The 288,358-nt window shown below is 42.7% G+C and overlaps 1 long non-coding RNA gene and 1 other non-coding gene across 3 annotated transcripts; one reads left to right on the top strand and one right to left on the bottom strand.

The window, feature by feature from the left end:
• Positions 1 to 44,725: 44,725 nt before the first annotated feature.
• Positions 44,726 to 44,863, bottom strand: LOC114813087. The gene has a single exon (XR_003760698.1). It is a non-coding gene; the product is annotated as a small nucleolar RNA SNORA7 (small nucleolar RNA).
• Positions 44,864 to 56,157: 11,294 nt separating this feature from the next.
• On the top strand, positions 56,158 to 221,662 carry LOC114812781. Of its 2 annotated transcripts, none has more exons than XR_005660149.1 (3): positions 56,158 to 56,274; positions 144,541 to 144,655; positions 221,574 to 221,662. It is a non-coding gene; the product is annotated as an uncharacterized LOC114812781 (long non-coding RNA). The 2 variants fall into 2 exon arrangements; XR_003760410.2 differs by lacking the exon at positions 221,574 to 221,662 and adding an exon at positions 185,758 to 186,012.
• The last annotated feature ends 66,696 nt before the right edge of the window (positions 221,663 to 288,358 follow it).

Below are 288,358 nucleotides of genomic sequence, written 5' to 3'. Positions count from 1 at the left end.
GAACAAAAAGCCCAGCAGAAGTGAGATGTATGCGATGCATCTGCACAAAGATAACGGGGGGAAAGTTGACTTGAAAAACTCCAGATTCCAGTGAAGCTGCAAAGCTCAGCTCAAAGTAACTGTAAGCTGGCATCTCTCCAGATCATGCATCTTCACAGACTTGTGTGATCATGTCAGATCTCTCCCTCTCTGTCAGAAAAGGAGATCTTCCTCCAACACAGCTAGGCTAACTTGGCATCCCTGGAAGTCTGTACTTTTGAAAAAAAAAAGTGCTGGAAGAAAACGCTTTTTCTCTTCTCCCGTAATACGATCAAAGTCTTAAGAAGTCGGAAGTTACCTCCTTTAGTAGATAACTTTTCCTTTGCACCAATGGTAGGTTTTTTTTACGTTGTTTGTTTGTTTATCCATCTGGTAAAGTGAAAATCCTATCCACAGGAGAGTGACAAAAATGATGAAAGAGATGGGAAATCTGTCCTTTGAGAAAAGTGGAGGTTTCTGAGTGAGGGAAGAGAAGTTCAAGGAATGACTTAATAACTGCTTTCAGGTTTAGGAAAGCAGAACATGAGAGACTGCCTGAAATTGAAGAGACATTTTTGTTGGACAGAAAGAAGAATTCCTTGATTACCAGATACTAGAACCCCAGAGGGGCCTCCTGAGGAACTGAAGAGACTGTAATAATAATAATTATTATTATGGTATTTGTTAAGCATTTACTATGTGCAGAGCACTGTTCTAAGCACTGGGTTAGATACAGGGTAATCAGATTGTCCCATGTGGGGCTCGCATTTTTTTCCCCAATTTTTACAGATGAGGTAATTGAGGCACAAAGAAGTGAAGTGACCCAAGGTCACATAGCAGACAAGTGACGGAGCCAGGATGAGAACCCATGATCTCTGACCCCCGAGCCCGGGCTCTTTCCACTAAGCCATGCTGTTAGCTTCTTGTGGGCAGGGAGCCTATCTACCAAACTTACATTCTACTCTCCCAAGTGCTTAGTACAGTGCTCTATACCCAACAAGTGCTCAGTGAGTACAACTGATTGATCGGAAAGCCTAGGCATTCATTGGTGTAGAGGTAGAGGGCTGGATCAGACCATCTCTTCAGACCCTTCCAGTTCTAGGATTTTAAACTCTGGAAAGATAGGCAAGAAAAGAAAAGAGGGTAAGACTATGATTAGAATAAAAGAGCCACATTTGAAAATAGACTTCTTTTTCTCTCATTCAATCATATATACTGAGCGCTTACGGTGTGCGGAGCACCGTACTAAGCGCTTGGAGAGTACATTTCGGCAACAGAGACAATCTCTACCCAACAACAGGCTCACAGTTTAGAATGAAGATATGTGCAGCTGAGAGGACTAGAATAATGATAACAATACTAATACTTGTTAAGCACGTACTGTGTATCAAACACTGTTCTAAGGGTTGGGGGAGATACAAATTAATCAGGTTGGACATAATCCCATAGGGGACTCACAGACCAAGTAGAAGGTATTGACTCCCCACTTTACAGATGAGGGAACTGAGGCAAAGAGAAGTGACAGTACAGTGCTCTGCAGACACTAAACACTCAATAAATATGCCCCTTGTCAGCTGTGTGACTGTGGGCAAATCACTTAACTTCTCTGTGCCTCCGTTACCTCATCTGTAAAATGGGGATTAACTGTGAGCCTCACATGGGACAATCTGATTAGCCTGTATTTACCCCAGTGCTTAGAACAGTGCTCTGCGCATAGTAAGCGCTTAACAAATACCAACATTATTATTATTATTATGACTGAATGAAATGACTTGTCCAAAGTCACACAGCAGGCAAGTGGCGGAATCAGAGTTAGAACCTAGGTCCTGTGGCTCCCAAGCTTTAAGGACACTCTTCCCTTGTTTTTTTCTCTTCTCCCACAGCAAATTGAGAGGAGGGCTACGGGGATCAGCTGGATGGGGTTCTGTTGGTGTTTAAAGGTTAGACACTGTGGAACAGGAGGGAGGTCACTGAGTCACCATGGGGACCCTAGAGGGTGAGGGGATTTAGCAGGGCTGACCCTCTCTAAGTGCCCTCCTGTCTGGACTCCTTACCTCTGCCTGGAGCTAGAAATTGGAAGCAGGAAAACTCAGGGGCAAAGGGGAAGCTTATCATCCGGAGACTGGAGAGCACCCAGCTACTGGAGGTGATAATAATAATAATAATAATAATAATAATGTTGGTATTTGTTAAGCGCTTACTATGTGCAAAGCACTGTTCTAAGCACTGGGGGGATACCAGGTGATCAGGTTGTCCCACGTGGGGCTCACAATCTTAACCCCTATTTTACAGATGAGGTCACTGAGGCCCAGAGAAGTGAAGTGACTTGCCCAAAGTCACACAGCTGGCAAGCGGCAGAGCCGGGATTCTAACCCATGACCTCTGACTCCCAAGCCCGGGCTCTTTCCACTGAACCACGCTGCTTAGACAGTGGACCTGCTGCTGATTCTCACTTCGGCTGTTTGGCTACAGCCCCATCCCTTCCTGAAGAACCATTTGCCATAAGAAGAACTTATTCATCCTTAAATACGTGCACTTGAAAAGGGTAGTGTGCTTTATAATCTTTCCAAAATGTTTAACTCTAAGACCGGCAAGAAAATCGCAAGGAAGAAAAGGACAAGATCCAGGGTTGGCTTGCCTACATTTTCCAGAAACCACTGTGGCACCCCTGGGGAAGGTTTCCTCCCCTGCCAATAGTGACAGTTTGGGCTCATTTTCAGGGGGGTTGCTGAGTTTTCCTCAGGAATCACCTTGAGAGAATCCCCAGACTGGAGTGCTGCTTTGACTCCTTTTTCTCTGTTCCACATCCTAGTTTGGCCTGCCTCTCTGCCAGAAGAAGCTTTCCGTGTGGTGATGTTATTTTCTCTCTAAGTGGTACTTCAGGTGAAAAGGAGACTATAGTGGGCTTATTCAAAGTTATATCACTTTAAGGACTTTCCACTTTCCTCAAGCAAAAGCCTAAGGGTATGCAGCAAGTGATCAAGCTTTACATTTTCAGCTTCAAATCCCGTTCTGTAAACCTCGCCTTAGTATTTCTCTGTAGTCATTGTAGTTTCTAATATTGATTTATCAACCCATCAGTGGTATTTATTGAGCAGTTACTACAGGCAGAGAATGGTAATAAGCGCTTGGGAGAGTAAAATAAAATAGAATTAGTAGACATGTTCCCTGCCCTGAACAACCTTAGGTTAAGTCTTGACTTTAGCCACATTCTGTTTCGCAATCTGGTTCAGTCCCAATTATAGAGTTGGCAGACAGATTTTGGACATGTCCAAACACATCCTTTTCTTCCAAATTGTTCTAATTATGTTATCCGGGCACGTCGTCCAGGTCCTAAGAGCTTAGGACAGTGCTCTGCACACAGTGAGCACTCGATAGATAACACTGATAATGATCATCATTGCCTATCTTTGGTGTGACATTGAAGGAGAATGGATAGATAATAGAGGAAATTCGAGGTGATTGGGTGGAAGTGTAGACTGTAGGCTGTAAACTCTTTGTGGACAGGGACTGTGTCCATTATACCGTATCCTCCCAAGTCCTTCACAGTGCTCTGCAAACAGTAAAAGCTCAGTAATGACGATTGATTGAGTGTGCTCCCCAAGTAGCTGCTGAATGGGCAACATTTCTTCCTACCATTGATTTATTTATTTTTTATGGTATTTGTTAAACTCTTTCTATGTGCCAGGCACCGTTTCAACCGCTGGGGTAGATAGAGAAGCAGCGTGGCTCAGTGGAAAGAGCCCGGGCTTGGGAGCCAGAGGTCATGGGTTCCAATCCCGCCTCTGCCACCTGTCAGCTGTGTGACTTTGGGCAAGTCACTTCATGTCTCTGGGCCTCAGTTCCCTCATCTGTAAAAATGGGGATTAAGACTGTGAGACTCATGTGGGACAACCTGATGGCCCTGTATCTACCCCGGTGCTTAGAACAGTGCTCTGCATAGAGTAAGCGCTTAACAAATACCAACATTATTATTATTATTGTTATTGTTATCCAAAGTAATCAGATTGGATACCGTCCATATCCCACATAGGGCTCACAGTCTTAATCCTCATTTTTCAGATGAGGGATCTGAGGCACAGAGAAGTGAAGTGACTTGCCCAAGGTCACACAGGAGACAAGTGGTGGAGCTGGGAGTAGAATCCAGGTCCTTCTGACTCCCAAACACATGCTGTATCCACGAGGCCATGCTGCTTCTCATTTTGATAGTGTCAATTCCATTTTATCTCTCAAAATGATGGAAGCATCTCCAGGTCTTTAGGTAGGTACCTCTAACCCAGAGTGATTCGGCTAGCCTAATATACGGGTTTATAATAACTATTATTATTTTAATGATGTAATTATCAGAAATTCGGTGTTTTCATTTTGGACAACTGAGCCACAGAAAGACTTAGTTTTGTTCGAATACCTCTATGTGATTTGCATTGTTCTCTCAGAGAACTTCTTTAAGAATTTTGAGTTCTGTGACCTGGGTGGATTGGTCTTTGGTTTCACAACAGTTTCCTCTGTTGTGTAAGTCACGGCTGTACGTTCCCAGTTTTTATTTTTCGAGGAAAATGAAAATGATCATAATAAAATCATCAAATGAAATAATCATCCACTTCCCATTCCTGAATGTTTGCTCAGGCGTGCCTACAAATAAATATAATCCCACCTGTTTTTACTTTTCCTAATGGCCCCCTAAATAATAATGTATTCTTTAAGTGCTTTACTCTGTCCCAGGCACAGATTAAGTGCCGAGGTAGATACCGGTTCATCAGGTTGGACGCAGACTCCGTCCCACATGGAGCTCACAGACTCCATTCTCATTTTACAGGTGAGGTGACTGAGGCCTAGAGAAGTGAAGTGACTTGCCCACAGTCACCCAGCCAATGGGTGGCGGAATTAGAACCCATGACCCTTTGACTTCCAGGCCCAAGCTCAATCTGCTAAACCATGCCGCTAGTAGAGTTTACACTGAAGTTAGCTGCACTCAGTATTGCACCAGAAGCCTAAACCATTCACCATTATATAAAGCAAAGCCTTTGCAAGCTGGGAGGCCTGACCCCAGGGCAGACTCCACTCCTGAGTTGACTTGCCACTGCAATGAACTGTGAAAGGCAGAGTGCACGCGGGGCAATTTATCAACAAGCCCGAAAGCAGCTGCTTCTGTGAGTCGCAAATGTTAAGTTGTTGAACAGCTCTCCTGTTTTCTGAGGTGCCCGACCGAAGGGCATCTATTTCAACCTTAGCTCTGGAAATGTGCCATTCTTCTAGGTCGAAGGAGACAAGCCCAATGAAAGACGATGTGTATTTAATAGCACTTCCTATCATGGGGTCTTGAGATGCTTGGCTGTTTTCTGAGGTTTATAAACCTTCCCGGTTCTTTCTGTGCCTCACAGGCTATTTCCAGAGTCGTGTCTATGGGGCAAAGAGATTAATACACGTGCCGTGTGTATAAAGAGTACATAATGTGGCTCAGTGGAAAGAGCACGGGCTTTGGAGTGAGAGGTCGTGGGTTTGAATCCCGGCTCGGCCACTTGTCAGCTGTGTGACTTTGGGCAAGTCACTTCACTTCTCGGTGCCTCAGTGACCTCATCTGTAAAATGGGGATTAAGACTGTGAGCCCCACGTGGGACAACCTGATTCCCCTGTGTCTACCCCAGCGCTTAGAACAGTGCTCGGCACATAGTAAGCGCTTAACAAATACCAACATCATTATAATAAATGCCACCGATTGCATAAGGGCAGTTTGGGTAAGAAATGGAAAGGGGCTTGAGCAGTGGAGTCAGATATATCCAAAAGCTGGCGATTGTATTGAGTGCTTACTCTGTGCAGAACACTGTACTAAATGCCTGAGAGATCACAATCTAAAAGTGTAACAGATGCATTCTCTACCCAACCCTGGGGTTTTGGACTTAACCTTTTGTGTGTCCACTTGCCACTGGGGTTGTGTGCCCTACATTGACCAGTTCAATCATACACAGGGATCGTCTGTGCCGACTCTGTTGCATTGGACTCTCCAAAGAACTAAGAATAGTGCTCTGCGCACAGTGGGTGCTCAAGAGAAGGAGTGTGGTCTAGTGGATAGAGCAAGGGCCTGGGGGTCAGAAGGACCTGGGTTCTAGTCCAGGCCCTGCTACCTGGTTGAAGTAATAATAATGAGGATAATTTTGGTATTTGTTAAGCACTGAATATGTGCCAGGCACTGTGCTGAGCGCTGGGGTGGTTTCAAGCAAATGGGGTTGGACACATTCCCTGTCCCATGTAGGGCTCGCAGTTTCGATCCCCGTTTTCCAAATGAGGGAGGGAACTGAGGCACAGAGAAGCAAAGTGACTTGCCCAGCATCACCCAGCATACAAGTGGCCGAGCCAGGATTAGAACCCATCACCTTCCGACTCCCAGGCCTACGCTCTAGCCACTGCGCCATGGGAAAGTCTCCATACTATACTACTCCAGCACTAGCATAGTGCCTTGCATATAGTAAGTGCTTAATTCATTCAGTTGTATTCATTGAGCGCTTACTGTGTGCAGATCACTGTACTAAGCACTTAATAATAATGCACTTACTACGCTGTTCTAAGCACTGGGGTAGGTACAAGGTAATCAGGTTGTCCCACATGGGGCTCACAGTCTCAATCCCCATTTTACAGATAACTGAGGCACAGAGAAGATACAAGGTGATCAGGTTGTCCCAGGTGGGGCTCAGAGTCTTAATCCCCGTTTTACAGATGAGGTTAACTGAGGCATAGAGAAGTGAAGTGACTTGCCCAAGGTCACACAGCTGACAAGTTCATTCATTCAGTGATATTTATTGAGCGCTTACTGTGTGCAGAGCCCTGTACTCAGCGCTTGGAATGTACAGTTCTGCAACAGAGAGAGACCATCCCTGCCCAACATTCATTCATTCATTCAATAGTATTCATTGAACGCTTACTGTGCACAGAGCACTGTTCTAAGCACTTGGAATGTACAATTCGGCAACAGATAGAGACAATCCCTGCCCAGTGACGGGCTCACGGTCTAAAAGGGGGAGACAGACAGCAAAACAGAACCAAACAAATAGGCATCAAGACCATCAAAATAGGTAAGCCACGCTACTTCTCTAGTTTAACAAATATCATTAAAAAAAGAAAAAGGTCTCACGGTTGGTGTCACGGTGACTCCACCCTTGACTCTAGCCTAGAGGCCGGAGTCACTAGGCCAGCTGGGACAGAGGCCCTCATCTAGCTCCTTGTATACCAAGCCATCAATCAGTGAGATTTATGGAGCACCGCCAATGTACAAAGCACGTGGGAGAGAACAACGCAGCAGAATGAAAAGACTCTCTCCAGGCCCACGACGAGCCCACAGTGCCAATTCCTGAGAAGTGGGCGGTACGTGTGATGCCAGAGTAGCTCCCATTCCCTAAGCCCTGTGCTATTAGGAGAGCTAGAGAGCATCTGATGCTGCCTGCCCGCCTGCCTGCTGGGGTCTGGGAGTGATTCTTTTTTCATTTTTTGTTTTTCCCTCCATCTCGTTATCCTTTAACAATGCCTTGATCTACGACGCCTCCGATCGCAGGCGGAGACGCCGGCGCCCCAGGCAGCCCCACGAGGATGGAGGTTGTCTCTCAGTTTCAGGTAGAAACTGCAGCCCGAAGGGCAGGGTGAGCTCAGCTCTGTCACCCGGAGCAGCTCATCTTCAAGGAGCAGAGCCTGTGTGGCTCCGATAAGAGAGTAGGATGCTTTCATTCTACGTGCTCCACACTCTGTGCCTTATTTTATTGCTGTGACCAGAGGGTGATCATTCTGCCTGAAAATTGTGGATCGGTCTTGGAGAGGAGTGGGGAGCATATGTTATTTTATTTATTTCTTTGTAAATCTTACACCGCTGTCCGGGACGGTGCCTATTAGAACCTGAGGCAGGATGAGCCAAGGAGCTGGGCTGACCAACGGAACGGCGGTTGACTGGGTGCCAAGACAGCTGAGATTTCTTGTCTCTTCCAAGTGGGCCAAACGCACATCCCTTGATCTGTCGGTGTCCGTCTTCCCGTCCTCACCGGCGTACTGACGGAGTTAGTATTTGGAAAGCTAGCCAAGATTCTTCCCTTAGTTGATCTGAGAGAAGAATGAAAAACCTCACAATACAGGCTAGGCATCTATTCCTCTGCACGGAATGGCTTCTTCACGTGAATAGTATTCTGCAAATATTTCAGAGGTGTCTTCCCCTCTCTGTCTGTCCGTCCCCGTTAGTATCCAACCCGATTTTCTTCTATCCACCCCAGAGCTTAGTAAAGTACCTGGCACATACTAAGCACTTAACAAATGCCACAATTATTCATTCATTCACTAGTGATAATAATGTTGGTATTTGTTAAGCACTTACTATGTGCAGAGCAATGTTCTAAATGCTAGGGTAGATACAGGGTAATCAGGTTGTCCCATGTGAGGCTCATAGTCTTAATCCCCATTTTACAGATGCGGTCACTGAGGCACAGAGAAGTGAAGTGACTTGCCCACAGTCACACAGCTGACAAGTGGCAGAGGCGGAATTCGAACCCATGACCTCTGACTCCCAAGCCTGGGCTCTTTCCACTGAGCCACACTGTTTCTATTGAGCGCTTACTATGTGCAGAACACTGTTTTAAGCACTTGGAATGTATAATTCGGCAACAGATAGAGACCATCCCTGCCCAATGAGGGGCTCACAGTCTAAACGGGGTAGACAGACAGCAGAGCAAAAGAGAACAAAACAAAAACGGGAAAACATCATCAAGATAAATAGAATCAAGGGGATATACACCTCATTAACAAAATAAATAGGGTAATAAAATATACAAATGAGCACAGTGCTGAGGGGATGGGAAGGGGGAAGAGCAGAGGTGGGGGAGGAGGGGGAGCAGAGGGGCAGAAGTAGCGCAGAAGCAGCATGGCGTAGTAGATAGAGCATGGGCCTAGGAATCAGAAGAAGTTAGAATTAGAATTAGAACCTATCTGCCACTTGTCTGCTGTGTGACTTTGGGCAAGTCACCTCACTTCTCTGTGCCTCAGTTGCCTCATCTGTAAAATGGGGATTAAAACTGAGAGTCCCACATGGGACAACCTGATCTCCTTGTATCCCACCTCCTCCAGCGCTTAGAACAGTGTTTTGCACAAAGTAAGTGCTTAACAAATACCACCATTAATTAATTAATTAATTACTCTTACTAGCTCTATTATTCTGGTTGCACAGCTGTGACATTTCGATATCACGCGTGTCCGTGCATCATGTAGTCAAGCGATATTTTGGAAAGGACCCAGTTAAAAGTCCTGGGTTCCGTTTTCAGCTTTTAACACAATTTAGGCCAGTCTAACATCTCAGTTTCTGCATCTGTAAAATGGGGCTAGCAATACCTAGACCTTGCTGCCTCCCGGGAATGGAACTGAAACAGAGAACGTACATTGCTTTAGGTTTATTCTACTTAATGATTTATCTAACAAATGACGGGAGGTACAATTATAGAGGATGGCTGGCTGGCCAGAATTAAGCCACAGGAGCAGGGAGGGAGGAGAAGATGAGGAGGCAGAATCTCTCCTCTCCCTGACTCTTCTTGACTGGTTTTCTCCACACTCTTTTTCGGGACAACTGTTCATTGATCGGAAGTGGCTAATGATGCATAGACATTATCGGTAACCAATGGACATCCCTGTTAAAACATCCCTCTTTTAGCCCTCTGATTTAGCCTTCTTTTCCCAGGCTCCCACTCCCTTCTCTGTCATCTACTGACTAAGATCTGTGACCTTTAGGCATTTAATATTTTCCTCACCCTCAGCTCTACAGAACTCACGTACAAATCAATAAATTATATATTAATGCCCGTCTCCCTCTCTTGACTGTAAGTTCACTACGGATAGAGAATGTGTCTACCAACTCTGTATTGTAATAATAATAATAATAATGTTGGTATTTGTTAAATGCTTACTATGTGCAGAGCACTGTTCTAAGCGCTGGGGTAGATTCAGGGTCATCAGGTTGTCCCACGTGAGGCTCACAGTTAATCCCCATTTTACAGATGGGGGAACTGAGGCACAGAGAAGTGAAGTGACTTGCCCGCAGTCACAGAGCTGACAAGTGGCAGAGCCGGGATTCGAACCCATGACCTCTGACTCCCAAGACTGGGCTCTTTCCACTGAGCCATGCTGCTTCTCTATTGTAGTTCCCAACGTCTTAGTAGAGTGCTCTGCACACAGTTAGTGCTCAAAAAATACCACTGGTTGAAGTGATAACAACGAAGCCATGCTCAAGCTGTATCCACTGAGACTGTGACGTGCAGACTCTGAATAGGCCTGCTCTGTTGAGTGAATATTCCCCAATTCCCTAATAACATTCTCTACTGGCCCAAAACCCATAGTGAAGCCATGTACTAGGGCAGGCCTGTGTAAATCTCACACTGCCACTGTACATGATCAAAGAGCCATGTTAATATGAATTCGAAACATTGGATATTCATATAGGTACATATAAAAATTTCATATGTATCTTCACTGCTGACCCCACGAAACCAAAATCTTTAGGTACGTTGATTTGACACTCACTTGAGTTTCGGTACTTGGGCCCATCTAACATTATTATCAGACTTAAGAAGTTCAAGTCACCAGAAGTTGTCACACAGCAGAGGGCTGTGAGGAGAACCTAGATCCTCTGACTCCCAGGCCTGTGCTTCTTTCTACTAGCCCACACTGCTCCTCTTAAATTTAATAGCCCTCTTGGAAAAGAGCATTATTCATTCATTCATTCATTCATTCATTCATTCGTATTTATTGAACCCTTACTATGTACAGAGCACTGTGCATTATAACAGGGGATGGCTATAATCTGAGACAAATATTAGGATTGCAGCAAAGTATGGACAAATATAATCGATGAGGTTGAAATCAGGATTTCTGATTCTCTATCCCTAGCCCTGAGTATATGAAATCCAGAAACTGTCCAGTATTCTTGATGTGGGCCCTACTAAAGGAAGAACATTCTGATGAGACATATTAATCCCTGGGATGTGTTATCAAGGAAGGTTGAGAAACCCCTTATCTCTATACCTACAAAACTAGGATAAACACCTATCTTTAGTTGTTTAGATAGGGTAATATCAATATCAACTGAAATGCTGAGTGCCTGGTTCAGAGCACTGTACTAAGAGCTTGGGAAATACACACTTAACTTCTCTGTGCCTCAAGTACCTCATCTGTAAAAATGGGGATTAAAAAACGTAAGGCCCACCTGGGACGATCTGATTACCCTGTATCTACCCCAGCGCTTAGAACAGTGCTCTGCACATTGTAAACGCTTAACAAATACTCTATTATTACACAAAGAAGTAAGATATGAGTCCTCTCCTCAAAGAGTGTGTAATCTAATCAATCAATTTTTCGAGCCCTTACTATGTGCGGAACACTGTACTAAGCGCTTGGGAGATACAGTGCGATCGAATCAGCAGATGTATTCCTTGCCCATAGGGAGCTTGCAGTCTAGAGGGGAGGGAGTAGTTGGCATACCTAGATGCACATTCTGTTGGGAATGAAGGAACAGTTTATAAAAGGCATAAGGGATTAAATAGAATTGAAACATACTGAATTAATTGTTAGTGAGATGTTATGATTGGAAAAGGGCATTGGAATCAAGGCATGAGCTCTATACAAAGTCAAGGAAGCCAACTACAAGACCTCTGCAATGCTTTTTAGCTCTTTGAATCTCAAATTTCTCTCATTTTTGGAGCCTGTGCATAGAACAGTAAATTCTTTTTTTTTTTTCCTTACGGCAATACTCACGATGTAAAGTGGGACAATCTATTTAACTTTTCATATGAAATTGCTCCAGAGAAAATAATGCTTCATATTGGACTTTGTTTGGTAGAATTGTCAAGAGCCTAACTGATTTACATATGGACCAGAAGCAAATCCTTTAGAAGTAACCAGAATGACTTTGCCCTGAACATTTTAATCAAGTAGTTGAATTTCTGAAAGCAAAAGGCAGAACTTTTTTCTGTAGTAGAAAACTGAGCAGATTCTGCTTATAAATATGTTTAATGTGTTTTCGATTCCATCTGCAAAAAAATACCACTAGGATACGGAAGATGCATTCTGGGGGAAAAAAAAATGCCCGAAACCCCTATCTTTTAAGGCAGGAGACGTTCAAGATTTTAGGGCAATTTAGCTAAGCTATTTTCCACAAGTCATGGGATAAAAGCCTAACCAAAAGCAGTGAAACTGTTCTTTTATCATATTGGTAAAAAAGGGGAGCCTGCGGCAAAGTGTTCGTTTTCATTCACTTCTCATGGTTCCTGTGTTTAATCTACTGATGGTTTGGGGAGTTCTAGCATCTTATGAAAATTGGCTGGGTTTTGGCTGTCGGTGTTTACGCACCATCTGTCTGGACTGGCTCTCATTCAGTTTCTGCCCAGAGGCAGGGGGTAAGTTAGATGCCTGAACCCAGATCCTTCATGGTTCACAATGCCGTTGTCCAAGTACAATGATTAATATATGGCTGAGAAAATTTCATTTCTTCAAGTTGTTAAAATTTCTTGGGTCATCTCCAGTGATGCGTGGCCAGAATATTTGTCAATAGCTTTTATTCTGCTGTCCGCCTTTAAGGAAAAGGGAGAGAAATCATATTTCTAGAAAAGTGATATGATTTTCAAAGGTCAAATAAAAATCTTACTGAGAAGGTTAGGGATACTCTAATGTGGAGAATCAACTGGTAATAATATCGATGATAACCATAAAAAGCCTGGTGTCATTTAAGCGTTTATTATATGCCAAACACTATACTGAGCCCTGGTCAGGTACAAGACAATCTGGACAGACAGAGTCTCTCTGTCTCTCATGGGATTCATCGTCTAAGTAGGAGGGAGAACAGCTACCAACAAGGAAACTGAGGTGCAGAAAAGATAATAACTCACCCTAAGTCATACAGCAGGCAAATGGCAAAGCTAGGATTAGAACCCAGGTCCCCTCTAGCCTGTAAACTGCTTGTGGGCAGAGTACGCGTCTACCAACTCTGTTATGTTGTACTCTCCCAAGCAATTAGCATAATGCTCCACACACATTAAGCACTAAATAAACGTGATTGATTGACCGATCTGACTTCCAGGCTGCTGTTCTGTTCACTTGGTGAGGCAGACACCCGTCTTTTAAATAAAGGACTTGGTCTCCATTATTTATTATGCAACTACATATATTTCAGATTTATTTTAAGAATGGATTTCTTAGAAGGGTATATGATCAATCACATGTGCAGCATGTCACTTTCTCTACAACAAAATGATGATAATGCTATTCAGCATTTAATATTTGCCAAAGCAGTTGGCCTAGTGGATAGAAGATGGACCTGGGAGTCAGAAGGACCCGATTTCCAATTCCGACTCTACCACTAGTCTGTTATGTGACCTCGGGCAAGTCATTTCATTTCTCTGTGCCTCAGTGACCTCATCTGTAATATGGGGACTATGTCTAATCTGATTGAGTCCTATCTATCCCAGCGTAAAGTACAGTGCCTGGCACCTAGTAAGCATTTAAAAAATAGTAATAAAAAACATAAGCAAATTAACAAAATACGGTGCTAAGTATTGAGATTCATGCAGGATGATCGGGTCGGACTCAGGTCCTGTCTTCCATGGGGTTTACAGTCTAAGAGAGAGGGAGGCTTCGCTTTTTTGTCATTTATGCACCCGTATATCATACATTAGACAAGGTGGAGTTTTCTGTTTCATAATGGGGCTGTTACTCCTTTGCCATTCCAAGATAACAACCTGAAAACCCTGGTCATGACAGGAAGTAAATCAGACCAAATAATAAAATCGTAAGCTTTCCCTCTATTAATTGCGCTATTATGTCTCTTGCACAGAGAAGAAAGTAAATTACATGAAACCTTTGCTATAATGAGAACAGATCAAGTGCTTTAATAATACTTTGCAAATCTTTAAAAAGAGCTCCTGACAAATAGTGCTGGAACCAGGATGAGGAAAAATATGAATGCCTGACCAATCAATGTCTGTCTTTCCTCCCAAAGCGGAAATTAACCGAGTCCATCCGACAGCCAAATATATCCTAAAAGAATAAAAGAAAAGAAGTCTTGTCTTCTGGTTTAATTAATCATCTCAGCAAAAAAGACCAAAGTGTATCAGTTACTGTCAGAAATAAAGAAAACTCATCTTCTCCTTTACCCTCTTTATAGCACACCCCTAATACTTTGATTTCCTTCAAAACCAATTTCAAAGAAACTGTTGCGATTTGGAAAAAGCGGTCTTTACTTGAAGATTCTAAATTCTTGGAGGATTAATAATCTTGATTTAGAAAATTTCCTATTGTCATCAGGCACGTGCCAGGTAAGGTCACTGGATTTCTTATGGACTCTGACAAAGAATCGCATCGTTGTGATGCGTCTACCGATCATGTCGTCAGATTCTTCGACAGACTCGACGGATACTTGAGTGACTCAATTAATCGATGAATGCTATTTCTTGGGTGCTTACTCTATGCAGAGCACTAAGCTGAGCACTAGGGAGAGTACATTGCAACAGAGCTGATAGACACACTCCCTGCCCACAATGAACTAACAGTCTAAGTAGTCTAAGTATAGCTAGATGTAAAGTCTTAATGCATCTCATTTTCACTGAAGGACGAAGGGTGGGAAACTTCTGTCTTAATTGTGAATTCTTTCCTCTGAAATTCTTTAGACAGCCTTAGACTTTGTGATACATTGTAGTCATTGGGTAACAGATTTTTGACCATCACATACACTGTCTCTCCAAGGAATCTGTGATTTTGAAGCAGAAATTTGCATCACCCATTCAACCTCATTATTTCTTCCTTATGGAAACAGACCTTTGACCATAGCATAGACTGTCTCTTCAAGGAGCCTGTGATTTTGAAGCAGAAATTTGCATCACCCATTCAACCTCATTATTTCTTCCTTATAATGAAGCATGATACAGATCAGTGAAAGGGTTTGGGCTTACACCTTTACAGTTCTTCCAATGATAGATTCATTTAGATAGCCTGTATTATGCCAATTTGCTTGTGTTATCTTTGGTGACCTGAAACAATGGAGCAGGAAAATCCTCAGATCTCGGAGAATAATTAAATGGTTCCCAGCAATGCAATTACAGGAACACATCCAACTGTGAAATTCATCTTGGACTCTTCAAACACTTCCGTGTTTGTCCACATCAGGTTTATTGAAGGAAGAAAGATGAGAGATTTCCATTTGGCATTAGGATGGAATGGACAGTTTTAAAGGGCCCCCATGAATGCCCTTGGAAGTGAGATTATTATTTTTTTTTAACAGACAGCTGCAGAATTTGAGAGACAGTCAACAGTATTTATTCAAAGTCATTGTCCGTCTGTGCGGAACTCTGTGCTAGGCTCTAAGAGGAATTTTGAAAGAAGAAGACAAAATATCCAAGGAGCTCTCCTCTTATTGGAGAAGATAGCACAAATCTAGCACAAATACAACCCAATTGTTAAAAGTACAGAAAGCATTTCAGAACCAAGCACAGGTTTGAGAGATCACATTTGTATAAATGGATCTCTGTATACAGAGAAGCAGCATGACTTGGTGGAAAGTTTTCTTTATTAATACCAATGATTTTTGAGCACTTACTGTGTGCAGAGCACTGTAGTAACTGCTTGGAAGAATACGATGCAATTGAGTAGGTAGATGGGTTCCCTGCTCACAAGAAGCCTACCTTCTAGAGGGGGACAAAGACCTTAAAAAAATTATGGATATGTATGTGAGTGCTTGGGGTGAATATCAAGTCTTTCAAGGGTACAGATCCAAGTGCGTGGGTGACACAGAAGGAGAGGGAGTAGGGAAAACTTGGCCTTAGGTGAGGAAGGCCTCTTGGAGGAGATGTGATTTTTAGTAAGACTTTGAATTTAGGCAAAGTGGTGGAATATCTTCTGAGAAGCAGAGGGAGTTCCCAGTCAGAAGGAAGAGGTGGAAATGAGGACAGTGGAGACCTAGATGAGTTATTAGGAGCCTCCTCGTTGAACAGAAGGGACATGGGAACAAGAAGGGGAAGAGTCCCCACCTTTTCTGTTCCAGTTGAGGGCAGATAGAAGAGCAATTCATTCAGTCATATTTATTGAGTGCTTACTGTGTGCAGAGCTCTGTACTAAGTGCATGGGAAGTACAATTCAGCAATAAAGAGAGACAATCCCTGCCCACACCGGGTTTACAGCCTAGAAATGTAGTGAGATCTCCCAGGTGTGTGATATCTTTCAGGGGACCCAAGGAAGAACCATTTAAGTCTTCCCTATTGCCATCAGGTATTGCAGAAAACGTCCAAAACACCAGGAAACAATTGGCTTTATTCTTTGTCTTTATAACCGGTGAGTCAAAGAAGAGAGCTATCCTTCTCAAGCAGTAAGGATTGATGTGAGTGTCCCATACCAGAATGTCCCATACCACTTTTTTTTTTTTATAATATCTGCTTAACAGTACTTTGTACCAGGCACTGTCCTAAGAGTTGGGGTAGATAAAAGGTAATCAGATTGGACAAAGTTCCTGTCCCACATGGGGCTCACAGTATTAATCCCCATTTTACAAGTGAGATAACTGAGGAACAGAGAAATTAAGTGATTTGCCCAAGGTCACAAAGCAGACAAATGTCAGAACTGGGAATAGAACCCAGGTCCTTCTGACTCCCAGGCCTGTGTTGTATCCACTGGGCCATGTTGCTTTATCTAAGTGCTTAGTAGTTGCTGAGTGACCTTGTTAGAGTCACATAAGTTATCTGTGCCTCATTAACCTCATCTGTATTATGGGGATTAAGAGTCTGAGCCCCACTGGACATAGGATGTGTCCAATCCAACATGTACCTACCCCAGTTCTTAGTACAGTACTTGGCTCATAGTAAGTGCTCAACAAATACCATTAAAAAAAACCCCCAAAACACCTGTAGTTTTGTACTTTCCAAAGCACTTTGCACAGTTTTCTGCTCCCAGTAAGTGCTAGGAAATACCTCTGATTGGTGCGATGCCTTCTACTAAGCACTTGGGACAGTATAACTGAAGCAAGACACATTTTCCGCCCACACAGTTCCTAGACTGATGAAGGATACTGACAAAAAATATTGGATTAGAGTGATGAGAATACACAACTGAATGTCTGGACAAATCTATGTATTTATCTGGAGCGTAGAGTTCAGTGAACATGTATGAGGGCAGAGTGCACCGTTTTGCCAAGAACGGGCCGGGGCCTTTTCCCTGCAAGTCCCAATGCGACTGTGGATTAGTATCCCAGCTCTGCCACTTGTCAGCTCTGTGACTTTGGACAAGTCACTTAACTTCTCTGTGCCTCAGTTACCTCATCTGGAAAGTGGGGATTAACTGTGAGCCTCACTGATGACCCTGTATCTCCCCCAGTGCTTAGAACAGTGCTCTGCGCGTAGTAAGCACTTACCAAACACCAACATTATTATTATTATTAACAGCGTAACCGGGATGGAGATAAACTCCTGAAAGGCAGGATTTAGTCTGAGGGTCAAAGGAAGAGGAATCCAACAGTAACTGGATCACTTGGGTATGGAAGTCTAACTTAGCTCTACTTGTCTCTAGCCCTCTGCTAAACGACCCTGGACTGAAAGGCATTAGTCTAGATCAGGAGCCCCATGTGGAACAGGGACTGTGTCCCACCCGATGAACTCACATCTACCCCAGCGTTGAGATTAGTGCTTGACAAATTAGGGCTCAGAACAGTGCTTGGCACATACTAAGCGCTTAACAAACACCATAATAACGACAGTAAGCACCTAACAAATAGCATAAGAGCTAAGAAACTGACAGTAGGCTGGGTGGTGCGGTAATGTGGGTGCCCACACTTGAAAAATTAGCTCATTGGTAGCCGACCAATCTGGATTATCCAAGCCATTTCTCCCTTAAAACAGCAGATATATTTATTTTCCCGAGTTAGTGAGTTTATTACTTGAGATCTCCTCTTTCTTTGCCAGTGTGGATTTTGCTTATTAGAGCACCAGAGTTTTGTGCTCCATTGCCCCTTACTGGTGGGATGCGGGATAATGCCGAGCTCTGGGCCTTTAGCTCACCAGTGCGCTGACTTTGTCTCCACTTGAAAAAGGCACTTTTATTCCTTCATTCAGTCGTATTTATTGAGCGCCGACTGTGTGCAGAGCCCTGTACTAAGCGCTTGGGAAGTACAGTTCAGCAACAGAGACAATCCCTGCCCACAACGGGCTCAGAAAGTGGGAGACAGACGCCAAAACAAGGAAACAGGAATCGGTTACATCAGTATAAGTAAATAGAGTTATAGATAGATGCACATCAGTAATAAAATAAGTAGAATTATAAATATGTACATATATATAGACACATAAGCGCTGTGGGTCGGGGAGGGGGCTAGAGCAGAGGGAGCGAGTTAGGGCGATGGGGACGGGGAGCAGAGGAAAAGGGGGCTTAGTCCGGGAAGGCCTCCTGGAAAAAGTGAGCTTCGGAGACATTCAGAGATTAGAGATTCAGAAGGGCATTTCACAAGTTGTGAAGCTGTGAACTTGCACTTAGAAAACAAAAAATTATTCAAGGTGCTGTCTGATTTGCAGCACTTAGTACAGTGCTCTGGGATGGTCTGTATTGCTGAATTGTACTTTCCAAGCGCTCAGTACAGTGCTCTGCACACAGTGAGCACTCAATAAATATGAGAGAATGAAGTAAGTGCTCAGTAAATGCCACTGATTAATTCACTATGCAATAGCTTTCCTTTTACTTCCCCTCAAAAATGAACCCATGAGCAATCATGAGGTTAGTTTTTTATAATGACTAACTCACCTTTTGGTGGAAAAAAAAATACCTGCCTTTCTCATAAGAAATCATTTTCAGCGCTACAGGAAGAAGAATTTTGGCTTCATTGTGCAAATTCACAGGCCTCATTTTGCTTCAGAAACCCTTCCAAGTTGTACTCAGTAGGTTCTATATTAATCTCATTTTGAAGATTAGAGATTAAAGCATTGGGGAGAATGAAATCTCAGGAGGGAGGGAACATTAGAATAATTGTCCGATCAAGGCAGATAACATGTGTTATGTTATTTAAAAAAGGAATCCGAGTGTCTTGCTGTTTTTCAGATAGTAAGGATGGTGTTTCCTTTCTGGTACCGTGGGCCAGAGAGCACTGCGTTGAATAGTTATCAAATAGGTTGGACAAGGTTCCTCTCAGTCACGGAAGGTCCTCCAGACTTTATGGATTTTGACGGTAACAATAACAATTAATAATAATTGTGGAATTTAAGCATCTACTCTTTGCCAGGCACTGTACTAAGCGCAGGGGTGGATACAAACAAATCATTGGACACAGTCCCTGTCCCACGTGGGGCTCATAGTCTTAATCCCCATTTTACAGATGAGGTCACTGAGGCACATAATAGTGAGGTGACTTGCCCAGGGTCACACAGCAGACAAGTGGCAGAGCCAGGATTAGAACCCATGACTTTTTGAGTCGCAGGCCTGTGCTCTATCCACTCTGCCACGGATAGACAGTGTGATAGAGCCCTATAGGATTCCTTATTGGTCTATGACTTTTTTCTTCATTTTTCAAGTTTTCAGTGGAGGAGGAAAGAAATAGCAGGAAAATCAGGTTATAGATTTTCTTTTAAATAGTTGCATTGTTTCTTTTAACAACCAAAAGATATTAGTTCTTTTTTTTGGAAGCAGAGTCTCACTGGGACCTCAGGAAGTCAGATCAGAAGCCCCGGCTGGTTCTGCTGGAGTGGACTCACTTCTTAAAGGAAATGGGGCCCCACGCATCAGTAGCATGAACTTGTCTCTGCCTTCCTCACTAACTGCAACCAGAAAGTGGGTAAAATATTACACCTGGAAACACATCTAAGTGGGTATCGGTGGAAATGCTGTCGGGCTGGTAGACATTGGCTTCCAGTGCTCCAAAATGGAGTCGCCGTGTTGGAACCCAATATAGTCCAAACCCAAAGTGGGTGCAGACTTTGATCAGCCTGATTGTCCGACCCTGGCCTGGGTGGAGTAAGACGTGCATCTAAAACCATAATAGTTTATCCCTTGCTCAAAAGGAAAGTGGAAAAGCCTGGAACTTGCCTTTCCCCGCACTTCTGTCTTACTGCAGCTCTCCCTACCTCTCACCTCTTCCAGGAAGCCTTCCCTGATGGTTCACAGCTATTCTGCCTGTTGACCCAACATCAGTGTCTTTTATTCTTATTCCCTTTAGAGAAGCAATGTGGCTTAGCGGATCGAGCACAGGCCCGGGATCAGAAGGAACTGGGCTCTAATCCCGGCTCTGCCACGTCTCTGCTCTGTGACCTTGGGCAAGTCACTTCTCTGGGCCTCGGGGGATTAAGACAGGGAGATCCATGTGGGACAGGGACGGTGACCAACCTGATTAGCCTTTATCTACCCTAGTGCTTAGTACAGTGTCTAGCATATAGTAAGTGCTTAGTAAATGCCCTACATAAATTCTTGACAATTCTGACTGAGCATAAATTCATTCATTTGTCTATCATATGTATATAGTTTGTACATTATTGAGCTATTTTGTCAGGATACAGTACTACTTCCTTCTATGTCCTAGTCTTCTACCTCTCACTATTTCGCACTTACACTTAGATATGTACCCTTTATTCATCCCTCCCTCAGCCCCACAGCACTTATGTACATATCCATAATTGATTTATTGATATTAATGTCTGTCTTCCCCTCTAAACTGTAAGCTCAATGTGGGCAAGAACCGTGTCTACCAAATCTGTTATAATGTGCTCTCCCAAATGCCTAGTGCAGGGATCCGTACATGGATCCCTTTTCCCCTTTTCCCTCTGCTCCTCCCCCTCTCCCTTCCCATCCCCACAGCACTGTACTCGTCCGCTCAACTGTATATATTTTCGTTACCCTATTTATTTTGTTAATGAATTGTACATCGCCTCGATTCTATTTAGTTGCCATTGTTTTTACGAGATGTTCTTCCCCTTGACGCTGTTTATTGCCATTGTTCTTGTCTGTCCGTCTCCCCCGATTAGACTGTAAGCCCGTCAAACGGTAGGGACTGTCTCTATCTGTTGCCGACTTGTTCATCCCAAGCGCTTAGTACAGTGCTCTGCACATAGTAAGCGCTCAATAAATACTATTGAATGAATGAATGAATGGTACGTGCTCAACACATGAGTGATCGTTTATCTCCCCCATTAGATTGTAAGCTCCCTGATGGATAAGAAGCAGCTTGGCTTAGTGACTAGAGCCCGGGCCGGGGAGTCAGAAAATCATGGGTTCTAACCCCAGCTCCACTGTTTGTCTGTTGTGTGACCTTGGGCAAGTCACTTCACTTCTCTGGGCCTCAGTTCCCTCATCTGTAAAATAGGGATGAAGACTGTGAGCCCTATGTCCAACTGGACTCCCTTGTAACTACCCCAGTGCTTAGAACAGTGCTTGGCACATAGTGAGCACAGTACAGGTACCACAATTATCATTATTATTATTATTTTTATGTCTAGCTTCTGTTGTGCTCGGCCAAGTGCTTGGTACAGTGTTTGCCACTAAGTAAATGCTCTATCGATAGGAAGAATGGAGTAGATGAAAGAGGATTAGCCCCACTGGTGAGTGTATTGGATCTGTTAGGGAATCTCACTTTGAATTCAAGAACTCAATTTCATATTAGTTTTAAAAGGAATTTCAGCTCGCTGGTACCTTTTGTTTTCCTCATTTGTCTAAGTTTATTCTCTGAAGATAATACAGTCACAGACTTGCCCGCAGCATCCTGGCTAAAGCATCGATCAACAGATCTGGGTTAAAAATATCCGCTCTCAGGTTTGCCACTCACACTGCTTATTTATGGATTACAAGACAGAGGCTCAAACAAATGGAGGTGAAAGGGAAATCCCTAGTCGGTTCATTCCTGTTTTTCTGCAACCCGTCTGAGAAACAAATGGACTAGAATGAAGTCGATGTGGCTACCTTCCAAACCCAAATCTGGAAGAAGGTATCGTGTTTCGGAAAGCAGGCTGGGGTTTCCTACTTTCAGGACTGTGGCTCCAGAGACCGCTCTTGTGTACCCTATGAAGTCACTGAGGGGAGCGTGTCCATCCATCAGTAGTATTTATTGAGCACCCTGAAGTAGCAAAAACAAATCAAAAAGGTCGGCACGTCCTTTGGGAGTGAACCAAATAGAGCAGTATGGGATCAGCTTCCAGACCAAAGCATTCATAATAATGATGGAATTTGTTAAGCCCTTACTATGTATATTTACTATGATACAATCTAATAGGAGCAGAAGAGGAGGGGAGAAAAAGAAGAAGAGAGTACTTTGGAAAGATCCATGAAGGAACTGCAATTTGCCTAGCCATTGTCTTGTCTCGACTCATGTCGTCAAGTCGTTTCCGACCCATAGTGACACCATGGACACATCTCTCCCAGAATGCCCCGCTCTCCGTCTGCAATCTTTCTGGTGATGTATCCATAGAGTTTTCTTGGTAAAAATACAGAAGTGGTTGACCATTGTCGCCTTCCGTGCTGTAAACTCGAGTCTCCATCCTCGACTCTCTCCGTTGCCGCAGCTGTCCGGCACGGGTGAGTTTTGACTTGTAGCAGATGGCTTGCCACTCGCTAGCCACTGGCCAAGCTAGGAATGGAATGGATAGGTCTCTGCTTGACTCTCTCTCCCGTAGTCGAGACTGGTAGAGGACTGGAAATTTCCAGGTGCAACCCTGAGAGGGAAAGAGGCTTAAAAATGTGTCTGGGCATCCTTATAATGTATTCTGCTCCCACTATTTGTATATTCTAATTTTCCTCCCAGCTCAAACCTCCTGCCATTAGACAGTAAGCTCCTTGAGAACATGAAACATTTGCTTTGTTTCTCTGATACTCTCCACAGCCCCATGCTTAGTGCTTTGCACTCAGTAGGTACTCAGTGTAAATGAGTAATTGAATTATTTTGACCTCAGGATAATGGATAACATCAAAGAAATCACTCTTCCAGAAGTGCCAGGATTTTGAATTCCAACTCTGCCCTTCACGTCTCCTCCACCCTTCACGTCTCCTCAAGGCATCCCGACACTAGAACTGCTTCAGTCTGGAAAATAGTAAGAACAATAATTATGGTATTTATTCATCGCTGACTATATGCTAGGCACTCTTCTAAGCACTAAGGTTGAGATAAAGCAATCAGGTTGAACACAGTCCCTAGACCACAGTCTTTATTCCCATTTTACAGATGAGGTAACTGATGTACAGATAAGCAAAGTGACTTGCCCAAAGTCACCCAGAAGACAAGTATTGGAGATGGAATTAGAACCCACATCCACTGCCCCCCAAGTCCATTCTCTTGCCACTAGGTCCCGCCGCTTCCCGGCTCTGGCCCTCCCCCCCGAGGAGGACAATACTCAAGCCCTATCTCTGGAATTTACATTTTGAGAGTTCTTCAGTTGAAGGAATCAAATAGAATTGTAATTTAATTGTCTCGAGAGGTTGAAGAAGTCAGAACTACATTGTCAAAAGTGATTCTTGGGTCAGCATTTATAATTTTCAATCCATCGCTTTTATTCCATTTGAGGAAATGGGTTGATAAGTTCTTACCTCTGTGTTTATTGTCGTCTTGGCAATATGGAACTGAAATTTTTTTTAAAAAAGTCTTATCTTTCAGAATAGAAAAAATCCTGGATCTTCTGAAAACGTATTGTCTGTGTTTAACATATTTATTAGAGGAATGGCCTTTAAATAGGTCAGCGAGGATGTTTTATAGAAACAGCTTCTGGCACGGCAGTGAATATAATGGGGGTTTGTTCCATCCTAAATCCACAAGATGAAGACTTTGCAAAGTTGTGTATGGAGATTGAAGTACATCTCTGCCTACGCAGAGCATGAATGTAACAACTTCTGAGGATGGGGTGGTATCATGGCCTCATGGAAAGAGCTTGGGGTTGGGAATCAGGAAATCAGAGTTCTAATTCCTGCTGTCACCGACCTGCTGTGTGATCTGGGGCAAGTTACTTAACTTCCCTGGGCCTCCATTTCTTCAATTGTAAAATAAAATCCTTGCACGTCCTCACTCTGAGACTGTGAGAACTGTGTGGTTCTGGTACAATATAAGGGCTGGTAGATAATAATAATAAGAATGTTGATATTTGTTTAGCACTCGCTATGTGCAGAGCACTGTTCTAAGCACTGGGGTAGATGCAGGGTCATCAGGTTGTCCAACATGAGGCTCACAGTCTCAATCCTCTTTTACAGATGAGGTCACTGAGGCACAGAGAAGTGAAGTGACTTGCCCAACAGTCACACAGCTGACAAGTGGCAGAGTTGGGATTCAAACCCAAGACCTCTGACTCCCAAGCCCAGGCTCTTTCCACTGAGCCACGCTGCTTCTCTATGTGCTCCCTGCCCACAGAGAGCTTACAGATTACAAGGCGAGAGGTAAAGTAAATGATAGATATTTGCCTAAGTGCGATGTGGTTGAGGGTGGGTGAACAGAGGGAACAGATCCAAGTACAAGGTGACTCAGAAGTGAGAGAGAGTAAGGAAAATGTGGGCTGTGTCGGGGAAGGCTTCTTGGAGATGTGATTTTAATAAGGCTCTGAAGGTAGGGAGAGTGGTCGAATATGTAGGGGGAGTGAGTTCCAGGCCAGAGGCAGAACTTGGATGAGGGGTCCGAGGCGAGATAGACGAGATAGGTTCGGTCCTCTGCTGTCTGCATCTGAACCGGGACTCTTCTGATGTGTGTCGGGCATCGGCGTTTTCTTCTTTTGCCTCCCAGCAAACGTGACCGGCTTTCATTGAGATGGACCCACCCCGCCTCTCTCCGTCACAGGACAGCGAGGTCCGCCGCCTGTTGCGGTGTCTCAGCTGTCCACTGCGTCGTTCCACTGCTCCGGACTGGGCTTCGAGGAGACCTCCGGACGCTGCCGATCGCGGGGGACACTCAACGCTGATTAATTCTGTAAGGGGAGGGAAATCTGGCTAACTGGAGATGGTCTGAAGTGTTGACCTGACTTGAATTTGGAAGGGAAGAGAGTCAGTTTGCTTTCAGACTAAATACATTAGCTGTTACTCCACACATGTGCCTAGGAAGTAGGTAGGGGACATCAAAAACCGCACAACGGTGGCAAAATGGGCCACATTCTCTGAGGGTTCCTTAGGTCTACGTCCCAGTTCTCAGGCAACTGCAGGAATAGAGAGTAGTAGTTGTCTACAAATAATACTAAACTAAGAAAGCGGCATGACCTAGTGGATAGAGCAGAGTCCGGAAAGTCAGAATGACCGGGTTTTTCATCCTGGTTCCATTTGTCTGCTGCGTGGCTGTGGGCGAGTCACTTCAGTTCTCTGTGCCTCAGTCCCTTCATCTGTAAAATGGGCATTAAGACTGTGAACCCCATGTGAGACAGAGCCTGTCTCCAACCTGATAAGCTTCTATCTACCCCAGGGCTTAGAAGAGTGCTTGACACATCGTAAGCACTTAAAAAACACCATTATTATTATGGTAATATTTATTAAGAGCTTATCGTATGCAGAGCACTGTGCTGGAGATCATTCACAGGTGTAAATTAACCATGGTCCCTGTCCTTCTGGTGACTCACACTCCATTCATTCAAAAGTATTTACTGAGCACTTACTATGTGCAGAACACTGTACTAAGTGCTTGGGGGAGTACAATACAAAGATAAGCAGACACATTCCCTGCACAAAGTGAGCTTACTCTACCAATGGAAGTGGGAGAGGAGACTGGAGACAGACACATCAGGAATGATGAAACATTAAAACAGGCAAACAGACTAAAACCCCAAATCAGCAGGGAGTCGGTACTGAGATATGGAATGTCAGGCTCCGAGTCTCGAGGGGCACCTGGAACTACAGAGACCGCTGTGGCAGCCACCAGTCTTCCCAAGATTTCCGGAGGCCTCGGGCTGCGGGTGCGGTTCTCTCTCCCCGTGGGGTGGTGGAAGGCAGGGTGGTATGGCCTCTCCTCGAGAGTGAACTGGGGAGGAGAGCTGGGGCCAGTGTGCCGGCGGTGACACAGACAGCGTGTACGAGCGGCTTTTATCCCGGCCCAGCACGAGGCCACGTGAGGCCTCTGTGGAAAGAGGTCTCTGACCTAGTGGGATTCAAGTTGATTAGCTCACAGGCTAAATGGGTGGTTTCTACTCAGCCTTGCTGAGGACATTTTCTCCCTGCAAGTGAATACTTGTGAAAATTGTCGCAAAACATCTTCCAGTTTAGTGCCTACAGCCTGGTAATTTGGGTTCCAATCTTCAGCCAAATTACCTGGATAATTTCCCCTCATCGAGCCCTTGAATGACAGTCATTTGGGAAGATTCTTGATCTACTGAGTGAGAAAATCTTTCCAGACTCGTGATGATAGGCCCTTGTACCAGTTCCAGTTTTCTCCATGCCAAGACCTCATCACAGCAAACAGCAGCATCCACCGTGGAGTGGATTTGAGATGAACCACACATAGAAACCAAATCTCCTGAAGAACAGGAGATAAAAGCACCCCATTTGTTCAGATACCCACTAGACCGTAAGCTTCTTGAGGGAGGGGATAATGTCGAAAAACTCTGCTGCATTGTGCTCTCCTACACTGCACGCAGCGAGCACTCAATAAATGTGATTGGTCTGACCTGCCTTGATCAATCGATCAGTCAGTGGTATTCACTGAGCACCTGCCCTGTGCAGAGCACTGCAACAAATACTTGGAAGAATCCAACAGAGTTGGTAAACATGTTCCCTGCCCACAAAGAGCCGATTAATTGACAGAGATGGTTGATATCTGTTATGCCAAGCTGCAATACAAACTCTCACTGTCGTTCTTGCAGCGCGTTATTGAAGTTACAGAGGAGCAGCTATTTCTGCGTGGCAAAGTGGAAAGAGCACAGGCCTAGGAGTCAGAGCTTTTGGGTTCCAATCCCCGCTCTGCCACTTGTCTGCTGTGTGACTTGGGGCAAGTCACTTAACTTCAGTGTCTCAGTTATGTCATCTTGTAAAATCGGGATTAAGACTGTGAGCCTATAGCTTGCCTTTGAAAAATGAAACAACCTTAACAAATACCACAATTTATTATTATCATTATTATTGCTATTATTATTCAATCCCGGTGTTTGGTTCTGTACTGCATAATAAACTGTTAGCAAGTAACACAGTGATTTTTTAATTTTAAGGCAATGAAAGAGTTGATCACATAGTGAAAACTTCGGCTTGTCACTGAGGATTCTTCTAATTGCCTAAATTGATCAATCAATCAGTGGTTTTCATTAGTGGAAAGAGCATGGGCTTGGGAGTCAGAGGTCATGGGTTCGAATCCGGGCTCTGCCACTTGTCAGTTGGGTGATTTTGGGCAAGTGACTTAATTTCTCTGTGCCTCAGTTAGCTCATCTGTAAGATAGGGACTAAGACCACAGCCCCACTGCGTGGCTCAGTGGAAAGAGCCTGGGCTTGGGAGTCAGAAGTTGCAGGTTCTAATCCCGGCTTTGCCACTTGTCAGCTGTGTGACTGTGAGCAAGTCACTTAACTTCTCTGTGCCTCAGTGACCTCATCTGTAAAATGGGGATTAAGACTGTGAGCCCCACGAGGGACAACCTGATAACCTTGTATCTACCCCAGCGCTTAGAACAGTGCTTGGCACATAGTAAGCACTTAATAAATACCATCATCATCATCAACCTCGTATTTACCCCAGCGCTCAGAACAGTGCTTGGCACACAGTAAGCGCTTAACAAGTACCTCTATTATTATGATTAAGCGCTTTGTGCCGTGTGCTGGACTAAGTATTTGGGGAAAATACAAAATAAAAGAGTTGATAGATACAATCCCTGCCCATAAGGAATCAATGAAGAACAATTGCAGTCTACATTTCTGGCCATTATTGCTCTGCTTTTTTAAAAGAATTTTCTAGGTCTCTTCTGCACAGCGCCCACATTGATATTTTTCTGTATACTCAGTTTTTAAAAATGACTAGCTGGTGACCCCAGTCACAACATGACTTTCATAAAACAATTCCTCGACTATGCCAGTGACAACTTTGATTGCCTGGAAAACGATATGAATTGCACCCAATAGAAATCCTTCCGTTTAGAAAGATTTAAATGATTGAGGTTATACTCTACCTCAATAATAACTCTGTACATTCTAAAGTATCGCAAAGAAAAAGGCTATTTCTGCTAAATAAACTTGCATTTAGGAGTCAGTGGCTCAGTAGTACAATCTTGAAAATGCAAAACGAGATGAGTTGCCTACATGGAAATTCCTTTTGAGATGCATGAAGACAAAACTATTAATATTCATACGAGTGATGGATGATTGACTGGTAATTTTTACTGTGTGGCCAAACTGTGAATGTTTAAATGGACCATTATACAGTTCAGATAAATGACTTCCAACTGTCAACATAGGTTCTGCCTGGATGAATGAAAAGCATTTAAGGAAGTGACACCTTTTATATTTTACTTAGATTATTATATAAATTTAAGATCAGATGTATGTAAACTACCTATGCATCACCACAAGAGATTAATTCTCCTTCCAGGACAAGCAGCAATAGGAAGACTTATCGGCTTTACAATGATGTATTTCGGCAGAGAAACGTTCCAGGAGTAGCCTTTATGCTTTATCCCTCAAATTAGCACAGAAAAGCAGTATGTCTCATCTGTGTGCTTTTTCTGAAGTAAAAACTAAACAGATTGACATTACTTTTCTATGGACTTTAAAAAACATTCAATCAAACATATTTGAGGGTTTACTCTGTATTATTAAGCTCATGAGTACCCTTCAATTTCAATGCAGTCTTATTTATTGAATGCTACTGTTTGCAGAGTATACCCAGGAATACTAAGTACCTGGGAAAGTACAGTATAACAATAAATATAACATACCCTGCCCACAGCAAGCTTACAATCTAGGAGGGTGGGAGACAGACATCATTATGAATAAATAAAATTACAAATATGTGTAAACAAAATTACAGAAGTTGACTTTATTCCTGCCCTCCAGGAAGTTACTGTCCATCAGTATTTTGAACTACACACTACTAATAAATACTTCTTGTTTGCCTGTCTTCTCCATAGATTGTAACTCCTTGAGGACAGAGACTGTGCCTATTAACTCTGTTGTACTCTCCCAAAGCACTTACTACAGTGTTTTGCACTGAATAAGCATTCAAACTAAGTGCAGGGAGGTTAATAACTGTGCAGTTTCTGTTGCACTTTCACAATTCTAAGTAGGTTGCTTCACATTCGGTAGGTTTCAATGAACATCACCAATTATTTTAAGATCCTTGATTTAAATGAACGAGACAATTTAAATTAGATTAAATCATAATGATGATGATGTTTATGGTATTTGTTAAACACTAAGCATCAAGCTTTTTCTAAGCACTGGAGTGGATAAAAGTGAATCAGGTTGGACACAGTCCCTGTCTACATGGGGCTCAGGCTAAATAGGAGGGAGGCCAGGTTTTGAATCCCCATTATACAGATGAAGAACTTGAGACTCAGAGAATTTAAGTGACTTGTCCAAGGTCACACAGCAGGAAAGTGGCAAAGCTGGGATTAGAACTCAGATCTTCTGACCTTTGGGCCCATGATCTTTCCGCTAGGCCATGTCACTTCAAATCTCACTGAAATTCATTAATTCATTCGATCACATTTATTGAGCGCTTACTGGGTTCAGACCACTGTACTACGCACTTGGAATGTACAATTCGGCCACAGATAGAGACCATCCCTGCCCAACGACGGGATTTGGGAATCTTATTAATCAGTTCCTCTTAGCTGCGGTTGTCAACAGATGTAGGCAAAATGGGGACTGTTTCTTTATTAGTTGTAGGCAGTAGAGCCTGGTGCGTTGTGAGGAACTGTGACAATTTGTGCCCATGCCATGGTCACCTGACCTTGGTCAGACCCCGATGGACTGAATAGCGGTCGATGAAGTCTACTTTTGAACATACTAGGTTGCTTCTTGGGCATTTTCTTTTCAGACTGTTGCCATGGAGAAGATTATCCAAGCACCAGCTCCCTACTTAGAAAACATTAAGGCAATCGGCGTCTTCCTCACCCGTCTCTGTCTTCCCAGAGTTTTCCACCACATAGGGAACAGCATGTGCAGACGGATGTGTCACGTGCTCCAAACTCCATCACCGATCCAAAGTGGCCATGCCTTGATGGAAGTCTTTGGAGAAAGAAAGCAAGACTCACAATCTGCTTGAAAATCAACCTTATCTAGGGAGGCCCAAAAGATGAGAACACTATCCACAAAGAAATGCCTTTCAGGGTCTTTCTGTGCCGAGGCAATACAGTCTTAGTGACTGGGGGTTGGGGTCAGGGTCTAGTCCCAATTCCACCACTGACGTGCTGTGGGAACTTGGACAAGGTATTTTGCCTCTCAGGGCCTCAACTGCTTCAGCTGTGGAAAGGAGAGAATAAAATAACACATGGGTCTCCTTACACCCCTGACCCCGAGATGTGGTGAGCATAAAATCCAATGATCGTTGTAAAAGCACTTGAAACAAACAAAGCACTTCACAAAACCAACAAGGTGAAAGTAATTATGTAGACAAATCTAAAACAACTCTGATACCTATCTCCTCTAAAGAATTTCCTTTGGGGGCTCGGCAGCACTGCAAAGTCAGTTGGTCAGTCAGTTGTATTTATTGAGTGTTTACTGTGTGCAGAGCACTCTAATAGAGAAGCAGCGTGGCTTAGTGGAAAGAGCCTGGGCTTGGGAGTCAGAGGTCATGAGTTCGAATCCCAGCTCTGCCACTTGTCAGCTGTGTGACTTTGGGCAAGTCACTTAACATGTCTGTGCCTCAGTTATCTCCTCTGTAAAATGGGGATTAGCTGTGAGCCTCACGTGGGACAACCTGGTGACCCTGTATCTCCCCCAGCCCTTAGAACAGTGCTCTGCACATAGTAAGCGCTTAACAAATACCAACATTATTATTAATAGAAAGGGTACTTGTAACAATATAACAGACGCAAAGTCAGAGACCTGGGGACAGAAACCATCCATAGGGCCACTGCCTCACTCCGTAATTTTAAGGTGGCAGTGGAGCCGCCAATTCAGAGAAAATTCTGATGAAAATTCTGAGATTTCTGTTATCTCCCCTCTGATAACAGAAAAGGTAAATTCATTATCAACCGCTTGCATCTTAAAAGAGGCGATACTTTTAATGGACCACATGCATGTCTGTCATTACAAAGAAGGACTCTTACCGTTATTTACCCTCAACGAGGGGTATTCTGCTGGCTCACACTGCCTCGGTTAAAAATGTGACTGACCATAAATGAAGGAGATGACTTCTGGGTCAGTGAGAGGGTGGTTAATCCACTGTCCTCAGGAGTCACGTTTTTTGGTTAATGACACGCCTTGCTTATCAAAGCTGGACACGGTGAAACCGACGAGGTTCCCTGCTGTGGTTTTCCTTTGAACAGTGAAACAATCTTCCCAGCAGCTGTCTGTCAGACTCAGTAAGAACACCCAGGGACCGCAAATCACATTACTTCCATCACTTGACTGGAGAAGCAGCGGCCTAGCGGAAAGAGCACGGATCTGGGAATCAGAGGACCCGCTGTCTAATCCCAAAGCTCTGCCCAGTGTCTGCTTGCTTCTCGGTGCCTTAGCTACCACATCTGTAAAATGGGGATTAACTCTTACTCCCTCCTAGTTAGATCGTGAGCCCTGTTTGTCCAATTTATACCTACCTCAGCACTTAGTACAGTGCTGAGCACGTGGTAAGCACCCAAGTACCATCATTATTATAATTATTATTATTCCACGTCTGGCTTGGTCCACGATTCCATTGTAGCGTCTTGGTCAAAGACTGACCGCGAGTCCCAGCGGTGAATTACACAGAAGGAAGAAATAGCGGTGGAGTTTTCTTTTTGCCCGGTGACCTAGATGTGCTAGTCTCCACTGAATAAATGTCTGAGATTGATATTTTAGTGATAGGAAGAAGCAGCTGTTGTTTTCTCCCAGACTTTCCAATTAGCTTGATGCCTCCTGTAATATGATGGCATGCGGCCAAAAAGCATTGATTGTGCTTGATTAATTGATTCCAGTGCATCAGGCTGAACTGGCCCGTGAAGTAGGTATTAGAAGAAAGCCATGGAAATCTCACTCAAGGAGCTTACAGTCTAGGAGTGGGTGACGACAGGCCAGATAAAGTCAGTTTAAACCGATGCAATGATTACAAGAAGGAGAGGGGATCAAAAATTGGTTTTGGCAGGGTTGAAAATAAGTGGGGGTTCCTCAAAGCTGCCTCCATGTCTTTCCAAAAAATCAAACCTAGACCTGCTCCCTTAACATATTTTTAGGCCTGGAATGTGATTTCCTTGCACTGAGGATTGTGAGGACAACATGCCACATAAAGCACTGAGACTTTCTTCCCATTTCTCTTTGGTTTTCTAGGAATTAGAGTCCCCTTATTTTAGGATGTCTCTCTTAACTCAGGCTGATGGCTCAGCCTGGAGAGGGGGTAAAGTCTTCCCCCGGCAGAAGGGATCTGATAAATGATCATCCTCGGTGGGTTTCGAACTGTGTTGATTCTAGAGAATCTGAGAGTTCCTATTCTCAAACTTAGCCGCTGCATGTGAATTTCGCCAAGTAGTTGGCTTTGAAATCAGCCATTGCCTTTAAGGAACAGCTGTTGGGTTTTTGAAGAATTCTTGGATTTTTGCATGAGCTGGGAAACTGGAACCTTCAGGCTGCGGGAGCCATGCGGTTTTGATCGCTGTGTTTTGCTTCAGTTTTTTTCCTCCTCAAAAGCTCAAGGCTCGTATATCTCTCTGAATGGATGGCATATTTCGTCTCAGTGCCAGTCAAAGGGTTCGGTTTGGAAACCCCAGGTGCCGAGAGAGGGAGAGAGGCGCCAGGTGATTTGTAGACTGTTCTGCTCTCACCATGGGCAAATCTTATTAATGGACAAGAGTTTTGTGTTTCTTTTATTTTGCAGAGGTGAGATTTGAGTAATGATTCTTCCCCACCTTGCATTAGATGAAGGCTGGAAAGAAGCATTTTCTAGTGTAGCTGCATTTTGGATAGTTAGCGCTGGACCTTGCTGCTATAAAATCAGCCAGTGAAAGTGAAATAAACAAAGCCCACTTCTTATTGTGCCTGAGTTGAACTAAAAATTTTTGCCTAGATCTCTCTCTAGAAAAAAGGACGGCTCACACTGCTTCAACATAAGGGGTTCCAACGGGAACTAACAAAATGCAGAAATCTTTGTTTAGGTCTAAAAGTTGGGTTGGTTTTACAGGCGTTTGAGATACAAATCTACTTAAGTATATCATTAGGTTTTGCTTTTTGGAAAGTGAGAACTAGGCAGGGTTTGTACACTTGCTCTTTGGGGTATTACTAAAATTGATTTTTATTAATGAAGTAGGTTTTCAGTCTTTCCCTAAGCAGCATGACCTAGAAGAAAGCAGATGGAGCTGAGTGAGTCGGGAGACTTGGGTTCTAATCTCAGTTCTGCCAATTGACCTGCAGGGTGATTGTGGGCAAGACACTCAAGTTCTCCGTGCCTCAGTTTCCCCTTGTATATAATAGAGATTAAATGCCTGTTTTCCCTTCTCCTTAGACTGTGAATTCCATGTGGGGCAGGAACAATGTCTAATCTTAGCAGGAGCTTGGCTCATAGGAAGCACTCAGGAAATGCTATCATTATTCCAGGACTTCTCAAAACAGAATGATCATCAATGCCATTTATTGAGTATTTACTATATACAGAACACTGTTCTAAGTGCTTGGGAAAGTCCAACAGAAGTAGTTGACATGTTCCCTGCCCAGATGAGCCCTGAAGATAAGAGTTACTGACTGGACTTTTGGATGTTTTCATTTGGGACACAGCTCTTAATTAGGAAACTACAAACTTTCCCAAACTTAAAATTTTAATCTTGTTTTGAGTCAACTGCATCTTCCTAGGTTGCTGGTAACAGAGACCGGGAGGACAATTTTGTACTTAGGATCCCCAAAACCTTCTCTCTTGGAATCCTGCCTAGGGATGCTTAACTTTGCATTTTCTTTCCCCTTGAGAGCTGTTTAGGTGGACTGGGGCAAATTTTTTCCCATCCAGCTCTTGGGTACAGGAGTTGATACTGATCCCACTGAAGATGTAAGAATCGAACCCTGTTAAATATGCCACCTCAAATCCCATTACAGCTTGCTTGTTGGAGCTGCTTTCTTTTTTCCATCTGAATTATCAAAATAATTGTCGAACTTTGGTGGTTGTCTGGAAGTCTCCTATGATGTCTCCAGACCTCCTTTGCTTAGAGTCACACTCGAGTGGTAAACTTCAGAATGAACCAATCCTCTCTGCACAGGAATCCGCTTTCCTTTCTCCAGCTTCTTAGAAATATCTCTTCCATTAATTTAGGGAGTGACAGTGGCCATTTTGAGGTTTCCCATCCCTTTGCCATCACGAGCATGAGAAAAGGATCAAAGATGATATCAGTGGCTTCCCTTAACATGTAACTATTTAGCTATGCAGCATGAAATAAGCTGACAGGATTTATTGATAAAGGAGGGGAGGTTTGTTGTTTGTACCAGTTAATCTTCTTTTCTATGATGCATTAATCTCCTTCAATAAAGACCATCCAATTTGGTTTTCACTCTTCGGCAGAGAAGTTTGGAATGTGTTTCAAACTTTAATGTTTGTGTTTAATGAGTCAGAAGCACACTAATCTATCTAGTGACATCGGGGGAAATGAAGAGGAAGTCTTTAATCCAGAGGGAAAGATGTGCATGAGATGGTGGTTCTTTGGAACAGAGAAGGAAAAAAACTATTTTCTCTTTGGATCGAGAGTCCCCCATTGTCCGGTTTTCTGAAATGAAAATGGGCACCCCACCCCTTTCTGTTTTATGGGACGTTTACTTGGCCACTCCGGATCCGGGGTGGCTGTGTGGCAGAGCTCGAGATTAGCAGAGCTGTTAGGTCGGCCGTAAAATCAAAAAGCAGGCAAAATGGCTCCCACTTTCAGTTTTAAAAACCAGAACATGTTGCCAGTGAATTTAGCTATTTGGACACTAACGGTGAATCAATCATCTTTGTCGGGTCCTTATTGTGTGCAGAGCATTGTACTAAACGCTTAGGAGAGTAGAATACGACAGAGTCAGTAGACACATTCCCTACCCCAGATCAGCGAGGGGAGGGCTACTGAAGCAGTGATTGGAGAACAAGCCTGAGCCTTATGATACACCGGAGTGCATTTGGCGTGAGCCTGGAAAAATCTTTCTTTTAGGTCACCCATTGAGTTTCTCTGATAATGCGGAAGGGTTATTTGCTGCAGAAGGAGTGTAATTTCTACAAGACCCCAAGAAAGAAAGAACCTGCTAACATATGTATCCCGTTAGCCCTGTGACTTAAAATGCACTCCTTCCCCTCCCCGTTACTTACCATAGAGAGCTGCTGCTGCCTCAGTAGTGTCTGAGTTCTCCATCCTAAACCCATCAGCTATTTTCCTTTTTCCCCCACAAGAGGAATGTGTTACAGAAGCAGCATGGGTCAGTGGAAAGAGCCCGGGCTTGGGAGTCAGAGGTCATGGGTTCGAATTCTGACTCTGCCACTTGTCAGCTGTGTGACTATGGGCAAGTCACTTAACTTCTCTGTGCTTCAGTTACCTCATCTGTAAAATGGAGATTAAGACTGTGAGTCTCACGTGGCACCACCTGATGACCCTGTATCTACCCCAGCACTTAGAACAGTGCTCTGCACATAGTAAGCACTTAACAAATACCAACATTATTATTATTATTATTATTATTAGAGGACAGGGACTGAGAAGAAGCAGCGTGGTCTACGAGCCCGAGCCTGGAAGTCGGAAGGACCTGGGTTCTAATTCCGGCTCCTCCATATTTCTGCTATGTGACTTTAGGCAAGTCACTTCACTTTCTCTATGTCTAGGTTACCTCATCTATAAAATGGGAATTAAGAATGTGAACCCCACGTGGGATATGGACTGTGTCCAACTTTGTATCTACCCCAGTGCTTAGTACAGTTCCTGGCACATAGTAAGCTCTTAACACATATCATTGAAAAAAAAAAGGAAATGTGGTGCCTTAAAAATTGGTTGGTAAACACTGGCCATGGAGATTCGTCTTGTTGGACTGTTGCCAGGTTCATGAAATGAACATTCCCTCACTCCCACTCTACATGTTCCTTAACCTGAGTAAGGGACCTAACCCAGAGGAAAAATGGAACTGTTGAGCCGTTACAAACTGAAGCAATTCCTTTGAGACTCAAGCTTTGTCTCTTCCCTCCTCTTATCTAGTTTTTTTTCTTCCCGAAATGGTACTTGGATAGAGAAGTCCCCAAGCTACAGGAAACCTCGACACTGTGGTACTTGAAGAGAAAAACTGCCTTCCATTCTTTTGAAAAAGCCACCGACCTCAGTTAAATAGGCCTGGTGCCTTAAATGCATTGATGGTAAATTCTTTTCTGAAGGTCAATAAGAAGATTTCAAGTCTGTTTGGGAAACTACCTCGTTGCTTAGTGTGGATGTTGCATTCCTGTGACTTCTCCAATTAACAGTGGGAAACAAAGCACGCTGGACTCTAACATTTCAGCATTCTCACCTGTAGGTGTCAGAGAGATTTCCACAGAACAAAGAGGTTTAACACACACCTGGGGTGAAGCAATCAAATAACAACAGAAGGGAACAGTTTGTTTTGTTTAAAAGGACTATATCGGTCCTTGAGTCAGTAGCACTAAAAATATTTCTCTACTCAAGCAAAACTCAGTTGTTGCCAACGCTGGTTTAAAAAAAAAACAATGAAAAATCTAAGATTTCTATCATCTGCCCTCTGGAAAAAACAAACAAATGCTTGGAGCTTATGGAAAAACAGAAATGAGCTAGACTTCAATAGATGTCCTATTACTGTTGGTTTTTAATGTTTCAGATCCAGAGGGGATCTCTGAGAACAAAGGAAATAACCCAACCTGCGCACTTCACTCCTCTAATGCCAACCTAAGTCACTGTACCTCGATCTCGTCTATCTCACCTCTGACCCTTTGCGTATATCCTCACTCTGGCCTGTAATTCCCTCACCCTCTTATCCTACAGACCGCTACTCTCCCCAGCCTTAAGGGCCTACTAATTTGTAATAAGGAAGTAGCACGGCCTAGTGGATAGAACATGGGCCTAGGAGACAGAAGGGCCTGGGTTCTAATCCCGGCTCCACCACTTATCTGCTGGGTGATCTTGGACAAGTCACATCATTTTTCTGAGCCTCAGTTACTTCATCTGAAAATGTGAATTAATACCATGAGCCCCATATGAGACATGGACTGTTTACAACCTGATTATCTTGTATCCATTCATTGCTATTTATTGAGTGCTTACTGTGTGCAGAGCACTGTCCTAAGCATTTGGAAAGTACAGTTCAGCAACAGAGACAATCCCTGCCCACACAGGGCATATCTACTCCAGCACCTCATACAGTGCCTGGAACAGATTAAGCTCCTAACAAATAGCATTAAAATCTCAAAAAAATCTTTCATCATCATGATTATCATTAATGGTATTTGGTTAAGTGATTACTGTGTGAAGAGCACTGTACTAAGCACTTTGGAAAGTTCAGTATAACAGAGTTGGGAGACACGTTCTCTGCCCACAATGAGTTTACAGTCTAACGGACGAGACAGACGTAAATATAAATGACTTATCTAATTTATGGGTATGTACCTAAGTGCTGTGGGGTTGAGGGTTAGGTCAATATCAAATGCCCAAAGGTCACAGATCCTCGGGCATAAGTGCCTCCAAAGAGAAAAGGAGAGGGGGAAAAAAGGCCCCAAACTGATGTGTGATCTTCAGAATGTTTCGAAGGTGGGGACCGGGGTGGACAGGTGTCTATTAAGTGGAAGGGAATTCCAGGGCAGGGGGAGGATGTGGTAAAGGAGTTGGGGGCAAGACAGACAAGATTGGGGCACATTGAGTAAACTGGCACTAATGGAGCAAACGAGGAGCAGGCTGGGCTGTAGTAGGAGATGTGAGGTAAGGTAGGAGAGAGGATCCTGACTCAGACCCTCATTTTCCATACTCATCCTCCCTCTGCATAATAACTATGGTATTTGTTAAGCGCTTACTATGTGCCAAACACTGCTCTTAACGCTGGGGTAGATACAAGGTAATCAGCTGGTCCCACGTGGGGCTCACAGTCTTAATCCCCATTTTACACATGAGGTCACTGAGGCTTGTCCAAGGTCACACAAAAGACAAGTGGCGGAGCCGGCATCATGACCCAAACCCGTACTCTTTCCACCAAGCCTCACTTCTTCTCTGCATCAGGTATGTAATTGGATCTGTACCCCTTCAGCAGATGATATTCGTCCCACCTCCAGCCACTCAGTACCCATGCTCATATCCTCATATCCTCTCATTTCTCTTATCTTTATTTTAATATCTGTCTCCCCCTCTAGGACTGTAAACTCTTTGTGGGCAGTGATGGTGTTTAACATGAGCATGGGTTTAATTGGGGAAATTCTTAAAGCTTTATTTTGATTTGTTCAAAGATCTTTCACGTTACTTTAATCATTTGATCCCCCCAACATTTCTGTGAGGTCAGGAGAGATAGGTTATCGGTATAGCCATTTTACAAGATGAGGAAACTGAATCTCAGAGAGGTTCCAATTCAGACCAGTGGCCAACCGTCTGTTGCCGACCCCCTCACCCCTGTATTCTAAGATTTTAAACCCCTGTGGGACAGCTGCCATGTCTAATTATCTTCTTTGTATTTTCCTCTCAGTGATTAGTCCAGTGCTGAACATATAGGCGCTCACTAAACACCACTGAATGGACAAAGCAAAGCAAGACATTGTTAGTTAAAAATAAAGGCCCTGGAATCAGGGAATGAATCTCTGAATTTCTGAATACTGAAATCCTTCTTGAAGGTCATCTTATTGTCTCCAGTTTCTTGCCCCACTTGTGACGGTGAGTAGCTGAAACCCAGTCAGCGGCATATATACCACTCAGGGTGTTAAAGTTCGGAGGCATTTTACCCATGGAATGGCAGTCTTAAAATCATGACATGTCTCTCTCCTATTTTACAGAAGTTACTTAGCTTAAGTAAAAAGCCGTTTCATTATGAATGCTTTGCTGAGACTGACGCCATCTCTATGCCTTGGTTGTGAAGATGTCATTAGCCAATGGAGTATAAAGGCCTCCTCTCTCTACTTAATGATATTATTCACTGTGCTGTAACCTCCCTTAATTAAAAAAAGGATGAGTAATGTGTAAGGATTTCTCAATGGAATACTCTCTTGGTGGGTTTCAAAACCCAGCAGTTAATTGTATATGAAAGTCTTCATCGGGGTTATATACATCCCGGAGGTGGAAGCGAAGGTTCTCACCACATTTTTTGGAGGATCGTCTTTCTATTTAATAACTTACTCAACCGTGGCCTAGTGAGGAAGCGGTGTCGCCTAATGGATAGAGCCCGGTCGAGAGACTTAGGTTCTAATCTTGATTCCCACCGATTTGCCTGCAGTGTGACCTTGGGCAAGTCACTTTGTACTTCAGTTTGCTCATGAGGATGAGGATTAAATACCTGACTGGAAACTATGTGTGGGACAGGAACATTTTCCAATAATCCGGTCATCCTACCCCAAAGCTTAGCACAGTGCCTGGAACAGAGTAAACATTTAACACCTGACATTATTATAATAATTATTATTGTTACTACATATATGTTCTTCATTTATCCATTTCTATCTACAAAATGTTTCTTCTTTCTTTCATTAAGACTGTAAACTGTCTGAGGAGGGGGCTGAGTCTTCTAATTGTACTGCGTTCTCCCAGTCAGAGCCCACCACTCCAGATCAGAGTGATTTAGCCAGTGACTACCATCAGACAAGCGGCAGAGCGGGGACTAAAATGCACTCCCAGCTCTTCACTCCAGTCCTGTGCTTTCTGCTAGGTTTTCCGAGAGTCTGTTGGTTGTGCAGAAGCCAGAAAGCGTTAGCAACTTCTAAGCACCCTAGTCGAAATCCTGAGCCCTGCCATAGTCTTCCTATATGACTTTGGACAAGGCACTTAACTTCTCTTTGCTTAGGTGTTTTATAATATGAATGATGAAAATGTCTTGGTCTTTAATTAGCACTAGAGGTATGGGTAGAATACCTGGAGTCTTGACTTCATTTACTGTGCCTATGTATATTTTGGCTGGAAGAACTCGAGTCCTTTCCTGTTTAGTACAGTGCTCTGCCCATAGTAAGCACCCAGAAATTGATTCTTCTTTCCACGGTTGTTAATTCTTCCCTTACCGGGCCTACCTGAAACATATTTTTCCCTTTCTTCTCTGCCAAGGTTTTAGTTGAAGCTGGAAGGTTTCGGAGGTGCAGAGTGATGGATTTTCCTGCTATTGCATTTAATCACTTCCATTAAATTTTACACTAAAACTTAAATAAAAGAATAATACATTACATGGATTTTCATTTAGAGAATCTCATTCATTTGAATTTAATGCAACTAAACTTTTAAATCATTCATTGCTTCTTAAATAAATATCTGGGGTTCTTTTCTAATAAAATGAGAAATTGGGGAAAGGCAACTGATTATTGATGATACTTAATAAGGGCTTATTATGGGCTGACCAATGTGTTCCAGGGTATGGGTATGCTCAAGACAATCATATCGAGCACAGTCACTGTTCTAATGGGTTTCTCAGTCAAAGAGGGAGAACAGGCATTTTCACCCTATTTTACAGAGGAGGAAACTGAGGCACAGAGAAATCAAGTCATTTAGCCAGTGTCACCCAGCAGACCAGTGGCAGAGCTGAATTATAATGTATATCTCCTCACTCCCTTTCCTACACTTTCTGCTAGGCCACTCTGAGAAATTCTTGGTTGGCAGAAGCCAGAAAGCACTAGTGACTCCAAAATACCCTAGTCAAAACCCTGAACCCTGCCACCGTCTTGCTCTGTGACCTTGGACACGTCACTTAACTTCCCTGTGCTTGAGTTTCCTAAATTTGACTTATCGGGATGGGTGAAGTTATTTTATTTTAGGTGTTTGTTAAGCACTTGTTACGTGCCAGGCACTGTTTTAAGCACTAGGGTAGACACCAGGTAATCAGGTGGAACACAGTCCGTGTCCCTCATGGGGCTCACACTCTTAATCCCCATTTTAAGATGAGGTACTTGAGGCACGGAGAAGTGAAGTTACTTGCCCAAGGCCACACAGTAGACAAATGGTGGGGCCGGGACTAGAACCCAGGTCCTCCTGACTCCCGTGCCTGTGTTCTATCCACTAGGCCACACTGCTTCTCCTTTATTTCAAGGGTGAACAGTAACCTCTTCAGTCGCAGGACAGGGATGACATGGGAGAGTGCATCTCTCACATAGTGTGTCAGCTCTGAATCATAAAATTATAGATATGTGGCTCACCTCTTCACCGCCAACATCGATACCTGTGTTTTTATCCTTTATTTCCAGGTTTTACAGCCGAAATTATGAGTTCCATATTTCCGATGAAATACGTACAGAACAGTCATTAGCCAACCTCCTTTTTAAACCAGTGGTAACATTTTGAATTGATCCTCATTCTGCCTTATATACACCCTAGCCCATGTTCTCTTTACTGGACTAAGAAGACTTCCTATCAACCAAAGTTGGATTTTCCCCATGTATATGTAGCTACTGTCTTACTTATCTGTGTTTCACAACTTTGTACAAACTGTTTGATAAGCATCACTGATTAGTAGAAGCTAAATCAAATAATCCTATATCAGATAGCTTGTGCTATTGATGGTGCTGTAGGCGTAGGCATGGATTATCTGCAGAGCATGAATGACATTGCAGGCTAGTCTCCAAAACTGTTTTAATAATAATGTTGGTATTTGTTAGGCGCTTACTATATGCATAGCACTGTTCTAAGCGCTGGGGTAGATACAGGGTCATCAGGTTGTCCCACGTGAGGCTCACAGTCTTCATCCCCATTTTACAGATGAGGTCACTGAGCCCAGAGAAGTGAAGTGACTTGCCCACAGTCACACAGCTGACAAGTGGCAGAGCCGGGATTCAAACCCATGACCTCTGACTCCCAAGCCCATGTTCTTTCCATTGAGCCACCCTGCTTCTGCGGTGTTTATTGAGCGCTTACTATAGGCAAAGCACTGTCCTAGCACTTGGAGAATACAGCACAAGATAATTGGCAGAAACATTCCTTTGCCATAATGAGTTTACAGTTTAGAGGGATAGACATTGAATAGCTAGATCGCTGTCAAACACAGTTGAAAAACACAAGGTAGTTTGGAACATAAGATACTCAAGATAATCACTCCCCTTGCCCCCAACATTAAGAAGGAAACACAAGATTATTCATCATTCATTCATTCATTCATTCAATAGTATTTATTGAGCGCTTACTATGTGCAGAGCACTGTACTAAGCGCTTGGAATGAACAAGTCGGCAACAGATAGAGACGGTCCCTGCCGTTTGACGGGCTCACAGTCTAATCGGGGGAGACGGACAGACGAGAACAATGGCAATAAATAGAGTCAAGGGGAAGAACATCTCGTAAAAACAATGGCAACTAAATAGAATCAAGGTGATGTACATGTAATTAACAAAATACATAAAAGATTAATGAGTGACGTGCACTTTTCATGGGTTACGGACTACCTTAATGTATGCACATGTTAGGAAGGGGGCGGGGGTTATTCCTACCTGAGGTTGAACAATGAATGTGTCATCTTTATAACTCGAAATTGAGATGTCTTGACGTCACCTACGAAGATGAGGTTTTTAAGAGTCGGAGGGTGAAAGAGCTGGATATTTAGACCATGGATACAATCCAGTTCCAATTTAAACATTGGTGCAACCAGAGACTGTAAATCGTACAGTTTAAACAAATGATACTTTTTGAAATCTGGTATTATTGCAGCCCTCTGGGTGGGTGGACCTAGTGAGTAACTCTAGTTGAATAGCTCCGTGTAGAGTTTGAATTTACCCTCTTTTTCTCTATGAATTATTATTCTGGTGAAGCAAGAGGCAGGAGCAGTTTGCAGGTTGAAGTTATAAGGTGTCTGTGGAAGATATTTTCTCCACTTGCTAATGATACAGTCAAAGGCGTTTCAACCCTTTGGTGGCATACTTAGGTAAATACGAAATTAAAGAAAGTAAAAGAGGACCCTCTACAAAGAGCATGTAATTTTGTGTACTTTATCTTATCACAGAGGACTTTTTTATGGGACTCATTAAGTGCTTACTTTGTGCCAGGCACAGTAATAATAATAATAATGTTGGTATTTGTTAAGCGCTTACTATGTGCCGAGCACTGTTCTAAGCACTGGGGTAGACACAGGGGAATCAGGTTGTCCCACGTGGGGCTCACAGTCTTTATCCCCATTTTACAGATGAGGTAACTGAGGCACCGAGAAGTGAAGTGACTTGCCCAAAGTCACACAGCTGACAAGTGGCCGAGCCAGGATTCGAACCCATGACCTCTGACTCCAAGGCCCGTGCTCTTTCCACTGAACCACGCTGCCACAAGAGTAGGTACAAGTTAATCCGGTTAGACATGGGGGTCACAGTTTTAATCCCCATTTTACAAATGAGGTAATTGAAACAAAGAGAAGTTAAGTGACTCACCTAAGGTCACAAAGCAGATGAGTTGGGGTGTCGGGATTAGAACCCAGTTCCTTCAGACTTCCAGGACCATATTTTATCTACTCGGCCACACCGCTTCTCACTAAGTTGAGTAAGTTAGAAGTCCAATCATCTTGCCCAGGAAGTGTTGTGTCACTGGTTAGGGTGGAATGAACATGGGAAAGTTATTTGTCAATGAGGCTCTGGGAGAGTTTCCTGCACTAAAATTGTTCACCAGATTTTAAATCAGGAACGGTTGCTCCTCCATTCCCTTGCTCAAACTCTTTCCCAGACCTGAAACTCCCCTCCCCAAATCTGACAAACCACAGTTCGCCCAAAATTCAGAGCCCTTCTGAAATTCCACTTCTTCCAAGAAGCCTTCTCTGATTATGTCCCGAGATCCTGAATCAGATCAGCCTAAGAGCAGCCTCAGGCACATATGTATTTATTTTTCCCTTTTATTCATTTTGCCCTTGTGTGTGTGTGCATGTGTATATACGAGTAATCAGCAGTACAGTTAATTATTGTCTCTGATTGTCCTATTTGTAATATGCCTGTCTCCTCTGTAAAAGTGGAAGCTCATGGAGAGCAGGGAGCTTGGACCTTGCTTCTTAGTGCAGTGCGTTACACCCAATGAACACTCAAATAGCATCTCATGATTATTGCAACTGAGAGCTTGTCTTGTCCTGTCTTGTCTTATGCTATCGAGCCATTTCTGACCCATAGCGATGCCATGGACACATCTAGAGAAGCAGCGTGCCTCAGTGGAAAGAGCCTGGGCTTGGGAGTCAGAGGCCATGGGTTCAAATCCCAGCTCCGCCAATTGTCAGCTGTGTGACTTTGAGCAGGTCATCTAACTTCTCTGTGCCTCAGTTACCTCATTTGTAAAATGGGGATTAAGACTGTGAGCCCCACGTGGGGCAACCTGATCACCTTGTATCCTCCCCAGCGCTTAGAACAGTGCTTTGCACATAGTAAGTGCTTAACAAGTGCCATCATTTATTTTATTTATTTTATCTCTCCCAGAATGCCTCACCTCCATCTGTAATCTGGTACTGTATCCGTTATGTTTTCTGGGTAAAAATCCAGAAGTGGTTGACCATTACCTTCTTCCACAGAGTAAACTTGAGTCTCTGCCCTCAACTCTCTCCTGTTCTGCTGCTGCCCAGCACAGGTGAGTTTTGACTTGTCGCAGAATGCCTTCCACTTGCTAGCCACTGCCCAAGCTAGGAATGGAATGGGTAGACCTCTGCTTGACTCTCCCTCCAGTAGTCGAGACTGGTAGAGTCCAGGAAACTCTCCAGGTGAGACTCTGAGAGGGGAATTGCGAGGTAGGAAGCCCGTTTCTAACCGACTATGTGTGCCCGGGTGGGATATTTGTTGGGTGTATGTTTGCCCACGGCTGGCTTGGCTCACTAATTTAGGTTTGGATGATGAGAAGTTCAAATCGGATGGGAAGCTGAGGAGGACCAAGATTTTATCCTCTTTCCCCGCTTTGGTATTACCAGTTCGCTGTATTTAGGTGAATTGGACCAATGTAAAATGGCCACCGGAGAAACAACGGGAAGGAAAGAGATAGCTGTAATTTATTTTAATGTAGTTTCCACCTCTAGACTGTAAAGTCCTTGCAGGTAGGGATTGATTCTACCAGCTCTGTTATATTGTACTCTTCCAAACAGAACAGTGTCCACCTCATAGTAAATGTTCAGTAAATACCATTTATTGATTAACTGATGATATGTCCTAGTTAGGAAATGGACCTGAAGTGACTATGTACGTTACAAACGAATTGGGTGGACAGAGAATTAGGCGAGGAAGATAAGGGAACCTGTCTCTAAAACTGCAGTAATGGCTTTGAATTACCAAACTGTAGCTATAGCTGGCCTGAGGGTGGGCAGGAGCACAGATCCACATGGCCTTTGGCTCTTGTAAGATTGGAAATCCCAGATCCTTTCAGTGGTCCGAACCTGATTCCACCTTTCGGTTTCTCTCTGGACCAAATTGGGGCAGTATAATTTAGCTACTTTGTTTGGCATTGCTATCTTGTATTAATGATTTTGTCATATCCTTCTGTTTTCTGTGGATAATTATTTAACCACGTTAAGATTTTACACCCCACTTGGGAGAGTGATGGTGTCTAATGTATTATGTTGCACGCACTCCGGTGATTAGCATATTGCTTGGCACTTAATAAGCACTTTACAGATATTATTATAATTGTTATTTTTATTATCAGTATTATCTGTTTTCCCTATAGTTATTCAGCATTTAGTTCAACACTTTCCAATAGTAAATAATAAATACCAATCTAGTATTATGTTTACTTTTATGTGTAGGTTTTTTTCTATTTATACTTTTTTTTTTTGTATGTGACTTTAGAAGTTTAAGAAGAGTGATGAATCCAGAGCACGTTCAAATTTGCAAACCGTAACACCTACAGTTTTCCCTTGTGCAAAAATTCAACATGTTTTCATATTTTGCAACCCAGGAAAAAAAAAAAAACACAGTTCAGAGCTCTGACTCTTTTAAAGTTCTTTTTAGAAAGGCTTCTTCTTGCCATTCAAATCTTCCTGGTTTTATCTGCAAAGGGATGTACAAAATAATGAATATTGAATTCAATCCCAGCCCTCCATTTTGGCAAGAATTTCAGTTGTTAGATTGAGTCTTTCCAGTTTAAGGACTATTTCTGTTGGTTAACCTTGGACTTGTGAATGTATTTCAGAGATCTCAGAAAAGAAAAATGTTTGGTCTTTATAAAAAAGGAAATGACAAATCTCTTTATGTAGAGCTTTCTTTTAATGTACAGGATTCCTTGAGCCTGAGTATGCTTAGCCCGAGGAATTTCCTTTGGATTTCTTGGATTTCTTTTGGATTCATGACACCCTGGAAAAAACACAAGAGAATCAAGTTATAGCTGTCGGCATGAATGCTCTGTCTATGATGGAGCAGTAATTTTGTCCTTATGTAGATGTTCAACGAATGTTTGTGGTTTAAGATGTTTGTATTACCTCAATCCAAAAATAGAATAGAATTAAAGTTTTTTTCTTAAATGTCAACTGAACACTTAGTCTTAAACATTTTAGTTCAATTCCACATTATTGTTATAGATATTTCCCACAGGCTTGAAAGCCTAATCAGTGGGATAAATACAACAGCAAAAAGGAAAGGATGAAAAATTCTCAGGGGAGAGTTTCTGTTGGAAATAGGACTTTGTCCTGCTACAAGAAGAGAAACTTAAGAATCGTTAGAATAGCATCTTGTTTAGAGAGGAAATTTGAAGGAATGTCTCCTTTGGGGATTTAATAAAATTAAAATATGCAACTAAAATGAAATGTGTGATGTAGTAATGGTATTTATTGACTATTTTTAATGGTTTTTGGTAAATGCTTACTATGTCCCAAGCTTTGTACTAAGTGCTGGAGTAGATACAGCATAATCGGGTTGGACACAGTCCATGTCTCCCTTGGTACTCACAGCTTCGATCCCTATTTTACAGATGAGGTAACCAAGGCACAGAGAAGTGATTTGACTTGCTCTAAGTCACACAGCAGACAAATGGTGGAACTGGAGTTACAACTCAGATCCTCTGACTCCCAAGCCCCTGCTTTTTACAGCAGGCCACGGTGCTCCTTTAAACCATCTCTAAACTATCCGCTGAATAAAATGCACTGTACTAAATACTTAAAGTACTATGGAAGCACAAGACAATTTTCCTGTCTGCAAGTTTACACTATTGTATTAATAAGTGACTGTGGGCAAGTCACTTAACTTCTGTCTCAGTTACCTCATCTGTAAAATGAAGATTAACTGTGAGCCTCACGTGGGACAACCTGATTACCCTGTATCTACCCCAGCGCTTAGAACAGTGCTCTGCACATAGTAAGCACTTAACAAACACCAACATTACTAGTTATGGGTCTGAGAAGACATGAAACTTGATAAGATTTTGTGCTTTAAATCTTCATGTTCCTACCTTGTCTACTGGTTCAACAATGCCCATAGTCTAGAGCTATGGATTTTAGTCCATTTAAACATTACAAACAACCCTCATTTAATTCATGGAATGTTGGAAGGAAAGGAGGACATCAAGATTTTGCTTCTCTTCCTATCCCCTATTTGCCAAAGTAACAAAGATGATTAATTATGGTTGATTTTCCCTGCCTTCCGTGAGTGAAATGACAAGACGTTATATCCCCACGATTCTGGATTAGGAGGCGCTAGGAAGAATGGAACTAGCTAAGAAAGAAGAGTCATTATACCAAAGACGAGCCAGTGGCGATGACAGTGATAGAGTTCCAACATATGTTCTAGCCTCATTGACAGCTGGACCTAAATATTTCTGATCAGAATCTCAGGATCCTCTAAAGGCAACTGTAGGTGGCTTGGCGACGGTTGAACTGAAGTAGGAACTGAGCATGTGTTGGTTTCCTCTCGAGATGACTTCTAGTCAACAATTGGAAAATAATTTGGAGAGTAATGAAGGCTTCGTATTAAATGTACTTCCTGATTACTTTATAATTTTCCAATTTTCATCACATCAGGGTCTGAAGAACAGAAAGGAAAATATATTACCTATTGAGCATAATGAAACTATTTGAATACAATGATAGAGTAGGAAAATTACCTCTCTTCCTCCTCAAATCCTACAGTTCATCTATGAATGAAGAATATTCTTGTATCTTTTTAGGCAGAACTACAGCTCCAGGAATGCAAAAGTGAATCTTTTCACAGTAATTATGGTGTTTGCTAAGCATTTTTTTAGATGCTGAGTACTGTGCTGGGGTAATTACAAGATAATTAGATCATTCAATCAAACAATGATATCTATTGAGCGCTTATTATATGCAGAACCCTGTCTTATGTGCTTGGTATAGAGAACGGTACAGTCAAGTTGGTAGAGACAGTCTCTGCCAACAAGGAGTTTACCATCTAGAAAGGGAGTCAGACATTAAAATAAATTATAGGTAGGAGAATGGAAGAGTCTGAATGGTGTGGGCGTGGGGTGAATATCAGAGTGTTTAAGGGCTATTGACCCAAGTGTCATAGTCAACACCAAGGGGAGGATTATTAGGAGAAATCAAGGGTAGGAAAGGAAGACCTCATGGAGGAGATATGATTTTTGTAGGGCTTTGAAGATGGGGAGAGCGTTGGACTGTTGAAAATGAAGTGGGAGGAAGTTCCAGGCCATTGGGAGGATGTGGATAAGGGGTTGTGGTGAGTCAGATAATAATAATAATGTTGGTATTTGTTAAGTGCTTACTATGTGCCAAGCACTGTTCTAAGCTCTGGGGTAGATAGATGCAGGGTAATCAGGTTGTCCCACATGAGGCTTGCAGTCTTAATCCCCATTTTATAGATGAGGTCACAGAAACACCGAGAAGTTAAGTGACTTGCCCAAAGTCACACAGCTGACAGGTGGTGGAGCCAGAATTAGAACCCATGACCCCTGACTCCTAAGCCTGTGCTCTTTCCACTGAGCCACACTAGGTACAGTGAGTAGGTTGGTGCTAGGGGAGCTAAAGTGTGCGGGCTGGGTTGTAGTAGCAAATTAGCAAATAAGGTAGGAGGGAGAGAGCTGACTGCCTTAAAAACTATAGCTAGGAATTTCTGTCTTATTCAAAAGTGAATGGGCTGCCATTAGATGTTTTTGAGGAATGGGGAGGCATGGTCAAATGGTTTTTGAGACTGAACTGGAGAGGGGAGGGAAATGAGGCGGGGAGGCCATTGCAATAGTCAAGGTGAGATATAATAAATGCTGGGGTCAGTGTGGTAGTAATTTGGATGAAGAGGAAGGGTTGGACTCTAAAGACGCCTTGAAGTTTGAGCCAACAGGATTTGATAACAGATTGAATATCTGAGTTGTGTGCGAGAGGTGAGTCAAATATAAGAATATGAGAAGCAGCTTGGCTTAGTGGAAAGAGCACGGGCTTGGGAGTCCGACATCATGGGTTCTAATCCTGGCTCTGCCACTTGTAGCTATATGACTTTGGGCAAGTCACTTAACTTCTCTGTGCCTCAGTTACCTCATCTGGAAAATGAGGATTAAGACTGGGAGCCCCACGTGGGACAACTTGATTTCCTTCTTTCTACCCCAGTGCTTAGAACAGTGCTTGGCACATAGTAAGCACTTATCAAATACCATCGTCATCGTCATAATGGCCAGGATAAGGGCTCGTGACAAGGGAAGTTGAAGGTGTAGTCTAGAGTTGTGGGAACATCTTGGGGAACACAGGATTTGGGTAGAAAGATGAGCAGTTCTGTTTGAGACAGGTTCATTCATTCGATCGTATTTACTGAGCACTTACTGTGTGCAGAGCACTGTTTAGTTTGAGGTGTTGGTGAGATATCAGAATAGCGATGTCATGAAGGCAGGAGGAAATGTAAGCTTGCAGAGAAAGAGCGGCATTAAGGCAGAAGAGGTAGATTTGGGAATCATCCTTATAAAACGTAGGAGTTGAAGCTGTTGGAGAAAATGAGTTCTCCATAGCAGTGGGTTTAGATGGAGGGAAGCAGCATGGCTCAGTGGAAAGAGCCCGGGCTTGGGAGTCAGAGGTCGTGGGTTCTGATCCTGGCTCGGCCACTTGTCAGCTGTGTGACTTTGGGCCAGTCACTTCACTCCTCTGTGCCTCAGTTCCCTCATCTGTAAAATGGGGATGAAGACTGTGAGCCCCACGTGAGACAACCTGATCACCTTGTATCCCCCAGCACTTAGAACAGTGCTTTGCACATAGTAAGTGCTTAACAAATACAATTATTATTATTACTATTAGATGGAAAATAGAAGGAGACCCAGAACTGAGCTTAGAGGGACTCCCACAGTGGGGTGGTGGGAGACAGAAGAGGAGCCGACGGAAGAGGCTGAGAGTGGCCAGAGAGGTAGGAGGAGAAGTCTTCAAAGTGGCTTTGGGGGAACAGTGGTGGGCACAGCAATCTTCTGTCCTCTTTCTGGTATTGAGTCGGGGATCTTAGCACTGAAACCCTGTACCCCGAAGGCATGTAACTTAATTCCAAGTTTCTCAAGGACCTCCAAGGAATATCATAGCTATAAGTCACTTAACTTCTTTGTGCCTCGGTTACCTCATCTGTAAAATGGGGATTAAGATTGTGAGCCTCACGTGGGACAACCTGATCACCTTGTATCCTCCCCAGAACTTAGAACAGTGCTTTGCACATAGTAAGGGCTTAACAAATGCCATTATCATCATCATCATTATTATTATTATTATTATAATTAAGGCAATCTGCTGCCAGTCCAAACTCCCCTGTGCTGGGCAGCAGCAGCACAGGAGAGAGTCGAAGGCAGACACTCAAATTTACTGCGCGGAAGGATGGAGTGGTAAACTACTTCTGGATTTTTACTAAAAATGTTCTGTGGATACACCACCAGAATGACTGTAGAAGGAGGTGAGGCATTCTGCGAGAGATGTGTCCATGGTGTCGCTATGGGTCGGAAATGACTCGACAGCGTAAGACAAGACGTGCTTAAAAAACCATCATCATCATCATCATTACAAAGATGGAACGTCAACAGTTCGGGATAACGGAACTGCATTTACCCTTTCCCTTCTAGCCTTACTTAAATATGCAGGGATTTAAGAGAGTCCACACTCCCCCCACCCAACACAAGCACAAGGAAGAATTGGACTCCATATTAAATGGATGAATCAAAGTGTGGCTGATGAGCATTCATTAGGTTTTGGAGAATTGGCTTGTTTACTCTCTGCAGTAGCTGTTCTGTCAGGAACTTTCCAAGACATGTAGCGTTCAGAAACTTGAATCTTTATGGATGAGGCATTTGAGATCCTATTAAGATCGACCAGCTGGTGTTTAAGGAGGAACAGCAGATGGCATCTGCACAGAAGAGGTGAGGAGGCAGAGGGTTGGAAGATGGAAGAGATGACAGGTAAACATGCACTGTACAATCGCATTTCGAGTTTCTGACCCATCACCCCATCCTCTAGCCTCAAGAGACTGGTGTATTGTGAGGTTATCTCACCTTCATATTGGAACCCTTCAAAATCACTCACAGTCTCTATCCCTGAAAACCTGTAATATTGGGCAGGTGATGGTGAAAAGATATGGAAGAAAAGTTCCTCTGGGTGTGGAAGGGAATTGTATACTCCAATAACGTTTGGCTTATCTCCTTGGGGCCAGAACAGACACACATCATCTTAGGAGTCGTTGAAGAAAGATGACAGAGCACAGATAGGGTTCTAATACTGGAAGTCTCTTCACCCCCAAATAATTCACGCCCGAGGAAAACAACAGTCATTAACCTCATCCTTCACTAGACTTGGGACATTGATATCACTGCCGTAGAGAAAACTGGAACACGGTGGGTTTAACATGATGGCTAGAGTTTGTAAAATGCTTTTTAGATTTCCCAAACTGACCCACTAACTGTACATTCTTGTAAGATAGGGAGAGGCTGGCAATGTTAACCCCATTTTACAGAGGAGGAATGTGAGGGACAATGATATTGAGTGACTCGTGTAGGGCAGAGACTGATCTGGGATAGAGTCTAGGGTCCCTGATTCCCTGACCCACGCTCTTTTCACTCTGCATGCACCTGCGTCATGCAGTGAAGGTGGGAAGAAGTCAAGCATTTCTTGCTTTTCTGCCTCTCTCGAAGTTGTGTCTGGCCTCCGTGTGTCTCTGGCTGCACTCCCTCCCTCCCTCAACCCCTAGTTGCCATCTCCTGCTCTTGTCTGTCAGCTCAGTCTTTCTTTTCGCTCCTTGTAAAGCAATGGTGACTTGTTCTGCTATTTCTTACCAAGACCCGCAAGACTTGGGGGGCTGTGACTGTCTCCTCTGAGGGTTAGCTGCTGGGTGCTAGGCCACCCCTAACCTTCCTCGGACCAGTAGGCCTCCCCCACCACACTTCACACCCAGTTGCACGGCCTAGTGGATAGAACAACGGGACAGGGAGGCAGGAGGGTCTGGGTTCTAATCCCCCCTCTGCCACGTGTCTCCTGTGTGACCTTGGACAAGTCTCTTAACTTCTCTGGGCCTCAGTTCCCTCATCTTTAAAATGGAGATGAAGAGGTGAGCCCTGCGTGGGAAAGGTACTGTGTCCAACATGATTAGTTTGTATCTACTCCAGCGCTTAGAACAGTGCCCGGAACATAGTAAGTACTTAACAAGTTCCACAATTATTATTATTAGTAGTAGTTGGATAGAACACCCATCTTGACCCTTATATTACACAATGGAAAGCCTGAGTTGGTCTTGCAGCATGTTAATTAGCTTGAGGGACCTTCTCCATCCTCCCTCCTACTCCCTCCCCCACCAACTCCTCTCAAGAGACAGCTGAGGAAGGGGTCTTTTTATCTTTTCAACTGAAAGTGGGACCCTCCCCACCCTGCCCCCAGTGGGTCCTGCCTTAGACATGTTGACTGGAAGGACAGAGAAGCAGCCTGGCCTAGTAGAAAGAGCGCAGACCTGGAAGTCGGAAGACGCTGGTTCTAATCTCGACTCTGCCACTGCCCTGCTCTGTGACCTTGGACAAGTTACTTAACTTTTCTGTGCCTCACTTTCTTCATCTGCAAAATGGGGATTCAATATCTGTTCTTCATCCCCTTGAATCAATCAGTGATATTTATTGAGCACATACTATGTGCAGAGCACTGTACTAAGCACTTGGGAAAGTACAATGCAACAGAGTTGTATTGTGAACACATTCTCTGCTGACATGGAATTTACAGTCACACTTTGACTGTGAGCCCCATGTGGGACAGGGATTTCGCCCGACCTGATTATTTTGCATCTTCCCTAGTGCTTGGTATATAGTAGCACTTAGATGCTATTATTATTATTACTGTTACTCTAAAAAGCCCTAAAATTCTAACTCTAGCACTTAATGTTGGCCATTTGGCCATCTTATTTTGTGCTGCAATTTCTTGTGATTGTCTTGTTGGCAGGATATTTGGCTACGGACTTGGCAAAGGACAATGGAGGTATAGTATTGTACAACCTGCATACCAAAGTTGAGGAATTAGGAGGTAAAATTCCACTTGTATTTTTTCTAGAAATATTATAACTGCCACTCTGAGTCTTGATGCCACAGATACTGGCAGGTTAAGATATTAAATTTATATTTTTTCAGATAATTCTTCATGGTCTGCTGCTCCGTCAATGACAATGCAGACAGAGGCACAGGTGATTTGAAAGAACAGTACACTTGACGCATCCTGCGTACAGAACAGATACAGTCCAGGGCAGCTAACCACATTCATCTGAATTCTTCATTATTTGTCAACCAGGATTACTGCCTTTCCGACTTAAGCCTTTTCCAAGGAAATAAAAGCAATGGTGCAAACAGGCAAACTCCCCAAGTCCTTCAGCTCTTGACGTCAGTCTCTAATGCAGAGGCAGTGGAATCCTCCGAGGTGTTGAATCAAAAGAAAAAAGAAAGAAGGCCCTGAATAGTAGTTAGAGAGGACAAGGTTGCAGCATTTTAAAAAGGTTGATTAATCATTTGCCTTTGGTAATAATGCTTATTAAGCATCTTCTGGGCACCCAGGAAAATAATTCCAGCCCTTATGCTCACGATGCAGAAGTAAAGGCCTAAAGGTATTTAACATTTGATTTCTGTGTTTATGTATTGTTGGGAGATAATTGTGCCTGGATAATTTTTTGTTAAGTTAAATTAAGGTCAGAGAAGGAAAGGATTGGAAGAGGTGAAGATGGACAGCACATATGTACTTTTCCTTATAATAATAATAATGATAACTGTGATATTTTCTAGGCACTTCCTATATGGCAGTCACTGTACTTAGGGCTGGGGTTAATGTAAGATAATCAAGTCTCGAGTCTCAAAGAGGAGTAGGAGGGAAAACAGGTATTGAATCCCTATTTGGCAGTTGAGCGAACTGAGCCACAGTGAAGTTACTAGCCTAATGTCACAATGCAGATGTGTTGGAGCAGGATTGGAACCCAGAGGATCCTCTGACTCCCGGGCCTTTGGTCTTTCCTTTACTCTACACTGCTACTCTACTAAGCTCCTCTACTCTCCGCTACTCTACTCTTTCGTCTGAAATGAATTTTAATTTCTATCCCCCTGCAGACTGTGAGCTCCTTCTGGGCAAGGAACATGACTACCAACACTATTGCATTGAAATTTCCGAAGCGCTTAGTACAGTGATCCACATGCGGTAAAGCACTCGAAAAATACTACTGACTGATGCAAATACAAACTCTGTGGGACAGATGGGATGGTTTAGAGGGTCCAGTGAATTACGACAACTTCTTTCATGGGAAGTTGCATCTTTCAAAACTAATTAATAATAATAATATTGGTATTTGTTAAGCGCTTACTATATGCAGAGCACTGTTCTAAGCAGTGGGGTAGATACAGGGTAATTAGATTGTCCTACGTGAGGCTCACAGTCTTAATCCCCATTTTACAGATGAGGTAACTGAGGCAAAGAGAAGTGCAGTGACTTGCCCACAGTCACACAGCTGACAAGTGGCGGAGCTGGGATTCGAACCCATGAACTCTGACTCCCAGGCCCGGGCTCTTTCCACTGAGCTGGGATCTCAAAATACTCACAAATTATCCACTACAAGGAATAGTCAGAGACTGGAAAGACGCTGTCGGCTTAGTCTAGACTGTAGGCTGTTAGCTCCTTATGGAAAGAGAACACGTCTACAAGCTCTGTTATATTGTATTCTCCCAAAAGCTTAGTGTAGTTAAGTGTTAAATAAATATGATCAATTGATTGATTAACCTAGGGCTCTTCCTCTCCCAGTTAACTCAGTGGAAACCTGGTGAATTCTAAATGGGGCAATTTAGTAATCTAGACCATAAGCACATTGCGAGAAGGGAACTTGTTTGCCAACTCTGATTTACCGTGCTCTCCCAAGTGCTCAGTACAGTGCTCTGCACAGAGTAAGTGCTCAAAATATACCACTGCTGATGATCGGTTTGCCGATCTCATCGCACCAATCATGCTGTTTCCTCAGTCTGAGAGGAGATTGACATCACTGGCAGATTCAGGTTGTACCTAAGCAGCTCCATCCTGATTATTCACATGTAATTCTTTTCAAAATAAAGGGAAGGGGGGAAAATAGTAATAACACCAATCGGCTGCGGAATTATGTTTGTAATCACACAAGACATGAAATTCAGGATTACGGTTCCCACGGTAACCTTGTTCTTCCTTAACTGTGCATGCTCTAAAGCAGGACCTGTGCCTTGAGAATGTTTTATCCTAGTGCCCAAAAGCCTGCTATTGTCTTTCAGCAACACTTCTGATAAACATTAACCTTATGCTAGGCACAGTTTTCAAAGCTGAAATGAGAAGAAAATTAAATCGCTAATGTACATTGTTTCTAGAACCATATGCTGGTACCTGCTTTTAAAAATAATCTTCATATTTCTTAATTTTTTAATGGTATTTGTTAAGCACTTGCAACGCGCCAGGCACTATACTAAGCACTGGGGTAAATACGAGCTAATCATGTTGGACTTAGTCCATGTCCCACCTGGGACTCGTACCCTTAATTCCCATTTTACAGATGAGGTAATTGTGAGTCAGAGAATTGAAGTAGTTTGCCCAAGCTCACACAGCTGGGATTAGAACCTAGGTTTTCTCATTCTCAGGCCCGTACTCTTTCCACTAGGCCATCCTGCTTCTCAGCAGAGATTCCCTCTGATTTCACACCCGCAAACACACCGGAGAATTAGCAGAAGAGCTAGGGAGAGAACCGATCTGGGAAAGCTTCGTGAAGGGTAAGTCTGTCCGGTAGAGCTGAGATCCCCATGGTTTAGTCTCCCTTTAGCCTTTATGCCACTCTTTTCCCGAATTTTCTGGGTCTGCTTCCTCTGACCCCTTCTTCCCCTTTGGTTACTGTGGCTCTCCTTGCCCTCCCAAACCCCTTTCTCTTCAGCCGTTTCCACCTTCTCCCCTTTCTATTTGTCTACTGACTTCGAATTGTACTTTCTCAAGCTTCTAGTGCAGTTCTGTACACACGGTAATTGCTCGGTAAACACCAGAAATTGATTAACTGATCAGTTTTCTCATCTGTAGAATGAGTATTCAATTCTTGTTCTCCCATCTATTTAGCCTGCAAGCCCCATGCAGGAGAGGGACTCTATCTGACCTGATTATCTTGCATCTATCTTAATAATAATAATTGTGGTATTTAAGTGTTGAATATGTGCCCAACACAGTACTAAGTGCTGGGATGGATACAAGCATATCAGGTTGGATACAGTCTCTGTCCACTTCAGCTCTCCAACAACACACATTTATATATCTCTTCTCCCATGCCCTTCTGTTGGGTTATTATTGGGTAGGTAGAGTCCCAGCAATGCTAGAGAGGAGAGTGTAAAAGTCCTCTAAGTACAAAGGTGGAGAAATTCAGCCAGTGCCTAACTTAAGGACTTGTGAGTGTGAAGGAGAGGGATGAGGAAGACAGATCAAGAGGTTGTTCCATAAAGAAGCAGTGTGGCCTGTTTGAAAGAACCTGGTTTTGAGAGTCAGAGGACCTAGGTTGTCAACCCAGCTCTTCCACTTGTCTGCTGTGTGGCCTTGGGTAAGTCACTTAACTTCCCCATGTCTCAGTTCCCGCATCTGCAAAATGGGGATTCATAACTTGTTCCCCTCCTACTTATTCATTCAGTCAGTCAGTCATATTTATTGAGTGCTTACAATGTGCAGAGCACTGGACTAAGCGCTTGGAATGTACAATTTGGCAACAGATAGAGACAATACCTGCCCAACAACGGGCTCACAGTCTAAACGAGGGAGAAAGACAACAAAACAAAACTTAGACTGGGAGTTCCTTGTGGGACCCGATTATTTCATATCTACTCCAGTGCTTACTACAGTGTTTGGCACATAGTAAGTTCTTTATAAATTTCACCAATGTTATTATTATTATTTTCTGAGCCAGTTGGGAAGTCCCACACTCCTGTTTGCTGATGGACTGGGGACAGAGTTCTCAATCTGTGGTATTTACGAGCACGTAGAGAAGCAGCATGACAGTGGAAAGAGCCGGGGCTTGGGAGTCAGAGGTCGCAGGTTCTAAACCCTATCCGCCACTTGTCAGATATGTGACTGTGGGCAAGTCACTTAACTACTCTGTGCCTCAGTTACCTCATCTGTAAAATGAGGATTAAGACTGTGAGCCCCACATGGGACAACCTGATTACCTTGTATCTACCCCAGTGCTTAGAACAGTGCTTGGCACATAGAAAACATTTAACAAATACCATCTTTATTATTATTACTGTGAGCAGAACACTATACTAAGTGCTGATAGAGTTCAATAGAGTAGAGTTGGGAGACACAGAACCTGCTCACAAGGAACTTAAAATCTAGTGGAGGAGTCAGTAAAATAAATTACTGATAAGGCAAGCAGTAATAATAATAATGGTATTTGTTAAGGGCTTACTATGTGCAAAGCACTGGGGTAGATACAGGGTAATCAGGTTGTCCCACGTGAGGCTCACAGACTCCATCCCCAGTTTACAGATGAGGTAACTCAGGCACAGGGAAATTATGACTTGATCACAGTCACACAGCTGACAAGTGGCAGAGCTAGGATTAGAACCCACGACCTCTGACTGCCAAACCCGTGCTCCTTCCACTGAGCCATGCAGTAGAGTATAATGATAGGTACATAGGTCTGTGAGGTGGGGGAAAGGAATGCAAAGGCAGAGGTGACTTTTTATTTCATCTGTATATATTTTTATTACCCTATTCATTTTATTACCCCATTTATTTTGTTAATGAGGTGTACATCCCCTTGAATCTATTTATTGCGATTAAGTTGTCTTGTTTTTGTCCATCTCCCCCAATTAGACTGTAAGCCCGTCAATGGCAGGGATTGTCTCTATCTGTTGCCGAACTGTACATTCCAAGCACTTAGTACAGTGCTCTGCACATAGTAAGCGCTCAATAAATACTTTTGAATGAATGAATGTCACAGGAGGGCGGATAGGGTTGGAAGATGAAATGTCAAAGACATCACTACAGCAGTTCTCTCCCCCAGTGACTTCTTCATGCTCTAGAATGGGAGATATGGCACCTTTCCACTGTTCTCTTCCCTAATAATAATAATAATGTTGGTATTTGTTAAGCATTTGCTATTTGCAGAGAATAATAATTATTATTAATAATAATAATGTTGGTATTTAAGCGCTTACTATGTGCAAAGCTCTGAGGTGGATACAGGGTAATCAGGTTGTCCCCGGTGGGTCTCACAGTTAATCCCCATTTCACAGATGAGGTCAATGAGGCACAGAGAAGTTAAGTGACTTGCCTACAGTCACACATCTGACAAGTGGCCGAGCCGGGATTCGAACTCATGACCTCTGACTCCCAAGCCCATGCTCTTTCCACTGAGCCATGCTGCTTCCCTACTGTCACTCACTCTTAAAAAAAACATGATTGTGATGGATTCAGTTTGGAATCCATGCTTAGAGATCACTCAGCTCTGATTGTATTGGGGGAACTATATTGAGATGCCCCCGATAGCAGTGTGTGTCTGAGCTAGTCACTGACAGTAAAATAAAACTCTGGAGAAGAGGAAGCACTGATTACTGCTTAAAGGAACCCATTTGCTTTGTTCTTTCCAATAAAGCTCTGCATTGTCTCCAGAAGTCGACCCAGGTTGGAAATGCCACCCAGAGCAGGATCTGTGCCACGGAAAATGGAAAATTACTCCAATAGGCTGGGAATATGGGCAGATGCATGGTGAATGCAATTCAATGTAGAAAACTACAAAGCAATAAAGATCTGAGTTTTAAAAATCCAAGAAAATGAAATATATCCTTCAGGCCATAGACTACAAAACATTTAATCGGAGAAAGGACTTGGTTAATGGTGGATAAAACCGTTAAACTTTTGAAAAGAGTGCTTAGTAGCGGCACTGAAGAGAGACAAACAATCTGTCTTTCAACGTATGAATTGAGGGATTGAATATCAGTCAAAGGGAGTTACTCTGGTCTTGAATAACAAAAGAAAGAGGCCACCTTTAGAATAATGGGCTAGATTCAGGTCAACTTATTATCAAAAAATGCTATCACTGAACGGTAGCATATAGCTAAAATCTTTCACTGAACTCAGGGTCTGCGCTTCCAAAGATGAGAGGAATTCGGCCTTGTAATTTTTTTGTAGGAGGACAAGAGGAGAAACTTTACTGAAGCGTACTAAATTCCAGGGGGGGTTGAGAGGAGAGATGCTAAAAAGCTATTTGAGTAGGTTGATGCCCCTCATTCCCACACCTAACACTGAAGTGCAGAAAATGCCTCAACGCCAAGGAGACTGAGACTTTTTTTTCTGCCCCCCAATTTACACGTGCTCTGTGGATGGAACCTAACTGGAAAGGACAAAATGGAGAGAATTTGCATTTAAATAAATAGGTTGTTTAAATGGATGGGAAGAAGTCCCTAAGCATGGATCAGGTGCTCTTGTTCAGGCAGGTGAATTTTCTGGCCACCTTCCCTCCTGAAATTTCCTACCTTGCTGAGGAAACTAAGTGCTTTAATAAGACAGACAAAGTACTTTTATAATGGAAACTAGAAAGATAGCTGAGAGGTCTGTTTAATCAGGCTGATATGAAGCCAGAAGCTGTATAAAATGGAAAATAAAAGGGAAAAGGTCTCCCAAGAATGAGAGTGATTCAGAATAAAAGCACTATAAAATTTGATAAGAGGAGGAAAGAGTTCCAGGGACACCAGTGAACATCAGAGTGATACAGACAGATAGAGGAGAAAGAGAGTGGATGGTGGGATAAGGGTCATATAAAAATGAAGTAAATGGAAAGAATGAGAATGGATATTACAGGCAGGCATTCATTCCAAAATAGTTCAAGGTATGTCAGAGCATTCTGGAATAATGCTCTTTTCTGATGTTTTCAAAACAAAACTTTATAGCAGGATATCCCTATCTGGAAAAGAAGGATTTTCATACTTGTTGTTTAGTGAAGTTAGAGGCGGGGGAAATACAATCCGACTGTTGCATCTAGAACTCGAAGAGGTGGCTCACTGCTTTCACACACGTTAAGGTGCCTAGAATTCAAATGGCAAGTTGTCCCATCAGCGTCGGGACCAGACGCAGATGTCAATAGGCTCTTTGGTTATGTTCCTCTCCAATTAAGATGTCAATAGAATATAAAACCAATCCAATGTTCTAATTCTAGGCTGCTGATTTTCTACCTACTTCTCCTTGTCACTAAAAAAATGAAATTAATCTTAATGTTACTTCCTGAGAGCACATTGGAGAAATCTAGGATGTTCAGGAAAATTATTTGGCCCATTCCTTTACCTTTATCTGGATCCTATAATTATAATAACCTGAAATGCAGTATTAATAATGTTGGTATTTGTTAAGCGCTTACTATGTGCCGAGCACTGTTCTAAGCGCTGGGGTAAACACAGGGGAATCAGGTTGTCCCACGTGGGGCTCACAGTCTTAATCCCCATTTTACAGATGAGGGAACTGAGGCACAGAGAAGTTAAGTGACTTGCCCACAGTCACACAGCTGACAAGTGGCAGAGCTGGGATTCGAACTCATGAGCCCTGACTCCAAAGCCCGTGCTCTTTCCACTGAGCCACGCTGCTTCTCGTGGCTTCAGTATTGGATCAGACCAACTCCCGGTGGAATAACGTGATTGGTGTCCTAATTATTGGTGAGGTCAATCAATCCCTGGTATTTATTGAGCACCTACTGTGTTCAGATCATTGAAATTAAGCAATGGAGAGAGTAAAAAAAAACAACAATGGACTTGATCTTCTACTTGGTCTACTGAAGCGGCATGGCCTAGTGGATAAATCATGGGCCTGGGAGTCAGAAGGATCTGGCTTCTAATCCCAACTCCACCACTTCTCTGCCGTGTGACCTTGGTAACTGTAAAATGGAGATTAAGACTGTGAGCCCTATGTGGGATAGGGACTGTGTCCAACCTCATATTCCAGTATCTACTCCAGTGCTTAGAACAATACCTGGCACATAGTAAGCGCTTAACAAATACCATTCTTCTTCTTCTTATTATTATTGGTCACCACCCTCAAGAAGTTTACAGTCTAGCAGCAGGAAGCTAGGAGGAAGGGGACGTGGTAAGACAAAAACATAACAGAATTATAGAGAAGAGGAAAAAGGAATAGAAAATATATACTTGAGAGAATAGTCTGATTCTCTGCAACACAATTTTTAGTAACATTCATTTTTTAATAACATGGAATGTGATTTGGTGAAAATATTTATCCTGTTCTGATTTATCTAGGGAGTAGAAGATGCTTTTGTTACTCTAAGTAGCTATGTCTTGACCCATCCACACCATCTAAATCTTCCTAGTGTCAGTCAGCTTTGGAATAGGATTTGGAATGTCTGAAAGGTAAGACTTTAAGTCAGATGAGAAAAAATCTATAGACTACGGTCTGGCATTGATGTACCTAATGATGGTCCTTGTCACAGCAGACACAGAGTTAAGATGACCTCAGTGGAAGTTGACAGGTCACGAAGGTGAATTAAAGGATGTGTAATATCAATAAAAACCCCATAAAGCAGAAAAGAAACACACATACACACACAGAGAGAAAAAGCAAAAAAAAACCCTCCTTTTGCCTATTTTTTAAAAAATTGAAAAAAACTAAGCCCTAGAGTTAATGTTCTCTGGGAAAATGTATTTGTCTAAGAATCGAAGAAATTTTCATGCCATTTCTAGCACATGTTGCCATGGTTTTTAATAACCATTCCAGCTAGCATGAGTAAATAGAGCAGTGCTACTATTCAATTCTGAGCACACACACACAAATATACACACACACACATATTCACACACACACACTTTTCCTGTATGCAGGTAGATAGATATCTGAGGCTTATCTACACAGGAAGATGTATTTCTATTAGAAATGTTATTTTTCCTGGACAAATAATAATCCTGACACCACTTAAATAGTAGACACTCCTTTAAAGCCTGTTCATTTTATAAATTATGCTTTGGTTTTGTAAAAGAACCATTCATTTTGTCTATCATCTTACCTAAATTTGAACTAGCACTTAGAGAGTAAACATTTTCATTGTTAATGTGTTTTAATTGGTATTGGTCATTCAGGTGCAATTTTGTTATGTATGGGTAGGTTTTATCTGATGTGACATTGAATCTTTTAGTTCCAATTGTTCTACACTAAAAGGATAAATTTATCATAAAGTAATCTTATGAAGAATGTCGGGCAAAGGACTAGCTATGTAAGCAATGTACTATATATACTAGCTATATAATCAATTTAGAGTATTTGAGTGCTTACTTTGACCAGAATATTGTACTAAACGACCCTGAGAGTACAATGACTTGATTCCTTCCCTCAGTGAGCCTGCAGTATAGCCGGAGAAATGGACATAAAATAAATTACAAGTAGGGAGAAGGAATAGAGAAGACAAGATACATAAGGGCAGCAAGGTTGGGTGTGAGTATCCAAGTGGAGTTGGTAGAGAGGCAGGTGGAAGGAGGAAAGAAGGTATGAGATGAGAGATAGAGATAAAGATATTTATCATATATATATATATATATAGAGAGAGAGAGAGAGAGAGAGAGAGAGAGAGATATCTTTAGATAAAGACAGATGAAGATAAAGAGAGAAGGCCTCCTGGAGGAGATGTAATTTTAGAATGGCTTGAAAAGTGGGGAGAGGAGTTTTCATCCAAGGGTAAATGGGAAGGGAATTCGAAGCAAAAGAAGGATAAGAGAAAGACAGAGAGAGAGACAGTCACAGACACAAATGAGAATAGGGTATTCTTATAAAAGTCACTGCCGAGGGCCCAATGATGAAGGAAACTGCCAAAAGGATGAGAGAGGCAAAGACTTCTGGTACAGATACTGTAATGTCCACTCACCACAGATCACATGCCAAATAGACCTTAATTCAGAAGGATGAACCAAAGCCTTACTGAAGGCCTATCTCCTTCAAGAGCCCTTCCCTGACTAAGCCCTCATTTCCATTTCTCCCATTATCTTCTGTGTCTCCCTGATTTGCTTCCTTTATTTATTTATATTACTGTCTCTCTTCTCCTCTAGACTAGAAGCTTCTTGAGGGAGGGCACATGCTCGTTATAGTGTTACACTGTACTTTCCCAAGCACTTAATACCGTTCTCTGCACTAGTAAGTGGTCAGTAAATATGATTGATCGATAAAGTACATTACAGTGGGTAGAGCTTGCAATCTGGCAGGGGAGGCAGGTATTAAAAGAAATTTGAGGTAAGGGATACTTTAGTATAAGAATATGTATATAAGTTCTGTGGATAGGGATGAGGTGGAGAGTACCTAAGTGCTTAAGGATTATAAACTCCTTGTGGACAAGGAATATGTTTACTAAATTTACTATACTATGTATGTATATTATAATATAGAGTGTATATACTATATATTATTGTACACTCCTAAGTGCTTAATAAAGTGCTCTGCCGACAATAAGTGCTCAGGAAATATGACTGATTGACCGATTAAGTGCATGGGAGAGACAGGAGGGAGAGAAGCAGTGATGCCTAATGGAAGGAGCCTTCTGGGAATAATGGAAGGATCTGGGTTCTGATCCTGGCTCTACCACTCTGAGTAGTTACAAGATAATCAGGTTGTCCTACGTGAGATTCACAGTCTTAATCCCCAATTTACAGACGAGGTAAGTGAGGCACAGAAAAGTTAAGTGACTTGCCCAAGGTCACACAGCAGACAAGTGGAAGAATCAGGATTAGAACCCACGTCCTCTGACTCCCAGGCCCGTGTCGTTTCCACTAAGCCACACTGCTTTATTATTATTATCATTATTATTATTATTATATATGTAGGGAGAGGGTGTTCCAGTCAAGAGGGAGGGGGTGATCAAGGGTGATCAATGGTGGATGAGGCGAGATTGAGGACAGTAAGTAGGCGTGAAGTGCACAGGCTGGGTTTCTGGGGAGAGAAAATTGATTGAATGCCTTGATACTTGATGAGGAGATGGATGGGGAACCACTGGAAGCACTTGAGGAGTGGGGAGACGGGCACAGAGAGAAGTATGGATGGGAGCGAAGCTGGAGCCAGGAGACTGGAGGCAGGAAGATAGGATAGGAAGTTGAAGCCTTACTCAAGGCACAGTGTAACAAGTGCTTGAACTAGTGTGGTATTAATCTCTTAGTCAAACAGAAACTCCTTGCCATAGGCTTTTAAAGCACTCGATCAGCTCCCCCGACCCTAATAATAATGTTGGCATTTGTTAAGCGCTTACTATGTGCAAAGCACTGTTCTAAGTCACATGGGGCTCACGGTCTTAATCCCCATTTTGCAGATGAGGTAACTGAGGCACAGAGAAGTGAAGTGACTTGCTCAAAGTCACACAGCTGATGAGCAGAGGAGCTGGGATTTGAAACCATGATTTCTGACTCCCTAGCCCGTGCCCTTTCCACTGAGCCACGCTGCTTCTTTAACCTGCCTCACCTCCCTGATCTCCTATTACAGCCCAGTCTGCAAACCTGGTTCCTCCAGGACCAGCTTACTCACTCTGCTCCCATCTCATCCAACTCGACACTGACCTCTTTCCCAGGTCCTCCCCTTAGCCTGGTACTCCGTCCCACTCCGTATACACCAAGCCACCACTCTCTCCACCTTCAATAATAATAATAATAAGGTTGGTATTTGTTAAGTGCTTACTATGTGCAGAGCACTGTTCTAAGGGCTGGGGTAGATACAGGGTAATCAGGTTGTCCCAAGTGAGGCTCACAGTCTTCATCCCCATTTTACAGATGAGGTCACTGAGGCAGAGAGAAGTGAAGTGACTTGCCCACAGTCACACAGTTGCCAAGGGACAGAGATGGGATTCGAACCCATGACCGCTGACTCCCAAGCCCGTGCTCTTTCCACTGAGCCAAACCATTTCTAAGGTCACGTCTCCTCCAAGAGGCTGGCCCTGATTAAGCCCTCTTTTCCCCGGCTCACGGTCCCTTCTGAGTCATCTATGCAATTCAATCTGTGACCTTTGGCAAACCCCACCCCAACCCCTTAGCATTTATATATGTATCTTTAAATCATATATTATAAATCATGTATTTATTCATATTAATGCCTGTCTCTCCCTATAGACTGTATGTTATTAAAGTCAGGGAATATATCTGCTAATTCTCTTGCATCGTACTCTCCCAAGTGCTAAGTACAGTGCTCTGCAAATGATATGCACTCGATAAATATAATTGATTGGTGTTTATTGAATGCTTACTGTGTCCAGAGCAAAAGGCTTAGTGCTCGTGAGAGTACAGTGCAGTAGATTATAATAGACACAATCCCTGCTCACAAGCAGCTTACAATTTATTCAAGGAGGCAGACGTTAAAATAAATTACAGTGAAAGGAAATGGCAGTATGTGAGGATAAAATCATTAAGTGCTGTGGGGTGAAGGTGAAGTAATTATCAAGTGCTTAAGATGTACAGATCCAGGAGCATAGGCCTAAAGCTTCAGGGAAGGATGAGTAAGAGTAATAAGGGCTTAATGAGCAGCTTACATGGAGAGGAAGGAACACATTCTGGAGGTGTTGTGGAGATAGAATTGACAGACTTTAGTGACTGACTGAATATGCCAGTTCATGGAAAGAGATGTCAATTTTAATGCCAAGGATGAGACAGGAAGAATGGTGGTGTGTCCACAGTGATAGAAAAGTCAGAGGGAGGATAGAATTGAGAAAGAAGGTGAGAGGGCCGGTTTGGGAAATTTTGAGTCTGAGGTGATCACGGGACATCCAGGTAAAGGTATCTTGAAGGCAGGAGGAAATGTGACATTGCAGAGAGAGGTGAAGATGCAGATTTGGGAGTAGAGATGGTAGTCAAAGTCATGGGAATGAAAGAACTCCCCAAGGGAGAGGGTGTAAGTGGAAAATTAAAATCCATAACTGAGCCTTGAGACACTACCGCAGCTAATTAATCAGTGGTGTTTATGGAGCCTTTTCTGCGTACAGAGCACTGAACTAAGTGGGTGGGAATATACAATATGTACACATTCCCTGCCCACAGGACCTTACAGTCTAGAGGGGGAGGTAGACATTAAAATAAATTATGGATGTATTCTTAGGGATAGGAGTTAGGGGAGGAGCCAGTAAAAGAGACTGAAAAGCAGGGGCCAGGGAGTTAGGAGAAGAACTGGGAGAGGACGATGTCAGCGAAATCAAGGTTTGGTAATGTACCCAGGAGAACTGGGTGGGCCACACTGTCAAAGGCAGGTGAGCAGACAAGGAGCATTAGGGTGGAGCAGAGCCAATGGGATTTGGCAAGAGGAGGTCACTGGAGACATTGGAAAGAGATGAGGTTTCCATTTAACTTAGGCTGGGTCCACCTAGACACTGTACAAAATGCTACCAAGAGGCACAAAGGACTGAAAGGAGAGGTTCCTACTTTCAAAGAAAATCTTGTCTAAAGATGTTCTGTTGTTTGTTTATGGTGTTGGTTAACTGTTTACTATATGTCAGGCACTATTCTAAGCACTGGGGTAGATACAAGTTAATCAGGCCCGGATACAATCCCTGTACCTCACGGGGCTCTCAGTCTAAAGTCATACAACAAATACCATAAATGAGGACGTTAGGAGAAGCTGCCATAAAAAGAGTTCACTCAAGATAATTAGAACCCAGACAACGAATTTATCACATATCGACAACTGTGTACATTAAAAGGAGCAAATGAAATGACAAGGTACGCTAGAAGCAGATGGGATCAATGTTGGAAGGTCTCTTAGAGTTGGTCTTTAGTGGAATTTGAAGGAGGAAGGCAGATGGCAGGAAACCCAGAAGTGTGAGTCATTTTTGTAAGGTCCATCGTAATTATGGCTCAGTATTTGTATATCACAGATCTGTCTGATATTCCCTTGCCCCGTTATCTCTCCACAGACAAAGACATCATCTGTCCCTGATGCAATCACAGCAGTGGGAGAGGGTTTGTTTGCACGGGAGTTGATATGAACAGCTGATAATGATAAATGGATGAGGAAAATACTAACTGCTTTTCACCTGTCAGGAAAGAGAATGAGTCTTGAAGACTCATATAAAAGGCCTAGAGAGTGAGTTACATTTTTTTTAATGAAAATAGCAAAGCGTTGAAGATAAGAATTTGTTTTTCCCCAAGAAGGAAATGCAGTGAGTGTCATGAGGAACCGGGAAGGATGTATCCGCAGTAAAAAGGCATTTCTTTCCTCTTTCCCCGTAACTTCATTCCAACCAGATGTCTTCATCTGATTACTAGCAACTCCAAGCTTGCTTCAGACAGACCTTTGGTAAGATTTCTAGTTCTGCTGAATTTTGTTCTTGCATTGCATAGTTCGGCATCAAGGGACAACTCCCTGAAAATCTGCCAATTTTCTCTGAAGCAGAATAAGGAATGGGACTCAGGTTTCAATAGAAATGAGTAGTACAAGTTTGATTCACAGAGATAATGAAAAAGCAGTGGTTTCAATCTGTTGGGTACGTTTTCATTCCTTTTCCATCTGAGGAGAGAGTTGGTGTGTAAAGTCAATCCCTGCAGCCTCTCTCCAGGAAGAAGGGCCAAAGAAATGACTTCCTGCCTGCATTCCTTCCCTGATTCTTCCCTGTCCTCTCTCCTAAATTAGTACATTCTCCTTCCTCAGTGATACAGCTGTCTTCTCTGCTCCTTAGCCTATATGTACTTATTTTAATAATAATAATAATAATGTTGGTATTTGTTAAGGGCTTACTTAAGCGCTGGGGTAGATACAGGGTGATCAGGTTGTCCCAGGTGGGGCTCATAGTTTTAATCCCCATTTTACAGATGAGGTAACTGAGGCACAGAGAAGTTAAGTGACTTGCCCACAGTCGCACAGCTGACAAGTGGCCGAGCTGACATTCGAACCCATGACCTCGGTCTCCCAAACCCGGGCTCTTTCCACTGAGCCATGCTATTTTAATGTCTGTCTCCCCAACTAGACCATAAGCCTCTCACAGGCAGGGATGGGGTCCACTGATTCTATTGTATTGTACTTTCCCAAACAGTTCAATTCTCTGTAAACATTAAGCCCTTGGTAAATACCACCGATTGGTTCTTATTATGTTGAAACAGAGAATTTTGCTATTACTCTATCAATTGCAGAATCTGATGACTTTTTCCTACACATTTCTCCATATTTTGACCGGTAGCAACACGAACATATTTGTTTTTTGGAAGTTTCCCCTGAAACTCAAGAGAGTTGTTCAAAGGGTAGATGGTAGCTAGTACTTTTAGCAACTTAGATAATTTCATAGCAAAGATTTAATAACAAGAACAATTATAATGATCATTATAATAATGGTTCTTGTACAGTGCTTACAATGTCCCAAGCACTGTTCTAAGAGTTGGGGTAAATTCAAGATAATCAGGTTGGACACAGTCCCTGCCCCACATGGGGCTCACGGTATAAATAGTATAAATAAGGCCAGACTTCCATAACAAGGTGTACCGAGGAGCAATTAAGGCTTCCATCAGTAAAGTAAAAACAATTTCAACAGTAAAATCCTCTCTGTCACTTCCAAAGATTCAACTTGAACCTTTCAACATAGTCGTTTCTGTAGTCAGAGTGCCGTTAAGTAATAGTGAGTCTAGTAATTTAATGTTTACCAAGTTTCAAAAACAAAGCTCTCTTTTAAATTTTAAATATGCCGGCAAAGTTTTACATAATATATAAAAAGTTTCAGAGGAAATCAGATGTGATCATGATTTGAAATCCCAGCAGTCACAACCTAAAAATTTAAATATGCAGTATGACCAACTTGTTCCACTCTTTTATTGCTACTGCACGGAACTTTGCTACTTAGAGTTCATTCTGATGGAAATTGGAATTGTATTTGCAGTGATTTATGGGAATTTGTGTAGACAGAAGATTCCCAACAACAAATTTCCTAACCGGATTATCTCTGTTCCAAAAACTTAAAAAGGGGTAGTTATGAGTAGAAGCTTAATTCTCTGAAAATAAGATTTTTCGTTTTAATATTGAGCATTAAGAGAGCTAAATTGCTGAAGGGAAAGGAAAATGAAGTGCTGGGGAAGATTAACACCATAGCGAACCGCCTCAGTTGCCTCATCTGTAAAATGGGGATGAAGACTGTGAGCCTCACGTGGGACAACCTCATTCCCCTGTATCTACCCCAGTGCTTAGAACAGTGCTCTGCACGTAGTAAGCGCTTAACAAATACCAACATTATCATTATTATTATTATATCAATAGAGACCTCTACATAGTGTCAGTGGAGGAAAACAAAGTATACACCGCTGCTCACAGGTTAAATACACTGAAAGAGTTCTACAAACCTGAAAAGCCTGACTTTCTAATCTTCATATCCCTGGTGTTATCTGTAGTATTTAACAGTGGTTTGCCTAGTTAAGGGGGATACTGGAAGAAGTTTAGACACGAAGTTACCGTAGGATGCTTTATAAAAGGGGCCTACTCTAAACTCCTCATAGGTCTAGAGTCTCGTTGGGTGGAATACATACAAGGGGCTCCAGATGTCCCAGATTCCTTGAGCTAAAGCTAATCTTGAATTCTGCATAAAAATGGCTGAATCTGAACTATTACATTTGCATCTAAGCTGGGAGAAGTGCTACAGGCAGACAGGTAGTGGTTCAGAAATACAATTTATGATCAGTAGGTTACTTTTCCCCGTTCTAAGAAGATACTTTAAGTCTGAGCGATGAACAGATGGTTAAAGAAATCTTTGAAGAAATTCACAAGTAAAAGCACATGGAATAATGAAGACTCTGACTTCCCTGTAGTAAACTGAGTTCCGACTCCTAAGTCCTCTATTTGATCCACAGGATATTGTTTCGGCTACTGGCCGCTAGCCAGCTTCACAGAATATGATTGCACTATCTTGTTTTAAAGTTCATTAACCCTTCTTGATTAATCTCATTTTGCCGTTCATCTCCTTCCCTCCAACAGCAGTTTGGACACGTTTCTGCTTGGGGAAAATTGTTTTATGAACTGCTCTTCACATTTTGGTTCGGATAAACCCATCACGTGGATTCGGAGAGAGGTTCGGCCTCAACAGCTTTCTCAGTGTTGTTGGAGATGCACCTGAGAAACTGGAGATATTATTCTGGGATCTGACTGCCTGTGAGCACTCGACAAATACTCAGTAAACATCCTAATATCGAGGAGATCATTCATTCAATAGTATTTATTGAGCGCTTACTATGTGCAGACCACTGTACTAAGCACTTGGAATGTACCATTCGGCAACTGATAGAGACAATCCCTGCCCGATGACGGGCTCACGGTCTAATCGGGGGAGACAGATGGACAAAAACAAGACAACATAATCACGATAAATACAATCAAGGTGATGTACACCTCATTAGCAAAATAAATAGGGTAATAAAAATCTATACAAATGAGCACAGTGCTGAGGGGAGGGGAAGGGAGAAGAGGAGGAGCAGAGGGAGAGGGGGCTTAGCTGAGAGGAGGTGAAGGGGGGGAAGGGAACAGAGGGCAGAGAGGGAGCAGAGGGAAAAGGGGAAGATCAACATTGGTGTGATGATAGTTAATTCATAAAGGAGCTGCTATAACCAGGTCGGTAATGCAAAACACTTGTCTTTCATGACTCAGTACTTCGTGATTTAGAATATACCAAGGATTATCAACCAGAAGGGGAAATCAATGTGCTTTGGGACTGGTAATGGTGCATATTTAGAAGACATTCTGTCAACCGGCCAGTCAGTGTATTTAATGAGCGTCTTCTGTGTGCAAAGCACTGTACTAAGTGCATGAGAGAGTACAGTGTAACAGCATCGGTGGGCACGTTCCGTGCCCACAAAGAGTTTACTGTCTAGAGGGAATCTTTCAAATCAGTCAGTCACAAGTACTTATGGAGCACTTACTGTGTGCAGAGCACCATATGAAGCATTTGGAGAGTACAAGTTCTTACTGATCCCCCCCCCCCCCCCGTTGGCCCCACAGCTCATATGTGCATATCCTTAATTGATTTTAATGTCTGTCTCCCGCTCTAGCCTGCAAGCTCTTTGTGGACAGGGAACATGTATACCAACTCTGTTGTACTGAATTCTTCCAAGTGCTTAGCGCAGTGCTCTACACGTAGAAAGTGCTCAGTAATTACCACTGACTGATTAAAAACATCTGTCTCCACCTCTAGACCGTAAGCTTCTTGTGGACAGCGAGTGTGTCTACAAACTCTGCTGTATTGTACTCTCCCTAGATCCTAGACAGTGCTTTGCACAGAGTAAGTACTCAACAAATCCCATTGATTGCCTTAGAGTTAGATGAAACAATCCCTGCCCTTGAGGAGGAATGGATAGGACTGCTGGCCATTACTACACTGGGTCAATCCATGGCCAGCATCCGCGATTCTAGATCGTCCTACCCTGCTGGGTGGGTTTCTAACACAAACTCCACCGTTTCAGATTTCTATGTACAAATATCCACTTGTTCATTTTACAGTGTGGTCTAGTGGATAGCGTACGGGCCTGAGAGTCAAAAGGACCTGGGTTCTAATCCCTGCTCTGCCACTTGTCTGCTGTGTGACCTTGGGAAAGTCATTTCACTTCTCTGGGCCTCACTTACCCCCTCTGCAAAATGGGGACTGAGACTGGGAGCCTTATGTGAAACAGAGATTGTGTCCAACCTGATTATCTTGTATCTACCCAGCTTTTGGTATAGTGACTGGCACATATATTAACAAATACCACAATTATCATTATTTTTATTATTATTACTTGACTTACACTTATAGACAAATGGCATTACACTGCAAAAAAAAAATCCTCCCTAACCTTGGCTCTTCCTATTTTTTTTTTTCATCCTCAATTGGAGAAAGCACACAGGTAGTAAAATCAAATAAATCAGCAAGCTGTCATACTTAAACCCCAGCTCATCCTGTCAGTGGCTGTCTGGTTATTTCCAAGACTGTTTAAATGTCCCTTTTTAAATCTTTAACTATACCTTGGGTGCCCTTATGAAACACGAGATTGCACTTGAAGCATTTTTCTTGTATTGCCTACAACGAGAGCCCTTAAAATAATTTGATAATTCAGAGAAAATGAAATTAATGAGCTATAATTTTTTTCCATTGTAGAACTCCCTCAATGACATCCTCACGACTCTCTCCCAAAGTCCATAATTAGGGATCGTGCACACCATGAACTTTGTCGTTCATAAGGTTTATTTTTCTGCCAAGTGGATTGTGGTGAACTGAGAAACCATCCAGAATTGCAGTTTGACAAGGAGTGTGGGAGGGGTTTGTGAAATGGCAACCAAGATCATCAGAATTATCTTGCTTCCGTTTTTAGAATTGGAGAGGGAAGTTGGGAGTCTATTGATCTGGGCAGGATGAGGGATTCAGATCATTGATAATCAGGGAAATTATCCTTCATTTGCGGCATGGCTTCATAGGAGGAACATGGACCTGGGAATCAGAGGACCTGGGTTCTAAATCTAGCTCTGCCACGTCCTGCTGTGACCTTGGACCAGGAATGATAATAATTTCCGTATTTGTTAGGCGCTTACTATGTGGCAAACACAGTACTAAGTGCTGGGCTAGACCCGAGTTAATCAGGTAGGGCACACAGTCTAAGTAGGAGGGTATAGAGGTATTGAATTCCCATTTTACAGATGAGGGCACTATGGCTCAGACATGCTCAGTGATTTGCCCAAAGTCCCACAGGAATCAAGTGCCAGTGCTGGAATGAGAACCCAAGTCTTGGGATTTGCATGCCTGCGATCACCTCTGCCAAACTCTCTTCCCCTCTTCAAAGCCCTACTGAGAGCTCACCTCCTCCAGGAGGCCTTCCCAGACTGAGCTTCCCCTTTTCTCTCTGCTCCCTCTGCCTCTCATGCCCCCTCCTCACCTCCCCTCAGCTAAGCCCCTTTTCCGCAACTTTCCCTCTGCTCCTCCCCCTATCCCTTCCCCTCCCCTCAGCACTGTGCTCATTTGTATATATTATTACTCTATTTATTTCGTTAATGAGGTGTAAATAGAATCCCCTTGATTCTATTTATTGCTATTAAGTTGTCTTGTTTTTGTCGGTCTTTCTCCCCCGACTAGACTGTAAGCCCGTCAGTGGTCAGGGATCGTCTCTATCTGTTGCCGAATTGTCCATTCCAAGCGCTTAGTACAGTGCTCTGCACACAGTAAGCGCTCAATAAATACTATTGAATGAATGAATGAATCTTTCCACTAGGCCGTACTGCTGCTTCTCAGGCTGGGGAAAAGAGGGCTTAAATAGAGAAGGCCGCTTGGCGAGGCCTGGTATTCCTGCTATCCCTCAGGGTTCCCCCTTCTATGAAAGGACAGTTGGGCTCAAGTGTCTACTCCACTAGGGTAGACATTTGACCTTGGAGGCCACTGCTCTTTCTCTCTTAGGCACAGGCAGGGGTGGAAGGGCAGGAGGTGGAGATAGCTAGTCTGCCACTGTTGAGTCAAGCAAGATGTCACAAATCCCAAGAAACCTTGCCCCCCAAAGCTCTCCTCAGTGGCCTGAGGACCCAGGAACTACTCCGTGGAAGTCCCCCCTCCTCCTACTGAGCGGGGTGAGGAAGTAGCTAGGTGACCTAAAATGTATTTTGAAGGGGATCGGTAGCATCTCCTAGTCGATAGAGTCTGGGCCTGGGAGTCAGAAAGCCCTGGTTTCTAATCCACTTGTCTGATGTGTGGCTTTCTAGTCACTTCTCTGTGCCTCAGTTCCCTCATCCGTAAAATGGGGATTAAGACTGTGAGCTCTACGTGAGACAGGGAATGCCACTGACCCAATTATCTTATATCTACTCCAGCTCTTAGAACAGTGCCTGGCACATCATAAGTGCCTAATAAATACTGGTATTATTATTATTACAAGAAGTAGAGTGGCTTAGTGGAAAGAGCCCGGGCTTGGGAGTCAGAGGTCGTGGGTTCTAATTCCAGCTCTGCCACTTGTTGGCTGTGTGACCTTGGGCAAGTCACTTAACTTCTCTGTGCCTCAGTTCTCTCATCTGTAAAATGGGGATCAAGACTGTGTGTGACTGCTGTGTGACCTTGGGAAAGTCATTTCACTTCTCTGGGCCTCAGGTACCTCAGTTAGTGGGACAACCCGATTACCTTGTATCTACCCCAGCACTTAGAACAGTGCTTGGCACATAGTAAGCACTTAACAAATGCCATTATTATTATTATTATTATTATTAGAAGTAGTCGTAAGAGTTGTAGTATAGCTGGGTGGACTCCCTTCACTTTCCCCATCCCCACCGCTCTCCCTTCCCAATTGAATCTTTTTTTTGGTACACTTTTTTATGGTATTTATTAAGGGCTTACTCTGTGTCAAACACTCTTCTAAGCCCTGGGGTAGGTACTAGTTAATTAGTTTGGACACAGACCCTGAGCTACACGGAGCTCACTGTCTAAGAAGGAGGGAGAACAGGAGACTTAAAGCCCAGATAAGTAAAGTGACTTGCCAGAGGTCACAAAGCAAGGCATTGGCAGAGGCGGGATTCGAACGCAGGAACTGTGACTGCCAGGCCCGGGCTATTTCTACTGGGCCACAACCCTTCTGAATTAGGAGGGGGAGAGAGTCCTGGGTCAGGGAGCGGGTGGGAAACCGGGACCCCGACTGACATGCCATTTGAACAGCGTGGATCAGTGGAAAGAGCCCGGGCTTGGGAGTCAGAGGTCATGGATTCGAATCCCCACTCTGCCACTTAGCTGTGTGACTTTGGGCAGGTCATTTAACTTCTCTGTGCCTAAGTTACCTCATCTGGAAAATGGGGATGAAGACCTTGAGCCTCACGTGGGACAACCTGATTACCCTGTATCTACCCCAGCGCTTAGAACAGTGCTCTGCACATAGCAAGCACTTAACAAATGCCAACATTATTATTATTACTGGGGTGATAGCTCCTTTTTTCAGCCCACTTCGATCCATCCCTCTGGGTTATAAAGGGAAATGAGTCCTGGCACCGTGGATATGGAGCTCTAGGACTCAATCAGCTGATGGTATTTATTGAGCGTTGACTATGTGCAGAACACTGTACTAAGTGCTAGGGAGAGTGCGATACAACAGCGTTAGCAGACACGCTCCTTTCCCACAGCGAGCTTGAAAAACCTAGAGAAGCAGAGAGCGGCTGGAGGCTGCGGAGACCAAGAATTTAGGCGAGTCCTCAGGGGAACCCTGAAGAATCGTAGAAGGAAGGGGATTGTTGGGCCTATGACAGCGTGCGTGTAGGTGTCAGAAACATCGACATCAAGGCCTTATATGTATTTGGTCACTCTCTCCTTTCTGCCGTGGTTTACTGTTGGGTAACCCCGGCTTGTGGTAAGGGTTTAGATGTTAATATAAACCAGCAGATGAATCTACTGTTTGAAATGGAATGGTCATTAACAAAATAGAAATTTTCATCTTTACTGAAATTAAGATGCCACTGTTCCTGTTTCATCCTGGGCAGTTTGGTTTTCAACTGGTATGTTGAGGTATGTGTTAATCTCCTATTATGTGCCCTGCACCAGGGTAGATACAAGATAATCAGATAGAAGGCAGTCTGTGTTCCACAGGAGCTTACGGTCCAAGGAAGCGGGAGAATGGTTATCTGATTCCATTTACAGATGAAGAAACCGAATCCCAGAGGAGCTGAGTTACTCGCCCTAGGTCCCACAGCAGGCAAGTGGCAAAGCTGGGGATTTGAACCCAGACCTCTGATTTCCAGGTCTATGCTTCTTCCACTAGCCCACCCTGGTGTGCCCCATGTCCGGCATCCACCTTCTTTTTGTGTGACTTCAGATGCCAAGTTCTTCATCTTAGAAGCAGTGCCCATGTTCAGAGGGACCCGGGAGGAGAACACAATGACTCTAGAATGAGTGTGAAGGTCAGGCCTTCCCCCAGCTCCAAGTTCTAGGTTATAGGATTGACCTCCTCCCTCGCAATGGCAATATGATCATCACGTTACCCAATGTGCTCAGTGGAATGCAGGTGAGACCCCCTGCAGCCCAGGTTTTGCTCTCAGTGATGTCAGAGACCACCCGAACTGTAATCCCTCATTAAGATTTTCATGCGAAGTTGGTTGAGATATTCATTCATTCAATAGTATTTACTGAGCGCTTACTATGTGCAGAGCACTGTAATAAGAGCTTGGAGAGATATGTTTCTAGGGGTGAGGGAGGAACTTTCCAGAAAGTCAGATGCTTAGAGTCAGAAACTGCTTTTGGATGCCAAAGGGTGTTTCTGTCATTTGCTTTCTTTTGTTTTGTCATGAACATTTTATGTTTCACTCCACAGGCCTGCTCATAAAACAGCACCTCACTGCTCCTGCTTCTCTGTGTCCCTCTCTGACAAAACAGTCAGTTTTCAATTTACCCCCAACCTTTGGGAGGAATCTCTCCTGCTTCTCCATGTCATATTTGAGAAATGCTGTCTTCCCCTCTTTATTTCCTTTCTGGGGAGGGTCTATGGCTGAGAAGAGATACGCTACATTTTGTCATTCTTTAATTGCTTCTGCTGCAGTTATTTACTTTTCATGTTTTATTAATTTTTCTAATGTCAGGTAGGACCCCCAGATTCCCATGTCTCTTCCCTGCAAGTCCCAAGTGAGCGTAATTAACATTCTGGCAGAAATGTAATGTTAACTAATTTTTTCCGTGAACTTAATCAAACAATCACATCTAATTTCATCTTCCTGTAAAAACCAATTTCATGTTCAATCATAATTGCTCCCCTTCCTTCTTCTCCCAGTAAGTCCACCATTGTGAAGAGCTTAAGGGATGGAATGCCCATTTGAACCGAATCATATCATTGGAAAGTGAATATTCTCATATAAGAATAAGAATAATAATAAAAATGTTGGTATTTGTTAAGCGCTTACTATGTACAGAGCACTGTTCTAAGCGCTGGGGTAGATACAGGGTAATCCAGTTGTCCCATGGGAGGCTCGCAGTCTTAATCCCCATTTAACAGATGAGGAAACTGAGGCACAGAGAAATTCATTCATTCATTCAATAGTATTTATTGAGCGCTTACTATGTGCAGAGCACTGTACTAAGCGCTTGGGATGAACAAGTCGGCAACAGATAGAGACGGTCCCTGCCGTTTGACGGGCTCACAGTCTAATCGGGGGAGACGGACAGATGAGAACAATGACAATAAATAGAGTCAAGGGGAAGAACATCTCGTAAAAACAATGGCAACTAAATAGAATCAAGGCAATGTACAATTCATTAACAAAATAAATAGGGTAACGAAAATATATACAGTTGAGCGGACGAGTACAGTGCTGTGGGGATGGGAAGGGAGAGGTGGAAGAGCAGAGGGAAAAGGGGAAAATGAGGGTTTAGCTGCGGAGAGGTAAAGGGGGGATGGCAGAGGGAGTAGAGGGAGAAGAGGAGCTCAGTCTGGGAATGCCTCTTGGAGGAGGTGAGTTTCAAGTAGGGTTTTGAAGAGGGAAAGAGAATCAGTCTGGAGGAGGTGAGGAGGGAGGGTGTTCCGGGACCGCGGGAGGACGTGACCCAGGGGTCGACGGCGGGATAGGTGAGACTGAGGGACGGTGAGGAGGTGGGCGGCGGAGGAGCGGAGTGTGCAGGGTGGGCGGTAGAAAGAGAGAAGGGAGGAGAGGTAGGAAGGGGCAAGGTGATGGAGAGCCTCGAAGCCTAGAGTGAGGAGTTTTTGTTTGGAGCAGAGGTCGATAGGCAACCACTGGAATTGTTTAAGAAGGGGAGTGACATGCCCAGATCTGCAGGAAGATGCAGGAAGATGAGCCGGGCAGCGGAGTGAAGAATAGACCGGAGCGGGGTGAGAGAGGAGGAAGGGAGGTCAGAGAGAAGGCTGACACGGTAGTCTAGCCGGGATATAACGAGAGCCCGTAACAGTAAGGTAGCCGTTTGGGTGGAGAGGAAAGGGCGGATCTTGGCGATATTGTAGAGGTGAAACCGGCAGGTCTTGGTAACGGATAGGATGTGTGGGGTGAACGAGAGGGACGAGTCAAGGATGACACCGAGATTGCGGGCCTGAGAGATGGGAAGGATGGTCGTGCCATCCACGGTGATAGAGAAGTCTGGGAGCGGACCGGGTTTGGGAGGGAAGATGAGGAGCTCAGTCTTGCTCATGTTGAGTTTTAGATGGCGGGCCGACATCCAGGTGGAGACGTCCCGGAGGGGGAGGAGATGCGAGCCTGAAGGGAGGGGGAGAGGACAGGGGCTGAGATGTAGATCTGCGTGTCATCTGCGTAGAGATGGTAGTCAAAGCCATGAGAGCGAATGAGTTCACCGAGGGAGTGAGTGTAAATGGAGAACGGAAGAGGGCCGAGAACTGACGCTTGAGGAACTCCAACAGTTAAAGGATGGGAGGGGGAGGAGGCGCCAGCGAAGGAGACCGAGAATGACCGGCCAGAGAGGTAAGAGGAGAACCGGGAGAGGACAGAGTCCGTGAAGCCGAGGTGAGATAAGGTATGGAGGAGGAGGGGATGGTAGACAGTGTCAAAGGCAGCAGAGACGTCAAGGAGGATCAGAATGGAGTAGGAGCCATTGGATTTGGCAAGAAGGAGGTCACGGGTGACCTTAGAGAGAGCAGTCTCGGTAGAGTGGAGGGGACGGAAGCCAGATTGGAGGGGGTCTAGGAGAGAATGGGAGTTAAGGAATTCTAGGCATCGATTGTAGACGACTCGTTCTAGGATTTCGGAAAGGAAGGGTAGTAGGGAGATAGGGCGATAACTGGAGGGGGAAGTGGGGTAAATGAAGTGACTTGCCCACAGTCACACAGCTGACAGGTGGCAGAGTACTTAGTACAGTACTTGGCACATAGTAAGTGCTTAACAAATATCATAATCATTATTTCTTAATCTTTTGGCTCCCTAGCTTTCTCCATCTCCCAAAATTTCTTCTCTAATCTCAGACTCGAGCAGAGAATAGGCCTGAGATTCACGAGGACCTGGGTTCTAATCCTGGCTCTGCCACTTGTCTGCTTGACTTATCTGTGCCTCAGTTACCTCATCTGTAAAATGGGGATAAAGACTGTGAGCCCTATGTGGGACATGGGCTGTACCTAACCTGATTAGCTTGTATCGTCCCCAGGGCTTAATATAGTGCCTGGCACTTAGTAAGTACTTAGCAAATACCATAAAAAAAATTGGGAAGTGCCCAGTAGGCTGAATGAATTCTGGTAGATGGGATCTGTAAAATGGGGATTAATAATGTGAGCCCCTTGTGAGACAGAGACTGTATCCAACTTGATTAACTTGTACCTGCCCCAGCACTTAGAAAAGTGCTTGGGACATAGTAAGCACTTAACGAATACTATTATAATTATTATTATTAAGTAGCTATCCTTCCCCTCTCAGGATCGCACCTGGGGAGTTTCCAGTACTCTACCAGTCTCGGCTACGGGAGGAAGAGTCAAGCAGAGGCATATCTGTGCTCTGCACATAGTAAGCGCTCAATAAATACTATTGAATGAATGAATGAATGAATGACTATCCAGTCCATTCCTAGCCTGGCCAGGGACTAGTGAGTAGAAGGCAGTCTGCTACAAGTCAAAACTCACCCGTGCTGGATAGCAGCGACACGGGAGATAGCCGAGGGTGGAGACTCAAATTTACTGCACGGAAGGAGACGATGGTGAACCACTTTCGTATTTTTACTAAGAAAACTCTATGGATCACTACCAGAATGATTGTAGATGGGGATGGGGCATTCAGGGAGAGATGTGTTCTTGGAGTCGCTATGGGTCAGAAATGACAGCGTAAGGGAAGACAATCCCTCCCTTCAGGAGAGAGTAGTGATACCGAGTTATTTGCGTGACACATGAATAACGGTATTGGCATCAGCAGCTATAGACAACTCACACCAGGAGTTTGGAGAGGAATGGTAGGAGAGGTTTTGGGAGATAAATGGCTATTTTTAATTCTCCCAAGACCTAGGTCCAAAACTCTGCAAAGAGTAAGAGATTAATAAATGTTATTGTTTGCATTCAGTGGATAATCCATAAATAGTATTACTTCCACTACAATTTCTGCAGTGCACTTACTCAGTAGCCCTCTAGTAGTCTGGCCAAGAGGATATTAATAGTCATGCATTAATTTTATCAAAACGGAGAGACTGTAGGCTCCGGGGAAATGCATTTCCATACCTATTTCTGATATTTTTTTATGTCTCACGCACTAAGAACGTTTGTTTCCTTTATGCACATTTTGTTGTCATCAGATCGAGTTGATTTATAGAATTGATGCAATCAGATGTGCAATCCCAGTAACAGACAAAGATTAGCAACAGTGCTATTTATTAAGCCCTCGCTCTGGCAGAGCTCTGCACTAAGCATTCGGGACAGTTCTTTTTTTTTTTATAGTATCTTTAAAGCACTTGCTATGTGCCTTGGCAACGTACAGAGCACTAAATTCAGTATAATAGAGTTGGTAGATGTGATCCCTGCCCGCAAGGAGCTTACCATCTTGTCTTGTCTTATGCCGTCTAGTCGTTTCCCACCCATAGCGACACCATGGACGCATCTCTCCCAGAATGCCCCGCTCTCCATCTGCAATGGTTCTGGTAGTGGATCCACAGAGTTTTCTCCCTAAAAATAGAGAAGTGGTTTACCACTGCCTCCTTCCATGCGGTAAACTCGAGTCTCCACCTTCGACTCTCTCCCCTGCCGCTGCTGCTCAACGCGGGTGAGTTTTGACTTGTAGCGGATGGGTCTTCCTCTCACTAGCCACTGGCTGAGCTAGGAATGGAATGGACAGGACTCTGCTTGACTCTCGCTCCCGTAGCTGAGACTGGTAGAGGACTGGAAATTCTCCAGGTGAGACCCTGAGAGGGGCGCTTACCATCTAGAAGGTATTAGGAAATATTTGCTGAGATCCTTCTGTGTGCTATAAGAATTTGGGAGAGCATAAAAGCACCATGTTCTAGAGGATGGAGCATGGGCCTGATCAGAGGACCTCTCTTCTAAACCCAGCACCACCATGTGACTGCTTTGTTACCTTGGCAAGTCACTTATCTTCTCTGTGCCTCAGCTACCTCATCCATAAAGTGAAAGTAAAATCCTCAAGCCTCCAATTTAGACTGATTTCCGTGTTGCACAGCTGGGCAAGTGTCCAACCTGATAAACTTGTATCTTCCTCTGCTCTCAGAAGAGGGCTTCACACATGATAGGTGCCTAACAAATACTATTAAAAAACCCCATAAAAGGTAGAATTTGTAGACAACACCCCTGACATCCAGGAGGGAGGGACACCAGAAAACGTTACAGCTCGAACCCTACTATTTCCCACCAAGGAGAAGAAATTAAACCAGTACATTTTCTAAGGAAACTAAATTTTTCATAGGAGGGCCGATTATACCATAAGCAGAGCACTGGTAATAAGCACTTGGGAGGGTGAAGTAGAAATCACAATCCCTACCTGCAAAGAGTTTCAGTCTTGCAGAGTTTACTGAAGAATATTGAACTAGGGCATTTCTTGCTTACTAAATATTTTAAGTTTAAATGTAAGTCAATTTCCATGATGGGCTTTGACAAAATAATCAAAGACAGGAGGTTTGTAGAAAATGGGCTCTTTTTTCACTCAAATAATATTTTTTCTGCTTGAAATATTCTCAAATGGCAGTAAATGCTGTCTTCTTTTTTCTTTTTTTTTACATAGTCCGCTTTTCCAATAAGACATTTTTATTGACAATGAGCCATGGCAGGCTATGGTGACAATGTAATATATCATTACATCTGCAGTAGGCCGTTGAAATATTGACTTTGCAGCCATATGCCTAAAAATTACTGTTAGATGCGATGGCATGTCACAGTTCAGCGATGATCTCTTTCCTTGTCTCTCATTACTGTGTAAAGGACTCAGACTTTACACATTTCCTCCAAGAAGCCTTCCTCAAGTGACCTTGCATCTCTTCACCCTATATCCACTCACAAAACCACTTCAGCACTTCAAGTCATTTAAGCACTTGGATACTTACATCCTCCCCTTAGATCTTCTTGTCCATCGTTTTCACTCTATTGCCTCCTCCAGATCTGCCATTTATTTTTGTATCTGTATGGTGTTCAGAACATAATAAGCCCTCAGTAAATATCACTGATGCATCTGCCTCTCCATTGCCCCAGATTGTAAAATCCTTCAGATCAAGGATAGAGAAGCAGTGTGGTCTAGTGCATAGCCCTGGGAGTCAGAAACCCGTGGGTTCTAATCCCAGCTCTGCCCGGATGGTAATCAGGCTATCCCACTTGGGGCTCACAGTCTTAATCCCCATTTTAGAGAAGCAGCGTGGCTCAGTGGAAAGAGCACATGTTTAGGAGTCAGAGGTCATGGGTTCTAATCCCAGTTCCGCCACCTGTCAGCTGTGTGACTGTGGGCAGGTCACTTCACTTCTCGGTGCCTCAGTTACCTCATCTGTAAAATGGGGATTAACTGTGAGCCTCACGTGGGACAACCCGATTACCCTGTATCTACCCCAGAGCTTAGAACAGTGCTCTGCATATGGTAAGCGCTTAACAAATGCTAACATTATTATTATTATTATTCTCTGAGTTTTAGTTACCTCAGATGTAAAATTGGAATTAAGCCTGTGAACCTCATATGGGACAGGAACTGTGTCCAACCCGATTTACTAGTATCCACCCCAAGGCTTAGAGCAGTGCCTGGCACTGCGCAGGGTAAGTGTTTAACATATTCATTCCATTGATTCATTTAGTCATATTTATTTAATTCTTACTGTATGCAGAGCTCTTTACTGGGAAAGGACAGTACAGCAATAAAGAGTGACAATTTCGTCCCTCAACGAGCTCACAGTCCAGATGCCACAAATGTTTTAATTGTTATTCTTATTTTCATCATTACCTCCTAATCCCATTGAACTCTCAAATGCTTAGGACAGTGCTCTGCACACGGGCCCTCAATATTGATCAATGGATTTTCTTGATTGAACAGAAAATGTCACATTTTTCTATCTATAATTTCATTTCAACACACAACTCAAGTTGACCTTAAAAGCTCAGATGACAATGAAAGCGATTCCTTCATGAAACAAATTGACTACCAAGTTGTTGGCCTTTGTTGTTTCTAAAGCTATTTATACAACCTACTATACTTGGAAAAAATCTGAGAAATTGAGAATATTTTTCTTCCACTTTATACGGTGCCTTGTTAAGAATTCCAACTAGCCCTTTATGGATATCTCTAAGGAATGATTTGTTTCCCTCCATGCTCTTTTTTTGAAATTTCTTCTTTTTGAGACCTTTGCCTCCACTAGTAGAATTATACGTTCCTTTTCTCACATTTATAGTAGTGAGTAGCATATATCTTTTCTTGGTTTTGGTGCAAAGTAGCAATACTAGTTCTCTTCTCTCTAATATGACCTTTTTCCTTTTCATCTTCGCTTCCCTGACAAAACTTCCTTAGCACAAGAGAAGCAACATGACCTAGTGGATAGAGTACAGGCCTGGAAAGAAGAAGGACCTAGGTTCTAATCTTGGTTCTACCACCTGTCTGCTCACTTAACTTCTCTCTACCTCAGTTTTCTCTTCTGTAAAATGGGGATTAGAAATGTGAGCCTCACATGGGACAGGGACTGCATCTGACCTGATTTGTTAGAGTCTACCCTGGTGCTTATTACAGTGCTTAACAAATGCCATACGAAAAATGAATAACCTAAACAAACAACAAACACTTTTTTTGGGGGAAATATCTCAAATGCACTTTGAAAATTTTTATGATGTGGGTAAGGTAGACCTTTCAAGAGGCATCACGGCCTAGGGGAAAGAAATAGGACAATATTCTGATGTGGAATCCTATAAAATATGGAGAAATAGTAGTTCATTCATTCAATAGTATTTATTGAGCACTTACTATGTGCAGAGCACTGTACTGAGTGTTTGGAATGCACAATTTGGCAACAGAGAGAGACAATAATAATAATGTTGGTATTTATTAAGCGCTTACTATGTGCCGAGCACTGTTCTAAACACTGGGATAGATACAGGGTAATCAGGTTGTCCCACGTGAGGCTCAGAGTTAATCCCCATTTTACAGATGAGGTAACTGAGGCCCAGAGAAGTGAAGTGACTTGCCCACAGTCACACAGCTGACAAGTGGCAGAGCCAGGAGTCGAACCCATGACCTCTGACTCCGAAGCCCAGGCTCTTTCCACTGAGCCACGCTGCTTCCGACAATCCCTGCCCAATGAAGGGCTCACGGTCTAAAGGACTGTGCGACTAGTATTTGCAGTGGTGATCTAATTTGAGTGACCAGTGGGTGCAGTGTATTGTCCTAAGTCCTCAAAAGTACCACAGAAACAAGATGCACAACCCCTACCCACAAGGAGCATACAAGTCTAAGGGAAAAACACACAAAAATACTTAACGCTAGAGGAAAGAAGATGGTGTTTAACGAGGGGAATTCCCGTCCCCGTGCACATGTTGGATACGCAGCCACCAACTACGCAGCCACCAACTACCCACACCTCCCGGCGACTGACCTCTGGAGAATCAATCAGTCAATCAGTGGTATTTATTGATCACTTAACACAGCAGTGTGCTAAGCACTTGGGAGAGCGCAATGCGATAGTCGGTAGGCATGATCCTTGCTCATAAGGAAGTTACCATCTAGTACCATATAGAACCAGTAGGGGATGGGGAGATTTGGGTGACTGAAGCTAAGATGATTGAAGTGCTCCTGGCCTCCCCTGCCTCAGTTTTACATTGGCCACTGATAGCACTGGATCTCACCTTGCTGGCCTGGAAGTAACAGATAATGTCTATTATACAGCTTTCACAATGTGACTTCATCATGGGTCCTTTGTAATAATAATAATGTTGGTATTTGTTAAGCACTTACTATGTGCAGAGCACTGTTCTAAGTGCTGGGGTAGATACAGGGTAATTGGGTTGTCCCACATGAGGCTCACAGTCTTCATCCCCATTTTACAGATGAGGTAACTGAGGCACTGAGTAATTAAGTGACTAGCCCACAGACACACAGCTGACAAGTGGCAGAACCGGGATTCAAACCTCTGACTCCCAAGACGGTCGAGAGTGTCACCCTGGACCCCCCCTTCCTCTTGTTCCAGTGCTAAGTGATCTGCACGCAGCATTCAGTAAAGACCTTTGATCGACTGATTGCATCTCTCCCCTAGTTCCTTGACAATATGACAGTGTTTTTTGAATCTTGAGCCACTACGGATAGAACTGAGTCAGAGGACGGCTGGGAACTTAACATGAAAATGCTAGTCATAAAGTCTTGCGGTGTCGAACCCAGGCTGACCAGCGAAAAACCAGGCTGGCGGGTCTACGATCAGACACAGGTGCCCACTCCATGGGGACGATGAGGGGCACGCGCCTCCAAAATTGTTGGTGTTGGACACTTGAACTTTCTCAACCCAGCTCTCTGACAAGACCCCAGAGTTTCCAATCAGGGCTGTAAAGACTGAAAAGACTGACAAGAAGGTGGCTTCACATATTATTATGTCTCTGAAACATGACCATCCCAATCCTCATCCCCCTCCGTTAAAACTCCCACCCCAAAATGAGAAGCTGCGCCTTCTGATATCTACTCCTCCCTTCAAAAGTCCCACTTGCTGGGAAACTGTGGCAAGCTGTGTTTATGAAGAGCCACCCTCCCTGGGGCACTTCTCACCTTCTTCAAAGAACATGAGTCCTTTTTAACTATTTAAGTTATTTTGTTTTATTTACACACGCATTTATGCAGAAGTCAAATGTCACAAAGGGTGGTTGACATGCATTTGCTAAATCTATTATACCATACTCGCTTGCGTAATTGCCCCACCTTCTCACACAGTTTTGTACATTAAAATCTGGTGAGGCGCTTATGTGGTCATAAAAGTAAGTCTAGCAATAAAGGGAAGAAAAAACAAGGAGGTGGAAAGGAAGGGAGAATGAAGGCAAAGGTGAGACAATTGAGGCTGTGTTTTCTCCTCTTTTGCACACTCTCAAATGCAGGTGTGAACTCACACTCCCCACTCCAACCCATCCCCACACCTGTATTTCACCATGGGGACCTTTTGCATACCACTACCATGTTTACGATTGTGTGGTACCAAAAAAAAATCATCTTTAATTTTTCTTAAAAATTGGGATGAATCTATCATAAGGTGAAGGCAGTTATGAAAGTAAATTGAGGTAAATGCGTCCGTATTTGTATTTTCTTGGAAAAGGTTGTGATTATTGATATCTTTGAAGTGGATAGTTGGATATCTGGGAATAAAACATTAGGGTCACAGCCTGCCCTGGTTCTGAACAATTATATTCCTGATTGAAGTCAGTGGGAGTTTGGTGCGGGGAATGAGGAGACTCTGGTTCCTGATGATTTGGGCCAGATTCAGTATTGTTTTCCACAGCAAGAGAAATATCTGAGAAATGTTTAATGAAAGACCCCTTGTAGAAATAAATTTTACGTTGTACAGCTCGGTAAGAAGATTATTACCCAATTCATTTTTTTTTCTGATCGATCGGGAGTGCAGTGGCAACCGACATCGCTTTATTCTTTAGCTTCTAGTAGGGTATTGAGTGAACTAGATATTGTATTTCACTCTATTTGTTGTGTAAACATTCTTGCATTCTTCATTGACAGTATTATGTATCAGAGTTCTAAAGTAGTTATCTGTAGCAGGCAGAAAGTGGTTTCCCTAGCTGTGGTTTTGCTTAATGGTTCATAAATGTCTGCATAATAAAGCTCTTGTTTACTCATCCCCTTTTGTTTCCTTTCCTCAGTACTAGTAGTGCCCAAACAGCTGCTCAACAATGTAAACTGGTCACTCCATTTTGTGAAATACTAATACTGAGTTCACTTTAATCCTGATGCTTTTAACTATAATCCTCCTCAGACCCTGAGGTTTTAAAATTTAGCTAAAACCAACATGAAGCCCTATCTTATCTTTATTTGTCTGTGCAAACACAATAGCAATAAAATAAATGTCTTTGAATATCAAGAGAAAGGAGACTTTATGAAGATTCTGAGGGGAGTTTGGGTGTCAAAGAAAATGTAACTTGTAACCATTTTCCAAGGCTAATTTAATTGTTAGTTTAGACTACTGGTTAACATATGACTAGAAGTTATTCTACCCCTATCTTTATCCTTTGCTTGCCTGATGCTTGTTAGTCGCTAATGTCTTTCTTCAATATCTGTGTAGTCAAAAGAGATAGCTCTTTGCTTAAGAAGACTGTAAGCCTTTGTACTCTTCCAAGTACTTACTACTGCACAAGATACTCATATTTACTCAGTAAATACTACTTGATGTATGTTTAGAAAATGGACAGGCTATTACAAAAAGCCTGCACAAAGTCCATCTTTATGAGGCTTTAGAGTAGAATGTTGGATTGATGAACATTTCATTCATTCATTCAGTCGTATTTATCGAGTGCTTACTGTGTGCTGAGCACTGTACTAAGCACTTGGAATGCATAATTGGGCAACTGATAGAAACAATCCCTACCCAACAACGGGCTCCCAGTCTAGAAGGGGAAGACAGACAACAAAACAAAACAAGTAGACTGGCATCAATGCCATCAAAATAAATAAACAGAATCATTTTGCTTGCTCTATATTAGCTTATAGAGGCGCAAGAGGTGAAAGAGAGGTTCGAGTGAGGACCGGGGAAAAGCAGTTGATCACATTTTGGCCTCTACATTTTGATATAAATTATTCATCTCACTACATACAATCCCAAGTGGTTTAATCTCAATTCTCCCTACTTCGCTCTGCTGCCCAAATTATTTTTCTAAAAACCTGTACAGTCCTTACTTCCCCAGTGTTTGCCTATCCACCTTGGCATCACATAGAAACTCTTGACCATTAGCTTTAAGGCACTGAATCAATTCAACCCCTCCTACCTTACCTCAGTGATCTCCGACTACAACCTAGTCCACACACTTAGTTTCTTTAATGTCAATTTATGCCACTGTACCTTGATCTCACCTGCCTCACTGTCTACCCTTTGCCCACATCCTCCCTCTGGCCTGGGACTCCCTCCTCACCCCAAGCCGATAGAACACCACTCTCTCCAACTTCAGAGTTTTATTAGAATCACATCTCCTCCAAGCGGCTTTCCCTGAGTAATCACTTCCCCTATTTGCCCTCCCTTCTGGGACACTTTTGCCCTTAAATTTGTGTCTTCTGAGCACTTTGATGATCACCCCACACTCAGCTCCACAACACTTACATACATATCTTTATGCCCTGCCATTGACCAGATATGTAATATATTTTAATGCCTGCCTACCCTCCTATTCCCTTGTGGATAGGAAGAATCTTGTCTACCAACTCTATTGTATTATGCTCCCAAAGGCATAGTACAGTTCTTTGCACACAGAAAGTGCTCAAGTAATACCATTTATTGAATGAAAACTATTATGTAGATGAGGAAAACATCAAATCTCTCAAATCTGTTCTATTAAAGACTTAATCATCTTCTAATAAAGTCCAATAAATTGTGTGTTAGGTAATCCCTCACCATAGCCCAGCGATGATTCTTCTCCCTATGATAATGGAAACTAAGACACAAAATGTGCCTTGCTATTTTTGTATTTCTGGGTTTGTTAATTCTTTCTCCACATTGAGAGAAAATAAAACTCAACAAATCTTGAAAACATTCAAAATGATGGCTTTGGTAAGGCATTATCTGAAGAACTATAGTCAGAGTTAAAATTGAAAGATTTGAAAGAATTTGGGATGAAAAATAATAATAAAAAATTCCCTAGGAGATTTTTAAGAACATCATGTAGATTGTATTACTTAGAGTAGGTGAACAAGTGACCAATTAAACCCTTGAAATTATAGAGGAACCTTTATAAGCTCCTTGCCTAAAGTGATTTATACCTATTCTAAACTCTTAGAAATATAAAACCGGGGAAAAGGTTAGAGCTGAGAGTTTACTTTTGGTTGTTGACAGGGAATAGCATTATTCACATTTAATGAAGCAATAAGGGTCTACTGAGTGTGATGAGCAAGTAAATACCAATGGAACCCTCAGGACAATAAGATTTCAGGGCGTCTAGGCAAAGTTGTAAAGTTAGATTTACTCTCACCTCTCGTAGAGAGCATTAAAACTTTTATTCACAACATAATTTCGCTTCAGGGTGCCTGAATTATTAAATGATTAAATATGTGTCAGTTTGGACAAAAGAAATATCAAGCCACAGAAACTTTTCACCCCACCAACTGATCATTTTTCGAAAGAGGGAATGAGAAGAACGGTGGAGAGTGACTGATAGGAATAATGAAGATAATGGCATTTATTAAGCCCTTACTATGGGCTAAACTTTAGGGTATCACGTTCAGCTCAAACAGAGTATCTGTCCCACACCGGGCTCAGGTGATAAAGAGGAGAAAGAGAAAGTTTCTTCTCCCCTATTACAAATGAGGTAATGTCACAGTAGCCCAATGGCAAAGCTGAGACCCGAACATCTCTCTTCTGCCTTGCGGAACCATTGCTCTTTCAATAAGACATGTGTACCTCGAATTTATATCAGATGGCTTTTATCTTTCCAAAGTGCTTTCGCATCAGTTATCTCTTTTTAACTTCACAACATCACTGTGAGGCAGAGAGAAACAAGCGTTATTATCTCCATTTTAGAAATGAAGAAGCTCTGTTATGTTGTACTCTCCCAAATGCTTATTATAGTGCTCTGAACCCAGTAAGCGCTCAGTAAATACAGTTGACTGGTAAGGTCTGGAGGTGAAATGCCTTGCCCAAGACCACAGAGCAGGATAGTGACAGACTTGGCAGGGGAACCCAAGACTACTGATTCCCTGCCCTGCTCTTTCCACTGGACCATGGGAAGCAGCGTGGCTCAGTGGAAAGAGCCTGGGCTTGGTAGTCAGAGGTCATGGGTTTGAAACCCAGCTCCACCACTTGTCAGCTGTGTTACTGTGGCCAAGTCTCTTAGCTTCTCTGGGCCTCAGTTACCTCATCTGTAAAATGGGGATGAAGACTGTGAGCCCCACGTGGGGCAACCTGATTATCCTCTATCTACCCCAGCACTTAGAACAGTGCTCTGCACACAGAAAGTGCTTAACAAATACCAACATTATTATTATTACTATATGCTACTCCACTAGACCTCATGGGAGAGGGCACTGCAAGCTGTATTGTAACTGTTGAAAGCTTAGAAGATAACGAGAGCACTAAATACTGGAAAATAGACAATTTGTTCCTCAAGAGGAGTGTCTGCAGAAAGTATTAGCTGTATCTACATTGGGAGAGAAAGAAGTTACACAGGAATACATCCAGGAGGGACTTAAGAAAGATATCCATGTATTGCTTTGTCCCACAGAAAAAAAAATAATTTACTAGCTGACTCTCAGTAATAATTCTTGTGATATTTGTTAAGCACTTACTTTGTGAAAAGCACGGTACTAAATGCTTAGGTAGGTACGGGACAGGTTAGACACAGTCCCTGTTCCACATGGGGGTCACAATCTAAATGGGAAGGAGAAGAGGGACTGAATACTCATTTTACAGCTGAAGGAAACTGTGGCATAGAGAAGTTAATCGCCTTGCCAAAGGTCATACAACAGGGAAGTGGCAGAACCAGGATTAAAACCCAGATCTTCTGACTCCAGGCCAGTGCTCTTTTCACTAGGACATGCTTCTCCCATACTGAAGTGTATGTGTTAGGGCAGGGAACATGTACTTGGCTACTGTAGGTCTTTCCCACATGTCTTTGGGGATGATGATGATCACGATGATGCTGCTGATGAAAGTGATGTTGGCATTGATGGTGATGATGATGATGAATATGAAGAGTATTTGTGGTAATGGTAGTTATTAAGTACAAATCATAATAATACTTATGGTATTTGTTAAATGCTTACTATGTGCCAAGCACTGTTCTAAGAGCTGGGGTAGATACAAGGTCATCAGCTTGTCCCACATGAGGCTTTCAGTCTTAATCCCCATTTTAAAGATGATGAGGTAACTGAGACACAGAGATGTTAAGTGATTTGCCCAAGGTCACACAGCAGACAAGTGATGGAACTGGGTGAATAATTATGTGTGAACAATAAGCTTAGAGGCAAAACTCCTTATGAGCCTGAAATGTCACTTTTTGGCTTTGTATCTCTGAAGTACATAGTACAGTGTATTGTACTCAGTAGGAGCTCAGTAAATACTACCAATCGAACAATCAGTGACATTTTTTGAATGCTTATTATATCCATTATATATATTGTTATATATGTTATATATAATAATTAAACATATAAATAAATATAATGAGATATATTCATTATATATAATAATATATACTATTAGTATAGTATATCCTAACTCTGCCACATGTCAGCTGTGTGACTCTGGGCAAGTCACTTAACTTCTCTGTGCCTCAGTTACCTCATCTGTAAAATGGGGATTAAGACTGTGAGCTCCACCTGGGACAAACTGATTACCTTGTATCTCCCCCAGCACTTAGAACAGTGCTTGGCACATAGTAAGCGCTTAACAAATACCAACATTATTATCATTATTATTATTATTATTATGAGTAGATCACTGTACTAAGAACTTGGGAGTGTGTAATAGAATAGGTAGATGTGGGGAGACAGATATTAAAGTCAGTTACAGATGGGAAGCAACAGAGTAACAGGATACATACATAAATGAGGTGAAGTGATGTGAGATTAGTATTAAATAACTTAGGGGGTTTGGCCTCAAGTGCATGGGTGACACAGAAGGGAGGGAGAATAATATAGGATATGAAAAGTTATTCAGGTAAGGTTTCCTGGAAATGATATGATTTTAGAAGGGCTTTGAAAATGAGGATGGTGGTAGTTTGTCACATATGAAGAGGGAGGGAGTTCCAGGCAGGAGGGAGGATGTGAGTCAGGGACCGATGGCGAGAGAGACAAAATTGAAGCACAGTAAAAAGAAAGAAATTGGTATTATAAGAGCAGAGTGTGCGGTTTGGATTGCCTTGGGAGAGAAGCAAGAAAACATAGGAGGGAGAGAACAAATTGAGTCCATTAAGGCTGAGGAATTTCTGTTTGATGTGGAGATGAATGGGTAATCATCGGAGGGTTTTTGAGGAATTAGGATATGTGCGCGGAACTTTTTTTTTAAAATGATACCTCTATTATTACCATATCTGAATTCCAATAGAAAAATCTCAATACCAAATCCAAGTATGATTGTCTGGCCTGCAACACAAACAGGAGGCTATATGACCACTACTCAATCAATTAATCAATCGATTGTATTTATTGAATGCCTACTGTGTGCAGACCACTGTACTAAGCACTTGGGAGAGTGCAACACAACAATATAACAGGCACATTCCCTGCCCACAATAAGCAAACCTTACTAATAATTTGAGTATCTGGTCATGATATTTGGGCCAATGGATCAGCACGTTTTATAGTTATCTGTGGAAGAACACACCCAGTTAAAAGTCTTGATGTCTACAATACCCTGCAATAAAATTCTTCAATCCATCAATGGATCAAATGTATTTATTGAGCACTTACTATATGCAGAGCACTGTACTAAGCGCTTGGGAGAGTACAGCAGAACAGAATTATCAATCACATTTCTTTCTCATAATGAGTCTAGAAGGGGAGACTGACATTAATTTGAATAAATGATTTTTAATATATAATTTAAAGACATATACGTCAGTGCTGTGGGGTGGGCGAGGGGCAGGATGAATATCAAGTGTCAAATAGTAATAATAATACCGGTATTTGTTAAGCACTTGCTATGTGCCAGTCACTGTACTAAGCACTGGGGTGGATGCAAGCAAATCGAGATGGACATAACCCCTGTCCCATGTGGGGTTCACAGTCTCAATCCCCATCTTACAGAGAAGGTAACTGAGGCCCGGAGAAGAGAAGTGACTTCTCCATGGTCACACAGAAGACAAGTGGCGGAGCCAGGATTAGAACCCATGACCGTCTACCAGGCCCATGCTCTATTCACCGCCATATTGCTTCTGGAAGGAGTCCTTCTGTTGTATTAACACACATTTACAACATGTGCTGATAAACCTTAACTTGGTGTTCTCCTCAAATGATGTCAATCTTAACCTTTTCCTGAGTGTAACAGTGGGCCTTGAACTGATTGTGGAACAGATCAAGAGCTATTAATGTGTAAACTTCACGCCGAAGTATTCCCGAAGATTAACGTTAGGAAGACTTGCTATGAAGAGCCTGGAAAAAGTCATGAAATGTGCTGATGTAACAATTGCCACAAAAATACAAATCGTCAACTCTATGGTGTTTCCAGTGACGACCCGAAAACTGCACAGTGAAAAAACAGGATAGACAGAACATCGATTCTTTTGAAATGTGGCGTGGGAGAAGCTTATGCGAATAACATGGACGGCCCGAAAATCCAACAAATAGATTTTGGTGCAAATTAAACCAAAGTGGTCTTTGGAAGGCCAAATGACTCGACTTAGATTACCGTATTTTGGACACATAATCAGGAGGACTAATTCTCTGGAGAAGATCTAATGCTGGGAAAAGTCCAGGAAAAACGTGGAAGAGGTAGATCAGTGGCTATTTCATTCATTCAATAGTATTTATTGAGCGCTTACTATGTGCAGAGCACCGTACTAAGTGCTTGGAATGTACCATTTGGCAACAGATAGAGACAATCCCTACCCAGTGACGAGCTCACAGTCTAGCCGGGGATTTGGAGAGAGACTATACCAATGAGAAGGGAAGAGCCATTAGAGAGTTTGTGGATTATGGCAGAGGACAGGACGTTCTGGAGAAAGTGTCTCCATGGAGTCGCTATGAATCGGGAACTACTCGACGGCACTTCATAATAAATAGCGGGTTGGCTGGGGCCCTGGGCCCTTCTGGGAAAGCCCTGATCCCCAAGATGAGAATATTCTAACAGCAGCTGACAAGGTAAAGCAGGTTTAAGTAGATCACGCAGAAACATCACAGCAAATGGTGTGCACATTCAACATCCTCAACTATTCCCCGTGCTCTCCTTCAGTAATTTCCCTGTGACACTATTTCCCAGCACACTGCAGCTGGGACCACATTTATGTGCTAGTAATGTTACAATTAAATAATTGCTTTAATTGCTCAGAGTAAGTAAACGGAGGTGATGTCTTCCTAGAGAAGACAGGCCTCAAGGTGTAGCACGGGGCTATTAAATTGATCAGTTACTTTTTGAATTGCTAATTATTAACCTTATTTATAATTGTTATTTATCAGCCTCATTGTACATTATGAAGAAATGATTACCGCATTCTGCCCTTTAATTTAGTTATTAATTAAAGTCATCTAAAGTGCAAGTAAAATTTATTTGATATCTAACACCTCCAATTAATATGAATAAAATTTGCTAATTGTTTAAAATCATTCTTATTAGCACCCCGCTTTGAGCAGTCTCAATCATTAATTAGAGGAAATGGTTGCTTTTAACACCTCACTTTGTTTGAGCACATTCCGCACATTTTCTTTCTTTTTGGTGGGATTTTTTTTTTTTTTTTTAAGAATCCAGTTTAGTGTTTGCTTTCTGGTGCCTGGAAAATTATAGAGAATAAAGGGGAAAGGAGATGAGAGAAAGAAAATGTCTGAATTTTAAAGGGCTTGGAATGGGCTTGTTTCTGACTCTTCAAGTGTTAAAAGAATCTTAGCACTTTTATGTTTAACTGTTTATTGTAAAAGTTGTCCATTCCCACAGAGAGAGAAGCAGCTTGACCTAGTGAAAAGGCCACGGGCCTGGGAGTCAGAGGACCTGAGTTCTAAACTCAGCTCTTCCACTTGTCCTGCTGTGTGACCTTGGGCGAGTCACTTAACTTCTCTGAACTTCAGTTCCCTCATCTGAAAAATGGAGATTCAATATCAACTTTCCCTCTTACTAGACTGTGAGCCCTATGTGGGACCTGATTATCTTGTATCTACTCCAGTACTTAGTATAATAATAATAACAAACTTCATTTGTCAGGTAGTTCTGCCTCCTTTTCACCAGTGGAGCCAAAGTTCATTCATTCATTCAATCATATTTATTGAGCGCTTAATGAGCGCAGAGCAGAGGCTATGAAAGCAGCTATATGGAGAGGGCTTCTTTTGGGATGAACTGATGTTTCTTATCTGATAAACTGAGTGATAGAAAACACCTCATCATGAGGAGCCCTGGGTTTCTGCCAGCTGTCTCTATGGTAGAGAGATGGGGTAAGCTTTATGGATTTCTAGCACTTCTGTACTTTCTGAAATCTATCCTCTGCATCCTATCCTGATGTATCAATGTTGATTCAATCACATATTCAAGCAGTTGTTTTGAATATTCGGTTTGTAAATGCTATTTTTAATGGTAATTGTTAGGAGCTTACTATGTGCCAGGTACTGTTGTAAGCACTGAGGTAAATACAAGTGAATCAGCTTGGTCACAGTCCTTGTTCCACATGGGGCTCACAGACTTAATCCCCATTTTGCAGATGAGGGAACCGAGGAATGGAGAAGTGAAGTGATTGCCCAAGGTCACAAAGCAGACAAGTGGCAGAACCGGTGTTAAAACCCAGGTCCTTCTGACTCCCAGGGTTGTGCTCTATCCACCAAGTCATGCTGCTTCCCCATTTTGATGTGATATTCTTGTGGGCAGAGAGAATGTTTCACTTGCTTGTTTTTGTATCTCTCTAGTGCTTAGTACAGTATAGTGAACCTAGTAGGTACTTAATCAATGTTATCAGTTCTTTTCCCACAAGAGGAAGTCTAGGAAAAGCAACCAGATTTAAGGTGAACACTTTTTTTCCCCCAATTTTCAAACAATCAATGGTGCTTTCTGAGCACTTTCTGTGTGCAGAGGATCACCTCAATTAATTGATCATCTCTGATTTATTCATAAGATGCTGCCTTTAGCTGTAGCATCCTCTTAGCATGAAAACCATCCTGCAGGTTGATTTCCCCCTTGAAAATCAGATCTCTGTCTGGAAAACCCAATGTCTTTCAGGCTTCAGCTTCAGGCCATGAAGCCAACATCGTGTCTGTTCTGTGGCTGGCCATCTCTCCCCTCATTCCAACAATCAATCAATCATATTTATTGAATGCTTACTGTGTGCATATCACTGTACTAAGCACTGTATTGATTATGTTATAACACAATTGGTAGGCCTGTTCCCTGTCCACAGTGAATTTACAGTCTAGAGGGCGGAGATTGTATTGATGTCTCTCTCTTCCCACTCTAGACTGTGAGCTCATTGTGGCCAGTGTTTGTCACTGTTTACTGCTGTACTGTACTTCCTCAAGAGCTCAGTACAATGCTTTGCACACGGTAAGCGCTTAGTAAATATGATTGAATGAATGAACGAATGAAACGTGAATACCGTCGATTTTGATTTATTGTTTGACTGGGAGATAAGGTGTTTCTGGAAGCATTTTGATTCCTTTAGAGCTTGTTTCTCTGCTACTCTTACTTCCTCTCCCTTCAGTTATATTCTCCTTTCTCCTTGTCCAGGCTCCAAAATTGACATCCTCTTTCCTCCTCCTCCAGGGGATTTCCTGTCCACTTTGTTTTAAAGCCCCAGGTACCAGAGTGACGCAAGTAACTGAGGCCGCCTATACACATTCAGAATGGCAAAGGTGTTGCCAGTCACAAAGGGAAGCAGTGTGGTTTACTGGATAGAACATGAGCCTGGCAGTCAGAAGGACCTAGATTCTAATCCTGGCTGCGCTATTTGTCTACTGTGTGACCTTGGTCAAGTTACTTAACTCCTCTGTGTCCCAGTTATCACAGCTGGATAATGAGGATTAAGACTGTGAGCTCTATGTGGAACCCAGACTGTGTCCAACTCAATTACCTTGTATCTACTCTCGTGCTTAGTGGAGTATCTGGACGATAGTAAGCGTTTAACAAAGACTATTATGATTATCATTATTGTTAATATTATTCTTATTATTAGTATCCACATTTGCACATGCCAATAAATCCTGTCCACAAATCGCATAGTTTTTGACCTCCGGGGTGGCTCCGTAGGAAACCGCAGAGATCTCTAGCTTTGTGGATGAGCGAGTCTGTGCTTTCTCTTCAGGGACAATAGCACACAGTGATGGATTGAATTGTGGAATCCATTCTATCTTGCCGTATGTTTGGAAGAAACGACTTGGAAGATGGGGATTTTACCTTGCAGTATATATGGAAGAAATGACATGGAAAATGGGGATTGTGGCAGTATTGAGAAAGAGGATACAAAAAAATGAGTACACACGAAATACGAGTTGTTGGGGAAACTTGGCTCGAGCATCTGTTCGGCTGTGGCTGCTTTGCTTTGAGGCTGCAAAAACTGCCCTCCCATCCTCCAAAAATCTATTCCTTTCTCATGGTTAGGCAGAGATTCCCTGTAGCATCCTCTCTTCCATTTGTGCAGCGAATTGATTGCAGCTGGATCTAGAAGAAAGGGAACAAATGTTTGGCTGATTTGGCTGCCAAATGATAGATTAAATTTGGAAACATACCGCTGATGGACAGTTAAAACTCAGAAGCCCGGGGATTGTAGAGCTAAGGCGGTGAAGCATAGACAAGGGGAGTGCGTTTCCCTTTTTAGCCCTTGTTTTTGTAAAGTTATGGGGGGGTCTGTAAATTTTGCTTTCATATTTAGGTGCAGAACGTTAATTTCCATGTTATTTTGTTTCCCAAGGATTCAGTTCTTTCCTGTGGCAGCTTTCCCAAGTGTTGTGCCTTGCAATGCCATGATTTATCCACTTAAAAAGCGAGTGCCATCTGTTTGGGAAAGGTTAGATCCAGAGGTCTATGTGAAAAATCGAAACATTTGAACATAATAACATGATCTGCCTGAAAAGAGAGGAGAAAAAGAGATTCTGCCCCAGTACTTGTTGCACAGGAATGGTAGTTCAGTATTGCTAGGGTGGATCTCTTTGTTGAGATTCTCTCCCAATCCTTTAGTACGGTAGGCTCTGAATCAACACTCCTGATTGATAAAATTCAAGCCCCAAATTTGCCCTGACCTGTTTTCTCCACTTTACTGTGACTCAGTGACCTGATACCACGAATAGATTAGAAGAGCAAGACTGCTAAAATGCAAAAGGAGATCCTTAAAACACAAACATCCCAACAGCCTAAATGATACAGGACGCTGGAGCAAGGAAATTCACTTGAGCCTGAAATACCGGAGTAATGCATGGGTTTTATTGCGCCTAAATTATTCAGACAGTGGCCTCAGTTCTCTGCTTCATTTTGGCTCTTAGAGCCTGGCGTTTTGCAGATTTCTTTTCATAGCTACTTTCCTGGAGAAACCATTGCAGAAACATATTGCAGTGATTACCACAGATAAAAGGTAGCTTCATGAATACCAGTACACGTTCTCTACTTGCGTGTGAACCCCAGAGAAAACATTACTGAGAATATTTAAGTGAAAAACCTCGGAATGGATTAGCATGTATAGCTGTTTCATTAAGTGCGGTGATAATTACCTTTTGCATAGTTAACATATCAACTCTATTTTTCTTGCTGCAGCAACCCTGTTTAATTTAGTGTGAATATTGGATTATATTTTCATGTTTAATGGTGTTATTCTTATTAAATATGCTAACTCCAAATATCATGCAGGGTTTCACAATAATCACGAAACATTACTTAAAAGTAAAAGCAAGACCAAGTGGTGATACATGTATTTTCTGTTCGTTAACTAATGGGAATCTCTGTCCTCACTGTACATTACTTGGAAAATAGTTAAAGGTATACATTTATTAAAGGCAAAACAGTCAGTGGTATTTATTGAGCACCTACTGTATACAGAGCACTGTACTAAGAGCTGGGAAAAGTACAATTCAACAGAGTTGATAAACGTGAGCAAAAGAGTGCCTTTTCCATAAACATTTCACAGCACATTTTGCTCAGTGAATATGATGATCAACAAAAAGCATTCTAAATTCCAAAACAATGCAGCAAAAATAAAATGTAAGCTTAGCACGGTGCTCCGCACACAGTAAGTGCTCAACAAATAAGCCCATCAATGGGCAGGGATTGTCTCTATCTGTTGCCGAATTGTACATTCCAAGCGCTTAGTACAGTGTTCTGCACATAGTAAGCACTCAATAAATACTACCAAATGAATAAATGCGATTGAATGAGTTGAATGAATGGAAATGATTGATGACATCAAAGTAAGGAAGTACACTTGACCAAAAAATAATAATAATGAAAAAGACTAAATCCCCAGATAAGCTATGTTTTTAGAAGTGATTAAAAAAAAAATTCGGAAACAGAAAATGAGTCCTGACAATTCCCAATCTAGTATGGGGAGTTTGGAGAAAATATGAAAATAATAAATCTCACCTCCTCCAAGAGGCCTTCCCAGACTGAGCTCCCCCCTTTTTACCTCTGCTCCTTCTAGCCCTCCCTTCACCTCTCCACAGCTAAACCCTCGTCTCCCCCCTTTCCCTCTCCTCCTCCCCCTCTCCCGTCTCACCCCCTCAGCACTGTACTAATCAGCTCAACTGTATGTATCTTCATCACCCTATTTATTTTGTTTATTTTGTTTAATGAGATGTACATCACCCTAATTTTATTTATTTGCCATTGTTTTTATGAGATGTTCTTCCCCTTGACTCTATTTATTGCCATTATTCTTGTCCGCCTGTCTCCCCCAGTTAGACTGTAATTCCGTCAAAGGGCAGGGACTGTATCTGTTGCCGATTTGTACATTCCAAGTGCTTAGTACAGTGCTCTGCACATAGTAAGCGCTCAATAAATACTATTGATTGAATGAATGAATGAATGAATGAATGAATGAATGAATGAATGAATGAATGAAATGCTACTGTTGGTTTGATGTAAGGCTGTCCTGTAGTATTGCAGCCTTGGTAAGTAAGATATAACGATGCAGTTAGGATGGTGCCAGAAATTCAGTGACAGTACTGAGACCCATCAGGCCAATTGATGCTGGAAAATGTAAATGGATCAAGCCTAATGACAGAAATAGAATCATTCTCCCAAGGATGCCAATATTCTAAATGAAAGGAAATTATTTTTAACTACATAGCAAGTGTCATCTAAAGAAATCTGTCCATTGACATTGAGAGAGGAATTTAGACCAGCCAATTTTTTTCTAAAGGAAAATGGACTAATTGTGAACTAATATTCACCCAAATTAAATTAAAGAAAATATTTCTCCAAGAAGGAAATGGTGTGACTTGAGAGCAAAAAAGAAATAAGGCTGCTCCACGATATCCTCTATAATCACAAACATGGAAGAATGTTTAATGGCAGAGTTAAACCGACACCAAACTTTATCGTCAATGACCCTGGGGTGACAGTAAATGATCCAGTTTAGTAGCACAGTCAATTGCAAGTGATAAGCTATAAAATCGAGGAAACATGCCCCCAAATCACTACTTACAAAGAGGAAATCACCAGTGACTCAAATCAAGACTTATTCCTGAGCAGTGATCTGTTATAAAAACTGCCCGACTTGCTTGAAGACAGTCGTTAAGTGTAGAAAATTCCCGGGGAATCAGAGGGGCCGCCAAGGAAGTGCTCTCCCTTCCTTCCTTTACTCCCTCTCTCTCCTTCCTTTTCTCCCTCATCTTTCACTAAGTATGGAATCCCAAGTGTGAATACCTTTCTCCCAGGAACGAGCATCTCTTGCTCGGCTGGTGAGCGGAGAGGGGGTGTTTGATAGTATTAAAGGTAGAACCGGCAGCTTGGTATCTAGGAAGTGCTTAATAAATCCCAACTCACTCATTAACCTCTCTCTTAGCTCCAGTGGTCCAAAATAGACAGCTAAGTATGAAACACTGTATTAAGCACTTGGGAGAACAGAACAAAAAGAAAATGCAAGTTCCCTGCCCTCATTCTAATGGGGAAGACTGACAGAAAGTATTTGCAAATAGTGAAGGGGAAAGAGCCAAGATATAACAGGAAGTAGTGCAAAAATACCAGGTTGAAATAGCTGAATAAATAAGGGCTGATCATAGGTTTGAAATTCATAAATGCTAAGGCAGTAATACTATGTATTGAGTGCTTACCATGTGCAAAGCTGTGTATTAAATGCTGGGAAAGAAGACTGGGAATTAAACTCTGTCCTTCATGGGGACTCCAAATCTATGGCTGTTGGGGTGATATAACTGGAGTGATTTGCCTTATTTGGGAAAAGTTCCCTGAATAAATAGCTTCTAGCTCTTCTTCCTCTGTCTCCTCCATTTTCATCATCATCTTCACCTTCGAGGGTGAAGGGAAATGGGATGCTCTCATTCTTTCCATTTGCTGAATATGCCCTGTTAGCCCTTAAACAAACACAGGAGTTGTGATGCTGCCAACCTGACCCAAATGGTAGGTATTTTACAAACAAATGAGGTGCCACTGTGATTACCTTTCCTTCTAAGGGATGGCACCCTGAATAATATACACTCCTGTTTTTGAAAATTAGCTCTACATAGTTAAATGTCGCTGCCTGGGGACATCGTATAGTGACCATTCATCCTTTTGTCTTCTGGCGATTTCCCACTTCTGAATCCTGTCCAGTGAACCATGATCTTGCCTCCAGCACGTGCTGGGCCACATCATTCTTGAGGCTAGCTGCTTTCTCTTGGAACCAGCAGTTCGTTAAGTTCTGGCCCACTTCGGCCCCATGGTTTGACAGACAAAACATCTTTTGGGTCCAATGTAGGATTTTGTCTTTTACACTTTTGAGATGGGAAGGAGTTAATGGTGAAGAGATTGACCAAATTTTGAAAATGGTGAAAACTGCACTGAAAATGGGAGTTCCAGAGACAACCCAACCTCTCTTTAAATGTTATTTCTTGTATTCAAGGTCACGGAAAAAGGAAAGAGGGTCCCTCCCTGAGATCAATTTTCAAACAAAAACAATCAGTGAGACCAAGGGCAGAACGTTTCTTTTTCGGTTTTCCTCCTCACTAGCCATGCTCTGGTTTGCAGAGCTCCGTCACCTGCTACTAAGACTTATTGGCAGCTGAAAGGGGTGGTGAACTCATGCAAATAGCGGGAATCTCCTCTGGGGCACCCTCTCTGCCGTTCTGGAGAAAATAGTTCCATAAACGTTCGGCTCGGATCCCGAAAGAGGCGGGTTGTTACAGCTGGTGGGTTTGCTAAAGCCACAGACACACAGTCAAGTGAATCAAAACACTCGGGCCATTCAGAAACCATTTATAGCTGCTAATGTGCTCTCCCAAGCCAGCAAAGTGGAAAACCTACCTGCTTGGAGTTTTTGTGTGTGACTCACAGTCTTATTCCCTTTCCTGCCTATGCCATTCTTTAAAGCAGCTATAACACATGCGGTCCTCCTTATCTCGGGCCAAATACTTCTCTTATTTCAAAATGTTACCTTCCTCTGAAACAGATGCTACTTAAATAATGCCATTTTGAAGAGTCGATGAAAACGACGTATTCAGAACACTGACGAGGTATGGAAAATAGGTCACCTTGAGGCTCCCAAAGTACTTAGCCAATAGGGATCTGCTCTCCTTTCCTTACGCAGCAGGCGAGCAGAGCAGAAATACAGTTCAGCATATACCACTGGGCCAAGGGAGCCCAGGTGTGAAATATTTAAAACAAGGAGTGAAACTTTGCCATAGTAACAGTGAATACATGAAAAAATGTTATTTTCCAAGATGATTCTCCAATATTAAGAATTTAGATTCATCTCCATAACATGATATGGTAGGGTAATGTGGGTTGTCACCAGTGTCTTAAGGGTGATTTTTCTCAGGAGGATAGGATGGGTGGGGGGAGAATTAGGGGCGCCCCTCCCCCCCTTTGGTGGGTCCCAAAACTTGGAGAAGGAGGAGCTGCTAGGGACATTTGGAACATTACCTATCTATGACACCAGTTACGCCTGGTCCATTTCCACTGTATTTAAATTGAAGTAAATGGGACTATAGAATGGACTCTTGATTAGTTCCCATTTTATATATATATTGATTAGACTGTGAGCCTGTCATTTGGCAGGGATTGTCTCTATCTGTTGCCCAATTGTACATTCCAAATGCTTAGTACAGTGCTCTGCATATAGTAAGCGCTCAATAGATGCTATTGAATGAATTTGGAAGCTGCTGCTGCTCAAATAGACAGGACCTAAACTCAAGATGGTTGGAAGGAAGCGTTTGTCACTGGGTCACTGGCTCTTAAGAGGAGGATGAATATTGCACTGGGTGCAATGAAAGCTACGAAGCTTTTGGGAAAGTAAGAAAGAGAGAAGTGACACGTTCCCTGCTCTAGAAGCTAAAAGTCTAATAAGAGAGACAGATGTAAAAATATATAGTAGCTGAGTAATTTAAGTACCAACACGTACAATTGAATAACAAAGACTGTAAACTTGTGATGGGCAGGGAATCAAAAGACATATCTATGTAATTAGCTCCATTTCCCCATAGATATTAGTAAGTTAAATACTGAGAACTGTTTGGAATGCTTCTTCGCTTCTTTTTGTGACTCCGTGCTTTATTGTATAACCGTCCTAGAAGCATCCATTTTGTCTGTAAAAGGCATATCACCCGATTAAACAGGAGTATCAGAAAGTAAAAAAAAAAACATTTAGACGAGTAATTATTTTCTTGTCAGGCAGCCATAATTAGTAGGGATGATTGGTCATGTGATTACAGTGCAATCAGTAGACTAGAAGTTAATCGCAGGTCAAACATGGAATGGACTTTAACAATAATAATAGTAATGATGGAATTTCTTAGGCTGTTACTATGTGCAAGGCACTGTTCTAAGTACTAACTAATAATGATGTTGGTATTTGTTAAGCACTTACTATGTGCAGAGCACTGTTCTAAGGGCTGGGGTAGATTCAGGGTCATCAGGTTATCCCATGTGAGGCTCACAGTCTTAATCCCTATTTTTCAGATGAGGGAACTGAGTCCCAGAGAAGTGAAGTGACTTGCCCGCAGTCACACAGCTGACAAGTGGCAGAGACCTCTGACTCCTAAACCCGGGCTCTTTCCACTGAGCCACGCTACTTCTCTGGGTAGGTACAAGGTAATCAGGTTGTGCCATGTAGGGCTCACAGTCTTAATCCCCATTTTACATATGAGGTAACTGAGGCACAGAAAAGTAAAGCGACTTGCCCAAAGTCATGCAGCTGACAAGTAGCGGAGCTGGGATTAGAACCCACGACCTCTGACTCTTCTCAAGCCCGCGCTTTTTCCACTAACCCATGTTGCTCCTTTAAACAGGTTTGACCCCCAACTAAGACCCCTCAAATTATTAGCCAGTGTCAATTCTGTAAAGGAAAGGCCAGGTTCCAACAAATGAGCAGTGCTCATTAATGAATTGCTAATTGTCTACGTGGAGCCTAAAGTTGGCTGATAAAATTTCTTCTAACTTTACTAATGTATAGCTGGTCCTGCTGCTAAAGTGGCCACAGACAATCACTGGCATGAAAATACAGGTGTGCTTAGCAGGTATAACAAAATCATAATAGTGCAGATGAACAGAGCAGCCTGTCAGGGGATCCCCTTGGATCCAGGTAAAAGCCCTTTTCAATTTTTTATTAATTAAGAAACGAATCACTACCGCTCAGTTCTCAGACTGCCTTCCCTCCATCATTTTCTTTCCAGATCCAGGCTGACTAGGACTATTTCACCCAAGTGGCACAGACTCATTTCTCCAAGTTATTTCCTCTCCCTGGTGGCTCCATTTTATTTTTCGAGTTAGCAGAGTGACAAGTGACATGGGGACTGGGCCTTTATTGCGCTAAGATGCTGTGAGGGCTGGTGGCCATGAATGGAGAGAATCTGAGTTGGTAGTTTCTCTAAATCTCTAATTTAGGGTTTGGATCTTTTGCGGGAAGGGAGAGAAATCAGAAAGTAGAAGGGTGTGGCCCATAAATCTAGATAAGTGGGGTGGGAGGAGGAAGAGAAGGAAGTCTGTGTGTGTTTGTGTGTAGAGAGAGAGGATGTGTTTGTTCCAGTGTTGAGATGAAATAATCTGGATACGTGAATGGATTCCTTAGGGCCCAGAAAGACGATTGAATGGAAACTATTGGTTCAACATTTTTCCATTCCTGCCTAAAGCCAAATATCACTGGATGAAGACTCAGCCATGGAGCTCATCGGCCTGAGGGATTGAGCATTGACTTGACTTGTGGCCCGATGTGGCCTCTATTCTTTTCCAGAGTCCTGCAGGGAAGTTGAGGTTCATTTACAATGGTCTTTTCCCCTTTCCTCAATCAATCAATCCATCAGTGGTATTCACTGAGCCCTTACTGTGTGCAGAGCACCGTACTAAGGCTTGGGAGAGTGCAATACAACAAAATTCGAAGGAAAATTCCTTGTCCACAAGGAGCTTACAGTCTAGAGAAGGGAGACAGACATTAAAATAAATACTGTATTTCTGTCTCATCTTCTCTATTTAATCGGGAGTTCTTTGATACAAGAAACTGAGGTATCCCAAGCATTTACTCTCCAAACTAAAAGCTAGGGTAGTATAGGGGTAGAGAACGTGTCTGCTAATTCTATTGTAGTGTACTTGCCCAAGTGCTTAGTCCGGTGTTCTGCATGTTAAGTGTTCAGTAAATACCATTGTTTAATTGACTGACCCCAAGCCTTTGAACACTAAGGGGCCCCAAGAAATACATGTTGGCTTTTTGGTAGATTTTTCCAAGAAACCATTTCTTGTTTTCAATTCAAATGCAAGATAATACAAGAAATAATTTGCCCCAGGATCTGTTTTTTTCAGGAGGGACTCTGACCCAGGGCTGAAGGCGAACAGGAGTTTGCTCTGAAACTCATTCATCACCCAACCCTAGTGGACAGGGAGCCTAGGCTTTCTTTCACTTGTACTATTTAAAACACTTAACACAGTATGTTGCACTCATTCATTCATTTATTTATTTATTCATTCATTCAATAGTATTTATTGAGCACTTACTATGCAGAGCACTGTAGTAAGTACTTGGAATGTACACTTTGGCAACAGATCTCAAGTAACTACTTAGTGAACACTATTAGTATCATAACAGTTGGAATCCCAGCTCTGACCTGACTGAAATTGGCACTGGAGAAGAAGGGGCCCCGGGATGGTAATAATAATAATTGTGGCTTTTGTTAAGTGCTTACTGTGCGTCAAGTACTGTTCTAAGCGCTGGGGTAGATGCTAGGTAATCAGTTTGAACAAAGGATGTGTGCCACATGGGATGCACATTCTAATTTGGAAGGAGGGAGATTTAATCGCCATTGTTCAGATGCGGTAACGGAGACACAGAGAAGTTAATAATAATAATAATGATGTTGGTATTTCTTAAGCACTTACTATGTGCAGAGCACTGTTCTAAGTGCTGGGGTAGATATAGGGTAATCAGATTGTCCCACGTGAGGCTCACAGTCTCAATCCCCATTTTACAGATGAGGTAACTGAGGTGCAGAGAAGTTAAGTCACTTGCCCACAGTCACACAGCTGACAAGTGGCAGAGTTAAGTGAGTTGCCCAAAGTCATACAGCAGATTATTGGCAGAACCAGGATTAGAACCCAGGTCTTCAGACTCCCAGGTCTGCACTCTTTCTACTCTTTTCAGTAAGCCACACTGCTTCACAGTAGTGGGGCATGCTTCAGGGAGGGTGGGTAGTAGAAGGTGAACTTTGACCTGGGCGCTCTTAATCTCTGCGGTCCAATAAATACATCCCTTTGGTTTCTAGCATGCAACAGAGTCTTAAACTGAATTTGTCTGTCAAATTTTAAAAGATAAAATAAAAAATAAAAAGTGACCTTCTTTCCAATAAAAAGAACCCAGGGAACATGTCTATCAACTCTGTTAGATTAGTACAGTGCTCTGTAATAGTGATGATAATAATTATAATCATTATGTTAAGCACTTACTATGAGCCAAGCAGTCTATCAGGAGAATCAGGCCTCACAAGGGGCTCACAGTCTAAGTAGAAATGGAGAATGGGTATTGAATCACCACTATGCTTATGGGGAACTGAGGCACAGAGAAGCTAAGTGACTTGCGCGAGGTCACACAGCAGACAAGTGGTAGAGTTGGAATTAGAACCCAGACCTTCTCCCTCCCAGGCCAGTGCTCTTTCAGGTAGGCCATGCTGCTTCACACTGTGTAGGGTAAGTGCTCAGTAAATATGATTGATAGATAGATTGATTGATTGATCGATCGATGGTTGATTCCAGTGTGGATTTGAACATCTCTTGGAAATGATTTATAGATTGCAAAGTAATAATCATGATAATAATAATTATGGTACTCGTTAACAGGGCTTGGCAGTCAAGCACTGTTCTAAGCGCTGGGGTAGATACAAGTTAATTAGGTTGGACACAGTTCCTGTACCTGGGGCTCCCACTCTTGGCTTAGTGGAAAGATCACAGGCTGGGGAGTCAGAGGTCATGGGTTCGAATCCCAGCTCTGCCACTTGTCAGCTGTATGACTTTGGGCAAGTCACTTCACTTCGCTGTGCCTCAGTTACCTCATCTATAAAATGGGGATGAAGACTGTGAGCCCCACGTGTGACAACCTGATTACCCCATATCTACCCCAGGGCTTAGAACAGTACTCCACTCATAGTAAGCGCTTAACAAATACCAACAGTGGAGAAGCAGCATGGCTCAGTGGAAAGAGCCTGGGCTTGGGAGTCAGAGGTCATGAGTTCGAACCCCTGCTCTGTCGCTTGTCAGCTGTGTGACCTTGGGCAAGTCACTTCACTTCTCTGGGCCTCAGTGACTTCATCTGGAAAATGCGGATTAACTGTGAATCTCACGTGGGACAACTTGATTACCCTGTCACTACTCCAGCGTTTAGTACAGTGCTCTGCACACAGTAAGCGCTAAACAAATACCAATATTATTAGTAAGCTCCATTTTGCAGATGAGGTAACTGAGGCCCAGAGAAGTTAAGTGATTTACCCAAGGTCAAATAGTAGACATGTGATGGAGCTGGGAGTAGAACTCAGGTTCCAAGCTAGAGAGTTACATGTGGAAATAGAAAATGTACTACACATTTCATAAGAGGAGGAAAAAAGCAAATATGATCATTATGCAAAAACCCACCTTAGGGATCAGGATAATGAATATCTTTTGTCAGCCAGACTGGGGTCCCTCAGTGTATCGAGGCACAGCTCTAAGTGGGTGGAGAACAAATAATAGGCCTAGAGCACTGATTTAATATTACTTAAAAATATACCCTAGTGGCTCTGTGAAGATGAATGCAAAGAAGAGGAAATATAAACTTGTAGATCATGGAGTTGGAGAGTTCCTTCAAGCTCTATTTACCAGTGGTGCTTGTTAAACACTTACTACGTGGCAGGCACTGTACAAAGCCCTGGGGTAGATGTAAGATAATCAGGTCAGACACAGTCCCTGTCCTTAATGGGGTTCACATTCTATATCAGGGGAGGAAGGTTTAATCCCCACTTTACAGATGAGTTCACTGAGGCACAGAGAAGTTAAGTGACTTGCCCAGAGTCACACAGGTGACAAGTGGCAGAGCGGGAATTCGAACCCACGGCCTCTGACTCCCGAGTCCGTGTTTGGTCCACTAAGCCAGGCTGCTGTAATAAGGCCATCTGGACCAGTGTGGGCAACCTTTCATTTTCATGGCAAAAATTACCTCGGGGAAGCAGTTGGGATATGTTAGGGTTTATTGTGCTAATGTTAAAAGAATCAGGGTAAAAGATATTTAAGAAATTGTGCAACCTAATTGAACACTGAAGATATGAGGATTTTTTTTTTTTTGGGTACCTAATTCCCTTACAATCAGAGTAATGAAGGGAACACTATGTACTTTTGACATAAATGATCATGCCTCTGTTGACCTTATACTAGAACTAGATATTAGTAAGAGGACATTCTCCCCGAAGAGATTAAATACCCTTCTATTATATGGCTCTACTGAAGTGAGTGAAATTAATCAGGGTCGGAGTCTTATTTTGACCCCTGTGTAATGTCAGGATCAAAACATTACGTAGGCCAGGCTGCAGAGTATTTTATTAGCAACTTCTGGCTGTTAAAGTTAGAAAAATTAAAAAGGAAATCTGGAGCAAATGAGGTTATTAGCGATGATATAATGAGCCCTAGTGCCTCCCTGAGGAGGAATGAAGGGGGAAGGTGGGTGCCTTAACCCCAAGAGGGCTTATTTCACATATTTAATTGAGGGGGGCACCTCAAACTGGCGGTGGGATGGAAGGGGAAATCAGAATTAACCTTGGGCACCTTGGGGGGAAGCAGTCACTGCTTGAGAGCAGGACACAAGATCCACCGGCTCCATTCGTACCCCAAGTCTGCAGCAGATAAACATAGACTTCATATGCTTACATCCTATCCGTGATGCATTTTAGTATCTGTCTCTGCTGCATAAGCTCGCTGTGGGCAGGAAATGTGTCTGTTATACTGTTATGTCAAAGCGGCGTGGCTTAGTGGAAAGAGCACGGGCTTGGGAGTCAGAGGATAATAATAATGACCGTATTTGTTAAGTGCTTACTATGTGCCGAGCACTGTTCTAAGTGCTGGGGTGGATACAAGCTAATTAGGTTGTCCTCCGTAAGGCTCATGGTCTTAATCCCCATTTTACAGATGAGGTCACTGAGGCACAGAGAAGTGAAGTGACTTGCCCAAAGACACACAGCTGACAGGTGGAGGAGCTGGGATTAGAACCCCGACCCCTGACTCTCAAGCCCGTGCTCTTTACACTAAGCCACACTGCTTCTAACTGAGGATGTGGATTCTACTCCCGGCTCCGCCACTTGTCTTCTGTGTGAGCTTGGGCAAGCCACTTAACTTCTTGGTGCCTCAGTTACCTCATCTGTAAAATGGAGATGAAGACTAGAACCCCAGGTGGGACAACCTGTTTACCTTGTATATACCCCAGCTCTTACAGCAGTGCTTGGCACATAGTAAGTGTTTAACAAATGCCATTAATATGATCAGTATTATTGTTTTGTATTCTCCCAAGGTTCTGCACATAGCAAGTGCTCAATAAATACAACCAACTGATCGAGAGATCATGGCTCCTTCAGGGCAGAGATCAGGCCTACTGATTCTGACATACTCTACTAAACTCTATTAAAGTGTTCTCAGACAGGAGGTACTTACTAAGGTCTACTGACAGTGCTCAAAGACAAGTGGTGTTCAATAAGGTCTCTTGCCTGGAATGGGGAAAGGGTACAGAGAAATGGGCCAGTGATTATGCACTGGTAGCATGGTTGTTCACATCTTTGGGCTTCACCAACAGTGGGTTCCGCTGGATGGTGTGAGGCTGGATGTCATCGGTCTGAAGATATCTTGGATGACATCAATCAATCAATCAGTGGTATTTTGGGGGCTCTTATAGAGCACAAGCCTGGGCATCAGAAGGACCTGGGCTCTAATCCCGCTCCACCACATGCCTGTTGCACATGTCACTAACTTCTCTGAGCCTCCATTACCTCACCTTTAAAACGTAAAATCTGTAAAAGAATGTGAACCCCATATGGAATGGGGACTATGTCTAACCAGATTGACTTATACTGACCCCAGCACTTGAGACATAGTAAGTGCTAAACAAGCGTCATAATTATGATTATTATTACAATATAACAGGGATGGTAGACACATTCCCTGCCCATGATGACCTCAAAGAAGGGGAGACAGACATTAATATAATTAAATAAGTTACAGATATGTACGTAAGTGCTATGGGGTTGAGGGATGGGGTGAATAAAGGGTGTAATTCTTAGTGATAAGGCAGTGCGAAAGGGAGCAAGAGAAGAGGAAATGAGGGCTTAGTCAGGGTAGACCTCTTGGTGGAGATGTGCTTTTAATAAGGCTCATCTAAGCATTCATGAGTGGATACCTAAGTGAGTTCTTAGGCACAGTGAATGTGACCCTTTTCCCTCACCCCATCAGCACTCAGGTGCATAGAGTTAAACTATGTTGCTTTCCCTAACCTATAATTCCTTTTACCATCTGTCTCGATACTAAGTCGTAAGCTTCTTGAGGGCAGGGATCATATCTACTGTCCAGAGTACCCTTCCAAGCTCTTAGTACAGTGTTTTGCAGAGCAGTGCACAATAAATGGCGGAGCCAGGATTAGAACCCACAGCCCCTGACTCCCATATGTGTGTGGGTGTCTGATCTGATCAACTCATCTCTGCCACTTGGTTGCTATGTGAGTTTGGACAAGTCACTGTACTTCTTTGTGCCTCAGTTACCTCATCTGCAAAATGGGGATTAAGACCATGAGCCCCATGTGGAACAGGGACTGTGTGCAACCCAGTTTGCTTGTATCCACCCCAGCGCTTAGTACAGTGCCTGGCATATAGTAAGTACTCAACACATGCCACAGTTATCATTACTGAATTCTCCCAAGTGCTCTGCACACAATAAGCACTCAATAAATACCACTGATTGATCTGCCCCCCTACTTAGTATAGTGCTTGGCACAGGTAACAGCATATACCCCAATTATTAATTTTATGGGAGATAAATGCAACTCTGAGGTAGGAAAGTGAGAATCTGATTAATTTGTCCAATGTAAACACTAATGTGTGGAAAACTCCCCTCTCTGGAGTGAGTAAAGTTCCTACTTCCCAATTACTCAATGTTTCCCAGGAACAAGAGAGACTTCCAGTAGCTTTCTGTTTTTGCAGAGAAAAATCTGAAAGGTCTCAGTCCAATTTTACGGTGACAATTTTCCCTGGCATCTTATAGACCAACAATAAGGAGAGAAAAAACAAAACCATCTACACTGAATATGATCACTTATCCTAGAAGAGCTTGACTTTTGCATTACTTTCAGTCAATTATTGTTATTATTTTCCCAATTGAATAGCAGTAGTAGAAAAAAAGTCATTTAATAAGGATTTGGGAGCAAAGTAAGATAAAAAAAAAATTATCTTTAGTTTTTGATTGGCCTGAGATGTATCAGTTCAAAGGGATTATAAAATACATGTTTTAAGGATAAATTGAGGAAGGTGGTGGCTGAGAAAATTCTGTATGCTTCTGGATTGAAGAAAGATGACCCTGGGGTATCTAATAATCTTGCTAATATTTCATTTTCAGTATAGTTATTAATAGTCTGGGGAACGTTTCATTAAAATTTCTAAACGATGTTCTGTGATGATCTTCTACATACATTACTAATTTTCTTCTCCTTTGTTTCTGGTGGATGGAGAAAATTGAAAGCCAACATGAGCGAATCATATTTTACCCTCTAAAAGAGGCTTAAAACTCCCTCAGGCTATTAAATATTACCTGCTGACATTCAGCAAAACCCAAAAGATAAAATTAATTTAATCAGACATGATCAGATAGCTCAATTTACAGGATGGAATTCAAAAGTAACACAAGTAAGGTGAAGTTAGTGAAGATTGTTTACTAATTAGCACCATTTCCTCCTATCCTCCTCCTGTAACTGCCACAGAAACCAACAGGAGACTTTTCTGAAATTCTATTTGCTGAGGTAATCCTCAATTCCAAATAGTTTTCAACATTTTAATCACCATGCAGAAATGGAAACTCTTGCACAAACTTAAAGAGCACCTATCTGCTAGGGACAATGTAGTATAAATTATTTATTTAGTTTAATGTCTTTCTCCCCCTCTATATTGTAAACTAGTTATGGGCAGAGAACACGTCTGCTAATTCTGTTGTATTGTACTCTCCCAAGTGCTTAGATCGGGGGTCTGCACATAGTAAGTGCTTAATAAATATGATTGATTGATTGAATTTGATTGATTGATAGACATCCAACATGGATGGATGAATGATTGGAGAGGAAAATTAGGATGTTTAATTTCTGCATTGAGGAATTAGGTTTTCACTGATTAATCTAATTTTATCTCTCCACCCTATTTTCCTGTTTACTGCCATTTCACCATTTCCACATCACCTAAGCACTTGGGTTTGCTTACTCCTCTCCGAAATCTTCTTCTCCCAAAGCACTTTGGTACAAATCTTCAAACTCTGTTTCTTTCCCTTACTGGTAAATTATTTAGTTCCTGTTCCCCTCCTCACGACCACTAGCTAGATTCTAAGTTCCTTAAGGGCAAAGAGCATGTCGATTACCTCTCCCAAGTACTCTCCCAAGTGCCTAATATAGTACTATGCACAGAGTAAGTGCTCTCAAAATTACAAATGAATTCATTGATTAGGGACAAATCTCATAGCATGAAGGGAACGATCTCATAGATTTAAAGGGATGAAGTGATTTGAACTTTATAAATTTTAATAAACCAGCTAATTAAAGGGAAAATATTTTATTTCCCTTTGAGTTGTCTGTGGACAGATTGTCAGCTCAGAGATATACAGAGGAAGGGAGTTTCAGGCCAGAGGCAGGATGTGGTAGAAGGGTCGGCAGCAAAAAAGATCAGATTGAGGTACAGTGGGTATGTTGGTACTAGAGGAGTGAAGTGAGTGTGTTGGGTTGTAGTAGGAAATTAGCAAACTGAGGCAGGAGGAATCAAGCATATCGAGTAATTTAAAGCTAATTTAAGAAGTTTCTATATGTTATTACTCATTTAAATTATTCACTTAGATTAATGTCCATCCCCTCTTCTAGACTGTATGCTTATTGTGGGCGGGAAACCTGTCTACCAACTCTGTTGCACTGTATTCTCCCAAATGCAGTCACTCAATATTTATTGAGCACTTATTGTGTCTAGAGAACTGTACTAAGCACTTGGGAGAATGCATTGTAACAGAGTACCTAACAGAACCTCTATTGGTGGCTTAAATAATAATTTCTTCCTGAATTTAACTATCTAGGTATCCTGATTTATTCCCAATTGATCTTTTCTAAAACATAATCAAGGGTGACAAAACCGGTTTGCCATCCAAAGGGTGTATCCCTTTCACAGTTTAGTAGATTCACAGAGAAGCAGCGTGGCTCAGTGGAAAGAGCATGGGCTTTGGAGGCAGAGGTCATGAGTTCGAATCCCAGCTCTGCCACCTGTCAGCTGTGTGACCGTGGGCAAGTCACTTAACTTCTCTGTGCCTCAGTTACCTCATCTGTAAAATGGGGATTAAGACTGTGAGCCCCACGTGGGACATCCTGATTCCCCTGTGTCTACCCCAGCGCTTAGAACAGTGCTCGGCACATAGTAAGCGCTTAACAAATACCAACATTATTAGATGGTAAGAAACTCCCTGATCCTTTAAGGAAATTTGGCTGTCTACATCTCTGCCATTGGTGACCCAACAAGTCAACCATATTTTAAATGCTGGAATTATTCTACTGGCTGTTTGTAGTCAAAACAAAATTTTTCTACTGTGCATAATCAGCATGACATTCTAAAACCTTAATGATTACTTCGGTTTTAAAGGAAGGCTTTTCCAAATTATTGTCTGCCTTCGACTCCTTCAGGAGTTCTTCTATAGAAGGGGCCCTCTTTGAAGTCTTAGAGTCTCTGCGGGAGAAAGGGGGAAAATGAAAATTTTGCAATTTAAATGTAACAAAACAGATAGTATCAATGACATTTAATATACAAGACAAGTTTGAAGGTCTAAAAAACTTCTGTTTCTCTGATATGTGAATGAATAATAAGGAAGCAATTTACTGAACAGTAAAAAGGGTTCATGCTGTTATGTGTCAACAATTAGGCAAAGAATTTTCTAAAACTTGGTAAAGAGCAGTTCTCTCCCTGCCTTCTGGGATGTTTGGTCAGCTGCTGGTTGAAAGCTTCCTTTTAGGTTTTTTAATGAGGAATTTTCCTTCAGTGCCCTTCCACCATTTATAGCCACTATTGCATGAAACTATATCTGTGTTTCCCAAAAGAACCCCGTGTTTCATCATGTTTCTCCTCAAGAACCTCTAGTGGTTGCCCATCCACGGTCACATCAAATGGAAAACAATCAATCAACCAGTGGTCATTATTGAATGCAGAGCACTGTACTGAGCACTTGGGAGAGTACAGTGCAACAGATCTGGTAGGCAGTTTGCCTGCTTACAGTGAGCTTATGGTACAGAGGACATTAATATGAATGCATAATTTAAATAAGCAATAGATATAGAAACTCCTTAAATTGGCTTCAAAACCCTCATTCAGCTCACCTCCTCCTGTCTTACCTTGCTGTTTTCCTATTACAGAGCAGCACACTCCACTTCTCTAAGGAGCAGCAAGGCATAGTGGATAGAGCACAGTCAGAAAGTCATGGATTCTTATCCCAGCTCTGCCACTTGTCTGCTGTGTGACTCTGGGCAAGTCACTTCACTTTTCTGGGCCTCAGTTAATCATCTGGAAAATGGGGATTGAGAGTGAGCCCCACATGGGACAGGGTCTGTATTCAACCCGATTTGCTTGTGTCCAACACAGCACTTACTACAGTGCTTGGCACATAGTAAGCGCTTAACGAATACCACAGTTATTATTATTAAGACCAACTTATGCACTCATCTTTTTGGCTGCCAACTCCTCGCCCACATCTTGCCTCTGGTCTGGAACGAACTTCCCCTTCATATAGGATGGATCGCCACTTTCTCCACCTTCAAAGCCAAACTAAAATCCCATCTCCTCCAAGACGCCTTCCCCAACTAAGACCTCATTTCCTCTCTTCGCCTTTGCACTTAGAATTGTGCCCTCTAAGCACTTGGTATTCAACCCATCCTCAGCCCCACAGCACTTATGTACACATCCATAAAATTTAATGCTAGGCTGTAAACTTTTTGTGAGCATGGAACTTTTCTACCAAACTCTTTTGTACTCTCGTGACCACTTTATACTGTATTTAGCACACAGTAAGAGCTCAATAAATATGATGGATTGATTAATTTGCTAGAAGAGGGAAAGACCACGTATAATGTTCTTGCCAGTGCTCAATTAGATTAGAAGGTCTTTGAAGGCAGGCCTCTATGGGTTTTTCACCATGTCTGATTCGGCTCTTTTTCTTGATGGGGCCCCAATCGAAACTTACTGGCGAAAGAAACTCCACCATCTCCCTTGATAGTCAAATTAAATATGGTAACTCCTTGAAGATCAAAGGTTCTACCTTCTGCTAAACCAAATGTCTCTGGCTGTAATTTAAACCCACATCTTGTCTGGTCCTACATGGGCATAAAGGACAGTGGATCAACTTCATCCTCATGAACTCAAAGATTAAATCATTGCTTAACCTTATTTTCATCCCAGTTCCTTTAAGCTTTCTTCACCTATTTCCTATTCCTTTCATCATTTTTATCCCTCTTAATAATAATGTTGGTATTTGTTAAGCGCTTACTATGTGCAGAGCACTGTTCTGAGTGCTGGGATAGATACAGGGTAATCAGGTTGTCCCACATGAGGCTCACAGTTAATCCCCATTTTACAGATGAGGTAACTGAGGCACAGAGAAGTGAAGTGACTTGCCCACAGTCACACAGTTGACAAGTGGCAGAGCTGGTACTCGAACCCATGTCCTCTGACTCCCAAGCCCGGGGTCTTTCCACTGAGCCACGCTGCTTCTCTTCTTGGGACCCCCTCCAAGATACCCATAGTTTGTGAAATGAAGGTCCCCAAACTGAATCTCATACTCTTAGAAGAGTTCACTGTCAGAAGTAGAGCAGAGTGAATGGATTATTTTCAGCTCTTCTTTCATCAATCGTATTTATTGATCACTTACTTTGTGCAGAGCACTGTGCTAAGTGCTTGGAAAATACAATTCTGCAATAAAGGGAGACAATCCCTGCCCACACTGGGCTTAAAGCTCTTACTCTTTTAGGAAGAAGTTTGAGGTCTTCCCACAACCTGGAGCACCCTCCTTTATACAAACCGCCAGATTACAACTTTTCAAATTGTCAAAGTCCTCCTAACATCCCACCTCCACCATGAAACCTTCCTTGATTTATTCACGACACTCCAATTCATTTCAACCCAAAGAGCCACTTGTAAATCACATGATTTTTTATGGTATTTATTAAGTGCTTACTATGCGCATTGCTTAGTGGATAGAGCGCAGGCCTGGGATTCCGAAGGTCATGGGTTCTAATCCTGGCTCCGCCACATGTCTGCTGTGGGACCTGTGGGACCTTGTGTGAACCCCACGTGGGAAAGAGACTGTGTCCAATCTGGTTTGCTTGTATCCACCCTAGCATTTAGTATAGTGCTTAGCGCATAATAAGCGCCTAACAAATTCCATTATTATCATTATTATTATTATTATTATTATTATGTGGCAGGCATTATACTAAGAACTAGATTAGGTACAAGCTAATCAGGTTGGACACAGTCCTTGTCCTGTATGGAGCTCTGAGTCTTAATCCTCATTTTATAGGAGAGGTAACCGAGGCAAAGAAAATTTAAGTGACTTGACCAAGGTCACACAACAGACAAGTAGTGGAACTGGATGAGAACCCGGGTCCTTCTGATTTCCAGACCCATGTTTTTTCCACTAGGCCACATTGCTTCTTATGACCTGGCTCTGCACTTTTATTTAGGGAAGCAGCACGGCTTAATGGAAATAGCACGGGTTTGGTCAGAGGACATCCCAGCTCCGCCACTTATCTGCTGTGTGACCTTGGGTAAGCCACTTAACTTCTCTGTGCCTCAGCTCATCTGTAAAATGGGTATTAAGACTGTGAGCCCCAAGTGGGACAACCTTTTTTGCTTTATTTGCAATATATTTGCTTTATGACTTTCACTCTCCATCTTGCTTAAGTGTAGAAATTTGTAGCTGTCTCTTTGGTTCATAGAGGAGACTGCTGATCGTGAGAGTCTCTCAGTGAGTATGAATATGGCTGGTAAGAGTGATGTGTAATTAATTAATTATGGTATATAGGACGATCCCTTCTATACTGGATGATTATGAAGATTACTTCCTGCTGGATTTGTAACCCCCAGTGCCTGGGCACCTCTTTCACTGATCTTCTAACTTTCTGTGGTAATCTCTACCAAGGTATTCACCCCATTGCCACAGACCGATATTGTCTCCCAAATGTCAGTTCTGATCCCACATCATAAGTAGGATTGGAGAGCCAAAATCGTTCATGGGGATTTAGCTGCTAAATCTGGCTTGGTTCTTCTCCACCTATAGTTGAGGAAGATTGTACCCTAAGTCTTTTATATTATCTGCAGGCAGTAGATGTGAAAAAAATACTTTTTATTCATTGCATTATGCTCTCCCAAGCGCTCAATACAGTGTTTTGCTCACAGTAAGCACTCAAAAAATAGGACTGAATAAACAACACTTAAACGTAAACCTCTTTTTTTCATTTATTCATTCAATCTTATTTATTGAGTGCTTACTGTGTTCAGAGCACTGTACTAAGCGCTTGGAATGTACAGTTTGGCAACAGACAGAGACAATCCCCACCCAACAACAGGCTCACAGTCTGTACTATGCCTTGAAGTAGATTCAAGATGATCATATAATTCACAGTCCCTATCCCCCATGGGGCTCACTGTCTAAATCAGAGGAGGGAGAGGATTTAATCCCCATTTTACAGATGGGAAAACTGAGGCCCAGAAATTTAAGTGACCGGCCCAAGGTCAACCAGTAGGCAATAATGATAATAATGATGATACTTGTTAAGTGCTTATGATGAGTCAAACACTGTGCTAAGTGCTGAGGTAGATAAAAGAGAACCACATTAGACACATTCCCTCCCCAACGTGGGACTCACAAGGTAAATAGTAGGTAAGTGGCAGAGTCAGGATTAGAATTGAAGTCCTCTGACTTTCAGGCCTGTGCTCCACCTACTAGGCCAGTCTTCTGGGTGATCTTGGGCAAGTGACTTCACTACTCTGTGCCTCAGTTGCAAGGGAGATTAAGATTTTGAAACTCATGTGAGACAGGGACCATGTGCAACCTGATTATCTTGTATCTACCGTGGTACTTAGAACAATGCTTGACACATAGTAAGTGCTTAACAATTACCATCATTATTATTGTTATTATTCTCCAATAGCTGTAAATCATCCCTACTGCTGAGACCAGGGATAAGGATCCAGGGACCAGGTCATCTTTTTCTTCTGTTTCTCCCTGACAAGCAGTCAGTGAATCAGTGGTATTTTTTGAGCACTTACCGTGTGCAGAACACTGTACTAAGCACTTGGAAGATTACAATACAACAGAGTCGGTAGTGACATCCGCTGCCCACAACAAGCTTACAGTCTAGATCACGGAAGGATGGAGGCTTTGTACAAGAGTTACCCTTTGAACAAAGCATCAACCTAGCTTGAGAATCAAACCACAAGGAGGTTATTTTACCCCGCTGTTCCTCATGACCCAGGTAGACACCTTTTTGGGTGTATTCATGGACACCCACTAGGTGCAGAGCTACGTAATAGTCGCTAAGGTCATTTGCTAAAGAAGTTGAGGGTCTGCCATATGCCCCAATCCCCCAATTCAATTATGTGTTTGTCAGAGTAGCTTATTTACCTGAATCATTTCCCATCAGCAGCTCTAATGTTCTCTGAAGAAATGGAGTTATTTATCATGAGGTGCTCGAGAAAGCATGAATAATTTGGCTCAGCACTGTGTAAAGATAGAAAGAAAAAAAAACAAATAACTGGGAAAAATAACAATCCTTGAGTAGAGAGGCTCGGTACATTAAGACAAATAAAAACAGAAGAAATATTGCAGGGTGGATTGCCCATTAATAGTAAAATCATTGTTTTCAACACTCGAGGTAAAACTAGCTGTTTGCTAATTTAGAGGAAGACAGAACGAGTAAAGCAAACCTATTTTGTAAATTTCAACTTCAGGTACTTTAACTTGACAAACACATTTTTAGCCCTGCTTTTGTTCATTAGCTTATGAATTTCTGATAATTTATCAATGGCAGAGTGAAGGATGATTATCTCAAAAGGAGAAATAGAAAACAGAAAAATAGAAAATCATTGAAATGTGGGAAACCATGCTCTCCAGATCTAGGCATGAATATTAATTTTCCCTTTTGAGGTTGTACCTGAAGAATAAAGTGCCGCTACAGTAGTTTCAAGAATTAAATCTTACTAGAGTATGTTTGAAAGGGCAAGATAGCTCTTTTCCAAGACGATAATAAATTATCCAGGGGTTAAGAAATGTTTCTTTCTCCTCTTGATGTCGATTGTTAGATTAGCTGGATATTTGAGGCTCAATGCTGTTTCTAAGATTTTGTTTAGGGGTTAGATTCTGACCTGTTCTTGACCTGCACTATCAGAGATGTGATGCTTTTGATTTCCCAAATAGTTTATATAATGAACACTTTTTTGGACATAGTAATATTAAGATTAAAAGTTTTTTGCTTGAAAGGAAAAACATCATCCTTATGCCTCGACCCCACTCATTTCCTGCCTCAGGTCTGTCTAATGCCCACGGTGACTCACAGAATAAAAGTTTTGAAAGAAGCTGGCTCTATTCCTCCATTTACTAATTTTGAAGAAAATAAGACAGCTACAAAGTCCTTCTGAATGAACGGTTTCCCCCTTTTGTGCTCAAGAAAATTTTGGGTGCCTTTATGCGAAACCATTATTTCAATATTCTGACCCTTGGGTCTTGATTGTCAGCTAGGGTAATAGCTCTTCCTTACTTAAAGGTGACTTGGTCCAAAAGCCCAGATCTTAGCGTGTGGGGACTTTCATTTGAAACAATTTCTTATGCTCATTAAGGTTGTCTGTGATGTTGACATTCAGAAATAATTCATTCATGTGGGAAAATAAAAAACCATCATCACCTGTGAAGGTTTTGAAGGTTGAAGAGTTTCTAAATCTGTGAATAAAATCAACCTCACACTGACCCAACCTGACCTAGTTCGGTATTGTGCTTTCAGCTGCTTAGCAAAGAGGAGCAAAGATTGGGGCAATTATCTTGGAGTTTTTTGGGATTTTAGTCCCAATCCAGATGATTAGATAAACATTGGGATCCAGTGGGAAGAGTTTGGGTCTGAGGGTCAGGTGATCTAGGTTTTCATCACAGCTCTGCCACTAACCTGCTGTGTGACTTGGGATAGGACACTAAACCTTTCTGTTCCTCTGATTCCTCATCTGTAAAACTGTGAGTATAATACCTGTTCTCCCTGCTTCTTAGATTGTGAGCCCTGTGTGGTTCCTGATTAATTTACAACTACCTTACTATCTAAGCATATAGGGTAAATGCTTAGAAAGAAGATAAGCATTCTTGGAAGCAGCATAGCCTAGTGGATAAAACAGGGGTCCGGGAGTCATAAGGACCTGGTCTCTAATCCCAGCTCTGCCACTTGTCTGCTGTGTGGCTTTGGACAAGTTGCTTAGCTTCTCTGTGCCTCAGTGACCTCATCGGTAAAATGGGGATTAAGACTGTGAGCCCCTGTGGGACAGGAAATGTGTCCAGCTTGATTAGAACAGTGCTTGACACATAATCAGCACGTAACAAATACCATCATCATCATCACAAACAAATCCATTTTTTGGCCAAATGGTCATCCTCATTTTGACCCCAATATATCCCCTTCTCTTTGTGTTCATCCTTTTAGACATCAGAGCTTTGTGTGCTCAAAGAAGAGGGCTACTCCTTAACAGAACTAAAAAGACACACCCCAGTATGGAGAACCAACAGTGAATTTGCAGAGATCTGATACGTTTGTGCATAAGAGAAGGTAGAAGTTTGCTCGAAGGAGAATCATTTCCTTCTAACACAGTCTTAGCATTTTGAAACCAAGTGGTCAGAGTATTGTAGAGCCACTAAACCAAAAGAGATCACAAGAGCCTCTGCCTCCACATGAACTCCTAAAGACTGAGAACAGGTATTGTATCTCCATTTACAAATGCAGAAACTGAGCCACAGATGGGTTCAAAGACTTACCCAAGGTCATGCAACAGGCAAGTGGCAGAGCCAGGGTTTGAAGGTTCTGTGTTCTTTCCACCAGGCCATGCTGGAGATTATATTAGCTCACCTACCCGTTTCATTTAATAAGTAGTATTTACTGAACGTCTTACTCTATGCAGAGCAATATAGTAAGTACATGGGAGAGGAGAGTAGAATTTCTAACCATGAGCTCTGCCCTCAAGGAGTTTTAAGTCTTATTTGAGCCTTTATTCATCCTAATAGGTAAGATGCTCTTTCTTGTTGCAATTTAAGATAATCCAAATAAAATAATGATTCTGAATTCTTGGAGTGCTACAGTAGTGGATCTCTACCTAATTTTCCTTTCTGAAGGCAATTAAGGTTGTTGGAAAAGTTGTCCTACAAAGGGCTGGGGTTGCAGATTGGGAGCGGTTTTGCTTATTCTGAAATGTTAACTGCAGTTAACAAAGCCTTGGGAGAATGTTCTCTTTGCGTACTACATGTTCTTAATGTTTATTATAGCTAATTATGGTATTTCATAATCATTTGTCACATGGAACTGTTCAGCACTCCCGGGGTAGAGCTCATCGCTGCCCCAAAACTACCATGGGTAGAAAATGACCTTTTCCAAAGAACTTTCTACTCTGTGGCCATGTTGTTTTGGCTAATTACAGCTGAAAGAAACTATCAATTAATCCTTTGTAAATACGGCTAAAGACTGAAAAATATCCTTGAAGGAGAAAGTTTGTTATTTTCGAGGAAAAAAAAGACTTTTTGGAGGAACTCAGAATTTTCATAGCCACACGGTTGGCAGTTATAAATGTATCTGTAGAGGACCGATTGGACTGGATTCTTTCCAGTGGAAAGGCGGTCATGAAACAGACAGTGGGGATGGATTTCCTGGGCAGTTATGGGAATGTGGTTTGTGCAGGCCTAATCAGAGTCTGATCATTCTTGGAAAGGCAGTAACAAATATTAGCCACACGAGACAGTAGGCAGATGGTGCAGCAAAAAATCAAAAATTCTTCCCAGTGACTTTGGGGAGTTTCCTGGAGGATGTTACTTTTAAGATCAGCACCCCAGACTAGGATAGGCAGGAGCTTCTTGGGACGCTGAATGATTAAAGAGATCGAACTCCTTTGAGAGATTACTTGTATAATTTTACTACTGATCTTCATTACCAGTTTTGCATCTGCATTTTTATTGCGGAGGTTTCTACGTATGTGCTTTTGTTGTTGGGTTTTATGTACCATTTAAGATCTATAAGTTGGTCATGCTCGAGTTTTGTCTTCTTGTATATTGTATATCAGTGTTGAAATTGTCTCTCCCATTAGGCTGAAAGCTCCCTGCAGGCAGTGATGAAGCTTAGAGTAATTACCACAAAGGACATAACAGACTGAAGCATGTAGCTTATGATCACTATATGTGATCAGTATACTTCTGGATTAAGAAATGCTACCAGGGCTCCCAAAACATCACAGGTAGCCCAGTAAATCAGTCAATCTAGGGTATTTATTGAGCCCAGGAGGAGCAGCGTGGCTCAGTGGATAGAGCACGAGCCTGGGAGTCAGAAGGTCCTGGGTTCTAGTCCCAGCTCTGCCACCTGTCTGCTGTGTGACCTTGGGCAAGTCACAACTTTTCGGGACCACAGTTACCTCATCTGTAAAATTAGGATTTATAGTGTGGAAAAGAGACTGTGTCTAACCCGATTTGCTTGGGCTTAGTACAGTGCCTGGCACACGGTAAGCACTTAACAAAAACCATAACTACTATTATTATTATTACAGTACAAAAGACACCGTCTCTGTCCTCGAAGAGTTTACAGTCTAGTGGGGGAAAATGACATGGAAATAAATTACAGATAGGGAAAGCAGTGGAGTTTAGGGACATGTACCTGAGTCCTGTGGGGCTGAGGATGGAGTAATAAGGTGCCTGAGGGATACAGACGCAAGTGCTAGACAACACAGAAGCGGGGGCAGATATGGTATGACAATGAGAGGTTAGTCTGGGAAGGTTTCTTGGAGGAGATATGATTTAAGTAGGGCTTCAAAGATGCGGAGAGGGGTGGTCTGGTACCCACTCCCCCAGAAGTGAGGGTAGGCACATCTTAAATCTTACGATGCACCCCCTACCCCTCATGGGCAGAGATTTTTAAAATCCCCATGTGTATTCTCTCTCAACATTTAGTACAGTGCTTTGCACATAGTGTATCGTATAGTATATTCCAAGTCGGCACTGACGGTGAAGTTCACATAAGAGTCTGTGAGTGCCTGGAACAAACCAATGTGCAATTCTCAGTCCTGGCCACAATGAGCACATGACTAGGTTTATTTTGTTGTTGTTTTTATGGTATGAGCCCATTTTGTCCATTTTGGTGGTGTTAACCACATTTGCAACATTTGGCCCTGTTGTTTCTTTTGCCTCCTTGTCTCTCTTTCCATGTGAAGATTTTGCTCAAAAAGAGTCACTCCCTTCTGCAGTGCAGTTACCTCAAATACTCACTCCCACTTTTCAGCTAGGATGCAGCATTGTAAGAATTAAATGAATGCCACTGATGGGTGGGTCAAGATTCCCTAATTGGGATAGAAAAGTATTAAGTGTTCACTATGTGCCAAGCACTTATTGTCATTCTGACCCTCATGGTGCTCAAATTCTAAGGGAGAGGACAACAGATATGTAGACATCCATTTTACAGATGAGACAACAGAGGCACAGAGAAGGTAAATGGCTTGACCAAGGTCACACAGCTGACAAGTGGCGAAATGGGGATTAGAACCCCGGTCTTGTGACTCCCAAGCCTGCACTCTTTCTACTGGACCACGATGCTGCCACTATATTCTGTCATGGGTAGGGAAGACACTAGATTTTTATTCTGTAAGATTGCACTGATGGGCAGTTCTAGTAAAGAGACTGCAAGGGGGCTTATTCAGAAGCCTGAAATGTGTGGTGTTGTTTACTATTCAAATGTGATTAAAATAGAGTTAGCTTCTTCCTTTGCTTTGCAAGATGCACAGTTCCACTGTTCCTTCTTTCAGTTTGTCAGATTGTTTCCCAAGATCCCGCTAACTCTCTTAAGCCTAGGGGAGATAAGAGATTTCCCCATCCACTTTTACCATGTATTATCATCATTAATATTATTCCTGTCCATAATAATGATAATGGTATTTGTTAAACACTTACTCTATGCCCAGCAATGAAGTAATTCTGGGGGAGATGCAGGATAATCAAGTTGGACACAAGTGCCTGTCCCACATGGTGTTCACAGTCTAAATATGAGGGCGAACCGGTGCTTCATTGTTAATGATGCTCTAAGAAATGACCTGCCCAAAGTCACACAACAGGGACGTTAAGGAGCTGGAATTAGAACCTGGATCCTTCTGACTCCCAGGCTCATGCTCTTTCTATTCATTAGGTCATGACTGCTTCCCTATTTAGTGATTAATGGTCATTTCAAAGAATGGATTGGTTAACCAAGTGACGAGGCCCCCTTTGATTGTTTTTACTTACCGGAGCATAGGATCTTGGAAGTTTTTGCAATCTTCAATGTCACTGATAGTGTTCTTAAGTTCAAAATATGAGGCATGATTACAGAAATTCTAGCTACAAAATCTAATTTATATAAAGGCATACTATAATAGGTGAGTTAAAAGTTTCATGTGTTTGCATAGTCTTGAATAGCCCTTCAATGAAAAAAAAATGAATATATTTTTCAGTCATACATCAGTGGAAACCCATACTGATGGTATTACAGGATTCCTTGTCAGTGGAGCAGTTTTATGATACCTGTTGATTTTGAAAAACACGTGAAAGAAGAACATGGCATCATCATATCATGGGTTGGTCAGACTATGAGAGCAACTTTATTCCTATTTGCCGAACCTAAATGCATATATAATAATAATGATCTTGGTATTTGTTAAGCACTTACTATGTGCAAAGCACATAGTGCAAAGCACTGTTCTAAGCACTGGGGGGATACAAGGTGATCAGCTTGTCCCTCATGGGGCTCACAGTCTTCATCCCCATTTTACAGATGAGGTAACTGAGGCCCAGAGAAGTTAAGTGACTTGCCCAAAGTCACACGGCTGACAAGTGGCAGAGCTGGGATTAGAACCCATGACCTCTGACTCCCAAGCCCGGGCTCTTTCCACTGAGCCATGCTGCTTCTCTCTATATATCCACATATATATATATATATATGTTAATATATTTATGTGTTTGTATAGTGACTTCAACTTCCAGCCTAGTCATATTAATCAATAATGAAAGGATGATCTCTTTTTAGTCATATGCATCGTAATAAGTGGCTTCTATGATTGATTAGTCCCCTCAGCTTCACTCAATCATTAATTAATTTTCAAAAGTCTTTTTTTGGGAATGTACTATCAGCAATTGGGATTATTTCTTTTGTGAAAAAATGTTCCATATTACAAAAGAAAAAGCCTTTTATTTAATTTGGTTTTGAACCACTGACCCTACTTTCCATAAAATTTCCAAGCGATTCAATGATATGTGGAAATCTAAACTGAGCAAGGACCCTGTAAAAGGTGAAGATGTCTTCCATAAATGGCATAAAAGGGAAAATTAGTTCTTAGAAAATCACGTTGAATTATTCTTGAACAAGATATGATTGCCATTCCAATATTTGCAGCAAACCACAATTCACTGACTATTGGATTTTCAGGTTATTGTTATTAGAGCTGGCTTCAAAGAGTAAGCACAGTTGAATGATCACCTCAGGTTGAAATACCAGGGTGAGGAGTGGTGTGGCCCTTTACACATATCATGGCACTTCCCCTCATGAAGAAGGTGGTAGGTTCTAACCTCAGAAAGATGATGGAGGAAAGGGTTATCTGTCCCCCTGTCTCTCTCTACAATGGGAACAGCAGGATTATGTGTACGGAGGATGAAATGATGCCTTATCAGGACAGATGTTGGGGTCTCGAAGTCCAGCTGCCTTGGGTGGCCAGTTGAGGGGTGATGGTGTAACTGGGTCAGAGCAGCTGTGGGGAGGTGGGAGGAGCATTAGGTTCCCTCAGCTTCACATCATCATGAACTATAGAAGAAGAGGGGCAATCTACTCTGAAGACAACCTACCCTGAAGCCGATCCTGTAATAGCACATATACATAATAAACCCATCTGTGAGAATGTATGACTCTGGGATGATAAAACAGTCAATTTCTCCCTGACCAGAGGGATGGAGAGCCCCATGCTGAACCCCCAAAATGATAAACATACACGCACACAAATAGACACACACACACACACACACAGACTACTCGTCTATTTGCATCTATTACAGGTTGAGTTAATCTAGGCCATACAGCATCTGTATATTTGCCTCCTAATTGATTATAACCTATGCTAATTATTTTAAAATTAAGAATTAGAGGTGGAGGATAAATCAGGTGTCTCTTACAAGCTTTTCTTTAACTCTAACCCCATATTGGTCTGTGGTAAGCGCTCAATGAATACGATTGAGTGAATGAGACAACACAAACATCCAATCTAATGTCTAAGGTCAATCTGAGTTTCAAACTTCTGAATGACTTTAGAACTACAATTCAAAATGAACTGGCTTTTAATTAAGTTGAACAATACTGCCCATTCACTTCTAAATTCATAATTATTCAGAAGTTGCACTTCAGACCTGACCAAATCCATGAAGGGGGTCTTCATTCTGAACTCTACTGCCGATGAAGACCCTGCTGAAAATGTTGGTCTAAGACTAGTCTCATTCACTAAAAGCAACAAGCCCATTCTCTGAGTCTGCTGGAGACTTTGTCTGATTATGATACATACAAATGAGGTTAGGTTTTATTAAAACACCTTAACTTGCTCATAGGACTTATGGATTGCTGAAATGGATTTATCTTTCCTAAAGATTTAAAAAAGAGAAGGTGGCTATAACATTGGGATGATGAAAAGACATTTGATTTAGCAGAAAGTGATTTTATGCTTCGAGTTTTACGGGCTTTTGATTTTTAGGGGAACTTCATTAAATGGATTGTAACCATATATTCTCAGCCCACAACCCACATAATAAGCTATTCGACAGTAACCCTTCTTTATGCTGTTGCAAGAGATTGCACCGGGTGGTTTAAAGGATGTGCTGATATCCTTCTGTGGCCACTAAAGAACCTCAGACCTACAAAACTCTATCCATTATCAATCGATCAATTAATACTATTTCCTGAACACCTATTGACAGAACACTGTACAAACAGAATGCTTGGGAGAATGATAGAGCTGTAGATCTTACCCATTATTCCATTATGAGGCCCCAAATGAGAAAATAAAATGATGGTATTTGTTAAATGCTTACTACATGTCAAGCACTGTTCTAAGCTCTGGGGTGGATACAAGTTAATTGGGTTGGACACAATCCCTGTCCCACATGTGGCTCAGAGTCTTAATCCCTATTTTACAGATGAGGTAACTGAGGCACAGAGAAGTGAAGTGACTTGCCCAAATTCACACAACAGATATGTGACGGAGCCAGGATTAGAACCCTGGTCCTTCTAATAATGTTAATAATAATGTTGGTATTTGTTAAGCGCTTACTATGTGCTGAGCACTGTTCTAAGCGCTGGGGTAGACATAGGGGAATCAGGTTGTCCCACGTGGGGCTCACAATCTTAATCCCCATTTTACAGATGAGGGAACTGAGGCACAGAGAAGTTGAGTGACTTGCCCACAGTCACACAGCCGACAAGTGGCAGAGCTGGGATTCGAACTCATGAGTCCTGACTCCAAAGCCCGTGCTCTTTCCACTGAGCCACGCTGCTTCTGAATCCTAGTCACATGCTCTAACCACTAGTCCTTGCTGCTTCCTGAAAGGATGGACCAGCCATACAGCTTTCTTTCAAATAATAATAATAGTAATAATACAAAGCTGGAATTAGGACCTAGGTCCCCTGACTCTCAGACCTAGTGGAAAGAGTCTGGGTGTCAGAGGACCTGGGTTCTAATTCTGGCTTTGCCACGTGCCTGCTGTTTGACCTTGGGCAAGTCACTTCACTTCTCTGGGCCTCAGTTTCCTCAACTGTCAAATGGGAATGCAATACATGTTCTCCCTCTCGTTGAAGATCTTGTATTTACCCCCGGACATAATACAGTGTTTGGCACATAATAAGTGCTTAACAGATGCCATCATTTAGTGGTAGTAAAGATATTCACTGATCATCTCCTCAATTCAATCCAACCTTCTAAAGCCCTTGGGAAGTTAAAGAGAAGACCAAGATACATTCCTGCCCATAAAGAGGTTATTCTCTATTTAAATTGAAGTCTCGGGGATCAGAATGAATCTCAGGAGGTAGGTAACAACTAAACTTTCTTGACAGGCTACGAAGTGATACCTCACAGTGGCTGAGGCTGTTTCTGTCAGTCTTTTAAATCAGTAATTTAATTAAAATGAATGTTCTCCCTGGATTCTTAGACTCTGTCAGTATCCATGATGTGCCAAGATTTTTTTTTTTTACCAAGTTAGACAGATGGTTCTCTCACTTTGAAAGATAAGGCAAAAGGCCAAAATATAAAGAGCCCAAATGGCAGAATCCTACTAGAAAGTGGAAATCAGGGATTGCTTACTCTTGACATCTATTGTCTGAAGGTTCAAAATAATGTTGTTTTCTTGGGAATTGCAAACCCCACTTTATAAGATGCGGTATCACATTTTTGTTCAACTGTAAGCTCTAAGCAATATTTGGAAATTGGCAAGATTCTTTAGCAGGTCGTTTTCAAGGGATTTAGAAAAAGGTTGAAAGCATGCTGACTCAAAAGTCACTTGCCTACACAATTCAGTTTCGTGTCAATCTATTCTTTGAGGGTTGGCCAGATCGTCCATTCTGCCATAATCGGTGCAGAAAGAGGATATTATCTTTATTTTCCTTTTCTGAAAAGTGGCTTTGCCCCCATTCAATCCTGCTATCACAAGGTTTGCCGGGTTGGCTTCGTGGGTTTGTTTCTAGAGGGAATTTGACTCAGATACCCACTCAGCCCTTCTCCTCCTTAGAGTTGCCTCCCAGAATCAAAAGGCAAATGAAGTTACCTGTCTTAAAAAAAGTATTATCTGCTGGTCTGAATTTAGATTCATTCAGGCACTTGGGAAGGCTGCATAGATTTTTCTCAGCAATATGACTTCTGCAGAACTTTTTGTCAAGGTTGGGAAATTTAAACGTAGTAGGAAACAGAAGGGGCAAAAGGTTTTTGGTTCCAGAGTAGATCAAAGGATGAGAGACGCTTCTTTCTGTCAACATTCTGGATGACTCCTTCAGGAGACAACCTGGCATGGCCATTTGGAGCTTTGCTCAGTATTATATAAAACAAATAAACAAAAAAAAAGAATCCAAGGTAGCATGTGTTGAACTGAATGCCATGCAAGATCACATTAACCATGTCATTTTCCTTAACAATGCTTCCTTTTGACAAGGAAATGAATACTGGTAGATGTGACTACTGAAAAGATTCCCCACCTCTGCAGTTTAAGCTTTTTTTTTTTTAATGGTCTCTGTTAAGGGCTTACTATGTGCCAGACACTGCACTAAGCTTTGGAGTAGATACAAGCTAATCAGCTTGGACACAGTCCATGCTCCACGTGAGGCTCAAAGTCTTAATCCCCACTTTATAGATGAGATAACGGAGAAGTGACTTGTTCAAGGTCACAGGAGACAAGTGGCGGCGCTAAGATTAGAATTTATGGACAGGTAATATGCCACTTGTCCATTTTATGCTTACAGAGCACTTAATAAAGTGCTCTGCACCCAGTGAGCACTCCTAAATATTGCCACAATTACTATGCTATCCAGAAAATCACAGTAAAAAAGCAGTATGCATATTTTCTCTCCATTGTCTCTTAGGGTAGGGAAAAATATGTTTCTTTAATCAATCATATTTGTGAGCTCTCTTTCTCTGCAAAACACTGTATTGAGTGCTTGGGAGAGAACAATAGAGTGAAAAAATATTATCTCTGGCTTCAAAGAGTTGACAGCCTAGACAAACTATTTCTCAGACAATCATTAAGCCATCCTTACTCAAACACCCTTCATTTAGAGGTTGCCAGATGTTTCCTTGAGGATCTTTCCTCCTCTTTTTATGAAGAATTCAATTAAAGAATCAAAGTGCCTATTATTTAGTCCCTTTCTCCCATCTCACTTCCTTTTTGTTATTTGATAGGTTTTTGCAAAAGAGCCCTTTTAGATCTAGAAGCTGTGATTCTACCTACTAAAATGTATCCACGCCACTCAGAAAGACTCCATGTTTAAATATTTTCACGTGATGTCGCATATACAATGCAGCCAAATCTTGTCCTGCAAGAAACCTGGGATAGCAAGTACTGAATATAAATCAAGCAGTCATATTTCTTGAGCGCTTCACGGATGTAGAGCACTGTACTAGGTGCTTGGGAGAGTATGATATAAGAGACACATTCCCAACAATGAGCTTAGTCTAGAGATATGTTCACCACCAGTGGGTTTGGCAGGAAATGATCTGTCTGCCTGCTCTGTAGACAAGACTAGGGCTGGGAAAAGTTGGCTGCCTCACAGGAACTTTGCCTCACCAAGAGGTGGGAAAGAAGACTATTAGTCATGAGGATCAATAGCAGAGGTCCCTTCATGGAGCCTTTAATGGCTAACGACATTCTGCAACAGCTACAGCCTACCACCTGAATAGGTCAACATGCTTACTGTGTGCCAGGCACTCTACTAAGTACTGAGGTAATTACAGGCTTATCAGGTTGGACATGGTCCCCGTCCCACATGGGGCTCACAGTCTTAATTCCCATTTTACAGATGGGAAACTGAGGCCGAGTGTTCATTCATTCAGTCATATTTATTGAGCACTTACTGTGTGCAGAGCACTGTATTAAGCGCTTGGGAAAATACAACACAACAATAAACAGTGATATTCCCTGCCCACAGCGAGCCCAAGGTTGCCCGGCAGACAAATGGAGGATCCGGGATTAGAACCCCAGTCCTTCTGACCTCCAGGCCCATGCTCCATTTACTAGGTGACTCTGTTTCCCATTTTTATTTACCTGGATGCCTCCTTACATTTCCGCTTCATTTGGATTGCATTCCAGATCGTAATAGACCACGACTGCCAATACCACCTCTTTCTTGCCATCTTTAGGTGAAGCGTCTGCAGCACATTGACAATACTAAGCCATCGCTGAGTGACCTGAATGAAGCATGTTCAGAAAATGATTGACAAGTACCTTACAGGATTCAAATCATGTATTTTGATTAGGGATAAAATCATTTGCAACTCCTTTTCTGAGAAGTCATCTTTCAAAATCGATTAGAAGGTAAAATCCTTGTAGTCAGGGAATGTATCACACTTCTGATTAACTTTTCCAAGTTTTCCATAAAGTGTCTTTCACTATATAGTCTACATTACTATTAATTTACTATTACCCCTAATATCATTATTACTGTTATTATAGTTAGATAATGTGAGCCCAGTCAGGTTGGACCTAGGGGCCATGAATTATTGGGGCTAACTCATAAATCCCCCCCTGCTAGTTGTGAGCCCGTTGTTGGGTAGGAATTGTCTCTATTTGTTGCCAAATTGTACTTTCCAAGCACTTAGTACAGTGTTCTGCACACAGTAAGTGCTCAGTGAATACGATCGAGTGAATGAATGAATGAATGAATGATCAGGCATTCCACACCCAAATAGCTTTTCTCTGTTTGTCTTGATGCAGTTTTTCAATGGCTACATCATCCTCTTTCATGCCGTAGGAATGAGTGTGTGATGGAGAGTATGACAGGCAAAAGGATCCAACATCTGGCTTTTTGCTTTCCCTTTGACTGTGAAGGTGTTTCCTTCCTAAGTTACCTTTGATATAACCCAGGGTTAGGAACTCATGTTGACAGAAACTAAATGACATATAAAAAAAAAAACCTGGCAAAGTTACCATTTGACAACATGAAAATTTTCCCATCCAGCTGGTCATTAGGCCTTTCCAACTGTCAATGTCTCTTGCAATCTGTTTTAAGAGCAGCACATAATTAGCTTTATACAGATTAGAGACATAGGGGGGTAATATTCCAACCCAAATATCAAAATCCCAAGAAAGTTAACTCAAAGCGACATATGTCTCAACTAGCCTTCCTTAGTCTTCAGTTCTGAAGACGGTAGCTGTTGATTTATGGCTGTTAACTTTAAATCTTGATATGGAAATGCGGCAATTAAAAACCTACAGGAGCTCTGGAAGAGGCCTACAGGAGCTGATATAAACAGCAGTATGTCATTCGGGGATATTGTTGTCTTTTGCATAAATACTTCACCGCTTATATCGGCTATGAGTTTATCCTCACTTTGAATTCAAATGCACTTGCCAGGTTTCTCAAGCCAGGTTGAATATTCCCAGACCTGGATTCAAAAACATCATCTAAAAATATTTTCCCTGTTTGTGTTCCTTTACTGAAAAATCAAAACTGAGCGGGTTTGAAAACAGGATTGAAATTATTTGAATTACCCAAGTAGGAATTCCTGACCACAGATAATGGCGTCCAGAAATGCACCTCCTATAAGATAGCTGGCAGTTGGTTATGAAGCCCTTCTCAGAATCTGCTAAATGCTGTGTACTGACTCTCTCTGATGAAGGAATTCCCAGTATGCATTTGGAAAAACCTTTACAAAACCAAGGCTGCTCAGCAGTAATGCATGATAGAATGCATTACTCCCTAGAAATCACCATGTCCAGTGTTGCAAAGATAGACAAAGGACATTATAAATCAAATAGTTGTAATAGTGGAAATGGTAATAGCATTTATTGAGCACTCAATGGGTAAAATGCACTGTATTAAACACTTAGGAAGTACAATTGATCAGCCAATCAATTGTGTTTATTGAGTGCTTACTGGATGCAGAGTCCTGTACTAAGCGCTTGGGAGATTACAAAATAAGAGAGTTAGGATTTCCTTTCTACAGTAGCAGTCTGGGCATGTCACCCCCCTCCTCAAAAATCTCCAGTGATTGCCTATCAACCTTTGCAAGAAGCAAAAAACGCCTCACTATTGGCTTCAAAGCACACCATCACCTTGCCCCCTTCTACCTCATCTCCCTTTTCTCTTCCTACAGCCCACCCCACACCCTCCACTGTTCCTCTGCCGTTAACCTCCTCACTGTGCCTCGTTCTCACCTGGCCTGCCGTCGACCCCTGGCCCACGTCCTACCTCTGGCCTGGAATTCCCACCCTCCTCACCTCCGCCAAACTATCTCTCTTCCCCCCTTCGAAGCCCTACTGAGAGCTCATCTCCTCCAGGAGGCCTTTCCGGACTGAGCCTCCCTTTTTACTCTGCTCCTCCTCTCCTCCCTATCACCCCTACTCCCTCCCTCTGCTCTTCCCTCTTCCCTGCCCCTCAGTACTTGTGTATATTTGTACATATTTATTATTCTATTTATTTGATTGATGTGCATAAATCTATAAATCTATTGATCTATTTTGATGTTATTGATGCCTGTCTACTTGTTTTGTTTCATTGTCTGTCTCTCCCTTCTAGATTGTGAGCCCGTTGTTGGGTAGGGATTGTCCCTATCTGTTGTCGAATTGTACTTTCCAAGAGCTTAGTACCTTGCTCTACACACAGTAAGCTCTCAATTATTACAATTGAATGAGTGATTGAGTGAATAATTGAATGAATTTGTAGACACATTCCCTGCCCACCATGAGCTTACAGTCTAGGAGTGCAAAACATGCAAGGGACACATTCCTTGTCCACTAGGAGCTTACACTCTACTGGGACCAGTATGTTCTTTTGAATACCCACAGAGAGTGGTCCCAGTGTGTCATTAGAATTCAGAGCATACAGAAGATGTGTAGAACAAACACTCAGACTTCTAAAAGCTACTTGCAGCAAAGCAAAAAACCACCAGCCTGCAGCTCTTCCTGTCTATAAGCAAATAAAGACTGACCAAATTAATCAATCAAAATTATTGAGCACTTACTATGTGCAGAGCACTGTACTAAGCGTTGGGGAGAGTACAATATAACAGAGCTGATAGATTCTCTACCTACAATAAGCCTACAGTATAGAGGGACTAATATTACTATTAATAATAACTTTGGTTTTTGTTAAGCACTTACCATATGACAAGCCTATATTAAGTGCTAGAGTAAATGAAAGACAAAAGGTCAGACAAAATCCCTGTCCCATTTGGAGTTCACAGTCTAAGTAGGAGGGAGATCAGGTATCGAATCCCCATTTTACAGATGAGTAAAATGAGGCAGAGTGAAGCTCTGGGACCTGCCCAACTTCACTCAATGGGCAAGTAGAAGAGCCAGGATCACTTTCCAAGTGCTAAATACAGTGCTCTGCACATAGTAACTGCTCAATAAATACGACTGAATGAATGACCAGAACACAGGTCCTGCGATGCCCAGGATAATGTTTTTTCCATTAATCCACACCATTTCTCCACCAAACTAGACGCTGAGCAGGCAGATCAGCCCCCAAAGAAGCATATATAGCACTGGGCATTTGGAAGACAAAACAGGAAACAGATCAAACATGGGGGCAGAAATCAAAACTGGGGCAACAGTCTAGGAACAAAGGCTTTGAGAAGATCACAACAAAAGAAAAAAGAAAAGAGTGCCAAGGAATGTACGAAAAGCTTCATTTCAATAAATGATCATCTTTGTCATTAACATGCTGTATCAACTGTTTAGTACAGTGCTCTGCGCACAGTAAGCACTTAATAAATATTATTGAAAGAAACTGCCCCTTGATCATGCCAACAGTACCAGGAAATATTTCTATTGAGCACTTCCCTAGAGAAGCAGCATGGCTCAGTGGAAAGAGCCCGGGCTTGGGAACCTGAGGTCATGGGCTTGAATCCCGACTCTGCCATTTGTCAGCTGTGTGACTGTGGCAAGTCACTTAACTTCTCTGGGCCTCAGTTACCTCATCTGTAAAATGGGGATGAAGACTGTGAGCCTCATGTGGGACAACCTGATGACCCTGCATCTACCCCAGCGCTTAGAACAGTGCTCTGCACATAGTCAGCGCTACCAACATTATTATTATTACTGTGCAGAGTACTGTACTGAATACTTGGGAGAGTACAATACAATACAGTTGGAAAACATGATTCCTGCCCATCCCAGAAGGAGCTTAGAGTCTATGGGAGGAGCTTTCAGTTAATCAGTTAATCTAGCAACCTTTTACCTATCTATGACACCAGTTTCGCCTGGTCCATTCTCACTGTATTCAAATTGAAATAAATGGGACTATAGAATGGACTCTTGATTAGTTCCTGTTTTATATGTTTATATATATATATTGATTAGACTGTGAGCCCATCATTGGGCAGGGATTGTCTCTATCTGTTGCCAAATTGTACATTCCAAGCGCTTAGTACAGTCCTCTGCACATAGTAAGTGCTCAATAAATACGACTGAATGAATGAATATATTTAAAAATCAAAATCAGCTTTGAGTGTACGGGAGCTCTCTTAGAGCAAATGGAAAGCTTGATAAGTATTCTTCAAAAATCAGGCTCTTAGGCCCTTTCTTATCCTGGGTTAGAAGTCACGGTACAGATTTTTCCCTCAGTGATTCTAGTATTTGTAATCATCTACAGCCCTCCATTCCCTCTCAGGGTTGCATCTGGAGATTTTCCAGTCCTCTACCAGTTTTTACTAGGGGAGAGAGAGTCAAGAAGAGGCCTGTCTATTCCACTCCTAGCTTGGGTCGTGGCTAGTGAGTGGAAGGCCATCTGCTACATGTCAAAACTCACCTGTGCTAGGCAGCAGCAGCATGGGAGAGAGTCATGGGCAGAGACTCAAGTTGACTGAGAGAAAGGAGGCAATGGTAAACCACTTCCGGATTTTTACCAAGGAAATTCTATGGATTCACTACCAGAATGATTGCAGATGGAGGTGGGATGTTCTGGGAATTTTGTCCCCGTTGTCACTATGGGTCAGAGATGACTTGATGGCATAAGACAAGACAGCCCTCCAGAGATTTCTCCCTCCAAATCTTTTTGGTAAATCATCTAACGTTTTCATTTCTTAGAGAGGATGAGGAAACTCTGCTTACCTGGTTTTGATGTGTTAGAATGGATTACAGTTCAATTTTATGTTTGTGCTGGAACTCTCCATTTAGAATATCTCTGCAGGCTTTGTCTCCCCCTTGAGAGTCTAAGGGATGTCTCACAAGAAAAGTTGGAAAGCAGTGTCCTAAGGATCTCTATAAATTCATTTTTCAAATTAAAGCAGTTGGAGATTGATGATCCATTGCAACTTTCAAGTTTTGTTAAAAGCAGTTACTTTTATTCCTATCCAAAATTCAAGTTTCTCTTATCCATTGACTTCAAAACAACCTCCTCACCTTTCCTCTCCTCTCCCCATGTAGACTGTATGCTCCTTGTGGACAGGGAACATGTTTGCCAACTCTCACTCTCCCAAGCACTTAGTAATCTGTGGTGCTCCATATTAGAGAAGCAGCGTGGTTCAGTGGAAAGAGCACGGGCTTTGGAGTCAGAGGTCATGGGTTCGAATCCCGGCTCGGCCGCTTGTCAGCTGTGTGACTTTGGGCAAGTCACTTAACTTCTCGGTGCCTCAGTTCCCCATCTGTAAAATGGGGATTAAGACTGTGAGCCCCACGTGGGACAACCTGATTCCCCTGTGTCTACCCCAGAGCTTAGAACAGTGTTTGGCACATAGTAAGCGCTTAAAAAATACCAACATTATTATTATTATTATTAATGTTAATTAGTGCTCTGTAATCAATATATCTATTATTTTATTGAGCACTTGGTGCAGAGCACTGTCCTAAGCACCTGGGTGTGAACAATATAACTGAGTTGTTAGACACGGTTCCTACCCAAATAAAGCTCACAGTCTAGAGGAACTACAGACATTTATGTGAATAAATATATTATGGATATGTACATAAGTGCTGTGGAGCTGAGGGAGGGGTACAAAATGGTGCAAGTGCCAGTACAAGGGGGACACGGAAGGGAGCGGGAGAAGAAGAAATGAGGACTTAGTTGGGAAAGGACCTTGGAGGAGATGTGTTTTAAGTAAGTGATGGTGGGGAGACTGCTCTTCTGTCAAATATGAAGAGGGAGGGGGTTCCAACTCAGAGGCAGAACATGAATGAGAGGGTGGTGACGAGATAGAAGTGGAGGTACGGTGGCATTAGAGGAGCAAAGTGTGAGTGCTGGGTTGCAGTGAGAAATCAGGGAAATAAGGTAAGAGGTGGCGAAGTGACTGAGTGTTTTAAAGCCAATGATAAAGAGTATCTGTTTGTGTGGAGATGGATAGGCAACCCCTGGAGGTTCTTGAGGAAACATGAAATGAATGTCTTTGTAGAAAAATGATCTGGGCAGCATAGTGAAATATTGACTGGAGTGAGGAGAGCCAGGAGTCAGGGAGGACAGCAAGGAGACTGATGCAGTAATCAATAATGATAATAATAATAATAGAGGTATTCATTAAGTACTTACTGTGTGCCATGCACTGTCCTAAGACCTGGGGTGGCTGCAAGCAAATCGAGTTGGACTCAGTTCCTGTCTCACATGGGGCTCACAGTCTCAATCCCCATTTTACCGATGAGGTAACTGAGACACACAGAAGTGAAGTAATTTTCCCAAGGTCACCTAGCAGACAAGTGCCAGAGCTGGGATTAGACCCATGACCTTCTGACTCCCAGGCCCATGCTCTATCCACTGCACCACACTGCTTCCCAAGTGTGATAGGATAAACGATAACAGTTTGGTTGGAGAGGAAAGAGTGGATTTTAGCGATGTTATGAAGATGGAACTGACAGGATTACTGACAGATTGACTATGTGAGTTGAATGAGAGAGATGAATAGAGGACAATGCCAAAGTTACAGGCTTGCGAGACATGGAGTATGGTGGTGCTGTCTACAGTTGTGGGAAAGCCAAGGGTAGGACAGGGGTTGGGTGGGAAGAAAGGAGTTCTGCTCTGGACCTGTTAAGTTGGATTGATGGAACATTCAAGTAGAGATGTAGAGAGTTGGAGATGTGGATTTGGGAATCAGTCCCATAGAAATGGAAGTTGAGGCTATAGGAGTGAATGAATTCTCCAAGGGAGTAGGTGTAGATGGAGAATAGAAGGGGACCCAGAACTGAGCCTTGAGGGGCTCCCACATTTAAGTGATAAGAGGCAGCGCGGGAGTCCTTCAGAGACACTTAGGAGTGACCGGAAAGGTAGGAGGAGAACCAGGAGTGGACAGTGTCAGTGAAGTCAAGGTTGGATGTTTCCAGAAGTGGATGGTCCACAGTGTTAGAGGCAGCTGAGAGGTCGAGGAAGGTTAGGATGAAGTAGAGACCGATTTGGCAAGATGATCATTGGTGACCTTTGAGAAGGCAGTTTTTGTGGAACAAAGTGGGAGGAAGCCAGATCAGAGGGGGTCAAGAAGAGAACTGGAAGAGAAGACGTGGAGTTGGTGGATGAAGACAACTTGCTCAAGGAGTTTGGAGAGGAATGATAGGAGCAAGATGGGGTGATAACTGCAGGGAGTCATGGAGCCTAGATTGGGGCAGGGTTTGGGTAAGTGAGGCATGAGCACGTTTGAAAGCAAGGAGGGGAAAGTCAGTGGAGAGTGAATAGTTGAAGAGTGTACTCTACACACAGTAAGCAGTCGATTGATTGCTTGATTGTCATTTTTCTTTCAGTCTCCATATCAAATGACTTAATAGAGTTTATTGAGTGCCTACAGTATTCACTGAACCATGTGAAGTGTTTGAGAGAATACAGTGGTTGTAGAAAGCCTGATCCCTCTCCTCAAGAGATTTACAATTTCTGGGAAATTCTTCATCTTTGAATGACCAACATTCTCACCAAATTTCCACTCGGTTGTGCCATCTTTTGATTAAAAACAAAACAGAGCTCATCTTATTCTTCAGAACTTCACTGGAATCATGCCTTTATTGGTATCCATATTACAGTTGTATAGAGAGAGTGTTGCATTTGATTATTTTACAGCAAATCATAAGACTGTCTAAGAATTAAACTCCTTATTGCTGGTCCTTTGTTGTAGATAATGAGCAGCTGATGTTTCTCTGTTAATTTGCCTAAATAGCGTACCAGTGCTAAATGATGGACCTTGGTTGAATCTCAAGACTTTTACTCTCTTCAGAGTACTTAGGCTTATTTAGGCTTATGTGGATGTTTGAAGAATTGCTCTCGGTGGATAGGCTTACCATTTTGGAGAAATGCGATTCAGTACTTTTTCCTGGAGTGGGAATAAACACTCATGGGGTGTTGACTCACTTCATTTTGTCACTATAATGGAATGAAAAATGAGTTTGAAAGACAAGGTGAGATTTTGTGGTGATGTTCTATTCTGAAGGGAAAATAAAAAAAAAATCTATTGCAGACTTCTGAACTCAGAATCAGTTGGAGGGAAAAACATTTTTCAGTGCCTCATTATTTGAAAAGGAATTTATAGAAATTTATTGATTTTAGCGAAGTTTAGAGGGGCCGATTTGAGTGCTTTTTTTCAAAGATCAGAACAGGGATTCATGCGAGAGAATTCCTGGCTGGAGCTAACATAAAAGACTCAAAGTATGGAGCATAGTACTTGGAAAGAATTATGTTTCAATACTCGAGATTTTACATAAGACTAGGATTATGACTGTGCTCTTGAGGGAAGAGCACCCTAAGAGAGGCTTTTCTGATGAAGAAAAGCTTTAAGGTTGGCATCCTGCTGAAGAAAGAAGGCAGTGACTAAATCCAGAAGGGCCTGGTACCCTCTTTGTCTATCTTTGGTGCTGCTTAACTTTGGTAAGATGAAGATATGGAGAAAACAGATGGAAAATAGCTCTAGAGGCTTCAAGATTGATTGCTTTGAAGCCAATGGTGAGGATTTTTTTGTTTAATACGGAGTTAGATGGACAACCACTGGAGTTCTATTGAGGAATGGTAAAACATGTCCTGGATGTTTTTGTAGAGAAATAATCTGGGCAGCAGAGTGAAGTATGGATTGGAGTGGGGAGAAACAAGAGGCAGGGATATAAGTAAGGAGACCGATTCAGTCATTCAGGCAGGCTAGGAAAGGGAATATTTTAGCAATGTTGTGAAGGTGAACCCGACGGGATTATGTGGATCGAATGAGAGGAGTCAAGGATAACACCAAGGTTATGGGCTTGTTCATTCAATAGCATTTATTGAGTCCTTACTATGTGCAGGGCACTGTACTAAGCTCTTGGAATGTACAATTTGGCAACAGAAAGAGACAATCCCTGCCCATTGACGGGCTTGTGAGACAGGAAGGAAGGTGGTGCCACCTACAGTGACGGGAAAGTCAGGGGGAGGAGAGGGTTTGGGTGGGAAGATAAGGAGGTCTGTTCTGGACGTGTTAAGCTTGAGGTGATGGGAGGACTTCCAAGTAGAGATGTCTTGAAGGCAGGAGGGAATGGGAGACAGCAGAGAGGGAGAGAAATCAGGGTAGATCTTAGGTGCCTCTCTTCATTCGTTATTTATTTCAATCATATTTATTAAGCTCTTATTGTGTGCAGAGCATGGTACAAAGAACTTGAGAGAGTACAATGTAACAATAAACAGACACTTTCCCTGCCCACAACGAGTTTAGAGTCTAGTTTACACTTGAAATAGGTCTCTTGGTGTTACAGCTTAAGACCTCTTCATTTCCCTATAATGGTTTTCAAGCAGATAATACCTGACCTGAGGAGCAGTATGCCTAGTAGAAAGAGCTCCGCCCCTCACCCCTCCGCCTCTCCCCTCCCCCCCCCAACAACCCCCTCCCCTACTTTCCCATCCTTCCCTGCAGTATCCTCAGAGGAGATCTCCTCCCTCCTCGCAAGTGCCACCCCCTCCACCTGCGCCTCGGACCCCATTCCCTCTCACCTTCTTAAAACCATCGCCCCTGCCCTCCTCCCTTCCTTAACTTCTATTTTTAACCACTCAATCTCCAAGGGCTCCTTCCCCTCTGCCTTCAAACACGCCCACGTCTCCCCCATCCTAAAAAAACCCGCTCTTGACCCCACTTCCCCCTCCAGTTATCGTCCTATCTCCCTACTACCCTTCCTTTCCAAAATCTTAGAACGAGTCGTCTACAATCGATGCCTAGAATTCCTTAACTCCCATTCTCTCCTAGACCCCCTCCAATCTGGCTTCCGTCCCCTCCACTCTACCGAGACTGCTCTCTCTAAGGTCACCCATGACCTCCTTCTTGCCAAATCCAATGGCTCCTACTCCATTCTGATCCTCCTTGACCTCTCTGCTGCCTTTGACACTGTCGACCATCCCCTCCTCCTCCGTACCTTATCTCACCTTGGCTTCACGGACTCTGTCCTCTCCTGGTTCTCCTCTTACCTCTCTGGCCGATCATTCTCGGTCTCCTACGCTGGAGCCTCCTCCCCCTCCCATCCTTTAACTGTTGGAGTTCCTCAAGGGTCAGTTCTTGGCCCTCTTCTGTTCTCCATTTACACTCACTCCCTCGGTGAACTCATCCGCTCTCACGGCTTTGACTACCATCTCTACGCAGATGACACGCAGATCTACATCTCCGCCCCTGTCCTCTCCCCCTCCCTTCAGGCTCGCATCTCCTCCTGCCTCCGGGACGTCTCCACCTGGATGTCTGCCCGCCACCTAAAACTCAACATGAGCAAGACTGAGCTCCTCATCTTCCCTCCCAAGCCCGGTCCGCTCCCAGACTTCTCCATCACCGTGGATGGCACGACCATCCTTCCCGTCCCGCAGGCCCGCAATCTCGGTGTCATCCTTGACTCGTCCCTCTCGTTCACCCCACACATCTTATCCGTTACCGAGACCTGCCGGTTTCACCTCTACAATATCGCCAAGATCCGCCCTTTCCTCTCCACCCAAACGGCTACCTTACTATTACGGGCTCTCGTTATATCCCGGCTAGACTACTGTGTCAGCCTTCTCTCTGACCTCCCTTCCTCCTCTCTCGCCCCGCTCCGGTCTATTCTTCACTCCGCTGCCCGGCTCATCTTCCTGCAGAAACGATCTGGGCATGTCACTCCCCTTCTTAAACAACTCCAGTGGTTGCCTATCGACCTCCGCTCCAAACAAAAACTCCTCACTCTAGGCTTCAAGGCTCTCCATCACCTTGCCCCTTCCTACCTCTCCTCCCTTCTCTCTTTCTACCGCCCACCCCGCACGCTCCGCTCCTCTGCCGCCCACCTCCTCGCCGTCCCTCGGTCTCGCCTATCCCGCCGTCGACCCCCGGGTCACGTCCTCCCGCGGTCCTGGAACGCCCTCCCTCCTCACCTCCGCCAAACTGATTCTCTTTCCCTCTTCAAAACCTTACTTAAAAATCACCTCCTCCAAGAGGCCTTCCCAGACTGAGCTCCTCTTCCCCCTCTACTCCCTCTGCCATCCCCCCTTTACCTCTCCGCAGCTAAAGCCTCATTTTCCCCTTTTCCCTCTGCTCCTCCACCTCTCCCTTCCCATCCCCACAGCACTGTACCCGTCCGCTCAACTGTATATATTTTCGTTACCCTATTTATTTTGTTAATGAATTGTACATCGCCTTGATTCTATTTAGTTGCCATTGTTTTTACGAGATGTTCTTCCCCTTGACGCTGTTTAGTGCCATTGTTCTTGTCTGTCCGTCTCCCCCGATTAGACTGTAAGCCCGTCAAACGGCAGGGACTGTCTCTATCTGTTGCCGACTTGTTCATCCCAAGCGCTTAGTACAGTGCTCTGCACATAGTAAGCACTCAATAAATACTATTGAATGAATGAATGAAAAGAGCTGAAGCCCAAGAGTCAGAGGACCTGGGTTAGAATCCCGGCCCCAGCACTTGACTACTCTTTGACCTAGGATAAGTCTCTTAACTGTTTTCTGCCTCAGTTTCCTCGAATTAAAAATAGGGTTTCAATACCTGTTCTCCTTCTCCTTAGACAGTGAGCCCCGTGTGGGACAGGAACTGTTTCTGACATGATTAACTTGTACCTTCCCCAGCACTTAGAACAGTGATTGCCACATAATAAGAGCTTAAAAGATACCATAGTATAATTATGGCCTGTGCCTAAACAAAAAAGCATCATCCCTGAAGTCTGTGGACACACACTGGAATGTGTAACTTCATTCAATAGCATTTATTCAGCGCTTACTATGTGCAGAACATTGTACTAAGCGCTTGGAATGGACAAGTCGGCAACAGATAGAGACAGTCCCTGCCCTTTGACGGGCTTCACCCTCTGACCATCTGGCAAAGACAAGTGTAACTTTCAAGGGGTGGCATGGAGCAATTGTCTATGAGAGCAGCGTGGCTCAGTGGAAAGAGCCCGGGCTTGGGAGTCAGAGGTCATGGGTTTGAATTCCGGCTCCACCACTTGTCAGCTGGGTGACTGTGGGCAAGTCACTTCAGTTCTCTGGGCCTCAGTTACCTCATCTGTAAAATGGGGATTAAGACTGTGAGCCTCACATGGGACAACCTGATTACCCTGTATACCCCAGCACTTAGAACAGTGCTCTGCACATAGTAAGCGCTTAACAAATACCAACATTATTATTATTATTATTATTGTTGGCAGTGACTTACAGTGGAGGGAAAAGTGGTGACTGTCAGTATGAAAATCCATCCACGGGAGGTGTCTATTTTGGGGAGCAAGACCAAGATGACAACTGTGCGTCTCAACTCATAACTTGGTAAGTCCCACGATGCAAAAGCACACGAGATGAGAGAGTGTATCATACACTTAAGGCATGGGGCTGGCTTCATTATCACTGCAGATGATAAATAGGGCAATAACCAGAGCCCATTGACTGTGGGAGAGAAGCTGCAGTCTGGAATTTACATGTGAATATCACAAGTGAAAAATGTTTCCTAATAAAGTCTGAACTAAATGTCAGATGGGATTTCTTTATTCCTTCAGAGTATTTCATGAGCCAGGACTCTAAACCCAAGAGGGCTGCTGGGAAATTCCCAACTAGAGTTTCTCATTTTCTATCAATTTATTTGAGTCCCTTGGTGATTATGACCATGTCATAAAATAGAACTCTGTTCCCGGTTCAAGGTATTTAAATATTTGTTTACAAAATGATTCCTGTTCTCGAACAAGGCAGACATTTTGGCTCCTGGTAGCTATTAGAATGGACAAACGTTCTCTCTCAGGTCCATCTCATTTCTGCCCACAGCATTGGCAGCCACAGTAAGATCATAACCCATAAAATTTTGTAAAATATTTTTTAGTTGGGGGGGTGGTAAGGAAGGAGGGTGATGTTGGAGGAAGTTAGAGATGAATGGTGTGACTTGCAGGCTTTATGGATTATTAAGCACTGTGACATCCTCAGAAGAAATATAAATCATATATAAATCCCACTGATACTGTGAACTGTGAGTTTATTAATAATTGTAAATAATTAAAAATCCTATTTGACATAGCAAAAATGATAAAAATGATTTTCTTAGTATGAAATGCCTTGCTGTGGTGAAAGACATTATATAAATGAAGAGGATTTTTACATCTTGATAGGCTCTGTCTTCCCAAAGGCATTCAGAGCACTTCATAAACTAATTCCAACTGCGATGAGAGCAGAATGGAAGGGATGAAGATGCTCTTTCTGTTGAATAGTGTGGGGAGATAGAAGCGGCATGGCCTAAGGGAAAGAGCATGTGTCTGGGAGTCAGAGGATCTGGGTTCTAATCACAGCTCTGCCATATACCTGCTGCATGACTTTGAGCAAGTCACTTAACTTCTCTGTTTCTCAGGTGCCTCTTCTGCAGAACAGAGATTCAATACCTGTTCTCTCTCCTACTAAGACTGTGAGCCTCCTATGGGACCTGATTATCTTGTATCTACCCCATTGCTTAGTACAGTACCTGGCACATAGTGAGCACCTAATGAATTATTATCATTATTACCATTATCATATATTAATATATGAATACCAATAATATTATCATTAGAGAAGCAGCATGGCTTCGTGGAAAGAGTCTGGGTTTGGGAGTCAGCGGGCATGGGTTCCACTCCCAGCTCCGCCACTTGTCTGCTGTGTGACCTTGGGCAAGTCACTTAACTTCTCTGTGCCTCAGTTACCTCATCTACAAAAAAATGGGATTAAAAAATGTGAGCCCCACGTGGGACAATCTTATTATCCTGTATCTACCCCAGTGCTTAGAACAGTGCTCTGCACATAGTAAGCACTAAACAAATACCATAATTACTATAAGGAAAGTTGGACCATTTTTATAACTACAGAGAAAGTGACCTCAGATAAATTTCAAATTTTTCATCTGCTTGTAAATCATATACCCTCCTCCAGAGGCTATTGCCTAAGATTTTGTGGCCATAGGAGAAAAAGATCTCTCAGGATCACACCTGGGGAGTTTTTAGTACCCTACCACTCTCGACTACTGGAGGGAGAGTCAAATGGAGGCATATCCATTCTGTTCCTATCTTGGGTAGTGGCTAGTGAATGGAAGGCAATCTGCTATAAGTCAAAACTCCCCTGTGTTGGGTAGCAGAGGCATGGGAGACAGTCGAAAGCGGAGACTCAGGTTTACTGCTCAGAAGGAGGTAATGGTAAACTGCTTCTGTATTTTTACCAAGAAAACTCTGTGTATACACTACCAGAACGATTGTAGATGGAGGTGGGGCATTCTTGGATAAATGTGTCCATGACGTTTCTATGGATCGGACAAGACTCGACAGCATAAGACAACAACAGCAACAAGGAGAAAAAGAGTCCACTTATTTTTGTTTTGTGTTATGTGAGGATTCCCTCCTCTAATGAGCTCCTGTGATTTACATTTTTTCGAAGTTTCCCTGGACATTCCTAGGAAGACTATTTCTGATTGGAGATGACTAGAAAGACTGGGCAAAAGGTCCATCAAAGCAACCAGGTGCAAGGAGCTGACATAGTAATGTTGGTATTTGTCAAGCGCTTACTATGTGCCGAGCACTGTTCTAAGCGCTGGGGTCGATACAGGGTAATCAGGTTGTCCCACATGAGGCTCACAGTCTTCATCCCCATTTTACAGATGAGGGAAATGAGGAACCGAGAAGTGAAGTGACTTGCCCAAAGTCACACAGCTGACAGGTGGCAGAACCGGGATTAGAACCCATGACCTCTGACTCCTAAACCCATGCTCTTTCCACTGAGCCACGCTACTTCTAAAGACATCTCATTAACCTTCCCCAAAATAATGAGTATCTCTCTCTCCTCCTCCTCCTTCTCCCTCTCCCCCATCCCTCTGTCTGTCTTTGTCTCCTCTCTTTTTCCCTCTCATTTGAAATTCAGGACAATTCAACACAGGTTATGTGCAAGCAATTTTTCTCTTCCTTTTCAAACCGTGTGTCATACACTTAGAAGAAATTTAATCAATACAATTATGACTCATGCATGTCTAATTTGCCAAAGGATTGACTTGGAAAAACTTTATGATAGTCAAGAAGCTTTTTGAGCTTTTTAAAAAAGCTTTAGTGCCCTTTGAAAAAAATGGAGTATTGTATTTTCTCCAGAAATATATTGAACATCAAAGGTTTGACTTCCAACTTTGAACCCGTATATTTTTACTGGGTTTTTTAGCTTTATAGAATGAGTCCCCTTAGTCATAATGAATAGTGTCAGTAGGTCTCGGTTATCTTAGAAACACATCATCTGTATATATCACTAAAAATCTAGCTTTCTGTTCTCACAGTCTCATCATCTGCAGAATATCTAGTGAGGTTCATCTCTACGGCTTTTAAAACATAAAAAAACAGCCTGGCCTAGTGGAAAATTCCATTACTGTTATTATCATGATTATGAAGAAACTCTGCTTCATTGGGAGTTTCATAGAAGAGACTCTCGCTCCTTGAGAGGGAGGAGGGAGGAGAAGTCCAGCCCTATTCTTCCAATCCATCATGTATCCTCTAGGGTTGTTCCAGGTGCCTGATGCGACTTTGGAAGGAGGATGACTGGAAGGTGTTTTGTATTCAGAATAGAACTTTTCTCTGCACCTGCCTTTACTCTCCCTTGGCCAAACTCTTCCAAACTCCAGTCAGGGTACACACTCCACAAAGGCCATGAATTTGCTTGAATTCCATTCACGATGAGCTTCTCTACTAGTAGCTATCTTCAGAGCTAAGCAAGGGGGATCCCCATGGGGTGAAATCAGGGTGTGGAAAAGGAGAATAGGGGAACTGCTTAGAGGCATTGTGGCATAGCAGATATGGGTTGGGAATCAGAGTAATAATAATAATTATTATTATTATGGTATTTGTTAAACATTTACTATGTCCCAAGAACTGATCTAAATGCTAGGATAGATACAAGGTAATCAGATTGTCTCACTTGGGGTTCACAGTCTTAATCCCATTTTAGAGAAGCAGCGTCGCTCAGTGGACAGAACATGGGTTTTAGGAGTCAGGGGAAATGGGATCTAATCCCAGCTCCACCACCTGTCAGCTATGTGACTTTGGGCAAGTCACTTAACTTCTTGGTACCTCAGTGACCTCATCTGTAAAATTGGGATTAAGACTGTGAGCTCCACGCTAGACAACCTGATTACCCTGTATCTACCCACTGCTTAGAACAGGCTCGGCTCATAGTAAGCGCTTAACAAACACCAAGATTATTATTATTATTACAGATGAGGTAACTGAGGCACAGAGAAGTTAAGTGATTTGCCCAAGGTCACACAGCAGACAAGTGGAGGAGCCAGGTTTAGAACCCACATCCTCTGACTCCTAAGCCAGTGCTCTTTCCATAAGGCCATGGTTCTAAACCCGACTCCACCACTTGTCTGCTGTGAGACCTTGGGCAAGTCACTTAATTTCTCTTTGCCTTAGTTACTGCATCTGTAAAATGATGATTGAAACTGTGAGCCCCACGTGGGACAGGAACTGTATCCAACTGGATTTACTTGTATCCACCCCAGTGCTTAGTACAGACCTGGCATATAGTAAGTGCTTGACAAATGCCATTATTATTATTATTATTATCATTATTAAATAATGTTGGTATTTGTTAAGCACTTACTGTGTGCCGAGCACTGTTCTAAGCGCTGGGGTAGACACTGGGGAATCAGGTTGTCCCACGTGGGGCTCACGGTCTCCATCCCCATTTTACAGATGAGGGAACTGAGGCACCGAGAAGTGAAGTGACTTGCCCAAAGTCACACAGCTGCCAAGTGGCCGAGCTGGTATTCGAACCCATGACCTCTGACTCCAAAGCCTGTGCTCTTTCCACTGAGCCATGCTGTTTAAATAACCTCAGCCCCACCCTGGAACTTTAAAAGGAAATTTCCTAAAGCTAACAGATAGCAGAACCAAAGGATACTCTCTCCCTTTCCCACCCCATGTATTCTATCAGCCCTTAGATTCTTTCTTGTAAAAATCACACATCCCGTGCCTTAATCCTGATTCCTCCCTCCCCTCATCCCTCAATGCCCACTCTTCACTTCAACCTCACCTCCAATGGGCTTTACCTCCAATAGGCTCAAATCTAGAACTTTTAGAAACTTATAATAATAATTGTGGTATTTCTTAAGTACTAGCATGTGCCAAGCACTATACTAAATTCTGGGATAGATGCAAGATAATCAGGTCCCACAGTGAGGCTCCCAGTCTCATAGTAGGAGGGAGAACAGGTTTTCAGTTGTCATTCGTGCATGAGGGCACTGAGGCCCTGAAAAGTTAAGTGACTTGCCCAAGGTCAAATGGCAGGGCCAGAATTAGAACATAGGTCCTCTGATTCCCAGGCCTGTGCTCTATTTACTGGGCCGTACTGCTTCCACTTACGTGAGGGACTTTTCTCTGCTCCAGTCAATACTACGGAGTTCACAAGGTTGCAAATGCTGTCCCGAATGAAACCAATCAAGACTCCATTTCCACGGGCCTCTTCGTCCCACTCATTGAATTTTACCAGTTTTACCACTCTCGGAGTTACCTTTAAGAAGTCTCAGTACAGGTGCTTTTCAACTAAACATCATTAAGGGAAATTATTTTAATAAATATTCATTTCTTCAGAGTTTTTGCACCGAATCAGTGCTAAATATGGAATAATATTTGGTAAAAGACTCTTCTGTGACTTCCAATTGGTTACTTCTACCTTAGTAGGTATTCTATAGCACAGCATCTATTGCCAAATTACAAGAGGTAATGTACATTTTAATTGGATCCTTGTTATCTATCTCAAAACTGCAAATGAAATAATTACTTAACATTCTGTCTTCAAGATTTTATCCATTTTTAATGACTAAATTCTACTTTCACTTTTAAAAAGTTTAACACTTATCAGCAATTATGAATATAAAAATAAAGTCTAATGTTGTAATAAAATACAGTGCATAAAATGCTGCGGAAATGTAACTGGTGGTTAATTAAGAGATAATGTCCACAGTGCTGAATAGTGTCATAGGATAATGGTCTCTTGGCTCAAATGTTAAAGCGAGGCAGAGCCATTATTTTCTGAGGAGGAAAGCAGTTTCTTTTCAAGTCAATTTTCTTTCTACTGTAGACTAAAGATGGATAAAACTTCTGAGCCATTAGATGAACCAGGATTGGCTTCACGAGGTCAAGAGTTATGATTTTTAGTCAATTAGGCAACAGTGTTTCCATCACAAGTCTCGCTAAAGCCCTGACAATTATCTAAGTGTGTGTACTGATGACTTTGGGCCCACACAAAAACTCTAAGAAAATGTGAAGGAGAAGGAAGGGCTGATGATGAAGATTATGTCCTGGATTAAAGTGGAGAAAAACAGGGGTGTCCTAGTCCAACTCACTTTCCTAACATCTTTTAACAAGTGTTGAAACTTTGAACAATATGTTAGAAAAGTCAGAAAACACTGAAAGCAGGGTTTGAGTAAGTCCGGGTCCAGGAACGATGATGGATAAAGTATCCTTGGGATTCTCTAAAAGTTCACCCTGAGGAGAACTAAGAATCTCACTAAACTGATGTTCTTCTCTAAGGAATAAACAGGCCTTGAATGTGTGAATTAGAGTTTTGCAACCACTCTGAAATTAAGGTTGTGTAAATCTAAGCAGTGACGTATTCCGGGGCATACATTTCTGTAGTCCAACCATTTATGTTCTGATTTCCAGCCCCTCTTTCCCACCTGAATTTATGCACTTCAGCTTGAGAAAATTCTTGTGCATGTGTGTGTTTGTATGTCCTAACTGAGAGTGGGAACACATCCATTTATGTAGGGGTCTGAAGAGACCTAAGAGAAAAGACGATTCAATCAAACCACAACGTTTTTGAAAAGCTTATCCTTAGCCAAACTGACATTGGTCACTTAACCATCCCATCTCTGTTTTCTCATTGACTCTTGGTCTGCTTATGTTCTCTAAATCACTGCCCGAGTGTGACAATCCCTCTCTTAATTCCAGGCTGGTCTTTCTACTGCCGCTACTGTTTTGTTTTTTTTTTTTCCCCAACATTTACCTGCTCTATCACATTTCCTGAGTCTGTGCTTCACTGTGTCTTTTAAGCATGTATCTAGCCCTTTCTGTTTGTGTCCCATTATAGTTAAATCCTAAAATCCACCATTAATTTTTTTCAAGTACATGTGGTCCATAATAGGACTACTGACATTTGGAAATCTCTTAGCAGAAAACTAACTCCTTCACAAAAAGTAAAAACCCCACTCTTTGTAAGGAAATAATTCCACACTGCTTGTTTCTTTCCATCCAAATCCTAACCCATCTCCCTGTCCTCCTTCCTAGATTGTCAACCTCTTGAGGACAGGGTTCATTTCTACCTGTTCTCAAGAACACTCCCAAATGCTTAATAATCAATTAATCAATGGTATCTGTTGAGTGCTTACTATTTTCAGAGCACTGTACCTTGCATCTGGAAGAGTACAGCACAACACAATTAGTGGTCTTATTCCTGCCCACAAGGAGCTTAGAATAATCTTGGCTCCGCCCCTTGTCTGCTGTGTGACCTCAGGCAAGTCACTTCACTTCTCTGGGTCTCTGTTCCCTCTTCTTTAAAATGGAGATTGAGACTGTGAGCTCCACGTGGGACAGGGATTGTGTCCAACCCAATTTGCTTGTATCCACCCAGTGCTTAGTATGGGGCCTGGCATATAGTAAGTGCTTAACAAATATAATAATAATAATTATATTAATGTTATAATAATTGTGGTATTTGTTAAGCACTCACTATGTGCCAGGCACTGTATAAAGCACTTGAGCAGATACAAGCAAATCAGGTTGGACATAGTCCCTGTCCCACATGGGGCTCACAGCCTTAATCACCATTTTACAGATGAAGTAAGTGTGGCAACATTAAGTGTCTTGCTCAGGGTCACACAGCAGAAAAATTGTGGTGGATCCGGGATTGAAACCCAGGTTCTTCTGGTTCCCAGACCTGTGCTGTATCCACTAGGCCATGCTGCTTACAGTCTACAGAGGAACCTACAGTTTAGATCATAGTACAAATCTACATCTCCTTCCCTGTTCTCTCCCCATCCCTCCAGGCTCGTATCTCCTCCTGCCTCCAGGACGTCTCCACCTGGATGTCTGCCCTCCTCCTAAAACTCAACATGTCCAAAACTGAGCTCCTTATCTTCCCTCCCAAACCCTGTCCTCTCCCTGACTTCCCTGTCACTGTGGACGGCACCACCATCCTTCCCGTCTCACAGGCCCGCAACCTTGGTGTCGCCCTTGACTCAGCTCTCTCATTCACCCCACACATCCAATCTGTCACCAACCCTTGCCGGTCTCACCTCCACAATATCGCCAAGATCCACCCTTTCCTCTCCATCCAAACTGCTATCATGCTGGTACAAGCTCTTATAATATCCCGACTGGATTACTGTGTCAGCCTCCTCTCTGATCTCCCTTCCTCCCGTCTCTCCCCACTCCAGTCTATTCTTCATTCCACTGCCTGGATCATATTCCTACAGAAATGCTCTGGCCATGTCACTCTGCTCCTCAAAAACCTCCAGTGGTTGCCTATCAATTTGATTCTATTTATCTTGATGATGTTGTCTTGTTTTTGTTTTATTCTGTTTTGCCTTGCCCCCCTTGAGGAAAAGGGACATTTTGCTATCTCGCCCGATTAGACTGTGAACCCATCATTGCGCAGGGATTGTCTCTATCTGTTACCAAATTGTACATTCCAAGCACTTAGTACAGTGCTCTGCACATAGTAAACGCTCAATAAATACTACTGAATGAATGAAGGAATGGATAGGCCCTTTTTTTCTTTTTCTTTTCTTTTTCAGTGGTACTTGTTAAGCCATTATTGTGTGCCAGGCACTGCACTTACTAAGTTCTGGGGTAAATACTAGCTAATCAGGTTGGACACAGTCCATGTTCCACATGGGGCTAAAAGTCCTAATGCTCATTTTACAGATGAGGGAACTGAGACACAGATAATTTAAGTGACTTGCCTAACACAAGTTGAGTGACAGAGATGCTCAAATGAGATTCCACACCATCACTTATTTTAGGACTCTTAACAAGATCTAAGACTTCCCAGTTAGGCTAAAAAGAACGTAAGTGGTGGTTTACTGGCCTGTTATCTCTTTGGAATCTGTTTTTTCCCAATCCCATCTCTCTCAAATTCCCTGTCGCCTTTCACTCCCACACTTAAAAATCCAAAGTTCAAACCTGTAGTACAGTGCTTTGCACACAGTAAGTGCCCAATAAAGACAATTGAATGAATGAAGTATAAAATTTAAGTAAGTTTCAGCACTTTTCCAAGATGAAAGGCAGTGTGTTTTCGCAGAAAATCACTGAAGATTCAAGACATACTGAGGTCCATATTCATTAATTTAAAATAATTTAAAAATTAATTTCCAGGACATTATTGAAGCAATATCAAACTGCTTTTTATGTTCTCCCAGGTTTGTTAGTTGAATGTGAATTAATAATGGTCTTTTATCTAATTCTCTTTATATGATTTTAATAACAACAATTATCATTTTTGAGAGACTATTGAAATCAGCTAGAGAATAAAATGTAGTAAATTTTCTTTTTAAGGATTTAAAAAATTCTAGGTACATAATAAACCTTTTAGAATTGGAATCAACTTTTTATATAAATAGATCAAGTTCAGCCTAGAATTGTACTAGGAAATTTACACTTTAATCTGGAAGACTGTTCATACATATCAATTTACAACCACAAAAGCCACATTTTAAAGGCTGATGTATAAATTATCATGAGAAGTATTCATCTGGAAACATCAGTGTGACCTTTAACTATTGAATCACAAATGCAGAGTTTGTGATTATTTATAAATACTTTGCTCTGTGTTGACTTTATTATCAATAAACCACTAACGCCATCCCCATCTTTCTTCATCAAAGATTTCTGAATTGGTTTTGCTCTTTGTTCTCCAGTATCATTGGTATTATTAGGAGATTTCAGTGCTCCAAAGGAGAATGGCTAGAGTCAGTTGATTCATTGTTAAGTAGTGAGCACTGTGTAATCATTTGAAAGTTACACTGAAGTAACAGATTGGGGTAGAGAAAGAAAGGAAGAAAATAAATGTAAATATTAGTGAACTCATTTTCTCTGTCAGAGTATTGATTCCATTCATCTTCCTTGATAGATAGGATAAATAAGCAAAATACCTACCTTCCAAGGCATCAATTGAACAGGAAAAGGGAGTGTAGAAAAGGAGGAGGAAAAAGATGAATGTGAGTTGGTTAAAAGAAGAAAAAATGCAATCCGTCTTTATGAGGGATTTATCATTTTCCTTCTTCCTTTCAAACCATCTTAATAAGCGTTTGATAAATGTCTCTTTAGGTGTAACAGAAAAATCATGTTTAAAATCTTAATTCACAGGTCATCGTTCAACCATTTCATCTTAATCAGAAAAAAAAACCCAAACTTTATCAGGTTCTTTGAACAACTCCTTAATGTCTTGAGTTTAACTTTCTAAGCATAGTAGAGAAACACCGAAATTTCATTATGAGTGATGATCAATTTATGAAAAAATAGAACGTAATGCACATTTCCACAGCAACATTGAGAACTGTTTATATATAGGAAAATTCATCTGCAGATATTGGTCTCATGAGAATGCACGTTATTCCAACGGCATTTATGCAGCCCCTGGATGTTTCTCTTAGAGGGATCCCATGTTATTAAAATGAGAGGTTGGTGAAAGTTGTAGAAATGTGGGATGAAACTTCATTGCACAAGTATACTGAATAGAGTGTCCACTCCTTGTGAGGAGGGAACTTGTCTTCAGCTTCTGTTGAACTTTCTTAAATGCTCATTAGAGCCCACGCCATTCACTAGGGGTTTGTTCACTACCATGACTATTCCTGTTTGTATGTGTGCTACCTTCAAATATGGAGCTTTGAAGAACAATCAGTAGAGAAAGAGTATAAATGTCATTCCACTTGATTTCCGTGTAAGGCTATTTATTTGCGGCACCTCCATTGAGCAAATGGAGTAATGGACAGAGAGTCTTTATTGCTAATTGTACTTTCCAAGTGCTTAGTACAGTGCTCTGCACACAGTAAGTGCTCAATAAATATGATTGAAGGAATGAATGAAACATCCAGACATAAGGTGAGGAGGACACACACTTAAGCATAGGGCATTTAGGGTACAAAGAATGGAAAGGAGAGAGACCTGCTACATTTTTCTTTTTCCCACTGGGCAATTTGAAAAAAAGATAGAATGAGTCGATAATTTGACTTCACTCCATGTGCTGAGCAGGAAAGCAAACACTGAGAAGCTGGCTCTTAAAATTCTAAATAACATTATATGTGTTTAACAAATTGGATGAAAACATGTAATTTTTTTCTTTTGTATTTCCCAGCCAAATTTTCAAAATCTTCCTCTGCACCTGCAGTGTTGCGTGCAAAGTGATTTCCAAACAGAAATAAGATAATTTTGATGAGGAACTACTTGATTCATGGAAACTGAAAATAGTAATTAGATGTAAAAACTTCATTAGTTATACCAAAAAATAGTTTGATCAGAATGAAGTCTAAAAGCTGAACTAGGCTCTCTCCTTCTCGCATGCATTTTCTCTGAACAAGCTCTCTTCTTTGCTGATCATCCAGCTGGTGCGGAGACCACGTCAAATTGTACTAGCTGGAGCTGCAGGCAGGATCTGTGACATTTTAGTATAGGTCACTTGATTCGATCATTGGCAATTATTAAGGGCCTAGTGTGCCGTATGATTAACTCAGCACTCAACAGGGTACAACAGTGTAGGTCGACATGATGCCTGTCTTCAAGAAGCTCACAATCCAGTGGGGGAGATACGTACTGAAATCATTTATATAATAAGAGGAAGAGGGAAATCGAATCCATATGTAAATGAATGTATGCTAAGGAACAGGATACATACAGAAGTGTTACATATGTTGTGAATACATTCATTCAGTCATTCAATCGTATTGATTGAGTGCTTACTGTGTGCAGAGCACTGTACTAAGCACTTGGAAAGTACAATTCAGCAACACTAGAGGCAATCCCTACCCAACAATGGTACAGCAAGTATATAGTCACTAGTTGAAGTGGTAGCGGAGAGGATACAGCTTGCAACCTCGGCATTAAGCTTGACTCCTCACTTCTTTCAACCTTCATATTGGGTGCATCACCAAATCCTATGAATCAATCAATTATTATCTTTACTGAGTAATTACTGGGTGCAGAGCACTTATTTAGATTAAACAGTGTTGATAGAAACATTCTCTGTCCTCAGGGGCTTTCAGTCTAGAGAACTGTAAACTTTTCTTTCACCTCTCCAGATTCTGCCTTCTTTCCCTCCATCCAAACGGCCACTATTCTGGTCCAAGAACCGTCAATATTCTGACCTCCTCACAGACTGCCTGGCTCCAGTCTCTCTCTGCTCAGGTCAATTATTTTACTCTTCTGCCTGGATCATTTTTATAGAAACATTATTCTGCTCACTCTCGCAAATCCTCCTGCGTTACCCATTTTTCTGCCCCCACGATACAGAAATTCTTGACCATTGGTTGTAAGGCTGTCAACTAATGGTCTTCCCCTTACTTATCCTTGATTTTCTCCTGCTACCTTCCATTTCAGACACTTTGCTCTTCTCAAGCCAAGATACCCACTGTGCCTCATTGACATCTCTCTTGCTGACAACCTCTTGCTCCCATCTTTCTCGTTGACTGGAACTTCCTCCCCCATCACATCTGGCAGACCACTGCTCTCCATAACTTCAAGATCCTTTTGAAGGTCTTTTGCTGGAGCTCTTCCCTGATTAAAATTTCAGCTCACCATGTCAACATTTCTTCTTCATCTAATCACTCGGGTATTCACATCCCTCCACTGCATTTAAAAGCATATGTATACTCTATGGCTTTCCTCTACCAGTAATTTATTTTAGTGTTTCTCTCCCCTAATAGTCCGTAATCTCCTTGAAGATGAAGATTATGTCAACTAACTCTATTGTGATCTCCCAGCCATTTAGAAGCAGCATGGCTTAACATGGGCCTGGGAGTCAGAAGGACCTGGGTTCTAATCTTGGCTGCCACATGCCTGCTATGTGACCCTGGGCAAGTCACTTAACTTCTCTATGCTTTAGTTACCTTATCTGTAAAATGGGGATGAGTGTGAGCCATGTGGGATGGCGACTGTGTCTGACCTGATTAACATATCTTCCTCAATGCTTAGAACAGTGATTGGCACGTAGTAAACACTTAAGTATCATTATTGTTATTATTATTATTACTTAGTACAGTATGCTGCAGAGTAAACAAGCAATTATCTCCAATTACAAGGCTAATAATTGTGATATTCATTAGCCACTTAATTATGGGCCAATCTCTGTACTAATCACTAAGATAGATAGATAATCAGGTTGGGCACAGTACCTGTCCCACATGAGGCTCACAGTCTAAGTAGGAGGGAGAACAGGTATTTAACCCATTTTTGTACACAAGGAAACTGTTGATTGATTGTTTTACTTAGAAGAGGAATGAACTGGGGAAAGCCTCTTGGAGGAATTCAGGATTTCAGGATTTCAGTGGGCCAGTCCATTGCTGCCAGGCAGGTGAAAGACCATCTCATCCTATTCTTGAAGATCTTTGGGAATAAAGATTATTTTATTCTTTGATAGCATTTGACAGTGTCTTCACAAACAACCTTGGGAAAGGAATTGATCTCTTCAAGCTTAGGTCCTAAGATACTTGTGCCTTTTCCCAGTTTCTATCTGAACATAAGGAAGTGAGAACAGTCCTGTTTGGGGTCCAAGAAAATGGTCGAGTCAGGTCTATCCCCAAATTGTTGGACAGTGGTCAGTGGGCTGCCTTCAGTAGCAGAGTTCAGCAGTAACATTGGCTCTGTCCCCGAGAACAACTCTTTAACTGTGACTTTATCTTCCTGATGTCTACCAGGTGTGGAATCTGGTTAAGTGGGAGATGATGATGTTGTTGCTGCAAAGAGATGAATAGTTGTTATCATACCTCCTTGCAGTGGTGTGCTTCCAGTTCATTCATCAATCTGCATAAAGGATGAGTGCTTTTGGAGCTTGAAATGTCACTCATCTCTGGATATATTAGAATATCATCCCAGTCCTCTGGAAAAGTCTTCTAACATGGCTTCCAGGTTCCTTTGTGTTTTGGAGTGGAGTAATGTAGAATAGGTTGGACAACATTGGATTTAGTTCATTATTATGTACTAATTACCAGAATGGCATATACCAGAAATCTAGAATTTGAGCTTACATACATAGTGGATAGATACATACAAAAATTTGGAATACTATTTTATATATATGTCCTCTGGAGACAATAAATATTTGGTGAAGTCTGTGATTAAGAAGTAGGCACTCATATTTGTTTAATGCATTTTAGTCTCTATAAAATGGGAAAGTCAAATCTTCCTCCAATATTTTTCATATTCTTTTTCTAATTTCAATTCTGTAACTAGCTCTATAGACAGCTTCTGCATGATTGCTTAATTCTGTCTTCATACCAAGTAGTTCAGGAATTCTATCCATAATTTAGAAAGATTTCTTGAAAGAGAAATATTTAACTCATAAAAATCTATGGTACAAAGAGAAGAAGAAGCATCAGACAAAAGGCCTAAAGTGCTAATCAAATATTTATAGTATTTATGTCCCCCCCACCATTTTTTTTGAAAGAACTACCAGGAATGCAGAACTATTCTTTTTTTTTTTAGATTAAAATAATTTGTTTATTCTGCTTATCTCTGGATATTTTTTACACGTACTTTAAACTACAGCAGAGCATGCAGTAATATTATTCAGTGTTCTGTATCATTGAACATTCATTCAAACTTCAGGAACATCGATTCAGTCCTCATCCTGGAAAATTCTGGCTAAGATTTTGCCAGCAATGGAAATGTCATCCCTCACTAATTTCTGCAATCAGATTTTTAACCTTTCACATGAAAATAATGCTCAATGCTGGTAACATCTTTGAGATGATATGCTATTTCCTCAAGGTGCCATATGATGAGGCAGAATTTATGCAGTCGTTAAGTAGGTTGTTTCCTCAACCGTGGAGGGGAGGGAGAGCAGAGGTCTGTGGCGATTCAAGAGAAGTGAGTTTGAGTCCCAGCTAGCCTGCTATGTTACTTTGGGTGTAACACAATCACTCGGGTCCTCAGTTTTCTCACCTATAAAATGGTGATCAAATAGACCGAACATCACCTGTGGGACAGGTATTGTGTCTGATCACATAACTTTTGATCGACCCCAAAGCTTAGCATTTAGTAAGTGCTTAATGAGTGCCGTAATTATGATTATCAGATCTCAGTGGGTATGAAATCAGGTTCAGTTGCTGTGTCTGCTGAGGTGATTTCCTCAGCAGTTGGGATGAGGGCCGGTGATTCTTTGCATGATGAGGAGTTTTCTATGTTTTCTAGTGTTGAGAAGACTACTGTAAAGATGTCAATTTTTTGGGATTCTCTCCTTGAATGTGATGAGGCTGGAGCCATCTTCATTCTTCAGACATATCATGATGGCTCGAAGGGGATCGTGTAATGTACAATTTTATCATATTCTACCAAGGTCTTAAAACAGTCCTCTTGCACCCAGTTGGGGCTCAATTAATTCTAGTGATTGCTTGATTTGACTTTTCACTGCCATAGTTCTTCCCATTTTACCTTTCCCTTACTGGAAGTCATTAGTGTTTTAGTTTTCCAGTGAATATCGAGAAATTCCTAATGACAAAGAACTGGGAAGAAGGGGATTTTTTCGATAATGAATTCCTTTTATCCCTTTGACTTGGAGAAATGTTTACACACATGTTTTGCTTCAGTCCTGTCTTATGCCGTCAAGGCGTTTCTGACCCAGAGTGACTCCATGGACACATCTCTCCCAGAACGCTCTGCTCTCCATCTGCAATCGTTTTGGTAGTGGATCCATAGAGTTTTCTTGGTAATAATATGGAAGTGGTTTACCATTGCCTCCTTCCGCAGAGTAAACGTGAGTCTCCGGCCTCAACTCTCTCCCATGCCGCTGCTGCCCAGCCCGAGTGAGTTTTGACTTGTCGCAGATGTTCTGCCACTCGTTAATCACTGGCCAAGCTAGGAATGGAATGGGTAGGTCTCTGCTTGACTCTCCCTCCCATGGCCAAGACTGTTAGAGTACTGGAAACTCTCCAGGTGCCACCCTGAGAAGGGGATGCTTTGCTTTAGCAATTCAGAAAATGGGATCGTAGTCTATTAGAGTAAAAAGGGATCCATGACAGATTAGTAATATAATTGCCTAGAAGTTAGAAGGATCCATAACAGGTTGGCACATTCTGTGCTGCACAAAATTAATGAAATGGAATCCTTCAAGATGATATGAGAAACAGCATGGTTTAGTGGGAAGAACACGGGCTTTGGAGTCAGAGGTTGTGGGTTCTAATCCAACTCCGTCACTTGTCAGCTGTGTGACTTTGGGCAAGTCACTTAACTTCAATGTGCCTCAGTTACCTCATCTGTAAAATGGGGATGAAGACTGTGAGCCTTAAGACATTCTGAAGTCAGTGTCTGTCCCACATGGAGCTCATAGTCTAAAGTAAGAAGAAGAATAGGTATTTAATCCCTCTTCCACAGATGGGGAAATGGAGGTACGGAATAGTCAAGTGAGTTGCCCAAAGCTCAACAGCAGGCGGTTCAGGGACCGGAATGCAGGTCCCCTGACTCCCAGGCCCATGCTCTTTCCACTAGGCCACACTGCTTGGGGAATGGTCATTCTTGGCCTTAGGAAGGAGCAAACAGAAAGTGTGACATGGTTTCTAAGTGGCAAATTACAAAAAGAGCAGGTGCCAAGATATATTGAATACTAAGCCATTACATTTTTCTTGTTCTTTTACAAGGATGGCTTGCTATTTATCGACCACTCCAGGGGTATCATTTTCTAGGCAATTATATTACTAATCTTATTGAACTTTACACTATAAAACTGACCTATTCATAAACACATTTTCTGAAAATAAAGACAGTGAGGGTACTTTTAAGATCTATATAGCCTTAATTGAACCGATTTACATCAAATTTGTCTTTAAATGGCTATGTACTGTATACATCTTGGTGCTCTATTGCTATTGACCGGGAAGTTTAGAACTCATGAATGGCAACCACACCCCTTAATAACCACGATTAGTGCGGCTCTTTAACTGTTCAGGGAGATTAGTAACTTCTTTCATAAAGGGAAACAACACTGCCTAGTGGCTAGAGCACGGGCTTGGGAGTCAAAAGGATCTGGGTTCTTATCCCAGCTCAGACACTTGTCTGCTGTGTGACCTTGGGCAAGTCACTTAACTTTTCTATGCCTCCATTACCTCAGCTGTAAAATGGGGATTAAAACTGTGAGCCCCAGCTGCAAAATAGGCTGATTAGCGATGTTGCCGAACAATACTTTTCTCCAAGTATCTGCTTAGCGAACTCTGTCGATTTCATTCAGATCTGAATCCTGCTAGTTAGGAGTGTCTATTTTTCTTAGGAGGTTTGTTAAGAACCTTCTAGGTTCCAGGCACCGTACTAAACTCAGGGGTAGATACAAACTAGTCTAGTTGGTCACAGTCCATCCTCATGTGAGAATCACAGTCTTAATCCCCCTTGCACAAATGAGGTAACTGAGGCACAGAGAAGTGAAGTAACTTGTCCAAGGTCAAACTGCAGACAAATGCCGGATCAGGATTAGAACCCAGGTCCTCTGACTCCCAGGCCCATGCTCCTTCCATGAGGCCACAGTGCTCCTTGCTGTTACTCCCCTCCTCAGTAATGAGAGGTCAACTGGAATCTGAAGCTGCAGCAGTGCTTTCATGATAATAGTAATAATAACCAGAGTAATGGCATCTATTAAGCACTTACTATGTGCCGAGCACAGTACGAAGCACTGGGGTGGATACAAGCAAATCGGGTTGGAGACAATCCCTGTCCCTTGAACTAAGAAAGGTCCCTGGAACTTATAATTTGGCAGGGGACAAGATACCAGCATATCATGTTATCATGTCCCTGTAATGATATGTATCTAAGTCATTCATTCATTCAATTGTATTTATTGAGTGCTTACTGTGTGCCAAGCACTGTACTAAGCGCTTGGAATGTACAATTCGGCAACAAATACCAGCAGGGTGCAATGTACTCTCTAAGTACTGGGAAAATTTCAACAGGAGCATAGGATGTGCTCCTTCACTGTAAGAACTTTACAGCCTTAGAGGGACGAGGGGCCTAAAAATATTTACAAATAACATACTGATGGAGAGCTTCCGCCTTTTCCCTCAAGGGTATCATCTTTTTATTGGGACTGCAGGCACAGGAAGAAATGAGATATAGAATGATAATTGTAACATTGGTTGAGCACTTTCTTTGGGACAGTTCTATACACTGGGGTAGATACAAGGTGATCAGGTTGGACAAAATAATAATAATTATGTTGGTATTTGTTAAGCGCTTACTATGTGCAGAGCACTGTTCTAAGCGCTGGGGGAGATACAGGGTAATCAGATTGTCCCACGTGAGGCTCACAGTTAATCCCCATTTTACAGATGAGGTAACTGAGGCACAGAGAAGTTAAGTGACTTGCCCACAGTCACACAGCTGACAAGTGGCGGAGCCAGGAGTCAAACTCATGACCTCTGATTCCGAAGCCCAGGCTCTTTTCCACTGAGCCACGCTGCTTCCCCATGGTCCCTGTCCCACATGGGACTCACAGTCTCAATCCTCATTTTACCGAGGAGGTAACTGAAGCCCAGAGAGGTGAAGTGACTTGCCCAGGGTCACACAGCAGATATGTGGCAGAACCAGGATTAGAACCCATGACCTTCTGACTCCCAGGCTCGTGCTCTAGCCATTACGCCATGCTGCTTCTCCTCTTGACTGTGGCCTATTCCTGCCTTGGACGTAGAGCAGGGATTGGGCTCTCCAGATCCTGCCCAGTCCCAGCCGTGACCAAGGAATGGATGGGTGTTTTATTCCCTGATTGGGTCCAGGTGTATCAGGCCATGGTATTTACTGAGTGCTTACTGCGTGCAATGTATTAGCATGGGCACAGGCCTGGGAGTCAGAAGGTCAAGGGATTTAATCCTGGTTCCGCCACTTGTCTGTTGTGCGGCCTTGGGCAAGCTACTTCACTTCACTGTGCCTCAGTTACCTCATCTGTAAAATGGGATGAAGACTGTGAGCCCCATGCAGGACAGGGACTGTGTCCAACCTGATGTTCGAATCCCTGAGTTCGAATCCCAGTTCTGCCACTCATCAGCTGTGTGACTGTGGGCAAGTCACTTAACTTCTCTGTGCCTCAGTTACCTCATCTGTAAAATGGGGATTAACTGTGAGCCTCATGTGGGACAAGCTGATGAGCCTGTATCTCCCCCAGCGCTTAGAATAGTGCTCTGCACATAGTAAGCGCTTAACAAATACCAACATTATTATTATTATTGTTATGTGCTTGCATCCACCCCAGCACTTAGTACAGTGTCTGGCATATAGTAAGCGCTTAACCAATATCATAATTATTATTTAATTATTATTATTACTAAGGTAAGTGCACTACAATAGATTTGGAAGACAGCTCTCTGATCCTGAGAAACAGCATGGTCTAGTGGAAAGAGCATAGACCTGGGAATTAGAGGACATGGGTTTCTAATCCCGGCTCTGCCACATGTCTGCTGTGTGACCTTGGGCTTCACTTCTCTGTGTCTCAGTTACTTCATCTGTAAAATGGGGATTAAGACTGTAAGCCCCATGTGGGAGAGGGACCGTGTCCAACCTGATCACCTCTTATTTACCCCAGTGTATAGAACAGTGCTTGTCACAAAGCAAGGGCTCAACAAATGCTACAATTATCATTCTATATCTCATTTCTTCCTGTCCCTGCAGTCCCAATAAAAAGTTGACACCCTTGAGGGAAGAGGTGGAAGCTCTCCATCAGTATGTTATTTGTAAATATTTTTAGGCCCATCATCCCCCTAAGACTGTAAGTTCTTGCGGTGAGGGAGCACATCCCATGCTTCTGTTGAATTTTTCCTAGTACTCAGTAGAGAACATTGCACCTTGTTGGCATTTGTTGCCTAATTGTACATTCCCAGTGCTTAGTACAGTGCTTGGCACATAGTAAGTGCTCAATCAATATGATTAAATGAATGAATGACTCAGATACATATCCTTACAGGTACATGATACGTGATATGCTGGTATCTTGCCCCTCCCCGCTCCCTCCCCCTCCCCCCACCAAATTATAGGTTCCAGGGACCTTTCCTAGTTGGGTTTCACCAGTTGAAACATTCCTATGAGCTCACCTATTCTAAATGGTACCCTCAAGCAAGATCTCATCAGTGGGAGGATGGAGGTTCTGTTCACCTGGCGGTTTTGCCCCTGCTCCCCCATGAATCACCCAGAAAATGGCAGAGGTAGGAAGGGGATTGTCTGGTGACAACTGAAAGGGTTGGCAGTTGGAGACGAATGGACCATCCCAACCTTCCGTCTTCCCCCCTCCCTGCCCCCTCTTCACTAGCAGTGCCAAAACTGATCTCTAATATATTTGGAAAAGGGTAGATTCACTTTGATATGGCAACTCAAAGATATCCAATCTGAGGAGTTTACCTAAGAGGAGGCTTGCTCGCCATACAGCCACATTGGCTTCATTGTAGCAGAGGTGCGTGTGGTTTTTTAGAGCCACCGAGGTGGGCTTTGAAACAGGATCAGTGCTATATGGTTCCAGATATACCAGGCCTCTCTGCACGGTTCACTCTCAGTGAGCAAACGGGTTAGTGTGGGATTCAGTTTACCCCAAGAGATTCAAGCCCAAATAAGATTTTTCTCCCCAAAAAGGCTAAAAATACATAAATAAAAATCCCTCAAAGACCCTGTCAGAATGTGAATAATTTCAGACAACCAAGAACGCCATCATTTCTAGAAAAATATACTCCTACTCTTATAAGGGAAAACAATATTACATTTTCATCTTTCACTTTGATACTTAAATTAGGTAATTCAGCATAAAACCTTACAAACCCTTCTTTTATGTTTATTTCTATTTTTTCTCTGCCTCTTCCCCCAGCACTTACGTACTCACTACCCCCCACCCCCTTCCTTTCAGAGCATTTATTTTCTTCCTGTTGCTGTGTCTGCCTATAATTTATTTTAGCACCTGGCATCCCTACTAGATTATAAGAACCTTGAAGGCACAAGTCGTACCTAGCTACTATTTTGTACTCTCCAAAGCGCTTAGGAGAGTGCTCTGCGCACATTAACACTCAGTAAATAGGATTGATTGATTGGCTATGCATAAGGATTTCAAAGAGATTCAAATAAAGGAATAGCCCTCATGAAGGTCAGAATCCTTTGCTGGATTATTTTGAGGTTCTGGATTTTAACCATCTTTTCAAATCAGAATAGGATCTCAAAGTTTCTTTGGCTCAGTGATATTTTTGGGCTTACTGGCTAGTCAGATTAGACAAGGCTTCTTTGCCCATCTCCCTATCTGAGCTCATTTCGGTCTTCCAACGGGATTAGCAAGATTGTCCTCCCGATTGCTGTGTCTTGGGTTATTCCAGAAAGAACTCTTTGGAGTGGGATTTTGAAATACTGATGAATCATACAGGAGTTTACACCTAGAGCAACCCGAATTATAACTCCTACTGCTATGTGGCTGAGCATTTGAATTACCTCTATTCAGAATGGTAAAAATGCATGATTACTTTTTAAAGAAAGAAGATGCCCTGAACTCAGTATTAAAAGTTGAATTCAAGTACAGTTTACTTAAAAATGAATGTAGAACAGCTGTTTTGACAGTTTCTTTCCATATCCTTTGATAGGGCGCATCAAATGTATTTGGAGACATTTGTATTACCCTATTTTCTCGTTGAAGCCACAGGGTAGCCATTGATTTTAATGGCAATGATGTAGTTAGCACCCAGAGTGGTACCTTGAGGGAGTCTTCCCTGCTATCCATTGTACACATATGGAATAAGCCTTGTTCCCAATAATGGACTAGGATAATAAAGATAATAAGGTACACATGGATCTGAGTAGAAAGATTATATAACCTATTTCACAACTCTCAGCAAGAGGCTTAGAAGCACTCAAAAATCTTTTGTTCTCTCCCATTCTGAGGTCAGCTCTCACCTAATGCAAATTCATCTCCACTGAGCAAGTAAATGGCAACTGCTGGAAAAATATGGCACTCTCACAGAACTAGATATAAACCACCTATCTCCCTCAGTAAGTCATGTGTGTATATAGCACACCCAGGTGCATGCCTGTGACTTTTTCAGTATGACCGGGTGGGTTGAGAGTTAATCGATCAGTGTTATTTGTTGAGTGCTTACTGTGTGCAGAGCACTGTACTAAGTGTTTGGGAGAGTACAACATAGAATTGGTAATCACACTTCCTGCCCATAGCTATTTTACAGTCTAGAAGTCCTGTTTTGACTTTTTCCCCAGTAGGGATGTTTTGGGAAAATATTCACCTTTAAATAAGAAAATAGTGTGACCGATCATAGCCACTGGATTATTGAAATGTCAGAGGGGCAGACATTTTAATAACAATAATTGTGGTACTTCTTAAGCTCTTACTATGTGCCAAGGACTGTTCTAAGCTCTGGGATAGATACTACTTAATGAGGTTGGTTACAGTCTCTGTCCCACATGGGGCTCACACTCTTAAGCTTCCATTTTTTTTTTTTTTACAGATAAAGTAACTGAGGCCCAGAGAAGTTGTGACATACCGAAGGTCACACAACAGAATAGTGGTGGAGACGGGGTTAGAACCCTTGACCTTATGACTCCGAGGTCCGTGCTCTATTCACTACACCATGCTGCTTCTCACTGTAGTAGATGAGGTGGTTTTCAGGACTGCCAATAAGAAGGCCAATTTTAGTCAAGAAAACACGTTTGAAGATGTAAGCCAGATTCCACCTTGATTGCAACATTTCCATTTCTTCGGTTAGCTAAAAGCATCCTGAACCACCACCATTCTTCTGACCAGCTGCTGCACATTTGATCAGAGACAGCAGCCTGAGTTATGCTCTGGTCTCTCTGGATGGTCAGGTTCCAAATTCCAATGCATTTGTTGTTTGAAATAACTTGTGGTCATGGGATCTCAAAAGCCAATGGAAGAGATTGTTTACTTGCTGTTTTACTGTTTATACACTGGTTATTGAATTTCATCATTTTAGGATTCAGATATCCTTAAGCAGAGGAGGAATGTATGAAAACCTCTATCTCTGGGCAATGAGGGTTGGGAGTTATGGGCACGAGAAAGGCTCGAGCAGACAACAACGAAGAGGAGAGTGATCCCCTGGTCTAGGAAAAGAAAAGAGGTGAGAACCAGTGATTGGCAGCTCTCCTCTCCTCCCTGCTCCCTTCCCCCAGCACGGCCCCCCACGCACAGCTTTTCAGTTTAGTGCGTTTAAGTAAAAACGATTGAATGAACACCTGCCAGCTCTGGGCTCCATGGCCTACAGTGTTGAACGACTTGGCCAAAGGCCTCGTGAAATGATGAGGACTGTGGCAACCAATCAATCAGTCAGTCATATTTATTGGGTGCTTACTCTTTGCAGAGCATCATCAGCATCAATGGTATTTCTTGAGCACTTACTACGTGCAAAGCACTCTATTAAGCTCTTGGAAGACCACTGTACTAAATGCTTGGGAGAATACAATTTAACACAGTTGGAAGACACTTTCTTTTTCTACAAGGATCTTACAGGCTATACAGAATCAAGGGGGAGTAGGAGGTGTCGAGGACATAGAAGCATTCAACCCAGGATAGAGTGTGGGACTCTTCCCCAGAGCCTAGCCTATTGCTTTGCACATAGAAGGTGTTCACCGCATAACACTGCATTAGCGAAAGACCAGAACGAGCCACAGCGGGAGAAATGTGGCTCTGTCTGTCTCTCATGAGAAGCATCATGGTCTGGTGGGTAGAGCACGGTACTGGGAGTCAAAAGGACCTGTGTTTTAATCCTGGCTCTGCCACTTGCTGGCTTTGTGACCTTGGACAACTCACTTAACTCTTCTGTGGCTCAGTTACCTCATCTGTAAAATGGGGATTCGTGCTTTGAGCCCCTTGTGGGGATGTGCACTGTGTACAACCTGATTGGCTTGTATCTACCCCAGCACATAGAATAGTGCTTGACACATAGCAAGCGCTTAACAGATATCATCATTATCATTATTTTTTTATTTTACCAAAAGGGCACCTACCAGAATTGGCCTTGTCAGTAGGTGGGCTCAGAGATGTAGCGTGGTGTAGCGGATAGAGTACAGGCCTGGGAGTCAGAAGATCATGTGTTCTGATCCCGCCTCTACCACATATCTGCTATGTGACCTTGAGCAAGTCACTTCACTTCTCTGTGCCTCAGTTGACTCATCTGTAAAATGGAGATTGAGACTGTGAGCCCCACATAGGACAGGGACCACTGGATCATGTCCATCCGATTGGTTTGTATCCACCCCAGAGCTTAGTACGGTGCCTGCACATAATATGTGCTTGACAAATACAGTCATCATTATTATAATCATTATTTCAATGCTTCAGGTAAGCTAAATGTCTTTGTCCGGCCCCGACTACTTGTCTCCTTCCCTTCCTGGCTTTATTGTCTTAGTTCTTGGAAGCTTAGTACAACCGCTGGCCACAGCTCTTCCTCGGAGGAATGAGGACTGAGCTGGGGAACAGCATTTGTTACTTATTGATAACTTGAGAAAACTACACCAAGTTCAAGTCCGGCCGTACAAATGTGTGTTGTCAATACTTCCAAACCACCATAGCTCCATCTGGCCTTCTCTAATGCTATAATTAGGATCCAAGCCCAGTGCTCGTGGAAGAGAGAGGCAAGAGCATTTTGCTTGGCATCCAACTCAACTCCTGCCAGTTCTTTCTGGCCTGTTTCTTGGAGGAAATGGTGGGTCCAACTGCATGGACTAGTTTTGGGCAATAAAATGCATGTTTATAATGGAATTAATCTGGCAAGATAGATATCAAAGTTTTAACTTGGTAAATCATTTTGGGGTTCATTTTACAAAATTAAACTGGGTTTTCAACATTTTATTATTTTTTTTTTTAATTTAAACATCAACACATTTTCCTGTAAATAATTTATTCCAAAACAGCAAAACGTTTTATCCCTATTTGGGTGTTGCTTTTGGACAGTAAGCAATCTTTAAAAATTTATGTTTTCCCCTTATGTTCCCGCAAAGCTCTAATTTAATTGTTTTTTCTCTCTTTCTTTACATCACATCTCAATATATCCCCCACCTGTATTCTGTGTTTGCATTTCCTCTGCTTACTCATTGAGTAGTATTTTATTTTCATTTTTATTAATTATATTTTTAAAATGCTCAAAATGTGTCCAGCCTTTCTCCTGCCTCTGGTTTGAGCCTCATTTCTGCTTTCAATCTGATCAGTAAAGATATTCTTCTCTCATTACCTCTATTTTCTACTTATGTTTACTGTTTAGGCATCATTTCCAGCTTTAATTTCTCTATCCTTAGCACCTCAGAAGCACTGCTCTTTCCCTGATTACTTGCCTTCCTTCCTCACTTAGTTCTTCTGTCACCTTTGTTTTCAGTTCCTGTGGAACCCCTGCTCCATCATGGAAAAGCTTCTCTTCATCCTTGACCTGTTCCACTGCTCTTCCTCATCATCACTGAAACCTTGCTCTCCCCAGATGACGCGGCCTCCCCTGCCGCTCTCTCTAGAGGTGGCTTCATCTTCACCCACTGCCCCAGACTCACTGGGAAAGGAGGAGGTGTTGGCTTCGTTCTCACTCCCCAGTGCTGTTTTCACACCGTTCTACCTCTCCCACTGCTCTCTCCCATCTTTCGAAGCCCATATCATCCACCTCTACTACCAAATCCAGTTGCTACTCACAGTCATCTGCCACTCCCCAGGGCCCACTCCAACTCTTTTTGAACCATTTTAATCCCTTTCTCACAAACCTTCTCTCTTTCTCCATTCCTATATTGATCCTTGGGGACTTCAATATCCTCAAACATATTCCTCATGACCCTTCTATTGCCCACTTTCTATCACTCCTCAACTCGAATGACCTGCTCCAACCCAGCTCATCCAGTCACCACCTTGTGACACCTCCCTCAAGAGGCCTTCCCTGACTAAGCCCTCATTTCCTTTCCTCCCTCATCCTTCTGCATTGCCCTGATTTGCTCCATTTATTCACCCCCGCCTCAACCCCACAGCACTTATATATACATCTGTAATTTATTTGTTTATATTAATGTCTGCATCCCCTCTAGACTGCGAGTTCATTATGAGCAGGAAACGTTTCTGTTTATTGTTATAGGGTACTCTCCCAAGTGCTTAATACAATGCTTTGCACACATTAAGCACTTAGTAAATATAAATGAATGAATCAATGAATTTGATTGATTGATTTCTTCTCCTCCTTTTTTCTCTTCCTCCTCTTTCTTCTGCTCTCTTATTCTTATATCCTTCCTCTACCTCAATCTCCCCTTTCTCCTTCCCCTTCTTCTTCTCCTTTTCTCTTTCTCTTCCTGTTTTTCCTTCTCCTATTCTCTCTTACTCCTCTTCTTCCTTCTTTTATGCCACTCTCATCTTTTTCTCAGTAAAAAGAGACAGATGATCTATCATTCAAGGATAAAGAAACATGAATTTGAAATCCTGTCACAAACCCAGAAACCAAAGAACATAGGTTTCCCTATTCCCTAAATAAGGGGAAACACAACAACAACAAAGAATTTCTAAGAGCTATGAATCCTGAACATTTTCTGGAGGCATGGAACTCTCCTAATTTCATTATCCACGCTAACAGAGTGGCCTTGCTTGATATAGACTCCTCTTTATTGTGCAGTTGGGATTCTTTGTTGAAATCACTAGGGTCCTTAATGCTTGCCACCAACTTCTCCAGTATTATAGAACTCTCCCTTTATCTAGTTGCCAGTTGGACATGGATATAAACAGCTTAGGATCAAGGCTCACAGCAGCTCTCCTTTGTACCACAGACTTGTTGGATGGACAGTGTCTGCACGGTGTCCACTCCGTCCTCTGCCAAGAAGGCTAGCTGTGTGCCCTCTTCTGCCTTCGCTGGGTTAAACTGCTAAGGGTAGGTTTTTGGCAAGCTGGCGGGAAGCCACTTGAGGTATGGGTTTTTTTGGCTACCATCCTTTCCCATCTGCCAAGAGTTTCTTTCACCCCAGCAGGGGAGAAGAAACATACTCTGACATCTTTCACACTCCAATGTCTAGGGTCCAGGGAGCTCAAAGTGAAAGTATAGGCTACTGGACTCCTGCTCTCTGACATATAATTGGTCTCAACTGAAGCAGAATTCTAGGTCAGTATTAAAAAGAGAAATGAAAGATGGCTAAAATCCCTGGCTGTCTCCTGCTGCTCTTCAATGCAAGGTTGGTGAGAGCATCTGTCCTGTCTCTGAATCGAGCCCCCTCTAAGGCAGAAAACATCGCTAACAGGCGGGGACCTTTTTTTGCACATGAGGATGAATGCTTTTATGACTACAGTCTTGTTTCACTCATTCAATAATAATAATAATAGTAATAATACTTATGTTGTTAGGTGCTCACTATGCGACAAGCACTGTACTAAAGTCTGGGGTCACTACAAGACAATGAGGTCAGATATAGTCCCTGTTCGACAATGAAGCTAAACAGTCTAAAAGGGAGGAAGAACAGATATTGAATACCCATTTTTTACAGATGAGGAAAATGAGGTACAAAGAAGTCGAGTGACTTGTCCAAGGTCACACAGCCAAAGGCAGGATTAGAAGTTCTTCTTTTGCCCCCATGCTGCCACCTATATTGAAGTTAGGGAGAAGTTCACTAGATTTTGTCCTTATGTGTCTTTCCTAGAGTGTGCAGTTTCTGGCCTCCTGTCAAGCGATATGGCTTTCACCTGGGATATGGTTGTGACACAATAATAATAATTATGGTGTATGTTAAGTGCTTACTATATGCCAAGCACTGTTCTAAGCACTCGGGTAGGTATGAGGTAATCAGGTTGTTCCACGTAGGGCTCACAGTCTTAATCCCCATTTTACAGATGAGGTAACTGAGGCCCAGAGAAATTAAGTGACCTTAACTAAGTGTGACATTAAACCACACTGCTTCTCTGCTTCACAAGACACCCTTATGCTTGTTGTTTTTATTTTCAGCGCCTGGCCTACCTCACAGAAACCTGGTTGGGCGTATTTCATCACAGTGGTACATATGCATCACCACATTATGCTGCAAGCCCAAGGCAATTCATGCAACATCCCATGCCCCTCCTTGTCGAGTACTGTTGAGGGCCAGGAATAGTCACTTTTTCCAGAAGTTAGTCCCGAGTCACAGTGGCTAAAAGCATAGAGAGCTGATGCGGGGGGATGTAGATTTCAGGAGCAGTGCTAAGGGATCTCACATGAAAAGAGTGATTTCCTTTCTCCAACTTCTGAGGCTTGTCAGAAATAAATGACTGTGTGCTCCCTACTGGTTTCCAACAGAAAACAAATCAGGAACTTACCATGATATTGCATGATAAATGGCATTTAAAATGTTCTGTTCAAAGTTCAAAAGATATAAGGCAGCCTATCCTTTGAGATCGCCCTAAATACGGTCTATATTTTTAATTCATTAGACAGACATAAAGCTAGCACATTCAAAGACTTCATTTCCTTCCATTAAGCCAACTTTCTATAAGAAATGTAATGAGAAATTTTTTAAAAACTACTCGGTTATAGCAGTCTTGCTTAAACTTTAGGTCACACGTCTTATTTACTTTCTAATAACAAGATTCCCATTCATTGGGTATCAGGAGACGTGATCACATTCACTTATATTTTGCATGTGCAAGTCTTGGAAGTTTTGTAGCCCCATCCATCATAGGAGAATTTGTGTAAGACTCTTGGATATATACAAAAAAACTCACCCTTCTATTTAGTTTTGGTTTTCATGGGAGCTCTCTTGAGACTACCTCTCTGACTTACAGGAGGTCTGCGTCAATTGCTGAAACTCTATGGAAGCCTTTTTCCAGCTGAAAATATCTTTACCTCTGGACTTTTCTCACACTGACTCCAGCCTTTCAGTCTTGATTCCTTCACTGGGACTCTCTGGAAAGACTGTCTGCTAAAACGGGGCAGACGATTCTGCACTTTTCCTCAAGTGCTCCCCTTTCCAGTATTCGTTTATGGAGCACTTTAATTTTCCACTGCACTTTCACATCAGTTATCGCATTTCATCCTCGCAACAGCCCTGGGAGGCAGGAAGAGGCAAGTATTGTTGTCCACATTTTGCAGATGATGAAACCAAAACACAGAGAAGTTATGAGATTTGCCCAAGACCACACAGCAGACTAAGGGTTAAGCTTTCCTACAAACTTCCCCATTTCCTGGGTGCTGACAAGCACTCTAGCCTTGACATTTCCTGAGTTATTTGTGGAGTGATGAGGCAGCCTTCCCAGCAATTCCTACAGTTTAAATCTTGCTGCCTTCCTTTTCCTCCCTCTCTTCCTCCACCTAACAAAAACAACAACAACAACAATAATAGTGGTATTTTAAATGCTTACTATATCAAGCATTGGTCTAGGCACTGGAGTAGAATCTTCAGCTGTATCCATACAGCCGTCCATCATCAGAATAAGGCTTTCTAATGTGGCTGCCATGTTTTCGGCAGGGGAGAAGCAACAGGATCTAGTGGAAAAAGCATGGGCCTGGGAGTCAGAGGACTTAAGTTCTAATCTCAGCTCTGTGTGACCTTGGGTAACTCATTTTACTTCCCCGGGCCTACATTTCCTCATACATTCAATACCGATTCTCCCTCCTATTTAGGCTATGAGCCCCATGTGGACCACCTACTGTGTCAAGCCTGATTAACTTTTTCTACCACACTTGGAGCATAGTAACTGTTTAACAAATACCACAGTTATTATTACTTATTATTTCATGCTATGGCCCATCTGGGTGTAGTTAAAAATGGATACTACAGTTGGGAGGCATGCTACAGGAAATGAAGACAGAAGTTATTTATTTTCCTTTAATATCAAATAGTCAAGGATACCTACAGGGAGAAAGTAATTGGAATCTACCAAAGTGGACAAGATTGGAATTTCCTCTTGATTAAACTCCTTCTCAGTCTTTTCGCAGGTCCCTTCTCTACTCCCTACCCTCTGAGAGTGGATGCTCTCAAGGCTTAGTTCCGTATCCCCTTCTATTCTTCCATTTACACCCACTCCCTTGGAGAACTAAGTCCCTTTAAGCTCACTGTGGGCCGGGGACGCATCAACCAATAATGTTGTATGGTACTCTTCCAAGTGCTCAGTACAGTGCTCTGCTCACAGTAAACGCTCAATAAATGCCATTAATAATCATGATGGTGATTCATTCCCATGGCTTAGACTACCATCTTTACATGGATGATTTCCAAATTTACCTCTCCAGCCCTGACCTCTCTCCTTCTCTGCAGTCTTTTCATTCATTCATTCAATCATATTTATTGAGCGCTTACTATGTGTAGACACTGTACTAAGTGCTTGGAATGTACAATTCAGCAACAGATAGAGACAATCCCTGCCCAACAACGGGCTCACAGTCTATATGGGGGAGACAACAAAACAAAACAGAATGAAACAAGCAAGTAGTCTGGCGTAAGTCTTACATTTCCTCCTGCCTTCAGGACATCTCTGCTTGGTTGTCCCACAAGCAGCTCAAACTTAAGATGTCCAAAATAGGACTCCCTGTCTTGCCACCAAAACCTTGTCCTTCTCCATGTCTTTCCTATCACCGTAGGCACCACCACCATCCTCTCTGCCTCACCAGCCAATAAATTGGCATTATCCTCAACACATCTCTCTCATTCTACCCACATATTCAATTTGTCCCCAAATAGTGTCAGTCCCACCTTCACAACATCACTAAAATCTGACCTTTCTTCTCCATCCAAACTGCTACTGTACTGATTCAAGCACTTGTGCTATCTCACCTTGACTACTGCATCAGTCCTCTTGATGACCTCCCTGTCTCCTGTTCACAGTCCATACTTCACTCTGCTTCCCAAATCGTTTTTCTAAAAAAACTGTTCAGTCCATTTTTCCCCCTCGTCAAGAACTTCCAATGGGTATCCATCAATTTCTGCATCAAACAGAAACTCCTTACCACTGGCTTTAAAGCACTCAAAAATTTCCTTCCCTCCTAGCTTTCCTATCACAGCCCAGCTCACAGCTTGCTCCCTGTGCCTTGATCTCATAAATCTTGCCACTGACCCCTTTCCCACATCCTCCTTCTGACCTGGAATCCCATCCCTTTGGAACTCCAAACCATAACTCTCCCCACCTTCAATGCCTTACTAAAACCACATCTCCTCCAAGAGGTCTACCCTGATTTAACCCTCTTTTCCCCTACTCCTTCTTCCCTCTGTGTCACCTATGCACTTGGATCTGTATCCTCTAAGCATTTGATATTCACCAACTTTCAGCCCCACAACATATATGTGCATATCCACAATTTATTCATTTAAATTAATGTCTGTCCCCCCCACCCCACTGTAAAATCCTGTGGGCAGAGAACATGACTGCCAACCCTTTTGCTTTGTCCTCTCCCAAGTTGATTAGTACAGTGCTCTGCACATAGTAACCACTCAACAAATGCAATTAATGGATTAATCAATAAACTGCTTCAAACATAGCTCATACTGAGACATGGTTCAGTGAGTCAAATTGCCCCAGGATCTATGGCACTGAACATACACACCATCATTCCTCAGGATCTAATTTGCCAGCAGCTGCTGTACCTCTGCATCTGTAAGGGAGAGAAGGTTTCCTGATTCTTCTACCTCATCTCTCTACTCTCCCAGGATACAGGACTCTCCTGATTCATCACTTTGCTTTTGGCAGAACAAATCTGACATTCCCCACCTCAACCTTGGCGATCTGAGCCAAAGGGAATGGATCCCCTAAATTTTACAGATACATGACAAGTGCTTCAGTCCAATCAGCTTCCTTCCTGAAATGGATTGTACAGCAAGTGGATGCCAGTAGTTGGAATACACATGAGTTAAAAAGCCCAGACCTAGATAGCCTGCTACCTAGGTAGCAGATATAAGATAAACAGATTGAACCATCCCTGCCCCACATGAGGTTCATAACCTCCATCTCACTTCATTTTACTGGTGAGGCACAGAGTGGGTAAGTGACTTGTCCAAGGCGACACTGCAGCCCAGTGGTAGAGCTGGGATTAGAACCTGGATCTGCTGACTTCCATTCACATATTCCTTCCATTAAGTCACTCTCCTTCCCATTAATGGAATTAACTTGCTGAATTATCTGAATTATTAATTATATTAACTATCCTGTGAAGACTTAATCTATGAATAGGCCCTGAGCATATACTATTAACTATCAAAATGTTGTCATGGAGGATAGGATCATTTGGTTAAATATACTCTTTACTCTGACCCCAAAGTGTCAGATAGAGTACATCTTTCAAAAGTTTATCAACTTTGTTTATTTTTGATTATTTTATTGTTAAAAAAAGGCAATCATTTAATAAACTATAATAATAACACCATTAGTGTAGCAAATATAGTAATGTAAAAGACTGATTACATTTGTAATGACAATCAATTTCCCTCCCTAATTACATTAATTACAGCATTACATACCTTTGCAATTTACACAGAATTATACTCAATTAGGCTCACGATTTATTTCAATCAAGGATTTTTGCCGCTGTCATAAATCTTTGGAATACAAAATTGGGCCGATAGTGGCATCTGAAAACTGAATCACAGCCTTAGAATTCAAGAGGGATACATGCGTTGCTGCAAATTTCAAAGGAGCCATTACGTTACGGGAAATGTACAGAAGAATCTAGCAAGAGTAAAACCTGTTTCAAAATTATGCCTGATTTTCACCACCGTTTTTCTCCCCAACTCTTCAAAATATTAAGATTCATAATGGTTTAATTTAGCTTAAAAAATCATTGCATGAGCAGAAAGCATAGGTGTGGGACCATCAGGGTCAATGCCAACACAAAGATGAGCTGGCCACAGCGGAGCTGAGTAAGACAATAATCTCTATTCTTTCAGATAGACAGTCAACAGAAGCCCTGACAGTTAACAGAAACCCAACTATTCAGTCTAAACAAAATGTGTAACAACAAGACTTCAGGGAGCAGGTGGAAAAACAGTCCAAGGAAAGCTTATATTTCCTGCCTTTGAAGTTGGAAATATTTAAAGGTACCGAAGACCTAGCTTCATTAACAGACACTAATTATAAAGCCCTAAACAGTAATTACTACCGTGTGGTTATTAGAAGAAAAAAAGCATCCCCGAGACCTCCAACGGTTCAGCCTATTTTTAATGAGTCATTTGATTTGGGTTGGTGTACCTTGAATTGGAGATATTATTTACCTCTGTATTCCTAGCATTATGTTTTACTGAGTGTACTGCAAATTAGGTGGCCAGAGAATTACTAGAGAGGGCTAATTAGAATGACAGGTTAGCTGAAACTAAAATATACCCTTCTCTTTCATTCCTGCCTCAAAAATGTTTAGGGAATTTTATGGGTTTTGGGATGACAACTTCTGAGCTTTAACCTACGGGTGAAAGATTGGCTCTGGAGAAATGCAGTGCTCCTGATAAAGAAAGGAATCTTGTATTAGTGTTGCTGGAATTTTATTTCTATGGTAACCATGATGTCACCAGTGTCTGCAGTCCCGAACCCTCCCATTTCTAATAACTTGAGCTGATCTGGTAAGAGAGTATTGTAAAATGAAAAAAAATAAAGGAATTAATTGAATTGAACCACCAGATGCAGCGATAGAGATAGCCAGCTTGGTTAAGAGAAATGGGGAGAGGGAAAAGATGACTAGGGCTTGCATATTGACCTGAAAAGAGGAAGCATATTCTGAAAATCAGAGATGAAAAGTGAGAAAATAAAACATGCTCACATATTGCAATGTTCGTGACTGGAGTGAACAGGCTGGACAATGAAAAATGCAAGAAATTCAGCTGGAGAATGGTCTTTTCAGCCCTGTTACTTGTGCTCACTCTGCATACGTGCACTATATGCAGTAGTTAAAACCAGTAATTGATAGGTATCACATCACTGACCTAATCAATCACCTTTCAGGATCTGAGCTGGAAGAGAACTCCAAAGACAAACTGACCCTGCTCCCATGTCAAAAACCATCAAGGACAGATGCTTGTGCAGGTCTTTAAGCATCTCCCTGAATGCGAAGTAGAGTGATTTAATGGGAGAAGCATGAGAATGGACGTCAGCAGATCCAGGTTCTAATCCCAGCTCTACCACTGGGGTGCTGCGTGGCCTTGGATAAGTTAATTACCCGCTCTGTGCCTCACCAGTAAAATGAAGTAAAATGGAGGATATGAATCCATGTGGGGCAGGGATGGTGTCCAATCTGCTTATTTTATACCTGGGGAATGTCTTACTTTGGATTATCTTATATGTACCCCAGTGCTTAACACTGTATCATAATGGGGCTTCATGTCTCAATCGATCATTTTCACTTGTGTCTTTTTTATTGTTGAGCCATACTCACCTGAGCTACAGTGCTGTGCACTCAGTAAGCACTCAATAAATATGACTGAATGAATGAATACAGTGCTCTGCACAGACTAAGTACTCAGTAAATATGATTGATTGGTTGACTTGGCTATTCATGTCCCCTCAGTCCTCTCATTTTCTGTAATAATAATAATAATAATATACTAATAATCATAGTGGTGTTGTTAATTATGATATAATCATAATAATAGTGTTCTTTGCTTATTGTGTGCTAAACACTGTATTAAATCCTAGGGTAGACCTAATATAATCACATCGAATATAAACTCTGTCCCACATAGGGCTCACAGCCTAATGAGAAGCAGCATGGCTCAGTGGAAAGAGTCCAGGCTTGGGAGTCAGAGGTCATAGGTTCGAATCCTGGCTCCACCACTTGTCAGCTGTGTGACTGTGGGCAAGTCACTTCACTTCTCTGTGCCTCAGTTACCTCATCTTATACCATTGATAAGTCAAGTGACTCACCCAAGGTCTCAGAGCAGGCAACTGACATTGCCCAGATTAGAATACAAGTCCCCTGACTCTCAGGCCTGTCTCTCACCACTCCACCATGCTGCTTAGTCAAAGGTGTCCTGAAAAATAGTTTTCTTAGCTTAGCTAACCCTGTGGCATTATTTTGATCTGCACATTCCTAAAGGGCTACTTAAACTGGGAAGATCTTTAGACATTGTTGGGGTCTAAGTGCAGGCAATCCTTTGTGCCTAGATTATGAATCCCCAGCCATCATGTTGGGAGGGAGAGTAGGGCTGAACGAGACAGTGTCGGGCTTTGATTTCTGTTGACAAAGAAGGGACTTTCTCAGGGAAACCTCTTTTCGGCTGAACAGATCAGCTTTCCAAACTAATGAAACTCATTGTTTTGTGTCTAATGTTTAAATATTTCACAGGGGACAATCTGTCCCCATTAGGGAGACATAACTTGCCTAGCTTGCTCATATGCCTGCCAGCACTATTACTTTTCTATTGTTATCTGACTACAGCTATCAACTACATAGACACGAGAGCGATAAAAAAAAATATGTCTAGCTAACACAGAAGCCGAAATGCAGTTGACTTTCAGCTCTCTAAATCTCTGCCTTATAAGCACTCCTCTCCTAGATAACCTATAGAGAAAAAACAAAATAAGAATAATTCTTTGAACTGCACTGAAAGGCCAAGCCATTCGGCTTTCAGCATACAAAATGAAAGTTTTCCTTAAGGTGAACGTCTGTTTACATTTCTGGGTTTGATAAAGCATGACTTAAAATTACATATCATTTGCATGATTACATACATGAATGGCACTAATGTAAAGAAACGTTTACAAACAAGAAGATGACTGACTGTAAGATGAAAGATGTCTATGAATAAGAACCGTAATGATGGAGGTTAACATCAAAACATCATTGCAAACAGCCTTCTAACTGAATTCCTTGCCTCAAGCCTCTTCTCTCTCCAAACTCTCCTACATGCAGCTCTTTGTAACTTTTCTTTAATATGTCTTTCACAACACATCACTCCTCTCCTCAAAACCCTCCAATAGCTACTAGTTTCTCTCTGAATTAAACAAAAACTACAATCTCCTCACCTTAGTAGAGGGCAAGTGCTTTGCATTCATTCCTTCATTCAGTTGTATTTATTGAGTGCTAACTGTGTGCAGAGCACCGTACTAAGCGCTTGGAAAGTACAATTTGGCAACAGATAGAGACAATAACTCCCCAACAATGGGCTCACAGTCTAGAAGAATGTGCGCTGTGCACTTTGCACAGTGCTCTGCACACAGTAAGCAATCATACCATCAAGTGATTGATTGATTGATTGATTGACTATACAGTCACTTCTTACACTGCTCTCCAGCTCTCTATCTTCGTTCTTTTCAAACTAGCATTCTAACTCTTCCTAGCTCTTGACATCCTGCTTCCCAATTCCCTCGGCTTGGAAATCCATCCCCATTCAAATCCACCAAACCACCACCCTCCTCATATCAAAGCCCTCCTAAAAACTACCTTTTCAACACATATTTCTTAATGGTTCCCCACCTCCCTGGTCAGATCGGTCCATCATCCAACTTATGATTCACATGTATCTTTGTTTCTTAGCTCTTTTGGGTTGTGAAATATGTCTACCGACTCTGTTATTTTGTACTCCCAAACACTTAGAACTGCTCTGCACATGATAAGCACTCAGTAAATATAATTAACTGGTTGAGTATTGAATTGCCTTTTTTATTCACTTCAGTCCATGAATCTCTGTATGTTTGGCAATTCGTGTCTGCTAATTGTCACCATCAGACTGTAATCCCTTTGAGGTCAGGGAACGGGTCCTCTACTGTTAGTGGATCTTTCTAAGGAGCTAGTAAAGTGCCTTACACACAGTAGGTGCTCAGTGAATGCTGCTTCTGTTCTGGCTGATCATCACCATCATAAATTTCCTAAGAACAAGATCACCCGTGACCTAATTTCCATAGTATCATTCCTCTAATCCACATTACTGAGTTAATAACCTCATTTAATCCACATTTTGAGAATGTACTGAGTTAACAACCTCATGCTAGACTATCGGTATTAGAGAAGGTTCTCAAGATGTCTGCTTACAGATCTGGAGTACTCTGAGAGCACAAGGATGGAGAATGATGAAGCAATCCATTTATGGAGAGCATTGTTTTCACTGTTGAGGAAGATGCAGGAAAAATATCAAACATCCTTCCTTCCTTTCTGGAGCTTGCAAGCTAATGGGGTAATAAAACACACACAAGATGGCTCCAAAATAGTAAGCCACTTGTGGGCAGGGTTTGCATCTATTGACTCTATTGTACTTTACTTTCCCAAGCAGTTACTATTGCTTGACAGAAAGACAAGGTGGTTGCATTTGAGGTGGTTGGGTGGTTCCATTTTACACCAGACCATTCTGAAGAAAATAACTGTTTGTAACATCTACATTTAACCATAACATTCATCAAAGAACAGTACTACAAGAACCCCCAGGAATCATTCTTTTGTCATTGCCCTGACTTTTGAAAAACATATTTCCTTCGGTCAGAGAACATTTGACAAACTCTGTTATGAAACCGTTGCACCATAGGTGATTTTTTGCCTTCACTGGGGAATGGAAATATTCTAAAATTATAGGAAAACCTGTGAGAGGTGGCTTTAGATTTCAAGGATCCAGCTTAAATAACATGGACTCTTTTTTTACAGAAGAAGGAGAAAGCAGTATAATAGGGAAGCAGGAACATTTTTCATTTTCGAGCGGTAGAAAACTCAGCCAGCTATTGAGAGTAGCATATCAGAATTTTCGTGCTTACCCAGGACCCTGGATTTCTGGGTTCACACCCCTCAGCTAGGAGGAGAAAGGTGGCTAGTGTTCCAAGCGCAGAGAAGTAAAATGACCTAGTGAAAGGAGCCAGGTTCGGGAGTAGGAGGATTTGGATCATTGACCACTCGACTGTAGGCCTTCCCTCCTGATTTTAAGAGCTCCACCCGATTTGCCAAGTGGATCTTATTCCTCAAAAATTCTGGGAGATTTAGCTGTCCGGATGCTGGGAAATAGTTCTAAGGCAGAAAACTGTACAAGAATAAGTTCCTTCCCTTTTATTCCCATTTATCTCTGTCCACTTCCAAAAGAGCCCTGAAGATTTCCACCATCAGGATCTGCCAACAGCAATCACTTTACATTCTTGCTGCATTAAACTATATTACCCATCTATGTGTCTGTAAGTTGGTTTAGTAGTCCTGCGTAGATCATTCCACAGGTTGAACTGCTTATATAGTTATAAATTTGTCTGCAGTCCACAGTTTTAAAAAAGTTACAAATTACCAGCAAATTATTTGTGAAATTATTAGCAACTTAATACATTATTATGATTAAATGGAACAGAAGGGAAGGAAATTGGAAAATCAAACTATATTAACTTCTTGCAGATAGCAACAGAATGGCCTTGTAGAAATAGTGCACTAAAACTTGGTTCTCTTCCTCTGGCCTGCTGTGTGACCTTGGCCTAGTCACTTAACTTCCCTGAGCTTCAGTTTTCTCATCCTGCAAAACAGGGATTCAGTGCATGTTCTCCCTCCTATTTGGAGTGTGAGTCCCATTTGGAACTGGGACTGTGTCTGACCCGATTATCTTATATCTGCCTCAATGCTTAGTAGAGTACTTGACACGTAGTAGGTGCTTAATGAATTCAGTTTATTGATCAATCAATCAAAAGCATTTATTGAGTACTTACTATGCGAAGGGTGCTGTACTAAGTGCTTGGGAGAATACAGTGCCAAAGAATTTGCAGTCATGTTCCCCACCCATAATACCACTAATTATTAATAGTATGTGGGTTCTTGTCCTTGTTCCGCTACTTTTATTCTGTTTCTTTTATTGGAAAGGGAAGAGGAGTGTCACAGTGGGAGCAGGAAAGGGAGAGAGGGAGGAGTGTTTCTTGGACTACCTCATTTTACATTACCAGCACATCCTAAGGAATGAGAGGGCAGGGCATGTATTCCTGAAGCTGGTATTCCTCATTCTCCTCCTCCTTCTCCTCAGCTTTTCTCTCCCATTCCCAGGAGGGCAGTTAGCTCACTAGCACTAAACCAATGTCCAGAACAATCTGGCTGAACCTCTCTGTGCCTCACTTTCTTCATCTCTAAAATGAGGATTCATTGTCTCCTGTTCGTCCTCCTACTTAGACTCTGAGCCCTATACAGGACAGGGACAATGTCCATCCTCATTAACTTATCTCTACCAACATTTAGAACGATGCTTTTCACATAGTAACTCCTTAACAAATATAATAATAACAGTGATAACAATAGGAAGGTGGAGGAGGAGAAGAAGAAGACAAAGAAGAAGAAGAACAGATTGTTAGTAGAATGGCTTCCATGGTGGCAAGAACAGTGACCCCAGATTAGGGGATTCATTCATTCAGTAATATTTATTGTGCGCTTACTATGTGCAGAGCACTGTACTAAGCGTGTGGAAAGGTAATAGTGATTAAGGTATTTACTAAGCACCTACTGTGGGCAGAGCGCTGACCTAAGCACTGGGAGAAAATATATAGGTGAGATCCCAAGAGGGATAACAGTGTAAAGGTTTAGGTGCAGAGAAGGGATTGGAGACAAGCACAACAGAAGTGATGAAACATTATAACACAGCACAAGAAGATGGAATAGGTTCCAAACGTTGGTAGTAATGGAGGAGTCTGAGAGCATGTGGGAAGCTGGGAGCGAGGCCCTCCCTAGTTGATTTTTGGGGAATGATGGAAGAATTCAAAGAAAGCGGGAGCAGCTTTCATCCCTGGCCTGGTGCCCGGAGCATGCCAAGAGAGGGACCTTCTATGGCAGAAGGGAAGGCCATGGATACCGTGGTGCTTTTCTCAGCCGCAGGCAAAAAAAAAAAAAAAACAGAAAAAGGGGAGAGAGACGCACACACAGAGACAAAGACAGGGAAATAGGGCCAGACAAGGAAAGAGATAGGAAGCACTGGGATAGATGCAAGATAATCAGGTCCCACTTAGGGCTCACAGTCTTAGCCGAGCCTTGATTCCCCATTTTGAGGAACTGAGGGACCAGACAAGTTAAGTGACTTTCCGAGGTCACCCAGCCGGCAAGAGGTGGAGCCGGTATTAGAAACGAGGGCCTCTGTCTTTCAGGCCTGTGCTCTTTTTAACAAACCACGTATTTCCTTTGTGACAAATGAGAAGTCAGAGAGAGCGAGAGAGAGCCATCAGATTGACAGACAAACTCTGTACCCACCTCACAACCAGCTTCACATACTCGTATTCATGCACTTCTGAACCCACATAAGTGTGCGCACCACACAGACACACACACACACCCTGCACTGACTACTGCTGTATTCACAGAGAGTACAGAGAAAATGGCTCATCTCTTTCCTTCCCTGTTCTTTGCCAGCAGCCTGACTCATTGCTCTTTGAGCTGCTTCCATGATTATCAGGGGTCTCGGTGCTAGTACAGTGCTCTGCACATAGTAAACACTCAATAAATCTGATTGAATGAATGGTCTCTGGCTCTGGGGAAGAATCGTTTGTCTAAGCGACACCTCAGAGCTCTGGGATCCTGCAGAGGAGCCTCTTTTACCCGGATCAAGGAACTGGGGCTACCGGGATAGGCATGACTAAATCTTCCTCTTCCTGATCACCCCCTGAGTGGTCTCTGTGTGCTGCAGAACATCCTCATGGTGCGTCATTTGTAGCATGCAGGGGTTGAGTGCACAGTCATACAACAGGCAAAGAGCAGAGCTAGAAATATAATTGAACTGAATCGACATTCAGTTTCAGCCTAAATAATTTGTGTTTACTATCTCTCTGTAATCAAGCTGTAATCTCCACTTCTACTCCGACTTGCTGTGTGTCTTTGGGCAAGTCATTTAACCTCACTGGGTTTCAGTGAAACTGTTTTCGCTAAGCCTTAGATTGTGACCTCCATATGGAACAGGGAATGAGTCGGATCATCTAGTGGTAAACCCAGTACTTAGCACCGTGCATGACACATCAATCAATCAATTATATTAAGTGCTTACTATACGCAGAGCACCATACTAAGCGTGTGGGAGAATACAATGTAATGCGGTGTCCGATGAGTTCTTTGCCCACAGTGAGCTTTCAGTCTAGCGATGTGCTTATAATAACTTATAAGATATTACAAAGTAAAATAAAATACTAAGTGAAATAAATACCAAAATAATGGGGTTAGGTTGAAGATGGAATTAGCTCACAATCTTCTTCTTCAAATGCCGTCAAGTCGTTTTCAACCCCTAGGGACTCAAACCCTCTTCAGAACGTGTCATCTTCCATCATAAAGTCATTCAGGTATGTGGCTCCATATCGCGTCATCATTAAGAGTGTCCAAAGAGATTTCTGTATTTCTCACTTCTGTACAGTATGAACAAAAAGGCTCCTGTGAAAAGAAGCAACATGGAGAAGGGCAGATCCTTTGATTCCTCTGAAGTAGGAATTGGATGAACGTACCTGAAGAAATGATCATTTTACAGCCATTTCTGTTTAGTAATTTGTTCAGCAAAAGGATTAATATCTTTTAGGAGTAGAAAAAGTTTATTTTGCAGTTGTCCGCTTTTAGTATATGATTTCATGCCAAGATTAAAGAGGAAGGAATCAATGCTAACCTTGTCTGTTGAACCATGACTGTTTATTTCCACATCGACTCCTGTTTTTATGGATCTTTCAGGAAGCTTCTTTCCATTTTTCACCATTTCTGTTCAACTCCAGATACCTGTTCACTTACAATTCAGAATTTGAGGCCCAGGAATTTCAATTACTGTTTTAACATGATGGAAAACAAAAGATGCATTTGGATAGCCAGTTGATCGCAAGGTTTCTGAGACCAGCAAATAAAAAATGTTATTTAGATGAGATGTTATAGGTGTCCTAGATTCTAACATGAAACAGTTGATGTATGTTTATTACCATTAAATGTTTCATCTCAAATGATGACAATGATACTCGAAAAACGATGTAATTTTTATTGTTTTGAAACTGCCTGGAGATCCATGACATTTTTATGGTGTTTCTCTAATATAAAGAAATGTTTTTCATCTATGTAAAACATCTATCTCTTGATATTTTGATTGAAGTAGAGCATTTTGGGATGGGATTTATTCAAAGTGTTTGCTTTACTAGGCAAATTTCTCTCTGTTACACATCCCAAAAGGTTCTACTAGCCCTGGACATTATGTGCTTGTATTTTAAACATCATAATTTGCTATAAAAAAACCTATATTTAGATGAAAGGAAGCATTTACCTAAAAACCTTTTAGCACATTTTTCAATCAATCAGTCAGTAGAATTCATGTAGACCACTAAACTAAAGCACTTAGGAGAGAGTGATAGTTTCTTTTTCATGGTATGTGTTAAGTGCTTACCGTGTGCAGACTCTGTACTAAGTACTATACAAACTAATCAGTTTGAACAGTGTCCATGTCCTACATGAGTTTGGGGTTCACAATTTTCATCCCCATTTTACAGATGAGGTAATTGCTCCACAGAGAAGTGAAATTACTTGCCCAAGGCCATGCAAAAAGAAGTGGTGGAGCTGGGATTGGAACCTAGGTCTTTCTGACTTTAAGGCCAGAGCTTTATCTGCTGGATCATGCTGTTTCTACTAGAATTGGTAGACATGATGATTTCTACCCTCATGCAGCTCACCATCTAGCGGAGGAGACAAACACTAAAATAAACTACAGATACGAGTAAACAACAGAATTTAAAGATATGTTGTAAATGCTATGATGGGGAGGGGTAGGTGCCCTGAGGCTTAAATCGCAAGGAAGAATCAAAATGAAGTAGAGGGAAATGGGACGGATCGATGACAGAGTAATCACAGTGGCTTTCTGGCAGAGATGTGATTTCAGATGAGTCTTGAAGATGGGGAGAGCAGTGGTCTGCAGAATGTGAATGGGGAGGAAATTCCAGGTAGAAGGGAGGGTATGAGCAAGAGGCTGATGCAAGAGAAATGAAAATAAGATACACTGAGTAGGTTGGCTTGAGAGAAGTGGAGTGTGCGGGCTGGGTTTCAGTGGGAAAGGAGCTGTCAATAATCACAATTACAGTAGATAAATCCAACAGTGATGTTTATTTGAGCACTTACTCTGTGTAGAGCACTGTACCTAAGCACTTAGGAGTGTACAATGGGAGCCTTGAATGACTGTTTTTACTGGATTGTTCTGGTTTGATAGGGGGAAAAAAAGCTAACTTCCCACAACAAGCACATATATACAAGAAGAGCACTGTACAGACAAGAAAAGTAGGTTAAGAGTCATCAATCTTTGCCTGTACCTTGACCTATAGGCCCACCAAGCTAAATGACTTAATTTTAGGATGTCCAATTCCCAGACCTATTGGCCTCCCTTGTCGGCAATTTAGGGGCTCTTGGAGGATTCAGGCCAGAGCAGAGTCAGTGGTGGCAAGAGTGTCTATGGTGGCCTGGTGTTGGTGTCAACTGGGCAGAGGATTGGGAAAGTCTGGTCGGAGGAATGTTTAATGTCCATAGTGGAGGTAGAACTGAGGGGACTGGAAGAGTAGTAAGAAATGCTTCCTTCCAGCAGTCATTCCTGGTAACCACATTTCCCAAAGACCCAGAAGCCTACATTTTTCAGAATCCTCTGGAAGAATGGAACATCTTGAAAAGAGGTGAGAAAATCAATCAGGAAGCCAACCAGGGCTTTAAAATTCAGAGATGGAAGGGGCTTCTCTTTGTCTTTTCCCTCCTGCTTTCTCACCAATTCCTTCTCTGCCAGTTTCTCTGGCTTCCACCACTTAATGAGGGCACATGGAGAATTGTGAGTGTGTGGGGTGAAGCCTAAGGCAGTTGTGGGTGGTAGGTTAGAGTCCGTCGGAGGGGACCATGGACTTCCGCCATCCCTCCACCATTTAAGTAAGGTGATCGGATGTCCCAATTTCAACAGGAGGGAATCAAATGTAAGATCTGTCCTATTGCCCTCTTGAATTTTTTCAAAGCACTTTTTGTGTCCCCGAAATTATCACGGAGACACTGTGACCTTTAAAATTTGTTGCCCGAAATGCATAGTAGCTAAAATAAGGGGTGATCCAGGGAGAAGTAGGGACAAAATAGGAGAGAGAGATGAGGAAAGGGGAGGGAAGAGGGGGATCTGTCACCAGCCCAGTAAAGAAAGCAAGGATTGTGGTCGGATGGAAGCAGGTGAAGGTGCTGAAGGAGGCACAGGTGAAAAGACAGGGCTTGGGGACCAGAACAGCCAATAATATTGGCCTTCATTAAGTGCTGACTTTGTGCTAAGCACTGTACTAAGTGCTGGGGTAGACACAAGCAAATAATCTTAGACAGAGTCCTGCCCAGCTGTCTTTAGAGATGGGTCCGTGGGCTTGGGTACACAGGGTGACTGAAGAGGGCCTGGAGTCTTCGATCCCATGGAGAAGCTCCAGCAGAAATGAACTCAACAGTCTAGTTCAGGCTAGGCTGGTTGAGCTGGGTCTACCAGCAGTCAATCAATCAATCATATTTACTGAGCATTTACTAAGCATTTACTGTACTAAGTGCTTGGGAGAGTACAATATAACAGAGTTGGTAGACATGTTCCCCACCATCCAGAAGGAATTTACAATCTAGAGGGGCAGACAGACATTAAAATAAATTATGGAGGTGTGCGTCTGTGCTGTGGGGCTGAGAGTGGAGTGAATAAAAGGTACAAATCTAAGTGCATAGGTGACACAGGGAAAGGAGAATGAAGGCTTAGTGGGCTCTTGGAGGAGATGTGATTTTTATAAGGCTTTAAAGTTGGGGAGAGTGATCATCTGTCAGATGAAGGGACAGGGAATTCCAGGCCAGAGGCAGAACATAGGTGAGGGGTCAGCGGCAAGTCAGATGAGATTGAGGTACGGTGAGTGCAGTGGTGAGTCTCTGCAGCTCCTGCTCTCTTATAAGTGAACAACCTGGGCCAAGCTCAGGCTATTATCTCGGTTGGAGATGGAAGAGGAGGAAGAAATGTCAAGGAAGGCAGATAAATTTTGCTCTTTTCAATGAATCAATTAATCAGTCATATTTATTGAGCACTTACCTGTGCTTTCCCCCTTTGTTCTTCATTCTCTTTCTTCACTCTTTCCTTCCCATCTTCCTTTCTTCCTTCCTGTACCTTGCTGGTCTTTCCCTTTCCTCCTCTTCCTAGTTCCATATATTCTGAGCCAATAGGCAAACTATGTCCATCCCATGTGGATTTTGGGTGTGTCTTGATCCCACTCACTCCCGCTGTTCCCTCCATGTTATCAAAAGCCATCGTGGTTTGTTGAATGACTGACTTTGTATCAAGCTTTCTCTGTTCCTGAATTATATCTGAATCCCATCTAACCCTCATAATTTCTTAAGTAGGAAGTTGGCATTTATAACTTTTACTCTGATCAATAGGCCTTTTTATAGCTACCTCCCTGGTGGCTCCCGATATCAGCTGTATTCACTAATCCTAATTTATAGATGTATTCCAGTCGTATTTTCACCAACAGTCCCAACATGCATCTGTTCTGGTTTGCTAATAGAAAGAAGGGCAGAGATAAATGGTTTCATATTAGCCAGTTGTAGATGCATAGGGGAGAGGGAGAGGAGGAAATTTTTGTGTCTCAGGAAGGACCATAGCACCTCCCAGCAAATTATCTTGGGAAGTGACCCACTGCTGACATTGAGCGGCTATACCAGTGGGAAGGAAAGGACAACTTTTGGAGAGCTGGCCCCCTCTTCTGGTCTTCCCAAGGGACTGGGAGATCAGTGTAAATGGACTATCATGTTCACATAGCTGTAGCTGTGCTGAAACGACTGGTTTCTCTGACATTTTGGATTTTTGCTAGCTCTCTGTGCTACCTTGAATTCTCATTATTTCCTGGTGAAGGGTACGAGTTAAACAAGCATTTACATATACTCAGCTGGGATGAACACTGAACGCGTGAGCCGTGTGACCTTCACAGACGTGATTTAGAAATACGGAACCGAATTGACAAGTGGAGCAGGTTTCGGTCCTACCGTTCAGTCCCCGTTTCCTCAGACACCCATAGGTGAAAATAGAGCACGGGTTCACAGGCTCAGCACTTTCCGTCCACACTCCACCGACATCCTGGCATCGGGAGAGACCTGATGATCGATCCATCGGTGATACATGCCCAGAGCTTATTCTGTGCAAAGCACTGGACTTAGCCCTTAGGAGAGTACAGTACACTAGAGTTGGTTGGCTCGGTCCTTGCCATCCAGAAGCTCTCAGACTAATGGAGGAGACTAGGTGGGCAATGATGAGATAGGACAAAAGGTTCAGGCTTCTTGACAAATTGGTAGAGAGGTAAAGCCGCAGGGGGTATGGCAAAGAAATTTGCTCTGAGAATCAGAATATCACCCAGGCGGCCCAGCCTGAGCTCAAGGGTCAGGCTAATGCTTTGAGTGACTGATCACCAGATTGGAAGAGGGCACGGGCCACAGAAATCTAGGGGATCCAAGCTGATGGGGGCACATGCAGGTCTGACCCCTTGCTAACAAAGATGTAATGTGCCTCAGAGCAAGCAGTGTTTGCAGAACTTGTCCTTGGAGAGAATATGGGCGGTATTTACTAAGTGCCTATTAAGTGCCAGACACTGAGGGAACTGAGGCCCAGAGAAGCGACACGACCAAAGTCACCCAGGAGACATGGCAGAGCTGGGATGAGAACCCAGCTCTCAGTGGACAGAGCAGGGGTTGGGGAGTCAGAGATCATGGGTTCAAATTCTGGCTATGCCACTGGTCAGCTGTGTGACTTTGGGCCAGTCACTTCACTTCTCTGGGCCTCAGTTCCCTCATCTGTAAAATGGGCATTAAGACTCTGAGCCCCATGTGAGGCAAGCTGATCACCTCGTATCCGCCCCAGTGCTTACAGCAGTGCTTTGCACATAGTGAGCGCTTAACAAATGCCATTATTATTATCTTGTACAAGATAATCAGGGCAGATTCAGTCTTTGTCTCAGATGGACTCACTGACTCTGTGTGTGTGTGTGTGTGTGTGTGTATGTGCATATGTGCATATAATTTGCTGTTAGCATGTTGTGGGCAGGGGATGTGTTCGTTTATTTTCATATTGTATTCTCCCAAGCGCTTAGTAAAGTGTTCTGCTTAGAGTAAGTGCTCAATAAATATGATTGACTGACTGAGTGACTGCTGTAAGAACACTAGGTTTTCGGAAGACAGTGTTTAACCCAACTCCTGCACAATAAGAAGCTTAAGAATCTTAAAGCAGAATGGCAATAAAATTGAACCTCCAATGAAAAATGCATTCTGAGATGATCAGATATTCTGCTTTGCAGATGGAAAGGAAAATATTTAAATATTTCTAAACAGCGGTATTTTAGAAGTCATATAATTTGCATTGTTGGAGTGTTGTGATATTCCAAATACCCCAAAGGGGTCTCTACTCCAAAGAGAGAAGATTTAAGTTACATAATATCGTTATGGTCGTATTGTTTGTTTTTTCATTACAATGGTGACATGGTGTAATGACACACTTTCATTTTGTAACCTAGTCCCCATAGAGTTTCATTAAATTTCCCTCTTCTGTAATCTCACATCACAATGGCAGCGAGACACGGTCCCTCTCCAGGCTTCTATTGAAATTATCATGCAATTTTAATGCATTATTTATATCAAAATTTCTACTGTCAAAATGTTTATGGTTTTGGGAAAAAAAAGATTGCATTGCTTTCATATTTTCCCATAAAACTATTCCTTAAAGCACAAAAATCCTCTTAATTGGCACCAGTGTTTCAACCCAGTTAAAAATGAGTCTGTCATTTGGTGAGTTACTCAAGTGGCAATTTAGAAGGAAATATTGTAGGTGAGGAAACAGGCTCTAAATATTTTAGTGCAGCTCCAGAAAAAGTGTATTCAACTGTCTAGTCACTAAATTGTATGCAGGAGGCCAGGGGGGAGCCCTAAGTCAGATTATTAGAAAACAACAATATTATGAAGAAAAATTTTCACAAACTTGTAAAAATCAAACCAATTATCCACTAGATTGTAGGTTCCTTGAGGACAGGGGACATGTCTACCAACTGTATTGTATTCTCTCAAGCACTCAGTCCAGTGCTTTGAACACAGTAAATAAGTACCACTGATTGATTAATAGCGTGGGACTGGGTTCAAATCTTGAGGGTAGTATGGGTTCACATCAAAAAAGTGGACAGTCGATGGTATTTATTGAGTGCTTACCCTGCGTAGAGTAATGGTGCTGACTAAAGGGTGTTCTCCACCCCTGGCAGCTGTGGGTGTTTCAGGACAATGCTAAGGTTGGGATCAGGTTTAGCCTAGGTTTAGGGTCAGGACTGCCTCTGAACCCCATGCTCAATCACGGCCACCACCTTGGATTCACAATTCTTCTGCTTCCTTGGAATGCCGGAAAGAGCTTTTTGGCTAGTGGTTGTATGACTAGCGCCAGTCACCTTTTTGATACATTTGGGGACATGAAAAGTGGACTTTGTAAGTTAGACCACTGTTCTCCTTGTGGGCAAAGAATGACTTTCAACTCTGCTCGAAGCAGCGTGGAGTGGAAAGAGAACTGGGCTGGGAGTCAGAGCCTGGGTTCTAATCCCAGCTCTACCAGTTGTCTTCTGATGACCGTAAGCTCATTGTGGGCAGGGGATGTGGCTGTTTATAGTTGTATTGTAGTCTCCCACGTGCTTAGTACTGTGTTTTACTCACTGTAAGCACTCAATAAATATGAGCAAATGAATGAATGACCTTTGGCAAGTCTCTTAACTTTTCTGTGCCTCAGTTTGCTCCTCTATGAAAGAGGGATTAGTTCCCTCTCCCTCAAATTTAGACCATGTGGGATGTGGACTGAGCCCAATCTGATTATCTCGTATCCACTCCAGTGCTTAAAACATTGCTCAACACATAGTAGACACTTCATAAATACTATTTAAAGAAAACACTTTGTAGAGTGTTCTGCACCCAGGAGTGACTCAATAAATGCCATCTGTTGTGTTGAACTCTTTCAAGCACTTAGTACAGTGTCTTGCATGCAGTCAGTGCTCAATAAATATGATTGATTGAATGACTGGAGGGACATATCACAAAAATAGAACACAGTGGATGCTCTTGAAAAGTTTTCAGTCAAATGAAGGCGATATAGAGGCACTGATCAAATATGGGTAATAGAAATAAAAGGGAAAATATACAATAGTAACAACCCAACTAAGCAAAAATGAAGACACAGATGAATAAATAACTAGACGAAATAGTCCAATCTATCTAAAACTGCTAAGGGTAGCTGCTGGAATCAGCAGAAAGCTCCAGATGAGTCAAGGATTTTATGAAAAAAGTTACTCTGCAGACAGTACACACTCGATAAATTCCACTGATCGATCGATTGATTGATTTACCCTGAGGACACCATCTGCTGGAAACCAAAATCTGAAGTTTGTCCCCAGTCCCCTAGTTCTCCTCCACCAGGTGAATTATCAGGAATCAAGTGGGTTATTTGGATAACTACCATCTCTCTATGTGGATTATTCCCAAATCTACTTCTTCAGTCCTGACCTCTCTCCTTCTCTCCAGTCTAGCATTTCCTCCTGCCTACAGGATGTCCCTACTGGGATGTCACACTGACATCTCAAACTTAACATGTCCAAAGCAGAACTCCTCATCTTCCCACCCACACCCTGTCCTTCCCCTGTCTTTCCCATCACTGCAGACAACACTACTATCCTCCTTGTCTCACAAGCCCAAAACTTTGGCATTATTCTCAACTCATCTCTGTAGTTCGACTCACATATTCAATCTGACAAATTAACAAATGACAAAACATATTGGTTATACCTTCACAACATTGCCAACATCCTCCCTTTCCTTTCCATCCAAACTGCTCCTATGCCTCTCCAAGCACTTGTCAGTTTCTGCCCTGACTACTGCCATCAGCCTCCTTGCTGACCTCCCTGCCTCCTGTTCATCCCCACTCCAGTCTTTGTTTCACTCTGTTGCCTGAATCATTTTTCTAAGAGTTTGTTCACATCTTCCCACTCCTCAAAAACTTCTAGTGATTGCCCATTCCCTTCCACATCAGGCAGAAACTCCTCATCATTTGCTTTAAAGTATGCAACCAACTTGTCCCTTATTATTTTACCTTACTGATTTACAACTACAACCCAGTCCACTCTCTTCTCTCCTCCAACCCCAACTTAACTCACTCTACATCAGTCTGGTCTCTCTTACTGCTGACATCTTTTCTACCCCTCTCTCAGGCCTGGAACTCCCTCCCCCTTCATATAGGACAGACCAATACCCTCCCCACTTTCAAAGCCTTATTGAAACCATATCACTTTCAAGAGGCCTTCCTTGACTAAACCCTCTTATCCCCTACTCCCTCTCCCTTTTGACTCACCTATGCACTTAGATTTGTACCCCATAAGCACTTAATAATAATGTTGGTATTTGTTAAGCGCTTACTATGTGCAGAGCACTGTTCTAAGCGCTGGGGTAAACACAGGGGAATCAGGTTGTCCCACGTGGGGCTCACAGTCTTAATCCCCATTTTACAGATGAGGGAACTGAGGCACAGAGAAGTTAAGTGACTTGCCCACAGTCACACAGCTGACAAGTGACAGAGCTGGGATTTGAACTCATGAGCCCTGACTCCAAAGCCCGTGCTCTTTCCACTGCACCACGCTGCTGCTTCACTTGATATTCACTCCGCGGTCAGCTCCACAGCACATAGGTACATATCCATAATTTATTACAATGTCTGTCTCCCTCTCTAGACTGTACAGTATTTTGCACAAGTAAGTGCTCAGTAAATATCACTGATTGCTTTAGATATTATGAATGCAATCACATTCTCTAGAGATCAGTGAAACTTCCAGAGAATTTCTGCATTGTAGATATGGCCTTAACTTGCATTCTCAGTAGTAGAGTATACTATTTTTTTGTGTGTTTTTTTTTTCCCTCTCCGGGGAAAAAAAAAAGAAGTTGCTTTGATAATCTGTTGCAAACTACTGTGGCCAAAGGACACAGACATCCATAGTGGAAAATAAGGAATTGATTTTCAAACTTTTCTAAGAAGCATCATGCGTCAGAAACTAAGCTTTGTTGGATAAATAGAGCTTAGGGCAAAAACAGAAGAGAGCTCCCTGTGTTTCATTTCACTGTAATGCCACAAAGTGTGCCCAGACCAATAACTTGTGCAAAGATTCAAGAATATCTTAGCTGGTCTGGTCAGAAACAGTTGTGTATTTTAAAGTTCCTGACTGCTGGGGTGAAAGGTTCAAGACTGATGATGTCTCTTTGAGGCAGGGCATATTTTTGGAGATGTTTTGGCGATTGGAAAATTAGTAATAGAGTTAGCCTTTGGTCCAAAAATGGTGACTCCTGACAGAGTGATTGTATGCAGTGGGATTTTCACACTAAGAAACTTGCACACTGTATGAAAATACAATCAGGTACCTTTTCTAATGTTCTGCCATTTGGGTCAGCACTTAGAAACTAGTGGTTCATAGGAAAAATGCATGTCTTATCACCTAAAGCATATGTGCTAGACTATTGAATATTTGCTGCAGGGGCAATAATTTGGACTGGATCTTTCTCATTCTCTTTCCCAGTCCCTCTATTTCTAGGAGCAAGCATTGCAAACTTACAGGTAAGGAGAATGGGCATAGTCTGTGATGACAGAACAGAGTATTTCTGAAACCTCAAGAGCAGCAGATCCTGTAATGTCAATCTTTCAATGAATCAATGATATTTATCGAGCACTCACTGTGTGCAGAGCACTGAGCTAAGCACTTGGGAGAGTACAGTATAACAGAGTTGTTAGACACCTTCCCTGACCCGAAGGAGCTTACAGTCTAGAGGTGGAGACAGAAGTTAATATAAATTAGAGATATGTACATGAGTGCTGTAGGGCTTACTGGGAGTCTTCCAATGTCTTGTGATAACCAGGGGAGAAAATGAGATCGAAATAAGAAATGATTTAACAAAATGGGCAACAACAATAACACCAAAAACAGTTCTGTGTCTTCTATACAACTAGACAAGCCCTGAGCCGAAAAGGTACAGGAATAAATCTAAAGCTGTGAAGTCAGAAGTGACATACCCCTACTATCTCCCAAAAGTCTCTTCTGTCAACTTGACACATCCATGGGCCAGTCTGGCTGGCAGAAGTTACTTGTTCAGCTTCCCTTGAAACTTACATTTTGCACTCATTCAATTGGTTTGGATATGGGGCTTATCGTTGTAGTAGGGGGAGAGAGATGGTTGAATAATAACGATAATAACAATAAAATCTCATAATAATAATAATCATAGTGGTGTTTGTTAAGCACTTACTCTCCGTTGAGCAATGTTCTAAGTGCTCGAGTAATAATAATGATAATTATGGTATTTGTTAAGTATTTATTAACTACGTTCCAAGCCCTGTTTTAAGCCCTAGGGAATGTATGAGGTCAGGTTGGACACAGTCCATGTCCCACTTGGGCTCAGCATCTTAATCCCCACTTTACGGATGAGGTAACAGAGGCACAGATAAGTGAAGTGACTTAGCCAAGAGTAAATGGTAGAAAAGTGGTGGAGCCAGGATAAGAACACAGGTCCTTCTGACTTCCAGCTCCAGGATCTAGCCACTAAACCCTCAGGGATTCGAGGGCAACATTCTTCTTTAAAATCTGATAAGAAGAGTGAGGAGAGTTCACATCTTCCTGTTTGATTGGGTTCTATTATTCATTTATTCATTCAGTCGTATTTATTGACCGCTTACTGTGTGCAGAGCACTGTATTGAGTGCTTGGAAAGTACAATTCAGCAATAAAGAGAGACAATCCCTGCCCATTACTAAAATAAGTAGGTGCCTACCATTACAGCAATCCAGTTTGGATACAAATTGCAGCAAAACAACTCTAAAGAACCAGGGGAAGGAAAAATAAACAATGAAACAACGTATTTCAAATTCCATTCCATTTATAAAGAGGCAGGGATAAATCAAAAGAGTCAGACATAAATTGTTAATGGCTCTGGGCTCATCAGAATGATTACAGGAGAACCAATTACATCTAATAATAATAATAATAATAATGTTGGTATTTGTTAAGCGCTTACTATGTGCAGAGCACTGTTCTAAGCACTGGGGTAGACACAGGGGAATCAGGTTGTCCCACGTGGGGCTCACAGTCTTAATCCCCATTTTACAGATGAGGTAACTGGGGCACAAAGAAGTTAAGTGACTTGCCCACAGTCACACAGCTGACAAGTGGCAGAGCTGGGATTTGAACTCATGACCTCTGACTCCAAAGCCCGTGCTCTTTCCACTGTGCGACACTGCTTCTCATCTCCACAAGCCCCAGCTTCAGGGGCAGAATCTCTCCCTCCTTAGCCCCGACCTCCACACACTCACTCAGTGTTGTCTTGATCCTGTAATTTGAAATGACAGAGGAGTTGGATTCAATCACTTGAGAAGCAGCATTGCCTAGTGGAAAAAGCCTGGGCCTGGGAGTCAGAAGGACCTGAGTTTTAATCCCAGCTCCATCACTGGTCTGTTTTGTCACCTTGGGCAAGTCACTTCACTTCTCTGTGCCTCAGTTACCTCATCTGTAAAATAGGGATTATGACTGTGAGCCTTATGTGGGACTTGGACTGTGTCCAATCTGATTAAACTTAAATTAGAATTAGATTAAACTTAAATAGAGAAACAGCGTGACTCAGTGGAAAGAGCCCGGGCTTGGGAGTCAGAAGTCGTGGGTTCAAATACCGACTCTGCCACTTGGCAGCTGTGTGACTGTGGGCAAGTCACTTAACTTCTCTGTGCCTCAGTTACCTCATCTGTAAAAAGGGGATGAAGACCGTGAGCCTCACGTGGTTACCCTGTATCTCCCCAGCGCTTAGAACAGTGCTCTGCACATAGTAAGCACTTAACAAATACCGACATTATTATTATTATGATTAAACTTGCATATACTCCAGCACTTAGTACATATGCTAGCACATAATAAGAGCTTAATGAATGCCATTTAAAGAATCAATGAATCAGTCGTATTTATTGCACGCTTGCTGTGTGCAGAGCACTATACTATAAGCCTGGGAGAATATTTTGTAACAAAATAGGTAGAAACATTCCCTGCCCACAAAGAGTCAATCAATGGTATTTATTGAGAACTTGCTGGGTGCAGAACACTGTACTAAATGCTTGATGTTAAGAAATATTAAAGTTTGGTGTTTTTTTGGAAAAGAGTCTTGGTTTGGGCCCAAGACAACACTGCCACTATGTTACAGAATAGAAGTGTCACAGATGTTTCACTGCCCTGAGTCCTGAATGTTAAGTCCACTGAACGAGCGTTGTACCAGGCTCTCACCGAGGGTGATCTGCTCTGTGCTTTTTAATTAGGTAACTTTGAGAGTTCTAGTTACTCTTTCAAATCTCTAGTGCATTAGTCATTAAGTTTCTTCTTCAGGACAACAGTGACCAAAGAGCGTTACATGTCTTTCAGCCTGTAAAGTTGTAAAAATCAAGGTACATGGAAAATTTTGCATTGAAAAATCAACCACCGGAGCCTGCCTAGAGGAAAGAGAGCAGAACACACTTGAGTAGCTCACGTTCCGTAATTTAATATCCACATGTATTCTGAGGTTTGGAGGGTTTATACTTATCTTTTCCTGGGGAAAGGGAGAAGAAAATGAGTATAGTGTAACAGAGAGGAAGGAGTAGGAAGACTGCATTTGGAGGTGAGGGGGATCAGAAGGTTTGGGGGAGAAGTAACAGCAACAGAGTATTACGAGACTGAATGGGAGAGATTGTTTTTTCTAAATACACAGAGTGGGACAATGAGAAGGGATGCACACAGACACCCAGACACACACACACACAAACATCCCCCCCACACATACACAGAAGGGAGATACTAGAGCAATTTCTCCTGAAGCTGCAAATACTTCAATTCCTTCCTGTCGCGGGCTCCTCCTTTAGCTCCAGCTCTCAGCACCCACCCTGAAAGGAAGAGGAGATGGGAAGACATAGAGCATTTGCCAACCCGGATCAGGAGCAGAACTCAGATGGACAATGAGCCATCAGCCCAGAAGGCCCCCAGCGCATTTAGAAAACTTTTTCTAGAGAAAACGTTATGGGCTGCTAAATACAGTAATGCAGCCTTCAACGGAGCCTGACTTGCAATTGGATTCAATTAATGTTAATTGAGTGTCCACAGGGTGCATGGCTCGGTAGGAGGCTGCACCCCAGGAGTAGCTCAGACACTGGCGGGCCCGGTTCATTAGTCAGACTCTGTGCTATGGTTGTTGCATTATGTGTCTGCGATGGGTGGGTCGTATTTTGCCTGCTCCCAGAAATTGGTCTCGACAAAAGGCCATTACACCCTACGACCACTCAGCCCTCACATTTTCCTCCTCTAATGCTAACCTTCTCACTGCACCTCAGTCCCATCTATCTCTCCGCTGACCCCTTTCCCACGTCCTGCCTCTGGCCTGGAACACCCTCCCTCCTCAAATCCGACAGTCAGTTATTATCCCCCACTTCAAAGCCTTATGAAGGCATATCTCCAAGAGACCTTCCCTGACTAAGCCCTCCTTTCCTCTTCTCCCACTCCCTTTTGCATCTCCATGACTTGCTCCTTTTATTCTTCCCCACTTCCAGCCCCACGGCACTTTAGTACATATCTATAATTTTTTTTTATATTATTGTCTGTCTACCCCTCTAGACTATAAATTCATTGTGGGGAGGGACTGTAACTGCTTAATCTTATATTGTACTCTCCCAAGCACTTAGTACAGTGCTCTGCACACAGGAAGCACCCAATAAATGCCACTGAATGAATGAATGTAGGCCAATGTCATCCGACGAATGAAAGCACCAATGTTCAATTGGGATTAACCCACACAGTGCTTAGGGTCCATCACCATAGGGCTCTTCTTTGATTAATCAATCGGTAGCATTCAATGAGCGTTTACTATGCACAAAGCATGTACTAAGTGGTTGGGAAAGTACAATACACCAGAATTAGCCGACATCCTCTCTGCACATAATAAGAGCTCAATAAAATGCTATTGATTTAAAATGAGCTTACTTGGATGCATATATCACTGGGATCTTCTCTTCTGTGGCTGGCTCTTAAGGGCCTGTTGGCACCAGGATCCATCCTTTGTCCACACCAATGTCCAATTGTTAATTTAGAACATTTTCCTATCCACCACTGAGAATGTTTAAACCTTTGCAATAAATCCTCATTCAGGCTGGGTCTCCATTCCTGGGAAAGGCTATTATATTATAATAGAACATAAAATATGTAATATATAATATATTTATCATATATTATAATGTATGCTATATATTATAATATATTCTATTATAGAGCTTCACGGGTGAGTCTGAAACTTCCCTGCAAGTTGTGTTGGATGAACTTGCAGTGGCTTACAAAATCCCTTTACTCAATGATTCAGGAGCATTCTGTGAAGATTCACTAACATCTTCATCAAATGCCGTCCAGTCATTTCCAAACTGTAGCGGCTCCATGGACACACCCTCTTCGGGACATCCCATCTTCTATCATAAAGTCGATCTGGTCTGTGCATCGGTCGAGTTTTTTAAAATGGCAAGGTAAATTGTGTGGGCTTGATTTTTCTCTTTCTCTTTATTTAAAGTGGTCCTCCTTAACTACAAAGGATGAATTCCAGACCTGCGAGTCATTGGAAAGCATCAAGGATTTTCTCCCTCTTAGAACAAAGAAGTGGTAGTTAAGAGAATCTTCATTTAGCATCTTTGCTCTGTTATCGTTCAGAGCAAGTCACTGATGAATAATTTCTCCATCTCTCAAAGTGGGATAATCACGTTTTATCCCCTTTCCCATCACCCCCCGCCCCCGGCACCATCCACAAGTGATAGTGGATGAGTATTATTAAACAAACATAGAATGTTTTGTCATTTCATTCAAAAGGTTGAATACTGTTATAAAATACTGTGCCTGTAATCGCTCTGAGCGGAAGACATTGATTAGTGAGCACTGGAAAATGGACCTGTCCTTTTAATTCCACCCTTTGTGTTGCCTCACAGGCTTAAGTACCATCATTCCCTGCCCACAACCGGGACTCAACAAATGCCCTTCACCGTCTGACTGATGGACTTGACGGTTGTTGACTGACAGTGAAATCATTGCTTCAATCTCGCCGCAGGACCAGTTAGCCGTAGCTATTTACGATGCTTGATACGGTCACTGCATCTGTCTGGAGCAGTTTAAATGGCCGTGGCTAACCGTGCTTCACTGCGAATCATGATCCATATTGCTGTGGACTGGTATATGTGATGACTCGGTGACTTAACAGATTGGGCGATTATTGCATATGTACATTTTAGGTGTCCTAAATTGTTTCGGTCTGCAGGTGGAGATGCTTTAACCTAAACTGAAATACAAAATACCAAACTGTTTTGTCATTCAACCAATCATATCTATGGATCTCTTACTGTGTGCAAAGCACTGTGCTAAACATTTGGGAGAGTACAGTATAACACTATAGCCACCACATCCCCTGCCCAGGAAGATCTTTCACTCCAAAGGGGTGTCTGTCTTCTACTGGGGTCATCATTTTCCTCCTCCTCATCATTGACAGTATTTATTGAGTGTTTACTGTGTGCAGAGCCTTGTACTAAACACATGGGAGAGTACAAATACATCAGAGTTGGTTAACAACCCATATCAAGTAAGCTTGCTAGTTGTGTCCTTTAGCTTTCAAATATTTCAATCTCAAATCTAATACTGTTCTTTTGACCAAGGTGTATGTGCGGGAATTAGGAGGAGCACGGATTAGTGTGATGTGGTGAAAAGAGAAGAGTGCAGAACTGGGAGTCAGGAGACTTGGGTTCTAGTTCCAGCATCACCAATTGTCTGCCGTGTGATCTTGGCCAAGCCATTTAACTTTTCTTGACCTCAGTTTCCTCATATGTAAAGTGGAGCTTAAATACCCTCTTTCCCTCTTACACCGGAGCCCTTGTGAGCTGGAGACTGTGTCTGATGTGAATGCATTGTCTCTACCCCACGCTTAGCACAGTAATTAGCATGGAGTGAGCCTTTAACAAGCTCCACAATTACTATCAGTAGAAGAAATGGCTGGATTAAATGCGTTTGGTAAAGTGTTTCAGCCATATGTTTGTAATTTATTATTACTATGGTATTAATAACTCTTCATTATATGTGAATATACGTAGTGTGTGAGACATTCTCAGAATATAAAAGACACATTGGACTCCCTCAAGCCAGACAGTAGATCACATCACGTTGATGGTGAGGAACTTCATTTTAGTTTTGATTTTAGCTTTCTGGAATAATAGTTTACTTTCTCTCCTTCTCTCTCTCCCTTCCCCCCATCTCTCTCTCACCCCACTCTCCCTCTCTCTCTTTCCCCCCATTTCTTTTTTTTTTTCTTTACCCTTATTTGGCTAGGGTTAGTGCAGCCTAGTCTCCAATCTTGCAGTATTCTTGATGCACATAATGTATATTCCATTTTAACAGATTTTATAGCCCCCGTTTTTTATTAATGCATTCTGAATATGCTGACTTATTGTGAATAACTAATAAAGGATGGTAGTAAAAGTAGTCATAACATGCGACCACCTTCTTCTTTTTTTATCTTCTTTTGTGAACTTAGATGCTGCTCAGAAATGCAATTAAAACAAAACAAATTCACCGAGAAAACATTTAGGACTACGGCAACAGACACTTCAACTCCCCCTGGTTCCGTCAATAATTGAACAATGTTTTCAGAGCTTATTTCTTAAACAACTTCCTTCTTCATAATTATCTAATATCAATGATTAAAAATCACCGGCACATCTGGAGGGTAGACATTTCATTAGTATCTGGTAACGTTTTAAAAGAATCCTTTTCCTTTCATATTGAGCGATCCACATGGTTTAAATAAGGGATATTTTAGGATGAAAATACTCTTGATGTCCACTTCGAATCCCTGGCAGAATGAAGGTATCATGGGCAAGGTTTCTCTTCTGACCATTTAAATCATGCACAGCACTGGATAAGAAGAAATGGTATGTGAACATTTAGGTGCCAGGAAAGAAATCCACGGGAGGTTGTTTCTGTGCTGTTTAAAGCTTTATAACTCAGTAATTGGTGGTGTCTGAAAGGAGCAGACAGGGCTTTTGAATGGGATTTTCCTGTAGAAAATTCCACTTTCTAAATCTCCAACTGAGCAAGTCTAATGTTAGGATCCAGCCTAATGTGACTAGGGATTTCTCTGTTCTATCTTCACTTTTTGACTTCCCTTACTCTGAAGGTGTGCCACAGGAATAGTGAAAAATGATCAGCTGATCAGGGTTGTCTGAAAATATGAAAATGATGCAGATTTAGGGCATCATTATTTTTGAGAATAAAAGAAGAATTCAAAAAGGAGAAGTCACTTTACCTTAACAGAAATAACCTTTGGGAAAAAAAAGGAGACTTCTCTAACCCTCATGTTCAAGGTTTTAATATCAATTGGTTGTCCGGCAATGTAGTAAAATTTATACAAATCTAATTTTGCACCTAATCATGTAGGATCTGTTTAAGGAATGGCCTCCAATTTATACTTAATGAAATACCTTATTTTGACAGGAGAGTTTTGGTTCACTAGAAATTATAGAGTACAAATCTCATTATTTCCTTTGTATTTGGGAAAAGAATGCTTATGCAAAATACAATCTCCTAATCTTAGCACTTCTCTGTCTCAGAAAACTTCATATTTCTCCAACTCCCACATGAATAATTCATATTAAAATTAAGCAGGTTAGTTCTCTTACAGTAGAAAGAGGAGCCGGTTGCTGATGACCCTAACTGGATTTTCACAACTACCCTGAAAGTGTTATCTTGATTTTTGTATTGACTAATTATAATTTGAACATGTTTTGGCACTGACATTTATTTTGGGATCTGATCGTGGTTGTGGGCCACTGAAAACTTGTTCTTTTCCTTCTTTCCTTTTCAATTGTACCCTTAGCGCTAAATGACTTGAGTGTTTGCAGAAGCTAAAATTCTGCCAGGGAAATTTCAAGAGATATCTCGTAGGCAAATCGGTACGAGAGGCTAGAATCAGCACTGGCTTTAAAGAGCATGCAAGCATTTATTCATTAATATGCATGCTAAACAGTCCAAGCTGGTTGCTTGGGAACCAGAGGAGAGGAAGTCAGAGAAACACAAAGCTCCAAATGACTAAGTGTGCCAACTTGAACTTTAAAATGATGAGAAAAATGTTGTGACTGAATCACCTGCCACAATTTAGTGTTTGGAAATCCACTATTTTTTTAAATAGCTCCATTTTAGAGCTCCATCATTTTAACAGTCCCTTGTTCACCTTCAGCCTTGGCTACAGGTCACCATTTCATGGCAAAACATTACGATTCACTGGGGTATCTTTGGAGAAGCTTCCTCATTTGATATTTACCAGTGTTTTCTCAGAAATTGCCTCTTTCTGAATGGGGCACTTGAGATTGAAGTTGACTGTAACTTTTTAATGGAGCTTCCAACCCCGTGAATCTGCGCTGGAATGAATCAGTCGATCAGGAGTATTTATTTAGCACTTACTGTGTGCACAGCACTGTACTGACTCCTTTAGAGAGTGCAGTAATAATAATAATGTTGGTATGTACAGAGCACTGTTCTAAGCGCTAGGGTAGTTACAGGGTAATCAGGTTGTCCCATGTGAGGCTCACAGTTAATCCTCATTTTACAGATGAGGTAATAGAGGTACAGAGAAGTTAAGTGGCTTGCCTACAGTCACATAGCTGCAAGTGGCAGAGCCAGTATTCAAACCCATGACCTCTGACTCCCAAGCCCAGGCTCTTTCCACTGAGCCATGTTGCTTCTCAGGTACAGACCTGAACCCTACCATGAAGGAGCTGGAAGGAGTCAGAGGTGGGGACTTACTTACCCTGTAAGCAGTTTACTATGTGGCAGGCACTGTAGCTAGTTTTGGGGGGGGCACAAGTAAATCAAGTTGTACATAGTCCCTCTTCATGGGGGGCTCACAATCTCAACCCCCATTTTAAAATGAAGTAACTGAGGAACAGAGAAGTGAAGTGACTTGCCCAAGGTCACACAGCAGACAAGTGGCAGAGCTGGGATTAGAACCTGAGACCTTCTGATTCGGAGGCCTGCGTTCCATCCACTAGGGCCGTGCTGCTGTGGTCTATGGTCACATCTCTTCCGCTGTGACCACGTTTGGAGTCATGTCTGATGGCAGGAGCCGCTTCTGGCTCTTCAGGATGTAGCCTCTCTAACCATCCCCCTGGCCCTGATTACCTTCCCTCATTCCTTCTTAACTTTATCATAGGTCGTGGGTTCTAATCCTGGCTCTGCCACTCTCCAGCTGTGTGACTTTGGGCAAGTCACTTAACTTCTCTGGGCCTCAGTTACCTCATCTGGAAAATAAGGGTTAAGACTGTGAGCCCCACGTGGGACAACCTGATTACCTTGTATCAAGCCCAGTACTTAGAACAGTATTTTGCACATACTAAGCACTTAACAAATACCGTCATTATTAAGACAGACATCAAAACAAGTGAACAGGCATTAATATAAATAAATACAATTATAGATGGATCCAAATCAAAACAAGTAAACAGGCATTAATATAAATTAATGGAACTATAGACATGTACATAGATACACAGATGCTGTGTATCTTTGAGGGGGGAAAGGAGGTAGAGTGAAGGGAGTGAGTCAGGGCGACGCAGAGGCGGGGATTGCTGAGGAGAAAGGGGGCTTAGTCAGGGAAGGCCTCTTGGAGGAGGTGAGCCTTCAGTAGGGCTTTAAAGGGGGGAAGTGTGATTGGCAGATGTGAGGAGGGAGGGTGTTCCAGGTCAGAGATAAGATGTGGGCCAGGGGTCGATGGCGGAACAGGCGAGAATGAGGCCCAGTGAGGAGGTGAGCGGCAGAGGAGCAGAGTCTGTGGGCTGGGATGTAGAAGGAGAGAAGGGAGGTGAGGTAAGAAGGGGTAAGAGGATGGAGAGCTTTGAAGCCAATAGTGAGGAGTTTTTGCTTGACACGGAGGTTGATAGGCAACCACTGGAGATTTTTGAGGAGGGGGTGACATGCCCGGAATGTTTCAAGTTGAACTTTTTCCTGAGGATTGGCCAGATGCATAGTTTCACAATCATATTTGAGTTATACCCGCAAAACAGCTGCAGGTTACTAATATATTGTAACCTCGTCGTGGGCAGGGCACGTGTCTACCCACTCTGTTCAATTGTATCCTCCCAAGGGCTTCGTACGGTGCTCAGCACACAGTAAGCACTCAGTAAATGATTCATTCGTTCCTTCAATAATATTTATTGAGCCCTTACTATGTGCAGAGCACTGTACTTAGCATTTGGAATGTACAGTTCAGCAACAGATAGAGACAATTCCTGTCCAATGACGGGCTCACAGACTGATTGATGTTATTTGGGAAATTTAAGTGTTTAATATATTATTATGTGGAATGAAAAGAAATCCAATTAGTGATTGAAGTTCTTCATTATTATTTTGGAGATATAGTGTTATTGAGTGGAACTTCCCTGGGAGCAGTGACACTGCTCTTAGAGAAGAGCTTGATCTCCGGAGAGGCCTGGGAGTCAGTGGACCTGGGTTCTAATCCTGATTCTGCCACTTACCTGCTGTGTGACTTTGGGCCTAGTCACTTAACATCTCCGTACCTCAGTCACCTCATCTGTAAAATGGGGGTTAAATGCCAAATCTCTTTCTCCTCTGGACTGTGAACCCTACATGGAACAGATACTGTGTTTGACCCGATTACCTTTTATCTATCCCAGCATTTAATATCGTGTTTATCACATCATAACTGCCTAGCAAACACCAGAATTATTACTAAAATAGAGAAGAAAAAGGAGACAGATGAAAGACATAATAATGAGTAGAAATAAAATAATTGTGGTCTTTGTTAACTGGTTACTATATGCTAAGCACAGTTCTAAGTGGTGGGGTAGATACAAGCAAATGGGGTTGAACACAGTCCCTACCCTAAAAGGGGCTAAGCTTCTTAATCGCCATTTTACAGATGAGGGAACTGAGGCAGAGAGCAGTGAAGTGACTTTCCCAAGGTCACGCAACAGACAAGTGGCAGAGACAGGATCCAAACTCAAGTCCTTCTGACACCCAGACTCATGCTCTATCCACTAGACCACACTGCTCCTCGTGGACACAGGACACCAATGCCAAGAAACATAAAGCAAGATGCAAGAATGGCGGCACACAGAATACAGATAGAGAGACTCCAGGGCATGTACACAGACACTGATGAGAGAAAGACATCATCCCACACAAACAACTTCTCCCACACCCCCACAGTCACACACAGGCACACACCCCCAGATGACAATGACAACAGCAGTACGGTCACGAGAGAGCCAGAAGGAAATGTTCCATCCTCCATCTGCTGAGCATTTCCTCTGGCTTTGGCCCTAAGGGTAGAAAGCGGGCCTGCAGGCCCGGGTTTCTGCTCCGGGCAGGGACCCTCCTCACTCTGCGAAGCCCAGTCCGCAAAGGCTGATTAGCCCTCTGAGCCTGGAATGGGATCCAGGGGCCGGTTGGGCTGCCAGAGGCCAAAAACACGTGCGGAGACTCTCATCATCTTCCTGCTTCCCAGATGTGGCCAGCTGTTCTGTGGACCACACAGGACTCACAAGGGAGCCGTAATCATTACGGTAATGATAACTGAGGGACGTGTTAAAGTGCTTACTCTGTGCCAAGCATGGTACTAAGCCCTGAGGTAGAAGATAGAAGATGATCGTGTGAGACATGGCTGAGAGAGTGACAAGCCTGAAGTAGCAGCTGACAGAAGGGATGGCTGGTTATTTCCTTTAATAGGAACTCTCTCTCTCACGTGGCAAAACCGTGGACCATAAGGGACATCTCTTTCTTTAAACTTGACTACTGAGAATACCGCAGTGTTTCCATCTTTTTGGTTCATCCATGAGCCAGCTCTGTGTCATTGTGCAACTTCTCCTTCTTGGCAGAACCGTCTGCGACCTTCCACCGAAATGAGTTTGTAAACCCACTTTTTAAAGCTCTCAATCAATCAATCATATTTATTGAGGGCTTACTGTGTGCAGAGCGTTGTTCTAAGTGCTTGGGAGAGTACAATATAGCAGAGCAGAACTCTTAAGAATTATTAGTTTCCCTGTTTTACCATGAAGAGAAAGCTGGCCTGGGTCAGTGGTGTCTTGGAGAAGCAGCGTGGCTCAGTGGAAAGAGCACGGGCTTTGGAGTCAGGGCTCATGAGTTCGAATCCCAGCTCTGCCACTTGTCGCCTGTGAGACTGTGGGCAAGTCACTTAACTTCTCTGTGCCTCAGTTCCCTCATCTGTAAAATGGGGATTAAGACTGTGAGCCCCACGTGGGACAACCTGATTCCCCTATGTCTACCCCAGCGCTTAGAACAGTGCTCGGCACATAGTAAGCGCTTAACAAATACCAACATTATTAATATTATTTATATAAGCTTTGGCAAACACCAGTTGAAGCAGGGAGTCTTCATGGAAAGGGCTTGGGTCTGGAGTCAGAGGACCTGGGTTCTAATGCTGCCTCAGCCAATAACCTGCTGTGAGAACTTGGGAAAGTTAATTTTCTGTGCCTCAGTTACCTCCCATGTAAAATGGGGATTAAGATTGTGAATCCCATTGAGAACATGGGCTATGTCTAATCTGATTATTTTGTAATATATCCTAGCACTCAATAGTGCCTGACACATAGAAAGCACTTGACAAATATCATTAAAACAAAAACAAACTGAGCAGTGAACGATCATGAAAGAACGATGATTGAGAAGCAGTGTGGCCTAACGGATAGAACCCTGGCCTGGGAGTGGGAAGGATGTAAATTCTGATTCCAGCTCTGCCACCCATCTGCTGTGGATCTGGGGCAAGTCATTTAACTACTCTGTGCCTTATCTAAAAATGAAGATTAAGATTGTAAGCCCTATGAGGGACAGGGATTGTGTCCAGACTGATTAGCTTGCATTATCTACTCTAATACAGTGCCTGGCACATAATAAATTCTTAACAAATATTGTTTTTCAAAAAAAAAAATGGAGTCTCCTTAGATAATTCTGAATGAGGCTGGATCTGGCCATTCTTGGTGGGTTTTGCAGATTTAGTAATCAGTGCAGTATTTAACCAGTGAAACGTGACCCATTGACTCCAGCAGGAGATGGGTCAATCAATCAATCAATCAATCAATCCATCATTGGTATTTATTGAGCACTTACTGAGTGCTGAGCCCTGTACTAGGCTGTTGAAGGATAACAGTGCAGTAGAGTTCCCTGCCCACAAAGAGCTTAAAGTCTAGAGGGGGAGATGAACGTAAAATACATCACTGACAGAAGAATGGGAAAGTTTAAGAATATGTACTTAAGTTCTTCGGAGTTCGGGGTCGGGTGATTCTCAGACTCACAGGAGGAACAGATCCGAATGCCATAGGGAGGGCAAAAGAAATTAGCCATTAATATTTATTGGGTGCAGAGCACTACACTAAGCATTTGGGAGGATACGTGGATAAAATATCCCTACACTAGTGTAAATTTCACATATCACTGGGCAGCTATCCGTGATCAGGAATTCTATGATGGATCAGTGTCTTCCTGAACGTTATCTTTGGCTCTCACATTCCAGTGGATGAATCATTTGATATCTGATTAAGAGGCCAAGTTATTTAACATGATTCTAATGATTGCAAAAGGAAGGCAGGGCATCCTTATGCCAGGGAAGGACTGGTAGATTCCTTAAAGTCTTTTTGCCTGTCCTGCAACTCTGTCCTATTATGTCACCTCCAAAGACAAAATACGAAGGGCTGAGAGAGTGGAAGGGTCATGAAGGACAGAGAAGCAAGCAGACTCAGAAAGGGTGAAGAGCACTGTGGTCTAATGGAAAAATCACTGGTCTGGGAGCCAGAGGGCCTGGGTACTAATTCTGGCTCTGCCTCTTATCTGCTCTGTGACCTGGAGCAAGTTGCTTAACTTCACTGTGCCTCACCTCATTTGTAAAATGGGGATTAAGACCGTAATTCCTATATGGGACAGGGACTGTGTCCAACCTGATTATCTTGCATCTACCCCAGCACTTAGTACACTGGCTGGCACATAGTAAGCTCTGAAAAAATATCACGAAAAAGGGTTATGGCCTGAATCGTGTACATTCATTTGGAAGGAAATTACATTATTAATAGCCGGGGAAGATTTTCTTTCCCCCTACTATTTTCTAAGTTCAGGCTGCTCCTTGTTGCTGAATAGTCAACCCTCTGGATTAAAAGAAGAATTATTCTCACTTCCCTTTACCCACACTACAGCACTTATGTGTGTATGCCTATATCTAAAATTATTTTTATTTATACTGATGCCTGCTTATTTGTTTTGATGTCTGCCTCCCCCGCTGAAAACTATGTCTGTTGAGGGCAGGGATTGTCTCTCTTTATTGTATATTTAACCTGTACTTTCCAAGTGCTTAGTACAGTGCTCTGCACATAGTAAGTGCTCAATAAATATAATTGAATGAATGAATTCAGAAAAAAATTCCCGATAGGGAGAGATTCATTCATTCATTCATTCAAAAGTATTTATTGAGCGCTTACTATTTGCAGAGCACTATACTAAGCGCTTGGAATGTACAAGTCGGCAACAGATAGAGACAGTCCCTGCCATTTGACGGGCTTACAGTCTAATCGGGAGAGACAGGCAGACAAGAATAATGGCAATAAATAGAGTCAAGGGGAAGAACATCTCATAAAAACAATGGCAACTAAATAGAATCAGGGTGATGTACATCTCATTAAACAAAATAAACAAAATAAATAGGGTGATAAAGACATATACAGTTGAGCGGACGAGTACAGTGCTGAGGGGGTGGGACGGCAGAGGGGGAGGAGGAGAGGGAAAGGGGGGAGAAGAGGGTTTAGCTGCGGAGAGGTGAAGGGGGGGTAGAGGGAGCAGAGTGAGCAGAGAGAGCATGGGGACCATAGCTGGGGGTTGGTGGGGGTTATCTGGCAATCAGTAATATTTACTGAACACCTACTTTGTACTCTACTAGGTAATAATTACTACATGCTAAGCACTGTATTAAACACTGGGCTAGAGTCAAGAAATCAGGTGAGACACAGTACCTGTCCCACATAGGCCTCTCATTCTATCAGTGATATTTACTGAACACTTAACTGTGGGCAGGACACCATATTAAGTAAGCACTTGAGGAAGCACAATACAGAAAGTATTTTGGATTCCTGCCTTCAGAGAGTTTATTATCATTACTATTATCGTTGTATTTGTTAAGAGCTGACTATATCAAGCACTATTCTCAGCACTAAACTACTTAGATTATGAGCCCCATATGGGACAGGGATTGGGTCCAACCTGCTTAATTTGTATATAACCAAGTGCTTAAAATAATGCTTGACTTAGAGTAATGGCTTAACAAATATAATAATAATAATAAGCTTGTGACCTAGGAGTTAATCTTTCTACTTGCCTCGAAGAAAATATAATTAATGTCTCCTCGAGCCTGGTGGGAGAAACAGAGAGCCCACTGAGTCTGTAAATATTTGGTAGAAACAGCCTTCTCTGACTGGAAAATGCTTCTCAAATGGCAGCTGGTTAGAGGAGGAATCTGACCACAGATCTCTGGAGGACATTGTAGGCCAACTTTCTGTCTGCATAAGCTGTGGAAGCACAGTATGCTAAAAAGCCTCTTGATCTTTCTCTCTCCAGACCCAGATTTGTGAACAAAATTCTTGCCTGGAGAAACTTCTTCATCCTCCTCCCCCCTCCATTCCCCAACTCCATTTTGGAATCAACTCCTCTGTTTTGGAATGATTACAACTTCCAGGTCTGCTTGCTTGCTTGATTGTTCCTGATGGCATTAAGGAATAAAAGGAAAAACCTTCTGTACACCGCCTGCTTTGACTAAAGTCCAAACAGATAGCAGGCATTCAGCTCAATTCTTCCCATCTGGCTAAAGTGCATGGGGCATGTAGTTTGGTCTGCCAGATATGATTCTTCCTTTGAAAGGGTTGAAGGTCAACTTTCACAGATGAGGCACAGGCAGAGTGGTTGACTGCTGAGAAGGATTTTTACAATAAACAGTAGAATGAAAAATTACTGTATTTAAACTTCTTTATTGACTTCATCGGACCTAATATTAGGTTCCAAATTTGAAAATGTATTGCTAGTAAATGTTTTCCTACTTCGACAGTAGTTATATTAAGCCACGTTAGCAATCCCAATATTCTGCTCTTTGCATTCGTATATTTCTACAGACCCACCGTCAGCCATTGCTGAAAAGCAACGTGGCTCAGTGGAAAGAGCCCGGGCTCGGGAAACAGAGGTCATGGGTTCTAATTCGGGCTCTGCCACTTGTCAGCTGTGTGACTTTGGGCAAGTCACTTAACTTTTCTGTGCCTCAGTTCCCTCATGTGTAAAATGGGGATGAAGACTGTGAGCTCTACGTGGCACAACCTGACTACCTTGTATCTACCCCAGCGCTTAGCAGTGCTTGGCATATAATGAGCGCTTAACAAATACCAACATTATTATTATAATTCTTATTGCTGTGACAGTTTTTCCAGGACCATTTTTACAGTTAGAAACATTTCCAACGTAGGAGTACTTGGTTTAGGCCTTAAATCACCTCTATTAGTTTCACAGCTGAAAAATCATACTACACTGGATTTGGCAAGGGAGAGAGACACTGCTTCCATTACTCCTCCGTTCCCTTTTCCCTTTCTTCCTCTTTGTCTTCGTCACCTTCCTTCTCCTCCTCTTCTTTCTTGTCCTCGTCTTCCTCCTCCTGTTAATAATAATTCTGGTATTTGTTAAGTTCTTGCTCTGTGCCAAGCACTGTAATAAGCACTGGGGTAAATACAAGAGTATCAGATCAGATACGAACCCTGTCCCACTTGAGATTCACAGCCTAAGTAGAAGCAACATGGACTAGTGGAAAATGCATAGGCCTGGGATGCAGAGAACTTGAGTTTTAATCCTGCTTCACCACTTTTCTGCTATGTAACCTTGGGCAAATCAGTGAACTTCTCTATACCTCAGTTAACTTATGTGTAAAATACGAGCTCCATGTGGGTCATGAACTGAATCCAACTTTAGTATTTTGTATCTACTCCAGAACTTAGTACAGCACATAGTAAGTACATAAAATATGCCAATAAAAGAAGGGAGAACAAGTATAGAATCCCCATTGTACAGATGAAGAAACTGAGGCATAGTTGGTCCTTTTCCTCTTTCTTCTCTTCATCCTCTTCTTCCCTCTCCCCCATTTTCCTCTCATCCCATTGCCCCTCCTCCCTTGTTCTTCCCTCTTTTCCTTCCCTTCTCTCTCTCTCTTCTCCCCACTCTTCTTCCAGGCTTTTTTCCTCCTTCCCTTCCTCTTCTTCCTTTTCTTTTCATACTCTTCCTCTTCTTCAGCTCAGTGGCCCATCAACTTCTGCCTCTTCCTCTGGGAATTAGGTCTGCTGCTTGAGGCAGAGCAGGGGAGGACACAAACCTAGGCTCCTCCCTTCTGGCTGGATTTACTCTGAACAAAGGAGGAAGGTGGCAAAAAGCAAAACAGCAATAATGTCCTCAGGGATCTATCAATCAATCAATCAAATGATTACATTTATTGAGACTTTATGTTTGAAGAGCACTATACTAAGTGATTGGGAGGGGGCAATATAACAGAGCAGGTAGATATGCTCCCTGCCCACAAGGAGTTTACAAACTAGAGGAGGAGGCAGACACTAAAATTAATTATGGTTTTGTACATTTTTTTAATTATTGGGGGGAAGAGAGAGGGTAGGTTTATGAAATTCTCAGACAGTAGATACTTAGTAAATGCTACTGAATCTCTGAATAAGTCCCAAGCCCCATTAGAGTCATTAGTTTTCCAGTTTACATCGATGGCAGACTGCTTGTCAAGAAATTTGGACAGCCTTTGGGGGAAGAGATGAGTGGCTACAGAGAAGTAAGAAAACTGACGCTGTAGAAGCAGCGAGAAGCAGCTGCTTAGAGCAGCTTAGAGAAGCAGCGTGGCTCAGTGGAAAGAGCACGGGCTTTGGAGTCAGAGGTCATGAGTTTAAATCCCAGCTCTGCCACTTGTCAGCTGTGTGACTGTGAGCAAGTCACTTAACTTCTCTGTGCCTCAGTTACCTCATCTGTAAAATGGAGATTAAGACTGTGAGCCCCACGTGGGACATCCTGATTCCCCTGTGTCTACCCCAGCGCTTAGAACAGTGCTCGGCACATAGTGAGCGCTTAACAAATACCAACATTATTATTATTATTATTAGAACTACTTTTCCCAAAAAGCAAAAGAAAACCTATGAGCCCCCCTTCCCTTCCAGCCCAGTATTCCTGAATAATGACCTTTAAAAAGTCAGAGGATGAGACCACTTGCTCTTTTATTTACATCCTCTTTAGTGTGTATGTGTGTGTATGTGTATAATTCTTTATATAATATAATATATATAGTAAGTTCTTTATAAAAATACGGTATTTATTAAGCACTTACTGTGGGTCAAGTACTATGTGCTGTGGTAGATAGAAATCAATCACATGGGGCTCAAAGTCTAAATAGGAGGAAGAATGGATACCGAGTCCCCGTTTTACAGTTGAGGAAACTGAGGCACAGAGAAGTTAAGTGACTTACCCAAGGTCACACAGCAGGCAATTGGCAGAGTCTGGATGAGAACTCAAGTCCTCTGACTTCCAATCCTGTGCTCTTTCCACCAGGTCATGTTACTTCTTTCTCAATATAGAGAGAGAGAGAGAGAGAGAGAGAGAGAGAGAGAGAGAGAGAGTTTGTATATATGTTGTCTGCTCAATATATTTAATTTGACCACTCACAATGTCAATATTTTTGTTTGTCTCTCATTGGAGAGCAGGGCAAAATCACTTTGGTATTCTCTACTTCCCAAATGCCTGGTAGAGAGACAATGAGCAGTAGAAAGATTACCTGAAGGAGGATGTTAAGGGAAAGGAAGATGAGAAGTAAGGGTCCTGATAACCAAAAATCCAGATCACCAGCCACTGGATAAAAGAGTGTTTGTTCTTTATGGAAAATATAAGAGAAACCCTGGGCTCCTATGAGTCTATTTATATATATATAGATGAGCTCTTAAAAAATGTCTATGAGAGAGAGAAGTGGGGGTCGGCGGGGAGAGAGAGAAATAAGTGAACCCTGGCAAAGAGAGCTGATGGCATTCCTCCTTCACAGAGAAATCTCAGAGGAAACTATTGGAAGCAATCCTCCCCATGCCCACCCCACGAGGTTACTCCCTAAAGGAATGCAGGGTATTTCTGTTGATTAAGATTCTCGGATTGATTTTGAATTTAATCAGCAAGAAATTGCAGGAAAGACAGTTTCCTGCCCTTTTCTGCAGAAAGGAAACAAGAGTAAAAATAGATCTAAAATGTACACTCTCCGGTCGGCGCAACTGTGAGGAACGTAGTGTTAGCTGAGCGTTCATTTTTGCCTTAAACTAAAACAAGACTCACAGGAGAAAATTAAAAATGAAATCACAATCATTTTGCTGAAATTCGACATTAACGTTTGGCGGCAGGCCATTACATGAAGGAAGTCAATAGTCCCGAATTTAATAATGCTAAATCCTGGTATGCTTGGAAACATTTAAGTGCAGATAATAACCCTGATTTTCTATTTAAAGTAATAGGTTGACAGGTAGTGGTGAGAGCAGGGAACCAAGTAAAAAATCAGGGTATTGGTGAATTTGTAGGTGGATAACAAAAGGCCAAGCTAATGAGGGAGGCGAAAGTGCAAAATGTTTTCCAGATCCAGTCCTTTCAGGTCATAACCTAGGATGTTTTCTCTGGTCCAGTTATGACTGTGATCATTACTAGCACTATTCACTATTGAACTAGTATTTTTGGCAATGAGAACTGCATCTGTTGAATGCTTATTTGGTTCGGGACATATGACTGAGCACAGGGGAAAGTTCCTTCAGTTCTCCTGTCATACTGGGGTTCTGTACCTGTGGAACAAAAGTACAGACTGAGTAGTGCCTGGGTTCAGTCTGAAGTTGGGGGGTGGTGCGTGAGGCAGGGAAATCAGTGAGGATGATGACAATGAGGAGTAGTCTTACTTTAATATGATCTGAGCTTGGTTGGGGAGGGAGGGGCCGACCTGGAAAATGTCACAAAGGAATGGCTGCGGGGAATCAGCCATTGATTGAATGTCACAACCAAAAGGATATGGGAGTATTATTATGGCAAATGGAGTTGTTCTCTGGAAAACTGGCCATTCTTTCCTGCCCCCCATCTACTTTATGTGGTGTCTAGGTGCAGACTGCTTTTGAGGTTTAATTAGTATTCATTAGAGAGATTGCAAGTCAGAGTTGGTGAGGTTGTGCTCCGCTCTTTCAGCAAAGTCACTCTGCTCAAGAGAGCTTGTGCTTCTTAGTAACAACCTCGCTAATTCACTAGATTGTGCTAGAAAAACCGGTGAAAAGACCTGCCGTGCTGCTGCCTAATTATCTCCGGTTGGAAGCATGAGGTTATGATAAAACAGTGAAAGCTCATGGAAAAGTAGGTAGGAAAATTGCTTGGAGAATTCAAGCTACACTGCCTCTCTGCCTGTTTGGTCATCAGTCTATCTGTTATTTCCTTCCTCTTTGGACTCATAAGCAGTGTTATTCTATCCCTCCTTCTCTACGTGTGAAGAATAAACACCAAATTGCACTGATCTGAGGGCTTTTCAAAGGGAGAAGGCAAATTTCACGAGCTTCTTCGTGAAAAAAAAAGAAGCCATTTTCTAGTATAAATTGACTTTCAGCTGTATGGATTTTTAGTCTTGAAACTAAACATCTTGAGTTCAGGGATCATGCTTTCTTACACTATTGAACTCTCCTGGGTGTTTAGTCCGGGTTCTGCACATAGTAGACACTCAATAATTGCCATAGATTGGATGTGGGAGCATTTTTCAGGGTCAAAGCTGAATATTAATTACTTCACTTCATGCCCTAATGGGAACATAACTCAGCAGGGGTGAGAGGGTGCTAAGGGTTCTGGGCAGCCACTATTACTATAATCAACTCCGCCACTCAGTTTCTCTTGAAGTCTCTTGACTGAGATTTGTCTGCCATTCCCCATGTTAGCTCTTGTGGACAGGGAACCTGTCTACCAACTCTATTATATTGTACTCCCCCAAGATTTTGGAAGGTGCTCTGCACACAGTAAGCATTCAGTAAGTACCATTGATCGACGGATTGATTTTCAAGAAGGTCGGCTTTGGCCAGATCCTGGGAGAAAATGTGATTTCTATTTCCACCTTTTCAGTTGTGGTTGGGTTTTTTCTCCCAGTAGAATAATAATAACGATTGTATTTGTTGAGCGCGTAAGCCCATCAATGGGCAGGGATTGTCTCTATCTGTTGCCAAATTGTACATTCCAAGCGCTTAGTACAGTGCTCTGCACATAGTAAGCGCTCAATAAATACTACTGAATGAATGAATGAATACTATGTGCCAAACACTGTAGTAAATGAGTTGTATTTCAGGAGCTTTCTTCAAGTGAACGAATCCCCCTGAAGGAAAGGAGAAATGAAGACATTATTCCAAATGAAGATTCAATACCCATTGATGATGAACAAAAATGGGGGAAAGACCAACTCTAAATAGGAGACCCATTCCTTCAGGTTTGAAGAGAAGCAGCATGGCTAGCACTGGCCTAGGAGTCAGAGAGATCTGGGTTCCGATCCCGGCTCTGCTTCTAGCCTGCTGTGCAACCTTGGGCAAGTAAATTCACTTCTCTGTGCCTCAGTTATCTTATATGTAAAATGGGGATTAAGATTGTGAGCCCCACATGTGATATGGATTGTGTCCAAACGCGATTTGCTTGTCTCCATCCCAACGCTTAGCACAGTTCCTGGCACATAGTAAGTGCTTAACAAGAACCATTATCATTATTATTATTATTATTATTATTATTAAGATTATTATCTTGCATTTTCCCCAGCATTTAGTAGAGTGCCTGGTACATAATGAAGGCTTAGCAATTACAAAAAATATAATAAGGAGAAGGGATGTGGTGATATTACTGATTTTGAGGATTTTATCAGCATGTGCAAGTGTTTACATGTCTTCCAAAATGTGGATTGGCAAGACCTGAAATGAAAGCAATTATCTCGATCCTGAGAATAGCATAACTGTTGTCATTTTTCCCAGTAGTAGTGAGTAAAAAATCATATTAATTACCATACTACAGGCAGATGGGTTACAGAATAGCAGGTCTATCATTTAGCCAAGAGTACAGAATGAAAACATTTCCACTGGAAATGGAAGAGTTATCAGATACTTCCAGAAGCAATCGGGTGGCCTGATTCCAGGTAGATCCAAGATCCAGTTAATGCATGCTGCCCAGCCTGGGTCTGGGTATGGAAATAATGATACTCTAATAATAATAATTGAGTTTATTTGTCACTTATTTTGTACCAAGCACTGTACTAAGTACCGGAGTAGATTCGAGATCATCGGATTGAAGGTAGCCTCTCTCCCACATAGATTTCCCAGTTGACGTAGGCGGGAGTAAGATTTAATCTCCATTTAACAGATGAGGAAACTGAGACAAAGAGTTGCTTAAGGTCACACAGCAGGCAAGAGGTTAGAGGTATAAAGGGATGGTGTGGCCACAAGTTCTAGTAGAAAAAAAGCATGGAACTGTGAGTCTGGTGATACAGACCTGGCTTTTGTCTGCTACCTGACTGCTGTGTGACCTTGTAGAAGGCTATGTAACCTCTCTGAACCTACTTCCCTGAGCTAAATATTGAGGAGATCTACCTGCTCTCATCGCTTCTTAGATTATGAGCCCCATGACATGGACTCAATCGATTAGGTTGTATTTATCGCAGTGGCTGGAACACAGTAAGTGCTTAATAATTGCATCGTTACTGCTACTTAGACAATAATAATGATAACTGTGGTATTCGTTAAGCACTAACAAATGGGGATTCTGTTAACCATTATCCAAAGGGCTAGGCAATATGTTTATTAAGATATGCACTGCATGCAAGTTGTAAGATCCTTGTGGGCAGGATGTGGATCTACCAACCTGGCGTATTGTACTCTCCTAAAATGAACTGCTCTACACAGAATAAATGCTCAATTAATACCACTGATTGATTGATAGCAGTAGATTACTAAATGCTGATTATCCTGGTGTTAGGAGGCAGTCTGGTTGCAAGGCCCCCCCCCTGAAGATTGGGGCCCATCTGTTCTGCCTCCAGGTTTTGGGAATCTCTCTGGACCCCTGAGGTTCTCACACCAGCAGCTGGAACTGGGCCCGGTAGTTTAAAAAACCAAGCCTGGGGCCTCAGGACACAGAAAAATCCTAAAAAAAATGAGAGTTTCTTCAGGCTCAGCTGTCAAAATCACTTCTGCCAATCTTCTTCTTGTCCAGAGGGGTTAAAGTAATTTCCTTGGCTGCTGGGATTAGCAGCATGGCCTAGTGGAAAGAGCACGTGCCTAGGAGTCAGAGGATCTAGGTTCTAATCCCAGCTCTGCCACTTGCTCGCTGTGTGACCTTGGGCAAGTCGCTTCACTTCTCTATGCCTCAGTTTCCTCAATTGTAAAATGAGGATTCAATACTTAGATTGAAAACCCCATGTGGAACAGAGACTGTGTCATAACTGTTTAATTTCTTTCTACTCCAGTGCTTCGAACATTGCTTAACACATAGTAAGCACTTAGCAAATGCCATTAAAAATAAGAAAGAGAAAGCCTGGAATGTCAATGTTTGACCCTGTGAGCTGTTGCAGCAGGTAGCTTTCTGTCCTCCAAATGCAAGCATGCCACATGGCTAAACCTTCTGACCTCCCTGTCCTGAAACTCAGGATGTGTTTTGTCTTACTTTTTTTAATGGTATTTACTAAGCACTTACTATGTGCCAGACACTGTACTAAGCACTGGGGTAGATAGATGTTAGATTGGACACAGGTCCTGTCCCTCATGGGGTTCACAGTCTTAATCCCAATTTTACAGATGAGATAACTGAGGCACAGAGAATTTAAGAGACCTGCCTCAGGTATAAAACTTTAAAGCTGGATGTAGTGATGTTTATTGTTGCCGGGATTGTACATTCCAAGGGCTTAGTACAGTGTTCTGCATATAGTAAGCGTTCAAGCGTTCTATTGAATGAATGAACGAATCTCAGAAGAGTTATCATTTTTTATTTCTTCTCTTTTAGTCCCTTCCTCCCTCTCAGCAATCAATCGATGATATTTACTGAGCACTGGAAGAGTACAAAACAATAAAGTTAGCAGAAACAATCTCTAAACTTTCCAAAATAATCAGAAAACACTTGGTTTGGATAATTGGATGTTTGTTATGATAAATCTTTTTTTATTGTAGTGATTTTTTTGACATACTTCTTACCCTGACTTTCCCTAATGAAGAGAGAAAAATTTCAAAATACCTTCTAATTACTGTAATTTTCTGCCACAAATGACAAAAGAAAGTGGTACAGGGTTGTATCCTATCTGCTTGTAGCGTATTTACCCCAGTGCTTGGCACATAGTAAATGCTTAGTGGATACTATAATTATTATCATAAAGGGTATCCACAAGTGTGCCCAAGTCTTCTATGATGTGGGTTTGGGTCACCTTTTAAAATTCCAGATCAAGAAGAAACTCATGTGGCAATTCTGGTTCCACTATCACGCTGTTTCTTCCAAAACTGTGTCTGCCATCAGACAAATGTTCCCTGATTCCTTAATCAATCAATGGCATTTATTGAGTGCTTACAATGTGCAAAGCACTATGTAAGTGCCTGGGCGAGTACAAAACAATACACTGGCAGACATGTTGCTTGCCCACAAAGAGTTTAATAACATGAAGACCAAAAGGCTTATTAAAAATAGGTATCACGGAGGAACAGAGCATAATAGCGTTACCAATATGCCAATCTACCATTCAATGAATCCAAAGTATGTACTGAATAGCTGCTGGGCATAAAGCCCTGTGCTAGGTGTTTGGGAGCGTACACTAGAGGTAATGTCTGCTAAATCATCCCAGAGAGATGGGAGGGAGGGAGAGGGAGATCCAGTACCTCGTTTCACTGCCCAATGCTCAGCCTGCTGATATCCACTGTGGGGCCTTAGATTAGGTGGCATTAATTAACCCAACATGAAAGAAGCACCTCTGTGAATAATGAACACCATTGGCGTGGAGGCTTTTAGGCTCTGTCCGGCTTTTTCAGGCCGATGTTTCAGGGGAGTCAGCTACCTGGATCATCCTGAAGATGGAAGCAACTGCATGTTTTGTTGACAGGAACTCCTGACTGCAAAATACATCCGTGGGTAAGTACTGATTCTGTACATTTTGAAACGTACCTCCAAGGCATACCAAAGGTGCAGAGCTAATCTTATGATTTATGGAGAGAGGCTCTATGGGTTAGCCTAAATCAACAGGGACTTTTCATCTAATTTGATATAATGAGAGTTAAGGAAATGTTCGTGCTTGTGTGAGACAGAGAGAGAAAAGGAGAGAGAATATTTGTATGTGTGTTTGTAAAAGAATAGGAGATGGCCTGGAGAAAAGTGCAGTGACACTGAAAATTTTTCTGGCAGGCACTGGATGAATTTTGATCTTTTTCTCCTGCAAGAAGGGATTTGGGCCCCGCAACATGAACACACCGTTACCGTGGTTTGGAAGAAATGAGCAGCACTGCCGTGAAGTGAGAAAGAGAAATAGCAGCCACAGAGGACAGAGGAGAGACAGTGACCAGGGCTGCATGGAGTAAAACTAAGGCTCATTTTTCAAAAACCCCTCAAACTCTTGTGTTCTTAATGACACTAATAATAATAATAATAGTAATAATAATCGTGGTATTTGTTAAGCACTTACTATGTGACAAGCACTGTTCTAAGCACTGGGGGGGTTACAAGGCAATCAGATTGTCCTACGTGGGGCTCACACGTTTAATCCCCATTTTACAGATGAGGGAACTGAGGCACAGAGAAGTTAAGTGACTTGCCTGAGGTCACACAGCAGACAACTGGAATGGAAACTGCCTCATTTTCAAACAAAAGGGGAAGGTGCAGCTAGTCCTTGATCATTTGCCGTCCTTTTGTTTCCCTTTTATCTCTTGTAAAATTGCATTCGGTTGCTCCTAGGGCCAGGACATCTGCTAGATTGCCACTGGTTCCTGGTCATTCATTCATTCAGTCATATTTATTGACCACTTACTGTGTGCAGGGCACTGTACTAAGTCTTAGGAGAGTACAATACAACAGAGTTGGAAGACACGTTCCCTACCCATGACGAGCTTACAGTCTAGAGAAGACAGGAAGGTGGCAGGAATGGAAATTTCCAGAATTGGTATAAAATCTGGGGTAAATCCAGGTCTCACAGCCATTTGACAAATTGGGCTGTACTCTTCCAAGGGCTGAGTACAGTACCGTGCACACAGTGAGCGTGCAGTAAATACCACTGACTTGACTGATTGAGAATGACACTGGCTCTTAAGACCTCCAGCTTGGTTTGATGACATATTGGTACAAACCTTTGCTCACCACTCTCCCAAATATATGCTGGCCTTCTTAACTCCATTTCTTTTCTCTTTGATTTTCCTCACATTATTGGATAATCTGTTCAGGTAGCAAAATTATGGGATAGGTTGCCTCTTCTCCAAGACAGCCATGTGCTCTGAAATTTTAATCATCAATGTAAAGTAGTTTCTGGATGAAGGATCTGAAAAGCTTTAAACTTTTGTAATCTCAGAAAGGAACCCTATGGGGAAGGACTGAGCTCTCTGAAGGCTGGGTATAAGCTTTCTGCTTTGGTTGCATTCTCCCAAACACTTTGCGCTCTGCATCCATCAGTGAACACGTCTTCTGATTGGTCCTCCTCAGTCTCCTTCCCAGACTCATCTTCCACCTCCCACTCCCCTAACAGTGGAGATCTCTTAGAGTTCAGTTCTGGGTCCCCTTCTATCCTCCGCCTACATCCACTCCATTGGAAAACTCATTAACTCCCAAGGCTTCAGTTACCATCCCTAAGTGGATAATTCCCAAATCTACCTCTCCAGCCCTGACACCTCTTCTCCTCTGCAGTATCATATTTCCTCTTACCTTCAAAACATCTCCCATGCTGCTCTCCACTTGATAGCTACCCCACTATCAGTCCTACAGGACTTTTTTTACATGCCTGTAATTTATTTTAATGTATGCCTCCCCCTCTAGACTACAAGTTCCTCTTTGTCAGGAGACGTGCCTACGAACAGTTGGATTGTATTCTCCCAAGCACTAGTAGGGTCTTCTGCAACAGTAAGCGTTAAATAAATACCGACTGACTGATCGATCAATAAATACCACTGATGACTGACCAAAGGATGGGATCTGGAGCAAACTTCTTCTCACTCAGATACAAGATGTCCCAGATCAGTGACATTGTGGAACCTGGACCCAACACCACTGTCAGCCTCTAAGTCTCAAATGAGGGTAGGAAATAAGCCGGCAGTCAGGAAGCCTGGGTCTTTGGTGTTATGAAAAGCAAACTGCAAACAGAGATTCTAGAGGATACAATCAGCCAGTCAGTCATATTTATCGATCACTTACTGTGTGCAGAGCACTGTACTAAGCTCTGGGGAGAGTGTGATATAACAGTAGACAGACACATTCCCTGCCCCTGCCCACAGCGAGCTTACACTCTAAGGGGAGTTTACAGCCAAGTACAGGACTGGCAGAGAGAAGACCATATGAGAATGGAAGGTTAGAGTAATTTTCCTGGAATTCTAAGGATGTTTATACCACTGGAGATAAACATAGAAATTAAGTGATCGAGTTTTATTTTACACACTTTTGCCCTTTACTAGTGTTTCTTTGGCCTGGACATCCATGTTCTGTTAAATGTTATATTCTTTATGGATACAGCCCCACTGTCAGCAACATCATCTTGGAACTGTAGAACAAATTATTCTTTACTTGGGTCCTAATTTCCTAATTTAACTCCAGTTTATAGCAACATCCTTTATGCCTTTTTCAATGTGATTTTTGTTATAAACAACACTGTTTGAGTGCTCCATCCGGGTGGCCAGCCCTCCCTACTCCCTCACTGTGGACACTGCGAGCTCGTTATCTAGACTGCGAGTTTGTTCTCTAGACGGTATATTCGTTGTGGTATTTCACTCTCCCAAGTCCTTAGTACAGTGCTTAGCACAAAATAAGTGCTCAATAAATATGACTGAAAAAAGTTGGGGTACTCTGGGAGACACTCCACACAGCTTAATGGAAAGTTACCCATGACCTACAGAAGTCTTTGACATGTTCAGTCTAGGGAAAGTTCTGGAATCACGGGCTGACCCGGTGCGGTCTCGGGTGATTCCTGAAGGGGGTAGTTACAGCTTAGAAACCTCTTGGGAACCAGCGAGAACTGCTACGGTGAGTTAAGACCAGATGTGCTAGAATTAGAAATTGGACATAATGAAGTTATGTATACAACAAAAATTGCAATCAGGATCATAAGGCTAGCAAGCTACTGATTTTTGCAATGGTACCGATAATGAAAATTCCGTTAAGCCACCCTCTGTGTGCAATATAAATAGAGACAAATAAAATAACACCAAATAAAACAAATGCTCTGGAGCTTTTCAAGGAGATCAGAAGGTGGGTTTGTTCATTTTCAGGTATGCTATTGTACCGCGTTGGGAAGAATCCAAATGAGTATACTGCATACTATGATATGGATTACGCTGGCTGTTGAGCTGATTGCATTTTTGATCTTTGCCGTATAAAAATATATTGTGCTCAGTAAATAATAAAAATGATCCGAATTGGCTCAAGGAGCAGCAGCAATCCAGAAGTTCTGATGACAGTGCAGTCATTCAGTCTACCTCCCATTGCAAAGGGCTCTTGACTCTGTTCACTGCCCACTGTCCATCTTCATCGTGAAGGTCACAGTGAAGGTCGATCCCCATGGAGATTATTACTTCTCACTCAGACATCCAGCACACCAGTAGTATGACGAATGCTACAGAGAGTAGTTAATTTAAGCCTTCTTCATAGTAGTCATTATTATTTACCTTCGTATAATATACGAGCACAGAACCTGGGTTTTATAGAATCTGTAATCCATGTTTGTTTCTCTACTGGAGTTTACAATGTTAATAATACGATTCAGCCATGCTGAGACTTACCTATTATTTTATTAGTGTAGGCTGAATGAGCACACCGATACACTCATCAGTTTATGGCCAAATTCCAAGTAAGCAGGCCTCCGTACAGTTAAGCGAACTCCTCCATTACTTACCATTAGGAGCAAAGCCGAATCCATATTTTTTAAAGAGCGATATGAGACCATCGCAAACTTAAAAATTAGAGCTAGTCTCATCAAATCCACACAGTAAAGAAACTGCAGGGCATGCCTACCCCAGTAACTACATCTCAGCATCTCTGTGAGTAACTTGGAAATCTTGGCTTCGCATAATGCTCAACTGTTACCGTTTGCCTCAAGAGACTAACTGCAGGCCTTGGCTGTGAGAATTTTGCCACTCCTCGAGAGCAGTTAAACCATCCTGGCAAGCTTCCCACTCAATTTCTGACCTAACAGACATCTCCCATTCAGAGGGAGTATTACAATATTAATATTCAGACATCCTACTGGCTTTGCCAATTTTTTTTTCCAACTGATGTCTTATTAGTTGACACAATGAAAAGAGCGAATTGTCTAATCAAGCTTTATAATACCAAGAATAGAGGGCAGATTAAAAAAAAAAAAGATACGCATATAATACGTGTCATCAAAATCAGGGGCATTGTTAATGAAAATTAGCTTGCAACACAGTCACTCGAGGAAGCTAGGAACTGTTTCCTTCCTTCCAGATCACTGCATAAAGTGTGGAAGCCAACATGAGTGGGGGACTGTCACCCGACTTTAATGTAACAACTCCAATTTATAATGGTGTTAATTCATTCAAGGCTATAAATACTAACATGGGGCTTTACATCTGCTGAATTAGGCCCCTCTCTTCCCCCACTCCAAATGGTGATGAGACAGCCAGTTGGTAGTGCAGTCTGATGCTTTGGGCTGAGAGGTTGCAATTTGTTCATTGTCTTGTGATGCACATCCGTGAGCCATATGGCAAGTGTCTTCGAAGGAACAAATTGTCCATAATATGTGCCTTGTCTGAGGAAAGAATAGTGAAAGCATATCAAAACAGGAAAAAAAAAAAACTAAAAACAAAACAACTGCAAAATAATCTGTTAATTATATAGATTTTTATGAATACCACCCAAATCCGTCATGCAGTCAGTCAACAGATCAGTCAGTGCTCTGCAGTACTCTGCACATAGTAAGCACTCAATAAATACGATTGAATGAATGAATTAATGAATGAATCAATGGCATTTATTGAGCGCTTACTGGGTGCAGAACATTGTACTAAGTGGTTGGGAGAGTACAATACAACAGAGATGATAGGAATGTTTCCTGACCAAAAGGACCTTTCAGTTTAGGGAGGCGGGGAGTGACAGACATTAAAATGAATTCTGAATATATCGTGCTTTGGGGTCCAAGGTGGGGTGAATATTAGGAGCTTAAAGGTTACTGAACCAAGGGTGTAGACAACTCAGAAGGTCATGCACAGTGTGCTATTCAACTCTTTTGTGTATCCTAGATTTCACTCTAAGTGCTATTCTAGATGTTGTAAAAGAAGCAGTCTCTCCTAGTGAAAAGATCATGGGCCTGGGAGTCCAAGGATCTGGGTTCCAATCCTGGCTCTGTTACTTGTCTGCTGTGTGACTTGGACAAGTCTCTGTGCTTCACTTTCCTCATCTGTAAAATGGGGGTTAAGGCTGGGAGCCCCCTTTGGGGCAGGTACTGTGTCTAACTCTGTTATCTTGCATCTACTCTAGTGCTTGATAAAGTGTCTGACGGTAGTAAGCTCTGAACAATTAATTATAACAATTATTATCTGCTACAGGATGGCATAATCTAGTGTCTTAAATTTGACATCTTTGTTTACCTCAACATAGTATACTGATACCCAGGGTGCAGCCTTCATCTTCCACCCAGCTTCATTCTGAAGGCTTTGTCTTAGTTCATTCCACTCCTCCTCCTCCCTTTAAATACCTCCCCCCTACTTGCCATGCTCCATCATTCTTGCTTTCAAAGAGCAGTGTGAGAAGCACCACCTCCCCAATGTATTACTGGGGAACAGATAACTGTCCTTTGTACTTTAAGAAGAGATCACTAATAGTAAAGTTCACCAGTAGACAAATTTCTTCTCTAACCCTAGCTAATCTCCATCCTCTTTTATGACACTAGGTTTGAAGATGCTTCAAGGAACCTGGAAACTGGAGTCATAATGTGCATCTGATTCCCCACTTAACTCTTCCATCTCTGCAGGTGACATCGAAAGCCTTTAAAGCAATCATGCAAGAATTTCTGTGAGCTGAAACGGAGCTCTTGAAACGCATACACAAGAAGACTTACGGTTGATTATAAATTGCTTCTCTGAGTTAGCCTAGTGCTGTGGACTGACAGTAAGCTGGAATAAAATTGATGTTATCTGTCAACTTTACCTGGGAAGCATTCTATATGACCAGATATTTATGCCAACAACCCAGAACTTAATGCTGTCACCAAAGTCTGCCAGATCGGCAGTCTACTACTCAATGTTGCATACCTAGATGATGAAGTAGAAAACAGGATAAAGATCAGCAGGTTTTCTGGGAGATGCAATTAGACTGATCAACTAATTATATTTATTGAGTGCTTACTGCGTGCAGAGAACTCGGAAAAGTAAAATACAACAGATTTGGCAGACGCATTTCCTTCCCTCAAGGAATTTATAGTCTAAATGTCCCCATGTTAACCTTGATGACCCAGGGACATCATGAGTAGCTTAGTGGAAAGAACCCTGGCCTGGAAGTCCAAGGATTTGGGTTCTAATCCTTGCTCTACCACTTGCCTGCTGAGTGACCTTGGACAAGCCACTTAACTTCTCTATGCCGCTGCTTTCTCATCTATAAAAAAGGGATTCAATACCTGTTTCCTCTCTCCCTTGCACTGTGAGCACCCTGTAGGACAGGCACTGTCTTCTCTGATGTTACTGTTTTAATCCACTTAGTAGAGTGCTTAGCACATAGTAAGCATTTAGCAATATTGCAGTTAATATTCATTCATTCATTCATTCAATCATATTTATTGAGCATTTACTGTGTGTAGAGCACTGTACTAAGTGCTTGGAAAGTACAATTTAGCAACAAATAGAGACAATCCCGGCCCAATCATGGACTCACAGTCTAGAAGAGGGGAGACAGATATCAAAATAAGTAAACAGGCATCAGTAGCATCAATATAAATAAATAGAAGTATAGATAAATTCACCTCATTAATATAGTGAATAGAATAATAAATATGTACATATATACACAAGTACTGTGAGGAGGGGGGTGGGTGGTAGAACAGAGGGAGAGGGTCGGGGCGATGGGGAGGCATGAACGAGCAGAAGATAAGGGGGGCTAAGTCTGGGAAGGTCTCCTGGAGGAGGTGAGTTTTCAGTAGGGCTTTGAAGATGGGAAGTGTGCTGGTTTGGGGGATTTGAGGAAGGAGGGCATTCCAGACCAGAGGTAGGACGTGGGCCAGGAGTCGACAGAGGGATAGGCAGAAACGAGGCACAGTGAGGAAGTTAGCGGCAGAGCAGCTGAGTGTGCGGGCTGGGCTGTAGAAGGCAAGAAGGGAAGTGAGGTAGCAGGGGGCAAGAGGATGGACAGCTTTGAAGCCAATAGTGAAGAGTTTTTGCTTGATATGGAGGTTGATAGGCAACCACTGGAGATTTTTGAGGAGAGGGGGTGACATGCCCAGAATGTTTCTGTAGAAAGATAATCCGGGCAGAAGAGTGAAGTATAGACTGACATATATACTGGGGACTGACTGAAGTATAGCCTGGGGAGAGGCAGGAGGTTGGGAGATCAAAAAGGAAGCTGATGCAGTAACCCAGTCGGGATAGGATAACTGATTGGATTAACGTGGTAACCGTTTGGATGGAGAGGAAAGGGCGGATCTTGGCGATGGTTTGAAGGGGAGACTGGCAGGTTTTGGTGACTGACTGGATATGTGGGGTGAATGAGAGAGCCGAGTCAATTATCGCTCCATATTCTAGCTCTTGTGCTAAAATGGCACCCACGAAAAAACGAGTAAAGGAATGAATATTAATGATAACACCTAGTGAAAACTTTCCAGTAGTTAAATAATGAACACTAATGGCCAAAGAACAAAACTTATATCTCAGTTAAAATAGAGGTAAGAGACCTGCTTTCCCTACCTCTTTGATTATGAGCCCCTTGACAGTTCAGGACCGTGTCTGACCTGATTATCTTGTACTTTTCACTCTGAAAACGATAGTTAAAGGACTTGGTATACATAATAATAATAATAATGGTATCTGTTAAGCGCTTACTATGTGCCAGGCACAGCACGAAGTGCTGGGGAACAAACAACAAATTGGGTTGGACATAGTCCCTGTCTGGCATAAGGCTCACAGTCTTAATCCCCATTTTACAGATGAGGTAAATGAGGCACAGAGAAGTGAAGTGACTTGCCCAAGGCTACAAAGCATACAGTGGAGCCTGGATTAGAATTTATGACCTCCTGACTCCCAGGACCATGCTCTATCCCCTATGCCATGCTGCTTCCCATCTAAATACCTATATATCCCATCTCTGCCACTTGTCAGCTGTGTGACTGTGGGAAAGTCACTTAACTTCTCTGCCTCGGTTCCCTCATCTGTAAAATGGGAATTAAGACTATGAGTCTCACATGGGACAACCTGATTACCCTGTATCTACCCTAGCATTTAGAACATTGCTCTGTACATAGGAAGCGCTTAACCAATGCCATTATTTAGAGAAGCAATGTGGCTCAGTGGAAAGAGCCCGGGCTTGGGAGTCAGATGTCATGGGTTCGAATCCCGGCTCTGCCGCTTGTCAGCTGTGTGACTGTGGGCAAGTCACTTAACTTCTCTGCCTCGGTTTCCCCATCTGTAAAATGGGGATGAAGACTGTGAGCCTCAAGTGGGACAACCTGATTACCCTGTATCTAATCGAGTGCTTAGAACAGTGCTCTGCACATAGTAAGTTCTTAACAAATACCAACATTATTATTATATCCCCATGGCATAACCTGAAATCATTATTGAATCACCTCTTATTGTCTAGCTGAAATACAGTAATTACTTGCAAGATGTTATAGTCCTATATCCATATTAGTCCTTTCTCTTCTCCACCCCCTCTTGCTCACTTTGAAAATGGTGGCCACCTCCCCTTTTCTTTTCAGGTTTGGTGCCTGTTACTTTTGTTCCTCTGTTTTGAATACAATGGCATTTCTGTGGATAAGACTTTCGGGATGGAGCCTCCGTCTGGGGTGAGGGCTTGGGGAGTTGTCATTTTGGCTAATTGGTCTCGGAAGAAGACACCTGTCTCGCTTTTTAACAGGACCCTCGGAAGTCAATTAAATCCAATTCCCTTAACGATTTTAGATGGGGTTTTAGCTGCTGGTCCAGGTGAATAGGTTAACATTCCAGGCCCCGCTCCTGGAGATAAATCACCTTGAAAGCTGCTTCGACAAAAGCCTGGATAGTATTCAGTGAGAACATAGATCTGCTGCAGGGGACCCTCCATCTTTTGTGGGGCAAGTAGATTAGAAATTCTCCTCAGCTACAGTTCAACCACCTGGATGTAGTTTACTTTTTAGGTGGGATTGCAGGTCAAGCCTGCTGATCTGCTTTTCTATAAGGATCTTATTTACAACAGTTTTTTAATGAGTCACACCACGGAAGCTGGAGGTATGATCCTCCTGATATTAGGGCCAGCTTAGCGGGATGGTTAATGATGCACGGTTTGCTAACTCTGCTGTAGAACATTGCAGACGGACTCTAATGTCATCGACTTTACGCCAAATTCATCATAAATAGAACAGTGCCACCTTTTGGTCTCGAAACAAAACAAAAAACCTGAGGGAGGATGTCGAAGATTTTGCAGGTCGAATGGTAAACTATTTTGCAGTCGACTTGGGGGGTGATGAAGCTTCTGGGTGAAGGTAGTCTGATTCTCTGCTTTGGCTTTTTTTTTCTTTTCTTAAGGCAGAATCTACACGTCGAGTGTGTGCATTTCACACAATTGTGATGTTTCAAGAGAGGCTTATTACTGTTACATTCTAATTATGTTTTTCTGAGGAACGATTTTGTATGCATTGTGCAGATAGTATGAAGGATACCATGGTTACCATTGTGCACACAGTAACTTCTTTTATCCAGTGCCAATTAATCTGAGGTAATATTTGAGAGAGGAGGATGTCGGCGAAGGAATGTTAATGCCTCCTTTGAAAGATGGAAATCTGATTTCGCCGGACAGCGAGCGTTTCCTTAGAATCGGGTGACGGGTTCTGAATGTTCTAAAAGCTCCTGCGGTGTCTCCTCAAGTCTACAAGGTGAGGTTTCTCAGCTCTCCCCAGATTCGGCTCAAGGCCCCGTATGAAGAGGACAAATGGGTTCCACTAAGCCCAGATAAGGTTTAGATAGTATAGGTTCCCCCAATCTGTCAAGCAGGAAGCAGAGAGGAAGTTTTCCCCAAATCTTTGGGATTTAGGGGACTTTTGATGAACAAATCTTGAGAGTCATTCAGTCAATTGAGCGTTTACTGTGTGCAGAGCACTGTACTAAGCACTTGGAAGAGTAAATACAACAAAAAGCGTTGAAAGTGGGGAAGGCTGTGATCTTGGGGCATGGGTTTGGGCCGTTGACCCCCAAAGGCAGCAGGTTTACCTCACTTGGCATGTGGAACCAATGTAGTGAGTGATTTCTTTAAAGCTGGATTCATTTTGCAGGTACCATGCACCCTTTTACAGATTGCATCTTAGAAGAGCAACGCGTGAAAAGGCCTGGCTTATGGTTGTTACTCAATCCATCAGAATCTCCCGGTGTGAAAAAATGACTGTGTCTGGAATTTCATTAGGTACCGTAGAGTTAATTTAGTTTCTCTTGAGTTACTGCTACAAATTAAGCAATGGCGCCTAGAGGCTTAAAGTGGAATATCTCTCCCGAAGCACCTAACCTATTTCTTAGTGATGCAGGCATGGGGAGAATATGTGGTAAGTGGGTGCAGTTATAGAGAAATTTTGATAAATATTGGGGATCCTTTTTTTTCAATGTTGTTTATTAAGCACTTATTAGGTGCCAGGCACAAGATAATCTGCTTGGATATAGTCTCTGTCCCCAGTGAGGGTCTCAGTCTTAATCCTCATTTTACAGATGAGGTAATTGAGGCACAGAGAAGTGAAGTGACTTGCCCAAGGTCACACAGAAAATGATGGGTGGAGTCAGGATTAGAGCCCAGGTCCTTCTGATTCTCAGGCTCGTGCTCTATCCACTGGTCCACCCCGCTTCTCTTTTCTTATATCCTTATAAAATCCCAGTTTTGTGCCATTTGGCCAGACTCTGAGAAGGAAAGGAGTCTTCCTGTTGCATAAATTCAATCCCGCCTGTTTATGAAGGGAAACCAAGGTAGCCTTATTAGAGATGAGAATCAGAGGTTGCTGAGTCAGGGAGCAAGAAGAAAGCCAGAATTTCCTTGAGAAGGCCCGGGAGAAAGGTTTGGGAGTACTCAGAGCCAAGACCCTATGAGAGGGGACTTCAGGAAGCAGAGAGACAGCTGAGACTTCAGGCTAAGAAAGGAGACCTCAGGCTTCAAGAATCAGAGGATCCAGGAAGAGGGGCCAGAATCTAGAAGACCACGGGAAAGAATGAGAGAAAATTTCCTCTGAGCCCTCTCTGTGCAACCACTGGAGGCTCATGAAGAGTGGAAAAACGTGGACTGAATGTTTTTGAAGAAAAATGATCTGGACAGCATAGTGAAATATTCACTAGAATGGGGAGAAACAGGAGAAAGGGAGGTCAGAAAGGAGGCTGATGAAGAAATCAAGGTGGGATATAACAAGTGCTTGTACTAATCTATTAGCAGTTTGGACGAAGAGGAAAGGATGGATTTTAGTGAAGGCATGAAGGTTGAGCTGACAGGACTTAGTGACAGATTGAATATGTGAGTTGAATGAGAGAGATGAATGGAGGAAAACGCCAAGGTTGCAGACCTATGAGGAAAGAAGCATGGCGGTGCTTCTACGGTGACAGGAAAGTCAAAGGGGAGGACAGAGTATGGGTGGGAAGATAAGGAGTTTTGTTTTGGACATTTAAGTTTGAGGTGTTGGTGAGACGACCAAACAGAGATGTCTTGAAGGAGGAAATGCGAGACTGCAAAGAAGGAGAGAGCTCAGGGCTGAAGATGTAGATTTGGGGATCATCCACATCGAGATGGTAATGGGAGTGGGAGTGAATGAGTTCTTCAAGGTTGTGGGTGTAGATGGAGAATAGAAGCTGACCCAGATCTGAACCTTGAGGGACTCACACAGGGGGTGGGAGGCAGAGGAGGAGCCCGAAAAGAGACTGAGAATAAGCAGCCAGAGGGATAGGGAAGATCCAGGAGAGGACAGTGTCAGTGAAGCCAAGGTCAGAGAAGGGGGTGATGTAAGGTGTCCACGTACACACTATATCCATAAAAATTCAGAGGTCACAACTCTAATAGAGGTGGGTAAGAGAGGAAGGGTATGTGATATCATTAACCGTACATGATCTTCAATTTATTTGACAATAGCTGTGATGATTTACCCTGAGTCATCCTCACTCTTTTGTGCACAATGGCAAGCGTTGAGAGATGTGTGGTGAGGCAATGGACGCAGTCTGTGGTCACAGGAGAGGATGGATCTGAAATCTCATCAGCAGTAGCAACATTGAGCTCTTCCCCAATGGGTCAATCATCATTGACTGTGACATTTATGCGAAAGGTCCACTTTCTTGCCTAAAGCAAGGAAAAAGCAAAACAGCAAACCAAAACAGCTACATTAAAAAAAAAATATGTACATTTGTCATCTGTACAGTGAGGCTGTGAACTCCTTGTGGGAAGAGAATATGTCTACCAACTCTGTTGTATTGTATTCTCTCAACCACCTACTAATGTGTTCTGTACGCAGTGAGCATTAACATGGAAGAATCAGCGAGGTCTAGTGGAAGGAGCCCAGGCCTGTGAGTCCGAAGGACCTTGGTTCTAATCCCAGCTCCACCATTTAATAATGTGGGTATTTGTTAAGTACTTCCTATGTGCCCAGCACTGTTCTAAGCACTCGGATAGATACAAGGTAATCAGGTTGTCCCACATGGGGCTCACAGTCTCAATCTCCATTTTACAGATGAGGTAACTGAGGTACAGGGAAGTTAAGAGACTTGCCCATAGTCCCTGAGCTGACAAGTGGCAGAGTCATGATTAGAATCCAAGACCCTCTGACTCCCATGCCTGGGCTCTTTCCACTAAACCACACTGCTTCTCACTCTCTCACTTGTCTCCTGTGTGATCTTGGGCAAATCACTTCACTTCTCTGTGCCTCGGTGACTTCCTCTGCAAAATGCGGATTAAAACTGTGAGTCCCATGTGGGACAGGGACTGTGACCAACCTGATTAGCTTGCATATGCCTCAGCGCTTAGTACATTGGTTAGCATATAGTAAGTGCTTCGCAAAGACCAAAAATAAATAAATGCCACTGATTTATTGGGAAAATACAATAGAACAATAGACAAACTCATTCCTGCCCACAATGAGCTTACATTGAGACAGAAAAGAAAATTAAAGCAGCATCAGAGTTGGCTAAGGAAACTGTTTTAAGGGACAGGACATTTTACCAGGTTTCTACTGGGTAGATTCACAAGCCTGGATCCCAGTACTTGTCTCACTGCAAAACTACCCCCAAATTAACAATAATAATAATAATGTTGGTATTTGTTAAGTGCTTACTATGTGCAGAGCACTGTTCTAAGGGCTGGGGTAGATACAGGGTCATCAGGTTGTCCCACGTGAGGCTCACAGTCTTAATCCCCATTTTACAGATGAGGGAACTGAGGTACAGAGAAGTTAAGTGACTTGCTCACAGTCACACAGCTGACAAGTGGAAGATCTGGAATTCGAACCCATGACCTTTGACTCGTAAGCCCGGGCTCTTTTCTGAGCCACACTAAATGAGGTACTGCTCTGATGAGAAAAGAGCTCTCCAAAACAAGTGCATCAACCACCTGTCTCTGAGCACCACCTTCAATCTTCCCCATAGGAGAAGCAGCATGACTTAATGGAAAGAGCCCAGGCCTGGGGGTCAGAGGGCGTCAGATCTTAGATCTGCCCCTGGTCTCCTGTGTGGCCTTGGTAAAGTCACTTCCCTCCCCTGGGTCTCAGTCCCCTCTATTTGCAAAATTAGGATTCAATACTCGCTCTCCCTCCTACTTCTGCTGTGAGCCTCTATGGGACCTGATTATCTTGTATCTTTCCCAGCTCTTGGTACAGTGGTTGACATATAGTAAGCACATAATAAGTATAATCCTAACAATATCGTAATTATTATTATCCATCCGAATAACCTTGTGATATGTTCCACTCCCAGCTAGCTCACATTTTACACGTGATGCCGTGGTTTCTGAGTGATGAGACACTGAAGTAGCCCAGTCTAAGTGGGGATGACTTAGGACAAGTTACAATTCTGTTTTTTAAAAGCCAGCCTTTGTAGCGCATCAACCTGGGCTTATAATTATTGTCAGGAAGCCAGGAACAGGGAAGCTATGATGCCCCTATAACTCCCTTATCTGGGTCAGGAAGGACACATAAAAAGAGAGTCTGTAAGATCCTTTTATTAAATAATATTCGTTAAACACTTTCTATGTGCCAGGCGCTGTACTAAGCACTGGGTTAGATACACGATAATCAGGTTGGACACAAACCCTGTCCCAAGGCAGGCTCACAGTCTTAATCCCCATTTTACAGATAAGGTAACCGAGACACAGTGAAGTTAAGTGACTTGTCTAAGCTCTCGCAGCAGACCAGTGACAGAGCTGACATTAACACTGCGGTCCCCTGCCTCCCGGCCCTGGTGTTCTTTAAACTAGGACATGCTGCTTCTCTCCCTGTTGGCAGAGATCATATTTAACGACTTTACAGTATTTTCATCTCTCAAGCAATTAGTAGTGTGGTCTGTGAAAGGTAAGTGCTCAATAAATACCACCGATTGATTGGTTTACCTCCCTTACTGCCTGGATCCACCTGGTACACTGTTATTGAAGAAACACCTCCCTTTCAGAGTTCAAAATGTTGGCACCTTCTCGGGCTAAGCTAGTGCAAGAATGTGGAGGTAAAATGAGCAGAGAGAAGCTTGTCCTGTTTGCTCTTTGCAAACCCTGGGTCTAAAGATTACGATCGAGGGGTGGGGACCAATATGCATGTAGTTCTTTCTGGGCACGATCATCCGAAGGTTAGATGGTGAGAGAGGGTAGCTCACCTCGGAAAGGAAATAAGAACCCAGAGGAAGAACCCTGACAGAACGCCTAATGGCTCCCAAGAATCTGACAAGCTGGAAGCAGGGAAGCGTAAGCCGAAGGTCTGAAAGAAGTACGGCGGCCAGGTGAGAAGATGAAGTAGCCACTATAGGACTATTCAAAAATACATTTAAAGTTCCCAGCAAATGTTTGTCTGGTCTCTGCTAGTTTTAATTATTATTATTAATGTCACCTGGAGAATATTCTCAAGAACAAGACAAATTAGTTGCCTCATTTTCAAATGTATCTTTGGAGTATTGATTGTCTCGCCTTATTTTCCAAAAGGAGCTTGCTGTGAATTTTAAGTACACGGCTACATGCATTAAATATTTGCCCTCAGTCTGTGCCTGGAATTTTCACTTTCGTGGGGCTAGATTTTGTCATTAAGCCACATGTGGATTAGTAGCTTCTAGTTAACACTGAAAGCTAAACGTATTTTCCAAAATTAACATTTATAAGTATGTATTTAGCAGTCGGTGGGGTTGATCCATTCTAAAATGCAAATAATATACATATCTCCAAAATGCATAAAGCATGCTCAATTTGATATGAATAGAAATCTCACTGTGCATTCATCTCAGGAAATGGAATATCCTAATTCTGGCAGCTATGCCTTGATTTTCAACAGTCTGAACCAGTTTCTGTCATCACCTTAATAATGTAGTCATAACATATTGTTGATATTTTATGTTCAATATACTTCAGGCACAGACAAAATGCTATTACATGATGTATTAAAGGTAATGAGTTCATAGTTCTGTGAAAATGTACCAAATGAGGGAAATTAGAAAGATTAAACATATGCATCTGTTCAACCCAACCTACATTTAATTAAACATAATTCTGAATTTAAGGGAAACTGTCAAGGTTGACAGTCCATAAATTTTGACCTTTGCTTTTTTTTTTCTGTTTAAATGTTGAGGTAGTCTGAAGAATTTTAGGTATGCACATTTTCTTTTTGCTTCCCGAGGAGCTTCTTCGAGTTTCTTTTTTTTAAAAAGAAAAACACTTCATGGCTGTTTGATGTTGAAGGGACAGGAACTCCCTTCTATTACCAGCTGGGTATACAGAAATATCAATGGAGTATCACAGCAAAATGCTTTTGTATGAAACCCTTCAAGTTACAGCCAATAGCATAAGGCTCTTGAGTCATCTTTTCAATAAGGAACCAGAAGAGCGATATAATGAAAAGCAGAACGCAATCTAAAAGAAGAAAAATAACACACAAATCACAACCTGGGATTGAATTTGATGCTGGACCAAACACGGAAGTCAATCATAGAACCTGTAAAAATTATTTTGCACTCTCATTTTAAACTGATCACTGCCTCTCTTATTAGAATGTAAGTTCCTTCTTCATTCATTCCTTCAGTCATATGTATTGAGTGCTTACTGTGTGCAGAGCATTGTCCTAAGTGCTTGGAAATATATCATTTTATTATTCTATTTTATTAATGATGTGTATATATCTATAATTCTATTTATTTATATTGATGCCTTTCTACTTGCTTTGTTTTTTTTGTTGTCTCCCCGCTCCCCACCCCAGACTGTGAGTCCATCATTGGGCAGGGATTGTCTCTATCTGTTGCCGAATTGTACATTCCAAGCGCTTAGTACAGTGCTCTGCACATAGTAAGTGCTCAATAAAAACTACTGAATGAATGAAAGTACAGTTCGGAAAGAGACAATCCCTACCCAACAATGGGCTCACAGTCTAGACGGGGATGGGGGAAAGCAACAACAACAACAAAAAAGTAGACAGGCATCAATATAAATAAATAGAATTATAGTAATGTTGGTATTTGTTAAGCACTTACTATGTGCAGAGCACTGTTCTAACCGCTGGGGTAGATACAGGATAATCAGGTTGTTCCTCGTGAGGCTCACAGTGTTCATCCCCATTTTACAGATGAGGTAACCGAGGCACAGAGAAGTTAAGTGACTTGCCCACAGTCACACACCTGACAAGTGGCAGAGCTGGGATTCAAACCCATGACCTCTGACTCTCAAGCCCGGGCTCTTTCTACGGAGCCACACTGCTTCTCTATTATAGATATATACACATCATTAATAAAATAAATAGAATAATAAAATGATAAATATGTACATATATACACAAGTGCTGTGGGGCAGGGAAGGGGGTAGAGCAGAGGGAGGGAGTAGGGGCGATGGGGGGGAGGAGGAGCAGAGGAAAAGGGTGGCTCAGTCTGGGAAGGCCTCCTGGAGGAAGTGAGCTTCCAGTAGGACTTTGAAGGGGAAAGTGTGCTAGTTTGGCGGATGGGAGGATGGGGGGCATTCCAGGTAAGAGGTGGGTCAAGAGTCGATGGCGAGACAGGCGAGAATGAAGCACAGTGAGGAGGTTAGCGGCAACTGTTATCAATCAATGCACTGATTGTATTTATTGAGTGCTGTGTGCAGAGCCCTATGCTAAGCGCTTTGGACACTACATATAACAGAATTGGTAGAAACAGTGTGGCTTAGTGGAAAGAGCACAGGCTTGGAAGTCAGAGGATGTGGGTTCTAGTCCCGGCTCTGCCACTTGTCTGCTATGTGACCTTGGGCAAGCCACTTAACTTCTCCGTGCCTCCGTTACCACGTCTGTAAAATGGGGATTAGGACTGGGAGCCCCATGTGGAACAACCTGATTACCTTGTACCTCCCATCGCTTAGAACAGTGCTTGGCACATAGTAAGCACTTAACAAATGCCATCATTATTATTATTTATTGTTATTCAGCACTTACTGTGTGCAGGGAACCGTGTATACTAAGTGCTGGGAGAGAATACACAGGAGGGAATTAAACCCTGTCCAGGACCGCCTCAATAAACACCTTTACTGCTAACCTCCCTGGCCTCCCTCTACCATAAAGCCTCTAGACTGTAAGATTGTTATGAGTAGGGAATGTGTCCAGTAATTCTGTTGTATTGTACTCTCCCAAGTGCGTAGTACCATGCTCTGCACATAGTAAGTGCTCAGTAAAAGCCAGTGATTGATTCTACTGCTTCCCGATTCATTAAGCTACTCAAGTAGAGTAGCCTTCCCCTCGGAATTACACCAACGTGGAGACGATGAGACAACCTCTCCTTGGAGCAGGAGACCTTCTTTGGGAGCTTAAGTGCATGTAGCTGATTTTCCTCTGTCTCTCACAGGTACACACCAGAGTGGTTTCTCCCCACTAGCCATGGCCAGGAGTTTCCATCTCTCTTACGTTTCCCCCTATATATTTCTGAAGGATTTTCTCGTTCCTCCTATAGGAACGTTCTGCCTATCATCCACATCATTGTGGGAGGGTGGAGGGAGGGCCCTCTGTCTTTAGCTATTTATTTTCTTTCAGTCTGGGATCATCTTTGTTTTTTAGTGATCTACGACTTCCTTCCATCTTTCTGTTCTGATCTGATTTGAAGGGAGTGTATTTCCCTACTCCCTTCCCCGCATCCAAAGTACCACATACCGGAGACACCAACTGACCATCGTTTTCAGCAAATCCACGTTCTAGTTTCTCTCCAAAAACTTAGAACTCATTAAAGGGAGAGGAAAGAAAATATGGAGCAGACAATCAGGATTAATTTAGGTCTACAGGATGCATAGCATTGTATTAAGATGCTTGTTATATAATTAATGATAATTATAGTATTTGTTAAGCATTCACTGCTTGTTGTAGTCAGGGAATGACACTGTTTATTGTTATATTGTGCTTTCCCAAGCACTTAGTACAGTGCTCTGTAAATAGTAAGTTTTCAATAAATATGCCTGAATGAATGAATATGTGCCAGGCACTATACTAAATACTGGACTAGATACAACACAAGCAGATCTGAATCAGTCTCTCTATCACATGGGGCTCACAGTTAAGTAGAAGGATATCAGGTATTGAATTACCAGCGCTACCCCTCTTCCCCCTCCCCCTACTCTTCCCCCCACCAAACCCCCTCTTCACCCCCTCCCCCCTTCTCTCTTCCCCACCCATGCCCCATCCCAGTCCTCTTGTCCCACCGCCACCCCTCATCCCCCTCTCCTCGTCCAGGGCCCCGCCACCTCCTTCCCATCCAAACCCTCCCCTCCCCCCCGCCCTTCCCCCCCTCCTCCCCTTGCACCCACAGCTACTTTCAAGTGTGGCCTATGGAACCCCCGCTCTATTACAGGCAAGCCACCTTTCATCCATGACCTTTTCCTCTCCCGCTCTCTCCTCCTCCTCGCCCTTTCGGAAACGTGGCTCTCTCCCGAAGACACGGTCTCCGCCGCCGCTCTCTCCAGCGGAGGCCTCTCCTTCTCCCACTCCCCCAGACTCACCGGTAAGGGAGGAGGCGTCGGCTTCCTCCTCTCGCCCCAATGCCGCTTCCGCACTATCCCTCCTCCCCACCCCCTCCTTCCCCTCCTTCGAAGCCCATATCGTTTGCCTCTACCACCCACTCCAGTTACTTGTCGCCGTCATCTACCGCCCTCCCGGTCCCACCTCCGACTTCTTCAACCACCTTGACCCCTTTCTCACCTTCCTTCTCTCCTTCTCTCTGCCCACTCTGATCCTCGGAGACTTCAACATCCATACGGATGTACCCGACGACTCCTCTGCCGCCCGCCTGCTATCCCTCCTCGACTCTGCCGACCTCCTCCTCCACCATACCGCGCCCACTCACCGACTCGGTCACACCCTCGATCTCGTCATCTCCTACCGCTGCACTATCTCCTCCCTCACCAACTCTGAAATCCCTCTCTCTGACCATAACCTTCTCACCTGCCTCATCTCTCACACTCCCTCCCCCTGCAAATCTTCGCTACTGCCCCACAGAGACCTCCGCTCTCTCGATCCCATCCGTCTTTCCAATAGCATCTCGCCTCACCTTGCCGCCCTGTCCTCTCTTCCCACTCTCGACGATCGGGTCTCCGCTCTCAACTCCACCCTCTCTACTCATCTCGACTCTCTCGCCCCCCTTTCCCTCCGCCGCTCTCGCTCCACTAACCCACAGCCCTGGATCACCTCCTCCGTCCGCCTCCTACGCTCCTATGCTCGAGCTGCTGACCGCTGCTGGCGAAAGTCCAAGCACCAAGCCGACCTCACACACTTCAAATTTATCCTTTCCTGCCTTAACTCTGCCCTCTCCTCCGCCAGGCAAAGCTTCTTCTCCTCCCTCATCGACACCCATGCCCGTCACCCCCGCCGATTGTTCCGGACCTTTAACTCTCTCCTTAGGCCCCCTGTTCCTCCCCCTCCCCCATCTCTCACCCCCAATGATCTGGCCACCTATTTCTTCACGAAAATCGACACGATCAGGTCTAAGCTCCCCAAAGTCACCCCTCCGCCTCTCCCCTCCCCCCCAACAACCCCCTCCCCTACTTTCCCATCCTTCCCTGCAGTATCCTCAGAGGAGATCTCCTCCCTCCTCGCAAGTGCCACCCCCTCCACCTGCGCCTCGGACCCCATTCCCTCTCACCTTCTTAAAACCATCGCCCCTGCCCTCCTCCCTTCCTTAACTTCTATTTTTAACCACTCAATCTCCAAGGGCTCCTTCCCCTCTGCCTTCAAACATGCCCACGTCTCCCCCATCCTAAAAAAACCCACTCTTGACCCCACTTCCCCCTCCAGTTATCGTCCTATCTCCCTACTACCTTTCCTTTCCAAAATCCTAGAACGAGTCGTCTACAATCGATGCCTAGAATTCCTTAACTCCCATTCTCTCCTAGACCCCCTCCAATCTGGCTTCCGTCCCCTCCACTCTTCTGAGACTGCTCTCTCTAAGGTCACCCATGACCTCCTTCTTGCCAAATCCAATGGCTCCTACTCCATTCTGATCCTCCTTGACCTCTCTGCTGCCTTTGACACTGTTGACCATCCCCTCCTCCTCCATACCTTATCTCACCTTGGCTACACGGACTCCGTCCTCTCCCGGTTCTCCTCTTACCTCTCTGGACGATCATTCTCGGTCTCCTACGCTGGAGCCTCCTCCCCCTCCCATCCTTTAACTGTTGGAGTTCCTCAAGGGTCAGTTCTTGGCCCTCTTCTGTTCTCCATTTACACTCACTCCCTCGGTGAACTCATCCGCTCTCACGGCTTTGACTACCATCTCTACGCAGATAACATGCAGATCTACATCTCCGCCCCTGTCCTCTCCCCCTCCCTTCAGGCTCGCATCTCCTCCTGCCTCCGGGACGTCTCCACCTGGATGTCGGCCCGCCACCTAAAACTCAACATGAGCAAGGCTGAGCTCCTCATCTTCCCTCCCAAACCCGGTCCTCTCCCAGACTTCTCTATCACCGTGGATGGCACGACCATCCTTCCCGTCCCGCAGGCCCGCAATCTCGGTGTCATCCTTGACTCGTCCCTCTCGTTCACCCCACACATCCTATCCGTTACCAAGACCTGCCGGTTTCACCTCTACAATATCGCCAAGATCCGCCCTTTCCTCTCCACCCAAACGGCTACCTTACTATTACGGGCTCTCGTTATATCCCGGCTAGACTACTGTGTCAGCCTTCTCTCTGACCTCCCTTCCTCCTCTCTCGCCCCGCTCCGGTCTATTCTTCACTCCGCTGCCCGGCTCATCTTCCTGCAGAAACGATCTGGGCATGTCACTCCCCTTCTTAAACAACTCCAGTGGTTGCCTATCGACCTCCGCTCCAAACAAAAACTCCTCACTCTAGGCTTCGAGGCTCTCCATCACTTTGCCCCTTCCTACCTCTCCTCCCTTCTCTCTTTCTACCGCCCACCCCGCACGCTCCGCTCCTCTGCCGCCCACCTCCTCACTGTCCCTCGGTCTCGCCTATCCCGCCGTCGACCCCCGGGTCACGTCCTCCCACGGTCCTGGAACGCCCTCCCTCCTCACCTCCACCAAACTGATTCTCTTTCCCTCTTCAAAACCTTACTTAAAAATCACCTCCTCCAAGAGGCGTTCCCAGACTGAGCTCCTCTTCCCCCTCTACTCCCTCTGCCATCCCCCCTTTACCTCTCCGCAGCTAAAGCCTCATTTTCCCCTTTTCCCTCTGCTCCTCCACCTCTCCCTTCCCATCCTCACAGCACTGTACTCGTCCGCTCAACTGTATATATTTTCGTTACCCTATTTATTTTGTTAATGAATTGTACATCGCCTTGATTCTATTTAGTTGCCATTGTTTTTACGAGATGTTCTTCCCCTTGACGCTGTTTATTGCCATTGTTCTTGTCTGTCCGTCTCCCCCGATTAGACTGTAAGCCCGTCAAACGGCAGGGACTGTCTCTATCTGTTGCCAACTTGTTCATCCCAAGTGCTTAGTACAGTGCTCTGCACATAGTAAGCACTCAATAAATACTATTGAATGAATGAATGAATGAATTCCCACTTCACAGAGCAGGAAACAAACACTGAGAAGTTGTGACTTGCCCCAGGTCACGCAGCAGGCAAGGAACAGTTCTGGGATTAGAACCCAGATTCTCTGACGCCCGGTTCCATGATTATTCCTTTAGCCACATTAGGAAGGTACCCGTCTCCTCTCAAGGAATTCCCATGTCCAATTTCCCTTTGGTCCACTGACTCACTTCCTTTAAATGCTAGCTGTGTGGACATATGCTTAATTCCAAGACTGCTGGAAGGTACTCAGAATGGAAGGGCTGCACTTTAGTGAGGCTCATTCAGTCTTTGCCTCCTCTAGGGTCCTATTTAGTGCCCAGTAGCATCCTAAGAAACAAAACACACCTTCCAAAGCACTCAATAGAAGCCTATTGATCTGAAAGGTTTAATGAACCTTTGGAAGGGCCTAACTTACTTCTAGGCTGTAACTAATACATGGGGAGAATCTGGCTAATCAATGACTCTTGTATTTACAGGACTTGGTTTTTGAACACAGTTCTGAGTGAATGTGAATACTCTGCCCTACCACAATCTGAGCCTAGCCAGGGACTTGCAATCGGCCATCCAATAGCATTTATTGGAGGCTTACTATGTGCAGAACGTTGCAGTAAGCACCTGGAAGAGTAAAATGCAATAGAGTTGGTAGACATACTTTACCTGCTCATGTGAAAAGCACTGAGGTCTCTGTGAGAGGCAAGACATTGATATCGCAAAGTAGCCCTCTACTTGTACAGGTCTCCTCCTTTTTGCATGAGTTAGCTCTAAAATTGTGGGGAGAAGGTGAAAGACAGGAAGAACTAACCTCTTTTTCAGTGAAAGTAGTAGGGAAGCCAGAGAAGCAACCAGTGATGGCAATTCTGCTTGCTTTCTTGATCATTAACATGTTTACAATCAATAGTTAATCAGTAGTATTTATTGAACACATACTGTATGCATGGTTCTGTACTAAGTCCTTGGGAAAGTCTAGGATAAGCTCCCTCCAGGGCAGAGATTGTGTCTGTTTACTTTCAATCGATCCATGGTATTTACTGAGCACTCACTGTATACAGATCACTGAACTAGGGCTTGGAAAGTATGATATAATAGAGTTGGTAAACTGATCCCTGTCCACAATGAGCTTCCAGTCTACAGTCTGGAACAATGCTCTGCACCCAGGAAGCACCAAATAAATACCACTGATTATTTGATTACAAAAGCCTTAACCTGACCCCTGCCCTGAAGGAGCTTCCAATCTAATAGGGGAGATAATGAAATAATTTGCTGATAGGAGGAAAGAGGAGAAGTGTATCTATATGCATATATGTTAGTGAGTGCTTAAATAATAGGGCATGTAAGTCAACATGTACCGTTATATAAGTTACTTATATGGATCTTAGATAGATTAGTAGGCTCCTCCTGGTTTCCTTATTCCAGTTTCTTCCTTCTTCAGCCTATCCTACATTCAGCAACTTGTAACATTTTTTAATACACTTCAGATCGCGTGAGCCCCTCCTCAAAAAACAAATTCACCATTTCTCGTATTTAAGAAAAGCTCTTGACCATAAGCTTCAAGATTCTCCCTCATATCCATCTACTCTCTGAATGCACTCTTCTCTCCTCCTAAGGCGACCATTCTAACTGCATCTTGCTTGCAACTTTCCCATCTTCAACCCAGAGCTTTCCCTTCTTTCTCTGCAGAAAAATCCTCACCCACTTCGAATCCACCATACCATATCCCTTCCATAGTTTCTGTTTATATTGCTGTCCTTCATATTCAAGGTTTATTTATATTCTTGTGTGTCACCCCTTGAGACTGTAAGCTCATTGGGCACAAGGGTGTATGGCTTGTGTATCTGTCAGTAGCCAGGATAATTCAGCCGCAATAAAGCCAACTGAGGCCACAAAAACTCTTAATTTAAACCTTGGATGCTCAGTACAGTGCTGGTTGGTTGCTGACTCTGTTCAGAAGGTTGAAAATAGTCACTGTTGGGGTGACATTTCAGTTAGCAATACATTGGGCAAGACTGTAAGGCATTTGTCTAGAGCAGCTGGTTCTTTGGATGGACGGAAACCCAGATGGAGGAGTTCCGAGTGACTGAGCGTTAGTAAGGTTATGGACTGAGTTGGCAGACAGTTGTTTTTGCTTTGGGAGAAAGAGGCAGTAGGTCATTACCAGTTAAAAACCTGCATGAAAGAGAATTGAAGAAAGAGCTGCTAATGTAACAATTATATAAAAAAAAAAACAAAAAACAAAACAAAACACACACTCCCCAAACCCCAACATGATAAAAATCAACCAAGACTCTCTTCGGTATGATCATTTCTTAATTGAAGTGATTTGAAAGTGAAGCAGTTATAAATAGTTTAACGTAGAATTTGTACTTGTAAAAATCCATCTTTGTTTTGTGTGAAAAAGGAGCTTTGTTATTTTCCAGTTTCACTGGGATTGAAGGAAAACATATACAGATGGGAATAGCAGAACAAGGTGAGTTCAGCATCCAATCCAGCTACTTGATCTGGGTTTATCTCACTGGAAAACATTAGATGGGGCATAAAGGCAGATTGTCTGTTCCCCCAAAACTCTTACTCTAATCTCAACTCTCCCAGATGGGGATCATCTGATCTACATACACAAACGTGGTGTGATGGAGAGAAAAAGAAAGCCAAGATTATTTAGACCACAGAATAAATCATATTTTTTAACTATTCATAAAATTCAATTTTTTTTGGAATTCCCAGGACTCAGGGCAGTGAAGCAGTCACACTGCTTAACTTTCGAGATGATATGGACCCTGTTTTCAAATTGCCAGTAGCACACTTTTTTTTAAGGAGTTTGTTAAACACTTACCATATGCAGTTGCCATGCTAAGTACTGGGACAGATACAAGCTAATCATGTTGGACACAGTCCCTATCCCGTATAGGGCTCACAGTCTTGATATTCATTTTACAGATGAGGTAATTGAGGCACAGATAAGTTAAGCGACTTACCCAAGGTTACATAGTAGACATGTGGCAGAGTGGGATTAGAACCCAGGTCCTTCTGACTCCCAAGCCCATGCTCTATCAACTAGTCCACACTTCTTCTCACTTAGCCCTTTAGGACACCCAATAATAATAATAATAATGTTGGTATTGGTTAAGCGCTTACTATGTGCCGAGCACTGTTCTAAGCACTGGGGTACACACAGGGGAATCAGGTTGTCCCATGTGGGGCTCACAGTCTTAATCCCCATTTTACAGATGAGGGAACTGAGGCACAGAGAAGTTAAGTGACTTGCCCACAGTCACACAGCTGACAAGTGGCAGAGCTGGGATTCGAACTCATGAGCCCTGACTCCAAAGCCTGTGCTCTTTCCAATGAGCCACGCTGCTTCAGGAATAAACTTTCATAATGTAAAGAATTATCTCCCAAAACTGGGCCAGGTTTATGAACCCCATAGTTCTATCTAATTCCAAAAAAGCCATCTCATTTTCCAATTCAATTTTATTAGTTTTCGGGTGTGTTTTTCATTGTAATTCTTGAAAAGATCATTTATTTCAAGTATTTTGGCTTGTCAATAAATAGCATGGATGCAAAAATCATCCAACTTGGCAGTCATTTTGTGAAAATGTTGGCAATTCTGTTCAAAGTCTGGTGGTGTAGCTTGCGAATGGGTTGAAATGTAGTCGGCCCGGCCCCATCATTCCCTGTTTGTGAGTTGGATGAATCAGTAATTTAGCCTATTTCTAACACTTTCCTAAGATACTCTCTGACTCATGATGGTTGTGCTCTATGAAAGGCCTATCCTAGCTCTGTGAATCCTAGCTGCCAGAAATGGGATTATCAGACAAAACTCTTCATTTCAGAAAGAAAGCTGACCATTAACTCCAATTCTAAACCTGTGCTTGAACAGCTCCTCTTCCTGAATCAGAACTCATACTCATTTCCTCCCTTCTGATGGAGTTTATATCTTGAATGATCACTGTAGATTGTTCAGGGATACAAGTCAATAAAGTTCAATGCTCCAGTGGGTAACATTGTCTGCCAGTCATTTTTTTTCCCTTGTAAACTCAACAACAGTTCATGCTCTTTTAACGCTGGAAGGCGAGGCAAATTCAATGGGTTTCTAGGAGGGAGGCTGAAATAGGATTGCTTTTCTTTGGTGGGCAAGCCTGCGCTGAGCTTTGACCCTTCTTCAGGTGTTCTTTGTTCCCCCCACGGTATCATTAACCCACATCAATAGATGTGATGTCAAAGAACTCAGAAATTCACATTCAGTCGATAATTTAGGGCTTGATCTCTTCCCGCTTACCCCATTCATTTACCAGATGGAGTGTCCACTGGTTTGATTTTAACAGCCATCCCCCTGAATGTATGGACCTCATCGAGTTTCTCAAAGAGGAGGTCACCTGAAAGAAAAAAAAAAGCATCCCTGAAGAATATACAAGGTAAGCTTGCCTGAAATTATTAGTTTCATATGTTTAATCAGGTTTCCTTCGGGTACCTTTAATACAGTTCATCATTTTGCTGTCCGACATCTTTTATAAGTTACTGTCTTACAAGCTTGCAGATTGGATCAACAATAATAGTCCCCAAACTCTTGTCCCATCTCCATTTTCATTCAGGCTCCATAGTCTCCAGTAGATTGAGAATAACACTATAAATCATGATCATTCTTCTTCTTATTATTATTATCCCCTTTTTATTATGGTACTTAAGTGCTTACTATATGCCAGATGCTGTACCAAGCGCTGGGGTAGATACAAGCTAATCAGGTTGGATACAATCCCTATCCCACCTAGGGCTCACAGTCTTAATCCCCATTTTACAGAGGAGGTAACTGAGACACAGAAAAATGAAGCAATTTCCCCAAGATCACCCAGCAGACAATCCCAGCGCTTAGTACGGAGCCTGGAACATAGTAAGCGCTTAACAAATGCCATCTTTATTATATTATCAAGTGGCAGAGTTGGGATTAGGACCCAGGTCCTTCTGACTCCCAGGCCCATGCTCTATCCACTAGGCTTCTCATCTCTTGCTGATGTTTCATCATAAATTGGTAAATGCCAAAGGAGGAGGGCCATACTGCATAGGGAATGGCATGAACAGTAGTCAGCTCCCAGAGCTCCATAGAAGCAAGGGGGATAATTGATTACCTCTTAGCTTTTTGAACTGGAAATTCCCATTGACACACGTACCAGATATTGTCAAGTCTACGAACCCTGAGAGGTTCCATATTGTACTCTCCCACGTGCTTCATACAGTGCTTTGCGCACAGTAGGCACTCAATAAATGCGACTGAATGAATGAATCACAAATGGTGGCTCTCTAGACTATTAGCTCTCCCAAACCTGCTCTCTTTAAGTAAACAATTAACAACATAATAATAATATTAATAATACTAATGTTGGTATTTAAGTGCTTACTATGTGCCGAGCACTGTTCTAAGTGCTGGGGTAGATACAGGGTAATCAGTTTGTCCCACTTGAGGGACAAACTTCATCCCCATTTTACAGATGAGATAACTGAGGCACTGAGAAGTCAAGTGACTTGCCTAAAGTCACACAGCTGACAGGTGATGGCGCCGGGATTAGAACCCATGACCTCTGACTCCTAAGCCTGTGCTCTTTCCATTGAGCCACGTTCTTGGGAATCTTCCATGGGTTCTAATCTTGGCTCCGCCACTTGTCTGGTCTGTGACTTTGGGCAAGTCACTTCACTTGTCTGTGCCTTGGTTACCTCGTTTATAAAATGGGGATTAAGACAGTGAGTCCCATGTGGGACAGGGACTGTGTCCAACCTTATTAGCTTCTATCTACCCCAGCACTTAGAACAGTGCTTGACACATAGTATGTCTTTTCCAAAATACCATCATCATCATCATCATCAACATCATTATCTTTACTAGTATAAAGTTGGACGTGACTAGATTTTTATTTAACATTTACTTATTTATTTATTAACATCATTTATTTAACATGCATTTTTATTTCTAAAAGGTGCTTATTGTTAATGTAGGGATATATATTCTGTATATTATTTTCCCTAATCCTTATCGAATACAGCCTTGACATTGAAAACTGTCCTCCAGTCCACCTGCTGGCTAAATGTCAAGCTCCAGGAGCGTGAAGACTTCTGCAAGGAGCTCCACGGCAATGTTATAGTGGCCTTTCTGGATCAAGAAACCCCAGTCTCAATCTCCAGCTAAACAGCCAATGTGCATTTTTCAGCGGCACTACCTACCAGGCAGGCATTGAGATATTGGACATCACAGCTGAAGCCTCCAAGATTGGATCAACAGAAATGATTCAGAGATAATCATTAAATCAATAAAAAGTCAACTCTGTTTCACAGATGAAAAGACAAGCTTTGAAGGAACGATGCCTCGTCAGCATCATTCATTCAAGTGTTCATCAATATTTATTGAGTGCTTACAATGTGCAGAGCACTGTACTAAGCACTTGCAGTGTGGCTCAGTGGAAAGAGCCAGGGCTTGGGAGTCAGGGGTCATGGGTTCTAATCCCGGCTCCGCCACCTGTCAGCTGTGTGATTTTGGGCAAGTCATTTATAAAATGGGGATTAAGACTGTGAGCCTCAAGTGGGACAACCTGATTACCCTGTATCTACCCCAGCGCTTAGAACAGTGCTCGGCACATAGTAAACACCAAACAAATCCCAACATTATTCTTAATGTCCAATTCGACACCAGATAGAGACGATCCCTGCCCAATGATGGGCTCACAATTTAAACGGGGGAGACGGACAGCAAAGCAAAACAGAACAAAACAAAACTTTATCAAGATAAAAAAGATCATGGAGATATACACCTCATTAACAAAATAAAGAGGGTAATAAATAATATATACAAATATGCACAGTGCAGAGGGGAGGGGAAGAGCAGACGGTGGGAATGGGGAGGGGAGGAGGAGTAGAGGGAAAGGGAGGCTCATCCTGGGAGCCTTCATCAACATCAATAGTTTTTATTGAGTGCTTACTATGTGCAGAGCACTGTCCCAAAAGAAAACCGTGTTACAGAAACCCTATGATAACAGGAAAATTACATGAGAGTCATGCACGGATGATGGGATGTCAAAATTGAAGAAAGGCAGATATATGACATATCAAAGCTCTGCAGACCGTCACTCAATCAAGACCTTCTGCTGATCTGTAAAGAGCTCTGTGGCCCAGGACATGCTCTCATGGTACCTCCCAAATGTTGAGATGACTTCAGCTTCATCACAGACAAGAAGAGAATCCTGCAGATATGGCAACAACATAGCGGCACCTCCGTTCTTAAGTGGGGCCCTCATAAACACTGCAAATTTGCCACCTAGAAAAGGTGTGACATTTGGCCCATCTGCTGTGTGAAGAGTAGCAGCATGGTGGAGTGGATAGAGCACAGGTCGGGTAGTCTAAAGGTCATGGGTTCTAATCCTGGCCCCGCCACTTGTGTGTTATGTGACTTTGGGCAAATCACTTTATTTCTTTGTGCTTCAGTTACTTCGTCTGTAAAATGGGGATTGAGACTGTGAGACCCATGTGGGGCAGGACTGTATCCAACCTGATTTGCTTGTATCCATTCCAGTGCTTAGTACAGTGCCTGGCACATATTAGGTGCTTAACAAATGCCACAATTATTATTATTATTATTAATAAAAATCACAAAGGCAGCCAGAGTCATGGAAACCAACAACAAATACGGACCTAATGGCACATCTAACACCAATCACATGAATCAGTGAATTATATTTATTAAGCGCTTACGGTATGCAGACCACTGTACTAATCACTTGGGAGAGATTATACAACAGAGCTGATAGACCCACTCCCACTAATTTCTGTCTCCTCCTCTGGACTGTAAACTCGTTGTGGACAGGGAATGTGTCTGTTATATTGTCTTCTCCCAAGAGCTTAGTACAGTGTTCTGTGCACAGTAAGCTCTCGATAAAAACAGTTGACTGACTGACTGATTGCCTACAAGGAGCTTATAACGGATTGGAAACTGTGAATAATAATAATGTTGGTATTTGTTAAGTGCTTGTTATATGCAGAGCACTGTTCTAAGCACTGGGGTAGAAACAAGGTAATCAGATTGTCCCACGTGAGGCTTACAGTCTTAATCCCCATTTTACAGATGAGGGAACTGAGGCACAGAGAAGTGAAGTGACTTGCCCACAGTCACACACTTGACAAGTGGCAGAGCTGGGATTCGAACCCATGACCTCTGACTCCCAAGCCCGTGCTCTAAAATGATTACCTCAGCTTCTTTCCAAACTTTACAGCACTTAGAAGATGTCTTGGACCTCTGACATGTCGCCGTCATCCCCATCTTCAACAAGGCAATCCATGGCAACACTCAAAGGATCTTGTAATTATCAACTGCAGGTAAAATCTTAGCTACAGTCCTTCTGGATGTGGTACTGGAGAATTGCACTGACTACGTGCTTCTGGAACTCCAGTGTGCTTCAGATCACAGTGGACACAAATGTCACAATGTGTGAGATGTGAGACAAGTACAGAGAGCAGCACCATGATCGCAGTACAATTTTCACGATCCTCAGAAAGCAATTGATACCACCAAGCTGATTAATGCAAGATCTGTTCTCCCTCCTACTTAGACTTAAAGTCGCCCCAACTCCCTCCTTCTGCTCTACTCCCCTCCCCGTCCCACAGCACTCGTGTATATATGTGCATATTTATTATTCTATTTATTTTATTAATGATGTGTATATATCTATCGTGATTATGTTGTCTTGTTTTTGTCTGTCTCCCCCGATTAGACTGTGAGCCCGTTATGGGGCAGGGATTGTCTCTATCTGTTCCCGAATTGCACATTCCAAGCGCTTAGTACAGTGCTCTGCACGTGGAGAAGCAGTGTGGCTCAGTGGAAAGAGCATGGGCTTTGGAGTCAGGGCTCATGAGTTCGAATCCCAGCTCTGCCACTTTTCGGCTGTGTGACTTTGGGCAAGTCACTTAACTTCTCTGTGCCTCAGTTCCCTCATCTGTAAAATGGGGATTAAGACTGTGAGCCCCATGTGGGACAACCTGATTCCCCTATGTCTACCCCAGCGCTTAGAACAGTGCTTGGCACATAGTAAGCGCTTAACAAATACCAACATTATTATTATAGTAAGCACTCAATAAATACTATTGAATGAAAGAATGAGAAAGAAACAACCAAAGACAGAGGTGGATATGGAGTGGGAGGGAAACATGGAGAGGGATAAGGATGGAGCTGGGGAGTGACTGAGAACGACTCTTATGCGGCCTTGGCCCTTCTCCCTTAGCTCGACTGCACCATCCTGATTACTGCCAAAATGGCTTTTGCTAGTCCTGCTGGCCTCACTTCCCATCCCTCAGCATGGCCTGGAGATCAGCTTGACCTAGTGGAAAGACCACAGGCCTAAGATTCGAGAGATCTAGGTGCTAATCCCAACTCCGCCATTTGCCTGCTGGGTGACTTTGGGCATGTCAAATTATTTGTGTCTCAGTTTTCTCAGATGTAAAGTGGGGATTAAATTCTCTTCCCTGTGAGCTCCATGTGAAACATGGTCTGTGTCCAACATGAATATCTTAGTAAGAATAATAATAATAATTGTGGTATTTATTAAGTGCTTACTATGTGCCAGACACTGCACTAATAGCTGGGGTGGATGCAAGTGTTAGCAGAGGGTCTGTCACAGAGTAGGAGCTTCACAAATACTATTAAAAAAAAAAGAGGTGCTCAATAAACACCCACCCTTTGGAAATTCTTTTGACCACTGCCCTTCTCCTTTGGGACGTGGGAGTACAGTAGCAAGAATGGAGTACATCCGCTCCCTCGCTGTCAGGGTCTGGCCAATTTTGCCACTTTGTCACTATGTCCAAGACAATCAGAGCATTAGAGACAGAGAACTAGGGTGATGACAATTGAAGTTATACTCTCAGAGAAGCTCTTTTACAAGGGAATCAAACTTTGGAAGATATGGAATTAGGAACTAAGCTTCAAGTCATGGGAGAACAAATAAAAACATGGAGATTTTCTGAAATGGTGGCGACTATTAGGTTTAATTATAAGCACAGCCCTGAGTCACATTTCTCAACTCTCCCCGTTAAATATATTAAACCAACACAGAATCTTTTGCCTAGTACATTAAACAACATAATCATATCATCCTTCCTTGCATCAATAAATTCAGCATTTGTATGCCCAGTGCAGCAACTTCTTCTTCTCTTGTGCCACTTAGCTCCCTTTTAAGCATACAAACCTCCAATAATCTCCATTTTGGTCAGTCTTTATGAGTCAAAAGCATCCTCGAGAATTATTTAAATTTAGTGTCTTTAATAGGAATTAAATCAATTCATTATGAAATTTCTCTTGCCTTCTTCACTTCAACTCAAACTCTAGTTTGGGGTTTTGAGAAGCCTCTCACTCTATCTGATTTCCCACCAATTTTGTGTACCATTTTAAATTCCTCCATTTGTCTTTAGTCAAGATGTATTTGTCTCTGTTTTTAAGCCTGTGTTGGGGTATCCCAAAGTGTGCAAAGACTTTATTAAATTCAATCGTATTTATTGAATGCTTACTGTGAGCAGAGCACTGTACTAAGCACTTGGAATGTACAATTTGGCAACAGAGACAATCCCTGCCCAACAACGGGCTCAAAGTCTATGCAATTGTTTTTCAACAGCCTGGTCTGGTGTCTGTAGTCGACACCCAGAAGCGCACTCCTAAGTCACTGCTGGAGACTAAAGTTCACTAATGTCATTTTTTTAAAAATGGTATTTGTTAAGCGCTTATCCTGTGCCAGGCACTGTACTAAAAGAGAGAAGCAATGTGGGTCAGTGGAATGAGCACGAGCTTGGGAGTCAGAGGTCACTGGTTTGAATCCCTGCTCTGCCACTTGTCAGCTGTGTGATTGTGGGCAAGTCACTTAACTTCTCTGGACCTCAGTTCCCTCATCTGTACAATGGGGATGAAGACTGTGAGCCTCACATGGGACAACCTGATGACCCTGTATCTACCCCAGCGCTTAGAACAGTGCTCTGCACATAGTAAGCTCTTAACAAATACCAACATTATTATTATTATAAAAGCTTGAGTGGGTACAAGTTACTTGTATTGGACACAGTCCATGTCCCACACGGTGCTCACAGTCTTAATCCCCATTTTTTTACAAATGAAGTAACTGAGGCCCAGAGAAATGAAGTAACTTGCCCAAGGTCACATAGCAGACAAGTGTCAGAGCCTGGATTAGAACCCAGGTCCTCTGACTTCCAGGCCCATGCTCTATCCAGCTTGGGGGTACCACATTTCAAGTCACCAAAGGGCAGCTCCTTTGGTATCCTGCTGACGTGCGTTTTCCCTTTTTACCCACCTAAAGAAGTGCTAGTGCTGTGCTAATGCTGGTGAACTGATTACAATCCAGGACCTCGATATTGGTAACCTTGAGCTACCGTTGTATATTGAGTATGGTTTGTAGGTGGTGCTGGTGAAACTGTTCCAGAAGCTGAGAGTGTCTTCTGAAATAGGTGCTGATCTCCCAACCACCTGCGAAATGAAGCAGCATGGCCTAGTGGAAAGAGCCCGGGCCTGGGAGTCAGAGGACCTGGGTTCTGATCTAAACTCTTCCACTTGTCTGCTGTGTGACCTAGGACAAGTCACGTCACTTCTCTGGGCCTCAGCTACCTCATCTTTAAAATGCGGATTCAATACCAGTTATCCTTTCTAATTAGAGAGCGAGCCCCGTGTGGGGCCTGGTTATCTTGTATCTATCCCAGCGCTTAGTAGAGTGCTTGGCACAAAGTAAGCATTTGACAAATACTATTTTAATCATTATTTTTATTACTAATATTATTATTGACGCATAATGCAGTAGAGAGCGCTGATTAATGCATCAATCCTTTTGGCCATGCTTACATGCATGGATAGGATGTCATTATTACCTGCATTATCACTGAAAACCAAGAACAGCTCTTCGTCTATGTAGACCCTAAGTAAAAGTCCCTGGGGCAAAAGGGTTCTCACGGTCATCGTCGTCGATGGTACTATTGCGCGCTTGCCATGTGCCGTGCTCAATACTAAGCATTTGGAAAGTACCACAAAGTTAGTAGACACATTCCCTGTCCACAGCAAGCTTAAAGTACAGAGTAGAGTGGGGTAATAATAGTAATAATAATAATGTCGATATTTGTTAAGCACATACTATGTGTAGAGCACTGTTTTAAGCGCTGGGGGAGATACAGGGCAATCAGGCTGTCCTATGTGGGGCTCACAGTTAATTCCCATTTTACAGATGAGGTGACTGAGGCACCGAGAAGTGAAGTGACTTGCCTACAGTCACACAGCTGACAAGTGGCAGAGCCGGAATTCGAACCCATGACCTCTGACTCCCAAGCCTGCAGCTTGGGGAAGCAGCGTGGCTCAGTGGAAAGAGCCTGGGCTTCAGAGTCAGAGGTCATGAGTTCGACTCCCGGCTCTGCCACTTGTCAGCTGTGTGACCGTGGGCGAGTCACTTTTCTTCTCTGTGCCTCAGTTCCCTCATCTGTAAAATGGGGATTAAGACTGTGAGCCCCACGTGGGACAACCTGATTCCCCTGCGTCTACCCCAGCGCTTAGAACAGTGCTCGGCACAAAGTAAGCGCTTAACAAATACCAACATTATTATTATTATTATAAGCCTGGGCTCTTTCCGCTTCTTGATCCTTATCAATCGGAAAGGTGCCAGTGCCTGACTAAAATATTTTTATTTCTTTGACTGTGGAACTTCACTTGAGTTCACATCTCATATTGAGATGGTCATAGCCAGCCTCCGTGGACTTACTCACTGCTATTTTGTAAATGATTTTCAACGTATGAAGATAATGGGCCAGCGAAGCTGCAGAGATCCCTGCTGACACAGGAAATAGCCAAAGCAAAGGACTAACAGTAACAGATACCTGGAGGGGAACTGTTATGGTATTTGCTTTGCTTTTACCTCTTCCTACTGCTATGTGAATATTTCTGCTGTACCCACTTAGTGTGAGTACTGCAGGTAATTTCACCTAGCCCACATGTCTTGCCTTTTTATGGTTATTTTTGGAGAGGAAATAGCTGGGTGGGTGTCATGCAGAGCTCTTCCAAAGAGTCTTTAAACCTTATAATAATCATAATTATCATATTTGTTATTTACTATGTGACAGGCACTGTACTAATTGGGCTAGACACAGTCCTTGTCCCACTTGAGGCTTAGAGTTTCAATTCCCATTTAAAGATAGGAAAAGTGAGGCCCAGGGAAGTGAAGTGACTTGCCAAGGTCACAGAGCAGACAAGTGGTGGAGCTAGGATTAGAACCCATGACTTTCTGACTCCCAGGCCCCTTGTTCTATCCACTACACTATGCTGCTTCTCATATAACTTATGCCTCTAATGTTAGGGTTTAAATCCATTGATCAATAAATAGCATTTTTTAAGTGCCTTCTGCATCCTGAGCGTCAGACTAAGTACTTTGAGGAGTACAGTAGAAGTAGTGGACAAGACACGTATCCCCAAGGAATTATTCCACAGCACTGATAATAATTTTGGAATTTGTTTAAGAGCTATGTGCCAAGTACTGTTCTAAGTTCCGGGTAGATACAGAGTAATCAGGTTGTCCCATGTGGGGCTCACAGTCTTCATCCCCAATTTACAGATGAGGTCACTGAGGCACCGAGAAGTGAAGTGACTTGCCTAAAGTCACACAGCTGACAAGCGGCGGGGTCAGGATTAGAACCCATAACCTCTGACTCCCAAGCCTGGGTTCTTTCCACTGAGCCATACTGAGCTTCATTAAGCAGCAGTGATCCCGCTCCCAGAAACTGATTTCCACAGAGCTCTCCTTGAGGGAATTCAAGCAGGTGACATGATAAAGAGCCAGATATGGGAAAACCAGGTATGAGACTGACTCTTTTATTGGACCAAGGACTGCACAGGCCTGGGCTATGCACCCGTCAAACATTTTCCATCAATCAGTTGTATTCACTGAGTGCTTACTACATGCCAAGAACTCCACTAAGCGCTTAGGAGAATACAAGATAATTAGCAGATGCTGGTTGCAAGTGCTGGTTGAAAGTGGTTGTAATAACCCACTGAACTGGTGTGTTTCCTTTCTGAGCAGGTGATTTACCCTGTAGATTTTCACAAAATAAATGTTCTCTACCCCCAAAATCCAGCATGATAGAACACCCTGGCATGGTGACCAGCTGCTACTGTCAGCTGAAGAGTTTAGCCAATTCCTCTGGACTGGGGTAATCAGTAGTACACGAAGCTGTCACTTAGGAAAACTGTAGGAGCCTACACACAGCACTATCAAAATCGGATTCTTTTCTTTTCCCAGTTCTTTTTCTCCATCTTTCCTTCTCACTGTGTGTTACAGAAAAGAGAGCAAGTGTTTTGTTTCATTGCATTTTCTGGGCCAGACAACATGCAGGGGAAGATTGAATGATATACTACAACAAGATCCCTATCTTTCAAGATGTGTTTTCTTTGACAGCCATCCTTAGTCTTTTGCCAACATTGTTTGTTGTTGCTGAGCACAATTCATCATTGTCTTTATTTCCCTGTGCCATTCGTTTCTAGCTCATTCCTACCTTTTTTTCTGTTAAAAATGAGATGAAGCTCTGAACAAAAGAGAGAGAGTAAAGACTGTGGACAAAGGGTAAAGGCCCTGTTTATGCTATTTCGTTTGCTGTGAATACTTATTTTCTCAAGATTCATGGGTACGTCATACAAAGATATTACTACTCATTGTTATCAGAGCTCTTTTTCTGATGTTTCAAGTGGAGGATCAACTCCTTTCATGTTAAAGTTCACTTTTGCTACAGCCCATTTTCCAGTGGTTATGCTAGTTTATGGTGTCTTCAGAGGTAACATTTCTGGGTTTCCAAACCCAGATGAATTCCTTCACAAGTCCCCAGTAAATTTGCTTTCCCAACTCTTATGCTTATATTCAGTTCATCTACCTACTCATTAAGTCACAAACATCTCCAAATTAGATGTTTGCAGGAGGGATCATCAAGCGCCATTGACCGTGAGGTATATATCAATCCATGATCCCTGGGTGATAGTTCACTTGGGATGGAGTGGGGGAATTGCCCTGGCTTTCCATTTTCTCCTAAATTTCAAGTACATTGGCTGAGTGCCTTAGAAATCATCCCTACAGAGAAGTGGTTCCGGGGAGAGAATCCCTGACAATTTTCTCTAAATTTCAGAAAAGAAGCATGGAAAATGGTGGGCTTCCCTTTGCCAAGTTTACCACCATCCGGGCATAGTGGCTACTCCGTGGGTGATGATTTCGCAGAGCCGAAACTTCATTTTTTGTTAGGTTCTGGGGGCTTTAGCCAATCAGGTAAGCTGCACAAGGTATAGTCATAGAAACAGCATTTATTGTTGTGCAGTAAAAACACCGAGCACTGGGGAAATACAAAACAAAGTGACACTTTCCTTTTCCACAAAGAGCTTAAATTCTAATGGGGAATACAGACCCAGACAACATTTACAATTACTAATATGTATATGTATATACTGATAGTCTAGTATATATACTACTGATGACATGTTATCCCATTATTATCTGGTATTACATGATGTACAAGTATTAAGTATATTATCATAATCAGATATAATGATAGTGCTAATTATAATAATTGTGGTTTTTGTTAATCACTTATTATGTGCCGGGCACTATACTAAGCACTGGGGTGTATACAAGCAAATCGGGCAAATTGGGTTGGACAAGGTCCCTGTCCCAGATGGGGCAACAGTCTCAATACCCATTTTACAGATAAGGTAACTAAGGCACAAAGAAGTAAAGCGACCTGCCCAAGGTCACATAGCAACTTATATTGTTGAACCTATATTTATTATTGAATTTTAATTTGTTTTCCCTGTGCTCTCCCCATTAGATTGTAAACTCCTGAGGAGAGTTACTATGTCTCTTCCTCAACTGTGCATTCCATAATGCTTAGTGTAATGTCTGTACACAGCAGGTGCTCAATAAATATTAGTGCTTGATTTGCATTACTGTATATTGCCTTATGACTGTTCTCCCCTACTTAAATTTTAAGTCTTGCATAGGATAGGAGCAAATCATAATTTGATTTTCTAGTATCTACTTTAGAGTTTAATACAATGCCATTTCCATTTTAAGAGTTTATTAAATGTTAGTATCCCTCTCAGGATTACACTTGGATAGTTTCCAGTCTTCTACCAGTCTTGATTTTGGGAGGGAGAGTCAATCAGAGGCAGACCCATTCCATTCCTAGCTTGGGCAGTTGCTAGCCAGTGGAAGGCCATCTGCTACAAGTCAAAACTCACCTGTGCTGGACAGCCGTGGCATAGGAGAGAGTCGAGGATGGAGACTCGAGTTTATTGTGCGGAAGGAGGAAATGGTAAGCTGCTTAAAGTATGGAAGAAAACGCTATGGATACACCACCAGAGCGATTGTAAATGGAGGTGGGTCATTCTAGGAGAGATGTGTCCATGGCGTTGCTCTGGGTCAGATTCGACCAGACAGGATTTCATTCAATCGCATGTATTGAGCGCTTACTATGTGCAGAGCACTGTACTAAGAGCTTGGAAAGTACAATTCGGCAACAGATAAAGACAATCCCTACCCAACAACGGGCTAACAGTCTAGAAGGGGGAGGCAGACAACAAAGCAAAACAAGTAGACAGGCATCAGTAGCATCAAAATAGATAAATAGAACTATAGATATATACCCATCATTGATAAAAAAGAGAATAATCAATATGTACAAATACACACAAGTACCATGGGGCAGGAGAAGAGGGTAGAGCAGAGGGAGGGAGTCAGGGTGATGGAGAAGGGAGGAGGAGCAGAGGAAAAGGGAGGCTCAGTCTGGGAAGGCCTCCTGGAGGAGGTGAGCTCTCAGTAGGGTTTTGAAGGGGGGAAGAGAGATAGTTTGGTGGATGTGAGTAGGCCAGGCCAGAGGTGGGACCTGGGCCGGAGTCGACGGCGGGACAGGTGAAAACGAGGCACACTGAGGAGGTTAGCGACAGAGGAACAGAGTGTGGGGGGTAAGATGAGACTTTAGTGCTTAATATAGTGCCTTTCCCATTTTAAGAGTTTACTAAATGTTAGTAATAATGCATGTAGCTGGCCCAGTACTACCCAATCTACTCTAAGTTTGTCAAAACTGAAGATGCTAAAAGGGATTTGGAAATTGGCATGAGAATATGCTTTCCAGTCACCTAGAAGTTCTTCCAACTCAGCAGGCCCCAAGTGTCATTGATATTCTTTGAGAGTCAACCAGGAGCTGCTATCGGCTGATTATTTCCTGGGGGACAGAACTGAGAAGCAGCATGGTTCAGTGGCAAAAGTCCAGGCTTGGGAACCAGAGGTTGTGGGTTCTAATCCTGGCTCTGCCACTTGTCAGCTGTGTGACTTTGGGCAAGTCACTTCACTTCTCTGTGCCTCAGTTACCTCATATGTAAAATGGGGATGAAGATTGTCAGCCCCACATGGGAGACCTGAGAACCTTGTCTCTCCCCCAGCACTTAGAACAGTGTTTGGCACATGGTAAGGCTTAACAAATGCCATCATTATCATCATTATTATTATTATTATCATTAACTAAATGGTACCTATGGCATTATAACTCACTTGGTAGAGTTATCACAGTGTTGACTGACAATAAGCCTAAAGAAAATTAAGATCAAGTACTAAACTACATCTGAAAATTCCTGCCTGCAACAAATCCTTTTCAGGCTCTTAATCCTGCTACTGGAGTCCCTGTCAAGCAATGATGCACTAATAGGCAAAGAAATAGAATTGTGAAAACAGTGGAGATGATGGGATGTTGTTCTACACTAAATTAAATGTCTGCAAAAGAGCGGTGATGCCCAACCACCTATGAGGCTGTAAGACTTGGGACTCTCATGGAAGAACCATTCAGCTTCATAAGTACTTTCATGAATGTTGTGGTGAGCCCACAACAAGCTGCCTATTAGTGACCATTTGTGATCCCTCAAACAACAAGAAAGAAGAGATTGGCAAAGGGACTGATGGACTCTACCTGAAACAGGTGATTGCAGGCCTGTTGGGGGTGGATCCTGGAGCGAGGCATGGCCTTCTGTCCCTGTTCTATCCATTAAAGGGCCAGGACCAATCAGTGACTGCCACATTGATCCACAGTGCCAACGCCTAAGGCAGATAAAAGGCGGTTGTTTTGAATCACGAAGGAGGCACACAAAGGGAATACAGAGAAGCGACACAGAGAAACGCTGAAGGCCCGTAGAGAAGCAGAGGGAAGCATCTGGATCAGAAGCGGTATAGAGAAGCAAACATTGAACAAACATTGGTGTGGCAGGAGAGCAGCGCTTGGAAGCAGAAAGAAGAAACATCGGCAGCGCGGGCCTCCTTCGACCTGCAGATGGATATTGGACCCTTGGTGGAGTGAGTGTGTGTATTTGTCACTCCCTTGCACTATGGTAAAATTAAATAAAAAACTCTTCACAGTAAGTTGGTGGGAGGTGGCGTGGTTTGACTGTACTACAGGTCACTGAGGCTCCCCTGGTCCAGGGTGGTCTGGTTGGTACGGGCTGGAGGTGCTCACGATAAATGTCACCTATATTTCAAACAGGAGAGCAATTGACAAGATCGGGCCAATAAGAAAATAAGATCCTGGGACATGTTAAGAGGATCACAATTAAGGTTTATTGGTATAATTTTTCTGGGTGGGAAATATGAAAGAATCAGTGATTGTAGGATGTCTCAGCGGCTGTTCTGTGGTGATCTGAAATGGGCCATGCACAACCGAGGAGGGGAGAACAGAAGTTTTAAATAAATGTGGAACACCAGCTCAAGGAGTCAGAAGCACCTGGATTCTAATCTTGGCTCAATCACTTGACTGTTCTGTGACCTTGGGCAAGTCACTTCACTTCTCTCTCCTCAGTCACCTCATCTAATAAAGTGGGGATTAAGGTGATGAGTCCCATATGGGAAATGGACTTTGTCCAATCTGATTAGTGTGTATCTATCTCAGTGGTCATTACGTTGTCTGGCATATTGTAAGCACTTAACGAATACCATAAAAAAATAGTGTCGTCTGACCACGGATCAATGGAAGATTGAGGGGCTAAAACAACCCACAGATAGCCAGGCCCCGCAATCACTCAGTCTGTCAGTGGTACTTAATGAGTGCTTCCTGTTCATAGAGAACTGTACTAAACTCTTGGAAAAACACAATATGGCATTGGTAGACATGATCCCTGACCACTGGGAGCATACAATCTGCAGGGATGATCAGAAAGATTGTTCTCCTTACAGAGAGATGTGAGAGAAGCAGCATGGCTCAGTGGAAAGAGGCCGGGCTTGGGAGTCAGAGGTCATGAGTTCGAATCCCACCTCCGCCACTTGTCAGCTGTGTGACTGTGGGGAAGTCACTTAACTTCTCTCTGCCTCTTTTACCTCATCTGTAAAATGGGGATTAAGATTTTGAGCCTCACATGGGACAACCTGATTACTCTGTAACTACCTCAGCGCTTAGAACAGTGCTCTGCACATAGTAAGCGCTTAACAAATACCAACATTATTATTATTATTATTATTATTAATGCCGGAAACAATCTTATAAATGGAAGCAGACTCTTCAAGAGGTAAAAGCATCATTATCCTAAAAGACTGTTTTTATATGCACGAACATATTGACACCTGATTGAAAAAATAGTATCCCACTCTCAAGAGCCACATCTTTCCACATGAAGGAAACTACACTCACACACACACCCCCACACCCCCACCCCCACACACCCCTACACCTCCCCTGCCCCCCCAGTGATTGAGGTATAACAATCAGGTTTGGAAAATGAAAATATTTGCCTTCCTGTCATACTGGGAATAGGTAGGAGGTCAGGTTTGACTAGTGGAAAAGGGTTGGGGCTGGGAGTCAGGAGACCCAGATATTAATCCAAGATCTCCTTCTTGCCTGCTGCTGTGTGGTTTTAGACAAGTCACTTAACCTCTCTGAGGCTCAGATTTCTCATCCTAAAATGGTGAAGGATATCTGTTCTCCATATCCTTTAGAGTATGCACTCTAAGTGGGGCAGGACTGTGCCTGATCTTATTGCCCTATATCTTTTCCAGAGTTTGGCACATACTAAGCACTTAAGTGATGTAATTACTAATTTTTATACTTTAGAAATGCTTCATTGTTTCATTTGAAAAACGACATCTAAGAGAATCCTAATGCTCCTATTTTACTTCTGGGAAGTAGTAATGATAATAGTATTATGTACTTAGTAGGTTCGAAGCACTCTCCTAAGCGCTGGGAGAATATATAATGGAGGGAATTAGACACGGTCCCTGTCCCTCGTGGTTGTGGGTGTAAGTGGTGAAAGGGACTGGAGGCAGACACAAGACCGCACAAGCAAATAGACAAAATGTGAGTGTGAAATAAATCCAGCCAATTGGGCCCATAAGAGCATTCTTATTACCTGCACAGGGGCTGTCCTGAAGGTATATCTAAATGTGGTCACCCTGAAGTTTCCAGTCAATTGGAACTGTATTTCATCTGTTTTTGCTGTGTCACTGTAATAGCAATTGCAGACGGTTACAAATTCATTTAAATTTAATCTTTCTTTGACAAAGTGAAATTGAACTATCAGCATTTTAATGAGTTCTGGACAAACTTCCGAAGTTTCAATTGCATCCCCAAATGTAATCCAACCATTTTAGTCTGAAAACAGAGAATGAAATCTATAAAAATGATAGAAGATTGTCATAGCATTTTATTAAAATAACCATACTCAAATCCTTTATAAACAAGAATGTAAAATGAACCTGTCTAAAATGCTAACCAAAATTTTTTAGAAGTGGATTTTGGATTTTCATCATATTTTAAAAGTTTTCGTCTATTTCAATTGCATCCTTCCTCTAGGTGTAAGTTCCTTATGGACAGGGAACATGTCTACCAACTTTGCTGTGTTGTATTTTCCCGAGCACTGAGTATACTGAGCACCCAGTAAGCACTCAATAAACGAACTCCATTTATTGATTTTGCTTGATCATGCGTGTCTGCAGTGAAGAAGTAAAGGACTTGCCACTTCAAACAAGCAATTGTTTTATTTAATCAATCAGTGGTATTTATTGAGCACTAACTGTGTACAGAGCACTGTATCAAGGGCTTTGGAGAGTACAATAAAACAGAGTTGGTAGACACATTCCCTCCCCCAAATGAGCTTACACTGTAAAGGGGTAGACAGACATTTATTTAAATAAACAAATTATGGATATGTACCTAAGTGGGCTAAGGCTGAGGGAAGGTTGTACATCCAAGCTCAAGGATGACCCAGAAAGGATTGAAGAGTAGGAAATGAGGGCTTTGTCAGGGAAGGCCTGTTGGAAGAGATGTCCATTTAATGAGCCTTCGTAGGTCTGGAGAGGGGTTGATCTGTCAGATATGGAGAGGGAAGAAGTTCCAGGCCAGAGTCAGGATGTGGATGAGGGGACAGCTACGAGATAGACAAGATCGAGGTACAGTGAGTAGGATGGTGTTGAAGGAGTCGAATGTGTGGGTTGAGTTGCAGTAGGATATCAGCGAGGTAAGGTAGGTGGGGGTTGGGTGATTGAGTGCTTTAAAGCCAATGGAAGGAGTTTCTGTTTGATGTGGAGGTGGATGAGCAGCCATTGGGGTTTCTTGGGTAGTGGATTGAACGTTTCCATAAAAAATGGTTGGGGCATAGGTAAGTGGAGAGAAAAGAGACAGGGAGGTCAGCAAGGACGCTGATGCAGTAATCAAGACAGGATAATAATAATAATAATAATAATAATAATGTTGGTACTTGTTAAGCGCTTACTATGTGCAGAGCACTGTTCTAAGCACTGGAGGAGATACAGGGTAATCAGATTGTCCCACACGGGGCACACAGTCTTCATCCCCATTTTACAGATGAGGGAACTGAGGCCCAGAGAAGTTAAGTGACTTGCCCAAAGTCACACAGCTGACAAGTGGCAGAACCCGGGATTCGAACCCATGACCATGGGATGAGTGCTTGGATGGGATAAGTGCTTGGATTAACAAGGTAACAGATGGAGAGGAAAGGGTGGATTTTAATGATTTTTGTGCAAATTGAACAGAGAATTTGATGACAGATTGAAAGTGTGTTGAATGAGAGAGAAAAGTCTAGGATAATGCTTAGGGTCCAGGTTTGTGAGACAGGGAGGGTGGTGGTGCTGTCTACAGTGACAGGGAAGTGAATGGGAGGGCAGGGTTTGGGTGGGAAGATGAGAATGAGAAGTTATGTTTTGGAAATGTTAAGCTCTAGGTGTAAGCAGGACAACCGAGTAAAGATGTCCTGAAAGCAGGAGGAAATATGAGACTGGAGAAAATGAAAAAGATTAGGGCTGGAGAGGGAAATTTGGGAATCATCCTCGTAGAAATGGTAGTTGGGACCTTGGGAGAGAATGAGTTCTCCAAGAGAGTCAGTGTAGGTGGAAAATAGAACAAATTCTGCCAATTGCCCCTATTCCATGAAGTCTTCCTAGTTTATCCCCAAGTAACTTCACCTGCCTTGAACAACAGGATCTAGTGTGGCTCAGTGGAAAGACCCTGGTCTTGGGAGTCAGAGGTCATGGGTTCTAATCCTGTATCTGCCGCTTGCCAGCTGTGTGACCTTGGGCAAGTCACTTCGCTTCTCTGTGCCTCAGTTCCCTCATCTGTAAAATAGGGTTGAAGACTTTGAGCCCTATGAGGGACAACCTGTTGACCTTATATCTACCCCAGTGCTTAGAACAGTGCTTGGCACAAAGTAAGTGCTTAACAAGTACCAACATTATTAGTAGTAGTAGTAGTAGAAAGAGGCTAGCACCTGTGGATACCAGAGTTATAATCCTGGTCTCCCCCATTTGCCTGCTATGTGACCCCAGGCAAGCCACTTATTTCATGGTGCCTCAGTTTCTTCACCTATACAATGGAATAAAACAGACTGTGAATCCTGTGTGTGAAATGTACTGTTTCTATCCCAGCATTTAGCTCAACTTTAATAAATGTCGATTCTATTTTTATTGCTATTATTATTATTGCTGCTGTTGTTATCCTACAGCTTGTGCACTAGTTTATTGGTCTTGCTTATTCCATTATTAGATCATAAGTCTTTGCGATAAGAACCAGGATAGGGAAGCAGCATGGCCTAGTGGAAAGAGCACGGGCCTGAGAGTCAGAGGACCTGAGTTCTAATCCTACCTCCACCAAATATCTGCTGTGCCCTTGAGCAAGTCACTTCACTTCTCTGTGCCTCAGTTACCTCATTTGTGAAATAGGGATAATATGTGAGCCCCTTATGGGACATAGACTGTTTCTAACCTTGTATCTATTGCAGTGCTTAGTACAGTGCCTGGTACATAATAAGTACTTAAATTATTTTAAAAGGACCAGGTTTTGAACCTCCTTTTGAATATTGTACAGGAAGTATGTAGTTTTCTAAATGCACGAACACCTGATAATTTGCTCTTTGAGTAACTACTTGTATTAATAATAATAAAATTAATGTTGGTACTTGTTAAGCACTTACTATGTGCAGAGCACTGTTTTAAGTGCTGGGGTATATACAGGGTAATCAGGTTGTCCCACATGAGGCTCACAGTCTTCATCCCCATTTTACAGATGAGGCAACTGAGGCACAGAGAAGTGAAGTGACTTGCCCACAGTCACACAGCTGACAAGCGGAGGAGCCAGGATTAGCACCCATGACCTCTGACTCCCAAGCCCGGGCTCCTTCCATTGAGCCACACTGTTTCTCTGTATTATTTGTATTGGATTACCCTCTCATAGTATAACAAAATATAAAATGCATTACCGGGAATTTAGCAAGTAGTAAAGTCTATATTAAACAATTAAGCATCTATTTGGAAAAAAAGTCACATAACCACGTGCTCCATAACTGTAGCAGTAGTTAATGTCACAAATAGGGAAATTTGCGTGTGTAATTTCTGACACAAAATATCTGTATCATCTGTAAGCTATTAGCGACTCTTCAAACGAGGTGCTTTGCAGTGAAGTTTCTCTTGGGCGTGGCTCCTGTCTGACTCGGTGTCTTGTTGGAAGGAAATCTTGTGTATCTTTAAGCAAAGCAGCAGGAGCCTGGAAATCAGAAGTCCTGGCTTCTGATTTCAGCACTGCCACTTGCCAGCTGTATTACAAGAGACAGCCACTAGACTTTTCTGTGCCTCAATTTTCACGTTTGGAAAATGGAGATTCAAATCCCATTCTCTCTTTCCCTTAGACTGTAAGCCCCATGTGGGACAGGGACTTTGTCTCACCCGATTATCTGGAATACACCCCAGTGCTTAGTACAGTGTTCAGTGAATAGTTAGCATTTAACAAACACCGTAATAATTATTGTTTTACATTTTTCATTTAGAAAATGAAATAATGCACTTGATTCAAGTTTTGTTCTTTTTACATTGAGTTTGCTGTCTTGTGACACTTAGACTGCATAGATCAGTGGGACAAGGACAGCAAAAGGCTATGACATTCAGTTTCAAGTTAAGAAGGTCGATGTATTGATTGGAATTGGAAAACTGGGCGAATTCTCAGTTTGCATTTTGGATAGCTTCTCTTCTCATGATGCATCACACTTGCTCAGGTGAGAGTTAGCCTCTTTCTAGAGCCCCAAGACTGGTCCCCACTTTTAATTTCTACCCTTGCCCTTTCCTCTTCCCACAATTGGCTTTAATAATAATAATGTTGGTATCTGTTAAGCACTTACTATGTGCAGAGCACTGTTCTAAGCATTGGGGTAGATACAGGGTAATCAGGTTGCCCCAAATGAGGCTCACAGTTAATCCCCATTTTACAGATGAGGTAACTGAGGCACAGAGAAGTTAAGTGACTTGCCCACAGTCACACAGCTGACAAGAAGCAGCGTGGCTCAGTGGAAAGAGCACGGGCTTTGAAGTCAGGGCTCATGAGTTCGAATCCCAGCTCTGCCACTTGTCGGCTGTGTGACTGTGGGCAAGTCACTTAACTTCTCCGTGCCTCAGTTCCCTCATCTGTAAAATGGGGATTAAGACTGTGAGCCCCACGTGGGACAACCTGATTCCCCTATGTCTACCCCAGCGCTTAGAACAGTGCTCGGCACATAGTAAGCGCTTAACAAATACCAACATTATTATCATTATTAAGTGGCAGAGCCGGGATTTGAACCCATGACCTCCGCCTCCCAAGCCCGGGCTCTTTCCACTGAGCACACAACTTTCTCTAGCTGCCTCTTTCCCCATTTCCCACTCTCAAATCCTTCCCCCATGCTGCTGCCCGACCCCAACACCTACCTCCTCCTCATCACCATATCACATCTTTGTCATCATCAACGACATTTATTGAGTACCTCTGTCTTCTCCCTGTTTGGAGTTCCCTTACCCTGCTTTTAGAAATGGTCCTTGGAGAAAAGATCTTAGGTTTGAATCCCAGAGTCAGGAATATATCCAGAGTTCTATGGAAGTTATCGATCAATCAATGGTATGAATTGAACGCTTACTCTGTGCAGAGACCTGTATGAAGCACTTGAGAGAGTACGATACAGTGGGTAGCCAAGATCCCTGCCCTCAAAAATCTTACATTCTAGAGCTTATAATCAATTAGAAAGGAATGGGGCATGTCGTTCTAAACCTATGAGAGGATTAAACCCACACGATGAAGCTCGTATGCTAAGCGAGTTCTTTTTGCACCTGAATGGTAATTCCAGGGAAAGAAAAACAGAATTCCTGTAGGGTTCAGTGCAAGAATTGGAGTGGCTAGGCTACCATTTGCTCATTTAAAATCAATCTGATGTCGGGTCAAGGAGAAAAATGGTGTTTCCATCGCAAGATTCCCAGGAGCCACCAAATCAAAAAGATTGTCTGTGGATCCCTTGAAGAAAAGAATCTAAATCTACATCTTGGGATGTAAAGGTGTATCTTCCTGCCTTACTAGGGAAGCTTCTTGGCACGACTTTCTCAGTCAATGCATGTCGTATGTCTACTATTAAAAACAAAACCAGAGCCTGCTAGATGTTTTCTTTCTAATTCCTTTATTATCTCCATTTCTGTTCCAGTCTAGTTCTGCAAGAAGGAAATGAGTGATAATGGCCACTGGAACTCTAAGTACAGTAATGCCACTTAAAATTATATTAACGAGACACCAACTTCAACTCCACATGCTCTCAGACCTTCAGAATTCCTGAGGCGAGCCCTAACGGATGCATAAGAAACATAGCTGTAAAATTATAGCGAAAAGACTGATCCAAAACGTTTACTAAGAGAAGAGTGTTCACCCGGTCTAACACAGAATGCAGAAATGCCTTTGTATTTGGTATTTATGTCATCTCTCGTTCTACTTTCCAGTGTGTCTGTATTGCTCTCCAGAGACCCATTTTTAAGTAATGTTACCCTGTATCTGCAGAGCAATCGGCTGCATGATGACAGCTTATTGACAAAATCCTGCACAGTGACTATTTACGACACCTTGAATTAGATTACTCAACTTCATATTTACACTTTATAATCCAGGAGATTCTCCTAATATATATGTGGGTGCCTAGAAATATGTAAATATATACATCAGTTTCAAGCGTATTTCCTCACAGGAAGGAATGAAAAGCTACATCTTAATGCAAGATGATTTCTTGAACTTCAACGATAGTTTTTCTAAGCAAAGAAGTTATCATCCAAATGATTGAAACTCCCGCAGAGATGATGTAAGATATTTATTAATTTTTTGACAGGTTAATTCCTGGACTGAAGATGATAGCTGTTTTTCTTCATTTGTCAATTGGAAATAAAGGAATTAAACAACTAAGCAAGGGGTCCATATTTAAAAAAAAAAAAAGGCAATTAATGACCGAACAAAAATGACAACTGAGCGTTGAGAGAGGTAGGGTCATTAAGAAATCAAACTTACAAATTTAGACCTATAGAGTTGCTTCTGAGTTTTTTTTCTTGACAAGGTCAACAGTCAAGGACCCAATCTGAAGAAAGCATATATAGAAAACTAATTGGTGAAGTCCAAATGCAAAATAGGTATGCAGATCGTTTTTTAAAATGTCATAAAGTGATTACTATATGCCAGGCACCGTACTAATCACTGGGGTAGATACACGATAATCAGGCTGGACACAGTCCCTGTCCCACACAGGGCTCACAATCTTAATAACCATTTTGCAGTAGAGGAAACCAAGACACAGAGAAGTTAAGCGACTTCCCCAAGGGCACACAGCAGACAAGTGGCAGAGCTGGGACCAACCCGTCAATGGGCAGGGACTGTCTCGGTCTGTTGCCGAATTGTACATTCCAAGCGCTTAGTACAGTGCTCTGCACATAGTAAGCGCTCAATAAATACTATTGAATGAATGAACCTAATTCCTCCAACTTCCAGGCCTGTGCTCTTTCCTCTTTTTCCAACAGGCCATGTTTCTCCTCAGTTGCATTTGATTTTTGGCAAGTGAAGGGAACTGGGTGTGCAAAGGGTCTCAACAGCAAGTTTTCAACCATCCTCCAGGGTGTGGTCCAAAGCACAGTGCTAGAAGAGCGGGATCAGAGTTTTCCCCAAGTTTATTCTCCAGGGTCAGATGGTCAGAGGAGCCAAGGTGCATCAAAGGACCGAACAAGAGGGTGTTAAAAAGACTCTCCCTTCGGCAGCATAATTGTGTGTCAGAAAGAGGCCACTCAGGAAGAATGCACACAACTGCACAGCTGTTCAAGTGTCCTAATCGCCTGTCAGCTCCCACTGCTTCGAGGCTCTCTCACAGTTTGCCATGTGAATTCAGCAATGCCCAGCCACGCTCTCTGCCGTTTCCACCGAGCAGGAGCAATGGTTAAAACCCCTTCGAGAGCGCCGCGATCCATTAAAAAAATAATTTATTTTCCAGCGACTCACTTGCTGTCTGATGTGAGAACTTATCACATGGTGACCTTTCAGGCAGAGAGTGTTTCTGCATTCTTGTGAGGAGGCAGAAAATTAAGGTATTCGGTGCGTTTCTCTTTATGGCTGGAGCGCACCGAGGCATAATTCTCCCCAGTTTGACACAGACGTGCATTTTCTAATGATAATGGTCAATCTTTTCTGAGGTAGAGGATGATGCCTGCAATACTGATGAACCTCCTTAATTGGTTCTCCGGCAGTTTGCCGCATTGACCAGAAAAAAGGAAAAGAAGCCCAAAGGTTTATTCCAACATCCTCAGAAGCGATGCCCATGTGGGATGGTATTGCTATATTGTTTGGCTACAGCGATTTGGCTAACTTTGGGGAGGAACATACCAAAGGTGAAGCTGTCGATTTTTGTCCCTTTTGTGTCATATGCCTGGTAATTTGGCTTAGGGTGGATTCCATATACATGTAAGTGTACTCACTACACAGACCGCTTTGGAGCGGTGACTGGTAAATCCACCAAAGCTCAGCCAAGCATGCCAGGGTGAGAAGACTAGGTCTCTCCACTAATAAAGGACAAGTGATGATTATGACTTCATCTCAAGAGAGCTGGGAAAAGAGCATAGGAGTTAGAGGACCTGGTTTCTAATCCTGTTTCCTCCAGTTGCCTTCTGGACGATGTGGGGCAAGTTGGTTCTCTTCTCTTTGCCTCAGTTGCCTCATCTCTAATGTCTATTAAATGCTTGTTCTTTCTACTTAGGAAGCCTACAAAGAACAGAGACTGAGTGTGACATGATTGACTTGTTTCTTCCCCTCTCATCCACAATAAGAACTTAACAAATCAATCGTTTGTATTTTTTGAGTGCTTACTATGTGCAGAGCACTATACTAAGTGACGATTGCCTCTTTGCTGTGCTTTGACAGTGGGGATATGGCTTCATGGAGACTTCTGGGGGACTGAAGGGGTACGATAAGAGTTGGGCTGCTCCAATCATCATCATTTACCGATCACATTTACTGGGTTTGGACCACTATACTGAGTGCTTGGGAAAGTACAGTACAGTAGGATTAGTAGACATATATAGTAGTCCACAAGTAGCCTTCTGTCTAGTGGAGGAAGCAGGCGTTAAAGTAAATTGTAAGTCAGAAGATGTTGACTACCAAGATCTTTTATAGGTATACTTCCAGTTGGGGATGCAAAGACCCAAATGCTTGAGTGGCAACAAACTGCTGAAGTGCCAGCTGGAGGGATGTAGAAATTAATCTGGGAAGACTTCCCGGAAGAGATGCCATTACAGAATGGCTTTGAAATCAAGGAGAGCAGCATCCACTGTATATGAAGGGAGAGAGAGTTCCAAGCGGAAGGAAAGGGGAAAGCAAGAGGTCAGCACTAGGAGAGATGAGAATCGGGCACAGCAGTTTGGTTATCTTGAGAGAAATAAGGCATGTTGGCTGGAGATGAGTGAGAGAAGACTATGGATAAGTAGGAGCGATGGATGGTCTTAAAACCCATGGTCAGGAGTTTCTGGATGTTGCAGAGAGGATTGTACCATGATCTCCTCACCCAGGGGAGGTAGCCATGTCTAATTCCCACCTGTGTATCCTCTCCCGACACTTAATACAGAGTGCTGCATGTAGTAAGCACTTAATAAATACTATTACTGTCAGTACTATCCCTCAAACATGGGCCACACCCTTCCCAACAGGTTGTGTACATCTGACCCAACACTCTCTTACATCCCAGACACTCTTTTGATTTAAAACATTCCAAGTTTTGAAAATCAGCAATTCTGCTGCTTTCTTGTTTTACACTCTTTCAGCTTTACAACATATTGATTTTGCAAGATCAGCAAGAAGGAAACCTCTCAAAGTGTCCACCATCGTAAAGCAGATGGGTTTAAGGCCCCCACTCACATTAGCAACTGATCTCTGGAGGCCCGAGTTCTAATCCCGGCTCTGCCACTTGCGTACTGTGCGACCTTGGATAAGTCACTTAACTTTTTTTTGCCACAGTTTTCTTATCTGTAAAATGGTTGTTACCTACCTGCCCCGCCCCCCCCCCCTTAGACTTGTGTGTCCTGTGTGAAACAGGGAACTGTGTCTAAAATGATTGCATTTTATCTATCCCCACATCTACTTCAATTCTCTTACACCTAGGAAGTCCTTAATATCACAATTATTATTATTTCTTCCCAGCGTGGATGTTCCAGCCAACAGCAACTGAAGTGTGTTTGCTGACTTCAACTGGATTTCAGTAGATGAAGATTTTTATTTCTTTCCAGTTTTCCTGTCAGGTCTTCCTTCACGACATGGCAAATATCTGTCCTTTCTTCTCCATCCAAGTTGCTACTATTCTAGGCATTTCTTCTATCCTGTCTTGACTACTGCATCAGCCTCCTTGCAGATCTCCCTGCCTTATGTCTCTCCCCACTCCAGTCCAGACTTCATTCTGCTGCTCCAGATCATTTTTCTTCAAAACTGTTCAGTCCCTTTGTCTCCACAAATGAAGAACCTCCATGAGTTTCCCATCCACCTCCACAAAAATCAGAAACTCCTTGCCATATTCTTTCGAGCACTAAATCACATTGCCCCCTTCTATCTTTCCTTGCAGATTTTCTACTACAACCCAGCACACTCACTTCGCTCCCCTAATTCCAACCTATTCCTCAATCCCTCGGCCCATCTATCTCACCACTGACCCTTCTCCCATGCCTCTGACCTCGAACTCCCTCCCCCTTCATATCTGACAGGCCACCACTCCAAGCAGCCTTCCCCAATTATGCCCTCAATTCCTCTCCTCCCTCTTCCTTCGGTATCATCCTTACACTTGGATTTGTAATAATAGTAGGTACGGCATTTGTTAACCACTTACTATGTACCTAGCTCTGTTCTAAATGCTACGATCGATACAAGGTAATCATGTTGGACACAGTCCCTGACCCACATGGGGAGCACAATCTAAATGGGAGGGGGAACGGGGATTGAGTCCCCATTTTGCAGCTGAGGAAACTGAGGCACAGAAGAGTTAAGTGACTTGCTCAAGGTCACACAGCAGGCAAATTGCAAACCTGGGATTGAAACCCAGGGGCTCTGACTCCCAGACCTGTGGTCTTTCCCCTAGACCACGATTCTAGTTTAGTCACCCCAGCCTCAGCACCATAGCACTTAGGTAGATGTGTGTAGTTCATTTTAATACCTGTCTCCTCCTCTAAATGGTAAGCTCCTTGGGGGAAGACTGTCCCAACTCTGTGATATAGTACTCCCCCAAGGGTTTACTACAGTGCTCTGCACACATTAAACACTCAAGAAATACAATTGATGATGAAGATAAAAATGAGTGCTTGATTCCTGTCATCCTCGTCCTGCCTTTCCCCCACCCTCTCTCCTGAAACTTCAGGAAACCAGGTGTTTCCTGCTTTGTAATCAGTTATGATGATGCGTTAATCTCTAATGGCACACAGCTGTTTTGCAACCTCAGTTCCCCTCACTTCAAATTGTTTGCCTGCTTTTTTTTTCCCCCTACACTTCCTCTGAAAGTCAGTTTCCTTTCTCTTCAGGCCTACCAGTAGTTCCTCTACAAAGCTCCTTTGGCTTATTTCCAAGCCTTTTATTGTTGTTTTTAGTTTGGCCTTCTGCACTGTTTAATGCACCCTGTTCATTTTAGAATTTTGTCTTTTTTGATCTTTAAGCTTATGATAAAACTCTACTTCCAACCCAAACTTCTGTGGAACCCTTTTTGGTTGAAGTGGAATTATACTTACAAGGACACTTTTATCAATTTGATTTTTCTAGTGCTTCTGGAGAATGGCAAAGACCACAAAAAAGAAAAATGTGTGTATGGGTAAGGTAAGCAAACTTCTTCTATGTGACATAAAAATGCTGGGTTCAAGGCTTGGATGAAGGTTCATGGCAGCTCTTATTTATCCTCACCTGTTTGCTACTTTTAATCATAGGCCTGCAAACCCTGTGAGTAGTAATAAAATATATTTAAAGATCTTGCAGAAAGTTCCTCAGACAGTATTATATATATATGTCTCCTTTTAAAGAATGTGCTGCTTGTTGGCCTAGTAGCAGTGAAGAGGCCTTGAATTTCCTTCTGTTTGTTCATTACCTGGAGGTGAAATCCCTTTCTGACCAGTATCAGTCAATCAGTCAATCAATGGAATTTTTTTTGAGTGTTTACTATGTGCAGAGTACTGTACTAAACCCTTAACACTGTACTATATTTACCGATTCAATATTAAGGGATATTGATGGAAAGAGTGTTAATCTATTTTCCATTACTACTGATAGTTTTGAAGCTTACTTTTCTGTGAGACTGATGAGGAAAGGATAGTTCAAAGAATCACAGTGTTGAAAGGGTGGAAGTTAAAGGGAAGAGTCCCTAGGAGCTCAGAAATGGTCTCTGGACCTGGGTATTGGAGATGGATGTTGATCAAAAGAGGGCCCGAAGACTCTCTAAGCTTGTTTTAGATTTCTCTGACCATCTGATTGACTCGAAGAGGACTCACTGAAAGCCCTTAGTTGGTTGAAACTCAGACTTTGCTTCCGGAGAGTAAGTAGTCTTGATATGAAAAGCACAGAGGCTGTCTTTTACACCTTTGCTTCTCACATGTTGGAATGCCACATGATGTCTCCGTTTTTTAAAGTGATTCTCTCTGCTAGGAGATCTCACCCTCGCTTGGAATATATGCAGGCCTGAGCCCTTCTTCCTTTGCTAAGAGACAATCTCCCATAATCTTTATGGCATTTCACCATTTACTGTGCTGGGTAGATAAAAGATTACACGGGGCCCTAACCTATCTGTGATTGATATGGCCTTTGAATGTTCCCAAGTGCTTAGGACAACGTTCTGCAAGAAGTACTCAAATAGCATTGATTTAGTGGTAAGGGTGAAGAAAAATTTGTACTTTATCCCTGTTCTTCAGATGAGAAAATTAAGGCACAGAGAAGTTAAGTGACTTGCTTAAGGTGTCACATCAGGCAAGTGGCAGACATGGGACTTAGAACCCGATTCTTCTCATTCCCCATCCCAGGCCCCTTCCATCAGGCCATAATAATAATAATAATGTTGGTATTTGTTAAGCGCTTACTATGTGCAGAGCACTGTTCTAAGCGCTGGGGTAGACACAAGGGAGTCAGGTTGTCCCACGTGGGGCACACAGTCTTCATCCCCATTTTGCAGATGAGGTAACTGAGGCACAGAGAAGTGAAGTGACTTGCCCACAGTCACACAGCTGACAAGTGGCAGAGCGGGGATTTGAACCCATGACCTCTGGCTCCAAAGCCCGGGCTCTTTCCACTGAACCACGTTGCTTCTCTGCCATGGTATCTGGCAAGACAGATGTTTTCTCTGTTGAGACAATTTGTGTTAGGGATAAGGAGTTGTTAATCGGTTCTCACCACACATGCTCTTATCAAAACATTTAGGAGCAATTAAACTCCCAGCCTTGGACAGAGACCATTTCTTAGATTGGTCACAGCTGTGTCTAATGAGCTGGATTAATAAGTGATGTTAAATGGTGGTATTTACTTAGCACTTTGTAATATTTGGGGAAAATAAAATATAGTTGGCTGGTACAGTCTACCAAGTACCAGGTCTCTAAGGATGTTTTATGTGTTCCCAGATAACCCCCCACATTCTACCACACACACTCTTTTAATTACAGAGCCTAAATCAGCTGGAAATATCTATCAATTGTATTGGAAACTTAGTGCTTGGGAGAGTGCTCAATAAATACATTTTATTCATTCATCCAATCGTAACAATTGGTAGGTATATATTTTGTCCACAAGGAGCTTACCTACTAACGTGGGCTCCAGTAGAAGGCTGCTAAGTGATCAGGTCACTGGCCTTCCATTCAAATACCTACTCTCATGAATTTCATTTCTCCTATGACAGTAGATACATAAAATGAATGAACAGAGAGGCAAAGTAGTGAATGACGCCTCTGGCTACTTTTGCTTTAGGTCAACTGCTGACTTTGAAGAAGAAATAACCATCTTGCCATAATGGAATGGAATATAAACTTCCCAACACTGTCCTTTAAGTTTTATATTCCATAGCAGAGTGAAAGGGTCAGGGAGAAGAGTTTAAGATTATTTTAGAAGCTGGGAGAGGAGAGTGACTCATGTGAAATAGGACTAAATGCACAAGCCGTGGCTATTAATCTCTTTAACCTATTTATTTTTAATTTTATGAACCTTGCCAGATTCCAGGACGATATTGATTGACTGTTTAACATTTTAAAATGGTTGGCTAATCTGTGTACCACACACTTGGAACTGTATCCCTGTTCTCTCTGACACATCACTCAATCACTGTAATTTACAGGATAACAGCAGCAAAGAGCAGCTGCTCTAGTTAAAGGTGTGAATATTTCATTTAGAAATCCTAAGTGGAATTGACTTTAAGATCATGATATAAAATTTGATTGTGGCTGGAACTTGTAAACCTCATTAACCAAAATCCAGAACCTTTTAGACTTCTCACTTTGAAGAGGAAATATTCCTTAACTGTTAAGCCACCACCTAAACCTACTTTCCATAGTTTTACTTATTAGTTACATTTTGATTTTCTTCCTAATGGAAAATAATAGCTGGACCTATATGGATGAGGGTGGGGGTCTTTTAAGTTTCTAGTTAGAATTTTTTTTTATGCTACTTACTAAATGCTTGAGTCAAGCAGCATAGCCCAGTGAATAGAGCACAGTCAGAAGGTCATGGGTTTTAATCCTGGCCCTGCCATGTCAGCTAGGTAACCTTGGACAAGCTGCTTTACTTTTGGGAAGCATCGTGGCTCAGTGGAAAGAGCCCGGGCTTGGGAGTCAGAGGTCTTGGGTTTGAATCCCGGATCTGCCACTGTGGGCAAGTCACTTCCCTTCTTGGTGCCTCGGTAACCTCATCTGTAAAATGGGGATGAAGACTGTGAGCGTCATGTGGGACAATCTGATTACCCTGTATCTACCCCAGTGCTTAGAACAGTGCTCTGCACATAGTAAGTGCTTAACAAACACCAACATTATTTTCTGTGCCTGATCTATGAAATGGAGGTTGAGACTGTGAGCCCCACATGGGATAGATATTCTGGCCAACCCAATTTGCTTGTATCTACCCCAGTGCTTAATAGAGTGTTTGGCACATAGAAGCACTTAAATACTCCTAATATTATTATTATTATTATTATTATTATTACTATCACAGTGTGTCAAGCAACATTCTAAGCCTTGGAATAGATAGAAGCCATCAGGTTGGAAACAGTCCCTGCCCCGCATGGAGCACTCAATCTAAGTAGAAGGGAGGAGAATTGAATCCCCAATTTACAGTTGAGGAAAATGAGGCAGAGAGAAGTGAAGTGACTTGCCCAAGGTCACCCAGGAAGCAATTGGCAAAGCTGGGATTAGAACCCGACATCTGACTGCAAGACCCATACTCTTTCCACTAGGCCATGCTGCTTCTCTCAAATATGGATGGTTGCCCTGTTTATTACCAGGTAGCCCTAGAAGAGGGGGTGTGCAGAGTGGAATGGTAATCACCTGGAGCTATTTTTTCATCCACTAACCTGTCCCACATGTATCATCAAGTTTTCCTGACAGACAAAGCATTCTAACACCTCCCGAACCTCAGATCTGTCTTCCCATTACACTGATATCTGAGGGAATATCATACTAATAATGGTGATGATGGCATTTGTTGAGCACTTATGTGCTGAGCACTGTTCTAAGTGCTAGGGTAGATACAAGGTGATGAGGTTGTCCCATGTAGGGCTCACAGTCTTAATCCCTATTTTATAGATGAGGTAACTGAGACACAGAGAAGTTAAGTGACTGGTCCAAAATCACTCAGCTGACAAGCAGCATGGCTCAGTGGAAAGAGCCCGGGCTTGGGAGTCAGACGTCATGGGTTTGAATCCCGGCTCTGCCATTTGTCAGCTGTATGACTGTGGGCCAGTCACTTAACTTCTCTGGGCCTCGGTTCCCCCATCTGGAAAATGGGGATGAAGACTGTGATCCTCACATGGGTCAACCTGATTAACCTGTATATCTCCCAGTGCTTAGAACAGTGCTCTGCACATAGTAAGCACTTAACAAATACCAACATTATTATTATAACGATTAGACTGTAAGCCCATCGATGGGCAGGGATTGTCTCTATCTGTTGCCGAATTGTACATTTGAAGCGCTCTGCACATAGTAAGCACTCAATAAATACTATTGAATGAAGTGGCGGAGGGGGAATTAGAACCCCCAACCTCTGACTCCCAAGCCCTTGCTCTTTCCACTAAGCCACGTTGCTTCTCATAACCTCATGGCAGGTTCCCTCTGGGTGAGGTGAGTGACACAGAGCCTTTCTGCAACTATTATCCCGACTTCCTACACAGGCCAAACTTTACCAGCGGGCACATAAGAACCCTCGTTTTAGGCACAGCTCAACCCCTCCCCTCTTTGGCCAACTGTGATTAGAAATAACATATTGGACTTGCCGTACACTCTAGACAGAATACTGCATTAGGAAGCATGAATGTCTTCGATTTTATGAGAGAAATATATGACTTCATTCTGACTTTTAGTGCAGGGTTCTGGATTACCGGATAGTATATTTGATAACAGCAGTCGCTTCATTCTGGGACTTCAAAAAGATAATCTCTTTATTAAAGTGCTCTTTCTCTCTGCATTTAGCCTGAATGGAGTCCTCTTATTTTTAGATTTTATTAGAGATCCCTACTATTAGATAGAGATAAGTGTTGTAATTAAGGCACTGGACATCTGCAATATTTTAAACTCACTTTTCTCACGCTACTGATTTCCTGATAAATTTTGACACTCGGAACCTTATTTATTTTTGCATCTATTTTTAATCACTCGGACACTTGAGGTGGCGATCTGTAGGAAAATGTGCTTTCTACAGATAAACACTTGGCAATCAACTGCTCTCTGAAGCAATGGTAGAAAGATTAGGCCTCTAGTAGTCTTTTTCAGTGTTTTGCCTCTATATATTAAAGAAAATTATCCATGTCCCCAAACACTGATTGAACTCCAGTTAGTACTTTAAAAATAGCAATAGGGAACTAACCAGGAAACAAGGATTTTCCCCCTGCGGAGGTCGATTATTTACGTATCCACTCAGAAACTAACCCACCACCGTGTAGCCCAGAACTCCACATAATATTTAAATATATTACAATCAACCCATATAACAAGTATGATAGATATTCCCAGAGCTGAGCAGGAATCAAAATGAGTCCCAAATGTCAGTATTGCATGTAAATCCCCATGTACAGAAAATCTGACTTGATGTATCACGAAGCAGGAAGGCCTCTACATTAGAGCTGTTTGTGATTTTTATTGAAAGTTAAAGCATCCTCCTCTTGTAAATGCAGAAATAAGTTGTGCTTTAAATCAGTCAGCAAAGGAACTTAAAATTAAAATCTTGCTAGCGGGCTGAGGTTTGTACTTTCTCTTGTAAATATTTTTCATGAAAGATGGTGCCTCTCTCCCCCCCCCTCCTCCCCCCCCCAACACACTTTTGTACTGATCTGTATTTAAGGATACACTATCCAAACTATGTTTCTCGCTACCTGGGATTTTACAGTACTACATCTCTAATTGTTTACAAATGATATTAATAGAGCATCTCTTGTGCCGAGGCTGTTCTACTTCAGGGATGGTGACGGTAATCCTGCCTTGCCGTACAGTCCCCTGACTGTTGTAAAGAGCTAGAAACACCTCGCTTAGACTTGGCCATTTTGAGTTGGTGCCCCACTGATAAAACCAAAGACACATAATTGCATGTGCTGCTAACGTGGTAGAGTGCTGTTAGGGGTTTAATTTAATGGTGCTTGAAGAGTCAAATGAGTGTTCTGTTGATGTCTTAAGTGTTTGGAAAGGAATTATAATCAGTTTACCATACTCATATTAAGTGTGTCAGGAAATCCCTCAATTCTACCCAGAGGAAGAACAAGAAGAATGGCAGTGTGAAAAGGTTTCTTTTCTTGAGCCTCAATCGAAGGGCGGTCTGATTAGTATATGTGTTTATTTCCATGTACAGGATCACAGGATGCATGGAATTTCTTTTGCCTGGACCTTTCCTTCCCCTGCTTCAAATAAGCACTGGTTTGTGTTTTTTCCCATTGAGGAAAAGCTTCCCCCCTCAAAGAAAAAAAAGTGCGCTCTTTAGTTTCTGAAAATAAATCACTGGTTTTAAAAAAAACTGTACCCTGGACTGCATGACCAAATAGTGATGGTACTTATTGAGCACTCACTGAATGCAGTACACTGAACTAACTGCTTAGGAGAATATAACAAGTGCATGCTAATTTCTCCCCTGTATACCCTTTTCTAGAAATGAATACAATGCTCTGCACAGAATAAGTGCTTAATCAATGTTGTTGTTACACTAGGGAGCTTACACTCTAATTTCCTGTGGTTTAATTTTTAAGAACAGACTACACAATAAGCAGTTTGGAAGCTGTGCAGATGTGAAGGGAGAAAGTTAAGATCTGAAGGATTTGAGAGTTTATTCTGTGCAATCAGTGTTATTTATTAAGCACTTAATGTGTACAGAGCAATGTACTAAGTGCTTGGGATTGTATACTGTAGCAAAGAGGGTAGAAACATTCCCTGCCCAATCTAGAGGGAGAGTCATTAAAATATGGATATATACATTAGTGCTATGAGGCTGAGGATAGGATAAAAAATAATAATGGTGGTATTTGTTAAGCACTTACTATGTGCCTAGCACTGTTCTAAGCTCTGGGGGGGGATACAGAGTGATCAGATTGTCCCATATGGGGCGCTTAGTTTTAATCCCCATTTTACAGATGAGGTATCTGAGGCACGGAGAAGTTAAGTGACTTGCCCAAAGTCACACAGTTGGCAAGTGGCAAAGCGGAATTAGAACCCATGACCTCTGACTCCCAAGCCCGGGTTCTTTCCACTGAGACACGCTGCTTCTTGGGAATATCAAGTGTTATCCCCCGTTCATGGCTATCCCGCTGTCGACCCCTGGCCCACGTCCTACCACTGTCCTAGAATGCCCTCCTTCCTCTCTTCTGCCAAACTAACTCTCTTCCCCTCTTCAAAGCCCTACTGAGAGCTCACTTCCTCCAAGAGGCCTTCCCAGACTGAGCCCCCCTTCACCCTTCCCCCTCCCTCAGCACTGTGCTTGTTTGTATATTTTATTTATTACACTATTTATTTTGTTAATGAGGTGTACATCCCCTTGATTCTATTTATCTTGATGATGATGTCTTGTTTTTTTGTTCTCTTTTGCTTTGCTGTCTCCCCCGTTTAGACTGTGAGCCCATCACTGGTCAGGGATGGTCTCTATTTGTTGCCAAATTGTACATTCCAAGTGCTTAGTACAGCACTCTGTACATAGCACTCAATAAATACTATTGAATGAATAAAGTGTTTAAAGCATTCACGCCCAAGTACATAGACAATGCAGAAGGGAGAGGGAGTGAAGAAAATGAGGGATTGGTTGGGGAAGGTGTCTTGCAAGGCCTTTTAGTACCTAACACTGAACTAAGCACTTGGGACAGTAAAATACAATAGAGTTGGTAGACAGAATCCCTGCCCTCAAGCATCTTAGTGTTAGTCGAACTGTATGCGCAAAGCCTTGTAATGAGCAGGGACTGTTGGCTCATTGAAAGGCGATCTTGGCTCCCTGGATGGTGGGCTTCCTCATGGAGAGCAGGTGAGAAAGGCCACCTGAGTCTGGAGGGAGAAGTGGGTCTGGCCCAGCTGGAGGTTGGGATTTATGGCCCGGTCAGAGGAAGTGGGGTTGGGCCAGCTGGGCTAGGGCTGGGGGACGGAGCAGGGGACCAGGTTGCTGTAAATAGTATTCATTCAATACTATTTACTGAGTGCATACTATGTGCAGAGCACTGTGCTAAGTGCTTGGAATGTACAATTCGGCAACAGATAAAGACAATCCCTGCCCAATGACGGACTCACGGTCTAATTGGGGGAGGCAGACGGACAAAAACAACACAATGTAATCACGATAAATAGAATCAAGGGGATGTGCACCTCATTAAAATAGGATAATAAAAATCTATACAAATGAGCACAGTGCTAAGGGGAGGGGAAGGGAGAGGGGGAGGAGCAGAGGGAAAGGGAGCTTAGCTGAGGGGAGGTGAAAGGGGAAAGGGGGAGGGAGGACTCCGGAGGGGGAGCAGAGAAGGGGCAAGGGAAAAGGTATAGCTCAGTTTGGGAAGGCCTCTTGGAGGAGCATCATGGCCTGGTGCTGGGAGGATCTGGGCATTGGTCTGGGAGTCAGAGGTCGTGGATTCTAATGCCGGCTCTGCCTCATCTGCGTGACCTTGGGCAAATCACTTAACATCTCTGTGCCTCATCTGTAAAGTGGGGATCAAGATTGTGAGCCCCATGTCAGACGTGGCTATGTCCAATTTGATCTTGTGTCTACCCCAGTGTTTAGAACAGTATTTGGTACAGAGTAAGTGCTTAACAAATACCAAAATTATTATTATTATGTTCCCTAAGGCTTTCTTTCCAGAACCCCCAGGAAAAATGGATCATGAGTTTTTTCTTAATGATTATAATTAACTGGAATCAAATCTAGGAACTTAAATCCCAGCTCCACTTTCCCATGGGCTGTCTCTCCTGTTCTCTACGGTAGTGTTGGTGACTTTACTTGCCAGTCACTGACAACAGGCCCTTTCCCAGAGAATAACAGCTTTGTCGAGGAAGGGGCTTCTTTTGTTCTTTCTAATGTTACTCAGATACTTGAGCCTTTTTGACAAGTGACATCTTCCTTGGCAGTTAAAAAGCAATATGGCCAGGTGGAAAGGGTACGGGCCTCGGAGTCAGGGGTCCTGTGTTTTAACCTCATCTCTCCCTTTTCGCCTGCAGTGTGACCTTGGGCAAGTCATTTGACTTCTGTGTGCCTCAATTTACTCATCTTCTACTTAGACTAGTTATTATAAGAAGAAATTTTGCTGAAACTTTTACCAATAATGGACCATAAATCCTAATAATGAGCTTTCCTTCTCTGTCCTGGCCTTATCGTTGGACTGTTGTGTATGGAATGTGGTCAAAATTTTACACGATTCTTCAGGAAAGTGAGATTTAGAATTGACAGATTCTTGTAAATGACTCAGGTCAAAAGCATTTCTTATGAGGTGCCAAGCTTGCTGTGAGTTAGTGAAAGCTTTGCTGGTATAAGGTAATTTGGGTGCAGCTTCCCAATAAGGATAGTGGCTATTCACAGAATTGGTTTTAAATTGGAGAACTTCATTTGGAAGATAATCCAGGTTGGTACTTGTTTTGTTTTGCTGTCTGATGCTCCTGTTTAGACTGTGAGCCTGTTGTTGGGCAGGGATTGTCTATATCTTTTGATGAATTGTACATTCCAAGCACTTAGTACAGTGTTCTGCACGTAGTAAGCATTCAAATACGATTGAATGAATACTACCTGTGACTAGACCATCTGACGTGGCTAGCAGATTTTTCTCCTTTTTCTCCTCTTCCTTTTCTAAAACTTTCTGCTTAGTCAAAATTTGAGTAAGCCTGTTTGGTGTACATTTTTAGGAAATGCGAATAAATCCAGAATGTAGTGTTCATATGCAAATTGAAGCATTTCACCAAATTTCTAGTCTGACACTGGAGGCAATTTTAAGACCTCAGACTGCTTTCTTGAGGAGATGCTGAAAAGAATACCCTCCCTCATTAAGCACTTCAACCAAATAATTAGTGATGGAACAGAAATGCAAATCATTTGTCCTTTTAACTACAGAGTAGTGGATTGGCCCTAGTCAGTCATTTGTATTTGAGCACTTACAGAACACTGTAGCAAAAGCATGGAGGGAGTACAATATAAGAATAAACAGGCATATTTCCTGCCCACAGTGAGCTTACATGGATGCCTACCAAAATTTAGAAAGGTGAGAGATTCTGGGGCTAAATTAAAGCAGCAAAGTAAGAAGGTTACCTTGTCTTCACTGGAATATCTAAAATCGATAATATTAAATTTGTTAATCCCAGTCCATCCAGTAATCCCTGTTCCACACGGGAATCAGCACATACGGTGAAGGGAGACTAGATATTTAGATTTTTACAGATGAGGGAACTGAGGTGAAGCAATATTCCACAGCAAGAATGTGGCAGAGTCTGGATGAGAGCCCATAATAATAATGATGGTATTTGTTAAATACTACATTCCAGGCACTGTACTAAGCAATAGGGCAGAGGCAAATCAGGTTGGACACAGTCCCTATCCCTCATGGGGTTCACGGTCACAATCCCATTTTTCAGATGACATAACTGAGCTCAGAGAACTGAAGTGACTTGCCCAAGGTCACATAGCAGACAAGTGGTGACCTGGGATTAGATTCCTTGACCTTCTGACTCCCAGACCCGTGCTCTATCCACTGTGCCATGGTGCTTCAACTCGTCTGTGAACCATGATACTGGGTCACACCATCTTAGCCGCTGACAATTCGATGCGCAAAGGTGTTTCCAACTGACATCAGATGGAAAGGGATTTGAAAATAGGCTCATACCAATAAAAGTTTAGTTTAAATTTTTTAGTCGATGCTCCCCTTAGTTTTGAGTGTTTTTTTTTATTTTTAATTTTAAACTAAACATTGTATGGATTAGTTCCAACAAGGGATTCACAGTTGAGCACCAATTACCTTAGTGAGGCATCAGGAAATACAGAAAACTTTATTTCTGAGTTGTGTTGACTTCACAGGGGTGGGCGCCACTAAAACCTCTTGGCTTCATCCTGATTTTTCCTTCCTGCACTCAACATAAGCGCAGCAATGCATCACTCTGTGGATCTAACAGAGTTAAAGGTTCCAGTGCCTTTGTCTGTAGATGAAATGCCCCAACTGAGGTTCTGCTTAATGGGGTGCTAATTGGCAAGTGGAGAAGCACAACTAGGCTGTTAGGAAGGTGTGCGCTGGGAGTGACGCTGTGGAAGAGTTGCGAGTACCTAGGATTGTAATAAAGACAAGCTGAACTTTATTTCCCTGTGCTGCAGTTCTGTTACATAAAGTCTGGTTCGCTTTATTCAGAAACAGATTTAACATGGGCTGATAGGCAGGGGAAAATTGTTATTCCGTTCTTTGAGTAGTATTCATCATTCTCTCCGTAGGACACCGATGTAATTGAATATGCATTTAGATGTGTCTAAGTATAAGCCACTGAGAATCGCCTATTAGTGGAGAACACAGGAGACTTCCTGGAAGCATTTGCAACTCGGTCTGCTTATTCCTTCGCTATCTCTTCCAGCAGTCTGTGGGATGGTTCTCCGTGGTCATGGGGAAGGACGATGGCCTCCCTTTTTCAAAGTGGGTTCCACCACCTTTCCCCTTCTTGGCTGCTCCACTTGTATTTTGCCCCTTTTATGTAAATATTTCTGGCTGGTCTTCCCGTTGCTATTAAAAACTGAATAGGGCTTTCTAGCCACCAGGAAATTTCCAACTAGATGACCCACTGTTGTCTTTCTATTCCTTTTCCCCCTCCACCCCCTCGCCACCCCCCCCAACCCCGAACCAATAATAATAATGATGTTGGTATTTGTTGAGCACTCACATTGTCCCACGTGGGGCTCACAGTCTTAATCTCCATTTTCCAAATGAGATAACTGAAGCCCCGAGAAGTGAAGTGACTTGCCCACAGTCACACAGCTGTCAAGTGGCAGAGCTGATATTCGAACCCGTGACCTCTGACTCCCAAGCATGAGCTCTTTCCACTGAGCTACGCTACACCATAGTTTATTCACCATCCTGTCAGCCCCAAATCTTTCAAGACTGATTCTCCCCTAAATGCCTATTCCTTCTAGTGTTTGGCTCTTGCTAAAGTATTATTTCCAGATTATTTAATGAGCCCTCTCCCTAGATTTTGTCCGCATTTATATTACCTGGTAGGAGTTCAGTTTTGTGTTATCTTTGTATAGGATCATCAAATAATCTTTTAAAGGAATTAGAAATCTATGAAAATAGGGTCAACATTGACTGCCTCTTTTTTTTTTTTTTTAAAGTAGCCTTGTTCTTCGGAAGTGTTATGGGTGGGAGTATACTCGATGGTAATGGTCATTCATTTCTATCTCTTTTACACCAACTGAGCAAAAGAGGCTTTGCAAGGAAAAATCATTTGATCTAAAGTCTGCTGTTTGAGGACTAGTACATTTATGACCCACTCCCCATTTCACCTCCCTGACTGTGCAATGACAGAGACACCAGCCCTTGCTTTGATATTCCGATAATAATAATAATAATAATAACGTTGGTATTTGTTAAGCGCTTACTATGTGCTGAGCACTGTTCTAAGCGCTGGGGTAGACATAGGGGAATCAGGTTGTCCCACGTGGGGCTCACAGTCTTAATCCCCATTTTACAGATGAGGGAACTGAGGCACCGAGAAGTTAAGTGACTTGCCCAAAGTCACACAGCTGGCAAGTGGCAGAGCCGGGGTTCGAAC

Source organism: Ornithorhynchus anatinus, chromosome 6, assembly GCF_004115215.2.
Source record: "Ornithorhynchus anatinus isolate Pmale09 chromosome 6, mOrnAna1.pri.v4, whole genome shotgun sequence".
Lineage (NCBI taxonomy): Eukaryota > Metazoa > Chordata > Mammalia > Monotremata > Ornithorhynchidae > Ornithorhynchus > Ornithorhynchus anatinus.
This window is presented reverse-complemented; position numbering and strand designations above follow the sequence as displayed.